The sequence below is a fragment of the Anopheles coustani genome, chromosome 2 (genome assembly GCF_943734705.1).
Source record: "Anopheles coustani chromosome 2, idAnoCousDA_361_x.2, whole genome shotgun sequence".
Lineage (NCBI taxonomy): Eukaryota > Metazoa > Arthropoda > Insecta > Diptera > Culicidae > Anopheles > Anopheles coustani.
Window position 1 is genome coordinate 13,690,708 of NC_071289.1, and position 247,508 is coordinate 13,938,215.

At 43.7% G+C, this 247,508-nt stretch overlaps 6 protein-coding genes across 8 annotated transcripts; 3 read left to right on the forward strand and 3 right to left on the reverse strand.

Annotated features, from left to right (window-relative positions):
* Window positions 1-3,911: 3,911 nt before the first annotated feature.
* Window positions 3,912-5,547, reverse strand: LOC131262406 (testis-specific zinc finger protein topi-like). The gene has a single exon (XM_058264398.1). The coding sequence runs from the start codon at window positions 5,545-5,547 to the stop codon at window positions 4,132-4,134; it is 1,416 nt and encodes a 471-aa protein (XP_058120381.1). The 3' UTR covers window positions 3,912-4,131.
* An 805-nt stretch (window positions 5,548-6,352) lies between these two features.
* Window positions 6,353-214,685, reverse strand: LOC131267697 (leptin receptor gene-related protein). Of its 3 annotated transcripts, none has more exons than XM_058270629.1 (4): window positions 214,682-214,685; window positions 7,137-7,211; window positions 6,884-7,061; window positions 6,353-6,816 (listed from the first exon to the last, which is right to left on the reverse strand). In XM_058270629.1, the coding sequence occupies exons 2-4, from the start codon at window positions 7,202-7,204 to the stop codon at window positions 6,709-6,711; spliced, it is 354 nt and encodes a 117-aa protein (XP_058126612.1). In that variant the 5' UTR covers window positions 7,205-7,211; window positions 214,682-214,685; the 3' UTR covers window positions 6,353-6,708. The 3 variants fall into 3 exon arrangements, with proteins under 3 accessions (XP_058126612.1, XP_058126613.1, XP_058126614.1); XM_058270630.1 differs by lacking the exon at window positions 214,682-214,685 and adding an exon at window positions 7,488-7,506; XM_058270631.1 differs by lacking the exon at window positions 214,682-214,685 and adding an exon at window positions 7,275-7,293.
* LOC131267693 (augmin complex subunit dgt3) lies at window positions 8,036-10,681 on the forward strand. The gene is made up of 7 exons (XM_058270626.1): window positions 8,036-8,110; window positions 8,189-8,328; window positions 8,393-8,759; window positions 8,837-9,141; window positions 9,231-9,788; window positions 9,858-10,035; window positions 10,157-10,681. The coding sequence occupies exons 1-7, from the start codon at window positions 8,093-8,095 to the stop codon at window positions 10,328-10,330; spliced, it is 1,740 nt and encodes a 579-aa protein (XP_058126609.1). The 5' UTR covers window positions 8,036-8,092; the 3' UTR covers window positions 10,331-10,681.
* On the forward strand, window positions 90,604-91,146 carry LOC131267694 (uncharacterized). The gene has a single exon (XM_058270627.1). It carries the CDS (start codon window positions 90,604-90,606, stop codon window positions 91,144-91,146), a length of 543 nt encoding a protein of 180 aa, XP_058126610.1.
* Window positions 97,293-97,709, forward strand: LOC131267696 (vitelline membrane protein 15a-2-like). The gene has a single exon (XM_058270628.1). The coding sequence runs from the start codon at window positions 97,293-97,295 to the stop codon at window positions 97,707-97,709; it is 417 nt and encodes a 138-aa protein (XP_058126611.1).
* Window positions 214,686-216,151: 1,466 nt separating the features above from the next.
* Window positions 216,152-220,266, reverse strand: LOC131265889 (uncharacterized). The gene is made up of 8 exons (XM_058268228.1): window positions 220,189-220,266; window positions 218,558-220,106; window positions 218,158-218,495; window positions 217,789-217,986; window positions 217,075-217,158; window positions 216,590-216,990; window positions 216,384-216,516; window positions 216,152-216,319 (listed from the first exon to the last, which is right to left on the reverse strand). The coding sequence occupies exons 1-8, from the start codon at window positions 220,264-220,266 to the stop codon at window positions 216,152-216,154; spliced, it is 2,949 nt and encodes a 982-aa protein (XP_058124211.1).
* Window positions 220,267-247,508: the final 27,242 nt, after the last annotated feature.

Here is a 247,508-nt window from a genome sequence, read left to right on the forward strand (position 1 = left end):
TTAGCGAATAAATTCTTCATCAACCGCTCCTCGCGCCTCGGCACCCAATTCCGAGCGGTGTATTCGGAAGGACATAAGCAGTCACACGCACAAACACGCACCACGTTGGAGACAGTTTTACGACCGGTTGTTGAACGATTTTCCACGCGGTTGATTTTTACACTGTTGCAAGGTTAACAAAAGGAATCACCCGGTTCATTTGCATATCGCTTCATTATACCGCCATTTTTAAGGAGTGTTCGTTGATGTATTTAAAGAGATGGATGACGGTCGCTATTGCAGTGGAAAGATTTTACGAATATACTGTGATACGCCCTTTCGGGTGAGTAATTCGAGGATAAGTCCAACATTTGCTTACGAAGTGATTGTTTTAAAATATACGAAAACGGTTAATCCTTATTGCAGTATGTAAGTTTCGTTTCTTCTCACGTTATACTATGGCTAAAGAAAAAGTATTTAATAAAAGTGGTTTAAAAATATTGAAATCGTCACAATACTTTCATAAAATATTTAATTCATTTTTAAAATCTTTTCTACATAGTAGTTTAACTGAATTTAGAAGGAGAGCAAAGTGTTAATTTCATATGTCCACATGTTCTCTCGGTGTTGTTGAATCAACACCAGTGGACACCTCGAAACGCCAGTTGCAGTAATTCAATTACAAAAGTGCATTTATACCCATCAGCTGAAATGACACAAAATGCAATCCGTTAGACTCGGTCGTCGGATCGGTACACATTTGTTTTACATTCGTCCCGCATGGGTTGCGACAATCGCCATCTGGGGACGGTAACGAATTGTTCTGCGCTCTTGCGGTGCGGATTGTATTTTTCTGTTGTTTTCAGTAACATTCCACACCAGATGGGCACGTATCCAATCTACCGTCGCATTGTGGGCGCTCCGAGATGGGCGGCCATGGTGCGAAAGATAAACACACCCCTAGTGAGAGGTTCACGCCACGCTGGACCACACTTTGGTTTGTCCTCGCGATCGTGCAAGGACGTGCCGTCGGGCAGGGCACATCATCCCGTGCGTTCCGAGTGTCACAATTGATAACAATACTTTCCGCACCAGACCACCAAGTTCCAACGCCCCATAAAGTAGGGGACGTGACCACGACACCGACGAAAAGGGCGTTCGAGCGCTAGGAGCTTCTTTGTGCCTTGCGGCGGAACCGGTTGCGCGCCAAACGGAACACGACAAATTATGGCCACCATCAAATGACCATCATCATCATTCGGTGTCACTCGTATTTGGCCCCCCAACCAGCATGCCCACCGTTGCCGACCATCGTAATTGTGTTCTTATTTCTTGGCCATTCTTATTAAAGAAGGGGTTACCGCAAGCGAGCCACTTGTTGCGTTCACCGGAGGAATGTATGCCATCACTTTTTGGGATGCAAGGGCACCGGATGCCAAGCTGACCGGCGGGGCTAGTTTTATGATTTCTATTATGCCACCAAGTTTAACGAGCGGTCCGTTACGTGAAACACCCCTTCGGGCAAGGGTTTTATTACGTTAATTTTCACCATTTTCTTTGGACGTTGTACAGTGACACATGTAGCTTCAATTCTTTGTTCATGATTCTTGTTCGTTTGATGTAGCCGCGGCCATTTTGTACTTGACATCAATTTGCATTATCACCGTTTAAGTAAATACAACGCTCCTTGTAAAAAATTTCACAATCGACAAGAAACCATCTTCATTTGAACAGTGCAAGGCACATCACAGTCACCTATGGATTTGCAAATGGAAACTCCTCCACCACTCCGACCACCAACCAGGACGTTGCACGTCGACGGCACAGAAAGAGCAGTAGAGCCCTCCAGGGCCATTTGCCGTCCGGTGTATGTATGATATTGGATTTTTCAAACACTACATGCGGAAGACGTTCCCTTGGAATCGATCACTCGTCACCCGCGGGCATTAGCAAACAAAATCAACGAAATGCACTGACGGAGTGCTTCGATGGGGTGCTAGATTATTAGATTGTCGTTAGCCACTGGGCACAGGAATTTGCCTTGAAGAAGCTAACACACACAGATGCACACTACCGTTGGTATTATTGGCTCAAGGGAAAGTTTCAGTTTTACTGCGAAAGTCCTGAAACTGATACTTTAACTTGTAAGGATAATCACTGCTCGTAAACTGTTCACGGTTTTTTTTTTCCACTGAAATGGTTTACTCGATGAGGGACCTATTTGTCGAACGGAACTTTTTTAAATTGTAAATTGCAGTTTTTTTCACATTTAGTATTCCTATTTTACAAAGTAAATATCTGATGCTCCAAATATTATTGAAAGCATCACACTTCATATTTTGTATCATCCAATAGAAAAATCCTCACTTAAACTGGAAAACACAACTCTGGTCAAACCTACTTCAATTTAAGTGTTTTTGCAATATAAAAATACACTTCTTAGAACTCCGTCCTGAATGGCAGCTCCAACGTTGCCGCCAGTAACCGTCGCCCGATTGAGCACGCATGGCGATACTGCTGCTCCTTTTATACCGTTCACGAGCCCGATCCGAATCGGCACCGAACGGCAATCCGGATCCGAAAGGCGACAGGACCAAACGGGGACCCATGGATGGGCGATGTTGGTGTTTGCCGCCATTTGTTGCACGCTCGATTCCGTCATCTGCGCTAGCTTTTTGATTTCGTGCTGGCCCTACTGGACACATTCGCCTGGCGTGTATCAACTTGGGGTGGATACGACTGATTGAATGACCAGAAGGGCCCCTCCAAATATCCGTTTCCTAGCATCCGCTCCGCAACTCCCAGTTGCCCTCAGGGAGGCATGAACGACAGGGCGGCGTGTTGGAAACGAGGGTTTTCCCATTAACGGCGCTACTGAGCGACAGAGAAGGCACTGATCTGGCGGCACTTTCTGGAGGATGGGATTGAAATTGGGTGCAAAGGAGTAAAGCGGAAGCGTGGCACTGTTTTGGAGCTGGCTATTATTTTTGCACCACCGTATCATTATCACTTCAATCGAAGCACCATCATCTCGACCGCACTGTTGCTGTTCCATCATCGATTTCCAACGAACATTTTCATCGTGAGATCCATGCCTTCTCGGTACACGTCGGTTTCAACTTTTGGATATTACAACTCGATCCAGAAATCCTCTTCGTAAAGCACTACAGGTGAAGCGTAGCGACCCGTTCGCCATCACTCGCGAGAAACTTGTACGGTGCTTCAATTTTATGCTCGATTACTTCGAGACAGCTGGTATTCGTTTCCTTAAAAGAGGCGGAAGCAACTTGGATTCACGGTTTTTTAAGTTATCTTCAACGTCGGCCTGCACGCCAGTGTGGACGTTTTGCTGTTATCCGTCCCGAAGCCGACCGTAGCCGAAATTAATCCCGTGTTGGTACTACGGCAAACCCGATCCTATTCTTTCGAGTGGAAGCTAGAGAAAATCACGGCATGCTAGGGGGAAACAGATGATGGAAATGATTTGATGCGTTCTGATAGGCTTCCAAATGGGCATTATCATGGGCAAACGTCCATACTACAACCCATCACGGGTACAAGGGAATCAATACAGTAAGGGTTTGTGTACCGATCAAATGTAGTAAAAATCCTGATAGATTAAATTTTAAAAATCACCCTCATAAACATACCATACGAAGCCTTGATATCATAACATAGCCTTAATCTAATGAAATCGGTCTTCCAAAAATGTTGAATTACGGTGATTCGAGTGCAGGTTTAATAGGTTAAGAACGCTCAGCGATTCTTTGCAAGGGATAAAAACAACTTACCTTGGTTACTGTGGTGGTTAGTTTAGCAACAAGAAAGAGTACGAAGCAATTTAACTAATTTTCTCAATTTTACCAGTTCTTGAAAAGAAGTTTTCGCAGCATAATAATGAGTGTTGTAATAAAACAAAAAAGGACTTGCACATTTTATTTATGCTTTATTAAATTATCCTATAGAACGGATGCTTTTTACATCGCAATAAATTTGAAATTAATGATTAATAACCATACAATAAGTTGAATAATTTAACCTCCTGCTCAAGTAAATCTAGTATTTAACAACTTTGATAGGTAACAGGGTACTGCGCACACCATCGTCGTTGATTCAAAATTGATAATTAATTGTAGGATTATGAACGCAAATCTAACGGAACTTCATGTGCTTAACGCGCACGTGTTTCTCGCGATCTCCACGCTGTCGGAATTTTCTATCACACATGTCGCACGCGTACGGTTTCTCGCCGGTGTGTATACGTTGGTGATTCTTGAGCGCATCTGCCCGGTAGAACCGTTTATCACAGTCCGGACAGGCGTACCGCCGATCACCACGATGTATCAGCCGGTGCTGATAGTAGACCGAGCCTGTCAGAAAGCGTCTGCCGCATGTTTCACATTCGTACGGTCGTTCACCGGTGTGGCACTTGCGGATATGGTCGTTCAAATCCGGCCGGATGGTGAAGCTACGAGTACACGGTTCTCGCGGGCAGACGAATGGGCGTACGCCATTGTGGAAGCGCAAATGCTGCCACAAGTGGCTGGACTGCGTATACGTTTTACCACATACGTCGCATAAATACGGGCGCTGTGTTTTCTCTTCATCCGACCCCAGCTGGGTGGGAGAGTTTGAATTTTCTCCGGCCAAAATTATTGGCTTCAGTGGTTCGCAAGGGTCCTTAGCGTGATTTGTGTTATAGTGCATCCGTAACTTATTTGCACGATTGGCAATGTAACCACAGTAGGCGCAATTATCTATCAGCTCACTATCGATATCCGCATTCCCGGTTACAAATGATTTTGATTTTCGTGGAAAATGATGATCCATCGAGTACCGATGTTCGTACAGCAATTGCAGTGAAGCGAAGGAGGTCTTGCAAATTTTACAGCAGTAAACATTTGCCACGTTTGGAATCTCACCGACGTATTGCTGTTTCAATTCTTCTGGCTCGCTCAACCGATGGGCCAAGATATCATCCAAGGTGTTCACGTTGGTCTGACAAAGTACACATTGGAAACCATCGGTCGGATCATGCAATGCTTCATGATTAAAAAGTGACTGCTGGTCTGCGAACCTTATGTCACAAAATTCGCAGATGTATGCGATACCCATCACTATGATGCGCAGTTGGCTCCGGAAAGCGACACCCCACCGGTCCTCACAGTCCAATGGTACCGAAGACCACAAATCATCCCAATGGAGCATCCTGCTATGGCGTTCAAACTGGTCTACGTTGGCGAAGACCGCTCCACAGTTGACGCACTTAATGGCATTGGCAAAGTGCAGCTCCTTTGCGAGCTGTTCGGATGTTTCAGGCGTCGAATTTTCATCAGTGTGAAACTTTTTCTTATGGAGCTCCAAACCGGAAAGATGTACGAACCGACTTTTGCAATGATTGCAATCGTATTTCTTTTTTGTATCGCGTCGATTAACTGATTTGTTTCGGTGTTTCACCTGCGCCAAAATTTGTTGCCAGCGATTTAGATTATATGCTGTCCAACGGAAGGCACTGTGTGGAACAACGTCTAGTTGATTTTTCTGCTTTGTTCCGTTCTTGGAAGCCATCTCCATAAGCTGTTTTTGGAATTTATATCACATGGCAAAAACGTTAGATAACATTTTAAAACATTTCCATTTACATTTTATACTTTACTTACATTAGGCTCGTTAAATGTTCGACAACTGGGGGATATTGGATGAACGTTCTACTTGAACAAGCCCTAAACACTGAGAATGACATGACTATTCGTCTATTGCATCAAACTCCCCTCTGATCCAAATCCGGTTACTATGGATACCTCCAAAAATAACTATAATAACCATATATGGCAATAGCCCGTGATCCAAGACGGTTAATATGGATACCGTTACAGTTACGTTTTTATCCGTAAGATGGTGCTATGAATCAAATTAATCCGATTTGGTTACGCTGTTATTATGAACAAGAAAACATATAAAAAATGTAACTGATGCCGTATTTAAATTGTTGGCTCTCTGAGTCAACCGTTCTACAGACGGGAGTAATCATGAAGAATCTCAAATCTGCCTCCAAGCAAGCATTTTATAGCCAGATTAACTGCGGTCTATTGCTTTTCTGTACACACATGTGTTCTTCCCAGATTGCAATGCTATGAATACTTCCTCGATTCAAATGTCTAGCAATAAGACGAAGCATTCGAATATAATTTTAATGTGGACTTAAGCACTGGATGTCTCCCACTCAGAGGAACGTAATGGAGGCGATAAAATGAGCTCGTTTCGAGGAGTGATAGTGTCTTCATTAAAAGTAACCCTCTGATACGTTTACGCAATATAATCCCGGCCTCTCGCAAGGTATCGGATACAAATTAAAAAAAAAAAAAACTAGAGGGAAGAATTTGTGAAATAATAATTCTAGTTTTCGTATTTTATTGAATGATCCTTCGGTAAGAATGGTTAAATAATTTATACATTAAGTCCTGACAAAATGACCCTCGTTTCACTCAAATCAGATTCATAACAGCAAATCCACAGAGCACGGTAATGGTGAGGATTATCTCTTATTTCAAAGCACTCTCTTGCAAGGAATACGACATTTGCACGGCCGTGTGAGCGCACAGCGGTAAAAAATAATCCGAAACCAGAGTAATCAAATTTCTAGCATTACTTGCTGCGACTTACGTTGTTTTCGGAGGCATATTTGGATTATGGAATATGATTGATACCGGTGGCTCCAGTTTCATCGCTTCACCACATACTTGAGTCACCCGATTCGAAGCCGAAGTAATACGCCAAAAAGGACGTGTACGCGACGGCATTTCCAGCCAGCGTTAGCAAACAAGCGCCCCATTGTATCTAGAATGTGTTTCGGAAGGTACATGAGATCACTGCGAGAAAAAATAGTTTTACAGTTTAAACTTACCACGCTGGCTCGAGCCAGAACTATTGGCAAAGCAAAGCTGCTGAGAACGATTCCGATTGTAGCAAACATTGCATTAGGCGCACGCACGCCGTCGTCGGCATTTTGGCTTCTCTTCGCAATCATTGTCGGTATAGGGCATAATATGTAGAAGAGTACTACAAAAATCGGCCACCAAAGGCTGTAATATTAATGGATATCATATCAGACGGATGCTGTATACATCACTAACCACTAATCTAATTAGATCATTTACTTGTAAGTCGGAAGTGCACAGGCCAGGATGATCATGGTCATCCCGATTGAGCCAAGCATGGCTAGCATAACGATTCTGAAATAAGAAAAATCTCTCATAAGTTATCAAAACCACGCAAAGATGCCTCAGACCACTTACACTGTTCGATTTGATAGTGATTATTCATCATTACGCGATCCAGTAATGTGAAGGAAGCCAAAAAGAAACAAGAAATTTAGTTAAATAACACGCGATTCCACAGCCTATTGCACATCACAGGGAATGGAAAACATATTCTTTTGCAAGATACGGTGTGATTACATGGATTTGCTAAGAAAATACTATAGTTTTAAAAGAAAATATAAACATTACCTTTCAGCGATTCTGCCATTTTCCAAACTTCTTTTGTTTTTATATTTTCACAATTGTTTCTGACCGTCATCTGCAGTTGACAGCAAAAGTTTGCCCTGTTGACTGGACATACATCGTTTATGGCGGAGAAAGGTTATTAGAGGTGTGTTTTTGTTAAAGTATTTTTAAAGTAGGCTTTGGTAATAAAAATATACAAGAACTGATAAACTTAATAATTAAGTACTCAATGGTTAACATATTTCATTTGAATATACAATGCTGAACCTTGAAAGTTGCTATAAAATAAAATGTTTTCTAAATAGATGAAAGCAGGTTGGCTCATATGAACATTTTATGTAATCATCGAACTACCCTACCAAAAAAGGTAAAGAATAACTCTACTGTTGTGTTTATTTATTTTAAACCATTTGTTCCACATAATTGTTGTTTATGCTCCTTATTCCCAGGTGTTTAAATAAACTTTACAGTAAAACTTCTCGAGATCAAAACATGAAATGTTGTATGAACCTTGTTTTCAGTTTGGCTGTCATATTCAATTGTGAGAAAAGTGCAACGGAAGAAAAAGGCTTGTTTGTATCAGAAAACCAGTCGAAACGTTTACCGGCATGGAGGATTCTAGTAAGGTATATTGTCGCCACGAAATTAAGCTTACATTCGTTGTTAACAAGGTTTGATGTCCTAACTTTTATTTTCCCCGGCAGGTGGTGGAAACGTTGAAAAAGGTTGGCGAATTCGACGTGCGTCGCCTGTGGTTCATCCACGACGAAGCGTACCGTGAGTTTTTCGAGTGGTTTATCAAAATCGACGACGTAAATATAGTCACGGATTCGCTGCTAAAAGAGTATGCCACTGCCCGTGAAGGGAATAAACTACAGGGTGAGCTTATGTTGCTATTCTTTTCGCAGTTACGATGAGCTACAGCGAAATGGGACCGTGCAGAATGAAGCAGATCTTGATGCACAGCTGTTAGAGTTGAACGAGGAGTATGAAAACATTCTCGAGTACACCGATGGCGATTTGGCGACACTGGAGCAGCAGTTGGAGCAACTGGTGGAAATTGAAGAACAGTATGAAAAGCTTCTCAATGGTGCCAAGAAAACGGATATAGTTCTAACGAAAGAGTTATCCGAGCTGGAACGGAAGACGATGGATGGCGAGTACGTGCTGGAGAAGCTTGTTTCCAGTTCTGCTGCAATGGCCAAGCAGCTGGAAGATAAACAGTCTGCAACGCAGCAACAGATTGTCGATTTACACCATTGCTATCTCCAGCGGGTAACCTTCAACCAACTAATCCGTTCGTTCGTTTGATCGAATTTATAGTACCACTTTTATTGTCCCAATATTTGTAGCAAAATCCTCCCCTGTTTATCTATCAAATGCCCATAGAGCAGTTCAACGACAAATGCGACCAATTTCTTAAGTATCTAGAGATGTACGTCAACAAGCATTTCACTGTAAAGCGTTTGGATAGCTCGAAATCGACCGACGATATGGACAATCAGCAGGTTATTGAGGAGTTGGAAGTCATCAAATTACGGCTCGATACCGAAGAGATGAAGCTGCTCGACGTAAAGCGGGAGTTTGCCGGAGTGAAAAGACTTGTCGAGCGATTACAACACCACAGCTGGTTGCCAATGAAGCTGTCTGGATTGAAGTAGGCATTGTAACGGATTTGCCCATGGCCCGCTATGTCCAGTTTGATTCATGAGTGTTTCCTTTGTCCGGCGGCTGTTGTTTTTGTAGGAAGCAGTACGCTGAGCTAAAAAGCAGCAACGACCGGGATCTGCTGCGGATGGACCTGCTTAAACACGAGCTCGATACGCTGATCAAGGGGGTGAATGAATTGAAAATCGAATCGGTGCTGTATGAAAACAACCGTACAAAGCTGGACCGCGCTGTTAGCCGGCTCGAGTACATCCAGCGGATGGCCGAAAACATCTCCAAGGAGCTAATGAATGCGGAATTGTTGTGGATTCTGATGCAGCTGGACCTCGAGAAGATACGCGATCGGTTCGACAATGCGGACGAAGTAAACGGTGAATCGATGAGGTGCTTCAAGCGTATCGATACCATGAAGCAGGTGGAGAAAAATTCCACCCGAGCGGAAGCGTTTGCTGAGTTTTTGGCGCAACTTACCGCACTGATTGCTGAAAAGCAGAGTAGAACTGAAAATAACACGAATGGAGCATTAAAATGGTGCCTGCAGCACTTTGCCGGGTTACAAAAACGACTGTCGAAGCAATGCGAATCAGTGGCGAATGGGAAATATCATAAAAAAGCTGCTAAATTGCTGGACCATTTGTGAGTAGCTGCGTAGTGGTCTTTTCTCTGGTCAGGGTTGATTATTCGATATACGTTTTTACATTTCAGAAATAATCAAGAGAAATTGCTCATCCGCTTTGTGTTTGATGGTCCACTGAATTACCCTCAGTTCTTCGATCAAGTGTACTTGCAGCGTGTTCAGAAGCTTAACTACATTTTAAACGAGCTGGATCGAGATGCTCGGAATTTACGCAAAGACTATGCACAAAATATCGAACAACGGAAGGTAGGTGACAGCTCAACGGGAAAAAACTACCCACTCAATTTTCTGTTACATTTACCTTTCGGACCGTTCACTTATCAAGCGAAGATAAAGACTTTATGGACATGTTTTTCTCTTGTTATAGCAAAATCAAAAGTTTTGGTTCTTTAATCAGCGGCTGTGGATATGGTTCATGACGGAGCCGAAAAAGGTTGTGGCTGCGATCAACGATATTAAATCCGAGGCATCGAAAACCTCCACCTACAAGGGTGTATCGGGCATCAAGTGCAAGATGATGGGAGACGAAATGAAGTATTAGCGATGGTAAGGCACACTTCATCCTTTTCCTGCATGCTCTTCCGATGCTGGCCTGAATGAGCTGAAGTGTTAACTGTAAGCAAAGTATTATGTGGCCTTACGAACTGGGTGGACAATCACGTGCTGGAAATAGTAATGAAAATCATTTGAAAGTACGATAACTTCATTCAGCTTTCTGAATTAATCTATATGCCAGTTGCAGTAGGATAGGTCAATGTGATGAAAACATGTCAATTTAATCATCATCGTACACTCAATAAAATATGTTGTAGTTAATTCGTAGAAAATATACTAAATTGTTCAGTGTTTTATAGACAATGTTTTTAATCAAAAATATCAATTCAATCTCAACGCTAAGTCAAGATGAATTATTTGCTTCTCTTTTTGTTCTTTGGCATTAGAAACTGAAGTTCCATTGATTCGTCCGTCATGATCATACTTTAAAATACGTGGTTGCACTTGTCGAATTTTCAGATTCACTACTATTACGATATTAAACTAACATTACATCAAGAACATCTATATGTTTGCATTGAGGACCTAAATAGGTTTCTTACCAGTATTTTTTTTTGCTTTTTAAGTTAATTAAACTCTTCAACGCTTTACAGAAATGATCCTTGAAATGTTCACAGACTGAACTGAAATAGTTTTTTTTTTTTTTTGCAAACAAGAGGCATAATGTCGTTTTTCCAAACATCGTTGCCCGTGCAGCGCGTACCATTTGTAATGCTTGACAAAATGCCTGCTGTAAATCCAATCGTAATCCAATTTACCGGTCGGTGTCGGTATCCTATTTGTCAACCTCGGATCGATCCGCAAGGACACGCCGTGTTGTGGTTTCGGTTAACCCGCCGCGACCTCGTAAGAAGAACCATGGTGCTTTTCTCTCGCAAATCCAGTCAATAATTCCACCGGATTGGCTTAAAAGCAAATCGAAAGACTTAGACCCGGCCTAGGGAGCAATAGAATTATCGAAATGTGCATCTTATTCCATTCAGTCTGAAACAGAATACCCGTTGTATACCAGAGCACCGAGCAACAAATGTGCCACAGCGTCATGAAAATAAAGGATTCCGGAAGCTACCCTTCACCCGCCCCACCCCCAGACAGTGTGTGGGAGGGTGGAGAAATGAAAGACGGAATAAAACTAAAATTGACATCGCATCACAAAACCACCAATAAATGCAAATGGCGATGCGAGTGTAGCGTTGGTGGTAGAAAATGTGTATCATCTCCCTTCGCGTAGTCGGGGTTGGTGGATGCTCACGGGGAAGTCGTACCGGAAGGAGCAACAGAGCAAGAATGATAGAAAAAAAACAACAGAAAACCGGTTACCAAAGTGCGCGGTTTGAAGCAACAAGAACCCCGCTCTTCCGTGACGGTTAGTGGCGCAAAAGGAAGGCTACATCGTGGCGTAGCGAACGCGGTCGAATCGTTAGGAGAGTTTCTTTTTTTATCCAATTTGAATAAATTCGTATTTGTATGAAGAACGATATGACCGTACATACGTAGCGCAGACGGGGCTGTATCTCGGTTCCCGGTTCGGCTTGAATTAAAGTTGGGTAGGGGTGTTCGCGTAATACATCGGGGTGTGTTCTTTATTTCACTCGCTACTCCCGCGGGAAGGTTTTCCGGAACGTCCGGGAAGTGGCAGGCTATAACGAAATAACCCTTTTTATCTCCTCCGGAAAAAGGCTCACACGAAGCACTGAGAAAGTCGGCGGGCACGGACGCAAGAGTAAGCGTTATGGGCATTGGAATATGGACAGAAATACGGTATCGCGTACTTAGCCGTACCAAACTTATGGTTTTTGGAGGTTTTGTTCCATTTTTGTGAGAATTTTTAAAATTATCTCATGTGGCGCGAAACGGATTTGGTTTTAAAACGAATATTAAGACAGTAGTTTATAGTCCAAGAGGAATCGATTCGATAACCTGTCTATGCAATGCAACACCGAACCATGGAAGGACACATGGTGAAAGTGTTGTAATGTCGAAAAAGAACATTGCTACACAAAATTGTAAAATGGTCGCTGTAAAAGAATGATAATTATTTTTATGCGATGCTGTGCACATGTTGTCGCCAAAGTGAAATAAAAGTTTGCAGATTTTAAACGATTTCATTGATTTCTGGCCGAATTTTTGTCGACTTTTGTTATAACTTTTGTTTTGTTACCTGTTTTTAAAATTGTTTAAACCCTATCAGATTACTTCAACGATGTGAATCAAATTATCATTTGCCTGTGTTACATAAATTCTATTAACTCCTCCTATCAACTTCTATCCTTTTGTCTGAAGGATATATTTAAAAATGTTTGTTTTAATGTTTTAGTTACATTATTTTGCTGTTAGTTATGACTAATGCTTTATTTCCTTTTTTTTATTTATATCCGTAAATGTCATAAACCAGCAATCGAACGAAACAGCCAATATCTGAAATCGATCGTATTCGCCAATTTAATATTATATCCGCTCGGTGGACGTTTTTTCCCTCGATTACTCCACACCCCGTTCATTGAATATTCATTATGGTCAATTTTTATTAATAATAGTGTTTGCGGTCCGAAGAATGACAATCCACATTCACCCATGGACGAATGATGCGAACCCGTAATCTTTCCATTATTTTCATTTCCTATATGTTATATACAGCTTTTGGTCGGTGACGTTATTTGCGGTCGCATTCGCAATTTTGCCACTTTAATGCTGCCGTCCATCGGCAAGGGGCGGGCGTAGGATTTGGTTAATGCGTAGGGCAGGGATCGGAGGGCGCATATTTCCAGCCGACTAGTATTATTTCCTGCCCTTCGCTGGCAAGTCGAAGCAACACACCGGGCGATCGGTAGGGCGGATTGGGCGGCTTTATTTTTACCCTCCATCGAAGGAAGAAGAAGCGTCAGCCTTTGGCAGCAGCACACGTCGATTGTAAATCAGGTCACGCATTTTCTCAGCTCTCCGTGGGCCTCATGTCCACACTTTCTCCTGTTTTTTTTGCCACCCCCGGCGATCAGTTTTTCTTCCGCCCGGTATTGTTCTATTTTTTCCCTCCTTCTCGGGGCGAAACACGAACTTCCGGTGACGAAGAATGAAAAAGAATGGTAGAAGAAGCGAGAACCACACGACCACATGCGCACCGAAATGGACAACTCACGCTTCCGCGGCCCGGCTGAACCGGAAGCCATTGTGGGATGGATAGGGATAAGAACGTGCCTGTTGGCCTTTTTTTCTTCCTCCCTTCCCGACTTTCCACTCGTTAGGAAGGATGTGGTCGGGCCGAGCCTTTCTTCCCTTCGCCACTCCCTCCCCCGAAGGAAGAAACGTGATGAGATGATGTATTAGATTACTGCCAAAGCCCGGCGAAAATGATGATACTGAGCCGTGAGCCGCCCCGTCGATGGGATACCGGTGGGATTTTTCCCCACCGTGGTTTCTTTTCCCTCCCCGGTTTTCCCTTCCTCGTGGGTGTTGGGGTGATGATGATGCTGATGATGCTTGGGTGGCGCTTGGGAATGATGATTGCCATTTTCGGTTTCGGTGTCCGAACTAGAGATGGGAAAGATGATTCTTTAAAAAGATCAGGTGCGGTGCAGTTCGCTCAGTGAGATGAACTGAACGCGTGCGGTGATTCTTCCGCACGTCCCAAGAGCGATTTTTCGTCGAATGGGTTATAGATTAAACGACAAATATTGGCCTGGTCATTATAACACCGTGAAAAATGGGATATATTGTAAGATATCACATACATTCAGAATATTTTTTACATAAATATTCGATATTAGAATATTTATTCATGATATTTCTGGATGTGATTTTAACAACCATAATTAATATCGTTGCCCACCTAAAACAGTAATTCATTCAAAATTATAGCGGTTGATACAATAACCGCTTTTTTTTTGCTATCGTTTATGTACGAACGAAAGAAAGAATGGTGTAAAGATTTGCCCCACACTTACATAGTAGGAAAGTTGATCAACCATACGAAGAATCATAACCGCACCTCTGGCGTGCGATTGAGCAGGGCTAGCCAGCTCGTTGATCAATGAATAAACCAATACCACACCGCCGGTTGGTGGAGTGTTGTCGTACACATTCATGATCAACCGTAGAACGAATCAATATCGCACCGCTGGCGTGCGGCTATAGCCTGCACGGTAGGTGACCGCACGAGGAATCAATACCGCACGTCTGACGTGCGATTGAGCAGGGCTAGGGAGCACGAAGAACGATCGTCGTGCGTAGAACCAATACCACATCGCCAGCGGGTAGCGTATTGTCTTATCCATTCTTGATCAACCGTAGAACGAATCAATATCGCACCGCTGGCGTGCGGCTATAGCCTGCACGGTAGGTGACCGCACGAGGAATCAATACCGCACGTCTGGCGTGCGGTTGAGCAGGGCTAGGGAGCACAGTGAACGATCGTACGTAGAACCTATACCACACCGCCAGCGGGTGACGTATTGTCTTACACATTCATGATCAACCGTAGAACGAATCAATATCGCACCGCTGGCGTACGGCTATAGACGGTAAGGAACCACCCCGGTGGCAAAATGATCATGCTTTCTCGTTCTGTCGGTATCAATTGTCAATTGGGCAGAACGAGAAAGCATGCTGATTTTGCCACTAGGGCATCGTCACACAGCTGGCGAGTCGTGATTTTTCCTATGTATGCATAGTCGGGACCATCGGCGTGCGGAAGAATCATTTTGGTTGATTTGAATGTGCGGTAATCGTTCGCTCAGTAGAAAGATCAGAGTGAATCATACAGTTCTGATTCAATTTGCCCATGCCTAGTCCGAACGCATGTTCCTGGTGGTGGTCGACCTGTCCTGCACCACCCTGGGGGAGGGAGGGATCAGCCACTGAGTGGCTGGCATGCGAGAGACTTCCTTGGTTGTTTCAAGCTTCGGCAGACGAACTGGCAATTCGAACGGACTGCCAGGGATCAACTCAAAATTTGGTTGGGCCGGATTGACGTTTCTGTTCCACCTGTGGTTTGAACAATTCCGTGCGACGAAGAATTGGATAGGCCAACCCTTCGATGGGAGACGAAGGATCTTTTCCACGAAGGACGAGATATTGAGACGATGTACAAACTCGACCAACAACCAACTTGATTGTTCAAATTTACTAAGTAGATTATTTGCCGCTGAATGTAATGTTTGATTTCGATAACAAGAGCTATCATGTAAAGTTTTATTAAAATTTGGCAATTAATGAAAGAGAACTTATCCTCGCCTTTCCAATATAATATGCGTAACAATCGTTTCATTCATTCTTCTAGGAACTACTTAGAAGTTGGGCTCGTTTTTCTGACTGAGTTGATTGATAAGAAATGTACCACAGTCAGTCATATTTTCCGACAACAAACAAATAAGATCAATTTATCGAAGGTTTCGGGATTAGTCTACTGATGCGATGTTCATAATCCTACCCTAATTTGCGTATTTTATTGTTTTATCGAGTCGCTCGAGCCATATCGTTGGTAAACTTTTATCTCTGTTGTAAAGTAATTAAGTACAAGATACTAGGATATTTCCTTTTAAATCTATTGAGATCTTTTTTTGCTAGAAGCTGAAACTCAGGACAGATCCTTCGATAGAAATTATATGTAAAGGTCACGTTTAAATATTCACCTCAAAGTACATAAAATACTTGAAGCCTCCAAAATATAATCCAAGGTAACTGTATCGCCCTCATACATTATAATTTACTTCAATCATCGGATTTAAAAGCCTTCGCATGCAAGGGTTTCGCAGCAGAAGCTACCGAAAAAAGAAGCACGTGCCGAAAGTGGAAAAATGTTGCTTCCCGGAAGTGAGCTCTGGACAATACACGTGGCGTGCGACGAATGCTGAAAGTTGAAGAAAACAAAAACCCCACATAGACACACCGCGACGGAGCTGGGGGGAAAAGATGCAGATCTCATCCATCTATCCATCCGTGCGTTGGCGCTGGCTCGTCCGGCTAGCTGACGGAAGCTGATGCTTTCCCCCTGTTGGTGCGGATCCCAGGAATGTTGCTACAAAACAACGGAACACGGCAACAAAGTGAAGTTCATTTAATCAAATTTATGCAAGCTGATGAAAATGTTCACCAATTTTATCGCCAGAACGTGTCCTAAATTGCGAATGGTGTGCGCACTCTGATGTACTCGAAAAAGACAAGCCGGGCCCGGTTGGAGAGGCCGAGGAACCTGGCGATGCTTAAGACACACCGACGATGCCAGCCTGCCATTTATCCATCCATCCGTCCGTCCGTTCGTCCGTCCGCCGGTGAGGGTTGTTGGAGAACGTGTTTAGAAAGCAATTACTGGAACTTTCACACCGTTCAAAAGCGTACGCTGTATTTCGTAAGGCAGTGCCTTCTCCAGTTGAAGTGCCACCATCGAGATGGCCGGTGCAGTTGTGCACACATACACAAACACACAGACACGCACAACAACCGAAAGGGACCATGGGAGTAGCATCATGCAGCGAGGATAGTGACAGCGTTCAACATCTCCGCATGACTTATGTATTCTTATGCCCAGCACGGTTCCACTACGGGGCTGAGTTCGTGAGGAGTGTCGAGAGTCGTGGAAAACTTACTTCCTGCTACGGCGGAAAAGCTTCGGTCCACCCCGAACGGGGTAGAGGGAACTCTAGGGTTTATCATAAACTATTTTTGAAGCGTTTAGCGGGGAATGCAGCATGCATGCGCCAGCTTGATTTCGAAGAAGTTAAGCATCGCGCGGAATTGATCGACGTCGGGATGGGTTTACTTCCGAAGAGAAAATGTACTACGTACCCTAGCTGACACGTCGTTGGGTCCCTATGCCGGGGGAATGATAGGTTCGTATGATAGGTGGTTTAATTGTTTTGCGAAGAAGTTATGCTGTCAGCTTCATTAGGGTTTCTTTAGAGGGAATTTAGCACGCGATGCAATTGCATTGGAAATGGTGGATTTCTAAGATAATGCTTCGGAAGCAATCGAAAACTTCTACGTCAACGGAGCCTCTATCCCTTATCCGGAAAGACTCTCCCGGTAATCGAAATAAGGATCTAACAAGATAATTCCCGTCATACCATGGCATACAAAGCATATCTGCAATTTCGATCTACATGCTAGCTTGAATTATAGAAAACGTCTAAAAGCTCTCTACATCTCACCTGCCTTGGGAGGTTACTGAAAATAATACTTGTAAGGATTTAATTAATTTAACTAAATTAAAGTGAAATATTTGCATTTCCCTCTGAGACAAATAAGACAGAATTGGACATTGATATCAAGGGAAAATGCACTGGGTCAGGTAACATGTGTCATTTCAAGCAGATTTTCCAATTTGTCCTGCCGGTCATCGTTTGTATCTACTTTTACTGTCAATTTTATTTGTAATTCTACCTTGGGATTATATTTGCAATTAATATAATGTACCCCTCTGTGATTCAATAAACATGCTCCACCGCAACAGATGGTAATGATTGATCAAAGTGTAGCGGTTGGAATTTTGTGCTAATATTTGCGAAAAAAGGCTGGCTTGTAAATAAAACTGCAACTGTAATTGAAAAAGCAAAAACCGAAAATCAGTCATGTTTATGTTAGAAAGTCCAGTTAATCCTCCAGCCTGACCCCCTGACGAGCGATCCATTTATGTTTCCCATCTAAACTGCAACCCTATCCAAACCCCCAAACCGGATATGCCGAAGGCCGGTTGCGATGTTTGGCAGCGATAACTTTCACGAACGCAAATATTTACCGTGGCAATAAGGGGATTCTATTAGAGCAAAATGGTGTCCGGTCAGCGACCATTGCCCATTAGCTACGCTTTCCACCCCGAAAAGCAAATACTTTAATGTACCGGCGATGCATCGATCAGTCACCAACCAAGCGATCCACACTTTCAGAGAGAGATAGGGAGAGAGTGAACTGAATTTGTTGATAATCTCGTTGGTAATATATTTTGAATAAATTATGATTCCACCAGAGCCGACCGGGCTTTGGCTCGTTTATTATCGCGTCGGTGCATCGGTGCATAAGCGCGCGCTCGTTTGCTGGTGTCGGTGATTGGAATAAAAGCAGAGAAAAAAAGTCCACTGGGTTACTCACCCAAATGTGTTGGCATTAAAGATCGATTCAATTATGGTGAAGTTCGAGTGCTGCATGGGTGGCGCTGCACTTCGGGTCAGTAGTTGAATCGAATGCACTTGAGGTGCATAATTGAGAAGCGGTCGGCGCTCAAGCACCCCACCGCTAATGTGCGTGTGTGTGGAGGGGATGGAGGAGGAATAGCGAGTGGTAATAGAGAGAAGTGTATGTGTGCTTATGGGATTACAGCCTCGCATCGCTCGAGAACGTAAAGTTCAGCCAGCGATTGGGAGTGCATGCTCGAACCGTTTCGGACCGAAAATCTGACAGTTTATGAACGTTAATTATGGCGCTGAGGTGCGATTTGCTGTGCAGTGGGGTTTGCTACAGGGCTGGGTAAGCCTCGGCCCGGGAATGCACTTGCACGTGCAACGGCGATTTGATACATAATCATGTTCGTTAGGATGGCGCTCCGGTTCTGGGAAGGAGGGAAGCCAGACCGTACATCAAATAAGGCACTGCTAATGACAGATATAATCATACGTGTTCAGCCGTTCCAGCCTGCCGCTGGATGCATAAATCTTCCAACACGCACGCCACCGAAAATCTCTTTAAGGACGGCGTAATGAGCATAATTGGATGCACTTGCTTAGTCAAGGGTCCATTGGATGCACAGTCACGTGTAAGTTGTATCCTGTCAAGAACATTATAGATTATAGTTGAAATATTTATACGGAGAGGCATTTTTATTTCTTTTTAAGATATTTTGAGGGTTTGATATGTTGTTGGTAATTGTTCTCTAAGTCTTATAAAGTACCAAAATAAACCAGATATATATTTTCTCAATGATATTTAATGTAGAAATATTAAATTAAATTTAGAAGCTAGCATTTTACGGTAATAAATAAGGATAGTTCGCCGATTACCTACAATTGTACGAAGTATTACAGTTTCTTTGCGATGTAATAGTTTACCCGTAGGGCTTCAAAGTCATTTCTCCTAGCTGACCTTAAGCTTTGGGCTTTGGGAGCAAAGGAAAAATGGTCAAATAAGCCCCATGCCTTTTTGTCGGCAATGTACTAATCCAAACATGTTCTTGGCCACCGAAATCTATAGGGCTTTAAATTTAATCCTTTATTATCGCATTATCCAGGGCTGGTGCATAACCTTAAAAAAACCCTACCCCCACCGCCCCCGCAGACCCGAACAGTTGCAGTTGCGGGGAATTGTTCGCAGGTGACTGTTTTATTTCTACCCACCATTGTTAACCACCGTGCCCACCTCCGTCCAGTTTAATCCCGGGGAAAAATGCTTCACATTCCCCGGGGGAATTGAAGTGTGGAGGAAAAACACCGAAAACCTACCCCCCACGCAAAGGGCATTCAGTGCTTGTTACGGGGCATTTTCATCACAAACAATCTGAATGAAAATTCGCTTTTCCCCCGGTCTCCATCGTGTTTTTTTTTTCTCTAGGTCGGGGATAGAACTGGACCGGGTTTTCCCACCGGGGTCGGACGGGGTTGTCCTTTCGCAGGCTTGTGTTCACTTGTTTCCTCCTCCACCCGTTTGCTCCGGTGGTGGTATTTTAAATTTAAATCTCATTGAAAGCGTGTTCCTTTCGGGTATGTGTGGGTATCGGGGGTGGGGGGGGGGAAAACCCCCGAACCAACCCAAACGAAACCCCTCGAGGAAGGGGACAAAGGCACTGGCGGAAAACGCTGGTGGACGCGTTGTACTTTATTCCCGTTTCTCCACAAGCAGGCCAGGATGGTTTTAGGGATAAAGTTGCACCACCCGATACCCGCCAGGGGAACGCCATCTTTAGCCATTCCGGAAAGTGAACGCCCGATCGCAGAGCATGGGGAACCTGAAGAAAAAACATACCGTAGCATGTTTCAACCCGTGAACAAAACATGTTTTATAATTTCGCATAAACGACCGATGCACACACGTGGGTGTTCCACTTTGTAAAGCATGGCGATGCACAGTGAAACTGGGAGGTATAAGGTGATAAGTAAAATTTTCCATAATGTGTTATAATATTAACGTTACTAAAGGATTATACATATTTTTACTATAATTTTCTATTACCAATATTTTAAAGTTATTTTTGACATGATCGTATCTGGTTTGTATTTGTTTTTATTAAAGTAACGGATGCTGGCAGGATTCTCGCAAACTTAATTTTAGTTTAGCTGGATTAGCTGCTCTTAAATAAATTTCACTGTGATTTTCATCTCCCTTTTTCACTGTGCCCGTCGGTTCTGTGCACTTTTCTCTCCTGTTGTAATTCTCACTACGCTTAAACAATAGAAAAAGCATTGGCTGAGTCGGAAAACAGGTGCCACCCTCCTTTGGAGCCTATTCATGGTGCATGTTTTTCCTGTGCTCCATTAAAACACCTACCGATGGAAATGGCACCCCAGAAGAAAACAAGGGTTTGGGTGTGGAACAAAAGGAGAATGTTTCCGCCCCGGAATGATAGTTCGCCACGCACACCGGCAAATGCACGGCCAACATGTTTGGGCTGCGGTCGGTGCGGTGTGGGCGTTGCTCATATCGTATTTTTTGGCTTCTAGACATGGTCCAGCGGACACTGTGGAGTAACGATTATTTATTTTCTAACAGTGAAAAACGTTTAAAAATAGGTTTGATAGTAAATAGTTACGTTTGCAACCCTTTGTGCTGTATTTGGTTAAGTTTTATACTCAATTTAAAAAACTAATTTAATTTGAAAGCGAGTCTAATGGAATACCACCAATTAAACAAACCTTGGGCTGACCGAAAGAACAATTCTTTTTACCGTGATTTTAATGTCCCAGTGGCAAATCTTTCAAACCACACTGTATGGGATGAAGTTTTCCTTTCCTGTTAGCAGCAGCCACCATATTAACCCACTCATGCAACGTGGTACGATGCATCCCCTGGTCCAGATTAAGGATAACGGGGACGCAAAGATTGGGATTTGGCTTTTATTTTTTAATTTTGCATGCTCTCCATCCCGGCACATCGTCCGCAAATCCACGCAAACTTTTCCCACACCGGGTACAGTGGCGGAAAATGGGAAAGCTTTTGTTAAGTTTTATTTAATTAATCCCCCAAGGCTGTCCTGTTTCCTGGTAGGTGCACTGTGTTTTTTTTTTATTCATAAATATATCGTGGCTGGTTGATTTCGGAATGGTTGCGGAAAATGAACGGACGGCACAAGGCGAAAGGAACAAGTGCACAAAGGCGTCAAGGGGGAGGTGGAAAAAAAACCAACCGCAACCAACTCTTAATCTTGCTTTTACTCACCGTGGGCGCGAATCTCTCCGGAGCATATTTGGACCGTTTAATGACACTCTTACTTTAATCCTGTTAAACGGTCGCTGGATTGTTCTGCGGTCAACCTGATGCACATTGTCCGGGCTGGCTGGACTGGTCAGTGTCGGTTGCATTTCGATTGTTTCATCACACGAGTGCTTGTTGAGCGGATTTATTTTCCTTCCCTTGTGGAGGAAACTGTAAAAGAATGGTGTTTTCATGAATTGGAAAAGGGATGTAAAGGAGTTATTTATTTTTAAATTTATTATTCAAATAAAAAACATGCAAAGGATAAAACATCCTTTCAATAGATTTCATATGGTCGTAAGATTGGTAATCATTTATTTTTCTAGTGTTTTGACACCGAATTCCTGCTGCCATTCGGGGGGGAGGGGGGGGGGGGGGGGAAGCTTTTTATATGTTCTCCTTAACTGCACCACGATAAAACACTTGATACATCTGGGAGGTGGAAAACGTTCCATCGGGTGTAAAGTAAGAAAACAAAAAAAAAGTCGCAAATAAAACCAGGAACGGGAAACGCAATTACGGCTGCACCTGGCCGAACCGAACCACCACCTGGTGGGGCAACTTTTCAGGCATAAATAACACGGTGAGTCCCGCGGCGATTCGGATGCCTTTCGTTTTTCCGCCCACTTTCCACCGGGCGCCCACGATGCCCGCGTTCCGTTCCGAAACCGCCCTCCGGGATGCATCCATAAATCGAAATTTATTGGTATCATTAGCGCCACCAGTCAACACTGACAGTTTTGATAAATTGTTTCCATATATATGCAAAAAGCAAGCCACTCGAGCCATGGCAAAGGCAGGTGAAAAGTATCACAAAGCTCCGGCGGGGATGGGAGTGTGGCGGGAGTCATCTTCAACAATTTCCCAGACCCGATACGGGGTGGTGTGCCCGCAGTCTCGTTTCACGTTTGATGCATTCACTTGCCTCCGGAACTGGGTAGAACGAGCCACTTTTGCTCACATCGACGCCGAGGAGAGATCAACGTTTTATGACTTAGAATATGAGTACGTCTTGTACGTTCTGTCTTCGTTTTTTTTTGTATCGGTACCACCTTCTGGTTTGTGGTGTTTCCTATCTGATCGAACGTGAAATATGCCGAGGAAAAGGGAAAGACACCCAGCAACCGATCGCACCTTCGATGTTGGCAGCTTACCATCGTAAGCCGGTGAAGTATTGATTTCCTTAAGTAGCTGTTCATTTTATTTTCTTGAAATTTATGATTGGGTACAAGTGTGGGTTTATTTTCTTTCTTTTATTTTCATAATTTTTTTTATTGTTACTCATTATTTGAAAGGCACATTATTTTAAACGCACACATTTTTACAAAAACTACACAGTCTTCCGTTGAAAAAGTTATCAATTCTCATAATTGTTTTCTTATGTTGTTGTGTAGAAATTATAATTTTCCTTCTGTATCTTGTTCTACGAATAGAAAAGGAATCCATCAGAGTTTTAAAGATAACTATTAGTAAAACATCTGCGCAAATATTTGAAAAATCAATTTCACCGGCAATACGATATAAGTAACTTATTTTTCATAGTAAGTTTTCATACAAATTCAATATACTCTTTACGAAGAAACAACAAGAAGCTGTCGATTTCACTTTAATTAAAAATGGATGACACCTTCGGTCGCTCTCGGTCGAACTTTTCCGGTCTTCGGACCAAAACGGGCATTGAAAGTAATTTTAAAGTTTGGCGAAATTGCAAAAATCATCACGAAACAATTGAATTTTCATCCACTGGAGCCACCGGCGCGGCGCATCGGTGAAATGTTTGCTCAAAGTTGTGTTTTTGTCAACTTTTCTCTTTCGCTCGCTCGCTTCCGGAAGGTCGGTGCTCCCGCCGTCTCCTCCGAGCGATTGGCTGGCGAATGGACCGCAAAACGGCGCCGAGGGAACGCACCGCACGGCACGATTTAGGTGCCTTTCGGGCGTATGTCACAAGGCTAAAAGCATATTACTTACAAAATTAGTCTCCCGACTCGCTTTACATTACTTTTCATTTAAACTTTCCCAATCGTTGCCACCGTTGAGGGAGGACAGATGCCACCCCCCCCGGTACGCTTGAAGGCCCGGGATCGTTCGTTAGGCTTCGTGGTTGTTTTTCCTTCTAGTTTCTTCCTGTTCGTCCAGCGACACCTACAAAGTGCCAATAAGACTCATCAAATCCATTTGGCAACACTCTTCCCTGGTACCGGGAGAAGTTGTTTGGTGGCCGGCGGGGTAGGGGGGATGGTATGTTTTCGCAGCGCACAAGAATCAGCAGCCAAGTTTCGGGTGACCTGTACTTGGGTGCGATTTTCGCGAAGTACTCTTTTTGTTTGTTTCGGAATCACTTAGCGAAGAAACGTAAGAACACACAAGACAAGAAAACTCGTGAAAATATCAAACGTGAGGACGGGAAGGAAACTTTTCCATTTAATTTTTCACTTTTCGATCGACGAGTGCGAGGTTTTCCCATGGCCACGAGGCAGCGTTCACTTTTCGGAAGCTTTCTTTTTTGTGTTGGCCCGTTGGTAATGGTAATGAACACCTTTATAAAATTGAAAGCTTACTAAGGCTAACATAAAACCCCTTCGACCACGCCAGGTAAAGGATAAAGCTAGTATCTCCCACCTGCCATGGTGAGCTCGATGGCGTTTTAAGCTCCGTTTTCCGTTACGGCTGCCCAAGCTTTGCTTGGTGTGCATCGAATGTGTCCAAGCTGAAAATTGTTATCTTACTTGACAAGGTTTCAGTAAAGGAAGAGGTTGGAAAAAATAGTGTAGTCCAATAATAATCCCCAGGAACTCTCGTTCGCACTGGAAAGGCAACAGATTACAAGGTGCATCCTTTATCGGACACTCAGTAACCACCCAAAGGGGGGTTTCCATTTGAACGGGTCAGTTGGTATGCCTGTTTCCATGGTGTATTTTGTCGATTTCTCGGATTTAGCCGTACAACCGAGTGCACTAAATTGTTGACCATGAACTCCCGAGGAATGAATCCACGAAGGATTTGGCTTAGGTTACCGCTGGGATAAAATCTGCTAGACAACAAAACTAGGGATGTTTTTATATGATTTCAATTAATCTGGTATAGTTCGGGAATATAACATTGACCACAGGTGGAATGCGCCTCTTGTAAATTTTATCGTTTTATATGGTGCATCATCATGGTGAGCCAATATTTGGATACGAGGTTGTTTACATTTGTTTTCATTGTTATCCAGTATCTGGATGGCTCCATCATTGATGGAAACTGACTCAGGAGTGTGTTGGATCTTCATAACCGTATTATCTGAAGGATTCTTTTACTTGACCATTTAACTTCATTAGTATAAAGTAAAATTAATTGATTGAGTTAAAGAAAAACTCACATTTATCCACCTTATTGAAATATTTAATCATGAAAAACCACAATTTGGAAAAAAAGGTTCCCTTTGATTACTTCTTTCTAGTTATTGCACAGTTACAAAATGCTTCGAATAAACATCTCGATGGTCCACGAAAAACAATTTATCTCCCGAACACAACATTAACCAAGCTCTATTTATCAACGAACAGTTTTCTCCCTCCGCGGGCCATAAATTTCCAACGATGTCTTATCAATCACTTGCGATAACTTTGATTAGGCTCTTCGCGGGATGGGTTGTGTCAAATTTAGAAAGAATTGGGAGCGAAATAATAGTAATAATAAAAAAAAACAAACCCATCGGCTCGGCACGCCTTAAAACTTCCGGGCTATTAATTTTAGAACTCAGCGCAACATTCCGACATCGCCGCAGCCGCATACGGGGCCGATTGGCGATAACAAAATAAAAACAAAATTTTCCGCGAATAACACAAACAGGGGGGTATGGAAGTGAAAAACTCAAAAAATGGTAGAGCGCTTCCAAAAAATATGGCGTCTGCAAATGGTGTCTGCCGACGAACGACCCCGGCAATGTTACGTATGCAAGGGACAATTGCGTATTGAACCAAAACAGAAAACGGCATTTCCGGATGGTTTCCGGATACTCAAGAGAAAGAGGGATAGAGAGCAACGGCCAACAGAGGAGCGAAAGAGAGAGCATTTATTTATCGACAGATATTGGGCAAAGTTTTGTGATTTACGGTGGAAAGTTTCGTCGGAAAAGTGCGCTCGGCTGGGGTGAGGGAGCCGGATATTTGTGGCGAACTCCCCTTCGGTTCCCGGGGCATCGACGATTCATCGGGTGTCATCGCCAGCAGCCGTGGTCAATGCGCCAATGTGGCCATGTTAAATCGAGCAGGAAACTTTTGCGGACACCGGCCGGCTCTCCCCAACCCGCCTCCCGGGGGCTCGAGCGTACAAAACCGCAAGGAGGCAGGAAAAGTCCTACCCTCTCCGGGGCTCGAATCGGATTCGATCCGAGCGAGTCAGATCGAACGGCGAACCTGGTGTGTTGGGCTGGTGGGGGAGCGCTGGTTCTGTGCGATAATTGAAATTCAGATCAGCGTGATTGTTTCTAATCGCAACTGCCAAAGTGTTGTTTGCGCCCGTGACGCACCCGGTTCCGGTGAGGATCGACGAGTTCGGATCGTTCGACGATGCGGTTCGCTCGGTGGAAAACACGAACCAGGGCCGGCCCCGAAATGTTTGTCCTCGAGTGAAAATAGAAAAATCGCAGTTTACATTTTCAAAGCGTACGCGAAAGGACGGGAGGGCCGGAGGGGGAACATACCAGCAGCAACATTCTGGTTTAATTGGATTTGAACTTTTGGCGACTCTCTGCTCGGTAATGTCACTCGTTACAGTAAATAACGATTTTTTTTCGTTTACTTTTACACGCGCCACAAGCGTTTCGGGCAGAGCCGCATTCGGCTGATGTTTGGCAGAATACCATTAGCGTGTGCGGGGTTGGGAGTTTGGGCACACGCGTGTGTGTTCTGTGCGGTTTGTCTGTCGATCGTGTCGGTTGACTCTTGATTACGATTTGCGGAACCGAGCAATTAATGTTGCAAACTGTTTATAATTAAAAAATCATCGATTTATAAAAGGCTCAAAATCAACCTTGTAAATTTTGTAATCATGTTTAAATTTTCGTATGATCATATAATATGTTATTGACGGGTTCTTTCAGTTTTTCATATCATGAGAAGCTTATTTTTAGTAAGCAAAAAATTTCGTGTACAAAATCAATTGAATCATTAAAAATGAAAGGCTATTTTCCATTCCAATTGCACCATACCAATCTTTATTGTTAGAAATTTAAGCAAGATTTGCGTTTTTCACATGTACAAGCCTGCGTGTATACTGATAATTGTCAGTGAAAATAACAGTACCGTACGTGACATGGTGTGTTAAGCTTTTCACCCTTGTTTGCCCTTTTTACTTTCTATTTCAACATGGCAATAATACGTCTGACAAAACTCTCCGATTCGCACGTCACGATGCGTAACTTGTTCGAGGTGTTTTTCTATGATGAACAACATCCGACTCGGTGATGGATCACTAGAGGTAGTTGTGTGTAATGTATGGAAGTCGTTGGGAAATGGAAAATGATGACGAACCTTTCGATTTGGCCGTCCTCACAAGTAATGTGACAGCTAAACAGAAGTAAAACGGCACGCCAACGCAATCGTTTTCCATTTGACGAGGACAATTAAGGGCCATCGTAATGCGTTGCTTGGCCAGACATTTAGCCCATGGACTATTTTCCATTATTTTTCAACTCATTAGACCTTATGGGAGAACAGTTTCCACGTAGTCATCAACATCATCGCCGTTGTTCAAAGTCGGCACCCCCTCATAATTATCTCTACGATCTAAGCGTACCGATGATGCATATGGAACGCTTATGTTTCCCCTATATATAGAACAGGCCCGATCATTAAAAGGAAAGTGTGGGAAAGCTTTTCAACCAGCGCGTTATGCGTTAGCTTTTCGTTTTGTGCATGCAAGCATATCGCTTTTGGAAATATGTTCCATCGGAGCGAATGATCGAGTGCGAGATACGTATACAAGGTGTGTATTTAGAAAGCATTCCAGACCGTTAACTCTTGAAGTGGCTGCACAAGGCATAATGGTTTACAAATTGTACGAATAAAAATAATGATAATATAGTCACATATATTTATGTTACCCGTGAGTGATGCAAAGTCCTGTTTATAATGATTTACTAAAAGTAACAGTGTATTTTGTGTAACCACATTCAGTGTAACCTTGTTCTAGATTGATCGTTATTCAGAGCGCCTCATGCTCGTACACGAACAGACCTCGCTTGTAATCCCTAATCCCGTACCAGCACCAGGGCCGTACGGGCGTACACGATGTAGTACGTATGCGTATGCTACGCATCCATCATAATCTTCATAATGGATTGTCTGATTTGAAAATTGCTTCCCAATGAGGAACGGTTCCGCTTGTAACCGGCTCAAAGCAATTGCGTGTGAAACCTATTTGCATTCTGCGTTTGATCCGTTCCCGAGCGCCGTAGACACGTGTCCAGCCATATGGTGCTTCCTAGTAAGCGCCCGTGAAGCTTAAGGCAAATGAACGGATGGAAAACAATTAAACTTAGTAATTAATGCGTGGCGGAAAGTTTTCCATAATCTTTATCGAAAGTGAAACGAGGCGAGCAAATGAAAAACAAAGCGAACGGGTTAACGGCATTAAGTTTGATAAATGCCACGATAGTTTCTTTGTTAAATTTTTCTCGGAAATATTGTATAATAATGACGTTTATTTAAGTATACTAAGAAGATAATATTACTAATATTATAATTATAAAAGTATTACTTCAAATTTGTCGTGAAATGTTTATCACAAGAGTTTACATTTTCTTTGAATTGAATAAAATAGACCAATATTTGTTATCTTTAAGGATAACCGAAGTTCGTTGTTGCGAAGCAGAGTACTTATTAAAATTTCATATCAAAACTTCCTTGAGATAAAATATCGTCTATAAAAAGTAAAATAATTCTCTAGTTACCAATTAAAATGCAAGTTTAAATAATACTTTTTATCATTGTTGTGTACATCATGTAAGGAAAATGGTACAACAGTTTTATTAAAGTTTCCATTTATTAAAGTCCTTTGCCGATCTTAACATGCAATATTTCGAGCTGCATCGAGGAGTATTCCTAGACAGGAAAAATCTGCAACATCGATGGTGAAAAATCAACAAACACCATTATCTGCTTCATCATTTTAAGCGCTGCGAACGCTGCTCACCTCAATCACGGTTTGCCCACTTTTAAACTGATCGTTTAGTTTAGTACCTTCAACAGCTTGTCACGCCCACTTTCACGGAAGCCACCCCACCCCCATGCTGAAGGCGGGCAGTGCTTGCTTAGCTTCGTAACAGCATCAAGTTAGCCATCAGTCGGCACAATGTCTACTTGTCCGGTTTTTTGAAAGACTTCCTCTCGTACTCTCCGGGTATCCTGCGACCTCTTCAGTCGCCCACCTTCGGGCGATTCCAAATTTGAAGGGCTGAGTGTGCCCGCAGAAACGTCTTTTCTTCCGTGCGGTGGGCGATGTTTCTTTTTCGAAAAATATTACCATCGCCGTCTCGTCGCCGTCTTCTAACAAGCGCCTTGGTGGGACGTGTAAAGAACGGCACTTTCTAGATACCATGCTAGAGCAAGCAGCATTGTGCACCGCCGGCCGGGGGAGGGGGTGGAAATCTAGAAAGCTCTTAGCGCTAGCGTACGCTGAGATTAAGAACCTCGATGTCAAGCAGCTGTCTGAGCTTGGGCGGTCGTACTCTATCAGGCGCTGCACCGTTTCGGCTTCCCTGACCTGTCGTGGCAATCGTTTCTGATTTTTTTGTATGTTCCGTTTCCTTCTCAATCCATAACTACACACACATACACACATACCCATCTACTACCACCAACCCATCATGGTTCATCATCATCGGATTCGGGCTGATCGTTGTGAACCATCGCGATTGCATTTGGAGCAAGCGACTATTTCGCTGACCCGCCCTTTTCGAGTTCCCTCAGCCCAAGACATCACCCTCCTCCCTCTCCCCTCCCACCGGCGAGAAGCTATACCGTGCAGCACGTAATAAATGTTGCACGTCATTATGTCAAAACCGTCAGTGCTAAAAATGTAAACTGTTGCAATCGTTTTCCGGCAAGTCGGCGCAAGTCAGCAGTTTGGTTCTGACAAACGAGCGCCCTCGGAAGCATGCAGCATGGGATGGTGGTTGACTGTAGCAGCAGAACGGACACCCTTGACTCTTTGTGGTGATTTTTAATCTGCTTCTCCGCCGACTTGCCAGCTTCCCACCGGACGCAGCGCTAACGATGACAAACTTGTTCTATTTTTTGTCATCAGGTGTTGCTCGCTACAAAACTGAATAGTGGCGAGTGTAATGCGGTGCATGAAGATGTCCCAGTTGATGTCGTGTTTCGCGCATGGTTTATTTATGTTGTTTGATTTGTGCTTTTCCTTTGGAGAAATTTTCCCGCATTGAAACTGTGTGGAAACGCGAACAGAAACAGTTACGGTATCACATTTGATGAAATGGTGTTGAAGCAAGCTGCGGATTTTATTTTCAAAAACAATCCAATAAAGGTTCATATCTGTGGTGATTCATAATTCTCAGACAGGTTTTGAAAATGTTCTATGTTCTATGATAATGTTCTTTTCTTTTCTTATTTGTGCTTTTGTATCTGAGGAAAATAAAATATGGTAAGTGAAAATATTGAAAAACTTCGCTTTCTCCTACGTGAAATATGTTCGATACATAAACTAATTAATGTTTGCTTGATTCCCTCAGAAAGTCGGACGATATGGCTGAAAAAAAGTTGGATGTAATAAAAATCGGTCACAAAAAAAACATTTTTAGAAGAAAAAGTAATTTCACAGAAGCAAACTAATGTGTGCATAAGTATTAAATTCGGTGAAACCAACGTTAAAAGGTAATCGTTGAAAGGAACGTTAAACGGTAGCAACGTTATAAGGTACGTATATAAATTTGGTGAAATCAAATGACTCGCATATCATGAAATTAATTATTAGAACAAAATGGAGTGAACAGAATCGTAAGATAATAATGGTAATTAACTTTTACAATTATTGGAAACTAAGACTCTATGCTTTATCGCGAACGATAGAAGTATCATGAGTTTTAATTTCAATAAATGTCTCTACATGTTCCACTTCTTTGTTCACATGCATGGGAGCGGGACAGTCGTAAATAGTTCCGTTGGAAATAAATTGACATATCGTCCCTAATGGTCGCGCTTTGCAAATCTCCTTACTGCATGGTCATTGTCGTAAAGACAGAAGCGGTGTCTTTTGCAACATTTAACGAATGACGTCGGGACACGCTCCGAAAAAAGGAATCGCTTAATGCAGCGAGACAGTGCCGTCCTCTGCCCGTTCTCCTCCCGTCCTCCCTCCCGCGACCATCGCGATAGAGGAGGAATCGCAAATAGTGGGAAAATTGTATTTTCAAGTGTAATCTCACATAATCTCGGTACAGTTTCTAATTAAAGAGATAGCGCCACGGTTACGGTGAACCCTGCACGAGCGGGTTTTCCCGGCGCAGCAACGAGGATGAAATCGTTCGCGCGAGCAAATCGAATAGCCCTGCCCGGTCCGGCTTCGGTCCCCAGGATGGGATGCCGGAAGAGGTTGCACAAGTGGTCACTGGAGTGTAAGTGTGCGTCATTCTGGGTGTTTGTGTGTGTGCGCCAGTGTGTGAGCTGGTGAACATTTCCTTCCAGCGAGCAGATTGCGAGAATCCTCCCCAGGGTTGGAAGGATTTCTTGTAAAGCTTTTAACTCTATGGAAAATCGTCGACCCCCGCCAGCCGGAACCTCCTCGGAAGCTTTCCCCGTTCCGCCCGAAGGCGGGTCAACTTCGGCCCCATCGGTGCGACGAGGAGATCTATGGTTTCGGTTCAGTTCTGGTATGTTGTTTTTTTCAGTTTCATTTCCTTATGCTTCCTTCCTTCCCCTCACCACGGCTCCCACCCCCGGGGGCCGTCCGTCCCTCTTTAGGGCCACATTTAGCGAGAGTGTGCATGTTGCTACATTTATGTTCCATTAGATGGGATTCCGTTTGTCTGCCAGTTTTAAACGTTGATGGCAAAGCTGAAACACGTCGAATAAATTGCTGTTGCAAAAGCTTTTTAAGTAAATTCATGGCCTGGGCCACCCAGCAGTAATTTTGAGCTGCTTCAGGGATGCCGACCGTGGGGTTTTTTTTTTTTTTTTGGATCAGCATGGATCCGCACCACAGCCACTTTTAAGAGTCGGTTCTGTGAGATATAGCTGATTGTTGATAAATCTTTCGGTCCCTCTCGCGCAGCATCACTCTAGTGAAACGATCGGGAAACTTCATCGAGTATTTCAGAAGAGACGATCTTCAAATGGCTTCAAAATGGTTGGAAACAGGTTGTTATCGAATAAGCGATATCTACAATGTTTTCTGAGCATAAATCAAGCTGTAATGGAGTGTTTCTTACTAAGTAAAAAAAACAATTTTATAAAGAGCAAATATTTTACTTGCCATCATAGCTGGAATAAGGATTTCGGGTTTGAATTTTGTTATCAAAATAACTTATGTTCAGTGAAGTTTAAAATATTTTTTACTATTTATTTTTATGGAAACACTTTTACTAGTGGAGTTAAGGATATCGTTTCAATCTATCGTTATGTAGATGGATTCTTGCAGATGGAAAGTTTATTAAATTCGTTTTATTTTATGAGTAAAACCGGCTCGGTATTTTATTTTAAACCAACTAAATAACTTGTTTGAAGAGTCACTAAGGAAGCCAAAAACCAATAGATTTTCAGTTTATCGTTATCTTTAATTCCTTATCGAGTCTCGAGTCAATTATCGTATGGTGTTCTAATCTAGGACAATTTGCTACTGTAGCTTACACTAGAAATAAGTAGAGCAATTTTTTATCTTTCGCCGCATTGATCAATGTGCGTCCAGCTTGCTCGTCTCCCTGAAGGACTTGGTTAAATTAGGCTACTTTATCTTGCATTTCTCCTGCACCGGTTTGTCTGCAACTTCCGCCCGGAATCCAACCGTCGATTGGCGAGGGCTACATCAAACGAATACTTACAAAGGAGCACAGCAAAACAACAAGTTTCCAGTGGAAGAAGTGGTGTAGAAAACTGGGGCAGGGAAAAAATAGTCCGAGATCATCGGTGTCTCCGACGAGCGTCTCAATCATTGCCGGCATCAACGCATCCTCACCCCCCAACCTCCGACCCCGGGCAGGTTTACCAAGTTGGATTTAGTCAAGTACGAGTCAAGCTGAAGGCCAGCTCCCACACAAAAAGCAAACTAAACGCCAGCCATCCATTAAATTCCGACGATCTCCGACTATCAGCAGCAGCACAGGATCCGAATCCGGTGGCAGGGCGGTTTCCACGAGGGACGTGCTCCCGGGTTGGAGCTCTCCCGAGCTTGTTTACAATCATTATTATTGTTTTCAGCATTGTAGCCATAAATCCTCCTAATGTTCTCGTTATTCCTGCTTTGCATCGGGCGTCGTTTTCCGGGGCACTGCACCATTACGCACCGTTTCCGGTTCGGCCGGCCGTCGGTCGACGTCCAGGAGTCGAGGCCCTTCTGGGACTCAAGTGGACACTGGATCTGCCTGGCTTGTGCTGGGGCTCCGGATGCCGCTGAGTCGACCCTTGTTCTCCCCCTGTACGTGTGTTTGTGTCCGGGCCGGTGGTCCACGCAGTGTCCGTTGTCTACTGCTATCTGGTGCGCAAAAGAGTCGTTACAACTTGATGACTGTCGATAGAACAATATCATGGCCGGCCCTTCGGGGACAACCGTTGAGGGCTGGGCATTCCAACGGCAAAGATGAATATCAAAGAATTTCCCTCCCTCTCCCTGCCAGCAGGATGGATCCTTTTGGGAAAACCGAAGTGCGAACGAAAGAGAGCGAGGGAGCAAGTACTACCCTGAAGGAAAAGGATGGCTTCGCCGAAAGAAAGCAATGTTTTGCTGAGTGATACGAATGAGTATCACCGGGTCGACGGGTTTCGCACACCACTTTGGGGTCGTCGTTTGGGGAAAACGACGTTTGCAGCAAACCAACAAGCGCATCCCGGCTGGAACTTGGTGGCGTAAACACGAACTTCCTGTATTTGCTCTGCGTTCGTCAGCGGACAGAAATCGCATCGTCGTTGCTTTTGTCCTGTGTACCGAAATCGGTTGCAACTTTCCGGAAGTGGTTGTTTACGTGTGTGTCATGCGTGTACACTTGTCTGGGAAAACGTGTGAAAAACTCCCGGGAAGGATGAGGTTGTTTTTAGCTAGTTTCATCTCTCCCGTTCGGTACGGCCATCCATTTGGCTCGGATTTCCCAACGGGAGGCGCCTCTGACGGACGGCTGTCAATATCACTTTGTGCCCGCGTTTACAGGCTCTTCTTCCGCGCTTCGAAAGACATCGCGCGCTCAGCACTCCAAAGGCTCCTGCGATGGTGAACGATATTTGCATTTATTACCGAGCAGCGAGTTCGAGCGATAAGAAGCAGCCGAGGGCACACCATCATAATTCTGTCTTTCAGCTCGACGGGCGGAAGTACGCGAGAGGCCATTCATATCGCGATGTGTACTCAGGGGAACCCGGAGGAGGGGAGCGATACATACACACAAACACACCGCAAAGCTCTAGTGTGCCTTCGGTGGTGTCCTACAACTGTTTCTGGTTATGTTTGCACGAAAATGAATCGAACGGAGGAGGAGCGACGTGGGCCGTATTTTCCTGAGCTGGCAGGAATTGATGAAACCGGATCCGACAGTTTATGTCCGATTGCGCGAGGAATCGCACAACAAGGTGACCCCCCCCCACCTTTCCTCCTTCTCCTCCATGATGGACAATCTAACCTGATCCCGGGGGGTGGGACGCACAATCGCACATAAACATTCGGCCGCAACCGAATCCAACAAATCGTATCAACATCGTAAAGATTGATCTATGATAATGCTTTTGTTTTCCACGGACGTCGGATCTACGGCGCGTTCGCGCTCCCGGGACACACCGGTTTCCCATCCGCCGAATGGCTTTTCCGAGAATAGATCAGGAGTTAAGGAAGCGAAACGAGACATGGAGTGGGAGTTACACGGGGTAAGAGACAGTGAGAGAGAGAGAGATGGAATTGGCGGGTTTGATGGCACAGAATGTGTTTGCCGTGTTAGGACTAAGCTCAGTTCGGGACAAAAACACTTCGACAACACAAGAGATGATTTAATTATTGTGTTTTCTGGTCGCTTGCCACCATGTCGCCACCGTTCGTCGGGCGTATCGGATTGCCGGTGCCACCCAGAAAGAACACAAAAGAAAAGGTTGTTGTGGTGGAAAAACACATCTCGAGAATGGTTCCAGAACGACACGGATTACGTTGTTTGGGTTTGCTAGATAGAAATTACGAGACCAAGTCAGGGTTGATTTTTGAGTTCTTGAGTGTAGCGGAGGCTCGATGCCCCGCTGGAGCGGTGTTCAGGACGAGCCACCCTTCGAGAGATGATTTGTTTATTAGGCACATCCGTTTCATGGTCGGTGATTTATCGCTCGATTTGCTTTTCCCTGGCACTCCACGGAGCAAGGGTCTGGGAAGGCTCGGCTATTCGAGCGTTAAATTAAGATCCATAGCGTCGCGAAGGAAGTACAGTCGGTATCGCCGATTCCAACCGTGAATATTTCAACCCGACCAGCACCCACCCTCTCCCTCCTACCTACATACATAAACATGTAGTAGGCAACCGCCGATTAACTCTATTTATCATTATTAATCCACGACACGTCTAAACGACCCGCCGAGTCGGCCAGCCTCGCGAGTCCATCAATTCGAATGCACTCAATCCGCGGAATGACCACCACGCGGCTTCTGCGTCGTACGTCATCGATCGATCGAGACAGTGGAAGCTAAAGCGGAAACACTCCGAAATGCTTCGGAAGATTTATGGCACCCCGACGGAGCGGGAAACTCCGGGCCGCTGCGTAATGTGTGGGAAAGCCGGTGAGATATGGAAAATTAATTAGCCCCTCGGTTAGCATCGGCGACAAGGTAATGGCTGTTTGAGCGTTCCGTCAACATTCAATTGGGTAGGAAGATGTATTTCCACTTGAGATGTCGAATTGTCAGTGGTATTTTCTGGACGCGTAATTCTAGTGTGAAAAGATTTTAAAAGGAAAATTATAAATGATGGTGGCTTGACGGTTTGTGTCAGACATTTACATTAAACTAGATCGAAATATTCTTCAAAAATTACCGAAACGAAGCTTCTCATCAACAGGATATCTTCGGAGAACTCTTAATGTTGTAAAACTAATAGACAATGTTGATACTTAAATCTCTCAAGGAATATGGTTATCAGGATTGGAAAAATGTATGTTCTTTATTCAAAAACAAACAACATTTCACAAAAAAGAAATAAAAGTTATCTTTGCAAAACCTCAATCCACACAAAAACAAGGTGTATACAATGCAAGACAAAAGTTTTCCTCACACACTTGTTTCCGTTTATAAATTTATAACTTCCGCCAGCAACACATTCAATTTCACGTGCGGCGGAAGGGTGCATCAGCATAACAATACGCCATTAACACCGCTGTTCGTTTGCTGCGAAGCACAAAACGCCACGCAAAAAACAAATCCAACTCAATTTCGTATTTTACACCAATTGGCAACCGGGATGCAAAATGCAGCCAATTAATAACATTTCACTATCCAACCGTATAAGGAAATGGTTTGCTGCCTACGCGAGATAAAAAGTACACGTTGAAAATAAAAACAAAACATATTCACATCCTTTTCTCCCGTCCCTATCGCGTGTTGTTGTTTCAGTCGATTTGCTGCCCCGGTTGATCGATCTACGAAAAACAGCCAATAATCGCGCTGCGTTGCGATCGTGTGGCCCTCGGTCAGCCTTCTGCCGTTGTTTGTCGGCGGCATCTGCAGTTGGCGGAAAATTTCCCATTATAGCCAAATTCGCCGAAAGTCGCCACCTGATCGAATTGCTTTTTGCATCTGTTTGACCAGCGCTTGCCCTGTTTGTGTTTTTTATTTTATTTGTTATTTTGTTACAGGGTTTTCGTGGGCGAATTTCCGGGAAGGATATATTTTTTTCGCTCTCGTATTGTCGAGTCATTGCAGCAGCTGTAAATCATTAATTTAAATTTTTCCCGTAATGGTATTTATTGAAACGCCGGTAATAAATGTTTCCACCGAGCCGGTTGTTCATCTCGTGTCCGTAAAACTTAATTCGATGGTGTGTGTGTGTGTGTATGTGCGTGTGAGGGAAGTTTTTTTTTACGATTTTCCGATGCATGTCCTTAACGGATGCGCACGTGTTTAAAATGCATCCAACGGATGAGATGGAAAAACGAGCATTTCAAGACCCTCGTCCCAAAAACGCTTTGTGTAATGTACGTAGTCCGGAGTTCTTACCATTCGTGGGTATGTGTGTGTGTGTGTGTGAGAGAGCCTTTGGCCACAATGGAACGGGTGGGTCTCGGTGTGCACAGTAATAAATTCGTGAACGGCAAACATTCCGCGTGCAGGTGGTCAGGATGTGCACCAAATCCTCGCGGAGAATCCTTCGCCGACCTCCACGTTCGGTGACTTTATTTTTCCACACACTTTCCTCCAGCCTCCCCATCGCTTTCGCGTTTACGACCAGTTCCGGTTCAATTCGGATCGTGACTATCGAACGAAATGGCCGCAGAATGAATTTGGCCGTTCCACGTTCCACGGGGCTGAATGATTCTTGGCGGCGGCCATTGCCGGGCTAAGATTTTCCTGCTTTCTAAGACTGCCTGGACGGTTCTACGTTCTCTCTCGGCCTCCCTTGCACCCTCCGCCCTTCGCTTCGGCCAAGTGGAAGAAAAATGAAAGTCACTTTAAATGTAAATTTTCCTCCACTTGAAAATCAATCCCCGAACCACGGCTGCCGGATCGGTGGGTGTGGTACTTCTGGCGAGTGCTTTTCACATTCGAACAGTGCGCTTCGCAAAGGGGCGGGCAAGTGGACCAGCGAGTCAGCCTCACCAAATCGAAGTCCACTCCTCGGTCGAAATCGGGGAAGAAGGGGGGAGAGAAAAAAATCTTCACTTCAAATATTCACTTCCATTTTCCCGGCCGGTTGTCGGTTCCCTCCCAGCGCCGGAACGGCTCGGGCCGTTTGCCAGCAGCCGGACATTCCGCAGGCCGATTCCGGCAGAGCTGTGGTCCCTTTTTGTCCGGGCGCAGCACAATGAAAATATGGTGCGCTTGATGCTTGCTTTGCCGAAGCCGAACCACTGGGACGGTTGGCCCCGGGTGGGACGGGGCGGTAAGTAAACTTTTGAAAATAACATTCAAATATTCAAAATCACTCACGGAAAATTCAAATCACGTTAAGTGGAAATCGATTTTGGAATTTCCCGTTTTCGCAGGCGCCCACTGCCGATGATGCTGATGAGGTACCAAAGAGGAAAAAAAAGGAACTCTACTGAGAGAGATTTTAGATGCCGAGATCGTATGTTTTCGATCGTTTTTCCTCCGATCTACGTTTGCTATTATTGGTATATTCCTTCTATTATTATTATTTCTCCCACCGACGTAAGTACACCCTCTTCAACCGGTACTCTGCTGCATCGGAGAGCAAATTTCATTTTAGAAAAAAAATGAAACGCACTGAAAATAATGGCTCAAGTTAGTTCATGCGATGACAGTGAATATTTTATCGTTATAGCGATCACTATACTGATTGATAACGGTGCTTGAAAACACCAAGTGCGACCGCTTGATCGGACTCTTATCAATCAGCGATATTTTATGGAAATTATTTTAATTAATCATTAGTGTTTCACGGTCCACCCTTTTGAAAATTATTTACTCAATATTGTGAGCACATCCGAATGGTGAATTAATGTATGGTACGGGCAGCACTTACTTAAATTAATCAGTTGGATGAAAAAACACCTCTAGGGATGGATGTAGTAACATTAAAACAGAATTTTTAATGATGATTTTTCTGAAATATTGTTTACCGCCCATGCATAGAAGAATTACAAAACCGAAAACAACCATGAACATTCGTTCAATGGTCCTACTAAGTGATTTATTAGGACAGGATCTACTTGCACACCATTTAGGCAACCTGTAATAACGAAGAAAGTGTGCCATCATTGTTATTACCGTGTCAAATATCTTCGCGTCGTCTCTTCACTAGGAGGGTTTGGTACAAATTCCATTTCCCAGGTTATTGTTATCATTGCCCTAGGCACTTACGACTGGTATGCAAGTGCAACACAAACTGGTAATGCATCTTTCACCTGTTTGTTCTCAGCTTTCTTCTCTTCAATCGCGCACTAAGCCACCTCTTGTTTGGTGAAGCAGCCCCAGTGTGACGTTCCAAGTGAACTATGATCTAACCATGGAAACGAAAGACTAGCTCATAGACACATAACCCCACCCCACACACAAATACTCACACTTACATTATTTGGAGTCGATTTTACGAGAAGCCTCTCCAGCAGTGCTGTGCATTAATGAGCAAGCAATTTTATGATCAAAGACGCCCGGAACCTTTAAGAGAAAGTGCTCGACAGGGAGTGATGTATGTTTTATATCCTTCCCAACCGAACCAAGCAGCCCGCTCCACCCAGGTTCTGTGAGATTTAGAGGTACACCCGGTGTGTGTAACATGTGTGTATAATCAACTGCACTTTCCTTCGTCGGTACTTCAATCTTGCTGAAAGGTTGGAAGTAAATTGGCGGCGCATCGGTACGTTCGGCGGTTAAAATGATGACTTCCGATTTGGCGTGGGAAAGCGGCACGGTGGCTGCGGGGACACAGACACATTTATTACAATTATCCGTGTATCAAAAATTACAATGGCGAAACGGAGCCGTGGCGCTGAACTCGAAATGGTACCCAAAAGTGTTGCCTTTCTCGGGTTCGGATATTACTAACCTGCATATTTCATCCACACGGGGTGGAAAGAGGTTGAAATGGAAGGCGACGGAGTAGTTGATTACGTGTAAACAAGTTTGCTTGGTAAATGAGCTATAAAAAGGTAGGGAACGGTTGAGGGATAAAGTTACGTCCCTTTTTTCCCATTGATCAAGAAGCGACTATTGCGGCGATCGGTGGAGATGACTGGCAGGAGAAGAAGGACACGGTTGGGCACGGACGGGCGAGTTCATGTTCTGCCACTTTCTTGCTACACTTTCACATCGACCGTTGGCGCACCTGGGCACGTTTCGGTGGGTATTGGAGAGTTTTCCAACCACCCGACACCTGCGGGAACTGCGTTGGAATTTCAGAGCGGGTAGTTTGTGGAAAATATGATACCCTTCTTTCTTTCTCCAAGCACCGCATGACCAGAGGGGAGGGGAAGGCAGGTGGGCAATATTTTGACAGGCTATATATTTTCCCCCTTGTTTCGCTCATTTAACACCACCAGAATCCACTGCCGGGGCCGGGGCTTTGATGAGCCATTTCGATGCCCCATGGGCTGAAGAATTTCAGATACGCAGCTCGACTTTTTTTTGTTTGGTTTTTGCGTTTACTCCATTAATGTTTTTTCTTTTTCCAGCTCCATCGTCCACCGGAAAAAGTAGCTTTATTATGCAGCAGCTCCTAACGATAAGCGACCAAAAACCCGAGGGTGTAACCGCGGTGTTGCTCGAAGGCAGCAAAGCGGGCACTCGTCCACACCTGAAGGTCCGGAAAGCGAGCAAGAAACACGATACACACGAAACGCTTCTGCCATAAAGTGTGGAGTTAATTTGTGCCAGTTTTGTTAGCTTTAATTAATTTCTCATTCATGAAACCTGATTGCTAACGGACACGGGATCACGGTCGAGGCGGAAAAATGGCGAGGGGAGGGAGGGAAAACAGGCACGAAAGGGCAGTTATGGGCGTTCTCGTGGGCAACCACAGTGAAGCGTTGTGCTGTTAGATGCTTTCGCTTTTAGTAGTATCGGTCACACTAGGGCCTCCTCCGGATGGAAAGGGAGGGCAATCCATTTCCAGCGGGTGCCGTGTTTGGTGTCAAACGCCGGAAATTGAATCTATTTGGTGGCATTTGACTGGTGTTCCCGTAAGGATGGTTGCGTTGGTAGGCTTTTGATTGAAAGTGTCGAAGGTGGCGTGAACCTTCGTGGGGTGTATGTTTAATGGAAGGAAATTGCATTTTTAGTCAGCTACGAACGATCGGCATCGGTTAGGGGTTTGTTGGAATGGACTCATCCTCGTATGGAGGGAAAATAATCAACGAAACAAGAAAGGTAGGACTGGGACAACTATTTTATCACCATTATCAATTATTTCACGGTGAGAATGTACATTGATTATTGTTCATTCGAACGCGATGCTACATTTGATATCTAATTCTTTACTTTTACAAACCAAATTAATTAAAAACTATGTATGTGAATTAATAAATTGAACAGCGTTATATAAAAAGATAAACAAATGAGTGAAAGTAGAAAGTTTGTTTGAAGCTATTTTTTTCTGCTAGGAATGGCGTTCCGAAAAGCATTAGCTCAATCGAAACAGGTTTATCGAAAATTGAGAAACAAAGAAATAAGAGATCTTTCTATAAGAGAAAACTTTCTAAACAACGAATAGCATAAACCAGAAACTTATCATCTACCTACTTCTTTGTAAAGAATTAACTGCTTACGTTCATGCATTGTTTTCTTTCGCATATTGATGACTTCAGAAAAAGAAAACAGATTGCAGAGCACTTTCATCTTCCTTTCAGGATATAAATACCGAAGTAAATAAATAGATAAACAAATAAAAAAAAACACCAAAAATCATAAGTCGCTGCCCACAACCTCAAGAGACCATTTGTTTGTGGTTTGTATGATTGTATGGGCTGTAAATTAATAGAGTTCCCGCCCAAGTGCCTCGTCCTGTTTGTTGTCTTCTCTATCGTTCCGTTTCCGACCGGTTGTTTTCTTTTCGGTCCGGTCAAGGCAATGTATTCGCAACAACATCTGTATGCTTTCTCATTGATTAATCAGCATATTTTCCGCACCATGGTCAGCCGGAGTCAACAGAGAACAAAAGTTTCCGCTAATTCTATCACGTTCCCCACCCAACGCGGCGGCTCCTTCCCTTCGCTGGCTTTGATTAGCCCGTTACTCATCTTTGTCGATGGTGGCTAACGTCGTTCCAGCGTCTAAGGGTAGCGCATTATCTACGGGAACGGGCCCGATGGCCATTCCGGCGAACGGTCGTGGTTGTTGGAGAAATATGATGGTTATGCTGGGAGCAGTATGGACGAACTATGCTACGGCAGCACTATAATATTAGTGCTGGGAACGTGTCCGACAGGGGACGCTCACCCGAACGGGGAAGGAGGCAAGCCAATTCAGTTACTCCCGTTAAAGTCAGCATCTAATTATCGTCGGTTGGGAGAGCATCTTATCCGTATTAATAAGAATAATTGCTTATTGGATTATATCGCAGCTGGCCACGTCGTCCTGTCGTCGCCTGCCGCGTACAGCGTTGAAAGGCTGCTGGGTTGAGATTACGAGTCGCCTCGCACTACCTATCGTTGCGGAGGTTCGTGGGGGGATTAAAGCATGCCGTGTTTGCTGAAAACCGACAAATGTAGGACATACCATTAATAATTGTACAGCCTAATTTACGAACCTCTTAAAGATAGTGCTGAAGTAACCATAATATGACCATCTTTTCGACTACAATAGTGGTATGTAGTGGCACAAAGCACTCAATGGTATGTCCCTATAACAAAAAGGTTGCTCGATAATTTCTCTTATGCTACACTGCACCTCTTAATATTCGTATGAAACAATAATTCCTCATTGATTTTGAGTGCAAATGGTTGATTAATCTTTCTTAATTCTTTCCGACTCAAAGCGAGTGTGGAGGGTTCCTCAAATGTTTTCACGTGTTTCGAGACGATAAAAAAAATTGTAATTAATTTAAAAATTTGCCCGTTTGTTGTAAAGTAAAGCAATTGATAAATTATGTTTTTGATCTTCCATAAGCAAACAGGCGAGTGCAACGGAGAAAAAGTAATTCCACACCGGTGCCAGTGTCGCGCAAATCTTCCTGCGATTTTATAATTGCCTTAGAAAACTAATTAAAATACTTTAAATTATCCGCAAAGTTGCTCGCCGCCCCAGAAGCTGCTCATTTTCTCCGAGTCACGGATGATGCGGCCCGTTCTCGCCGTGGTGATGCTTCAAGCGAACGTCACCGAGGGGTTGGTGGGGGTGGAAAGGCAAGTAATGCCGGCCATTCCCGGGGCCCGTGTACCGTGCTTCGGTTGAGCTTTGTCCATTCTATTTTTATTCGTTACACCGTGCAAAAGTTCTTCGGCCGTGGCAACTTTCCCGCGGAACGACGGATCTGCTTGTGCCACGGGGCCGGCCTAATGGACTGACAAGCGCCATTTGGACCAATTTGATCTCATTACGTGCAGATGAAAGGCACGGTGATGGTGGTGGTGTTGGTGTTGGTGGTGGATATATTTTATTAATGATATCTCGTGCCATTCTGCCTAATCACTGTTATCTATTTACGTCCCGTGAGATCGATGCGCGGTTTCTTCGGCTGTGTTTGTCCCCGGTGTTTCCCTCGTCACCCTACGACGGGCGAAGCGACAACGTGGCTAACCGAAAGTGGCTTAGTTATCGATACGTCATACCTGAAGGGGCATCCTACCTTCCGCCAGGGAGACACAATTTCCCCTCCCGGCCCTTGAAACACCACCAAGGGTGCCGGAATGGTTTTGCCTTTGCGGTACGATATAAATTTATCTCCGGCACCTGATACGACAGGCCGAGACTGGCCGTGCAAGTGAACAACGTGTAGTGCTTGTCGTTTGCCGGAAACCCGGGAAGCACCCTGAGGCTTCCTTCGTGCCTTCGAGAGCGATAGAGAGAGAGAGCGAGAGTAAGTGATGTTCAAGAGGGTACTGTTTGTAGGCTTTAATTTTAAAGTCCAATTCAACACTCACCGATCGAGCCCAGGGAAAAAGGCCTTCAAAACCGTTACTGTCGAAACATCCGGGCCCCGGGTGGGCGCTCCTAGACGAAGACGAGGAGGTCGGCAGCGCCGAAAAAGATGTCAGTATCAAAAGTTTGATCACGTTTCCGCTGGCAGCAGCTGGTACCAAGCTTACGGTTCTTTATTGCATTAATCTTCCACCTCTCTCGGGGGGAGGGGCCGGGACGGGTACACGTTAAAGAAGTTATCCCTGATGTTCAATCGCCTCCTGCCACCACTGGCCTCCCCTCACCCTTTCCCGTTACTGCCATTGCTAATCGTTCTATCTCGGAAGGGACCCGTCGGCGGTGACCTACGGACGATCGTCCCTGTTGTGCCATCTTGCTCCGGCGCTTATGATATATTTATCAGTAATCGTTTTCGTTCCCTCTCGGAAGCGGGCGCAAGTTTCGGCACTAGCTTTGCTGGCACTGTGTTCCATCATCTTTCTCACCGTGATGCGGAATGTGGCCGTTGCGGCGTCGGTGGCGATGAAAATCCCACCCCCACTCGGAACGGACACAAAATTAGTATTGTCGCGGAAGATTGCTAACCGGGAACCTCGAAACAACATGGCCTGGCTTGGCTCGGTGGATGATTCACGGTGTACACGGACGCCCGGGTAGTCATTAAGAAAACATGGATGCTGTTTAATTTTATAACACAAACACTAATAACAAGTCATTAAGCTAGGTACAGTTTTCCGGCGCTGTTCGCGGGCAGAACTCGACAAACGCGAGCCGGGGGACGCGCGGGGCCGAGGGGGAGGGGAGACGCATTAGACTATCAGTCGCTTTTCCGACCAATAACACTCGGAGGAGTTTTTACGCAAGAAATTTATCTTGCACCCTTGGTTCTTAGCCACCACCATCGCCGTTGTCTTTAGACATTCCGGAGCTCGATTCGTTTGCTGTTGTTGTGTGTTTGTTTGTTTGCAACACCGGCAGAAGACACTTACAGCTAACGATTGTGCGCGGCCCCCGGAGGGCGCTGGGGTTCCCGTGGAACCGGAAATTGCCCTTTTAATGAGCTGATACAGTAGTCGCAGTCCATTTTCCGCGTCGGCCGAAGTCGTTCGGGAGAATGATTCTGCTGACAGGGCGGAAAAGTTTGTCATCTACCGAAATTGGCTCCTGTGCGTTGCTGGGGGTGGGGCTTTTTGTTTTGAAAAGTACAATTAACAGGATGGTGAGTGTTGGAAACCATCAATTTATCATTTTCGTTTAGTAAGTTGTGATAGAATATCAAGGGGCATATGAAGGTGTAATTTTTAGCGGTGATATCCATCAAATTTCGGCGAATATGATACATTTCTGATGAACATTAATTGTGCGTACCATTCAAACAAATAGAAATAAAAAATAATACGGTTAATGCATTTTAATAAATTTCTCTCTATAATGAAGATGAGAGACTTGTTTCTATGGTTGAATTAATATAAACTACAATTATCATGTAGTAGTATGTAGAGTATAATGCTCTTTAAAACTTCAAAAACATCTTAGCGGTACACACCGTTAGTTTTTGACAGAAACTTCTAATAATAAAAAACACAGATGTAAAACATACTGAAGAAAACTCGAGCCCATCATAATCCGAGTTTGAAAGAATTGAAACCCGGTTCCAGAAGAAGAGAAAGAACAAAAATTCTAAACAAAAATCATTGATTGGCTTTTGTACCATATTGATTAACATTACTAAGAGGACGATGAATGTATAAAGTTTGAAGCAAATAAGAGCTCTACTACATAAGTGCAATGATTATAAAAACAGATATTTATTCGATTATATACATCTTAAATAATTTCAACGCTTTTGAGCAAAGATACCAACGTTATTAACAAGCTACAATCATTATTGAAGTTTTTTTCAGCTGTTTTTTAAGCGAAAGTGTTATTGACGTTTTAATCAAAGTCAATGTATGGAGATCACTACATCTAAAAGCTACAAAATTTCATTCTGAACTTTTATAGCGCCATGAAGTATTTCTTACAAAGATTTCATCTAAATTCTTCTAAAACGAAAGCTTCTTGTTTACGATCACAGGAACCTGCTCCTTAAAGCAGCCGTTTTCTAAACATTTGCAAACTATGTCAAGCATGGTGTCATAAACACCAAAGTGTTTCTTATTTTACGCTTCACAAAATCGCAAACTGCAACCAAACTGCAAACTCGAGCATACCCCGGCAGCTTTCGCGAGGCAACGAGTTCGTAAAGGAGCTGGAAGCAAAATCACACCGAAACAGACGATGCACCACGGCGAAACTATATCCCTAAGTGCAATGAATTCCCATAATCTTGGGTAGAGTAGTATATCCTTTCCTTCTCATTAAGCATATTTAGTCGGGTTCCTGCCCGCGTTAGTCTCGCCTACGGTGCCAGTGGTTTCGCCGGCTTCTAGTAGCGTCGGTTTGTGGTGCCGGTTTCTCCACGATCGACTATTCTTAACCTAAAGCATTGTTGAGGAAGCTGGCTTCGTGTGGCGGAGGAACGAACACGTAACTCGGTAACATTTGTTTGCGCCCTTTTTCTGTTGACTGTCGCGCATAAGGTGCCTTTATTTTCCTTCTAAAATGCGGTTGTTTTTCCCCTGAAACCATTGCGCCACGTTGTCGATGGTTTTGCTAGGCGGAGATGATGAAAAATTCGCTTTCGTAGAATGGGGAGCTTGATGCTGGTAGAGCGTGCGGTTCCGTTTCCCTGTGGAGGGCTCGGTTTGGGCTTCCTGGGTGGAGTGAGACGTTTCAAGCGACAAAAACAACACGCAAAACGCGAACTTTGAGAAGGGAAAATAATGCCCTTGATGGCCACATAACGATTCATTTCAGAACAATAAATTTAACCATATTCCTTGCATTGAGGTTTCCCCGAACCAGATCGCAAAGTAAAGGTCTTGTTTCCAGTGAGACTTTGTATCATCTGACGCAAATGAAGTATTGTGGGATGATTTAGGATTGTTTTCGATTAATTTGAGATGTGTATAGAACGTTTACCTTTGTTTGAAACATATTAATTGAATTACGGTTTCATATATTTTTACGCAGACAATGAAGTAAAATAATTCAATTTCTGATTATACAAAGCGATGCATACACTGAAATTGGGATAAGGATTGAATAGTACTTCTTCAACATCACACGACAAGCAAATTTCGTTATCAAGTTGATCACCATCAGTGGTTCAAAGTCACAGGATTCCTTTGTAAATTGAGAAATAGCTTTCTGCCAAGACAAAGCATCCCAAACGAAGGACAAAAGTCCCATTACGAAGTTCAATGGAGCTGTCCTGTGTTGTTGCCTACCTTTCGAGTACTTGAAACACGGTTCACGGTAAACCGCAAACAGAGAAACCGCTAAACAATTCCATAGAAACACACACATACACACGTACCGCACACCAACTCCAACCACCAAGTGTCCTTTTTGGTGTGCTCGCGTGCGTCCCCGGTGTGCGAGGGAACCTTCTTATCGCACCATTTACTTGCAGTCGGTTCCGGGTTATTTTCGGTGCGGGTTATTACTTACCGCTGCCGTTGATTGCTTCATTTCAGCGGCACTTTGATTTAGGGGCATTGTGTCCCTGAGTGCGCCCATCCGGTTCCGGGAGCGTGCGCGACGACTCTCGGTGTCTTCTCGGGCGCGATCTTGCCTCCAACCGGGTGGCAGAAAGCAAGATGCATTGTTTTTGTGCTTCCACCCAGCGCACTTTGGCCCGGTTGCTTCTCGGAGTGTCTTTAAATCGAAGCCATTCGCAAACCGGAACGGGGCGGGGCGGAAATGAGCGAGGGGCGAAAATGCCAGCGCAGGGCGGAATGGTTCTCGCAAAAGTGGTCGTAATTCAAAACCGAATCACGGGATGGAGCCCGAGTCCGGGTGGCCGATGTGGAAAACCCCTTTGTTTCTAGGTTTCCTATGTATCATGCATGAATTATTTGCATCGTTTTCAACACCGGATGGGAATGGTAAAATTATGCCGCGCTTTATCTGCTTTCACCGGTGTGGGAAAGGGGAGGGTTTTTCTTCGGCATGCAGATTTTGGGCAGCGGAAAAACGCGCCACCCGAAAGTGCACCGAAAGGAAGACATTACGACAAACGTAACGCAATTCGTAACGAAGGGCGACACAACCGTCGTTAGCAAGAGATAAAAGAGTAGCAAGCAGAGAAAAAGCAGAACTCAATGGGAGGAGAAAGGATGAGAAATGGGAAGAATTGTGTGCAAACGGTCAGTTGCAGAAATAAATGGGGCGTTCTAGTGTTTTCTAAATAGTTTTTGCTTCATGTTCCGCACATTTGCCAGAGGTAGGAAAAAACATGATAAAACTCGACCGGTTCGTTTTGTTTGCTTGGTGAAATGGTTTGTGATTACGTTCCATGATTATGAATAAAAGAGATTTCTTAAAAATTTTACGTTGAATTGAGATTAATTTCCGTGAACTTCGTCATTTACGACGTACATGAAATTTGAATTTTTATCATTTTTTTTGTCGATAAAATTGGAAAACTATAGCATACTAAAGGAATTGAGCTAGTGTTACAAAAGCTGCGTAGTGTTTTGGAATACAATGCTGGTTGATGTACGTGCTTTCGTAAAGGTTGTCATAAAATTGATTTTTCCCACGCCGAGTGAATAACTGGGCGCCTCCATTGCCATTTTAAAAACATCTTTTTTTTTTATTTGTTTGGTTTCACAAAAAACAAACTCGATTATGAGTCTCTGAATTTTTGCTAGAAATAAAATGTGTTGTCTTGTAAATAAAGTGTTAATTCTAAACAGGAGAAGCCATGTTCAGCCGAAAATTGGAAAATATATAAAACATAAAACAAATATCATGAAGCAAAATATGACTTAGATATGTATTTGGCAGGCTTTTCCAAATGATTTTACTTTGGCAATGTTTGAACAGTTCAGATTCTCCTTGACGGACAAAAAAGGACATGACGGTTGTTCGACCTATCATTCATTTGAGCCAAGTTTATTAACGATTTATTAAGAAGTGCACATTTGTGCCAGCTTCATTTTTCAAGCTTTGACAACAACGTGCTGATTAATTCATTTTCCTAAGCTCCCTGAAGTTTGTGTAAGCATTCCACCTTCCGCTATCATTTTGCAAACGTTTGACTGTTTTTATTTTCGCTATATAAAACTCCTTTACCGGTCTGGTCGGTGAAATGCTTTCCGCCTGTCGTTTGGATAGATTTATGATCGACCAAGGCATTTCACCCGTACGCCCTCGATTTTTATTCGCCCGATGCATATCACGTTTCGAAGTCGCTCGCGTTCTAAGAAAAAAAAAAAACAAGCAGTGTTCGGAAAAGGGCAAGGAACCAGAAACTCCGAACGCATTACATTATCGTAAGTGCAAGTGAAACTTTCGGCAAGATTAAATAACGCTAACTTTGACGTGAATCATCGAGAATGATTCCTTCGCGTCGCGATCCAGGCACGGAAAGCACCCGAAGCAGTTCGCTAAACGGGGGGCCTGGACCGGTGCTAGCGTGGAAAGGTGGACGCGCCGGAGTGCCGAGTTGGGGAAAAGTTTTCGTGCTACGCGGAAAGATTTCGGCTGTGCATTTGTTCTGCACGGAAAAGCATTTTATTAGCCGGCGAACGTGAGCGATATATCTTCTGGGAGATGGACTTTGCTTAAAAACTTTGGCCCCGGCCACGCCTTCCACCGGCGCGCGGGTTTTGGGTGGGTTTTTTCCCGATGCCCGGAAAATGGTTGCCACTGCGGGAAGCTGGAAGATGCCCGTCTCGTTTATTTTTGCCGGCCTCCCCCAATCCCGAAGGTGTTCAGGGGTTCCCGTGGACAACACTCAGCGTCGGGTTTGGCTTGGTGTGGTTTGCGTGCGGAACGTTTGTAGGCGCACGGAATCCCGTGCTGCCCGTGTGTGTGTGCTCCGCGTGCTATGGGATCAAATTACGTGTCTAAAAGTTAATATCTTTGTTGATATACTGCAACATTCGGGACAGTCCCTATACACCTAAACTCACACCTAGGCTACCCAGGGGTTTTCGGGAAAGTTTTCGGCCGTGGAAAAGCCAGCGCCATTTACGGCAAGGCAAGTGGAAAAAGCACGTGTGGTACGCTCGGTGCACATCGGCGAATGAGGCGTGTGCAACTTAGTCGATAGATGGATGGAAATATGGTGAGCAGTCATGCGACCCTTGGTGTACATCCCGCGAAAGTGTTTTTTCTGTGACACTGTTTGTGGTGCTTACGTGTAAAAATGTTACAGATTTAAAGCAAAATAAGTTAGAAGGCGTTTATTGATTGTTAGAAGAAAAAAAATGAATTGAAGCATGGTTTAAATGGTAAAATTGAAATTAAACTGTTTTAGTAATTTTATACCAGGAACATTTATTCATAGAATCCTACAACATCTTGTTCAGGAGATTTGTTGTAGAATACCTATTTAACTCTTTGCATGATGTTTATTATTTTTTTAATTCTCTAAATGTGACGCGACTAGGTACAACTGCTGTTCACCAAGCACGTAAGAATTATGAACAAAAGTATTAAATTTTGAGAAATTAAAAATAAAAACGAACAGCGTAACAGAAAAAAAAATATACAGAAAAAGCTAAAAATAATATTTGCCAAACATAAACATAGAGTTACAATGTTCGTAGGTTTTCAAATAATAAACCAATCATTATAAAAAAGTTAGGAAAAGTTATTCTTGAAAGTTTACCTGAAGAACCATGTTTTACGTATTGAATTAACGTTAAATTTAACTTCACAAATTTAAATGAATGGACAAATTTCTGCTCTGAATGGCTTCTACATTGTGTAATGCACCTTTCTCAACGCAGGCACTAGACACTGGTTGAACATTTTTTTGCACAGAAACGAAGCCTGTGTGCGCCAAAAGTGTTCGGTATGTCCTGGTGGAATACAACACCGTCGGTTGGTCAACGACAAAACTACATACATTGGCGAAGCGAAGTGTCGAAATCGGCAATCGAAACAATGGTGAAAACACAATTATGCAATTTTATGAGCTTAAATCCCCCGCCGAATGTCGAACCGAGTCCGACCGGGCCACCGGCGGGCACACAGCCATACAGACACACAAACGCTGACTGCAGCGTTGTGCATGTGCGGTGCGTTTTTAATCGCTTTTACGCGAGTGGAATTTCATTCGCCGAATCGCCTCGGTGGCAACCCCTCCAGCTTTTCGAAACACGTCCAACGTTCTTTCGCTCCGGGTTCGAATGCTGCTTTTCCATGTTTGTGGTTTGGCTTTAGCTTTTGGTTCGGCGCGCGAACGGCCAGCTGGGAGGAAAGCAGCGGGTCGGTGTAATTTTGCGCCTGTTTAGTCTAGTATTGCCAGTATTTGCTTTCAATTGTATGCGCCTGCAGTGCGAGCGCGGGGGCAGGACGGGTGCGGCAGGCTTTCGGTTTCCCAAAGCCTTTCTATTTGAATGGCCGGATTCAAAGGGCTCTCACGCGGTGGGATATACTAACATTCCACCGGTGAAAGGATTTCCCCGAGTTTGCTCTTACTCGTTTAGTTTCCAGTTTTCGAACGGTTCCTGTTTTGCTTGTTTTTGGGTCACGGCGTTTCGGGTGTCGTTGTTTGCTCTGGCGTCATAGGGTTAGTTTATGGGTAGTACTTGCGCATGTGTGTGTATGTATGTGTGTTTTGTACAAAATGAAGCTGCAGCGGCATGGTGCATGATTGGCGATTGGCGAAATCGTACCGTGCGAGGGAGCTTCCCCACGAAAATTGGATAGCTTTATTTGTTTTTTATAATTATTGCCACCGGCATCGGCCCACAACCGGGCCGAAGTGCGTTGCGTTGTGACCCAGGAGCACCTCGACAGGGACAGGTACGCCGGTACACATTTTGGTGCATCATCCGCGTTACGCAGCAATGTTGTTTCGGAACGCTTCGACCCGGACAACGCTGGGCTCGCAAGTGGGAAATTTATAAACTGTGTTAACTACGCAGCTCAAAAGTTACGATCAAGGACGACCTGAGGACGGCCCGGTTTGACTGCAGCATTAGACAGGTACAGTTCGGGCAGGACGATGCGCCCTTTTCTGCGAAAGGCGACGAACCGCGAAGAAACCGCGTCGACGATGACGTGAAGCGAAGGGTCAACATGCCGAAAATTCCACTGGCGAACGATGGGTTTGAAGTGCATCCACGTACGTTGGTGCCACAATGTGTGCGTGCGCTTGGCTTTTGAAAGGGGTATCCGGTTGCCCCCTCCTCCCACGACACCCTCAAGAGATTTGTGATGACCGGATTCGGTGGTTTCGGGGGATTGGATCGGTTTGGTAAAGTGTAGCGCACAACGGTGGCGGGATGGTGTGCCGTTTGGGTAAATAAATTTCATTTCAGCTGTCTAATTTTGCATCGAGCCTCGGAAACCCCCGGTATGGAGGTCGTGGTGTGTCGGGTTGGCCGCGCAGTTCTTTCCCGATCCCGAACAATAGCCGCAAATAATTGGTATTAATTTCGAGCATGCTTTCGATCGAAAGCGCATTCCACGCAACCGTGGCGCGGGAGTTGAACAATTACAATGTGGTGTATTTAATTTAATCGTCCTAGTGCGCATCGGTGGAATCATCCGTTGGTCGGTTGGTTTTAGTAATTTTGTAGCGAAATTGTTTGTTGCAACAGATGCTCCTGGAAAAAAGCAACAGTTACCGGGTTTTTTGTTTTTATAGCATGCTCATAAATTGGCAAGTTTATTGGCCCACTTTCCATGCGCACGCTAACCACAGTGCGCCCCGATTTGATTTGCTGCTATCTCGTTCCGGCGACATGTCGTTCACCTCCCCCGAGGTTCGGAAAACTAGGCCCGTAGGGTTCGTTTCCGTTTCCCTTGCGCGAGCCCCCGTCATCGCCGGAAGCCAGAGTTCATTACTATCTATTATGCTCGATCGTACCTGAGACACGCTCTGTGCGATATAACGCTCAGCGTTGGAGGGCCCATGCAGCAAAAGTCTATTCCATGCAGCAAAGCAACACGGCCTACTGGAGGGCGGGCAGAAGGGTGAAAAGAAAAACGAAAAACATCCAACAAACCAAAGCTTCGACCAAGCCAGGCACCCAACAACGTCCGTGGCAAGCGTCCGGGACACACGATGGTGGCGCAAGGATAGGCTTATGGCTTGAGGTTAGGTTTGGAAATCGACCAGAATCGATCGGGTGCGGGAAAACTCCGGCACGTTCGCGTATATGAAGCAATTACATGATGGGGTGTTTGCAGAAAATGCATTCATACAAACTTTACGGAGGATAAATGTGTGGATGTGTGAGTGTTTGCGAGTGTGTGTGTGTGTAGGATTGCTTGTCCAAGGGCCTACAGGTCGTTATCGGAAGTAAAATATCGCACACCGTTCCGCGAGTTTGAGGTTAGGTTCCGGCCAGAACGGACTTCGGGACTGCGGAAGGTATTCTCTCCATTCTTTGGGATGTTTTTTTTTCACCCCCATTTCCCATGCAGCGATGGCCTGAATCGAACACTGTTACCTGCAGTCTTTTCTCCCTTTCCCCATTACCTTCCCGTCCCGCTTCGTCCTGCTACCAACGGTTGCTGTCGGCCGATAAATTTATCGGCATGTTCATGTCAGACTTTGCCAAACATTTAATTTTATCTCGTGATGTATACCATCGCCATGTTGGGGAGAGTACCTGTATGTGTGTGCCTTTGTGTGTGTAGGCTCTATTTCCAGGAACGAACCGCAAAGCTGACGCTTGGAGGGAAAGGATTTGTTTTGTTTCCTGCGCTTTCTGCTTTCCATGCAAGCCAAACCTGGATTGGACATACCGACCGAGCCCGCAAAACCTGGCCCTACCCAGCGCTACCGGTTGGTCGGGAAATATGAAAAAAAACGAAAAGAAAGAAAACCAATTCCACGCCAGGTGGTAACCGTGGTGCTCCGGCCGACGATGGCTAATGGAGGCGTTACGCGCGAGGTTTGATACAAGATAAGCGGAAGACATAATGTTTCAATCGCGTACGTGGTATCTTAAGGGGTAAGATTATCGATTTTTGGTCCGAACGGTACTATGAGCGCTCTAGGCCAGTGGGAAAATGGAATTCAAGGGAGCCTGCTCTATAAAAAGAAAGTTTCCCCACCACAGATATTCCCTCGGAATATACACTGTTGGTTATGTAGAAAATGTTATCACCTTATAAGGAAAAGCTTTTGATATTGTTTCAGTTTACCCGATTTCTCTGAAGCTAAACTTATCATCAATGTGATATTTGTTTTATTTTTGTCAAAAAAAAAAAAACTGGTAACGATTTATTTAATGGTCGATTTTCATTGATTTTTACTGGAATTAGGACCAGGTTAGATAGTCAAGTGAACTCATTTTTAAATCTTGATTAAATTTAAATGATGATTATAGTTGTATTCAGATTTTATTTCGTTATTTTTGATTGGCGCTGCAATTATTCCGACGGTGATGGAACGTTTTCAGAAACGGTGCATAATCAAGGCGATAATAGGATAACTCCCCAGACGCGTTGTTTGGGTTCTTCCGCTGAATTTTGATTGCTGCTCCTTAAACTGCGTCTAGTTGTAGTGCAATCAAAATAAAACCCATTACAATCCCGACAATCATCTCTACGCTTTCCCAGACGCCAACCGATGGCTAGTTTGTTGTTATAGCCTACCCCGTGAGTAAATTATCGTCGGCATCTAGGCAAAACCTCAAACAAACAGCAGCCTCGCTCCCGGTTCAATCTGCCTAATGAAGCCCGAGTTTAACGATGTTTGCGCTTCCGGCGTCTGCCGGTGGCTTCCGGTCGGTCGGAGGTCCAAGATGAGGCCTCCCGGAAACGGCTAAACCCTTCCCGAAGACGCTGCTGTCGCAAGCACGCGCTCAGCGACAGGGGAACAGGTCGTACGGATTCGATCCGTACCGCACGGTTTGGCTTCACCTGCCCCCTTTCGCCAATGTATCATCGATACCATGGCCGTAACATGGCAAACAACAAGAAGTTCATTACATCCGAAATTAATTTCCTGATTTGAAAAGCCTTCACGACGCTTCCGTCTTTCATTCAACCGTAAGCCAAGGAGTGTTTGTCGGTGTGTGCGTGTATGAAGGAGAGTGGTTTGGGAGAAACAGTCTTTTCAGTCAGCGTGTCGCAATACGGCGCGTCTTGGAAGAATCCCGCTCCAGCCGCATCCGCTCCGTTCCGCTGGAAAAACCTTGTATCACTGAAGGGGAGGCGTTGGCGGGTGGACTTGTACTTTCTTCCGTTAAACCTTGCCGATGCTTTGTGTGGAAAATTACTGCATGGCAATCCGGTGGAGGTGTAGAGTAAACGGCATGTAGGTATGTCGGAAAAACACAAAGTACCATGAAGTGTGAAATGATCCCGGATGCGATGAGCAAAAACCGTGTGACTCCCTACTCAGGACACACACGTCGTTAGTCTGCGTCGTTTGCTTGTCCCCTCCTTCCTGCGCAACCGGGAAAACTGAGGGGTGGCCACGAATTGAATTGATTTTCTAAATTAAATTTAACGAATAAATCACATGTATAGTTAATCAAAGGCACTCCCCACTATGGCCGGAGGGAGGGAGGTGCAAGGGATGAAAGGGGTGGGTCCCGAGGGGGGAGGCACGCGTGATGCTCGTTGTCACTCAGTGGGTGTTTGCCAGTGTTTAGCTATCGGTGTCGCACGGAACGGAACGACAGCCTTCTTGGCATGCCCAACCCGAAGGATGTTTAACGGTGCCCACTTCCCGGGCGGAAACAGGATATTGCCATCGGGCCGCGGGCGTTTGATGGTGTGGTTGTCGCGTTTGCCTCACCGACGATCGGCACTTGCGCCGGGAAGCCAAACGCCCGGGATCGGGCGGATCTTAGCGTACGGTCCAATTAATCCGCTTTCCGCCCACCGACACGTGCTCACTAAGTGTTCCTGGTGGTGGGGTGAGGTGGATAAATCCCTACGAAAAGGGTGCAGATCTTTTCCGGAAGCGGTGCGTTGAGGTTTGTGCAGGTGCGAACATGATCTGTTTTTCATTAATCTTGCAATGTAAATAACCACAAATCACACATGGTGTCTTCTTGCACGCGTGGGATGAGCGTTAGTAGTCAAGCAAACTTTCACGGTGTTTTATTTCGTTCGTTGTTTAATGTCGTGTTCATCTGAATATCTGAGTGATGAGAAGTAATGATATATTATTTCAAATTGCTTTACTTCCAAAGCGAACCTCGGATCCCTGATTAAATTTAACTCTGTATAAGGTATTCATTTCTATTCAAAATATTTGTTTATTGTACTCTATTTAACAATAAGAGTGTTTTTCAATGTATTTCGTTTTCATTATAAAATATCAACGCCTAACATCAAAGGTAAAAAATCATGGATGTAAGATTTATAAACTAAATTGATTGAAATGAAATATTCTGAAAACATAATAAATCCATTATGTTTATAAGAAAGATGCATTTTGCAGCGTAAATTAAAAATTTGGTTAAGAAATGCCTTCGGGATTCGAGAACAACGAGAAACCATTTAGAAAATGTATTCAATCTGGAAGATGAATAGTTTTGTATTTAAATATATGCTGTTTTTTAAATGCTTAAGCTCGAAATGAAATGATTAATTCTATTGCACGCATCTTTGTTTAGGATGTTAGTTTAAGCTGAAAAAAAATATGCCCATGATTACGTTCATTTTAAATATTCGTCATCAAGTTGAAGATTTTATTTGCTTTGATTTTCGTTTCAGTTTCCATTTACTTTATTTACTAACTCTAACTCTAATTTCGTAGAGATTAAGCGATACTTTTATTTTGTTATGTCACGGGCGTGATTTATCAAGTGCTAACGGGAGAGCTTTTTCCTTTCGTTTGTTTTAGGAATACCTCAAAAAGTGAAATGATTTGTGTACCCTAATCGATATCCTAAATGAAGTAATTCGATTTGCGTTTTGCGCGTCGACTTTTTCTTCCTTCCAAAACTCGTTCCCTTTTTGGCAACTCTACATGGCGCGTGTGTGCGAGGTATGGTGTCACCGTGATCGTGCCCTTTTCCCAGCACCCGGTGAGCGGAGTGAATGCCTACGGAACAACATCAAACGATGATTGGTGGCTGGTAAATCAATTTGCATTTCAATTTCGTGTATGATAATTTTCTTCCACCCCGAAAAGCGCGGTGGAATTATTATTTTTAGGCCACACACGGAACGCTCCGGGGAAAACCCTCCGGGGGGGCGAGGTGGTGGAAAGCGTGGCGTAGTCAAAGTGTGCCGGAAAATAATTTCGCAAAGCTCGTTGGGAAAGTTTTAGCAGGTTCATTCATGCACGACACCCGCAACCACGTCGGCCTCTGGGACGCAGTATGTGTGAGTTCAGGCGCAACTTTTCCGTTATGATGAACGCGGAAAGTACATTATTCAGAGAGGCGTTTTGAGCGATGCTGCTGCTGGTGGTGGAAAAAAAATGGTTCCCCCATTTCGTGTCAGCCGTTGCGTGACGGATGGAACCAAGTCTGGAACCAGCTTCCCCGCGCAAAAATGCGTTCGCCTTTCCGATGAGTATACGCGGTTGGTTGGTTAAGTCATTCGCGAGCCAGAGTCGACGCCTTAACCCAGGAGCAAGGAGTGGCGGAGGGCACTAACAGGAGCGAAAATATTGCTCGCGGCTGTCAACTGGGCGAGGGAGGTAAGAGACGAGGGGAGTGAAACGCGACCCGCCACGCGGCAGGCCTGTTTATTAGCATAGGCGCTTTGGCTTTTGGATGGTTTCATCATCACATCACTTTTAATTAATGACGGCAGTCGACGGGGCAAACTTTCTGCGCCGCTGAAGTTTGACTCCAAATTCACCAGATGCTACCGCCCGGGTCGTGCGCACGGATTCCGGGAACTGCGTTTCCCCTTCCGGCGGGTGGAACACGGCAAACCAACGGCCCTACCAACCGAAGACGACCGGATGGGCGCAATAAGTGCTTGTGTTAATTGGATTGTCTTAACTATTATTGCTAACGAAAATTTAACTCAAATCAATGAAAATATACGACCGAAACGAAATGGATAGTTTAAAGCTGAGGTCGATAATGGCAGCACGGTAATGTTTGTACGAAATGAAGCTGATTAAATTGTATTTTAAGCCTGGACGGTATACCTTTAACATAATATTGTGAGTCGAGATAATTTGGTTTGCAAGCTTTGGGATACTATTTTAACAAAACAAAGCTTATAGCCTAAAGCCGATTAACTTCATTATTTTCGGTTAACGACTTTGGCACACTTACCTGTTTTTTAGATGTAACTTTTAGTTTTTAATTCTTAAGAATATGTTCACTTCTTTTTTCTCATATCTTAAATATTTTTTGTATTGAATTAAATAGTTTATAATAAATATTACCAAAATTCTTAGATTTAAGGCATGTATTAATTGAAATTTTATTTTTTTAAACATTGTACTCAAATTTAATATTCAGATGAAACATTTAACGAGCGACATTCAAAAGATGAATTTGTTCTGATGTTGATCTGCCTGTTAGTATTATGTTATCTAACTTGATATACGTAATTATCTTGTTGTATTATTATTTATATGAAATGATTCAATTTAAAAACAAGACTTGATCATATGTACGCAGATGTACGCAGAGTTGCTACATGTTTTGTTATAAATGTTTTCTATACCAGCATAGCACAAACGTATGACGTTGAGATTGTATGAAATGCCAACAAAAATCTGTTTAAGAAACGTTTTAAATATTGAATAAATCAGAATAATTAGCTTGTCTCAATTGGCAGGCCATACGTCCTTTTCCTCCTGCTTCACTCTTGCCAGAATCGATGCAACCATAAGGCTCTGTTCAAACGAATGGCCCACTCTGTATGCTTAGTTAATCTGGATTGATTAACTTTCTATGCTTCATTGTGCACACACGGGGCAACAACTCGCACCAGACACAAAAGCAGCTCTCGATGAAAACACCGGTCGGTATCATGTTGCACTACAGTGAAGGCACCGATGCTCTTCCACCCTGTTGGCTTGTTTTTCCACTAAAAACCCATCCACAAACGGTTGCCCCCATCTTGTTGCTTTGCAAGTGCGAGAAATTTACATATTCTCTAGCACATCCGCTCCTTCCACCAGGAATTCTTCGAACCAAGGGGAGAAAGCAACTACCGTACGGTGCATTCAGGTGCGTCCTCAAGGCCCTGTCGTTTTCTGTCGGCCAAACGCCACCAGGTAAACATAGTGATACTGGCCATTTACATTGCACACTCTAATGATTTCCTTTAACTTGCCAATAAATATGCTAATGAGAAAAGGCTTCAAGGATCGGTGTTATGGGTCGGTTTTCTCTGTAGCAACTCGTAAACTTTAACACATGCTTTGGGGCGCACTGGAATGGAGGAATGTTTAAATTATGAAAAATATGCTTTAAAATAGGTGTTTACGTGTTTTCTTCCTAAACGAACTTAAACATACATACATCAAGATCTCCATTAAAAGTTGTTAGAGGATAAACAGTGGAGCCACCAATCATCCTTTATTAACAAAAGTTCATTTGATAAAATACTTCTTTGTTGGCTTTTTCTTCGTACTATAAAACATCGCCCGGGCGGTACTTTTCCACGCCCGAGGAGCCATTATTGTTTTCCTACTCGTCACATTTCCCCTGCACTCTACTGCTTGCACGGCAATCCATCCATCTCCCGATCCAACGGCTTCATCATCTCATCGGCCAGCTGACAGTTGACGGATGTTTTACTGTAAATCATCAGCCATCATTGCTGCCTGCGTCCAGTTGCCACACCGCGCCCACCTCCCCTCGAACGCTCGAAAACGCGCCGAAAGCAGAGTGTTTGTTGCAGAAGAAGTTTTACACCCGCCTTTCATCCCGGGGCCGCATTATGCAAATGAACTGTGGAAGAATTTTCATTTCCTCCCTTACACAGCCGAGCGGCTGCAAAAACCCATGCGCCCGCAACCTGCGGATTCGGTGCGTGGGCATTTTCCACCCGTGCCGCCCACCCAACGGCCACCCATTTCCGCGCGCGGATTCCGACGGGCTTTTTGTAATTTAAATTTTCACTTCATTTTCGGCAAGATAAATCTTTCCCACCTTTGCTGACGCGTCGCGTTTTCGCTGTTGTTTAACTTCCATTCCGCCGGATCAGTTCGCTTCCACACGTTGGCCAGCTTCCCTCACCGCAGACCACCGTGCGTTTTTCTTCGCCCTGCTACTTTTACCCTCGTCGATCGCCGTTCAATCATGCCGGAAGCTTACCGTATTTCCGGTCGCCCGAAAGGTCGTTTGGGTGTTGGGTGATGATTTGTTTTCTCTGGAATTAAAGACGCAAATGGGAGCGGATGGGAGTGGCCGGCCCTCCCAATCCCGGCAGCAGGTGAAAATTGGACCGTCGGGCTAGCCTAACGGCGAATAATTTAGGTACCGGCGAGCGGGAAAGGTTGAACATTTCTTCTCCGTTGTGTGCCTGCTTTGTTTGAAGAACCGTTGTTTGTTTGTTTCTTTCCTTCCTTCCATCGTTCATATTCACCTTGAGCAAGCTTCCTGCCCTTTCCAGCATTCCAGCAGCCGGCAGGGACATTTGGCAGGTCGTTTAGTTATTCGGATGCTCTCGAAACGGAGGGGCTTTTCATTTTTTATTCCGTTGGTCGAGATTTGCGCTAGCCGGCGTATCTTCGGCAGATTTATTCCACAGATTGGCCCCGTGCCAGTGGTTTGGTTGGGCTTTCCATTCGCGTTTCATTTTATCTTCTTCCCGAGGGTTGGTTTAGCCCCGGCGTGGAAATATTACATGCCAAAGATGCTGGAATTAGAAATATGGGAAGATGGGGATATTTGGCTAAGCCACCCTTCTTTATCGCGCGTACGAAGGACGAAGGATGAATCAAAACACGTAAACCCCACCCGTCCGGGCCACGGGTCAGGGTTTGTAAACAAAACCGATGATGACGAAGGTTATCTTTCTGGCGAGGCGATGTTACACGAGCTTCTGGGAAATATTAAAATAGAGAAAAGAAAGTCGTGGAAACGAAACCGACCGAATGAAGCGTTTCTCGAAAGGATCATCACCAAATCGAAAGCGAGCGAGGCTTGGGAGTGTCTGGGAACGGCGGGAAAACGCCCTTCGAAGGGTGGTTTTTATTGAAGCGCCGGGTGAGTATTTACATTGCATGTAATTATGGGCACCTTGTTCATTGCCGCAGTGACGCGCATAATCGAGGGTGTACGGTGGAAAATGTAATGATTTTCCTACACCGGATGCGGCCGGTGAGTTGAAAGATTTAAGAATTTTCCCCCAACCCCTCGGGGATGTCTATTTAACCTCGCGCAGGGAACAAACCTCCCTGGAGCGGATGTGTGTTTATGTTTCTTTGTGTAACGAGTCTGTTGGCGGGAATGTTACGAAAGGTTATGATCAATTCTCTGATCTTTTATGTCAATATGTGCAGTCATACATACTTTTACAGTGGATAGATGAGCTGAAAGGGGCAACTGTACGGACACGAATTTGGAAAGAATCTTAAAGTTGGTATGATGTTTTAACTTACTTCCGTTGTTTATCAACGGAGAATTTGAACGGCGTGCTCTTTGTTTGACAAAGATATTTTAATTGCAAAAGTTTATTCATGTTGAGCTTATCTTTTGTTTTGAGAGGTTAGCATACAAGACAGGGTGTATTTTTTATGGAAAAATTTTAACTTTTGTTAGGATCACATGACTTTAAGCGATTATGGAAAAGATAATAATGGAATGTATCCTGCTGCAAAATACTTTTTTAGTGTTCAAATCATCATTAATTAGATGAAATTTTTCTAGTACCTCCCAACCTCTTTAGAGCTTTTTTCAAAGCTCTTCAACTTTTTGGTAAAATTTATTACAAGAAGATCAAATAATCTTTTACAATAGTCCCGATTTATTCTTCAAATACGACCCCACACAAAATAATGCTGTTTTAGAGTTTTCATTTGGAAAAATAATAATCTGTTAAGCAGTTAAAGCACCTAAACACACTTTTGATGAAAAGTGGCAAAAAATAATAATCAGATTAAGTGTTTTTGTAGACTTCTTTGCAATTGATCATTATCGAATCGTCATACGCCAAATCGAATGAATCGGTCTTTATTGCGAAATAAACGTATTGCGTCGAACATAATCCGCGTTTGACAATACCGTTAAGCACATTTGCATATAGCGTATTGATTGCCTCATGGTGCTTCCGTTCGGGACAAGAAAGTGAGTACCAGTGTCTCCCACAAAATCACCCAGCTGCAACGACGACCTGCAAAGACAGTTCCGAAAAGCAATCTTTGCCCCTTGCTTATGCATATTGCCATCGAACAAGCAAAACGAGAGATTTCACATGAACGTACGTTGTTTGTTGGTTTGCATTAATACATTCTAATGCTGAACGTGATACAATGGGCGAGAAGCGACCACTGTGTGGTTGATTTAGAAAATTCCACCATTTAAAATATTAAAATAAACATTTAGAGAGAATATTTAACCTTATAAAAGGGAAAAATACCCAAAGAGGCAAATATTATTGTATGAGGTACTATAAAAGAATTATTTCTTGAAGAATAATTTGTGTAATTATCATAATTGGTTTCAAGGAGTATTTACATGCCATCCTTGTTCGATATATTTTTGTATTTATTGGAAAATTTATATATTTTTAGACGAACTTAGTCCTTAATTTTCCACTATGTACATTGGAACTGCAACGTTGACTATAGTACTGAATGCATCCTCCCTTGTGCACATATGCATGTGATTGGCATAAATCTTTCCTGACTGTGGCATTTTGCGCTCATAAATGTAAAATTGTGATAAGAATCCTTCAGAATATTCTTCTTTCGACTGCGTGTGCGTATGTGTACTTCTCTGTGTCCTGTGTCTGTGTGCTGGCACTGAAACATGCACGCTTGGAATGGGTTTGTCTGTTGCAATTTTATGCATTCGTTGCAATCTCTTCGCTTCGCTTCCGTGCGGGTTTGTTTTGCACGATATGAGTGCACGATCAGGTTGCGCTCCTATTACAACCGATGCACTCACTTTCCGCACCAGAAAGACGCTCGGGACAGAGCTTTTGGCTGTGGAACATGCTTTTCCTTCGGTTTCGGTCGATATGTTTGGCGGTTGCAGCAGACATCGTCTGTTAGAGATTCAGCTGGCAAAATAAAAAACAACCGACAAGGTTTCCACTAGTGTTAGGAAGAGACCAGCACGATGAAAGTGGCCTTTTCTTTTGCCAACAAAGATTCTTCAAGATGAGACGACTGTAACAGCTGGTGAAATCCTTTGATGCTGGATGTTTTATTTGAATATTTTATGCTAGCTTTCGTGGAGTGGAAGATTTTGTCAGACGAAAACATTTTCAACCCGGTGGGGGGAAATATATTTCGAGTGAACATTTCACAGCATTCAATGAAAACAATTTTAGAATAAATATAGGAAATAATGTCTCTTACTTGCGAACATTTTATGTAATAAACCAGGACTGGGTTGTAGTAAAACGATTAATTTGCAATAAGTCAGCTGCATTCTCGTAGTGGAAACTATATTTACTCTCGCCGAGTAGAGAACCTGAGAATTTAATGTAAACAGGAAGCGCATTATGCGGATGTACTTGTGGCAAACGGTAATGTATGTGTGCCTGTTTGGTTGTGTGCTACTTCAAAGTTGATAGACCTCACCGTCTGCAAGAACGTACAGAGCAAAAGTAGCGAGGCAGCGGAAACCAGTGGAATGGAGTGAAGGAGTATCCTTTTTCCTCGGTGGTGGAATCGCACTAGAAGCAAAGTTTGATGCGCTGCCGCATACGGATTTCAAGATAAGTGGCAAAATTTCGCCACGGGCGTAATGAACAAGGGCACATTTCCTCGTCCATTCAGATTGGAGTGTTGAGATTATTTACATAATGGAAGAAAGCGTCCCATCCACGAGAGCCGCTTCGAGGCGCTTGAGGCCCGGACGTTGGAAAATGCAGCCGGCTCCGGTCCGCGTTCCATGGGCAAACGCTGCACAAGCACGGTCGGTGGTGCTCATAGTTTTCCACACATGCTGCCTGCTGGTGTGGTGCCGCACGTTGTCAGAGAGCAGGACTTTCGTGTTCGGATTAAAGCGCAGCTTTATCGGACGAGCGTACCGTTTAATTGGATTTTGCTTAACAACGTAACAATTTTCATTTTTCAACGATCGTTTCTTTAAATCAATGTAGGTTTTTAACCAAAATTTATACCAAGCTGGTTTGTTGTATATTGAAAGTGCGGTATGAACGATATTTTTGTAACAACTATACCCAAGGGTAAGTAAACTAATTTGTTCTGCTTTAGTGAAAATATGTCTTCTCCTACGACAATTGATATTTTTTTGTATATAAGGTCTAATCACACAACATTTTTGTTCATTTAGACAAGCAAATTGCAATTCTGTCGATCAAACAATACACTCATCTCGTTTCAATATTGTTATCTTTATCTGCTAACGAATAGGATTACAATAAAATCATCTGAGTGATAAAAGCAGTAAGCTTCGTTGTAAGCAAATTTTGCCGTCGACAAAAACAATTCTAATGGCATTTGAATTAGTGACATTTGTTTCGCTCTGATTGATGAATATGGTTATAAGCAAATCCACTCGGCAGTATGGCGATTTACTTTTTTCGTAAAAAAGAAAACGCTGCGTGTTGCAAAAGCAACACTATGGCCAGGAACATTTCGCAAATGCATCTAGTGCAATTTGCAATCCCACCCCTACCCCCATGCTCTCGCCCAATCACCCGATCCAATGAAAGCTTGTTCCAATGCTCCGGCAACAACAAAGCAGGCGGCTTAAATCGCGCAGCTTCGCGGAAACAATCAGTTCCAGCTTGTTGCATTCAATTTGCAAATAAATATTCCGCCCTTTTGTGATAAATCGCTGATGATTTTTATTCCTCTTCGGCGTATTTCTTTCATCACGCGGCTGTGTCGTTGCTGCATTCTCGGTGGCACTCTAGTGCGCTTCCATTTCACCGTTTTCGCACTAGAATCCGCAACCGATAGCTGCGATTTGCTGCCACGAAATTGCAACAATCCTTGCCGTTTTCCCGTGCAGCAATACTCGATAAATTGAACTCGGGAAACGGTGACAAAGTTGCACTGGGATGCATTGTAGGGCATTGCCTATGCAGCTAACTGTTGGGGAATATTCATAGGTATTGGATTGCTTTCGAGCAATTTTTCAATGCTTGCACCGGAGCGTTGACGTGGAAACGGTAAAGAAATGGTAAGAGTTGGATTGCAATAAGAAGTTGAATGAAGCATTTTCAATGGAGGCATTGACGTAAAATTTTCCGCGTAGTGCTATAAGTTGATTATATGCTTTCAGGCAATAAATTTATTGATTACAAGTAAGCGAAAATGTGCTTAATGGCAAATATGTAAGAACTATGAGGAAGAGTAATCTCTGAGTCTAATACAGAAGCAATCCAAAAAGTTGACATAATTTGTTAACAAATAAACATTAATTTTCTGCTAACGCTCGTCTAATGTTGATTTCACGTTCTTCTAAGACTAAATAATCTATGTGTAGTCAGAAAACAAATCGTTACAAATATTGCATTGCTTACACTTATTGATTTCCTTAGCTTCGGAAGCGATGTTTCAATTTTCTTCATTAGCTATTTCATGCAAACATACATACTAACTGCAGCTTGGTAAAGTAAAAGAATATCAAACGGAAAAGTTGTACATCCGACATCAAACGAACAAGAAAACAGAACAAAAAGAAAAGACAACCATTGCTGTCTAGCTTATATCCTGCACGAGGGTATCGAAAGCTAACATTGGTCGAAGTTTAACCTTTTCCTCCTGCGATTGGGAAAGTACGAGCGACTTAAAAAGGAATCTTCATCGTGCTATCGGGCTATGGCAGCTTTGAGTAATTGAAACGCTAGCGGTGGATCGTATAAAACAAAGAAACAAAATAGAAAAAAAACTCCTTCAAACTATCCGTAATCCACATAAAAACAACCCCCGAAGAAAAAAATCCAATCGAAAGAAGATTACTAGAAATGGCTCGAAAAGCGTACCGGGAAAGTTGGGTTTTTGTTTTTGAGAATTTCTCCCACCTTCTCCTCCCGGGAAAATCCATCGCCCGTTCGTGCGGTGAACCTTGGCTTTCCCTTTTTTTTGATAGCACAGCGAGCAATGTGTGAAATTTGAAACCGAAGCAACCGACGAAAAGTTCAATCGAGGTTCCGGCACCGAAAATTCGGTGTTCGATTTCGACAACAACAAAATGAACCGAACTGCGGAAGTCGAACGTATGGCTCGATGAAGTGGAGCCCATCCCGGAGCTTGAGCAAACGTGGCGCGTTTGTTATTATTCTGTACGCCTTTCCGCCTTTTTTGCTTTCACTCCCAGAAAGTACCGGCAGCGAGGCGCTTGCAAAACACTAAACTTTTCCAAAGTTAACTGCGATTGGAAAGGAAATACTCTTCAATTGTCCGCACCCTTCTCTGTGTGTGTATGTGTGTCTGTGTTGTGTGATTGTTTTCGTTTCCGCGGGTTGGATTTAGGTTTCGATCTTGCAACGGCCAGCGTCGACCGAAGTTCTTACTAGTTGTAGGGGTCTCCAAGAAAGCCAGGAACCATATTGTTTTTGTTTTGCTCTAGGAAGACTGCAGATGGTTTTCGACGAGTAGCAGAGGGAGGGGAAAACGGGATGATCAAATAAAGAGGCTCTGAGAGAGGAAAAAAAACAATCCAGATGTAAACGGACTCTGGATAGAACAGCGAAAGAAAGTCTGCTGAAGGATAACGACGGTGTGTAATGCATTGTCGATTGCTCGATTGTCGGACCAGGGCAGATGATGAGAAATATTTTTAACTGCATTGCAGTACCGGTTTTTGTGTTCTGCTTTGGATGGACTGAAGTGGCTTTACTTGGTAGAAAGGGAAAGACGTGGAGTTGAAAGAAAAACGCCATCTTGAAGAGCATGTCCAGTGCAAGGGATGCTTGGAATTGATGGTATTATTCATTACAGTTGCATAGTGTAGTTTTTCGCTGCTACTCTTGAAAATCTTCCCTTAGGAGAATTGTGTCACAAAGCATGGAAAGATGGAATGGGAGGAGGTTCACGTTAAATAGTGAGTGTTCGTCAGGCGAATTGGATCTTTTAAATTATTGTTATGCTAAAAGAAGACAATAAATAATTAAAAAGGAAGTTTAATGCTATCGTCTTTTAGTAAACGAATTTTTATATTTTTGTCTATTTGATATTTGTCTATCAAATACATATTGTAATGGTGAAGTTGGAAGGTTAAAGTGAGAAACATGGCAAGAAAAATATTATTTTTTAAAGAATTCAATACTGAACGTTCATTAAATTTCAACCTAGACATAACACTCGCAAAAATATGTTTTTTGCTTCTACTGTTCATTGCTTATTGGCAGCCAAAAAAATCAATAAAATAAAATTGTATTTCCATCGCATTAATTTACGGTGCATGAGGGTGCCCAAAATGTGATGAGCCGCGCATTTTCTGCTCCATTAATACGATGGCAATTTTTATTCTTCCTTTCTTTTTTAATTCTTTTAAAAATGGTCAGATTCGGGCCCCGCGCAGCAGGTGGTGGAACTTATACGGGCAAATGAAGCAAATTTAATTGTGGAACATAGGTTGGGTTGTAAAAAAAACAATTTCGTTTCCACAATTATTGTCAAAATAAGAGCAAATTTATTCATACCGAGAAGGTTCGGTTTTGGGCAAAGCTTTTAAAAACAAAAAATAAAATTATATGCATCGTCGTAGTGACTTGTTGGTCTTACAATGAAATTCGTTATTCGTTATCTTTTATACGTTGGTTTTTGGACAATTTTTGGCTAAAATCTAACAAAAGAGACGAATGGTTTATGCGAATTTTACGAACGGCGTTACGCTGTTTGAATACGGGAAGACCGAGGCAAAAAAAACACAACGAATGGGAAAATCCAAATGAACATATCGTAAAAAGTGAACAGTTGGCAAAAAATGGACCCCCATTTTTTCACGGCCCGGCTCAAATGTTTAAGGCACCGGTATTTCGGCTTGGAAATTCGGTAATCAAAAGTTCAACAGAATGTATAAAGTTCACCGAAGCATCAACACGCGCAGCGCACGTGGATGGTTCCGGAAAAAAAAGCTGATGCAACATTGACTCAAAACGAAAATGTAAGGAAAAAGATTGGAAAAGCGTGTAATAAAAACGTTACCTCAACCAATGGCAATACCACGGGCAGGCAACAACTGCGCACAGGCACACAGCTATGCAGAGGTCAGTTCGACACAGTCTCACACAAAGACAGGATTATATCGGAATCGGTAATGAAACAACAGGAAAACAGATCGTTTAGGCTTTAACGATGGCTCTGCCCTCCCTTATCCAAAGGGTAGGGGTACAGCAGGGAGTTGTGGATGGGGTTGGTGGGCAACATCAAAAACAACACCTCACCCTTGCCCGCGGCAATGTTCGTGGGTTGAGGATGAAGCTGTTTTTTTCTTCCCTAGATAGTGATTTGGTTCTCTGTATTTTTATTGTTTCAAAACATCGACATGTTTTCACCGTGTTGATCGGTATGTTATTGCTCCCATACTGGCCGCAAAGCCCGGAGGTTTGGGAGGAAAACATTTTTCCCGGCCGACGATTAGCTGGCATCAGAGTCCACGCTAATGCTGACCCCATCGCTGACGTCGACGTCTGTTTGACCCCCGGAGCGGACCATTAAACGAACAGCGAGCATTTATGGAAAGGCATGCCGGTGTATATGTGTGTTTGTGTATGGGTGTTGTTTGGGAACGAAAAGGATTTTATTTTCGCGCCCTTTTATGTCACCATCGTTTGTTGTAGGATGATTTTCCCACCTCCTATCCGAGTACGATACATTGTAGTCGGTGTGCCCTATGTGCTAATGTTTACGGTAGTTAACGTAAATGAGTCACGCCATAGGAGGCAATCATAGCCCATGCGTGGTTTCACCTTAACTGGGGGCGAAATAGTACTAAATGCTCATTTATAAGGACCCTCGATATATGATACTAATTGTTTATTTGTGCTTTGATTTTACGTCTTTTACTTAGAGTTGTTGTCGCTTTGTCCATCACTTCGTTCAGTAGCTGATATGTTGTTGAAACAGTATGTTCTTTAGAAAATGTTCCTCTCAGCGTTTATGAGATTTATTACCTGTTTTGATATATGTGACTAATTAATTAATTTTGTAGTGTTTAACATTTTGATACGATAGTTTGAGTGCATTCTAAGAAGAAGCTAATCATTATTAAAAGTTATTATTCTTTTTACACTATTTAGCATCTAGTCCAGTGGAAAATTATTAATTTTCAAAAATAGTCTAATGTTAATATTTAAAACCTTATTTTCACTACTCACTGTACTTTTACTTTTATATTTTTCGGAATTAGTTTGTTATTTGATACGAGTTTCTGTAAGGTTAAAATATTTTAATCATCTATGCTTCTGTGAAATTTAAAGAAATTTATATTTTCAGTAGTTTTACAATCAAACGATGCTATATCGCCTCGGTTCACATTCTTATCTTGCGCACATTACATGCTTGAATTCAATTCACGTAACAGTCAGTAGTATGCAAATGCTTGTCACACTGCGATTAGCGACATTAATATATTCTCCTGCATGAACCCGTGAGCCATCCACGGACCGTTCCTTTACAGTTCACACTTCGAAGGCTTTACAAATCATAATCTACACGTTGGTCTACTCACACATGGCGTAGGCTCAACGGGAAGTAGAACCCGGCTTCGTCTCGGTCATCCTTTGCTGTTCCACGTTTGAATCGAAAGAACCCAACTCTAAATTAGCGTCGATTCGGTTCCTCGCAAGGATGCAACCGCAGAGCTTCTGGTTTGGAAGGAGTGCGGAGTGGTCTGGTACCGAAACCGAGACCGAGTTCCCAACTTCGACCGGTCCATTGCTTGCAACTTCCGAGGTGGCCGACGGGTGAGTTGCGCCCTTTCGGTCCACTTTTCGTTTCCGGATTCGAATCGGGCGGGCCGGAATGGAGACCTTCACAGGCCATTAAGCTTCCTGTACCCTGGTGGTAGTGTCTGCGGCCGAAATAGATCTTGCGGAATGCATACATAAATGCGTCTCGCTATAAATTCAAATTTACCCACAAGAACACCCGGCTAGTGTGCCTTCGGTGGCCGATGGGGAACGTACGGATCCCGCACACAAGTGTGGAGGGCTGAGGGAACAACTGGCCACAACCCATTTCCGGTGACAAGGAACAACGACATTGGCTAACCCGTAGCGCACAGAGGGGCCGTCGTCGTCGTCGTCGTCGGATAGGGCTCGTCGGTTGTGGGTTCTGTACGAAAGTGACTCCTCCTTGTGGCATCGTTTACACGAACGTTCTCTCCGACCGAGTACGGTTCCGGCGATCATTCTCGGGCATACTCCCGGATGGTCGGTTCCACTCGGTCGGAGGCATTGCCACGGGCAGTTACCCTTGGATGACCTTATTACCCGGGGACGCAAGGACGAGCCCGAGCAGCAAGCTGCAACTCATCCGCAGACGGATGATTTACGATTCCGGAATCTTTGGTTGGATTAATTTTGATTACACATACACCCACCCTCGCGCTTCCTCCCACCCTTTGGGGGGAGATTAGTTAAACACGCCATGGATGGCGGTTGGAAGGTGGTCGCAAGTCGCACCCACACGATCCACCGTTACTGGGTACACTGGTTACATACACAAAAACACAATCCGGTGGCTTTGCGACTGCCGCTGCTCGTGTGACAGTTATTGGAGAACACACAGAAGAAATGGGATTAGTTCTGGCTTATTTCATTACATCCCTTCCTGCCGGAGGATCCCGGCGATGGTACAAGAATGTTTATGAGATTGCGTTACGAAGCTGGTCTTCGATCGACGCATCCGGCCAGTATCGGTGAGTGACCAGGCGTGGCATTATTTATCTTCCACTCACATCAACCGTGCGCATACTTGCCTCGTGTTTTGGGGCATTCAATAAAGGATAATAAACAGCGTGTAAGGGATTAAATTTGAAATACGGCCGATTGTGACCGGAAGTCAAAAGCGTGCGTCGTTTCGTGGCGAGACTGTGCACCATAACGATTCTGATTAGGTTTAATTGATGTACAAGTTAATGTATTGATCTCTAGATGAGTAATAAGTTTAACATATCAGTTGAAGTCGTAAACGGGAAAAAGTTTCATCAGCTAGTGAAAGGGAAAAAAATCTTACGAGCAATCGAGAATGACATTGATCAATTCCAATCCAAATAGAATTAACGTTTCAAGTTTATCAACAACTCACTTCTTCTAAGGACTGCTCTAGCTGTACATTTGCGAATGTTGTTAATGATATGGAACATTGTTTCTATCATGAATTATACTAGTATGCTTCAAGTTCCCGATTATTTGCAGCAAAACTTAAATTAATTCAATCAAGTGTTTAAAAGCTGACGCTTCCAGATGATTCTGTTAACGACGATAGAGCTTTTTTCCTATCATTCCAGAAATTAGCAATGCAGCACGGTTTGAGCATTGAAATTTAATTCATGCACGACTGCACCCGGTTATTATTTCACAAGTTTACGTCATCGCGCGATTTCAATACGCGCCTCGTTTCGATTTTCCACCGAGGTGTTGAATGGAAACCGTCTTGCGACTTCCGCCGTTAGCTACGCGAGAAATGACGTTTAAAAAATGCATGAAGACATCATTGTTGAGCGACGGGTATTGTTCCGATGTTTCGCTTTCCCGATCACCCGCGGACTGCTGGTGACACATTCGCCCGGCACCCTTTCGTCCTGCGCCCTTGGAGCCACCTTGGATTGCGTTCTTGCGCATGGAACGTGCGTGCCGATGGAAGGACGAAAGCATTCAACAATAAAAATTCATCGAACGGAGCAAAGAGTGCGAAGCGATTCGACGGCAAGAAATCGGGGCATTGTGTTGAAATGTTTTCCCCGGCACACAACAGCCGGCACCCGGGTCGCTGCTGGGGCTGCAATAATGAATCATGCATTGGGCTCGGGGAAATTTATCCTTCTCAACCGAGAAGAAACGCAGATGCCTCGGTCTTTCTGTTAAAGGGTGCACCCGCCAAGGCAAAGGCATGCGTTTATGTGTGTGTGCTTATTTTCCAAAGTCCAAAGCAGACAAAAGCATCCGACAAGGCGACACGAGTGCTTACCGTTTGGTTTGGATGGGAAAAATTGGCAGCACGAAACGTTGGGAGATCGTTCCCGAGGAAACCCCGGACAACGGTTGCCCGGCTGTGAAACATATGCAACCGAAATTCCTGTTGAAGCATAAATTGAAACATAAATTTGTACATTTCCGATGGGAACACAAAACGCACCCACCCACTCGAACGGCATGGGCGCTCGCCTGCTTCCTGAAGGCCTCTATGTATGCGTACGTTTCTTTTGCTGGAGAGATTGCCGAACATTGTAGTCTTGCGTCTTGAATGTTCAGGAGTGCTACAGTCGTGCTCGAGTGAATAGGCTTTTTGATATTTTGAAATCAATAATTTATAAATTTATTCAATTCATTACTTCACTTCCAGTGAAATATGTCTTTTGGCTTTGAAACACTTATTGATATAAAACATTATGATAAGATTTATTTCGTGATTAAAATTAAAGCTGAACCATATGCAGTGATGCATGCTTTAAATCGAAATAAATTGATGAATATTCAAGAAATTTTTAATAATACCAAGGTATTTGTGTATATGAGTTTCTCAATTAAAAACACAATAGAGAACAATGTCTTTAGAAATTGTACGAATATAATGAAACTATGCCTTCTATTATGCTATAGTTTTGACATCGCGCTCAACAAATGTGCCTCCATTGAAAGGCACGGAAAGAAGCAGGGACCTGGTTCTCCACCCTCCAAAAGCTCGGTCTTCGCTTTCAACGACAATTTGCACATGATGCACGCCGTTAGACTTCAATAACTGCGTGTGTGCGGAAGGAAACGAAGGTATATTGTTTTCAGCAGAATCACGGGCACAAACACTATTTGTGCCTGAGACATAATGCCATCATCATCATCATCGTCACCACCACACCCCGCGGGTCTCCACCACACAAAATGCTGACGAAGCTGGCTTTTTCGACGGCTTTTCCGACGCACTGGCCCGGCTGCCCCAACCTCGGGTTCGCCCGGTGAAAGCTGCTGAGCTTGCCAGTTGGGAATTGAAATTTCGGTAATGTGTCAAACGCATGGCAACTGGTGACTGGTCTGGTTTGCACAGGCATGTGATCTTGTGCTCTTTTTGCTACATGTGCTCCCGTGTGTGTGTGTGTGTGTGCTTGCGTAAATGGCAATGCATGAGCTGAGCATGCGAATAAATCACAAACAGATATGTGCGATGGGTTTCGATGGGAAAGTGCTGTGGGAGACATCAAAAATGACAAACCAAGCATGTGCGACTGCTTTTCCTTGCTTTGACTTTAATGTACGATTGATTGTTATTGTTTGGAATGTGGGTTTGTTTCTGTTATGAACCAAAGACGAAACATTGTTCAATAAAATAAATCTTATCGTAAATTAATTCCCTATTTTAAGTACACGCTATTACCAAAACAATGTGCTCTTGGGCATAAAACTATGCAAACCAGGTAAGCTACGCGCTGTCTTCTTTTAGTTGTAGGTTTATCTAAAATCGACTGCCTTAAACTGATTTATTCGCTCATTGAGGCATGAGCAATAGAATGAGAAAACACTGGCAACAAAAAGCTTCCTGCCGGCACGGTTTGATAATAACCTATCCTTCAGTCCTAAGTCCTAAGCTTGTAAAAGTTACCCTCAATTATAAGCCGTTCCGCCGCCACTCCGTAAGCCACCGAAGTGCTATTACATACGAGATGGGTCGTACTTACGCCCATAAACAATCCAGAAAACTAAATCTTGCTGCGACTGCGAAGGGAAAAGGCTCCCACCCTGGCACATGCCGGCGCACACACGGCGGAAGTACGTCTCGGGGCTGGTCCGCTTTCGCAATCCGGTAATTGCGACCAGTCACGTACGAGCATACTTGGTAATCCGTTTTAAATCGGATTATTAAAATAATTTTACAAAAGTAAATTAGATACACAACCAACCAGTGGGGGAGGGGATTGGGTGTGGATGGAACGGAAAGTGGTTGACTGTAGATGACGATCCCGCCGGGGAATGGTGATGGCCGGTGGCTCGCGGTGAACGGAAGGAAATGGTCGTGGTTGGAAAATAAGTGGCCTTTGGGTGTGGAAAAATGGGTTGACGTTGGAGGGTTCCGTGCATGAAGCTAACTTGCAGCAGAGCGTAGCGCACGGCTGAGAATTCATTATCGCAATTAAAATTATCAAACTATCCCTAGTGGACTAGCGTCAGTTTCCGGGCTCGGGCGGGGTTGCGTAATATCATCAACCTGCTCGGAAAAGGGTGCATTGAAAAGTTATAATTGTAGCTAATGAGAAAAATAGGCAGTGAGGCGCATTAGAAAAATGTCAAACATTATGCGTACTTCAATTTTAAAACTGTGTTAATGTTGAATAAAGCTTTTAGTTTAAAGCTTATTTAAACATAGTATCTTTCGAAATTGTAAGAAAATGTTATTTTATGCAAAGAAAAGATTCTTAGTTAAATATGTTAAATGCAATGTTTATATGACAATCTCATCACACAAATGTATGGAATGAAATGCAAGGAAATTGAATGAGTTAGTGAAACGTTTAATATTTCAAAAGTCTATGTCATTTAATGGTCAATTTGTAAAATAGGATCAGAAATTTTTTTTTTAACATTTTCGTAGCAATCAGAACAGATGGAATTAGGTATTCTATAGACCTTTGATTTTAATTCTTGTTAATGTCAATTCAGGAAAGCCTGTTATGATAAGTGATGAGGAAACTAATCACGTTTTGATGAATGAAATTGCATTATTCCCTTCATTATTAATTTTGTTGAATAATGGATAAATTATTCAATTATTGAAATATTTGTTTAAAATTCTTCTTAATTTCGTTGTCCCTCGAATGGAATAAAATCCTAGTTATTAAGATCATACAGCAACAGGGAAACGTCAAATAGTTACATCTACAGTATAAGGCAGTGATAATTTTATTTTCAATTTGGAGTAGCAAAAATGTTTTAAACCCCTTTTTATATCATTAATACAACTAGTTAGCTTTTTCACCAGGGTATATTCGAAAGGTACTTTTTTGGTATTTAACAAATTGGCCAATAACGTTTGGGCTGTGATTGAACCATTACCGTGAGAGTTCTGGAATCTGCCATGAGCAACCAAATCGCTTCCCAAATGAATGAAGAACTTTGAAAAGGCTCCCTGGTGGTTCAGGGTTGGGATTGGTGCGTGTGAGTGCATGAATAAATTATTTCGAATAATTTTTGGTGTGGTGCGGAACAAACCAGTGAGAATAAAAAGCGCAAGTCCCGGGGCTAAGCCCTTATCCCTTAGGTGGACGGTTTCTATGCCTCTACACAATGAATTTTCAATACCTTTCCGGAGGCCTCTGCCAGGCATGGGAAAACGGCGGGCTGAAAAGAGAGTTTCGCCATAACCTATACCACTATTTCCCTTTATTCTTCTCGTTTCCACAAACTGTTTTGTTTCGGGACAATTTGCATGGTTGGTTTGGAGTGGTGCCGCTGCGACGACCCGATAGTTTTTCAACGCCATTTTCTCCAAACGTGACCACGAGAAGTGCTTCCCATTTGAGCACAGACAACAGTGAAACGAAAAATAATGAAAAACCAGCTACACAAATGCCCCCCAACACCGTTAGGTGGATCCATTTTTGTACGGTTCCAGGCAATTAATGCAACTACAACTGCATGTGGCGCAGAACAAGTGTTGCCCATAGCAGCCGTAAATGGCTTCCGAGGGGAAACAAAAGGGCCAGAGTGCTTTTAGATATTCTAGTCACTTACGGAAACTACCGGAAATGACTGGGAATATTTTGTATGGTTTCCTAGTAAAAAAGCTCTAAAAGCAAAATTTCTAATCTATCCTGCTAATTGGTGAAGCTTTCGAGAGGTTCTACGTATAAAGGGGGATGGATAGAGTTCCAAACATATTGTATAGCCAGCATCTATTGAGTGGCTTATAGATGGAAGTTTAAACTTGAAAATTGTTATGTTTTATGTAACCGTTTCACCATATCATCTCCTACAAATGTTTTATTTTTTTTAAAGTGCGTTTCTATTCAACGGAGAAAAATTTGGATACATTTTTTCACCTGAAGTTAAGTGTTCTTGCAGAAATCATTTTTGTTTTTCTAAAAACGTTCAAGTTGTTCAGTATAGAAAACACTGAACAATAATCTTCTTCATTACAAATTGTTGTTGAATGTTTAATTCCTCCTGTTCCCCTTGAAATGAATGCGATTTTTCAATCCTGTTAAAGTATTCGATCCGTTTGCCAATTTCCGTCGAATGTTTCCGCGTCCATTTCCCGTCCGCTTTTCATCCCGCACCCTTCATAGAGCGCTGCGATCGTCGTACTTTGTTTTCGCAAATCGAATCAATACACCGGATGGCACGTGCGTCGTGATTGTGCGATGTGACCGACTGGCGTTGGGAAAACCGGTAAGTGCACTTTAGTGCAATCAATGCAACGGTTGTTTCGCCATCCAGCTTCTACCCCCATTGGGGAGAAAAAGAAAAATTTAAAACAAAAATATCGGAATCGAATGCAAAATAACTTTGCGATACAAGGAAATAAAAACACGCGAAGGCAACACTCAAAACTCACACCGTGCGCATTGCGTTCGCACGTTTTCGGAGTGAGTTTTCCGATAAATCACGCCTCTCATCTGGAAAATCGAATCGTTGACTGGTGCCGCCGTGGAAGGAAAAATTCGTAAGTGGCTCGGGCACACGTATTTAAATGACGCGTCTCCAGTGACACATAAATTGTGCGATGTCAGGCCACGGTCCAGCTGTTTGTGTGCGTTTGTGTTTCGCGAACATTTCGGGTCCGTGTCGCGGCAGGAAAACTCTCGTTCGCTTTCACCTAGGTTGGAGCTGGGATTTTGCAAGGTTTTTTGGTAGCAAAACTAGGAACAAATCTTTTCCCATCCAGCTAGCGTTCGTTGCAGGATGTTGTAAATAAAAGTGAAGTAGGAATAAAAACGAGCAAAAGAGACACTTCATAAAACAGAAAAAACCAAAACTCCGAACACATTCGCTAACAGCATGTGCCGTTTGGAATGTGTCTCTGGGTGGCTTTAAATCCGGCATCATTGGCCTGATAAGTGTCGTTTGGTCGAAATTGACTGAAAGCCACGCGCCGGTGCCCCTGGCATTTACTGCAACTAGCCTCTTTGCCGGGGTAATGGTTTCATTACTTTGAAAGAATGCCATAAATTGTTCGACACTAGAGGCCTTTTGCAATGCGATGTGGTTCCCAAATAGGATATTTAGGATTTATATTATAGCTTCCTCGGAGGCGTATCGGCATCTGTATGTTTTTAGTTTACGATGTTGTAAATGTATGTGAAGTGCTGTTAGGAATTTACAGGCAAATATGTAATGGAAAATGAAAATACCCATACATTTTTCTCACAGTTTTGATTTTTTTAAACAACCAGAAACATTAGAATGCTACATTTGATCGTATTTGATTGTTCTAGGATTAATACATTTTACTCATTTTGTCGAATTATTGTTTCCTATGTTTTCATTTTACGCTTTAAAATGGATAGATATAAATATTTAAATAAATTTTACTACAGCTACAAAAATGCAAATCTCGTGTTTTGTATGAGTATGGGTAGTTAATATAATTACAATTACACTGCAATACCATCAATTTCTGTCCAAAAAATCAGCCAACAATTACTAGAACGTGCAGTTAGGTTGAAATCTTTGGCATCAATTTGTATTCCCTCCAGGAACATGCCATACCGAAACACGACAACAATTAGACAACGCAAGGAAAGTGTTGCAGATGGCCAACAAATCGTTTTATTGTCCGCCAAACGGCGCTATAATGGAGCGCCGTTCTGTAAACCTTCATGTTGCAACCGTCTCGACTCTTTATCTCCGGTTTGAAGCCCGCGCGCGTTGAACGACTTCCCGGGGCCGGGGTGATAATATTTCATTTCGCTCGTTCTGATAATTTCTTTCAACTCGTTGCGTGCCTAAGACAGTCGGTGGCGTAAAGTGAGCTCCCGAAAATTACCATAACGGCGATAATAACAGTTACGCGAACGATAGCATGATGTGCTGACGGTGACGGTGGCGCGTGGGCGGAGATGGTAACTGTTATTATGACGATTATCGTCAATTTGATCAACGATTTCGCTGACCACCGTGCGACCTACCCTCGCGTACCTTGCCGCCCTTGGGGAAAGATAAGGGAAGTGAAATTAATAAATTTGAATTAATTCCTGCTCTCCTCTCCCATTCGCGAACCGTTTTTCCAGCCGGAAATTGCCTATGTTTAGACTGCCAGTGCACCTTTGAGGGTGCGGCGCGGGGTGAATTAACCTGTCAGGATTTTCCAATGACCCCTCTCGCGGATGTCTCGCCACAAACATTGGAATGCAATTGAACGCGGATGACCGGAGCGGAGTGTCCGATATCGTCGATCGGTTCACGTTTCAGTACCGCACATAAATTAATTTATTTCTCCGCGAATACGCGAATATTAAACACCGGAAAATGTTCTTTTCGGCAAACGATCTCGCTCGTGCCTCCGGGATTCAAATAGGAAATCTCACTCCCTCTCCGGTTCTCGTTCTCTCCCAGGCTCGAGCCTGGGCAGCCACTTTTCCGGCGGAATCGAAAGAATCGACCCGAACGCTGTAATCATTTCACAGATGGTCGATCTCTTCATTGCACAATCAACCATCGGAATTTCGTTCGATAAACGCAGAGCGTTGAAGGGATTTCATGGATTTCCCATGGTTCACCTGGGGTGGGGGAGAAGGAAGGGGAGAGAAATAACGACAGCGTGTAGCGTTCGAGCGACTCGCGATGGCCGTAAATTAAATTTCGATAAAATTTGATAACGATTTTCATCGCATCCATATTCGATTTTCTGGTTCCGATTCGATTGAACTGTATATGATATGTACGACCGCGTTTATGGCAGATTGGGAGTCTTGATATTTTTTTTTTCGCAAGATTATCGATTTACCATATTACTTGAAGATATTTTTATCATTGTGAGTGGAATTGATGTTAAACATCATGCTGTTGATGAAATATAATGAAAGGTGTCATAAATAATTTCACAAAACATATGATATTATTAGTGTGTCGTAAATGTAGAGGTTTTTTGGACTAATTTTGAATATTAAATTTCAATTAAATTGCATCTACTGCTCAACTAATTAGAAACAATATTTTGTTTGATAGGCTCACCTAACAAAGAACGTAAGAAGGATTTGTTTTTAAATTCATATTTCACAAAATAAACACTCCCATCTCTACCAACAAAGGATTAACCTCATCGATTTCTTTTGTAATCCCATCCTGTGACTAGCATCGTTGCCTTTTATTCAAATAGCAAAATGGAATACCTTTCAATCTTTATCTTACTGTACAAAGTCTTTGCCAACAGATATCTTTGTGTGACTCTTGGTATTTCCTTTCTTTCTACTGGCATGTGGGACAGCATTTCGCATACATTTCGCCCGCTGCTACGAGGCAATGTTTGCCCTCGCACCCCAGCACAGCCGGCGATGATGCGCAAATTCCCTGGAAAGTCTTTCGGGATGTAGCCCGGTTCACCTTCGGCCTCGTTTCCTGCGAGTCAAACATTGCTACCCCGAGCTGTCTCGTTATTTTGTCGGCTGGTTACGCATACTGCTACCATCTCCCGGGCATACTCCCGTTGTGCGGCATTTTCACTTCCGATCCATTTCTTCATCCGCGTTGCTTTCTTATGTCTTTTTTATGAATAACACAGAAAAACTGTTTCCACCTCAAGCGCCTCTGGAGCTGTCAAACGGGTGGAGTTCGAACGAAGAAGGCGCTGGAGGCAACACACGGAGGAATGCCTTCATCTCGCAGGACCTGCACCACGTGTGGTTTTCCCGAAGGAGAAGGTGTTTCCCCGGGACAACAGTGGAGAAAAACACAATCACACAGGATACGTTTTTCACCTGTTTTCCGAGCATGTTTTTGTTACAAGGTGCGGAATGGTTTTTCGAAAACAATTGGGACAGTTGCGATGCGGGAAAAAATGAAGCTGAGGTGAAAAATGGATCCAATACGCCGGAGCAAAGGTTTGTTGAAAAGTTTCTAGAGTACGCTTCGATGAAGAGAATAGTACAATTTCCTTCTTTGTTCGTTCACCTGGATGTATGTATTTATTCTTAAGCAACTCTTCGACCGACCGCCGAGCAGCACTAAGAACTGGATTGTTTTTTTTCCTATGCAGTGTCTAAATTTCCCGGAATGGCATTGGAAGTGAGCCGAAATTGAATGACAGACCCATCGCTTATTGGGTGGCAAGGACTTAACATATTCACCTCGAGCGGGGGAGGACCAAGCAAGTGGAAGGTCAAAGAGCTGCCAGGGGGCAACGAGTCGTTTTTTTTCCCGTTCCCAAAGATAAACACCACCGCAGGGAAAATGCTTCACCGGGTGTACACCGGGCCATCGCGAAGCGGTTCACGCATGGAAAGAAAATAATCTTCCATTTTGCTGCCGATGAGAAATGATCAGTTCGGTCGCAGTTGTTGCGGAGTGAAATACAAGCAGCTCGGTACGATAGGGCCCGCATTGTTCGGGTGAAAATATTGAATCGGACAAGAGTGGGTAGAAAACCATTTGGGAGCGCAAACATGTATATATTTTGCGCGAAAACCGATGAACACCGCGTTCCATTTCCATCCCGACGACGTATTGCGCATGGTATTGTAAAATTCTGCTCGTCGCTCTGTTTGAGCAGCAAAATAGGGGGGTATTTGAGTTGACTTTGAATGGGGATTCGTTCAATCGGCTTTTTTAGACTTATGCATTCTAAAAGAAGCGTCATTTTTGTATGAAGAATGAAGTGTAAATAAAAAAGGCTTATTGTACTTGAAAGCTTCGGTTTGATAATAGTTTGATTTTGGATTGAATCAAAATACATTACAAGCTGTATTTATTTCGGTCGGATTAAAATGATTTTCTATCAACAGTTTACAATGTTAAATGTTTTCTAAAACATGGATTCCATGAAAACTGTCCTACAGGAAAGTCATCTACCTATCCTTCTTTAGCCGCTCTAAGGGGAAGTAAAAACAAGAGATCATCGTTTTAAAGCATGAAGCCAACCGTAAGCCTACTGTTAAACAATCCTACGGTCGCTTCGGTACAACCATCCGGCAGGTTAACTCTCAAATCCTTGTTCAATTTATTGTTATCTGCTGGTAGACCAGTTACGCCTGCAATGACCTAGCCCGAAGTCCCAGTTTGGCCCCGGCAAGGAACACCATCCAGCTCCGGGGATGGTTCACTCGACCGGACTAAGCGACAACGGCTTGAACTAGACCGGTACCGGACACGGTCGATGAAGGTTTGACGCCGGCCGAGTGGAAACCGTCCAACCCACTCCCTGTACGACGATGGGATGGCGAAAGGTCGCCTTTTGGCTCTTGCCGCCGTGTTAATCGTCCGTTCGATTCGTGTCGGTTTTAGTTTGTGCCTGTGTGCCGTTACTGCACGAACACAAGCGTGCGGACAGGAGAAAGTCCAAGAAAGCGATACGGTTTTAACAGGATAGTTTGTTACGGAGTGGACATCCTTCTGTAATGCTGTTCAGCCGTTTGCCAATGTTGGAGCTCTTGTAAATAAAAAGTTTATTTTTAAAAGCAAGTTTGCAATCTTTTATTTGATTATATGCGTTATTAAAACCAAATTATGTTAATTTAAAAGCATAGTTATTAAGAATCTGAGATGAGGTTTTCTTGCCTCATAGAAAATTAATCAAACTGTCATTCTTCGTTTCGAATTTTCAAACAAAAAAGTCAAAATCCAGGTAGACTTAGGCACACAACTCAGCCCTTTGTGGGATCCCTTTGGGGGGTTTCGTTGGTGAGACAGGAAGACATATTTACCCACGTGTTTACTTGTGTCGTTGGGGTGCCGTTGGAATGCGAATTTTTGTTAATAAAAGCCGCGAATCGAAAGGAGTGGGTGTTTCCACCTGCTACACCCTGCTATTTGCGTTCCATTCCCTCCTGTCACTTCCTGTCGATTGTCGGTGAAATTGATTGAGTGGCCCTGGGTTGGAATGCCGGGCAAGTGACGGAATGCTTAAAAAGCTACCCCAACAAAGGATGTGGCTGAATATTCCTTACGCGGCCAATCATTGTCATGCGAGAGGGGCGAAAGAAAACTGTCGCTTGTGTGTTGTGTGCGTGTGTCGTGGATGGCATGAAAACGTTTCGTTTCCGGTTTGATCGGAAGTGAAAGCATGCCGGCATGGGGTGATGGGGAGGGTAAAAGCGAAGCTCCAATTATGCGCGCTGGGAAAACTGAATTCCATTCACGTTCCACTGTCAAAGATGGATGATTTTTGGATTACGAGTAAATAATCACATTTACGACCACGGTGGCACTCGAGGCGCGGTCGGTTTCGAGAATTGCGTGGAAAAGGCGTCGACGGAGCGGTCGGGTGGTAAAAAATGAGTCTCACAGCATGGAGGGAGGTGCCGCTGGAGGTGCAGGTGATCTATCAACGATGGCTTCGGCATGATGTATTGGACAGGATTTTTGATCGCATGGCGCGTACGACGTGCCGACGACAATACCATGCCCTAATGCTACGTTTAGATGCTTCGGAGTGGCGTTATTGGGATCAGCAACGTCCTAAACTCCTTGCGTACGGTGGGGTCAAATCTGTCAAACCGAGCGCAATACTTGTTATTTGCGAAGGAAAGTTATTCATTGGTATGGATGAATGGATTAGTGGTCGATCTTATTTCGGCGAAAGCATGCTTTGCAGCGCTAATACTTCGTTATCGCCCTTTGGTTGCCATGGTATTCGCTCGTTTTTCATCGCAAATCGATAGAAAAGATGTTTTGAGAATTTTAGTATTGCATGGATTAGCAAGTTTGTTTCAAATGTTTTCGAAGAATATTCATTTTATTTGCGTGGACCACAAAAAAAATGTGAGTATAACTATTACACCATAGTTATAACAAGACTTGAAAATAATTCTTTCCATATTGATCCTAGATTACATAAGAATTCAACATAAAGTTTATTAAATGAAAGATCATCTTGGTTGGTTGATAAAATATTAAAAACATAATCAGAACGTATGATCAAAAGCAAAACTAAAGCATGCGAATATTTTTACTTTGTCTACCTTAATAGTTCTTCATAAATAAAACTTTCTAAGCATTTGTTGGCAGTGTATCATGATTGATGAAATGAATATACGCTTCAAATACCATCTTGTCGAAAATTTTTATTCACGAGTGAACGAATGATCAATGTTGCGAACATATAAGGACTGTGATTGTAATTAAAAGCTGAGAATAAAAATACTCGAGCCGTTGAACCACTAAGCGGGTGGTAACAGATCCTGCTTTGGTGTTTGGTGTAAATGTTCAAGTATTCCCGCCCACATTCATTGATGTGTTCGCGTGGACTGTGCCGTCGGAAAGTGCTTTCATCATCCCTTAGCAGACGAACACCATAAAACACTGGGTATGGGGAAAAAGTAAAAAATAAAATAAGAAAACATAAACGCTTCCACCTCGTCGACAACAAGTGACGATGGCTTCATCGTGGGAGATTTCTCGTGTTTTTTTTTGTATTTATTTTATTTCCATATTCCCTTCACCATGACCACTCTCCCAGCTGTGGGTGTCGGTATTTTTATGCTGGCCCTGTTTCCACGAGCCACCAGGTCATTAAAATGGTGCATGTGACGTTCCACGCGCGTCCCGAGTCCCGGATGTGTCCGTAACGCAATAATACTCCCCCTCGCTCCTCGGCAAATTGCTTCGCAATGTCGTAAAACATAAGCATTTCACCGGTGGGGTGCCCCGGTATGGAAATCTGTGCCAGGTTTGTCCCATTTTTATGGACTACTTAACCGGAAATGTAGATATTATTACGAACGACAAAGTGCGGCTTTACGAGTTGCAGCTCGCAGTCGGTGTTCATTTGTATTCCGAGCGCGTCGGTGAGGCGAGATTAATGCTACAGGAAAGTTGACAGCTTCGGTGCAAACGAGAATGTCATTCGAGGGCAGGTATAAAGACGATATTGCCTTGAGGCGTGTTGATGTTGGAGGAAGCAGAGCCTATTGCGTTAAGGACTACTGTGATTCAAAGAGAACACCTTGGCAACCATCTATGGTTAAGTGTAGTTTTATGTCGTTTGCTTGATATCATGTATTATTTGTACTGTACAGTATTTACTTTTTCATTTCTCTTTCAATTCACCAATGCGTAGAAAAGTTCCATGTATGACCGTTTCTTCCTAAAGGAACGCCCCAAGAATTGTCTTACACTTCTATTTTAGTTATTGTTAATGTGTTAAGATTTTAAAGCAATGTATAACAGGTTTCAGCTGCATTTGAATTTTTATATGGAAAGAGTAGATGTTATATTTTTATCATGGCTTTGATTTGATTATTTCAACGCTTTGAAGCGAACCAAATTCAAGTTTCCCGCTTGCTACACACAATTGACGTGCTCAAAGCCGTTTGATAAAACCAACACACCGAAAATATTGGGATGTGCATTTGGAGGGCCTCCACGTTGGCTGTTTGAAACTTTTGGAACATAAAGCGTGAGCCGTTGAAAAGCGAGCAAAATCAACCTAAAGCAATACGACAAATCAAATTTGAAAGAATTGTTCTTGAGCGTTTAAATTGTGCTGCGTGAAGAGTGTGGGAAAAAACAAAGCTTCACTAAACGACTGTGAGTTTACCAACCATTTACCTTCCCTTTGGATTCGCTTTCAAAAACCCCGAGCGTCGGGCCCGTTCACCGTTCGTTACGTTTTTGGTATGATTCTCGAAGTTGGTTGGATTTGAAAAATAGCACCTAGCAACGGCGCCCAAATCCGACGAGCCCAGATGGACGTACTGTTCCGGTACTGGGGGAGGGTTGTGAGGGATGGATATGGTTCATGTGTATCTTTTAATTTGAAGGGATTCGTTGCGATGTACGGCTACACTGAATTCAATTTTCATTTTATACCCTCCGCCATGGTTGCGTGCGCTTTATTGGACCAACGGGCGGGGTGGACCAGGGGAGGCCTAGGGGCGAGGGGCGAGTGAGATTTAGGACCGGATGTGATTTTCCAGCCTGGCCGCTCTGGCGCTCGGGTTTGCTCGCTCGCGTAATTGTGTTTTCAGTGCGCGGAAACTGTGGGGAAATCCTGTTCGCAGCCGGATCGTAAAATCCGGCGCTTCGTTCTCGGGCAAACGTGCTTACGAGCCGCGAGGCGCGAATATTGCGGGTAAATTCGATGATTTGAATACGAATTGCGTGCTACGGCGAGCGAAAAGGGACGTTTTTCATTTTCTCAACTGTGAACCTCAAGCGAGCGGTGAAGTTAAACAAAATCTTCTTGGGAAGTTAAACGCAATGGTGAATAGGTTCAATGCTTTTATTTTAAACTCATATCAAAAATACAGAAATTTGCTAGGGTTTCAGGAGTTGTTGAAAAGATTATAGTAACTTTGTAGGTACGGTCTAAAAGAATGGACGAAATGTAAATGGAACAAATATTTAGGTAGACGTATTTCGAAGTGATTATTTCATTTTGTTTGAGCCTTCTTCATAATCTGGAGAATAAAAATAGTATTGCGAGAAAAAAATAACGTTATCAATTAACAGCTTAAATTTGTAACTGAATATCTTGGAACTGAAAATAATTGAAAATTAATAAAACTCGACAATATGATTACCTTCTTCCGAGAAAATGTTTGCACATGTGTAAGCAACAAGCGTTCCATTTTAGGAAATCAAATAAGCTAGGTGATTTTTTATCTGGAAGGGATAACATTACTTTAAACGCTGGATGGCCCCAAAAACCTACCTTTGTTTAGTGTAATGATCCGGAAAATTGCAAGTGTTATAAAAAGCGACCTATTTCACGCAACAGTTGACGCGTGTGTACTTCTGCTTTTCAAAAGAGTGGATGTATTGTTATGCTTGGTAATGTAATTGATTTTACATGGGAACAACTTTGTGAATTTGGCTCTACAACTGTCTTTGGCAACAGGTTAACATACCAGGCTCAACTTTATTCTTTTCACTTGTTTTTTTTATTTCAAAGAGATTTGTCATGCTTTTTAGGTTTAAATTTTAGATTTACAAATCTTTTTCCTGTCATAAGAACATGGTTAAGGATTTATTTGTTTCCTTAGAATATAATTGCCTCCTGGAGAAATATATTGCATGTCCATGAAGTTTGCAGGAGACAGAAACGTATCTTAACGAAGCTATCTCCACAAATCACAATTCACAAAGAACGTTTTCCACGTCAAATCCTGAAACAATCCGAATTTTCTATCCCATAGGGTTTATGTTCACTTTCTTGTTCACTTTCCTTTTGTTCACTTTAACTGCTCCGTGCACGATAACAATCGTCGGGGTCGGACTGGTGATGAGTTCAATCACTGCTACAGCTGGTTGAAGGGGACCAAATGCATTCGCAAAGGGAAAATATTGCTTGTACAATATTACGATTTGACCCGATGTCAACCAGCTATATCGGGTGATTCAGATTTGGAGGTGGTCGACGGTTGACTGGATCGCCCCTATTGACCTCGATTCCCGGGCGGGTTGGGTGGGGGGCGGAGGTGAGGTAGCACGATCCGATAGCACTTTTTCACTTTTCTGATCCGTGGGCTGGCGCCATTGCCCTGGCAAAAACCGAAGACGATTTGTTTCCGGAGCACTCGAGACATAATTCTGTTTATGTTTATCACCGTAATCACGATGCTGCACCCGAAGCGCCGGAAGCGCTAGCCATAACAATAACCGTAACATTATCGGAGATAAGAAGCAGCCTAGACGAGCGGCCAGAAGGTTGCGTAGCCTGACCGCAGTACGAATCCGCTACGGTCACGCTCGGCGATTCGGGACATCGTTAGAGGCATCGATGCTCGGCGTAGTCGTCCTGCGGAGTCGTAGCAGCTAATTCCGGTCAATCTATCTACGAAAAAGGAGAGCATTGGTTCTGTTCATGTCGGAGGGAAGACAATGATCAGAGGGCTGGGTTCAGGGTGAATGTAGTAAAACAAATAATAAAATATTTTCCCCCGATAATCCAGCATTCTCGGTAACAAGGCATCTTGGCAAAAAAAGCAAAAGAAAAACCAAAAGTTAGCCCATCGAGCCCATGGCCAGCCCTCGAGATTTGCTTCTGGACATAATTTTATTACTGAGGTAGTATTGTTTTACGGTGCGCTCTCCGCCGGAACTCGGATCTTTTCCAATCGACGATAGCGCACGAGGGAAAGCTCGAACCCCCGAAGGATCGGGCTCTCCGGCGATACTAATTGAACTAAACTGCCCGTCACCCCGGAAGCCGACCCCTTGGTGGGACGCGAGACGAAAAGCAAATTATGGATTTTACACCATGTCCTTATATCCTTGTTAGCCCCAGTGGTACGAGCATACGCTCGTTATTTCATTACACTCTATAATCCTCGCCAAGTGCGCCATCCGGTGCTGGCGTGTTATTTCGATTTTTTCGGATGGAAGTTTTGACGTCACACTTTCTCTTTATTTTGGGTGAGCTCTGGCATTTTCCTGGATTTTTTCTCTGCCACCTCCTACCGATGGTTGCATTATTTACACCGTCCGATGAGTGTGATGGGAAATTTAATTTTTAATTAATTTTCCCGTCCGGTCCCCGAACCCCGAGGATAGTTGTGGTAAGCGTCCCCACCTCCTCATCAGATGTGACTGCGACGGTAATGCAGCCAATTTTCCAAAATTGCCCTACCGAAACCAATCAACGCACCGTGTAATTAGCCGAGCGACCGTGCACCGGACATGCGGTCGCTTTTTTTTTTGGCACTCTTGTCGCAGCGTGATGGTTGATCCTTCGACACGTTGCGGGTTCGGGTGGCGTTATTTTGTTTTAGATTTAAGCTTTTAGTTTGTAAAACCACTTCCTGCCGGTGACGTTTTGCACGCCACGGGTTAGTGTTTGTATACGGGATTGTTTTTCATTGTGCTTTGAAATATTTAATCCGCTTATCAACGGCTTTAAGTTCGTGTACGGAAAATATTTAATTTTGAAAAGGTATTAGGAGTATTAGCTAAAACCACCAAGTGACATTTAGTTTACGGATTCATTTCGTTTCAAAATTTACCACTTTCGATTTATTTATAATTGTACCGAAACCATACTTCGTTTGTCTTATTACTGATAAACAATGGATTAAAATTTCAGATTAGAATTTATAAATTTTAGTAAGCTTTTACAATTATTTTGCTAAATAATTAAATTAAATGCTATAAAATAGAAAGAATTTCTACTGCACTTGATATTATGATATTTGTACAGCAAACTATCTAGATATAGAAAACGCTTAAGGATATTGTTGCAGCGTATTAGTGGATGGAAAATATGATAATGATGATGATTTAGTAAATGAAATATTTTTTCTGGAATGTTTCCTAGCACAAGACTTAATAATTTGTTAATAGAATATCACCATAAAACAAAGGGATTGTATGTTACTGAAGAGCAACTAATAAAGTAATCATTGAAAAACAGGTATATTTCGTCACTAGAACCTCGCTGTGTTGTGAAAAGAAATCTTTATTTGAACGCATTTCAATTAAAAACTCAAGTGCGGCATTTCATGCCAACCATAGTACGAATTCGTTTCCCTCCAGATAATCTACTTTCTTCGAGCTGATGAAAACTCTCGAGAAAGTTGCTGAAAGTTGGCAAACAGTTGGCTGAGGGTGCATTTGCAATCCCCACCACACATCCTCCTGTTCAACCCTTCCCCTGTAGTGCGCATTCACTCCAATGCGAAACCCATATAATTATAGCAATTGCACTCCAATCCCGGGAACGTTCGACCCGGTGAAGCAATCAGCCCGGCGAACGATTACGATTAGATTCCAATTGGACACTTGACTCCCGACAGTCAGCTAGGCGGTCGTCCCCTTCCCTTCCCGGCGGGCACGTACACCCGAGAGCGTCTCATTTGAGATGTTTTATCGATGCTCGGAACGATTCCGGGGCCAAAGTGCCTCCATAAAACCGACAAACAACCTCCACACCGCTCGGGGAACCTTCCGAGGGTTGAAAAAGGATGTGGATGGAGAAAAAACCGTTTCAATTACAGCTTCGAACGAGAGCTTTGAGGAAAAGCGAGGATGGGGACTCGAGGGACCGAGCTCGAGATAGTTCAATCCCATCCTGGCGGGTTCAATCGGGGACGATTTTAAATGCTTCCTAATGGTGTTTGTTTATAGAGCGAGGTTTACTTTTATGCAACTCTCCCACCGAGTAATGGGAAATCAATTTGAACAATCAACCAACAAAGTGATCTATATTTGGATCGAACATGAAGCTGATTTTGAGAAGAGTCAAATACTCATTTTATGCTGAATTTTCATAAAATATGTTTCCATGTGTTGCGTAAAATGTTTACTGAATATAGTTGTTGAGTTTGATATCATTTTCGTGCTGTGATGCTTATATGTACTGTTCGAACTCGAACATACCTTAGGCTCAAAATGGTTTCATCGAGTAAATCACCGTTTGTATTAACTATCAAAGGATTTGTTGGATTTGGAATTCGTTTCAATGAACTATCAATAAGTTCTTTGTAGAAGCAGACAGTAGACAAAATACTGCAACTAGCGGATCAACTTTCTGCTACACAAAATGTTCAACCAACGTCAGCATCCCGGGGATTAAGCTGGTCGAAGCCAAACATCCCCGCGAACACGAAGGGTTTTTCCTGATTCATGCGCTAATTATGCCGTTGCACCATCTCCCAGCGGCGTAATCCATATCATTGCCACTGGCAGGTTCTACTTTCCATGTCCTTTTCCCATTACCTAGAGATCGGAAGCGTTCTCTTGCGTGTTGCGAACCACGGCAGAAAGCATCACTGCTAGCAATTTAAGCACAATTATCCATTCGGGTTTTTTTAACGCTAATGGTTGAACGGCTAGAGGAACGGGGGCGGCCAGCGTTCGGGTCAGTAAAATTCGCTGTCGGTCAGCGCTTTTCCGAGCGGCGCGGGCAGCCAGACACGTAGCTATCAGCTCCCTCTCCAGTTTCGGCTGATTAATTCCACCGGCAAAAAAAGGGGAGACGTCTTGATTTTCGCCGGAACGCGGAACGGAACGCGGCGATACTGTAACATGACACGGCGGGAAGGTTAATGAGATAGTCGGAAGATGAGCTCATTAGTGGTGGAACTGTTTCACCGATGGCGCCAGAAGGGGACTGAATGGGGTCTTTTCCTTTTTCGTGCTTTGTCGACACTTTTGGGGAAACCGACGCGAGTGGTCATTACCTCGGTGGTGCCTTGTTTCGCGAGCTTCCGGATAATGAAAATGGCGGGGCAAAAATAGCGCACAATTTCTTTCGCAAACTAGTTCCTAGTTCCGTCGTTGCCGCCGCCTTCAACCCCAGCTGCCATGTTTTCCCTATTTTCCGTTACCACTTGCGTACGTCAACAGTACGTTGTGCCAACGAATAACTGCTGGCCGGTGCAGCCCGACCCGAAACAGGGTCACCGAAGCAGCGCGTCGCGTTTTCGCGTTGCATCATCAACAAAGCGTGTGTAAACAATTCCACCGATGTGTGGAAGAAAAAGCCTGACCCGGTTCTTACCGGCCGGCCGGATTGGATCGACACTTTCGGTATAAATGTTGCCGGCCGTCGGTTGGGAGGATCAGTACAGTTTATCCAAAGCCTACACGATGAAGTTCCTAGTCGCGATCGCAGTCTGCAGCCTGGCCGGAGTCTGTCTGGCCGACAGCTACGGCAAGCCAGCGTACCCGGCCGCCCCGGTGGCGCACGCCTATGCCGCACACGCCCCGCACGTCAAGTGTGGCTCCCAGCTGCTGGTCGGTTGCGCCCCGAGCGTTGCCCACGTACCGTGCCATCCGGCGCACGGTGGTGGCCACCACGAGTACCACCACGCTCCGGCCCCGGCGTACCACCACGCTCCGGCCCCCGCCTACCATCATGCGCCGCCCAAGAAGGAGTACGGACACGCGCCGGCCCCGGCCTACCATCATGCCCCGGCCGCCCACGGATACGAGGCCCCGAAGAAGGAGTACGGACACGCTGCTCCGGCCGCCCACGGATACGAGGCCCCGAAGAAGGAATACGGACACGCCGCGCACGGTGGATACGAGGCCCCGAAGAAGGAGCATGGCCATGCCGCCCCGGCTGCCCACGGATACGGTGGCGGATACGGCAAGCGCTCGAGCGACTTCGAGGCGGAGATGGAGGATTAGACGGTCGCGGGGAGTGTTGATCCCGATTTGAGAGATTTCATACAAATAAACCCGTGGTGCCGGATAGGACCACCATAAACCAAATAATTGCCAAATTGTTTTCAATTAGATGATGCGGATTTAAGAAAGAAAAAAAAAAGATGGCACCCATTTTCAGAAAAGATATTGAAATTGTATGTTTTAAATAAATCAAAAACAAGTTTAAAAAATGAATATGTTTTGAGATTTTTCAACTTTTCTTAATAGACAGTAATTGAATGAAATTGAAAACTAAAATTGGTTATTTTAATTTTTGAATGTTGCCAACCAACCTATTTCTTAACAAAGATTTCCTACAGCATTGTTTTCCCTAAGATACTTGCATTGGTTCCGATACATCGTTGTTGAACAATTTAGATGAAATTATCGAAACAAGTCACAAAAAGACAATGGTATTTTTTGGCAACTCGACAACGATAAACAACTTTTGTATTGATTCACCGATCCGTTTGAAAATAAACACTAAAGATCGAAGGATTAAACAACTGGAACGGAATTTATTTTTACTTCGCGATTGAACATTGAAAACAAACAACTTCTTGGGCTGGCAAATTAAGCACACAACAGCATTCAAAAGTAACTAAAACAATCTTCTGTTGGCTCGTGGCATTTTGTTGTTTGTTTTTGCCCAACGCAAACGGCTCGACGCGCCAATCATGACCGTGGGGTGAAAGTTTCCCCCAGTAGGGTGGGAAAAATCGGCGCGCTGAAAAAGTGGAAAACCACCAGACTCTGGCCTTCGCCTAAGTGGCAGGAGATTGTTGAAATTATCAAATTATCTTTAGTGCCGTTTGCTGCTTTTGAAAAACAATAAACAGCGCGCGTTGCTCATAACTGGTAATAAAATTCAATTGTCTTGCAGCATTTCGCCCGAAGGGGGTGGAATTTGTGGGTGGAAAATCAACCTCCACGAGAGGATCGGGTGGGAATCTTACGCGAGTGTCGTGGTTGAAGGCGCCATGCTAATGTACGAATTTTGTTAAACGCATAATCTCTGGTTATTATCATTCCTGTTTTTTTCCTTTTCCGTAGGGCCCACCCCACCCCAAGCAATACTCATCCCTTGTATCGTTAGGTGGCTTGTTTTCGATTGAAAATCCTTCCCGGAACCAACGCCGAACCATTCGCAGGGTTTTTAAAGGAGCGCTTAAGATAGGCGAAGGTAATGTTATAGCTTGTTGGTAGGATTCTTGAATGTCTTGAATCGAAAGTACTCCTCGGTAAGTTTGGTCGGTAAGGTGGAGGAACTGCGTTAAAGAACTCTGTACCCAAGGAAAACGTTCCTTGGGGACACATTCGTGCCGAAAGTGGGCCGAACACTTGCCGACACCGGAGATCGTATTTTAAGGGAGTAACTGCTCCATTTGGAAATTTTTCCATCCCACTCCAGCGACGAGCGTTGAATATTAGGTGGAAAAACATAATTGAAAAATCGCTGGAATCCGTTGGTAATTCCACGACTCTGCTTTACGCCCAGGAAACGAAGGGAAAAAACGTTTACAAGACGCGTTGCTTAACAGGAAACAACCCTTGCAGGCCTAACCCAAAGAAGGGATTTAAAAATTACCTTTAATGAAGTAACTGGTAAGGGGGGTTGAGTTTATCAGTTTTAATTTATGCTCATTGCATTATTAACAAGGAGTTTAAAGCAGTTGTAGGCTTTAATGAAGTTGAAAGTATTTCTTCGAGTCGAGGTGAGTTTATTAGAAAATTTACTAAAGCGTATAATAAATGTTGTGACGCAACAATTAAGTAATGCATTACAGTTATTAGTTCAAAATCTTTCTGTTAGTCAAAGTTGTTGTTCTCTTTGTTATCCTTGGACAATCTTTACCGTATCATCCATCTGGTGCCGCTTCATTCAACCATTTTCAACATACCATCTGCGAACCGGGGCCTGTTTGTGAAGCCTCTTGAACATTGCATCATTTATCGGCACTCTCACTCGAGATTAATTTTCATTCCCATCCAACGTGAGAGTGCTTCAGCCACCATCGGTTGACGGAGCGATGGCCATCGACTGCCCCAAACCGACGCAAAAGTGCATCCTCACGAGAGTGAAGGCAAACCGGTGGAGTGTCCGGTGGGGAAGGGATTATAAATGCATTTTAACTAAATTGTAAATGATCCCGGGCCAGGTTTTCAGCCTTCGTTGCGGTGCGGATATCATGAACGAGCCCGGGGAAAAAACATCCCGCTGGGATGACGGAATGCATCGGGGAAGAGAGTGGAGATACAAAATAAACACAGTTTAACTGTGTGAACAACTGACGGCAACCGATGACATGCGAGTTCCACTTCCGGAGCCAAGCAGGGGCATACACACATACACACAATGGCAGGGGCAGCTACCGTTGATTGTGCAAATAACGGCCACTCGCGTTCGGAAATGGTGTATTGTCCGTACTGCATTTCATTACATTATGCACCTCGCAGGTTGCCGTGATGTCCCCGCTTGCTGTGATGTTCCGTTTCACCCGCCAAATCATTCGTTTGACGTTTTGATGTCATTGTGCGGATGGGTGGAAACTCGAGCCGGAACATTATTTGGTTACGTTCGTAAAATAGTTTCACTGTTAGCAATACCCATTGGAACAGGTCCTCTTCGTTCCAGTTACCATCGGGTTTCCACTGCGACGTGTTTGCTTTTTTTTTTGTTTGCTACCCATCTATCGCAGGCTCAGCACCGTCGGTCAGCTGATATGGCATTCCGTTTCGAGTTTGGACCTCAAGCAAACACGATTTAAATTTGCAACGCACCAACCAGCGGTAAATGGACATTGTATTTGTGCAAGCTTACAGGTCTGGTCCGAGCGGCAGTCGGCATTTCAACCCCGGATGTAGACCGATGGCCGACGAATTGCATAGCAGGGGAAAATGGACCTTCTGGTGGTGGTTTTCTAGCTCGAACGAGTTTTGCCCTTTGATCGGCGAAACCATCCGGTCAAAGGCATACGGGATTTGCGGTACATTGAGTGGTGTTTCATTCAACCAATTCTTTGATTAACTTTGTTTCTAGAGCACGCTTTGAAGTTATCTGATTTTGAAATAAGAAGTAAAAGTCAATAAATGAATGAATCATTGTCAATTTAATGACAACTGAATTGAAATGATGATTTTAAGGCTATGCTTACATAAAGTATAAAAATACGATATGTTTGGGTTTTTTAAATGGAATAAAGATACATCAAAAATTAAAATTGAACAATAATTTGCTTTGCTCAAAGATAACATTGCAATCTGCGTGAACAGTATTTTACTTAAGTAAAAGTGACGATTTTTTATAACAATAAAATTAAAATTTTTAAATAAAGCAACTCATGCTTCTCCTGAAAACGATTTGATCTTCTTGCTGATCTCATAGGAAGATGCTCAACAACTTTAGATAGAAAACCATTCTATATCTCCAATTTCTATTAATTTATTAATGATGTTTGTTTGAAGCATGTTATACAATGAAAAAATATGGTATTGCTAAAAACTGTATTTCGGAGCATATCGCCTTTTGCGACTCTTTCTAGTTTTAACTAGCAGGTTTTTGATGCCCGTTAAGTGTTTCCCTTTTTTCCCCCAATAATTTCAGTATGTTTTTCTTTCTTCTCATCCCCTCCCCACCAAATCATAAAGGAAACAGAAAATTTGTTTAAAATTGGATTGTTTAATAATTTTAACTACTTAAAAGCTAAGCTTCGAATTGAACACATCTTCCGCTGGTATCACTCTAATACTTGGCCGGAGCCGGTGCGTGGTAAGCCGGGGCCGGGGCGTGGTGGGCCGGTGCGTGGTATGCCGGTGCCGGAGCGTGGTGGGCCGGAGCGTGGTAAGCCGGGGCCGGTGCGTGGTGAGCCGGTGCGTGGTAAGCTGGGGCCGGGGCGTGGTGGGCCGGAGCGGCATGATGGTAACCGCCGCCCTCATGTCCGTGGGCAGGGACGCAGGGCACGTGCGCAACGTTCGGGTGGCAGCTGAAGAGCAGGTTGGCGCCGCAAGGGACGTGTCCACCGTGGTGACCGCCGTGGTGGGCCGCTGGCTTGCCGTAGCCCTTCATGGGGTAGTCGGCCTGGGAGGAACCGAACGCCAACAGGACGGTAGCTGCTACGAGGACGAACTTCATCGTGAGAGTTGGATGCGGACGGTGAACGTAGTGCGTAGATGAACTGATTAGCGCTGCTGGCGATGTACTGATGAGTATCCGCTGAGTTGATCGACAATTTATAAGAGCCAACAATCGGTTCTCGTTTTGGGCGTAAAGTCGAAGTTATCAGCAAATTTTCAATTCAACCGATGTTGACCGATTTTCGTTTACCAAAATCGAACAGGTTATCAATCGTAACTTGCAGGGTTGAAAAAAGCAACGCTTTGCAGCTTTTTTACATAACCCGAATGGAATTTTATTTGCTTCAAATCGGTGGCATTTTTTTTTGTCAAGTGGTAAGTTAACAAAACTATGTCCAACAGAGTTTGGTAACATTTGTACATACAAAATTATCTGATGCAACATTAGTTATATTTTTTAATATTACACCCATTATCAAGGATGAACACCAAGTAATATTTTTTTGATATTATTGATTTTTTAATTTCTTTACTGAAAAATTATGGTAATGAATGAAGATAACAATAGGTATGGGGTTATACGAAATAAAACTCATCATCTGTCTATTGATAAAAGTAAAAACAAACTTAACAACAAATATTTAGTCAAATTAATGTTTGTAAATGATAGGATTATTACCATTTTTGTTGATCTTGTTGGTTATTATTTACAACCCACAATTATTTACATCCGCCAAAATACCCAGTTTCATAAATAAACCACAATGAATATATGTATTTTTCGCTACGTTAATGTTTGATTTTTGATAAAAATAATGGCAGCGAAATTCTCAGAATAAATAGTTATTTAAGGATTGTTAGACTATTTGTCGTATGGATAGTTTGTTCTGAACGTCGATTTTACCTGAACCATGCTATCATTACGAAAGGTCACTACTCGAAAATTTTCGAAGATGTATGTTTTGTAAATATGTAATTTGTAAATAAATTTGTCAATTTATTGGTGTTTGAAGAACCCTTTTTTTATTTACTCTAGATAACAATAGATGATATCATTGCTAATAAACTTTCATATGTCTGTGGCTGTGGCCCCGACTTTACTGCATTAGTTATAAAGTTTAACATACGAAAACATTTTTTTAAATAAATTAGAACCTTTTTCCTTCTCTGAGTTTTATAAATCGTATACCTTATCGACACTCGCGATGCTAGCATGAATGAGGGTTAGTCAATGAAAATGAAATGATCCCCATTCAATGACTCCATGAATGAAAATCGTTGTGGTTTTTTGACAAACTATGGAGCAAAATAAACTACACACATCTTTATAGTTTTCTTTAGGGATTTTTGCAATATTCAAAGTTATGTCAAAATTTTTAGATAAACAATTATTTTTCGATAAAGGCACTTCCGTTCATTTCTTAAATGCAAGAAAGTCGTGAAACTTTTCTAAATGTTGTGCATTGAAACGACTGCATCGAACTTTGCCGAAAATTTGTCCCTACGTTTCCATCTCCCTTCTATCTTCCACCAGCATACCTCCTTCCAGCCGAATACCTCTTTCCAGCCAACCTGCGAGTCAACCTGCGAGCCAACTTTTCCGCAACTCAGCTGTCCACGGCCTTTGGCTGGCCGAAAAGTAAGTCAACCTGTTTTTCTTATGGTGTCGATTGGTGTCGTCACAGAAGTAGCAAAAAATCAAGAATGTCATCACAAACAAACGGCCAACCATTTCCTGCTTACGAGTTCACATTTTCCTCGGCCGATAAACAAAGTGCCGCTGTTCAATAAACTGCCCAACCGCGGAAAGTGTTCCCCAAAAAAAAAAAACTGCTGACCCGGACACACATAAACATGCACACACCTATGTGGAGGAAAACCCGCGAATCGCGGGTAACGGAGTTGAGCCGGAGGACTATAAATACTGACCGCCGGCAACCGATCAGTATCAGTCACCGTTTGTTCTCACCCTTCAAACACAGCGCATTAGCCAGTGTAGCTTTTCCAAGTTCCTCTTCAAGTTCGGAAGAAAACCCACCAACACCTTCAGCAAAATGAACTCCATCGTTGCCGCAGTCATCCTTGCCGTCGCCGTCGTCGGAGCCCTGGCCGACTACCCAGCACCCAAGTACGAGGCCCCGAAGGCGTACGGACACGCCGCCCCGGCCCACCACGGCTACGCCGCCCCCGCTCCCCACCACGGTGGATACGCTCACCACTCCGCCCCGGTCGTCCACGCCTACGCCGCCAAGGCTCCCCATGTGAAGTGCGGCGCTAACCTGCTGGTCGGCTGCGCTCCCAACGTTGCCCACGTGCCCTGCGTGCCCGCCCACGGTGGCCACGGAGGATACGGTCACGCCGCCCCTGCTGCCCACCACGGTGGATACGGACACCACGCCCCGGCCGCCCACCACGGATACCGCTCGTTCTCCGAGGGAGAGCAGGCGTCCGCCTTCGACCTGGAGGAATAAGCGCAGCCCGCCGCACCCCCCCACACACACACACACTCACTGGACGGGACCCGAGGGCGCACCATGGGAGCCACACCTTCCGAGGGAGCCGGCGCGGGTCTCGGGCTAGCATCTCTGACCTCAGATGTCCACCGCAACGCCCAGCGTCGGAGGACATCACCGCGATGGATCAACGCATTCTGCTGATGTTTCAACCGCACACTGTTTAGTACGCTACACGATTTGAAGGGAAATAAAATTCATTACAATTACAAAACAAAACTCCTCTGCTCTCTTTTCACTTGGTGGGGGATTCAAGGGTGGGAAAACATGGAAAGAACATGGAAAGAAACATGAACTGTGGCGAATTGGAACAGACGATCTTCAAACAGATTTACTATGGTAAAGCTGAAAATGAATCTAATTCTTTTCACATTTACTCAACTTTAATTGAAAAATGCAATTTTCTAATTTTGTTTCACTTCTAAAAAAAGGTAAAGATGTGAACAAACAGTAAAAATAAATTTCCACCATTCAACCGTTGGTCATATTTGAACAGCGTGATGTATTTTCGCATCACTCTTTGCCCATCTCATTGGAATGTCGTTTCAATAAACCATTTAATTTGTCTGTAATTTTCTTTTTTTTGATCTAGTTTTCAAAGTTTTTCTTCAAACAGAAAAAACAAGTTTCAAGTAGAATGCACCCATGCCTTTGCAGAAAAAAAGGTGCTGACAAAACGGAAGCCCACCGATCGACAGCTGGTGGGTAGCAATTTAATTAAAATTAAATGTTTGCTTTTGATCGTGATCATCACCATCGTATCGATCGACACATAGAGCTGCTTTTTGCTTACTTATTTGATTCGGTGTTCCGTGCCACGAGCCGACATGCTCGTGCAGCGTACAGCGATGCCCATCGCCGCTTGGTACAGGTTTAATGGAAAAAGTTTTCAAAATTGTACGTAAAAGATGGATGGTGAACGAACGGGAGGGCACATGGAGCGCAAACTTTAGCGAATGTGCCATGTGGGAGTTTCGAACCGTACGGAGGTGGTTCTAATCCGTGCAGACGGATGGACAAAGTTTCGGTCGTTTGCTTACAAATTCTGCTGCATAAAATATGACATGGCGTACACGGTGCAGTTGCCGCACTTGAGGAAACCCCGGGAATCCAAGATACGAGCGGAATCGATTGAACCCCGTCGGATGGATGTGTCGTGCGGTGGAAAACTGTCCAAAACTAAACCCATCCATTTTCGATGATTGGTTGTGCGATTTAAAAGGGATGGGAGGAAAATGAGGAAAAGTGGCTCAAATCAGTGCATACCCACATAAAGTTTTCCGGCTTGAAAACTCGACGTTATGCGATGAAGTAGACACGTTTGATATTTTCTCATGAAACACATATTTCACATTGGAAGGTTTAACCATCGTGAATAATTTTCTAAGGTTCGTTGAAGTTCATCGAAACAATTATGATAAGTATATTTTTTGCGTAATGGTTCATTAAATGTCATGCCATGGTTTTACTTCATTACAACGCATTCCACAACAGCATTTCCTTTTGAAACAATAAAACCCAGCAAATCCACTTCCAATCATTACTTATTCAATTTTCCGTGATGCGCTCCGCTCGTCCGAACAATGGGCGGGCTTACACCGGAAAAATAAATCAGCGTCCATCATGGCTATGACATCGCCGGGCTGACAACCCGATCCTCGCTCTGTGGACCTCGGGAAATAATTCATTTTGAAAAACAAATTTATTTAAGCGCTACGCGAGAAAAAAGGATTTAAACGGACAGGAATGAAAGAGCCCTGCCGGAAGCCGTGGAAAACCAACAAACGACCCCCTCCCCCCACCCTCTCCCGGGGGGTTGGGTACACTTTAGAATAAAACGGGCAGAACCACAATCAACCGAGCAGCATCCTTGAGGCACAATAAGCAGTGTGTTTATTTTATGCTGAGAGCTTTCTTTTCTTCATTCATGGTATTTATTTTCCTCCTTCTTCTTTCGCTTTGGCGTCGCATCGTTGCCGGGGAAATTCCCCAACGCACAGGAGTCCGAATGAGTGAGGATTTTCCCTTCGGATACGGAATTCATAGTTCGAGCGTGCCGGAGCCTTACCATTCTTACTTGTTTCCGGCGGAGCGTTTACTTTTCTCAAGGACTGCAGATTAAACAGTCTGCTCCAGTTTCTTGAGGCGTTTGTTTTTCTTCACTTCAATCGTAACCGTTCCTTTGCCGGGGCCGAAGCCCGGCGCTCATTGCAGATGAAATGAAGAAAGATCCACCCATCCAAGGGCCAGTTATTTATCCAGTAAAAGCCCCCCGCACCGGGATGATTTGTGGTAGGGAAATAATTTAAATTTATTAAACTCACTCGCTTGCGTAATGCACTCGTCCCATCGATGTGATCTTCCAGGTCTGGCAGGTGATCTGGCCCCGGTGCCCGCATCAGTCCGCCGGCAGCATCAACCGGGAAATGTCCTGTGAACGAAAGCAAACAATCGCAATGCATGAGCGGGCGTATCATGGAAGAATAATAACGACGGGCGCACGCCACAGGATGGCGGTTTACGGGAAGCTCGCCCGTGAAACGTGCCAGCTGGGTCAATTTACGATTCAATTTATGTTACGGTAGAAAATATATTTCATTAATTAGCAAACGGTGGGCAGCCGGCAGCATGTTTGCCGAATGAATAAAAAATGGCGAATTATAAAAAGCACACATAAATTGGCTCAAACGAGGTGTATTTATGGGTGGGAAAGGCGGCGTTTCCCGCCCGCTTCCGGAACCGACACGGAGCGGTCTTGAAAGATGCATAAGAAATATCCAATTATCATACGGACGTGTACGGACGGGAGTGCCGGGGTGTTCTTTTCGTCCTTAATATGTGCGTTTGTTTTTCTACGGAAGCCCCAAACCATTCTACAGGTGGAAGCGCACTTTCTTAGAATCTTGATCCGAACGGTCGCCGCGTTTGAGTTGGGTCGGTTCGCTTTCGCACTGGTTTCCCTTCGCTTCGTCTTTCTGTGGCAATTTTCTTCCCCACTGGGAGACTGGAAAATTATTTAGTCATGTTTCGTTCTGGACGTTAACGTTGCTTAAAGTTGCTCGCTTTTTCTCGTCTGCCTTCTTGTCGTTTCATTTGTCGCTCGGTGCGTTTCATTCCGTTCTAGAGAGATTCCGCTCACGTAATGATATGAAAATTATGATAAACTCTGCGTGAATATTATAAGCAGCAGCGATCATTAAATTCGCATTCGAGGGTTCGTTTTATGTTTTTCTTCGCTTGCTCCACCGAACGGGAAGCTTAAGCCCGATGGGAGGAAAAAGCAAGTCAAAGTTGTGTCCTGTTAATATTGTGGAATACTAATGAAGAGCTTCTTCATTTCGTGTAGAAAGAAAAAGCTTACATGACATCCAAATCCATGCACAAGTTTTTGACTATAAGATAATGGTAAAAAGTCAATAAAGGGATAGTTTTTATGTTATATAATTTTTGTGTTGTAAGACTTAAAAAAACTGTGTCTTTATTCTACATGATTTAGGAAACTGAAGTGACTTCCTTTTCGAAACATCTTTAGTACACATTTTGGAATGGATTTAAAAAATCCCTATAAGTGATGACTAAGCTTGTTCAACTTAATATATGTTCGATTTGATTTTGGTGTTACCATCTATGAATTATTCACGTTCTTGTTTCGCTGCTAACGCGTGTACAGACGTACAGTCACGTAGAAGCATATGTTTTCGAAGCAAACGCCGAATGTCACCAACATTCGATGCATGATGTGGTGCTGCCTTCGAACTGATAAGATGACGCATCACTAACGGATCGATAAGATTATACCATTGCACAAGAAATCACTCCGGCTTAAAAGACTCGACGATTCGTCGTGAACCGTCTCGTTATATGTGTTTGCATTTTTTCCTTCTCCAGTTGTTCGTCGTTCCCCAATTCTAAGGCACTGTCGTGCTTAGTACTTCCAGCTTTTCTTCGAAAGAACGTATGATCCCTTTCACCTGCCGAGCAGTGCCCGTGCCCGTGGGCGATGTAACACCATCCACTCTTTTAAGGGTAAGGAAAATCTGAACGTTCGCCTGAAGTCAAATTATCTCACCACCGAGGGTTTTTTTTCTGGCCCCAACCCACGGTCCGGGAAAAAGGAAAAAAGGGGGCCTTCATGATCCTCGCAAATCATGTTTATTCAGCATCTTTCCAACCCCGGTGCCTGTTTATGATGGCGGTTTATGATGGCGGTGCTGGCAGCAGATTACCGAAATCGAAACTTCTTCGCACACGACGGAATTTTTTGATCCACCCTTGTGGAAAAGATGGCAGGAAGGACGCAGAGAAAAAACTGTAAAGAAAAAGGATAGGCGCAAAAGAACACGTGAAAAGAAACGGACCCACCGTCCGGGGGGAGGGTTTCCAATTTCTTCCCCGATACCATCGATATTGTGCACGAAAGGAAACAAAATTATCTTCCGATTCGGTGACTTTCGGTTTCGACATTTTTCTCGCCAGCCCCCGTTTTCAATCGCCTGCATACATCATCCCTAATGCCGTCCGCATCAGCAAGACACGCACACACACACACACACACACACACACACACACACACCAGGCCGGGGGTTTATCCGTTTGCCGGAGATTATACGGACCCGAGCCCGGGAAGGGATGAGACTGCGTCACAGTGAGAATGGATGGGCAAGGAGGAAAGGAACTAAACCCGGATATATCCTCCCCGAAAACGCGCCAGATTTGAACACACGCGCCAAATGAGCTGATATTTATGCATGCGCACACGCATGTACCAGAACATACACACACACACACACCCGGCGGCGATGGGCTGATACTCGGGCGTAACCATATTTTTATGAATTGTATTTACATATTTTACTCCCGCATGAACCCGGCAGCAACAGCGGTACCCGGGCGTTAGTGGCAGTTCCTTCCAAGAAAAAACCCACCCCCAGCCCCACCCACGCGCGTTGGGCGCAAAAGCGCGTCGAAATTTGATACAACACTTGCCAAACCGTGCGGTTCAGATTCGGGGAAAACCGTGAGATGCTGCGAGCGTTTGGCCATAAAGTTTACGAGTTTTTGGGTCAGAAATGGTGCGTTTTTTTCACTTTCTTGCACAACAGCAACAAAACTGGAGCCCTGTTTCTTACGCGGGCTTTCGCATCGGTGCTTCGGTTGTGTTCAGCAAATGTTGTTGATGTCTTCGAGCCATCTTACGAATTGTCGGTGGCTGGTGTCCTCTTTGTCCTCGAAAGGAACCTCTTTGGGTTGGAGTGGGGCATTCAAGGAGGGAAAAAAAGAAAAAAAGTATCTCACAGCCACTTCGCTGGCGCTATGGATGGTGCGGAAAAACTATGCAGTGGCACTATTTTCGCACCACACCAGCACACGACGATGGACAGTTTTATGCCCACATTTTTTTTCCTCCCGCAGTGGAGCGAAAGAGAGTGTTAGCGAGTGCGCGCCGGCTGCAACTTATGTTCCTTTATGTGAGGCTTTTTGTTGTTGTAGCGCGAGAAAGAACAGGGAAATCTACGCGAAAGGATTTTCACATTCAGGAAAAAAAGTGTTGGTGAGGATGGAAAAATAGTTTGAATATCTGACGCCATTCCGTTTGGTCGTCACGGTGGTGGGTTTTGGTAGAAGAGTTAGCGGAAGGCGATTCAGAAGTTCTGATACTTTAGTCTTCCACTTTTCCGGGACATAGCCCGTAGAATAGTGTAGGAAACACATAAATATAAAAAAGAAAAAAAAATAGCTAAGGCGAAACAAGTGGAAATTTTAGTATCCTTTGCGTCCCCCTCCCATTGTGGTTCCAGGGGTTTTTTTTTGAGTGAAAGTGTCAGGAGAAACGGTACCGTAATAAGGCGACCATTTGACTACTTTCCACGGCTATTAAATTGCTCTTTACCGATCGCTTACAACGCTCGTTTCGCTGTCAGATTCAATTTTCAACGGGCTTTCAGAGGGGGTTTCCGTCGTGAGCCCTTTTGCGGGGGAGACGGCAGGCATAAACCAGCCGAACGACACATTACACGAATAAAACACCAGCCCCTTGTATGTGTGTCCATGTGGGAAAACGAGGGTGGAAGGATGAGGGCACGTGAGGGGTAAGCAAACAGACCGACTGACTGACGGATGCGTGCATGGAAAAGCAGGATATGAAAACTCCCGGCACACAGTGCCCTTTGCCTTTCGCATCCCGTCGCGATGGTGATGTATGTGCATCGAGCATGACGACGACGACGACGACGACGCCGTCGACGCCAGCTACGATGTCGTAAAACTAACACCAATAAAAATTCAATCAAATTTCGATGGGTTTTCGATCGTCTCGAATGATTTCATTCGAACCGGTGCGATACATGTGGAAACGGCACGGTTGTGAAGCTATTCGCCTCCGCAGTTTTCCCGCTGTCTCGTTAGTCTGCCACAAAACAACACACACACACGTGGGGAACATCTTGCTTGCTTTCACTCGGTTGAAAATACAGCGAGAATCTGCTACGAAAATGTTGGAAGGAAAAGTGGGAAAAATAGACACACCAAACGATGGATCACTTTTACCATCCAACCCTAAAGATGCCCATTATGTGCTGGGTTGAGTGGACGCTCTAGCCAAATAGCATTTTCACGTTTCGCCATGAAATTTACATCTGCATCTAGTGGAAATAAGATGGGACGTAAAGCAGTGCGAAAATCCGAACTGGTATTAAAAAAGGCGGTTAAAGCATACCAATAAACCAAAAATTGTTGTTTAAAAACCACATTTTAAAAAGAATAACCTGCTAAACTTTGCTAATATCCATTAATCGTTTCACATTGTCTGCGCAATGCATACGTTAGAAGAATATAAAATAAATGGTATTTCATAATTTTGTTTTGTTTTAACAAATATTTTTCCAATAGAATGAATGTTTTCATCATTGACAAATAATGGAAGAAAAAGACTTGATTCGATTTCAATTTTAAATTGTAAAAACAAATTCTGCCTAACATGGGGTGAGTGGTTTGTCTGCGTTTTCGCTTATTTCCTGCATCATTTATATTCCAAATCGATCAATTTGCCTTTTTTGATGCGCAGAATTAATGAGATTTTGGATTGGAAATAATTTAAACGGAAAAATGTGTGTTTACAGCATCCTCTTCTGTGCGATTGATCGAAATATATTTCAATCGAGCTTGGTTGGAAAAGGTACACAGCATAGATTTGACTTTCCCTCAACATGTCTAGCATTGAAAGAAGGAGCAGAGGAGTGGGTAAAAAGTACTGTAAAGCACATCGGGATAAATTAGTCTCATTTTCAGACCGGCCGGCGTTAAACCGGAGGCCTTTGGCGCTTCTTCCCGGCGTTGGCGTATTGGGGACCATATCAGTGAGCATCTTTTCCTACCACTCAATCTCTTATCGTTCCCACCCCCACGCCGATGGGCTAAACTTCTTAAGCGACGGGAACATGTTGGCAGAAATTAATTTCAACCCACTTCACATTTTACTGCTCCCAATATGTTGCGGCGCTCGGTTGATCCGCCCGAAGGTTGGCAAAAGTTGGCCGTCAAATAATTTCGAGTATCGGGAAATTTGATGCGATCGCTCGTCGAATGGCTAGACGAAAGACCCGAGCCCCTGGGGGGAGAAGGAACAGCAGAAGGGCCCAAGGAAACACATATTTCTCAAACGGTGGTAATATTGCTGAGCCCGGGGAAAAACTTTCTCCGACGAATCTGCTCCCGAAGCAAACCGGCTGTGTTGGTGAACCGAATGGCACGGTTCGTGGTCGGTTCGAAAAAGCCTTCGGGGTGCCTTAGGAAAGGCTGGAACACTTAGGGTGAAAACCCGGCGAGAAGGAACGGTTGTTGGGTGCGGCTGACAAATGAGATCCATTGCGAAGTTCGAACGATGCCGCTTGAGTCAAATTGGTTATCATCCGAGTTGTGCCCTGGCAGCCGATCAGCGGCTACACTTCACAGTGGCCCGGCGGAAAACAGTGCCAGCAAACTACCCTCATTAGCTGCTCGGGGCTTCGGACAGCGCTTTCCCGGGGCAAGCAACGAACCCTCGCTGAAGAATTGCCGCCGATTGTTGAGCGATACTATCAAACTAATGGCAACAGCCGTTAACCTCTTGCGTGGGTTGTCTGGAAAAGAGTTTTTCGTCGAAGTTTTCCCCCTCGTCGGATGCCATATGATAGATCTTGTACGAGCGGGCAAACGAGGCAGAAAATTAATAGGCCAACCTGACAATCGAAGACGCAACTGAAAGCCTGTTCCTACAATCGGGCCGCTTCAGCACTTCCGGTTATGGGAAACAATAAAACACGGGCCAATTCGCATCCTGCACAGTTCCGATTACGATCCAATGTTTTTCCGGGACTGAGAAAATGACGAGCGAGAGGAAAAAAAACCTCGACAGTGCTGATGCTTCGGAAAACTCGGCTGCCCGAGATGGTGCCGAGATTTCCCGGGCAAACTTCCGTCAACCCGCTTCACTGATTTTCCGCTTCCGCTTCATGTTTGGCCGGGCCTGTCGGCAGGGTCCCAATGGGTGACCCAAATTTTGTGATAAATAATAAGCGAAAAGTTTTCCCCGCCCTCGCACGGATTTTCCTCCGCCGCCCATCATTTAATTTCGGACGGTCTGATGCCAATCGCATTTCGCTCCTGGATGGAGGCAAAACTTACATCTATTTTGTTTTGTATTTTGGACGAGCTTTTCCATCGGAAAAAGGCCTTGTCAGGAACAGACATCCGGGAAGCCTGAAAAAAAACCCACACACACACGCAGCAGAAAACTTTTCACTCCCGAATAGAACTTCGCGGGTGTTTTTGTTTGCTTCCTTATTTTCCCGTGTTTTCGTTTCTTTCGTCGACTTTTTCCCTCAATGCTTCATTCATTCGTACCAGAATCGCGCGACAAAAAACCCCAAGACGGTTGTTTGTTTTCTTATCACGAAAATCGATGTCACATTTTTTTTATCCCACCTTCAAGTCGTACGTCGTCTTACAGTGTCTCGAATGTCGTGTGTTTTTTTTTCGAAAGCAGCCTTGAGTGAGACGATGGATAGCGAAATTCTATCTAGACGCCTCGTTTGGCCGCACTCGACGGGAAACGTTGTTTTCGGCTCATGTTTTTCATCACCTCTGGTTTCTGATCATATCGCGAGCTATTTTGTTGTTGCTTCCTCTTGTTTTGCAACGCACCAAACCTATCCTCCATTGTGACACCGATTTCACTTGCGGTATAAGCGATGTTTTGAAAAACAGTTTTTACCCATGTGCGTGGTGTATCGTATTTCCGAGGGGCGATAACAACCGTGGTAAAGGAAAATCTAGCAACGAACTACTGCTCACGAACGGTTCCAATTTCATCTGCTTCGTGGATAGAGGCGATGTGCGAAAACAACTTAGCGATGTTAGGATAAGAGAAGAAACAAACACAACACACCGACCAAAGATACGACCAGAAGCGTGTCGCTGGAAATCGGAGTGGGATATAGTTTCAATTGGAAGGCATTAATTTAAAGAAGATAGCGCCTGGGTGGGAGGATTACACAAACCGAGCAGAAGACGACGTTGTGAACGAGGAATTGGATACGTTTTGTTTTTCGCGTGCGGATGTTGAAAATATGAGAAGCTTGTTTGCGCCAGGAGAAAGTTGTTTAACTGATCAAATGAATTTGTTGGTTTTCTTCTTTCGGTTAAGATTTTGGTTGTGGTTAGGTGGGGCGGAAAGTTGAAACCAAGCAATTGATTTCATGGAAGACAGACGATCCATCAGTCGCTCAAGAAAAGTTTCGGCGAAGGCTTGGGACAGAAGCTACAGGATTGATAAATTTGCTGTCAATATTTCATGTATTCTCATTGTGTATTTCAGGTTGTTAGCTGTCAGCAATTATTCGCTTTAAAATAGGAAATAAAAAAACCATATTCATGTCTATCTAACCATTCCTATAAACTCTTTGTGTAAATGAAGCAAAGACTTCAAGTATGAATTTCTTCTAAAGAGTATATAATTCTTTCTCTACGACAAATCTCATTCCAAACCCAAACTTGAGGATCAACATGATTGATAATTGAACTGTTTCAGTCAGTCCAAAGTCGTCAGACAATGCGTCTGATTCGTCCCGAAAAACTTAGGCTTACATTCCAACCCCGGTCAATGGCTTGGAACGTGAAAACTCGAACAAAAACCGTCAATCCGTGCCAATTTGTGTTGCCATTCCATCATCGACAAAAAATCCTCCTACGGCAGCAAAATTTGCGATCGAGCGTTAAACACATTCACCACTTATCGGACAACGCTGGTGTGAGACGGTGTCGAAAGTCATAAATATCGTCGGCGAACCCTTATTTTCGTGCCGCAAATCCGTCCTCCTCAGCGCAAAGTCGATGGTCGGAAAAACATATTGAACATCAGCAGAAGGCGCAAAAAACGAGGGGGGAGGAATATAAAGGATGAGTCCGAAGACAACAGCACGTGCACGAATGTGCACAATGTGTGCCGTGCAGGGAGGAGGGAAAAAAGCGTGAAAAACCAAACCAATCGAACGCTGTCACCAAGTTTTTGTCCCCCGACGATTCGTTGATCCCGCGGTCGAATCGTACGGTCGGTCGTTCGGCCAGAACCGAACTGCTGGGCCTAGGATTCAATTTCCCTTTTTGACGAACCATGTCTTCGCGTGCTAGGCAAGCAGATTTTGGGGCTGCGTTCGGTGCGTAATGCCGGGCAGGTCCGGAACTGGGTGCGTGTGCCTAGCAACAGATTTTTCATCGACAGTTTGGCACAGCGTACCGTTGTCGGTGCGACCGATCGACAGTACATTTCGGTTTGGAGCCACACTTGATAGGCTATAAATACTCCATCCGAGCGTCGGAAGAACTGCAATCGCAACGGAATTCGTACGCCGCAGGTGAATCGCATCAAAACCACCGGAAGTACCACGAACAAGATGCAGTCGGTCGTCGTAGCAGCTTTCGTGCTTCTGTGCGTGGCCGTTCTCGGCAGCATGGGCCAGTACGGAGGGTACGCACCGAAGCCGGTCTCCTATCAGCATCATGTCCAACGGACATCAGCGTATGCGTACGGAAAGCAAGAAGGTGGCCACGCGCCGTGTGGTGCACTTATGCTGTACGACTGTTCGTCCGACGTGGTACAGGTTCCGTGCGGTTTGGGACACCACCACCAAGGAGGAGGAGGAGGCCATCAGTATGGGGCGTATGACCATGGATGGAAATGAACGCGCAGACTGCGAGCCGTTGCTGGGGAGTTAGTGATTTGTGATAATAAATGGAGCCTCTCTTTAGAGCAATCTGCCCAAAAACCCAAAATAGCGAAGTGGAGTTTTCTCTGGCAAATAGTCCGAAAAGGAAAGTCCCAATATGGGTCGATCGTATTATCCAACGCGTGGCAGAGCGATAGCATAGCACTCGATGTCGATGCCGATGCTGCACGTTTTACCGCTTTTCCACGGCGTTTTCAGGCAGCTCTCGCCAACTAAAAATCAGAAAGCATCCGTTGGCATTCAAGTACGCAACGATTTTCTCCCGGATGAGTCTCGTCCTCGCGTACGATGCCAGTCCATTATCGGGGAAAAAAAGAGCTACCGATCGAATTATGAGCCATGTTCGTCCGGCCGACGGCGGTTTCGAGCAATCAATATGCGGCAGTAATTAATTCGGCGTCAATGTTTGGCGACAGTTTGCGAGCATACGGTGGATCCTGCGAAAGGATGCGCACTCGGAGGGTCGAGTCAAAAAACTGTCGGGAAAATAAGGAGGAACGGAAGGAAAAACACTACCCACGTTCCCGGAGATAGTCACACACACAACACACACTCCGAAACCCCGATGAATAATGCATAAAAAGGAGATGACAACCGGTCGGTAATGGGATATTGTCACTGATTTCATAATTAGTTCCCCGGATGCGTATCGGTGCATTTCCACCCCTCTTTTCCAGTCGTGTCGTCTTTTTCCAGCAACTTTTCTTTTTTACTCTTTGCAATCGATGAAATTGCGGGAAAACGAAAAATATTACCGAATGGAGGTTTGGGGTAAATAAATTTCGGATATAAATAAATATCATTATTGTTGGTCGGATGGTTTCTTTTTATCTTTAAATTTGATTCTTGGTGGAGGAGGTAATGTAGAAGGGAAACGAAATTTAATGGTGAATTGAACGATAATAATTATTGTGCAATCAGTTCGACGAACTCATTTCCAGTCATTTAACATATTACACTGAGACATTTACAAGTTGCCCGCAATAGATTATGCAATTAAAAGCAATTCTTTCAAACAGATAGTCTTATGCGAAAGTAATAAAATTAGATCAAAGAGAAATAACATTTGAATAATACAATTCAACCTATAAAACATTCAAGAAATCAATCAAGTAAACATAAAATGCAATCAGTTTCCCCTTAACAACACCCCGTTAAATGGCCGTCATACGGGGCGCTTGCTCGCGCCGAATTAAATGGCCAATAAACGTGACGTGGGTCAAGTTTTTCCTTCCCGTCAGCAATATCAACGACCGGATTGTGATGCTAACGACCCGTAGCGGCCAGACAAAAAAACAAAACAAGGGAAATTTAAAGCAGCCAGTCCAATCAAAGGTACAAAACAAAAACAAATGGGCAACACAAACAACGGTGCGCATGAGGCCGATGTTGGAAAGAGTGGCAACAAATTTGCAAGTGCCAATCTGTGCGCTAGCGTCAGCATTTCCGGCGTTAGTCGACGCAAACCTTCTTCCCTGTGCCGGTCATCGATGGTGTCAACATTGGCCCGCATTGGCAGTAAACAAGTTTATGCTGACATTTATTTTTTAACGAGTTCATATTGCACAGAGCCCTGGACGGTGCTGTTTCTTCCTGCCTTTGAGTTGTGTTCCCTTCTTTTCCACCTGCTCCCTGGTGTCTATTTTGTTTCCTGGGTTAGGTTTACGCAAAGACCAGCTGTTCGGCGGTCGAAGTCCAAGCGGCGTTTCTGGCAAATGACAGCTTTAAACATTGTTGAGAGTGCCGGTTTAATGGACCTACTTTACGAGTGAATTGTTTGGGCAGTGTTTGCTTCATTGCAATCGAAAAATTATTCAAGATGTCTCCTACAGTTTGTGTGATACAGGATTAACTAAAAATAAAATTAAAAAAATTAGAGTATGTTATTTCCTAAATACTTCGTTTATTGTTCTTTTCTTTTAGAGATGTTTGGAACAAAAACTCCCAACTCCCGAAAGACATGCCAGGATAAAGCTGTACCAATGAAGCGCCATAAAAAAAAAGTCCCTGCAATAAATTCCTCCATGTAAGAAGATGCAAAACGAAGGAAGCATAAACCGCGGAAACGTTCACGGGATCGGCGCACTCGGGTAAGATTAAAATATCGCCTTCGTAATGGATTTGTCTTGTTTCATGCTGTCGGGGGGATAAACGTTGGTGTTGAATTATGCACACACATCCAGTGAACGTTTTCACCCTCGAAAAAAATGGTCAAATATTACCATCTCGCAGGGACTAGCCACATTCAGGCTTGGTTAAAAATTTCCTCGACACGATGGACCAACACTTGTTCCATAAACCAACAGATAATTTTATTTTTTCGTTGCAATGTGTGTCAGAGAAAATGGTGTGGTGCAAATCTGCGCTGGTCAACGACACCACAACAAGCAAAAGCAACATGTTTGCTTGCCGAGACATCCACCCAGGGCCAAGGGAGAGAGCTTTGCACTGTCCGGATGTAGACCGTGCAGTCATTGTTAACTGTCCTCCGACCAGCTGCTAACAGGCGCTAAGAAAGCAAAAGTCGAGCCAGCGACAACGAAACCAGCGCCATTTGATGGAACATCCCACAGCATAAACCATAACCGCCCCGGGCCAACCTCTTTTTCCCACGAAACCCACCCACCGAGCATTTGTTTGTCGTCAACATTAGCCCGCTGCCTGGTGTTTGCTGAAGAGGGCTGCCGTTCGGTGCGGCAAGGGCAAAAGCAAAAAAAAAAGAAAGTCCATTCGCACTCACCGAACCGTGCGAGATTAGTTTCAATTAGTTTAATGAGTAGGTAAATATGCATGAGCGTTTCATCAAAACCCGCCCGCTGCAGCTGCAGAACGAACGGAAGAAAACACAAGAACCGGGTCTGGTATGTGTGTTTGTGTCCCTCCGTGGCTGTTTGTTCAATATGTTTGCCCGGAAAAAGGGATGCGTGGCTTTCGGCGTTTCGCAACCACCCACCCACCGCGCTCCACTTTTCGCAATTCGCATTCCTCTGTTTATTGCCAATGGTAATTTATGCCAGTGATAATTGAAGTGCATAAATTAAGTGTATTATTCTTCGCAGGAAGCCGGGGTCTGTCCTCGGTTTGTGTGGCAGTTCATCTCCCGGATGTCATCATCAACATCCGGGTGCCGCGAATTGTGAGACAGTCGGAGCGGGGCTGGAGTGACATGCCAGATTCGTTCCCAGCGGGAAATAAGACTCGATGTCGTGTTTCTGTGACGGGGAGGTTAGCGTTGATTCATGTGACACAAGCATGTATGAATAAGGAACGTGACTGGTGCGTTCAAGAGAAAATGTTCCCTTTGGTGGGTGGAGTGTGTCATGCTGACTTTAATTTCTACATCATGACGTGCACTGCTATTCATTGCCCCTTCAGCATGTTATTTGGATTAAATATTATCTCTTTTGGAGTCTGCCAATTAGAGTTCCATCAAATTGCAACAGAACCACATTGCTGATTGAAAATTTCTACAATGTTACATTTCATAAATATTAGCAAAAAGATCGTTATACTAAATACTGGGCATGGGATACATATTTAAAACATAACTTAATAAATGCTAGAAGGTTGAGAGTTCTTTTTCATTATTTAACTGAACCTCGCAAAATTAAAGTTGAATCTTACAAAACCTTCTTTATTAAGAATATCAGCCATCGGTAAAGACATGATCAAAATAATGCGTTACAAATACATGAAGTAATTAATCATAACAAGCAAAAATGTGAGTAAGTGGAAGTACAGTTTTGAATCTATCTTTTTTCGCTTTTCTATAACTTATTCTGATTGAGCTGTATTTTCAAATATCATTATCAGTGTATCTACTTCTCTGCTCTAAGTTTCACTAAAAAAGTGCCATCAAAAACTAGTCGTCCATCAAACTAATCAATTATTAAAAATTAAATTAACATCAGCATCGACATTCATCCTACCTTGGTTGCTATAAACCTTCCCTCTCTATCGGTGAGCTATGGACCAGTTTTTTCCCATTTTAATGAAATCTCGTCCCATCCCTTTTTTGCCGACAGGATAAAGACAGCTTGACTGGATCGTTCGATGCATAATTTGTGCAATTTGTACAAAATTGGTTGCTCGAGGTGTGGGGCCAACCAATCCCGAACTACCGTAAGATTGATCCAAACTGGTCCTTCTCCCCCTTTTCCACCGATCGATAGTAGACGGTCTTTAGCGTAAGATTGCTTCGCTAGCCGTTCCGGATACGGATGGGACGAACTAGAAACGTGCCGGAAGTGCCAAGAATGGTGTAAAATGTGGGAAAGTTTTTAAGTACCACCTCTAACGGCTCGCTCGCAAGGCCAATCCCGGACGATTTTGCACTTTCGTGATTTCGTTGTAACGACCCTGTATCAAGGATCATCCAAAATGTATGGCTGACCACATTCTCTACCCATCCATCTATCCATTGTCTAATGCCCCTTAAAAGTACCGCTTCGGTTGGATCACTTCGCCGTAACCTTTTGCGTCCCTTCCCGCCCTTTGAATCCAACCGCCCATTCGGGTGCAAAGAAAGAAATTGGGATTTGAAACACCAACACCACGGTCGGCTGAGACGATGCAATGATACACTGCTACCGAAGCGGAAGTTCCAAGGGCTGATCCGTTGCCTTCGTCTTCCGTCTTGGGCAAAGGAAAAGTTTGCCTCGGAAGAAGCAGTATTAAAATTTAACAACACACGGCCAGACACTCCGCCCGTCCAGGGGGGGGGGCTTCGTCGCTGTACCGTCCAAAGAAAAGTCATCCTTGCGGTAGAGGCACGCTCTCGGCTTCCTTACGGTAGTCTTTCGGTGCCGAAAGGTGATGGGGCGTGCGGCTGATAAGAAGGAATTATGCGCTCTTCATTACCATGAATAATTAATACGGGGAAATGTCTTCCTTCGGCCGCAACCTCTGTGCGACCGAGGTCAGGCGGGGGTAATGTGTGTGGCCCCGTACGAACAAACGACCCCCTTGGGGGGTTGAAGGGAGGGGCAAAGGACCGACCGCTCGACCTAGCACTAATAAGGTTTACCAGTTGCTTTTACGCCCCGATGAGCATATGTCGGAAGAGGTTTTCTTGGCGTGAGAAAAGATCGTGTTTGAAATGTGATAGTTAACGAAGGGTTTGTAGGGGTTTATGGGGTTTCTTTCAAAGGAAAATCAGTAGTTCCTTTTTTTTATAAAGAAACTACTTGTATCCTTTCAACAACATATTTAAATAGGTTGATTTAAATCGACTTAGTATCGAAGTACAATATATCTTAGGAGTTTTTTTTTCTTGAATTCCACGCTACAAATTCCACTCTTTTCAGTTATTTTAACGAGTTTCTTTCGGTCGCACAAAACAGCAACCAAAGGGATTTGCAAAATATTTGACAAAACATAAGAAAACACAGACGGTGCTTTCTTCAACAACCGTCTCGAACAAGAAACGGCAAAACTCACCAGTCAGTAGTGGAATTCTTCTAAAAAAAAAAAACAACAACAAAAGCAAGTCCCAAATAAAATCCCAACAATTTTAATTTCCATCGACAAGCGGAACCACTGCAGAGCAGCCGCTGGGCAGCGAAGTGAAAAGCTGTGCAGCACTTTTCGGCCAAAGACATTCCAACGTTATTTTTGTCGAAAGCCGAAGCTTATTTCGCCATCGTTTTATGGCATTCGAGTATTGTGCTCGAGCGCCCAGTCCAAGTGCTGCAGTGTGTGGCGGAAAGTTTGTGGAGCAGCTGGAGCAAGTCACAGTCGTGGAACTGCGACTCCTGACGACGTCGGTTCTGGTGCAAAACGAGCACGACATGAACGGAAACCAAAAGCGAAAAGGAAAAGCGCGCTAAAGTGGCTGAAGCATTGGCTCTCGGTGAAGTGAAATATCTTGTGCTGAAACATAATACTCAACCCCGGCAGTATTTATTTATTTATGTATTTTGGTATTTTCTTTCAAGCTGTTGGCAGAGAAAAAAGCCCACCGCCTCCACCCCCTCCTCGAACGGGTTGTGTGTGGGTTGGGATTTTATTTTTCGTCTAGCGTGAGTTTTTCGCAAACCGGTACACTTTCGCTCTCGAATTTGTCACCGACGTCGATGGCGTCAATTCGGCCGGCTCTCCTCGATGGCGTAAAACGATTGTTTATTTCACACCCAAAAACGCCCCTCCATCCAACTTCTCACTTCCACTTCACATTATGCTTCCCTTTGCGGCATCGAACATTTTGTTTGAATGTAGCGTATAACTCCGCAGGAAAAGGGATTAGGAATTCGGTGGCAATGTTGTTTTTGGGTGTTGTTTTCGTTGTGAGCAGCGTGTTTCGCAACACAAATTTGATTAAAATTCTTGGGTTCGAAAATCGAACGCGTTAGGTTGCGTTTTTCCCGGCGCACGGTGAAGCATTTGCTCGTGTTATTGAATTCCTTGCGCGAATATTCGACACAATGAATCGTTGCGCCGCCAATGGGTAGATGACCTCGATTTTCCCTTGACAGATGGTTTTAGGAATGTTAAAATAATGTGAATTTATAGAAGTTCATACGAAAGAAGTAATTCAAATATTGTCAACATAAAATGTTATGAAAAATGAAGAAAGTTTTTTAATCAAAGCTTCATAATTTTGGACACGCTAAGCTCAAAAAATACCCAGAACCACCTGAAGTAATTCTGTTTGACTTGAACATAGAGTGAGGTTGCAAATGACTAGCAATTACTCGCTTCCCAGCCTCGGTTCACTCCACTTAACTGGTGCAAAAAGGTTCTAAATTAACGCTTTCACCACAAGTAACGTGTTTCAGCCAGTCAAACTTTAATTATATTTCATGTTTCTCACTGCTTCCAGCTGCCCAACATTACTTTTCACTTTCACACCAGCAAAGTGTGGTGCATGTTACTTTTTCACTCACACACACACATAGTTGACCGTCGGTAAAAAGTTTTCCCATCCACGCCGGGGCTTGTGTCAGGGTGAAAAATACAATTTTCTTCGATTGGTTGAGTAAACTTTTCCTCACTACTCCCTAATCGTCTCCTCTCGTTCAACGACTTCTTTCGCGCGACGATGTTAATGAACCAGAATGAGTTGCTGGCCGTGGTAGGAAAAGTGCATATTGCACCATGCAGCTGGACCTTTCGCTGGCTGATTTGGAGGGTGTTGCATCTGCAGAGGCGGGGCTCAAGTTGACCAGTCTGTTGTTCGCTACTTTCTCTCATAACTTTTTCCGCTTTCCTCCCCATCGGTTGTCGTTGGCACGATCTTTGTTTTCACTTCCGTGGGAACCACCGTCTCGTGGAGTGTTCTTGGTGCAGCGAAAGGGTTTCGCTTGCAGGCAAATGGTTGCAACCGATGGGACGGCTGGTAGGGTGGAAAATCACTTTTCAATTAAAAAAGTTTTTTATTAGTTTTTATTTGCACAAGTTGTTTTCGCTTTCCGCTCGGGGCCTTTCTGGGCACGTTGCCATGGTTCGCGCTTCCGGTGCCACTAAGAACCGGCCCGAAGGAGAATCGGCGTGGAACTGAAGTCAACAAAAAGCTACCATTAAAGCTGTAGCCCTTTGCTTGTCGGTATGCACTTGTGTAAGTTATTGGAAACACATGGCCCCACCCTGTGGCAACCCGATGGAGGCGCCTGGTACGCGGTTCCGGAGGGCGCTAGAAATGGGAAAACTTTCTTCACTTTATCCATTCTGACACGCACGCCGGCCACTCCCTTCCTCATTGCACATTCTCGTTCGTTTATTGCGTTCCTCTTTCCGAGGGAGCATTTTTTTCCATCCTTTTTTTAAATATTTGCGAACGAGGGCGATTACATTGTGAGTGATGGCAGATTGCAGTTTGCATGGCCGGGATCGGCCTCGTGGGATGGTTGCAAATTTTTCCCGAACGCATCCAATCATCGAGCGAACTCCGAGTGGAACATGCTGCGGTCGATGGTTGCCTCCTTGTTGCAACAATGCGCCGCTAGGTTGATGATTATAGGAAACTCATTTTGCAACGAATCCCCACGGTGGAACAACAATGTTTTTCCGGCATATGAACCTTTTTCTATATTCGCAGTGACGCTACAAGGCTGGGAAAAATAATTGCCTCTTGCTTCCGTCTGAATGGTATGATGGATTTTTATTTGCCTCTTATTTGCCTATGATGGTGAACTCCTAGTGGATTGTGGGATTTATTCGACTTTAATGGCGGGATGATATTGTGGATATTTAAAGCCATGAAATGGATTATTTTGATACACTGTCATGAAAGAAAATCAGTGTAATTAAACCATGGACAAACATTGGCGATATAATTTAACGTCATCAACTGATCAATTGGCAATTCGATAATTTTGTACATGGATTAGTCCAATGAATTGTTATATTCAATTATTTAAAACTGGTTACAATAACTTCGCTGGTTCCATATTATTATTTCCTACCAAATGCAATAAATGCTGCGTAGGTAAAGGTAGACATGCAGAAAATGGCTACCATGACAATTATTTATCCCCCAAGAGTTTTTTACTTATTGCAACGCTTTCCTTTACTGGATGAATATGATGACGATTCCACCCCAGATCATCTGAGTGATGATAAACGATATCATCAGCGACGAATTTTCAACAGCTCTACTAATCGGTTGGGTTTGATCGTTTCTGGTATTAAGAAGGAAAACACTTCAGGATGAAAAGATGGATGACTTTTGAGCTGTCAACGCGCGTCTGGCAATGACATATGAAGAAACCCCGGGGGTGACAAGTAAATATGATAACAGTACGGGATGGAAAGAGGCTGAACAAAATAATTGTCAATTACTTGCAGGCCTTAGAAGAAGGTAAAATGACTTGAGAAGGTAAAATGTGGACGTCGAGGGATAGAGAAAAAAAATCTGCTAATAATGCATAAAAGATAATTTTAAAAATTCGTAGAAATATTGTCCAAAACATTTTTCAGTAAATTTTGTACAGATCAATTCGTTATTTATTTTTTGTCTGAAGGAAGAAAATGTGGAAAAATATAAAATCAGAAACATAAGCAAAATAAAGAGCCAGCAGAAAGTTGTCTTCATAAGGTACAGAAAATGCGAAGCAAAATTGCCATGTAATATTATCACCCTCATTATTAGCACATTCCGCTTCACAAACTTGCCGCTCGAGGGAAAACTATCCTCCTTAGCGGTATTTTTCTTTTCCGCTTTCTGTTGTTTGCAGAACAGTGAGCTGTGTTGTCTGGTGTCCCATAAAGTCGGGTAGTAAATGTGTCTCTTTATTCACGAGCACTCTCTGGGACACACGCCACCGAATGCAACCCAGTTGCGGATGGGCATTTTTGTATGCAGTGGGACGCTCGTTGGCAGTGGCACTAAGATAAGCTCATTTCCACCGAAGCGACCCAGACTGGACAGTGCTCCCGAGTGGAAACTGTGGTGGCGGTTTGATGATGCCACACTAACCCAACTAGCTGCGGTTAACAAGTACCGAACGGCAGAAATACTACAAACGAGTACGAACCCGATGCTGATGGACCCACACAACGGATGAACCACTTGCAGGGAGACGACGTTCCTCGGCGTGGGGTGTAAAAAATACACCTTGGGGATACACTTCTGGTTGGGGAGAAGCAACAAAAAAATGAAAAGACCGTGCAAAAGTGGTCGAGATAAATTATTTACAGCACTGCGGTTACCGAGCGAAACAGTCGGATGCTTCGTTGTGTCGTTTTGGGGAGAAAAACCCCACGCGAGGTGTGGGACTTGAGTAGGCGGGAGGGACGAGACTCGCATCCCGCATTCTGGTATCTTCCAGGTAAAACTAGGGAAGTGCCAAAGAAACCTTTTTTTCCTCTGCAACAGCAACTCCACTTCACTCCAAGACTCGGCCGGAAATGGCGCTTGGGAAATAAAACCGGTAGTGATAGCAACACGGAAGCAGAGAGAGAATAAAATTTGTTGTAAATTACCTTTAATGCGTTCAATGTATGGCGGCTTAATGGCGGGAAGCGCAATGGAGTGGACCATCCGCCCATCCGTGGGGAGCGCACGGGAAGCGTGGGTAATGTATGGCCAACGAGGCTTGCAAAACCTTCGCCAACCAGGCCTGGGAACTCCAGGGCACTAATTTATGGGCCTTCCCCCCGGGGGGAAGAAGTTCGCGCTGGGAAAGAAGACAAGGAGGTTTTAGCACCGACTAACGATCGGGCAAAAGAAACGGTTCTCGGTGTTTCTCTCGCAGGGATTCGTTTGGCCACGGAAGTCTTTTATATTCTCCTCCGGCGTAGCTTTTGACTGAACCCGGTGATTCACGTTTTTGTTCAGCCTCAGTATCTGCGAACGCTGGCTGGAGATTGTGAAGTTGTAAATTTGATTTAAAAAGCGGAATTAAAGGTTTTTATTATGATCTACGATTTGAGTTAAGCGGGAGTTTCTTTGGCGAGGGCAAGCCAAATTTATTGCGTCTCAAGCATATGGGAAGGAACATTGCTCTTAAGAAAAAAGGATTTTTGATGATAAAGTTTGTCAAGTGTCCTAAGAACTGGTAGTAATAAATAATTTAAGGTTCCTTTCTTTGTTGTCCCCTTCCTCCAAATTCTAGCTAATTCGAGGATAACTTAATGTAAAACATAAAATATCTGCTGTTTGATTCATTTGCTGTAGTTTTCAAATTCAATAAGTTATAGTTAAAATCACGAGTTTGTTTGGTTTATTTATCGCTTTAAAATATATATAGATATACCCACTTAAGTCTTTTGTTATTCTGGTTTTATTTTATGTGGGCACATATCATTTCCGCTCCTTTGCGGACGCAAACAGAAGAGAAACGTGAACCGTCGCCTAAGGGTGTCGGAAATTAGTTTAAACATGAAACAATTACCCTCCGATTGCGCAGCCAAGTGGAAGGCGTCAGCATGCTCGTCTCATCGGCACACTGGTGGCTTTCTTCCTGCTGAACGTTGCATACTAATGCACTTTTCGTCTCAAGACGCTCCGGGTCTTTCGTTCGCCATCTCTTTCCACAAGTCTCCTTCAACTTTCTCTCTCTTTCTCCGTTCCGGCAGACAGATTGCCGTGGAGTGGCTCTAATCGGAATCAGTGTCATAGATCTGATCTAATCACTGCCGGCGTCAGCAGGAGCAAGTGGGTTTGCTGAAGGTCCACGTTCGCACAACTCCCACGAGCAGCCCGGGCTCGACGTCACGTCGTGTTGGACATTGCAAAATTAAACACCGGTGATGCAGATGTGAGTAAAGGGATGAACGAACGGACGAATGTTCGACTAAAACAAGCATCTGCTGCTCTGGTTGAAGCTATGAAACCAGCAAGCAGTGGGAACGGTGGTACGAATACCCATAACCCTAGGACGGATGCACTCGAACAGGTGCACCACATCGACAGCACCGGAACGCTCCATCGGAAAAGAACGGATCGCACAATGCTAATAGCGTCTAAAACAACACTATGCTTCGGCAGGTCGACGATGGGAAAGGCGGGTCGTGCTGGTGGAAGGTTCGAGAAGAAATTTAATTTGATTTGTTATCCTTTCAGGGTGCTCCAGGTGCTGCCGCAGGGTACCGTAACGTCGAACCGAATCACCGCCGCCCGGTGATTGAGTTCCCGTTCCCGACCGACGGATGGCTTCTAGTACGAAGGAACGCTCTTCTTCGGGCTACTAACCATTATCCGTGAGTGCGTTGGGAAAGTGAATTCGTGGTACGGAGGGGGGGAGGAAGGGGGCTGAACATCAGCATAGACAGGTGGTGCAATTTGTGGATTATAATGAGACAAGCGAATCTCGCTCCGAACGCAGAAGGCCCACGTCGTCGACGTCGCTCAAGTACTTTCCGTTGATGATCGTTGAAGTTGGTCTGTCGATAGGGATCGACATCCCTACACACTCGAGCTGTCAAGATAGGGCGTATCTATTTCCACACACACACATACACAGTCCTTCGTTGGTGCAGGATGGAAAGGATGGGAAAACACAAATCCCACACCTAACAATGAAAAGAGCAACCGAGCCCTCGAACGACGGTAAAATGTTGTTTGAAGAGCGTAGCAGCAAAATGAGCGATTCGAACGTGCGTTTCGCTCGTGTCTACAAAAGGGCTTCATTCCATACCCCCCCCCCCCCCCCTTGCTTCCTCCACCAACCGAGGCTGACAAGTATCGCTACACAATATCCTGCTACTCGGCACTCGAGCCGCCTCGGGTTGGAGCCTTCGGACTAAGCTCGAGGGCAAACCACTCGAAGGTTTTGGGATAACACAACTCGCACCCCACTCATTTCCCTCACTCGTCCCGCTATTCGCTCGAATGGGTGAACAATTGAATTTCATAATAAAACAATTGAATTAACGAAACAAAACACGCACCCACACACACACACATGAAGGTGCCATCTGGTGGATCTGGCCACAAACGGGGGGAACGGAGACGGGTGGGGTGACAACACTTGACACGGGGGGGATGTGTGTGTGTGTGTGTGTGTGTGACTGTGCTGTGGGTAAGTGCGGCCGTTGACTTTGATACCATCGCAAGAGAGCTGGGGGGAGAACACACTTGCTACAAACTTGAGGAGCTATGATAGAACAACAGCCCGTGGGTCCTGTGAAGACAACCCCCGGTGTGTGTGTGTGTGAGTGTGTTATCCTTCCATGTTGAAGAAGCACCGAGTAGTGTTACGTACGAGACGTGAAACTATACACCACAAATGTGCCCCGGGAAAGATTAAGACCTACACCCAGCACAGCTGACAGGTCCTGAGTCAAGAACGACAGCGAAGTAGAGGAAAGAAAAGCGATGAAAACATCCTCCGACACTGAAGCCTCGGTGGCGCAACATTTGTCTTGAAATTTGAATATTTTTTACCCCTTTCCCTCCAACGAAGGGTTGGGAGAAAGGGGGAGCTCACATCAACCCAGAAATACTAACGTTGGATATATGGCACACAGTGGGGCTTTTTCCCGGGCGTGGAAGTTTCGTGTTTATCTTTCACCGAAACACACCGATAAAGTCAGCTGGTGGGACACTGTCAGGCAACTTTACTCGTTTGTCTGCGCTATTCACCCAACCTGGCGAACACGGCACGAACCGATAGCCCCAAACTAGCTCGAGGCAGTTTTCCGTTTAAGCTACCGTTTGCAAATCCGATTGTGGCAGCTCGTGTCACGGATAAGTATGAAAGAAAAATAGAAGCAAACGCTCGGAAGATAGAGCACCCTCCTTTCCCGTGGCAGGAGTTCCCAGAATGGAGCTTGTAGCTCATTTTTCAGCACGTCTTCCGGCGGAGTCCTTCGGGAGTGAACGCTAGCTCATCCTCCTACCAAGGGAAGAGGAAGTCCCTGGAAAGGCATGCATATTTATTAGTTTTATTTTATTTCCTTCGCGCTACGTGTCCCGCCATCGTCCTGCGGATGAGTCTTGCAGGAGTCACTTGGTGTTTGCGCGTCGGGAAAGACGAATTTTCCTTCGGAAGGCACTGCCGCAAAAGATGCGAAAGAAAAGCGATTATCGCACCACAAGACAATCAATGGTCTTGTGAGAAGCGAAGAAAAGAAAAGAAAAAACGGATCGTTCCCTTAAACTTAGACTTCGGCCTGGGATTTCCCCAGGGATCGCCTCCTGGCTCGGTGTGGTGTATGGGAAAAACTTTTTTGGCCTTCGCATCCACGCTCCACTGACCCCGTCGGTACGATTCAACCGAATCTACGAACCGGGCCACCTTTATGCTCGCCCCGCGGAAAAGTGTCCCGGGTGAGAAATGAATAATCAAGACGACAGATTCGGCTGAAAGCTGAAGTGTAAATATTTGCACGTTGCGGCACAACGAAGCGAAGGCCGTCCGTGATAGACTCCAGCGGGCACCGAGAGGTGGAGTGTTACCGGTCGGTTCCAGCCAGGAATTTCACAGTGGAAACTAGGTGAAATAAATCACAACCATAAATTTTGTAGGAAAATTCCGTGGCCCAGTGGGGGCGGAATGAAATGGAAGCACGATATGGGGAGTGTTAAAGTGCAATCTATTACGCTTTCCCGACACACTATAACGTGACGAGAAAGGTCTTCAGATCTTTCCGCTGTGCCACGATAAAGTTTAAAGAGGCTTTGAATGATCATAAAAGATTTTATGGCGATTCGTGTTTGGATTTGTTTTATGTTTAAAAGACTCACATAAATCACTAGAAAAATATTTAAAATGCTATATTGGATATGATTAAGTTCCATCATTGGCTAAGATCAGGTGAAAAATCATGACACCAACGACCGGAAAACAAAGATCTCATGAATACTACTAAATTTAAATTGTATTACTTATTGTTTCTTACATTCAACCAAAAATCAAACGTATTTGAAAATACCAAAAGTATGAAAAGCATTTTTATTACATGAATGCCATTGAGGCCAAATGAAACATTCTGACTTCCATAATAGCACCGTCTGACTGAAGTGGAACTTGTTTTAAACATGGACGACTCCCAATGGTACATTTTTATACCAAAACAAATAAGAACATCAGTTGATGCATTAATCGGTTCAACTAGTGGATGCAATTTGTTTCCAATTAGTGATACGGTAGCTCTCAGATTGTTAATCTACAAGAGCAACATTTCGCAATCCATATTAAACGTGAAAATCAATATGTAAACCCTTTTCTGTCAAAGAATGCAATCATGTTCCAATTAGTGCTGGTGCAGGATCTAGATTGTGTAAGAACTTTATGGGAGTAAAATGAATTGCAAACATCCATTTTGAAACGTAGTTTCTAAGATTGTGTACCGTATAAACTTAGAAAAGTAGACCAGACCCATTCCAGGTTTTTTACGTTCGAATTTTGTCCTACCTTTCCGTGGCGTCATCTTTTCTGCATTAGGGACGCCAACACCGTCAGCCTGTGAAGAAAGTGAAAACGTAAACATGTTAGTGCTGCAGTACCATATTTGAACGTTGAAATTTAAGGCAAACTTTTTGAACATGCCCCCGAAACTCTTTCACGCCTCAAATTGAGCACATCGGGCGAAACTACCGTACGTTAGGAAAAAGTACGCTGACTCCCTCGACAACTTCTTCGTACGGACAATGCACTGTGAACTCTTGCATGACGATGGAATACACCCGGGACCCGTCGTGTTTCTCTACTCGCAGTGGAGTTCAATTTCCCCCTGCGGGAAGAAAATGTGCCTTGCAAAGTAAGTTAAGTGCCATTCGCTTCACTTTTTGCGCTTATGAACAACTTATGCACGGCTCAATTTGACAGCCATGTTGAGTTCTTGCTAGTTTTCGTTACGTAGTCAGCTTAAGTCGATTCCACAGTTCCATCGTCGAAACATGGGCTGCATGTGCTGCCACTGTTCACAAGCGGAAATGCAGGAAAATAGAGAGACATTTTGCCTAAATGTAAGAGGCCACCTGTGCCTTTGCAATAAAAAGAGGGGAAAAACAAAAACACTGCACATTGTTTGGAAAGTATTTGAAGTTAGGAAACAATATTCTTCATTAAAAAAAAACAGTCGAATTAGATGGTTTTGATGAAAAACTTTAAAACACCCTAAGTGCGGATTGCGGTTCCGTCGATTTTACAACCCAAATCGACACGCCATGTGGTGTGCAGGAGCAAAAGTTATAATGATGCAATTTAATGCACACCATGCCACTACTTTCAATGTATTTTCTAACTCGTGGAAACTCGAAACCGAAAATAGAGGGATGAGTTTTGAAGGTTTTTTCCTCCATTACTTGCACTTTTCTGATTAAGTTTCTAGTTTGAAAACTAAACATTAAAGTTGATACAAAATGGAATCGCTTGAAAGGGAATCGATTTGAAAAGGTTAAAGAAATTCATGCTGCTAAAACCTGAGCTTACACTTAGTTGTAAAACGGTATTAAGCAAGAGAAAGAAGTAGTAAAAAAATGAAAGTTTTTGTATCTTAAAAATACGTGTTTTTTGAGACGCAACTTAAAATCCGAATAATGCATGAAAAGAAAAACTAACAAAAACAAATAAACGTTAGTTTCAAACTACAACCCAGCAACGTCTGGTGGTTTTATGAATTCGTTTGTTCTTTTCTCAACATCAAAACTTCAAACAAACATTCGTTACGACCAGAAAACAGTGGAACGTAAGGGTCGAAGTTAAAGTATCCACTCATGAAAACCAACACTCGTTCCGTAAAATAAACTTGACGGTGAGCGTTGTTGTTCGGGTTTCTTGCTTCCAAACATTCTTTCTGCCAGCTGCTGCCCTGGTGTGCAAAATGTGAAAATGTTTTGCCCCTCTTGTTTTATTCATAGCCTCCTACTCGTCGCCAAGTATAGTTTGATGAAGTTAAACCGTGTTTAGTGCAACGTTAAAAAAAAAGCGCAAATATGCAACCTAATATCGGGAAGCTGTCTCGTTAAACTTTCACCCCCAAATCGTTTTCTCTCCCACTTCCAACGCGAAAGCGGAAGAGCGAAGGTGGAGTCATAAAATAGTTTTACACTACATTGGCATCCGTAATGCACCGGTGCTAACAACGTCAGGTGGCGTCGTTGTGCGATGAGTTGTGTGTTTTTCCGCTGCCACGTGGCAGGAAGTGAGGGAAGAAAAATGTCTGTCTGCACGACGACGATGACGACATGAAGAATGTTTACGGTGAAGTATTGCTCTTTGTGTGCTCGGGTGGGTTTTCTTGCAACAACAGAACAATGGCTCGTTTTAAATTGGAATGCAATATTACATCGCGTCCTCCAATGGTTTTGAGTGCTATAAAACAACGGTGAAAAGTGGTTGGAAGTTAGTTTTCCACCTGGAATGAGCAAACAAGCTACATCCTTCACATGCTACGAAAACATTTCCTTTGTTTCGTTCAGTTATACCTAGCTGGCTTTATGAAAACAACTTTTGAAACGTTTGCTACTGAAAACTGTTTTCAATTCGTAATGGTTTAAAGAGTGAAATAAAAATAATTTGAAATGTCCTCAACGGCATGTGTTCCGATTTTGTATACGAAATTTCCAATTCCATCCGTTGACGGAGTATGTCCGGGAGCCATATTGCGTTGGCAATAAACGCATTCAACGTGGAAAAAGCCTTCTCTGCAGCCGTTTAGCATTGCGACATATGGAATGGGTTATGCGATTTCGGATGGTGGTTTTTGCCACCCTCCATGGAAGCATAAAACGATCGGTATTGAATGAATTTTCTCGCATCGTGTTATGTTTTTTCAACACACTCACACGCACAACTGATTCGCGATAGCCCTTTCGTATGCGATGCTCATGCGAAGGATCATGCTCTTACAGATCCGCGTGGGAGAACAGATTTAAATCTGGGTTTGCTTGGTTTTTACAGGAGCTGGAAAACTCGACACTTCAACGCAAAAAAAGGGGGAAGGCTGGAAAATGGTTGAATCCTTAAAAAAAAACCCTCCCAAAACATGTTACGAAAAACGAGCTCGGCCTGCGTCAAACTAAGTTTGGGCAATGGCGTCCAAATATCCGGAGGCATGACGAACCCAAGTGGGTGGAGTACGGATGGGGGGGGAGGGGCATGAAATGAAAACAAAAAAAAAACCAACTAAACGAAAGTTAAAACAAAACACTAACACACCAGCGTCCGGATGGACGACCGTAAGAACATTTCACAAGCCGATCAAGTGACTCCATAATCCATTCGGAAAACGCGGATCCAAATGAAGCGGGAAGTGGGTGGATAGAGGGAAGCAAAAAAAAAAAAAGAAAATCAACACCAAACCGTGTTGAAATCAAGCTAACAGGCAACCGACCGAACGGTCCACTTCCGGCGCGGGCAATGGTGGAGGCGCCTGGTGGTGGGTGGCGGGCCTTAAGGGATAAATCCCAAACAAATCTAATTTCACCACCAATAACGTGCCCCGGCCGAGAGGTCGCTTAGGCGCTTTCCGAGAGGGTTTTTGTGGATCCCTTGCCCGAGAAAAAGGGATTGCCCTTTTTGCCTCGCCCGAAGCGACGCGCTACGGTACCCAAATTTGTACCCATTGTCCGCTTTGGTTGGTGTGTATCGTCCCCGGCCGATGTTGCTGTTGTTTTAGGACGAAGGCAACGGGGGGGGAGGAGACGAAACAAAAAGAAAACTCTAGCTCCCCGGCAAATTCACTCCGCTAACGAACTCTCCGGACACGTGTGCGCACGAGAAGGAGTTATGGTGGCAAAAAGGGAGAATGCACCGTTTTCACCGATCGGAAAGGGAGAAATAAAGTTCTTCCGGTCCCAAATTTGAAGGCGTGCGAGGTGAATAAAAATATGAATATTATCCTAATCTCCATAATCTTCCACAAATCGGACGGTCGGGTGCGGACCGTTCGGAGGAGGATGATTATGTTTCACAGCGCAGTGCGGGTGGGTGGCCTGAGAGATAAACCAATGTACCGAAACGGAACACCGGACCGGAGAGGGTTTGCATGGTAGGCGTGAACATTTTTGGGACTGCTTTTGTGACGCATCATAAAGCCCGCGGTAGGTTTTAGTTGGCAACACGCAAACGACTTTCCGATGAGGCGGAACTTTTTCCGCCAGAGTTGGAAACGACTGAAGGGATAATTTTGTACAAGACACAAAACTGACAGCTTGTTGACAGCAGTGACCTTAACGAAGCAAAATAAAAAATCTAACTCATCGAAACATGTTATATTCAAGTGGTCGTAATTTTTGACTTCCATTTTTCTTTTATTTTCAGGTGAGGATGATTCCAATGTTTAACAAAGTAAATGTCAAGATTTTTAATCAAGATCACTTTCCCAACCTTTAGAACAGTTTTTATGTCTGTCATTCCCTAAAACGAATACTACTAACGAAACTCCATAAGATCCAGTCAACGATTTCACTCTTAATCCTTGCATAAGGCTTCCCATTTGTTCATTCCTTTCCCTTAATCCGATTCACATTGATTGCGAGTGATCCTTAACGGAAAAGCTTAAGCGAAATGACTCTTTCGGATTGTGCGGAAAACGAAAACGAGTTGATGCTGGATCGCTCCAATAAACACATACACTAACCTAAATGAAGTCCTCCAGAATGTGCACGCAAACCTTCGTTCTTACTTTTCACCTTGTACTTTCGTAATTGCGTGTATTGCTGCAGCGGTATGACTTTTTATACCGAGGTGTGCACGAACAATCCCTGCATTGTTAGACGCAAAGAAAAGGGAACTTAAATGTACGAAAACAATTTAAAGAACAAACAACCGAGTAGTCTTTTGCTCGGGAGTAGGCTTTCGGTTCCCGTAAGCCGCTTTTGCCGAATAGCGTGCCGCAGTGAAAACCAGGCCCGTTCCACAAAAAAGGGGAACAAATCTTATTTACACACATTTTATTTACGCTTCCGACTACTACAGTTCAGTTGCTTACTTACGTAGATGGAAGTGAAAAGAGTGAGTGAGTGAGTTTCGGAGGAACTGTGGTCCTGTGAAGTATTTTTTTGGGCGTACAGAAAAGGAAAGAATTGGAAGGTGCTTTCAAAAACTGGGAAAATAAAAGAAATCCAAGCCGAAAAACGGTGAACAGGCAAAGGAAGCACATACAATAACGTTCCCCAGCAGTAAGGAGGCCTTCTAAAGAGCAGTCTAAAGAGCGAACAATAGGCCTGAATGGACTTGCAGGCAATGTAGGTAGGGTGGAAGGTTGGCGGCTCCCAAACCCAACCGTCCCGAGACAAACACCTCAACGTTTAGTACAATGCCGGAAATGTGCGCACAGGAGTCGGAGAAAAGCGTACCACATTCGAGTTACTAAATAAACGCCTCGGAAAAAAGAAAAGGCTTTGAGATGGAAGAAGACCCGGTAGGGCTCCGCCTGCCCTTTCTCTTCAGTTGGACAGGATTAAGGCTAAATGAAAATAAAGAATAATGTGACATCCATGCGGGACGGCTTGAGCTGCTCGTTTGCCTTTTGCTCGACGTGGTTTGCCTGTGTGTGAACGTACAACATTTTCCGGTTTCACCAGCCGGGTGTATCTGGGTGGTTTTTTGGGGGCAAACCAGCCTGGCATTTGATGGTGGTCGAGTTGAGCGTGCTCACACAAACACACACCATATAACCGCCAGCGATAAAGCCACCGTTAAGCCGCTTTTCTCGAAACGCGTTCGTTCTCATCTCAATTTCGATCACTCGAACGTTTATCCCTTATCAATTTCCTTGAAGGATTTAGTCAAACGCCTCGGCGCTCCCGTGGCTCCCTGGAATCCCGGAGGTTGTCGTAACCTTCCCAGTGCTTCGCCGCAGTCTCGGATTTTTTTCCCCCCCCCCCCATCCTTTTTTGCGCAAAGCAAAAACAGGAAATGTGTACGTAAGACGCTGATCCCAAGTTCTTCCATTTTGGCTCGAAGTCGGTCGTGAGCACTTATGTCACCTAGCGCTGCTGGTGGTCCTGATGCAGGGACGGTTCCCCGACCGACGGACAGGAAGTTGTTAAGCAGTGGCATACCAGCCTCCAACCCCTGCCTTCCACTCGGCTTCGGTTGACTTACCGGAAACATGTTGGATAATTGCGTGCCATTCTGGAGTTTACCGGATGTTCCGGGCAGACCGAGCTGGCATCAAAAAGAAATCGAATGGAGACGGGAAGGACGAAGCGTGGGGAGCGGTTGGTGGTCATGCGGTGCAAGGGAGAGCAAATCTATCGTAATAGGTTTTTCGACATTGCAGGTGTTTTCTGCACGCCGTGTGTTTGTTCACCGTTTCTTGTAAGTGACAAGCATTCACACAACTCACCTCCTAACGAACCTGACAAGAAAAATATTCACCAGACTCAGCAGGCGAAGGATCCGACCCCTTGCCGGGTTGGAAGGAAAATGTGCCGTAAAGGTCTTTGTGGTCTCTCGGCTTGACGAAGGATACACGTGTCTGCCGGCTTCGTATTCGTCGGCTGACTTTTGCTTGCTCCGTGCGCTGGCCGTGCGATACTCGACATTATGATGTAACGAGATGTCGGGTAGTCGATTTACAATAATTGTGTGCTCTCGGGTGTCCACCGCAGCCCTCTGAACCCTGAGTTCGACTGTCAAGGTTGTCAAGGCGATCCGATGCGATGGGTTTGTACAGGTATGACCGCAAGAGTTATAACTTCGACTGAACCGAAAGCTTCATAACAGGAAAAGTTCTACTTTGTAGAAGTTTATCGTTTATGTTTCGTTACATTTATAACCCAGAATAATTTTGAAGGCATTTGTAATCATAGGATGCCATGAATCACCCTAAAATAATTTGAAAAATGCTACTTCAATGAATATCGTGATTTTAAGAGCAACTCAAAAGACAAGAACACCTTAAAACTTAAATTGAAAAATTGGACTTGTGTGTGTTTTAGAAAACTTGTCGCCGTTTGATTTTTTTTCAGTGGTCGTGTAAGTCCTCTCAACACTTTTTCCACGTGATTACATTTTCACCGAATCGCTATCGAAATCACTGTCGACACTCGGCAAAAAAAGGTCTGCTGAGTAATATTCCGCTGAAGCAAAGAAAGATTGGATAGAAATACTGTGACAGAAGATAAAGGGAGCGAGTGAGAAAGCAAAATAAGGTAGCCGAAAAAAAAACGTAAATCATCAGCCCAACCCTTGGAAGCACCGAGACCGCTCGGAGGGTTTGGCGACCTAATATATTGCACACCATTCATCACTTGACAATTTAATCCCCCGGGATTAGGCGTGCCGTTGGATTTGGCTTGAAAAAATAAAGCCCTCAACCGAAGAAAAAACAAATAGCGAAACCTGCAGCAATGTTGAATTGAAGAACCCGAAGGATGAAAGGTAGGATTCGACTTAAATTCAGCAGAAAAAAGAAATGTGACTCGATAATATCGGCAGTTTGTCACCGGTGCTGATTTCGGACTTAGATTGCAATGTCTAAAAGGACGCTTTTTAGAGAAAATCGTATTTTGATATATTGGGTTTCTTGAGACGTTTTTATAAAATTCCTTTCGTGAAACTATTTACAGCACAAAACTCAATGAATCATAAACGAGAGGAACGACGTTGCTTCAAGGCTTTCCATATAAATTGTCTCATATTCAACCCACTTTGTTCCTGGATGACAGATTAGCTGCAGACTTCTCGTCTTACGCGCTGTGCCAGATTTTTCTTGGCCTTGGCTTTCCAGACTCATTGCTAGGGAAAAACTAGCGACAGTGACACTCGCTGGTGCGTCCCTCGGTCGACTATCCCATCGTTCCAGGACCAAGACCAAGATTGTGCGACGAGAAAACAATTTCTCGCTCACCATCACGCTTTCTACCGCCAGAAGCTGCACCGAAATCCATAAATCATCGCACTCGTTCACGTCCGAGTGTGTGGACGGGGCGTATCCTTTACCCGGGCGCAGCACAACGGACGTGCCGGGATGAAAAGTCATCCTAAAGGATGGAGAAATTATGGCTGAAAATAAAACCGACGTGGCGGATGTGGCTCATGACTTTTTCCCCTGTCATATCATGTCGCAGCGCAGGGGGAAACCTCCACGTCGGAAGAACGCATGAGGGAAGCATGGCAACCCGCAATTGGAGTTAACCCGCCACGACGAAAAATGGCTCTCACAACGGTTGCGGGTTCCGAGCGGGAACTTACATTCGAACCGACCGAGCTGTTCGTTGCGCTGCGAAACCAAACGGAACGACCACGTGGTTTCGTGGAAGGGAAAATGATAAAGACACTAGCGTTTCCAACTGTCACACGTACCGATAATACGTATGCACACGTTGGCTTGGCTTGGTTGAAACTGTATGGTTAAAAGAAAGCAAAAGACGCAAAAGAAGGGTGTAAGGATGTCCTCGATGGTGGGAGTAGAGAAAATAAATCTTTCGTTCGCTCTGCTTCTAGCCTTTTGACCAAGTGATGTATTTTCTGCTGCTGCTATTTTCCTATCTCTAACTTATGGTTTACTGTGGTTTGGTGAAAAATTACTTAGTGTTGGAAAATTAAACCAAATAGAAAATTCACAATAAAAAGAAGTAGATAAGACTTCATTGTACTCCACTGTGATTTCAAAATAAGTGTTAGCGGAACAAAAAAAACATAAAACTAGCAGGAAACAACAACAAAACATTAGAAAAACTCCTATAAGAAACAGACAAGAAGTTTCGAACAATTGTTTGGCATACCAAAATAACCAATTGAATGGGAAATATTAGGAAAAAAACAAAAACCAGCAAATATCCGCCCCGTGGGAATGATCGTGAAATAATCAGCGATAAAAAAACAACATACGGAAAAGCAGAAGGCAACCATCGGCTTTGTCCTTTTTTTCACCGCACATTGTCCTTCCTATGTATTGTGCAATTTCTTGCACATATTCTAGGTTCAGCATGAAACGAAACTTTCCGCTTTCCACAACCCAAGTTCTCCGTTCTCCCTGCAAGGGATTTCCATCCGATCCCCAGAGGAACGACCACCGCACCAATAATGTGTTGTGGTTTTTGTGGCAACCGTTACGAATGCTCGAATGCGAATGGTGAAGAAGTGAAACGGATGGACAGTTGGAGCAAAACCTCAACCGAAACAGCACAATACAACTCTAACACTGTCAGGAGGCCATGTTCGTAGGGGTGGAGGAAATATTGTATCAAAGATATAAATCAACACGGACCGGCGGCAAATCCTCCCTCTTTGCGGTTCGGAAGGATTCCGGCAGGGCACCGCTCTTCCGCCTTGCAAAAGTTTCACCCGGTTTCGGCTTCACCGGGATCAATCGATCGATCGATCGGGTCGGCTGACGTGAACGTGAAGCTAATGACCGCATCCCCGAAACCGAAAATCCGACGGAATGCGAGTAACGAGTTTGGTATTGTTTTTCTGCCTCCCCGTCTTGGTAGGTGATAACGTTAACCAGATTTATCTACTGTCGGCCTTTTGCTTGGGAGTTGGAGGATTTCTTTGTATTGGTTTTGTGTGTGTGTGTGATGCCCAGTGCTTTCCCGAAGCTACTTTGGCATTCCATCTTGGAATTCTCTTACTTCGATTGGTTACGCAAGAATGTTTTCTGCGCAAATTGACAGGAGAACTCGGGAAGTAGGAAGTTGGACACCATACGCTGCTGTTGTTGTTTTGCTGTTGTCGAATCTGATGGAAGAAGATTTGCTGTCGATTGCCGATTTGCGCAACAAAATAGGCTAAATTGGGCGTCGGGAGCTCGGTTTGCCCGCTTCCATTGGCGATCCAATCAACCGAGTCGATAGATCATGATAAACCACACATTTACGGCCTGTTTACGCATGTTTCTGCAATTCATTTGGATCAATCTTAGATTGGGCTCTTTTGTTTCTGCATGTTTTGTTCGCATCTTAATGACAAACTAAATTAATAACAATTGTGAGGGATGTTGTTTCGCCATTATTTTGTTCCATTATCTCGAGAAAATAATTAAAATAAAACATGAAGTGCGGTTTTGGATTAAATCAGGGTGGATCGTAGATATTTTCAAGCATATTTTCAAAAAACCATTAGGTACCAGGCGCCTCCACCAAAAGTTGGAAAAAAGAATAATAAAAAATATTTATTGGTTTGTTCTGCTCCACTAAGCCCACTAAAGTTTTTTGAAATCCTATTTACCATGTGAAAACCTGTCTAGAAAAATATCTTACAGATGGTATAACTCTATAAAATTTTATAAGTAAAGTTTTTAATGCAATCACAATTGATATCGCAACGTAATTTCTTATCAATCACCATAAACTGCGCCGAGAATGATGTTTCTTGCAATCAGTTCCAGTTTGCAACGATTTTTAGGCCCCAATTATTTTCAACATGGCCCAAATCGTGCTGCCCATCGATTTGGTTTTAAATAAGTCGTCAATCCTAGCTCTCCACAGAATAGGTTTATCCCGTATCAGGCGACCGTAAACTTCAAACTAAAATATACACATTTATATATCCCTCGTCGGCCAAACTCCGGCACTAACTTACGCTCGAGATTAGGATGGGATACAGCCCTATCTGCTGTAGTAGGTCTGCTAATGCTGCGGCCCCGAGATGCTCTAATCTGTCAATAAACCCTTCGTCCGAAAAGTTTTGATGGGATTTGGAAGCCCGTCGGATGATAGTGAAACTTTTCCTAGCGAACGTTTGTGATAGAGAGTTGTTCGGCCTGCTACATTGTGCTGCTCGGTTGGCACTTCGCCTTCCTTTCGCTAAGCATTTACCCACTTTCTAGCGGTATATGAAGGAGAGGGGACTGCAAATAGAAATCAAGGGAAGACGATTTCCTATAAGACAAATTTTAACGACGGCCCTGGGATAAGATAGTTTGTTTGCAGAAATTGTCGTCCCCAGCGTGGGCGGAATAGAGCCATTAAATTGGGACTCCCATCTCATCGGCACGGTTCGGCTCGAGTTGCACGCCCTTGGGCTGTTGTTCCGGCCGATCGGGGTTCAATTTTGCGAAGGACCGAGTCGAGTGAAAAAGTAAACTTCCTCCCAATGCTTTGCTCCGGTGAGTCAAGTCGTTTGTTTGTGCCTTTCTGCCGATTGACTTCGGCAAAGCGACCTAGATAAATGGAGCTGATTTATTTCGGAGAACCGCGTTGCGTTGCGTTGGAGGCCTTCCGTGAAACTGTTTGCTGAAGCAACACGAACGCGCTGCTTGTGTGCTTAAAACTTACGCTACCGAAAATTTCCCTACCAGAGGGATGGCCGGATTCCGAAGTGAACCTTCCCCGACCATGCAGCAAGGGCAACAAAACAGGCATGAATTATAAGCCAGGACGTGAGTACCACCGTCGTGGCTGGCGTCGTGGCGTTGAATCGCGAAATAATCCGGACCGGCAAAAACTTGACCAAACCGAACCCGGATCGTCTGCGGTCACGAGCTCAAACGTTTGGAAGAAGATGTTTTTCCTCGTTCGCAAAACAAGAAAGAAAAAAAAAACGCTTCCCTACCGGTTTCCCGCAACGAAACTGCGGCCAGGAAACAATCGTACTTTTGAATCGAGATCTTTATTATTATTGCAGTTCCCTGGAGGAAGGAAAACTTGCCACCAAGCGGGTGGGGAAGAAAAAAAGACAACCGACCGACAAAGCAATGAAAGCTACTAACAAACCAAATGGCTGCGCATAGCGCGGTCTTCCGCCGCGCCCCGTAACAGGGACCCCGGAAACCGTTCGCCACGAACGGGTGGAAGAGAAATGCCTTTGCCATAATTGTCAGTGGCTCCATTGCGTTGCGCTTCGGTCGTTCTCCGAGGACATCATTCGACGTCACCGGGCTAAAACCCGTCGATGGCTGCCAGCGGTCTCCACGGGACGGGAGGTTTTGGCAAGGCAAGAAAAGGCCACGCATTCCGACGGTCGCAACAAAATGGTGCTTGAAGTGAAGCTGGCCTGCCTTCCCCGCCCGGGCTTCGGTTCGGCCAGATCGGTTCGGTCGACTATGTTTACTCACACGCATCAACGGATTTCGGTTCGTTTAATTGCTTTGGGATTTTTCTTGCCGTACCCGTCCGCAGGGCAACCCTTTTCCGTTCCGTTTGGTGACCGTGTTGTGTGCGTGGAAATCCTACTGGGTGGAAAATTTTCGCCCAGTCACGATCGCCCCATCGCATCGAGGGGTTTTTCTGGTCTTTGTTTTGTTTGCCGTTTCAGTTCGAAATGGATTCGTGCAGCCGTGGAAAATCGGGGATTCTCGCAACGGGAAGTCACCGCCATCAGCATCATCATCAAAGTGGCGCTTGGAAGGGTTCGCTCTAGCGGGTGGTCGGGAAAATATGTTCGTATTTGCCAGCAATGCCATGATGGTGTGGTTGCAATCAGAAAATTGAAGCTGTATTTCTTTCCACACGAGTGCCTCGGCAAATGCCATCGACATCGGGCTGGGGAGATTTGTGAAGCCACATTCCGACCGGTAGGAATCGGTAGTGGACGAAACGGGCGACAGGAGTTTCGGGTTGGCGTTTTATAGTGAACCACAAAGCCTTTAAAAATAGTTATGTACTGCAGCCGTTTGTAGTTAAAGTTGTCAAAAGTTGATAGTATGTGAAACTTTAACAAATAAACACGTTATAAACAAATTAAGAAGCAGTTCATGTGAATCGATTTTGTATAAATTATGTAACTAGGCTTCATCAGGAAGCGTATAAACGCAAGTTTTAATCGATATAATTTTTTTACAATCAATTTCCTAATATTGAAAGGTGAAATGATTTTAAAGATACACGTGATGTTTGATTCGTGTAAGTTTACTGAGCCATATTGAAGCCAAGTACTTTTTCAACCAACCCGCGGTTACCCCGCAGTAATTTAGATTGTTCTGATTTGCCTCCTGTTGATGGCCTGTTAAAAGCAAACCCGCCTCGTAATAGATGCCCATTAATAGAGTCATCAAAATCGGTCCTTTAATTTTTCCTCTACTTTTGATTTTCCAATAAAAAAATCTAATTTAATGGATTTACTTTCCGTTCTATCCGTTCATCGTGCCCGACGCTTAATGCTACCCGGTGCAACAGTAATACCACCTTTCGATGTTTTTTTTAGTATGCGGCCATTTGTTTTTCACGACCTCTGAAACGCGGGAGCCTAACATATTCTTTTTTTTTTAACGACTGAGCTATTTGTATCCCGTACCAGTTTTACGACTTTCTAAACCCCGCGTGCAAGCGGAAACCCTCATTCAGGGGGCGTGAGAAGCATTAGTCTTTCATTGGAAATGGATTCCATGCTTTCCTTTCCGGGGCGCGAAGGTAGTAGCCCTGGACGGAAAGTAATCATCTCAATCGACGACACGCATTCTGGTCTGCTAATATTTCCCATTTCGCTAGAAACCGGTCGTACGGTTTGTGGGCCTGCGTTTTTCCTTGCCATTTTCCCATTTCATTTACAGCGAACGTTTTACAGCAGGCCCACTTTTCCGCCCGGGAAAGGGCGTAACGGATTGGTTTACGGTCGTGGTGCCTAATTTATCCCCCGGATCGGATCGGGGCGGGAGTGACCCAGGTTGGCCGGAAATTTACGGTCATTAATTATGCACGGGATAATTTATCAAACAACGATACAATAAAAGCCCGTCAGGCAATTTAGCGGCAAACTCTTGGCTCGGAAATAAAAGCACTCCACGATGGAGGTGGAGTCCGTCACTCTAGGTTCGTGGGAGGAAAAGCCGCTCGCTACGGTTTGCAATCGTGGACCTTCAAGAGGCCATCTTTTTTTTACCTCATCGTTGAGCTATCCATTTCAGCGCCACCATTCGTTAGCTTCCGGTTTGGAGAAAAAGCTGCCCTCGGTATGGTTTATTTCAAACCAGCTAGGTTGACTTATTGCCTTTCGGTTTCAAAAAGCATTGAAACATTAGCTCGTATCGATTGCTTTCACCGGGTCCATATCAATCCTCACCTAAACACCCACACACAAACACATACCACCACCACAAAACGGAAACTGAACTCACTCAAATCAAACGCTTCTTTCCAGCGATGTTTGGCATTTGCTCTTTGATGTGCGTTGACGTTCAATCAGGCGGAATGACAGAACCTTCGCCGGAAAAACCTCGTTCCATCGTCGTTCAGTCAGTCAGAAATCAACAGCAGCTCCCTTTTCTGAGATCTTCACCAGCGACTGGTATTTAATTTTGGCGAGGTACTTGTGCAGGCCGTTTTTGGAGAAAACGAGCAAAGCACTCGCAAGAAGATTAAACGACAAAGCTCGAGCGCTTGCGTTACAAAGGTGTTGTCCCTGGCAACGATGAGTTTCGGCGTATGCTGTGATGGGAAAGCTATTTTAAATTTACCTTAATTAAAATGTCTGCTACGAAATGAGGCGCTCCTGGAAAGACACGTGAAGAGAGGAAATTTATTTATTTTAGTTCGTTTTTACTAGGACTTGTTAATTATGCTTTACATTTCGGTATTACTTAGTGCTGTATGATTTGTGATTCGTGAAGTTTTCAAGTAAATTTGTAGTTTTTTCATAATTTCATAAGAACTTTCAGTACTCTGTAAAGGGTCTCTTTGAAGCAGGCAAAGTCGCGTGAACATTTTGTTAGGAAGTTACTTAAGTTACCCGCACTTCACTCAACTTCAAACTCCGCTTTCGAAGTGGATTTTGTTTGGGGTTTGTCTTTTCAGTCGTTCCCTAGTGCTCTTACTTGTGTTTTTTTTATGAATGTCTTTGCTCAATTTGCCTGCCATTCTGCCGCTTCCAGTTTTGCCTCTCGAACTTGCCGGGTGTTGGGTTTTGTGGGCCGGTTTTGACAAGTTTGTTCATTTAATTATAATAGTGGAAAGTCCGGCGTCGGTAAACCGAAAGCAAGACAGTCAAAAAGCAGAAGCTTCACTTGACGAGGGTCTGTCTGTTCGGAATTTGTATTCAGGAACTTTCCAGCGGGCAACCCTTTACGGTGGAGCTACTGCCTCCGCAAAGAAGCTGCTCCGGTCTAAAGAAGGGACAACTTTTCCTGGGGATGAACTCTAGTTTTCCTCCCCACTACTACTACCCTACCGGCCCCAAGGCCGTTCGCTTCCATTTGCAAAACCGACCACTTGTCGATCCCTCCGAAAGCGAAAAGATAGAGCAAGCGGACGCGCATCGTGCCAAAGTGTTAAGTCATCACAAAGTTTAGCGCCTTCTGGACTTTTGCGTTGCCCCAACAAAAAGGCTCCGAAGAGGGAGGGACTGTGACGAGGGACCGTGTCGAACTTTTCCGCACCGAAAATATACGCCCAAATAATCGACCACCAGCCTCACCCGAAGGTGGTCTGGTGGAAATCTTGTGCCATGGGGCAGGAAACAGGCTCACAACAGCACCACAACTCTAGCGGAGCGGCCTTATAACGAACTGATGATGAAATAAAATCACGAATTCTGGCGTGAAACGTGACTGTGATTCATAATCGCTGATGTGCCTGCTGGGTGGGACCTGCAGTCGTCGACGAGTTTTTCCGACCTAATTCCGCCCCTCCAGGGGCGGCGAGCCATTTTCCTCGGGCGGCACCAAAAAGCGGGACAAAGAAGTAGGTGCCAGGGGTTGACTGATTGACGATGAGCTATTCTCACTCGTCGTATTTCTTCCAGTTCCCGTGCGTGTTGTTCTTTCGTTTGCTTGCGGTCGACAAGATATGAATAATTCCGTCAACCCGGCCCGGGGGCAATCAGCGCCCGGGGACGGAGGCAGCGGGCGAGAATGTGTGAAAAAGGATGACAGGGTGATGATCGCGATAAGTTAGGCATTAGACGTGGACGTCACGGTGAGTGACATTTTATCCTGGGGACCGGAACAAATCCACCAAACGGCTCCCAAGTGGTGGGACAAATTTTGGTTTCGCTGAAAAGTGTATTATTTACACCGAAACTTAACCCTAGAAGTGTCTTGAAAAAAGGGGTGGAAAAGGATCTTTTATTCTGCATTTGTGTTCTTGTTGGGGAAGAGCTTCTATCGATCGTTTTTTGCTAAAGGTCGTTCTTATGTCGGGGGAGGATACACAAAGAAGATTCGGCCAATTTGTCTGTGATTCAGGTTGATTAACTGCCTTTGTGTTGCCCACAAGTTGCCAAAGAAAAGTAAGTAACGAAATAAATCTTAATAATAAAACAGAGAATGAGGACAATGATGAAATATCGAGGAAATCAATAAGTGCGTTTAACTCATTCTGTGAAACAACCATTCAAGTTGAAACTATTGATATTGATAAAGCTAATTAGAACCGAAGAAAAATTACAAAACCCGCTAAATCAATGTTCCATTTTATACAAAACCATACGTTGTAACAAGAATTTTATGTAAAATCAATTCCTTATAAAACTTTTCCTTTTTTTGATGTCCCCTCTTGGGGCAGAAAATGTCACGTTTAGAATGTGGTTTTAACTGAATTAATTAAACAAAAACCCTTCGTAAATAAGCAACGCTGCTGCGTTCCCACGCAGAGTGAAGTAAACTGAACTTTGTCAAAGCAGGGCTAAGCAAGTGGTTAAAGCATGCTTCAAGCGAGACGCTTGGAAAACTCCTTCCGCAGTGGCCTTTTTTAAGCGCATAACCCTAAGCTTTATGTTTCAACGAGGTTCCTTGTTCCCGACCGACCCAAACCCCCCCGGCTTTGGTCTGTCTCCGGCCCGCTTTCAGGCGCGCGCTTCGAGGCCTGCCCGTTTTATTGGACCATAAATCAAAAAGAAAGGAAATTATTTACGGCAGTTTAGCGTAAAAGGACCGCCTTTGCGCCCGGCTGCCTGGTGAGTTTTTCTTGCCCCGTACACTGCGCGATTTGCTTTGCCAATTTGCCATTCATAAAAGTTTACTTCCAAAAACATTCGCCTGAAGGAGATTGTTCACGCTTCCGGGGAGTTACAGCCTCGGAATTGAATCGGTCTGGTTCCCTCCTCTTCAGTCGCTACGCAACGGCGGCCGGGTCCGGGTGGGGTGGAAAACTGGAGCTGAAGGCCACTAATTTCATTGTTTGTGCCCAGCATCGTACTCCCCGGGCTCCCGAGCGGTCGAGGCAAGGTAAGCCCCACGAGGGATTGACCTTTTATGCCGTGTTATTACACGGGCTGAGATAGGATTACACACAAAAGGAACCCAAACCGTAAGCCCTTACCCGGTGGCGAATCTTTCCGGGGACGTTAAAACCAGAATCGGGCCTTCGGTTCGGCGTTCCTCGCCACTTTCTCCACTGGACTGCCCTTTTTCCGGAACCAGTGTGTGTTTGTGCTGCGCGTATGTGTATTTTATTTCTGCCGTTACTGGCCCGTTTGCGTCCATGGGTTTCAAGAATACCAGTTTCCGACGGCGTACCGAAACCGGGAGGCAAAATAATCACTATTTATCTTAATTTAATTAAATTAAAAGCCCTCCGTAGGCCGTAGCTTCTGCGGTGCCGGACTTTCGGGATTCGCCCGGATTGGCTCGAGCGGCCATGGAAGGATTAATCTTTGCCGTTCTTACCACACTTCTACCGGGTTAACTGTCGCTTTTACTTTCCTTTCTTTGCCATGGCCCATTCCCCGGTCCGAGGTGAGCTGGGTGATGGAACCCCGACCACAAGAAGGCGGAAATCGAGCAAGGTTTTTAATTATGGGAATGCTGCCCGGAAAAACATCAAACGGCCCGGTGTACGGAGCGTAGCCGTTGGACGTTGCTGCCTTTCCATCTCCAGGAAAAAAGCCGCTCATCCAGTAGATAAACCCTGAAATTAAAAATCAAACCACACAGTTGTTGGAAGGGGTTTTCCCCGGACGTAATGGAGTGAAGCTTTGATGGGTATTTTGTGCCAATCCGTCGTGATTGAAAGGAGAGTGGATTGGCCGCCCATCAGCGCTTTTGTGCGAGAGTGTTTCCCAGGGTGGAAAATGGTTCGATTGGACGTTTTATAAAGCCAACCATTTTACTGATTTGATGTGGTTTAGTGCTGTATTTCATAATTAATTTTAATGGGGGTGAAATTCTTTGGGTTACTTCATTAATCATTGAAAGGCAATTTTTATCAAATGATTCTAAACTGAAGCAGTTTACATCATTTATGTGATTTAATAAGAATTAAGGTCTGAACAATTTGATCCTGATATTATTGTTTGATTTAAGTTGGTTTGACGAAATACTGTTCATACTAGCAAATAAAATTTTAGATAAAAGTTGACAACGATAGTTTAGTTCAAAAAGTCTGTGGAATGATTCATAGAGAAAAAAAAACTAAAAATCTTGACATTTTTCATGAATCAAGTTACTATAATGAACTCCTTATTATAATGAAAATCTTGATTAAAACTTAAATGTGTTTACATTAATAAATGACACTGCGCGCACAATACAGAAACTGTCTAAGGTATTAACTAAATTTAAATGATACATCTTTGCCAAAAACTGGTGATAACATGAAGAAAATTTGCACTTAAAACAATTGGGTCATTAGAAAATTGTTTCTTCGTGAACCCTTACCACGGGAACGGCTCGTAAGTAACTTTACCTATTAATTGAATCGTAAAGAAACAGCTGTTGGGTGTTTTAAGACTCTTTCCAAAAACCACTAGCATCCACTCATCGTTCATGAGTAAGCGTCTAAAGTCCCATCCTACTTGTCCTTGTGTTTTCCCGAGAACAGTGTAAAACCATCGACTTCGAAGTACTTCATGAAGATGAGGAGTACCATTTTCGTGGGAGATGTGGAAGAAAGCCGAAAAGCGCTACGAGCGCGAAAGAGAAGCCCAAGGAAAACGCGGCAGAACATCTTAGCCCGAAACTTTGCGCTCCACCGCACGGCACTTCTCGATGGTTTTCAAAGTATCCCACCAGCAATGTTATTCAATGAAAAACTCGTTAATGTTATTAAAATATTAAACACAAGTGGTGCGCCTTGCTGGAAGGGGGCGCAGGATGATGGGAGAATTAGGAACGGAAGGCGGAAAACCACCATCACCATCAGGCAGGGAATTTTCCGCCCGCAAAAACCCCTCCCAGATATGGATGGGCGTGTGGTTACGGGAAAGTTTTTGATTCATTACGAATTCTGCAACCGGCCGCAGCCGATTCATAAAACAAATTTTCCAGAATCGGGGGAAAACCCCCCGAGCGGCTTCCGGAGGGGATGAATTTTTTCTTCTCTCAACATGTAACACCTCACCATCGGCCAAAACTTTGCACTCAGGTGACCAGTTTGTGGTCCCGACGGTGGCCGGGGGAGGCGCCTTGAATGGGATGCAAGATAAGGTGTGATCGACTTCCGGTCCAGCGTGGAGCTTGACGGGAAGGCCGTTTGCTGCATGTTGCCGTTATACGATCGTCTCTGGCCACAAATCATTCTTCCTCATCAGCTCAAACCACGACGAAACCCGGGACGTCCGATGGCGTGGGGGAAAATATGTAATTTTGATAATTGTATTTTACGAGGTAATTTATATTCATAACTCTTAAATGATGGAAGAAAACTTGCGCCGTACTTATGGGAGCACACAAACCACGATGGAAGCAAACCCAACCAAGCTCCGCAACGGTGACCGCCCCGAAGCACGTTGCGATAAACTCCGCCAAAAGCACACGTTAAAGATTTTGCCCGGTGGAAAAACTTTGCCGTTCACTTCGTGGAGCAGGAGTCCCCGAATGGTGCGCCGGCTCACGTTTACGAGGACACAAAAACTTGTCGCAACAGTCGTAAAGCACGCTAAGTTAATGCTGCCAATCTTTGTCTCGCTGGAAGATTCCTCTTCTGTTTTTCATTTTTATCCACTTTTACCTCTATCTATCACACTTTGGCCCGCGTTACGGGCAGCTTATTGAGCCATAGTTTCACCGTTTCGGGATGGTTTAAAAACGTGGCTAATCAGCCTGTAACAAGCCGTAGGAAGATAAAACTCGCAATGGTCTATTTCACGCCCATCCACTTGGGTGAGATGCTTTATGTTTCGTTCGAAGCGCGGAAGGCTTGTAAAATTTTATCACATCGCGTACACAACCACTTGAAGCATCATTTATGTTGTTGAGAAGAGTGAACACTTGTCTAAATTCGTTTGAAAATTATGACGCTCACCGTGGTATGACATTTAAAGCGATAAATAGAACTGCTCTTTGTGGAATTGTTTTGTTTAGAATTGGTTGATTTTCTCTGTAAAATTGTGTACCAACTCCATCCGAAAGAGTTGAATCATTTATGATTAAAATATAAATATAAGAGAAGCCATTTAAAAATAAAATCACTACTAAACAAGTAGATTTTTCCGTGAACGCTTGTAAAGAAGTCTATCATTAGAATTTACTTTCAATAGTTGTTACACATTTTTTTTAAATAAGGTTGTTTAGCTTTACTATGCATCTTTTGGAAAAATTTTAAATTTTAAATTTAATTTAAAACATGAACTAACGACCAAACCGACGCATCAAAATGACGAATTTCTAAGACTTCAAGCGACAGCTGTCCAATTCGATTTCTGATGCCGGAGAATTATTTATCTAATTTCAGAATAAATTGGAACATTTTTCCATCGTATGCGGGGTCACACGAAACGAACGAACGTTCTTATTATACTGCGACCACCGAAATTATGGAAAACAGCCCGAGCAGGTGGTTTCGGATACACAATTGCCCTCGTCCGATGGGTTTCGCATAAATCTGTCCGACGAATTTCCCGAACATTTTCCCGGTCGCATAAAGGACTGCTGGGTTGCTGGGCAAGTTCTTTGCTGATATGACTTTTTATGTGACCTTTGCCCGGTGACAGATGATGCTGTCGAGGATCGTCCGAAATCCTACCAGACCATACCGTCGGGTTGCAGAATCCTTTTCTCAGACATTCCTTTAACCTGTGCAACCTCCTCCTCATGGAGGGCAGCTTCAGGAAAAGAGTGCCGTTGAAGGGATATATCGTTCTGCAATGCGCAGCGTTCCGGCGCTTTTCGGAAGCATTGGAAGAAAAATAAAGTGCAAACAAAAATAAGAGATCGAAAGATGAGTCCGTCTGACCGGGAAGTCCGAGCAGTCGACCGAACTCTCGCTTTGGTGACTCCTGTCTCTATCGTCATCATCTGTCGAGAGCTTCGGTTAAATTATGCATAGAATCCCCGTCTCGGTCCCGTCTTAGGGCGAACGTTTGGACTTTCTTTCCCCAGTCTCCCAGCGTGCCGAAACCTTCATTCATCGCAAACTCTCCGAGTCCGGATGGTGCAAGCGACCGATCGGCTCGGATGCAATGGTACAAAAGTTCACATTACCATATGACAAACGCTGTTGAACTGTGTTGCACCGGCTTGGTAGAAAAGCTTTCCCAACTGCAGGGAAATTTGCTCCGTAGGACGGTTGATGGTTATTTATTTACCCGACGTTTCATCCGGGCCCGAACCGAGCACGGATCGTCGGAAAAGTGAAAGAAATTCGAATAACCTTTTTCGCCTGCGGGAATGGGTTTCATTCGAGGGATGACAACATTGCGCAAACCATCGGTGGTCCGGAGTGGGGGAATGAAATTGAGAAATCTAGCGGAACCGGATAGAAATAACATCAATTGCATGCCAGTACACATGTAGGCAAAGAACGAACCATGGTACGGTTTGCTATTGAAGCAAGAATTCAACTTGCATCGCAAAATTTAACAAATCTTAAAGTAGCGAAGCATTTCAACGTGTCAATAACACCATTTGTTGGAGTATTCGTGATGTTTTTTTTTAAATCATTCTCTTATAACTCTGGTGAAATGGGTAATAATTTTTACTATAAAAGAAAAAAAATCATTCGCAAATTAATAAAAACGCAATGCTTTACCAATTATAATGTTTATACCAAATATTTAAATCAGAAATTCGAAAATGTTAAAGATAGATATTTTCACTCTACATTCAACTTTAATATAAGTGACGTTATTTTTCCACCATAAACCATGTGAGGCAAGCAGCGATTGATATCCGACACTAGAAAACTGATGATTTTTCCATTCCCATTTCTCTCGCCTTCCGATGCAGAACCGAAAAAACAACGAGGGAAAAGCATCCCACCCAATCGATGAAAAATAATCTTTTCCTTCTTTCTGCGCTCGCCATAGGAACATAAGCCTGCTGTTGAGAGTTGATAGGATTAAGAGGAATGGTGGTGAAATCGTGTGTCTTAATTTGAATTCTCATGTTTTCCAACGAACTACCGCAACCGATTGCACTTCGCATAACTCGGCTGGCCAAATGCAGTCCGCCGGGAACGGCATCCAAACAACGCGCCGGCGAAAGGATGCTGAACCGCGAAAAGCATACCACCGAGATGCAGCCGATGGCAAACAAACATTCGGCATACGCCACATATGATGATGCATCGACTGCAATCGAATCACAAATGCAGGTGGAAACTCCGATAATCCGATCGGCATTGATTCGATGCCGTGCTTATCTACGCCGGTGACAGGCGTTGATGATGATGATGATGATGATGATGAGCTGCGGGTTTAGGCATCGATGTGCTAGATTTGCTGATGGATTATTGATCCAACGGAAAAGCCAGGCGGATGAGAAGTCGGGAAAATGCTTACCGCTAGTTGCACGAGGAATTATTTGTTCCGACGGGAGGCGTAGGAGCAGGACTGTTTCGTCTGAAAAAGGCAGATAATGGAAACACCATTAGACGAGTGCGTTAGAAACAGGGACGAGTAATTTATCGCATTGGAGTGTTTGATTTTTCGATGATACTCAAATCTTCATTTGCGCCGCAAAAGCGTTTCAATAACGATGAACCGATGAAGCCTTTAATTAAATCGTGTTCTGCGAAAGGAGCGTTTGATACTAATTAGTGAAGACGGATAAAGATGTCGTTTAATTAATTTCTGATCTTGACACAACACATCTGTACAGTTCAGTGTATTTTAGTGATTTCATATCGAAAAAGAACAGTACACAAATAATCAAAACGGTTTCACATGAATAACATAACCTTTGGTTTAATTTGATTCTCGACAAAATCAACAACTTCATTTTCCCACACAAATGAAAGCCGTTGCAGTGATTGCAAAAGAAAATTGAATTTCCCCCTCTGACTGATTGCACTTTCACAGCACGGCAAACCCGCTTCCCATCGTTTGCGGTAAGCCACAGAAACGGGTAATGTATTCATTCCTGGAATGTGCTACGATTCGAAATGTCTTGCAAAGACAACCCTCTCCCGCATGAAAACATCTCCCCACCCCCCCAGGTAAACGTCATCCCGGTGGCCTCATTTCCTGTTTCATTACATGTTGCATCAGCATCAGCATAAGTATCGAAACGGGACCGGTTTTGTTTCTTTTTCCCGCTTGCAATGAAAGGAAAACTGAGCTAGTTTTCATTCACCGAGCATGTTCCATTATGCAACGGTTTGTGGTGTATGGAAAGGCAAATGAAATGGGGGGAATGATGCGAAAATCTCAATCCCGTACCAAACCTAACTCGTTCTTTTTCCTTTTGCCATGACAATGTTTGTTCATTGGGAGGTGCTGTCCTCGGTCTGGGGTGGTGGAAAAAGTAGGTTTAGCAATTTCTTTCAACACCTGTTTGAAAATTACCGTACAAAACATTCCCGTCCCATACCTGTACGTATGTCCCCGATCCTTTCAACCAGCTTTTGGCGTGGGGAATGGAATGCTCAATGCAACATCTCCGCGATCATACTACCAACCCTTGGGTAGGTAATATTCTAGCACACTTTTCCTAGTATTTTTCTCTTCTTCCTGTGGAACATATCGCCCGTTGAATTAACTTGGAAAAGAAAATTTTCTTCCGATGCTAATGGTGGATAAACTGACACGAGGGGACTTTCGGTATAAGTTGGACGACACTTTCTCCCTCAATGAGAGCATCTGAACCATCAGGAGAACCTGCGACTTCTCTCCCGTCAGTTGGTACTACATGTAGTTGCTTCTTTTTGTTGGAGGAAGGCAAGAATGCTCCACATTTGAATGGGTTTTCCGAGCTGCGATGTGTTATTTTCCGTCGTTGAAGAAAGCCGGAGGTTGTTGCTGGTTAAATGTAGGTCTGGTTTCTCGTTACGTAACGAACCGCATGGGAAGATATTCTTGGGCTTCTATTCATTTTACTTACTCTCTCATCAACGACAAACTTCCCAACTTGCGGGACATAATGTTGGCAGATTGTTGGAGGCGTCTTGCTGATCGCAAACTCACCGAAAGGAAACCCTTACAATGGCGGCTGGAATGCAGCAGCTTGTTAGACGAAAAAAGACACGGAAAACTAGAGCACACAAAAAACCATCAACAGCAGCAGCAGCAGCATCAGGTTAAACTTTCATTCGCCACCGACCGGGGGCTTCTCCGCAATCTGCCCATTGAGGCTTTCGAGCAAACTTCGTCAAGCTGCAGATCAGGATGTGCTCTTTTCTTTTATTACTTTTCCCACCCTGGAAGTTATTTGTCCACCTTTTCTCGTTAAGTAAGTAGGCCAGGAAAGATCATAGCATATGTGAAAGTGAAAAGTAGTTACCGGCGTCGTAACCATTGGATACCAGCCGTACGAAACTCGGTGCAGGGTGTGGTAAAGGAAAAATCTCGTCGGAATATATGTATTGGGACTAGTGTTAAGTCGTAAGGCGCAGCAAGAAGGAAGCGAGCCGGGAATAGAAACTCAAATAGAAACTTTTTCCACCCTCATGCGCCCCGCATACGAGGGATTTGGTTGCTGTCACTTTTCCATAAGCTATTCATGCCACCCCATCCAAGCAGCTTTTCATCCCGAGCCGGTTGCTGAAGTGCAAGCTTTTTTCCAGCCGATTATCCTTTTCCCGGGCTTTTCCATATTGGCAGCGAAAGGGGTTTGGCCAGCTGTTGCCATGGAGGCCGTACATAGGGGGTCTTTTCAGCGCGACAGAATCTTTCAATTTTCATCACACTACCCCGCGCCGATGGACCCCACTTTTCCGGCCTTTTCTCCCTTCGGGCGGGCAGTGAGTATATGGTTTCTTTTGACTTTTGCTTGCACCACTCGGAGGTTTGGATTTTTTCCACCTTTTTCACCTCTTTTGCTCCCTTCAGGGGACATCCACCCGGTGGCAAAACACACTCACACACACACATGCTTTACTGGATGCTCAGTCGTTCGATGAGGCTCTATTCTGTGTCTCTGGTGGCTTGTCTGTTTTTTCGTTTGTCAGTTAGGTGATGTAAAAAATATCCTTTTCATGCTCCATTTCTATCCACTCTAGTAGCGCGCCGTGTTCAGCCTTGGCCTGATATTTGTAAGGGCTTTTACCAACCACTCTCCCTCCCCCCCCTCGTTGGAATCACTTTTCCTACCATTGTATAGGTTCTCCTTTACACACAACTTGCCCACCCAAGTTCGTTGATTGCACGCTAGTGTCCTTTATGCTGGCTTACGGTTCGCTCCGTCCTAACGGACTCCTCCGACGTTCAGTCGACTGATGATGTAGTTGAGTTGTAGTACATTCCACTGAATAATGTTCCCATTTATGGGCGTGCATGCATGCCCGTGTGCATCTGTGAAACGTGTTGTGGAAACGAGGCTAACCGTAGCCGTAGCTAGCCACCGTCGTGCCATTCAAAAAGCACCCGAGCACGTCATTAATATAAATCAGTGCTTATCCGGTCCGCTGGAAATGGGACATATCTTTTCACTCCCGGCAGCCGGACAATACCGTACACAATCGGGCGGTGCGATACCGTCAAGGATGGGATAATGTGCCAAATGATGCTCGACGTATTGTCGAAACGGGCCGGGGGGAAATGCGATGTTCGCAAGCACAATGGCCCGACGAATGGCCCGGGTAGCCCATCACTCTGATGTTTAATTGTGGATCAGGAGAACGAACGTCAATAGAGCAGCAATTGTGTACGGGTACGGCAAAAGGCGTTCCAAGGGTGCTTAGTTACAGCATATGTTGTTATACCATTGAATGTGCAATGTAACCATTACTCTTAGACGATTGCTTTAACTTTATTTTGCTTCCGTCTAGGGAAACCTTTCTTCTGAGAGTAAATATTTAACAAAACTAATATAAGAGTTCTCAATAAATCCTCGGTTATTTTGACAGAAAATACAATTTTAAACTAAAAGTCCCAAGGCTTCAAAAATATAAACACTTTGCGTGTACAACTGTTGAACTGCTTTGAACTGATTGATCTACGATGAAAAAGTCAAAAAGATATTTCAAACTATCATACAGCTCTGCAAATCACTTATAATATTTAGTAGATTTAAAGAAATTAAAGAAAAGTCGAAGAAGTGGAAGCATTTGATATGGCAGCACAATTTAATAAATTTATACCAAAACCCTTTCCCAATTCGATTACTTGAAGTTCTATATTTCTTATTCTCAAATCTAGGACATGATTTGAAATAATCATAGTGTAATAACTTAAAAGACGAGTAGTAAAATAGGTAAAGTAAAAACATTTAAAGTTTAATTTCCTGCCGAACCGAATTTAAATCTTCCTCGTTCTTTTTGTCACCTTTTGCTTATTACCTGTCTCGTAACAGTAAAAAAAGAAATTTATCGTTGTGAATTAAATTTTATCGCACCTTCCACGTCGTGCATTTAACTTTAAAGTTTAATTTCAAACCTTCAACCTTACCTCCCGGAGGGCAAGTACTCAGCGTGTAAGAGGTCTGGAAAAATGCTATTAGTTTACCTTTTTTCTCCTTATGGTTCTCCCTGTCCAATGTTGCACAAAAATTTCCTGCCCATAGATTGGCCTTTTCACATTTGTAAAAGTGGAATGTGGGCAATTGGGGAGGGAGGGTGGTATGAAAAACACACGGGCACCATGTGGGGCCCTCTTTAGCGTGCTGATACGACTGTGCTCAAGGTGAATCCTTGAAACCACTTCAAAATGAGAAATTCCCCCCTGTGGCACCAACCGGATGGTGGTGGTGAGGCCACAGTTGAATTTTTTCACATTTTTCCTCTCCATCCTTTAAACTTTCCAGCGCTTTTGCTACGCCTTCTAAATAACCAACCGCCCCGAGGAATCCCGAGGAGTTGGAAACGACGGAGATAGGAGGCCGATAGCAGGAAGAAGGTTTTTACCTTCCCTCTAACCATTGCCGACCACACCTTCATCATCGTCATCATCATCGCTAGCCGACGTGTATGTACGGATGTGTGTGTGTGTGTCTGTGAGAGATTCTGTATGTTCACCGAAGAATCATAAACATTTCTCTTTTTATCGCGTCGAGATTCCACCCGCAGGCGAAAACATTCCTACCGACTGCGGGCCGAAAACGTAACAAAGGGCCGCCCAGGGATGGGCTGGCAAGTGGCGTCGGCAGGGACGGTCGGCCGGAAAACCGTTTCCCTTAATTGTTAACTGCCCCGAGGAGGCGCAGGTCGTCCTCCACCGGAACCGAGAAATAGAAAATGAAGCAAATGGTTGAGACGGTTTCGCGCAGTAACGCGCATTTTGAGGGAATGACGGTGGAGGGAAAAGATTGGGTTGAGGTTTTCGGGGGAGGTTGACGGACGGGAAACGTGAACAAGGTGAGAGCAACCATTGGGAATGAAAAATACATTTCCGTCCGCCGGTAGGGAGGCAAATTGCTGCGGAAGAAGCGCGAAAGGAGTGGCACTTTCCAACACGAGCTGGCAAGGGAAAACGGTAGAAAATGACGATGAAAACCTCTGCCCGGAAAACCGTACCAGAGGCTGGACAGCTTTTTCATTTCGTTCTATTTTCGAGGCTGTGTAAGTTTAAAAAAGAGCTATTACTTTCGTTTCCATTACCTGGGGACTAAAATTACTACAAATGACGCAAAAATTAAAGGAACTATGTGATAGAAATAAGGCCAACAAAAAGAGTTATGAATTTAAGCAAAGTCGTCTGTAGCAGTTTAAGGTACGTTCCAAACGGACAAAAACATTATGATAGTCAAAGGTGTAATCTTAATCCATAAAAAAACTGTACTCGGCATGCGAACATAGTTCCAAATTGCCGAAAAAAAGCAAACGGTCTAACAAACAAAACCTTTTTGCACTCTAAACGGAAAAGAACCGACTTCATTAGGTAATCCCAGTTGGATTGAGGAACCAACCCACTGTTGAGAACGAACAAATGTGGAATGGAATGCAAGATCGTCAAAAAAGCTCCAGCATTGTTTTTTTGTTTTTCAGTGCATGAAGTTTCCTTTATTCCCGGTAAATTGTTGCAAAACTATCCTTCATCGCTAATGAACGACCAAAAAGAAACGATGAACAGCAGTAAAGTTTTGCTGGTGGAGTAAAATGACTCTGTACTTCTAGCGCACGGTGTTCAGAGGTTCAAGCAGGACCAAGCATATTTTACAAACAAAAACTACTGCATTCCTTTGTGTTTACAATGTTAACAAGAGGTAAATCGCTGACATGTTTAACTTAAAGAAAGAATATAAACAGAAACAGGACGAAGATCATATTTGGAATAAAAACAGGACATGGAATAAAAAGAAGACAGGACCTACAAAAACATATTTTATGTGTTACATGGAAATAAAACCGTTTTGTTACTGTTAAAACTATTTACTTCCAAATTACCTCATTACCTGGAACAAGAATATCAAGAGTCTAATTTGTACCTTTTGTGACAAAACTACTGTAAATAAAAGCCCGTGTCTTGTCCAACGACTAGTGTTTCCGTTGAATCGAGTTTAAAACACAAGTTAATTCGGACACGATTACGACTGATGTCCCCCATTAACAACACCTAAGTGCCATTGTGCCGCACGGAATAGCATTAACTGGATGGGGGAAAACTTACCCCATTCCCTCGGGGGGAGCCCATTACATTAACGTACCTTTCGCTTTCGCTTAACTAATTGCTGTCAAATTATAGCTTTCAGGAATCATTTTTTTAAGTGTCACAAAAACTACGCCTCCGAGTACGAGGCTAAACGCTCTCCGGGTTAAACATTACAACTTTTCACCGCAGGGAAAACCCAAACCGGGTGGCCCGGTAAAAAAAAGCAAAAAAAAGGATAGCTGAGATTTTCAGGCGGCAAAGAAGGCTGCATCAAGATCGCCGTTTCATTAAGCGAGAATTTCTAACATGGGTCACTTCGCCCCGGAGAAAAAGGTAACCCCGAGGCTGCTGGGCTACATCTTTAATTAACAGAACCACCGGTGCGTTTAAGAAGCGCGCGGTGATCCATTTCCCACCCCCAGTGAGACCGAAAGCCCAAGATATCCCTTGCGATGATGAAAGCGATAATGGATGCCAAAAGAAGAAGCGGGCGCGCGTTGGAGGAGGAAAAAAAACCCAACTACACAAAGAGGATTCCTTGGGAACAATTCGCTGTCCCCTCACCTCCTGCCGCCCCCCCCGGGGGAATTGTTGGATGGTTAAATGATAAGGCGAAAAAGTAACGCTCCGCCGTGAATTGGCAGAACAAGCTGGTCCATTTTTCGCGCATCCGGTGTCTTACAAAGGTGGACGTATTTTTTTATTATTTGGCTGAAGGGAGGGCACACAAAAAACTAACTCGCGTTTAATGTCGGCTAAAGGTCAGGCTTCGGTAAGTTCTTTTTTCCGAGGCGCTCCATAATGGATGCCTGTGACACGGAGTCTCACCATATCCGTGCCCAAAGAACGAACAGTGTCGCAGGAGGTTTTTTTCTTAAGCAGCTTCCATGCTTTTTCCCCCAGACTCACCAGAGCACAGTGCAATTTTTCATTACGCCTTTGGGGAAAAGGATGGTTTTCATCTATGTAAATGGAAATAAAGAAAAACTGGCAGCCCTTGGGGATTTTTTGTGCTAGCTCACTGGATGGTGGATATCTTCATTCGAGAGTCTACCATCATTGCCATTGCCATTGCTTGCGATGAGATCTGGTGCTTTTTCATCTACTTTTTCGCCAGCTTCGCTCTCCCTCCGGATGATTCTTAAATATTCATAACGATGAAAACGAAGTGACACCGCTAAGGGTTGTCTCGGTAGTAAACAACCCTACCGGTATCCGGAAAAGACGCAGTGGCGATGGAATTTTTTTTTTCACCATTTTTCCTTCATCGTATGTCTTGTTTTTTCTTTGTTGGCTCTACGGTTTTATCCACCTCACGTCGTACCGGCTCGCACGGGTTAATAGGTCCATCTCGGTCCCTCGAAAGCCACTCGACAATCGTCCGCATAATGAGCGGGTGTCGTTATCAGTCATTCGACCCGGCAGGAGACAAACACGCCGGACAGTCCGGAAAAAGGAAATGCTTTCTAAAAAGAGCAATTGGACGGTGAGATCTTTACCACTCTGATCCGCCCCGTTGCCACCCACGAATGGGTCGGACAAGAAACATGGTGCGCAATCATTAACCCTCCCCACGGGAAGGTGAATGTTTACTTTTTGCTCCCCTTGTAGTCGATAGCGTTTTTTTCCGGTGGACAATGGCAATGGCAGATAGTTGTAAAAAAATATATAATGGACTACGATGGAAAAGGGTTACAACAAACAAAGTGGCGCTGATTGCGCGGGGGAAAAGGTGAACAAATTCACAAACACTTGAGCGTTGAGTATCCTTTATGTTGATTTGCAGGTGAAAAGTGTTTGCGATGGCGTTTCCTCTCTTCTTGACAAAAGGGTTTCCTCTTGGGAAAAAGTGCTCTTTTTGAGATCCTAAAACTGTATCACTGTTGAATGCTGCTTTCAAGCAAATAGAAAAAAAGAATGATAGAAAATATAATATCTGTTGTTTGAAAATGTTTTCCTGGTTTGTTAACATTCCGTATTTTACCAAAAGAAATCATAGCACTTCTTTTAAAAATAGTTGTTTGAACAAAACTACCATATGCTTTTGGAAACTTCTGCTTTGCTGAAATGTGAATGGATGGATCATTTCTCCTCTCTGAGTGATAAATTATGTCTCGTTCAACCTTCATCAGAAAACGATCAAACCGAATGAAAATCGAATCCATTTCAATCTAGCAAAAGCAGACCTCTTGGACGTTTTTGTTATTGATCTCCGCGGGTTTGACAACCAATTGGAAAGAATAATACGCGGGGATCTTCGTTTGTCAAGTAAGTCAAAAATATTACGAAGCAATCGGAGCGAATTGATTATTCACTGCGGACAACTGGCCCGGATGACAGGTTTTTCCTCATCGTGTCTCAAAAGCCTTTGCCTGCCAAAGGGATCATCCTTGGATGGGACGGGAGCAAAAACAATCAGTACATTATGATGAAGCGTTCTCGTGCTCAATAAATCAATCTCGACGTTCAACCATTCAAAAAGGGACCACTCGGGTGTCCTTTTTTTCCCCGATGTCCATTTGTTTTCTTCTCCCGCTCTAGTCCTTGGAGGCTGCTTTCTCCGTCCGTGCGTTCCGTCCACCCGCTCACTATCGATATCATTTTTCATCCCGAGCTCAACAACACAATCATATTTGGCCCGAATCGGAGAACGGCAGCAACGGTGGGAGGAAATATTTGCCGAAGCATCCTGACCGGAACCTTCGCCTCCCAACCGGGGCAAATGGGGCGACACAAACAACTCACTGACCAGCGGCACCAGCAGCGCAGGCGACCGTTGCCTGTCCATTAAAATTATTGCCGAAGGAAATAAATGAATTCCGTTCCGGTTTTCAGATTGCTGATGTGCCACGTCTGCCCCATTCATATGTGCTTCCAACGGAACGGGAAGAGGAGGTGGTGAAGAACAACGCAGGAAAAAAACACACACACAAACGAACCTGATTCAAAATCACCGCCGAACCTTTTCTTTCGCTTTTCTATTATCGCTCCCTTTGAAGGCCCATTTCCCCGGTGCCTGGTGCGAGCCAAGGCGGAGAATGAAAAATCCAAAGGAGTACATAAATTTGTTAAGATACTGGCATCCTCCCCTTTTTGGTTCGGTGCTTCGAAAATTGATGATTGAAGATGGGACCCAAGCGGATGGAAAGGGAGAAAAGAAAAAAAAAACAAGGAAAACAATTGGAAAGAAAAACGATATCAAAAGAATGGATACGAGATAAAACAGCAACGATAAAAAAATATGAATAAAAAGAATAATCAAAGGTCTTCCGTACCTTTGCAAATCAAATTCTCTCTTAGCCGAGTGGAATTTTAATATTGTTTGTGCTATTTTGGTGATTTAAAAAACACATATATCTGTTTGAAAAATCGGGAAAAAATTACCATTGCTTAGCATTAAAGCATGTGAATCGCTTTAGATCTAGAGAGTCGCTTAATAAACAATTAAATATACGCTTCAAATGAATAACTATAGAAACTTAAATGAAATAAAACGGTACCACGTGGCGTTGATTGTCCAAAGTATTTCATTATTTTATTTATAAACTGAATAACGTGCTATACCAAGTATTATTCAGCTATTCATTGCTATTTTTTCTACACTTCTATTCACATTTGAAACGAATGAAGAACGACACAACATCAACTGCGGCACCCAATCAACATTTGCAATGAGCAAAAATCTCATTTGACGCTCTATTCGATTACTGGCCATCGGGTGCAACTGTCATCACCAACTGACTCAATCATTTACTTCCGCTCGGAGCACACGGGAAAACAATTCCGTGTGTATGATTGTGTATCATCCTGATGCCATCCCGCCCCGTTGGCGCTCGTCAATGGAACGTCGCGCACCCGAAGGTGACGATAATCCAATTGACAGGTGCTAGCACGGTGGAATGGAAACGATGAAGGCCCCCAAGACGAGCGTGTCGGGAAAATTGCATATTTACCTTCGCTGGCTCGTGCCACAATATAGCGGCGGCATCCTTTCCCAGAACCAATCAAACCGAAGCATGCCCGGTGACCCAATTTCGTCTGGTTGCCGTGACGACGGAAAAGGCAACGGAAGGTGATTCTGTTCGTCTCGGACACCCTTCGCCACGATCGTAACGATACAGCAAAACGCTGTTCGGGGAGGGAAAAAATCTCGTAAATTTGACGCCCGGGAAAGGGGAAGGGGGAGGAATTTAGGAAACCAGATAACCGGCGAAGGTTCGCAGGACCACACGATCTCTCGCCCGTAGTCCCTGCGTAGCCCTGGGAAGCATCATAAATAATCAATTGTTTATCCTCCGGGTGTAACAAATTACCCAGATCATATTCCATTACGCTCACATTTGTAGCGTGGCATGGCTGCCGGGCACCGTAAACAGCGACGTAGAAGGGACGCTCGTTTCTTTGACGTAGGCTCTCTGCGCGTAACAAGATGAAAAAAAGGGACCGGTCTTAAAGGGCCAAACGTTTACGGTCGAATAATGTACAGTGGTGAGTAAAAATAAAATAAACTTTATGTGGAGGGCAATCAAGAAGTTTACGATTTTTTGTTTGGTTCGCTGTTAAGGAAGATAACCATATTTGGTAGTTTTAATTTTAAAGAAGTTTAGTTTAATATATCTTAAAAAAAAAAATTAAAATGACTTAAGGAAAACGTTCCCAAAGTCATGGCAACAACTGTGTTAAAGTTAACCTCGTCTAAAATATCTTTAAACCATGAAGATGATTATCAGAAAAAAATCGTGATTCTGGCAGAAGTAAAATAAAGCATGTCGGGCATCCATCACTTTTTTTTTTTCTTAATGCAACTGCCACGAATCATAAAACATTCCAGGACCACGCCTGGCGGCATCAACGCTTCAGCGAGCGCTGCTTTGGAGGCAAAAAGCGCGCACGCTGCTAAACAAGATTTCCACCAACACGAGACTCCCCGGAGCCTATTTTGTTGAACGCACGAACCTTCGAACGGTCCTGTGACTAAAAGCCTATTTTTCTTCGTCAATAATAAATGGTCGGTTGCGGCGTTTCCGGTGTCGGTGTCGCTTTCGCCGGACGCTCACGCTGGTGCGTCACCGTTGCGTTGACAAGTGTTGCATGGGACGCACACACGCACAAATACACACACAAACACGACTAAAGGTTGGTACTAACCACAGCACACCCATCCGAGCACCACATCCGGTCCGGCGCACGTACGGGAGTGGGAAAGTTGTCCGGACGGTTTCGATGGAGGCGCCTGGTCGCTTAGCTCAACTCCAACCATCGAACCGCACCAGTTCCGCAGACCGATGAATGATCGTCAGCGGCGTCGGTCACGGTGCAAATGGGTCGCACTTTAACGGAACATTACGGAAACCGAGTCGAAAGTGATGCTCCTCGTGGAGTGATCCTTGTTCGAAAAGTTGGAGGGGGGTATAGGGTGTCGTCGGTCCTCGAACCATTGTGTCCCGGTCAATGGCTCTCTAACAATGTACGGTACACATACACACACACCTACACAGGAACCACGTACTCACCCTTCGCGTTTGTTCACTTTCTATTAGGTCTACGCTTTTGCTGACGAGCTTTTATGAGCGACGACTTTTGTGGCATTCAATTCGAAGATCCTTTGTTGGTAAGTGGCATTGCCCGGGCCCCCGGGAATGTCCTGCTGTGTAGCTCAAAAGGCGAAAAACAGCTGTACGGTACACGTAGTACAACCGTGTGCGAACTGGTCGAATTAGTTCCGTACGAAACGGAAAACCTCGTGTCCGAAAAGTGCTTTATAGGATTGTCGCGCACACACGAGGGGGCAAAGGCATGAATGTGAACTCAACACACACACGTTCATCCCCCATTTTCCCTCGTACCGTACGTTCCAAAATTCGTTCCTAATTGAGAACTGGCTTAGGAAGTGAACCGTAAAACAGGTTCAGCGCAACTTTCGCTCACCGGGCGCCATCCCGAAACTCCAGGGAGCGGTCGAGAAATAGGTCACCTCCATTCCACCGCTATGCACTTTGAAGCCGAAAGGCTGGCATGCTTTCGGTGCGGCACTTTCACAGGCGGGTGACACTTTGTCCTCCCGTTTTCCACTGTTTGCGCATGTAACCGAACACATCGGACCACGCATTGGTCCGCAAAATAAAACCGGGAAAAATACCGTGATGTGAACGAAAGCGTCACGCATCACTGGAACTGGACAGGATTAAAACGGCCACCGCCAGCTGGAAACGTGTTGCGTTGAAGGCGTTGGTCCATCGCGATTGACGAGTGAAGCGTGAATAGCGAAGCTTTTCCATTGTTTTACTGTATTTTTTTTCCCTTGACTGCAGTTCACTGATTCACATAATTGGCTGTGCGAGAGAATGTTATAAATAATTTGTTTGCTTTTCGTATAACGCATGGCATCGGATTATTTATTGTGAACATGTACCGTTTGATTAAATCTATAGTTTACCGTTCAAATAGCGTGACAATGGAATTAAATGAAGTGTTGCACATTTTCGTTGAACTTATCGATTATCATCTTATAAGCAATTAAACTTTTAATTTGAACTGCATGAATATTGGCTTATGTTTTAAATTAGCTTTAGTGCATCGTTAATGACTACGGTGGGATGTATACGGTTCCTAAATAAATGTTAAAATAAAAAACAATCACCCATTCAAGCTGGTTAAAGAGAATCAGTATGAATGATTATATGATAAAAAGCGCCAAAATATATCCATTCCGTTTTCGCTCAACAAATACATTTTTCAAGTTAGTCAAGTTTCAAGATAGTTTTAGCTTCACTAAGTTTCATTGGTCTAACATTGCGCAAAGAGTTTAAACAGATGAAAAATAAGAAAAGACTTACCTGGCCTTCATTTTTGTGACGATATTCACTTGCCACTGCTGCAGATGACGTCATGCCTATTTCCTCCTATTTCGCACACTAAAACTGTGTCGCTTCTGACAACGGATCTACGGAGAACCTGCTGTTGAAGGTTTCATTTTCCAATCGTCCTCGAACCGTTGTCGTTGGCATCTTCTGGAATGCAGTTAGTGTTCAGGAAGCTACACGTTGGCAGTGACGATTTTTGCCACGAACCCGAAAGCCACTCATGCAGGTGGTAAATTTTTCGGTGACGCCTTCTGATGTCGTTTGACGAGCTTTTTTGTCCCGCATTCCTCTACTGTTCGCTAACTTTTCTTCTACACGTCGTTGTACCATAATATCGTAGTGGGTTGTGTGGAGTTTTTGCTGCTCGGTTGGTCGTGGTGCAAAATGGCACAGACTTTTCATTTTCATGTTTGCAAAACCCCACTCAAATGCGTCACAAAAATGACCCTTCATTTTTTCAACGAAGAAAGCAAACGATAATCAAGTGGCAACCGGTTCGGAACGGGCCACTTTCTCAACCCAACTTCGTTTCCAGCGTTTGCATCCGATGTTCGAAAGTGGGCTATTATTAATTCTCAATGTCTCGCCGTTCGCTAGCCCTCCGCGCTGGGGCCGGTCTTCTTTGCGTCGGATGACTGATCATGGTCAGGTGAGAAGGCCATTTTGCCAACCGATGACGCAGACGCCCGCGAGCGTGAAAAACCGGAAGGAAGAGCACCCGCAGGAGCGATAGAGAGAGTGAGAGAGGGAGAGCGAGCGCAATGTAAAAAGTGGCCAACGGTCAATCCCGACGCGGCTTGTCGCGGATGAGTGGGGGGTGGGTGAGGGAGGGCGACTTTTAAAAATAGCGGCCATTTCGGCGGCTTTCGCTGAGTCGGCATTTTGGATTGGCGGTGAGTAGTGGCTAAAATTAGTTTATGTTTCATGTTTAGCGTGGCCGAAAATAACCGATGGTGCTTGTGGATGTTGGCAAACTGGTTTGGTTTTGGCTTTCCCCTTCTTGTGCCTGCTCACCTCAACGCGTTATTTACTGTTGTTTGCTTGCCCTGGTGCCGGACACTCTTCGCACTCCTAACCTTGACGCATGATTTTTGAGGGAGGGTTTTGATGGTTTATTATTTTCAAGGTGCCTGTTTCTAATTTTCATATCGGCGATCGGAAGGTTCTTTGAAATTTTCAAGCAAACGGAATATTATTTGACGCACAACAGAAAACTGCAAAAAAGATTTATGAGATTGTTCAATGCTAACTTCTATCACTCGAGTAAAAAGAGTTTCACTGACACGACCACTACGATCCGTAATGCGTTTCCACAACCGAGTTGCATGACGACACGACTACTTTGTGGTTAGTAAATGTCTTTCCTACCTTCATTGGAATGTTACATAGATTTACAAGACCATTCAGTACCTCGCGAACACTTCACAGCACACTTTCTAATCACCGGTTTAGGTTTGGGACTGAATTTGTCTTTTTAAACAGCACGTTTCTACGACTGCCTTGCCTTTTACCGAAAGGAATACTGCTGCCAGCTGCGAAACGGGACAACTGGCCCCAGGTAGGCCGCGGAAACTCGTCGTGGATACGGATTCACGGCATGGACGGCATGGCCGACGCTGAAATGCACGCACCGAACTCCCGCTCGTGACTGGTTACTGGAAAAATTTCACTTCACGACCACACCTCCCGAAACGCTTCGGCTTTGACTGAGCTTTGCGGAGACTGACTGGGTGGTGTGAGGGGTGGTTTCGGTTGTGCGGGGTTGTTTTTTTTTCTTTTTATCTTCCCGAGATAGTTCGCTTCACTCCTCGCTTACACGAGCCCAGATTCCGTTTTCCCGAACGAGGGATACCATTGGAAACTGATGGAAGGATGGGACGACCAGCGCGCCGAAGATGGTCCCCTTTTCCACGGGGGAGGTGAAAGCCTTGCCTAGCCTAGAAACGGGCTTGCTGCCTTGGGAACCCCGGCAAGCAGCTGCAGAAGCAACCGTCAGCAGCAGCAGCAGCAGCAGCAGCAACACCGCTCCCGTCGGTAAACGAACTGGGACTAAGCCCAGAAATTTAGAGCAAATCATGGCACCGAGCACATCTCGGCTGCTCGCTGGACGACGCCAAGGCGACGAGGACCGGATTCCATCGCGTGCGCACGTTACTGTACAGGGCTCGCCAGCGCGCTGCCAGTGTGTGCATGTAATTGTAGGTGTGAGTGTGACACGAACAGGGTGTTCCGACGGCGGACCGGGTACGACGTTGGGGCCGAAGCGTCTGCCTTGGGAGCGGCTGTCGGTTGCTCGTGCTCGTCCGGACCAGTTTGCCAAGGATTCGCGGCGACCCCATCCGCCTTGAGGGGGGTTCATTTTCATCCGAGCGTCACGTCATCGACCGACTCGGGATGAACGCGCGATTCGAGTTCGTGCCATCCTCGGGAGGGGAAATTCTGAACGAGCGAGAAAACTACTTTTCGGTGAAAATTGAAAAATAAATTCCTTCAACTGCACCCAAGAAAGATAGAGAAAGAACATCACGAAAAGTTCGATACGTTCTGTCTACTTGTGTGCGTGTGTATGTGCTCACGAGCCGTGCTAACGAATTCACGCCGAGCACGATGACGTGTGTTTGCGAACGATGAGCTAAATTACATCGAAAAAGGACACGTCACCGATACGATAGGGTGAGGGTGGAAATAAAAAGAGATAGACTGCCATCCCCGTGCGCACGCACACCATTGCACTCGCATTTTACTCCTACACCGGCGGCGGTACGAAAAATTACGAATTTCCCACGACCGGACCGGTGTGTGGGAGAAAAATTTGCACCCGGCTGACAAAGTAGGAAGAAGCGAGAGCAAAACCGTTCCGGGTGAGGGAAAAGGATGCACCCATACCAGCGTACCCAAGCAGCTATGTAACTGTCGTGTGTGTAAAGGAATGTCGGGATGTTGTCGGTGGCAGCGTCGCGTCGCTGTAACTTTGTTGCCATGGAGCGGCCCGTTCGGTTCGTTCGTTTCGTTTTTCCGATCCGTCGTTTTTCTCACCCTACTCCTTTTCCTCCTCTGGACGTTAGAGGTGATGATGGTACGTTGTTTTCCATGTTTTAAGCTTTTTTTTCAGTGCATTCCAAGGCGACAAGACGATGGCATCGGGGCAATCTGTGATGCTTCGGGTGAGAAGCCCATGATCGGTGATTTTCTCACGAGCGTGAGAAAATTTTCATGTAGTTTTTGCTGGCTTATGATTAACAGCAAATGGTAAATGTCTGCGCTAGCACTTGGTTTGGGTTACTTTGACGAACATAAAGCTGAATTTGAATGCCAGCAAATTAGATTCAAGTCATCATGATTTAAATGATAGAAAATAATGTATAAAATCTTGAAATTTATCTTAACATGTTTTGGAACTTAGAATTTAATTTCAAACGTTTATAGAGTTAAAATAAATGTGTAATATTGCAATTTTTTGTAAAATCATTGCATTTAAGAACGCGTTTTACGGAAATCGTTTTAAGGACAACTATAATTGAATGAACTCACGCTGTAGAGTTTATTTTGTAGTTGATATTTGTAAAGTATAAGCATAGATTTAATATTATACGACAATTATTGTTCAGTTTGTAATAAAACTAATAAACAAGCGGCCTATTTACTGCACTTCCAGCATCTTGGACAATATTACTGCCCCTTCTCAGCTTCGACAATTGTCAGCATAAAATCTGCCATACACCAGCACGCGCAGGGATTCCAGACTCTGTAATGAATGGACAGTGATATAACACCCTCCGGGGGATTGAACGTGCCCGCAATCACCCGAACGGAAGCCGATGGAGGCGAAGGCGGCTCCAGTCAAAGAAATTGTTTCGTAAGCGCAAAGACATCCGAAGAATCCCGAGCCGTTTGAAGATTTTTGATTAGTTGACATATTTTTTATTCACAACCTCTCGACGACATCTTGCTGTTGTCTCCCCCGTTTCGTAGGAGAACGCTGGACAGCGAGCCGTACTTTGCACATGATTCCCAGTTTACGACCAATAAACGCTTCTCACAGCGAGTAGTCGAACCCGGGGTCTTTCTGCATTGGCAACGAACCTTAGCAGGGCGTCAATTGCATCGTAACGTATCATGTATTGAATCTGAAACAGACCACAAAGTGCCCTTCTGCATTACAGCATAGATTCATCTAAGCAAGCTCGAGCCATCGAGTGGACTGTGGTGAGGAGTTTTTGATACGAAGACGATGACAAGATGCCACCCGAGCCGGTCAATTGTTGCACCGCCTTTTCGTTCCCATATTTTTATACGAGGCAAATATCGGTCGATTGTCGTTCGGTGCGGAGAAAAATTACCCAAGTATTGACTTCATAAAACGACCTTATTGGATGGTGGATTCCTTTAGATTGTTGATCTCTAGTTGATAGAGAAGCTTTTGCTTGAACGTAGCTTTCAAATTCAAGAACATGTAAAATATATTATTTTAAAGTTTACGTTGATTTCTTCTTTTTCATATCTCAATATTCGTTATATTAAAATCGAATACTTTATTGATTTACAACTAAAACTCACTACTAACGAATTTTAAAACATACGAATAAATAAACAAATTATTTGAACATTCTCCATCAGTTCAGTTCGTAGTGATTTCCATCAACTTCAACACATTGCGTTCCAAAAGGTCCAATCAATCATCTACATCAGCCACGACACATTCCAAGGAAATGCGTTTTTGCTTTTAAAAAAAATCATCCACTTTTTCCTCAACAAATCCGCACACCATCTGATCAAACGCACAACGCCGATACCATCAACTTCAATACAAGTGCAAACGCGTTTCGTGCCCTCCGACAGTTAAGCACGAGCGGAGAGAGCTAGAAAAGAAAGTGTCACCTCGACGGTGCCACCGGATTGTGCCCTACGCACCCAATGACCGATGAAATTGATGAGCCGTTCCGCACCCTCCCCCTTTTGCCTCCCGCAAGGTTTTATCGCAAAAAGCGGAACCACCTTATTATATTGGCTCGTAAAAAAGCGTGCGCGGCGCGACTGAAATTAATAAACTTTCGTCTCCGGCAGCGAAAGGTTGCGGTTTTTACTGCCAGTAATTACTTGCTGGAGGGGAGTGGGCTAAGAGGGAGGAGGAGTAGCGTTATGACGGGAAGGATAACGGTGCCATTCGCGTCGGGAGGTAATTTGTTCCAGGGCCGGGGATCCCTAGCAGCGTGCGTCTTTATTCTCTTTAATTTGACCGAAGCACATCAATCGTTAGTGATGAAAATTCAAATGAAACTCATCACTCGATTTCACGCGGCCATCTCCTGGATCAACGTTTGCAGGAATGATGAATAATCATTTGCAAAATGAAAGATAAAAGACAGAAGAGGATTAAATATTGCAAAAGTTCGTGGAACCTTAAAAGCAGAACTAAGTGATTATTTTAAGTATACTTTTTTAATTTTGCTCTTTCACTTTGAGATGATTGTTTGTCATTCAGATTTGTTTATCACAATCAGTAAATTTGGAGCCCATGGCTTCTTGATTTCGCTATAACGTCTTTCGCCTATACTCATTTAACACTTAATCTCAATCAATTTCCCTGGTTGTGTCATTCATAAACCCATTTTTAATTACGAAAAAATATACAAAAATCAAAATACTAATGGCAACATCAACTTTAAAGTTTTGTCATACAAGAAAAAGCAGTTATAAATTGTTGTACAAACAAATTTTATTATGAATAAGGAAATAATTTTATTAAATTTGAGAAATCAAGAAGAAAATTAAACGTGATTGCAAACATCCTTTCGTAACATTGTCGTTCACTACTTTTATATGTTCCAAATTGCATTGCGCACGAACAAGCAAACATTGTACGCAAGTAGAAAGAAAAAGTTACTGAAAATACTGAACCCGTCCCTTCCTTGAAGCGAAACGAAACGAGAAAACTAGTAACTCGATATGTGTGCACAAAAGGCGACGCATAATTCACCAAAGTTTCGCCTTTACCGGCCGGCACCAAGGTGTTTGCAGCTGTTGGGCCACCTTCGACAAGCCAAAAATCGGTTCAGCACTTGGGTATGCTAGCTGCAGCACCACTGGACTTTGCCTTCGGGGACACAAAAACCGCCTGCCGAACGTGCGAACCCGAAAATTCGTCCCAGGCACGACCCGGTGGCGGTTCGGTGTGGGATCGAACAATCGATTTTTCGCCGATCGATCCCTCTGGAAGCGAAAAGAGAATGAGGTACCTGGGCCATGTGGGCAAAAGTTTCCCAAGGTAAAGCAATATGGGCAGGGAAAGGAAAACACTCCCGAACGCAGCTGTGTCCTTGTGTAGAAGAAAGGGGCCTTTTTGCCAGATCCAGCAATCGAACGAAGAACAGGATTGATATCGCACCTGAAACCGGAACGGGAATGGAATGGGTACTGCGGGGTAGGGTTTCATGTGCGTGACCAGTGGCCATTACCACCTTTCGGTGTGTTTTTGGTCGATGTGAGTGCTACTGCTTTCCAACTTCCGGCAAAGCAAAGCCTTTTGCGAAAGGAACCGCTGTACACCGTTGCTTGGAATCAGAGACTGGCAAACTCCCAGGTGAATCTTGGGAAACCGAAATGCCCCGACAATGTAAGTTTGACCTCCAGTTTACATCATCCGTAACTCATTGCGCAACCAACCGGAAAAGCGCACGGAGAAAGGGGCAGAAAAAAGTTCGACGCGCAAAAGTTCACCCAAGTGCCAAATGTTCAATCGTTCTAATAACCCATTCGGAACGTGAGATGCATAGTTTTTCCGACTTCGGGCGGAAGTTTCAACCATCTGACGAACGCTTCATGACAAACCGTGCAAGCCCTCTTGCGGGCGCCTTCCGGTTCCACCGCACCAAAACATGACTCTCGCTCCTTCTCGCGAGGGATCAAGCGAACGTGTAAGTATCGGTGAAGCTTTTGCCGAAGGTTCGAATCACACTCCAACGATTTGTGAACGGGAAAGCAAGCTACCGTCCACAACGGCCAGGTCACTGGAGATTACAGCTTATTAATCAACCTCCCCGGGCCCCGGAGTCGGAGCTCGAGCCGAGCTGGGAAAATTAAATAAAGATCTCATCATCGACTTGCGCCGGAACCACACGTAGAAACTCACCTCCGTGTGTGTGTGTTTGGAAAGCGTAGGTGTGCAATCGGCTGCTCCTATTCGAACGAACTCATGACTGAACTTACCACAGGCCATGTGAACTTAGGCGTTTGAGTGGCGCACGTGTGACGCGAGTGGACGGGGGATGATGATGAACGAACGTTTAATTGTATGCCGGTGTCCAAGCGTCATCGACATCGTTGGGACGGTTTCGCCGAAGAAGAGACCCCAACGGAAGTCCACATTCAGAAGACGATATTCCCCTGGCGTGTTGGTGATGTGGGTTTTCCACGATAACGTGGAAATCATTGGACAATTAATGAGGCGTTCAATTACGCTCCGTTCGATCGAGGAGTTGGCGACGGGGGTGAACGGTGCCGGTGGGCTGAGGGGTGCCCGAGCAGGACAGGATGTTCGTGAGACACGTGTTCACATATAGCGAGAGACTCCCGTCCCCGGATGAGGGATATTTATCGAGGGTATCGAGGTGGAAAAGTGAACGAAAATGAAAGATTGAAGCGACGGAAAGAATCAATTAAATTATCCGCCCATCCCCACTTCCGGTTGCGGGAAAAGCACGCGATGGCGAGGATGAGGATGTGGATCAACTCTAGTCGTTGCGAAGTAATTTGTACGAATTGTTGATGCCTCTTTTTTCCTTTTCTAGGCCACCTTCCACGTCACTGCCACCTTCGATCGGTAAGGATCAGCGTGCAAGCATACTCGCTGAAGCTGCGAGTTTCTGGGATCGTTTTCACGGTCAATTTAACATTCGGGGCCATTTCGGAGCGATGGTGCTGTCGGTCGATTGCTGGTCTCGTCCGGTGGACGATGAGTTCTTTGGTGCCTTTTACGACGATTCCCCTTGGATTCCTAGTTTTCTGTTCCCACTTCTGACATCAGCTGAAACCGTAGCCTTTGAGTTATGTTGTTCGTATTTTTATGTCATAGACGGATCAATCATATCACCACCATTCAGAAGAAGCCCTATTTATGATAGCCAGCAGAAGCCGGTCATAGGCTGAGAACTTTGCTTACGGGAACGGACTACCGCATCGAGATCTCCGCAATACCTTCTTAGAGTGGTGGATGTTTTTTGAGTTAATTGCTTATTAGCGATTAGCCCAAAGCGGTGGTGAAAACTACCTAATGATAGACACAGAATAATATATCAACTATGTGCTTTATGATAAATTTCTCTTTGTTGTCTCTGTTCTCATTACTGAGTGATTATATCATGTTTTACTCCTATACTTTTATATACTTCCAAGAGATAATTTTTGTAAATGTAATGTATCAAATTAACTGCAAATTTCCAAATTGGAGATGGAACGCATACTTTTATGTGAGAAATTCGTTTTGAAAGGATATTTCTCTATATTTACTGTACTTTTTTCTTTTTTGTATACCCTTTTGATTATTTAATTTTCATACTGACAAATACTATACTTAATTTTCATACCGACAAATGAAATAAAAACCTAGGGCAGAAAAGAAAAAGGATTATTTCAAGGGCAAACTGAATGTTTCATTAAATGGGTGTTACTAATCTGATAAACATGTATTTGTACTGCGGTGTGAAACATACTTTCGTTTGTTTGTATGTTTCTTCCAATCATGTATTTTTTACCCGTTGTTTTTAATTTGCGGCAAAGAAAGGGCACTGCTTTCAACAAGTGTTAAACTGTGCGTGACATAAATTGCCTCTCGTAACCGATTGTTTGACCGCCTATGTACAGGACCGAGGTGCGTGTTGCGTTGTTACGAGTATAATATAATTTGAATAGAAATTATGCACGCAAAAAGCATTGCGTCACGCAACTGGAAACACTCTCGTGCTTGTTATCGCTGTGTCAATTATGGTGTTACTAGTTTTTTCGATTATCACTTCGACTGCGTGCAACAAATATTTATCGGAAATAACTGTTAATGAGTGAGCATAAACAAATCCTCACTGAATGCGATGGAATTTCAAGAGTTAAGTAGATACGATGATAGGCTTATGCTGTTTTATGCGGTAATAGAGTTGCTCTAATGTGGAATTTATATGTTTTTTACGGTTAAAACTGACTGCTCATTTAAACCGATCCTGTTCCGACCGGTAATGCTAAATCAGGAAAAAGATTCATGTTTTTTATAGACTTATTTTGAACTTTGGCATGTAGATTCGGGTTGTTCGGGTAAATTGGTATTTAAAAAAATTCAGAATAAAAATAAAAAGAAGTCATACTTTTCATTAAATACAGTGTACAAATCATTACTACAAAACATCGTAACATAATAACTATGAAACAAAAGAGAATGATGCAGAATTTTTGCATACATGGTTTATTTTTAAATAGGAATACAAAAATGCTCGTGAATAAACCTATGGTAAAGCTATTGTAGAATCCACAAAAGATGTAGCTAAGCCAATATGGTTCCATGGAGTTTTTTCGCAGTTGTTCAAAGTAATGTTCTCTACTTTTAATTAAAAAGTCATACTTTTAATTGAATACAGCATACAAAACATTACATATAACAACTAGGATACAAAATAGTCATCCAGGAATGATGCATAAATGGTTTATTTTTAATTAGGAATACAAAACCGCTCTTGAAGAAAACCTCTAGAAGAGCTACTCTAGATTACACAAAAGATATAGCTATACCACCAATGTTCCATGGACCTTTTGAAAAGTCGAAAACGTTCATTACATTCTCATTAGCTGTCGTACTGCAAAACCAACGCCATGCTGTTCGCGACATCCTTTGCGAGCAGATTCACAAACACACTCAAACGCTGGCAAGGCAAATTTAATAATCCTGCATCGTTAAACGAGAACACCCGAGATGAATTACAATCTCCAGCTGCTGATTAGAAAACGACCTACTTGCACCACTTAACGTAACAAGTAACGCGTTGGTTTACTTCTGCACATCCAGCATGTGTGGAGCAGAATTGGAAGAAAAAGAAAGGTAAATAATACTTTTGCATTTACCTACTCGTGCGCCGGAGCTACTTAGACAGATAATCTTTTGCGCGTGCACATGCACACAGGTTTGGAGCACCATTCATGTACGGTCGCCTTTTCATATGCCGAAGGACGTAAACAACGTCAAACAACAGACAGACGATGCACACACATCGCACGGATATGAAGGTGGAAAACGTATCACATTTTCACTTTGGCTAACCTTCCCCCCTGTATCACACCTGGCTTGTCCGACGAAACAGGTTGTGCACAGAAAAGCTACCGTGAACTTACCATGCGCAAGCTCAAGTGCGAGACGAGTTACGGATGAATGTTGCCGTTATTACAGAAAATTACAAAAGAGCATACAAAAAGTCATAAATTACGGCAAGTATGTTGTGTTTTGTTTAATTGCAGATATATGTGTGCCATTTCCCGTACCAACATTTCCTTCCACGAGCCCCCGTCGTGCGCATGGCCCCCTCTCCCGAAGCTCCAGCGGGAACGGAAATGTGGTTTTGGTTGAGCTCGCTAGCAGCATTTCCTTTTCATTTCGTTTTGTCTTACGGAAGGATAATGCATACATCCACTCGCTTATTCAAACGGTACGTGCAGTCCACAGCAGCACCATGTTCTTTGGACAGGCATTCGAATTTGTGTGTCCATGGAGACGCCTGGTACGTTTCACGATCATGGAGGCGCCTGGTCGTTCGTGATCGTGGAAACGCCTCGCCGGTCGGTGGTAGCCGGGGACTCCTAATGGAAATGCAATTGCACAGCACGGCATCGGAATCACTTTCCCTACACCCGGCTCCGCCTTCCCGCTGTGTTCGCCACGCCGGGCGCACACCAATGAATGCATGTTGCATTCGGCGAAACAAAAGCTCCACAACCGAGTGCTTAGCACAATGGCGCTGTAATTTTCATCTCGTCGCTGCTTGCGCGGGGACATGCCACCGGGAGTTGTTGGGTGTGGATTTAAATTTGCACCAGCACAGATAAGAAAGCCAAATCTGTGGGGAATGAAGATGATTTACCGATGATGTGTGCCTGTTGCAAGCGGAAAAACACCCCCACCGCACAAGGGAGGCGCATCCACAACACAGATGAGCACATCCGTGGGGAGGTACAGCGTGAGCTAGTGGAAGCTATTATCGAAACAATCAGACCGAAAGCACTCACAGGTTTCGTCGAAAACTCCGGTCAAACAAAAAAAAAGGTATATACGACCCATGCGGTGTTCGGGAAAATTTAATGTCTGCCAGGTTCAGCATCGCGGGCAGGGTGTCATTAACTGTGTGCATCATTACTACGTAATTATGGCACACCCGATTCACTGGAGCCTAATTTTGCCAACGGACAAACCTTCCCGCGGCGCTGCACATCACATTTCATGCCGACGTGTTTATCGATCGTCTTCCCACCGGGGGGCAATTATTGCTGCCCGGGGTCGAACAACCCCTGCCATTCCCTTTTTTCCACTCGTTTTCCCAGGGCAGCTCCCGGTGGTTGTTTCATTACCTCTCCCTTTCCTTGTTCCACCGTCAATGAAATCAAAACGCGCCCGTTCGCCGGCTTGTCAACGACGGTACCGAAGGTCGCGCCTGCGACGTCATGAATTTTGTACTTAACGAGCCATAAAATTTCACCACCGTCGTGGCCTTAAAAAAGTAACCGCTTGGCGGGCAAGAAATTGTTTTATTGACGGCATAAGCAGTCGTAAACGTGGTGCAGATTGTGCATGGGACGCGCGAAATTGTAACAGCGGTGAAAAGTGCAATGCAAATGGGCGGGAAATTGGTACTCACGGCCCATCCAGAGGGGAAGCGGTTTCTCTGGAGGCGAAAGAGAATGAAACGATCTTTTGTGTAGCGAAATCAAGACTGGAAGAAAGCGTCACATAGTTTTATTTGATATATATTCTATATCAAAATGAAAATGAAATTTGTTTTTCGAATAAGTAAATTTTTTGCCAACAAATATGAAATCGGCTCAATGAAATGAGTTTCAAATAAATAAAAACCAAAAACAGGTTTTCAAGACAAACGCTAAGCGAACATTATTTAAACAGAAAATTAAATTAAGTAAATTATTTGATAGTTCAAATCCGTAACCCTTACTAACAGCAACTGTTGTTGTTTACTTATAAATTCAAGATTGACTTTGTAAGAAATATTTGAACTATTTAGAAATATTAAAACACAAATTAGTAAACGTAGTAAGTTCCTATAAACTAACCCAGGATTTGCTTTTCTTCCAAACCTCAAAGCTGTTTACTTCAAACATCTATTTATCTATAAAGCTTTCATTTGATATAAAATATAAACTTTATTATACGCACGTAAAATAAAATCAAATGCTTCAAAAGCGAAAGAAATCCCTTATCATTATCATTGACATAATAAAATATCCATTAAAATAAGGATTATGGCATGCAAAACAGCAAGATAATTGGTTTTCATCATTTTTTAACCCTCGCCGTTAAAGCAACCCTTTCTCACCAAACCCAGATAAGGTACCGGAGGCCACAAATCAGAAAATTAACGAACCCGCCCGTCCTTCGCTGGTCTGCTTTACTTTAATCTCTGCGATAGTGCGCTTATCGATCCACCGACCCGAGCTCGTTCCGGGTCGCGTTTGTGTATTTGGGTGTATGTGTGTGTGTATGTGTGCATTATCCATTTTGCGTCCATCCCGGACTTCTAAATACCGGAGTGATCCTTTTTTCTTTCTTTCCTCTTCATCCCCATGGGACGGTGTCGACCTGCTTTAACCTGCCGCGCGCTTGAAGAAGCGTTTTCGTTCGTCGGCACCGAAACGACCACTTCCGTCAAGCGCTTCACTTGCAAGTATGGCAAGACGGAGGAAAACCTAGCTTGTACGGGGCCAAATGGTAATTTAAAGTTCGCCGCCTGCCTAATAAAACTTGACACATGCCCCGGAGGTTCCCTACCGAGCGCTCTGGTTCGGTATTGCAGGGCCTGCTTCCACTCACTTTGGCAGGGTTTCGTTAGGCTTCGTTTGGCTTGGTGTTTGCTGGGGTTGTATTTTGTCATTTTTCCTTTTCTTTTTTTCTTAAACCAACCATCACTACAACGATTCACTTTCCGTAGCCTTTGTACCGGGTCGGTTGTAATGTTACCAGCCTGCTGTACACAAATTTTCGCACACAGACACACCCCGCAACGCCAGCGGGCATACCCGGTTGTCTGCACCGGGTTAAAACTGTGTTGACCAACTTCCCGATTTTTCCAGCCGGTTGAATATTTTTTAATTTCCGGTACTTCACGAGGGCCGAACATTATCACCGAACACGTCGTTGGGCGGGCGGGAGGGCATGGCCTGCTCGGGGAGGTGTTTCTATCTGGTGTCAGTCGGAGAGAAAAATGGCCAAAACTTTCACTCGCACCGGCACGTTGCATCAGGGACGGTGATGGAGAAAGTTTCGCCGTTCCATTGTAATATGCACGAAAGTACAGAAAAACCCAAACATTCATATGTAGCGGAAACTATTGAGTATGTGAGTGTTTTACAATATAAATCAAATCAAAACCACATGTTTTTCAGATAAAATGGAAAAGATATGTAACGGATGGAAATACTGCGCGAAATTTATAAAGCAAACGTAGAATTTCACTAAAAATGTATGTACATGACTAATTTATTAATTTAGTAAAAAAAATATATGCTTATGTAGAGTGAAAAAACCATGAAATTTAAGTAGAAGTGTTTAAAATTTTGTTGATGAACTTAAATGCGTATACCATCAATTCTAATGCAAATATTTAAATGGAATTGTCAGTATCTCTTAGAGTGCATGTTAAAATAACCAAATCAAACGTTTTAAACATAGCAAAATACTCCAACATAGTTCTTCTGCTTTTATCCCGCAAAAATAGTGTATTCTCGCTGCAACACATTCATGGGAGAGTATGTACTCCCGTTTTACCTGGTGCTCTAATAAAAATTGCCCCACCTTACGCATCTACATACCTTCTAGTTCATGTTTCATGAAAAAAGTTTGCTCCCCATTCACTGCTAAATGGTATTCATTCTCCCGCAAAACCCCACCAAAAAAGCTTAGGGATAAAAAAGGCTACTTTTACCCAAACCAAGCGCTGCGCGGAAACTGCACAGGACACCAAACTTCACGAACATCGCGCGAAGGTAACGGGCAGCCGCGTGTAAGAGCGTTCTCCTTTCCAAAAAAGTGCTAGAAAGGGCGACGTGTGAAGGACGGTCTGAAAACAAGAGAAAGCCATATTTATGGTGAACCGTCCCACTTCGGCTACTCCCGGGATCGGTCGTGAAGATAAGCAAGATTTATGAGGTTATTTTGAATTTTTAATTTCATTCTAACTCCAACTCCCCATAGCTCGGCGTAACTCGGCTTCCTGGTTTGCGAAGACGCCGCCAGTGCTGCCGGTGGCCAGCTTTTAAGTCCGGGGGTGCTTTGCATGGATGCATTAGTCGCCGCTCGAGTGTTCCACTGGCCTCGGGTTTGGCTTTTTCGCATCGGTTTCTGCTCCATTTTCACCTTCGTTCGAGTGCGGAGAATTTTATAGCAGCTCGAGCTAACCGTTTTCGAACGTCCGTTTCAGGTCCGTGCTTGAAACTGTCCGGAAAAGTGAAAGGGCATCGGAAGACCTGCCAGCTGCATCGAAGGCGAGCCCGATAGTCCAACGCCTTGCCCCGTGGCCCGGTATCGGATGGCGTTTTTCGCGCTTGATTGGGACTTGATTCATGGAGTTTATGAATTTAATCGCTCGGACGGACTCCAACTGGTACAGGAGCACAATTTTCCGCTTCCCGCTGGATGCCATGCCACTCCCTCCATAGGATCGACCGGATTCAACCTTAATTCTTTCGATAAACCCACCGTTCCACCACTCATTTGCTTCCTGCGCTTCCAGCGTAAAACAAAATCCAGTAAAACTAGAACAAATCTCGGCCGGGTTCTTCGCATAGACGGAGGAGGCATCCTGGCGTGGATCGTGGTCCATTTCGATAAAGCGAACGGAATGGGTGAGACTTTTAATCGACTTTGAATGTGGTTCACCGTTCCACATCTGCGTGCCACGGCTAAAGGCATGGGTATTTCATTGGACTGAACTTAATTTCCGGGCGCCGGATAGCTTCGCGGTTTATATTTTTCTCTTGGCAAGTCTTTATTCTGTTTGAATCATTTATATGATTGTTTTGCTTTGGGGCCCCTCGTTGCAAACACACTATGATTTAAATGCTTTTCAATAAAATCATCTTCAAACAATCGTGTGTTAAAACACTCCATATTTATATGATAATGGTAATTACATAATGTAGAGAAAATATAATATATGAACAATACAATTTCTTCTTGATTCTCATTACTTCTCTACCTATAAATTTTTGTATTGGTACAGGACGCAACACCTTTTGAGGGTTGTTGTTTTTAATTTATGAGATCGTTACACGATGATTGTAATAATTTAATTTGAAAGATCTAATGATGTTCCTTTTAAATACTTCCAGAAAAAATGTTCTTTTTATAACTTGCCATGCATTTTATTACAACAAATAAATCTTTCTGCAATTTATCAACCTCAATATGGCTTCGATCGAAAGGCATTCGCCGATTTTAACAATTTTTCATCAACAGTCAAGTAACAACTGACGAAAAGCGATGCTGGCAACGTTAGCAATATTGTCGATTCGGTAACGTTCCTGTTAGCGAACACATTTTTCACTTCTCTACCCATCGCACTCGACGGAAAATGAAGAAGCAACATGCACAGGCAAACTTATCTGGCAGCGTTTGGCATCGTAACAATCCAAAAACAGCTGCACCTTAGGCATTGGAGGCCCGACGGGAGCTGGAGGAAGGCCCGGAGGAAAGAATTCCCAGCTAAGGTGAAACGATTTCCACCGTCAAATGGGTATCATCTTTTCTCATGTCGATTCAGCGAAACGCTGCACGTCACTTCAGCAAGCGAGAGCCCGCAGTCGCGGCAGCAGTTTTGAAGCGGCAAAATCACCAAACTTTCCGTAGCTGCTCCCACACCGGGGCGACACCATTACCGACGCGATGCTTCAAGACCGCCATTCTTGTCATCTGGCAAGGGCGATGCACAACGGGGTCGGGAGATGGGAACGTTCCCCGAAGAAAAATACCAGAATCAATTCTAAACGAAGCTCGCATTGGAATACGGAAAACTTTACGTTCCGGGGAACGGGAGACGTACGCGGTGTGCTGAGGTAAGCAGATCCAGAAATGAATGGTGGTGCGATTGAAGGCACGAAAACATGGTGGTTACGGCTTTGGCGTACAGAAAAGGTCATAAAGAATGTCACAAATCTTTCCCACACTATCCGGCAGCGCGGGGATGCTTCGAGATAATCTTTTTATTTTCCTCTGCCGCTACATTTTCCGGAAACTTTTGATTCTGGTTTTTCATCATCAAAGGGAAAAATGATTCCTTCCCTTCTTCTACGCCCTGTACGTACACACTCACATACACACACACAGACGCAGATCACAAAACTTTTGTGGCAACGTTTTTTTTTTTTGCCCACCAACAACTTTTCTCCCTTTTTCAAAATTTCCTCCACCGATCGATTTCGGTGCGGTGAGCGGTAGTTAGTGCGAAAACTGAAAACGATTGCAATAAAATAAAAATTAACCATACTTCGCCGCATGTCACCGCCCTCGGCGTCTCTTCCAAGCTGCGATTCTCGTACGTTTATCGGGGATGCAGGCGAAAGTTTTCCCACCCAAATCGAGGGTGGAGGTGATAAATTTTACCGCTGATAAGGCCCCCCGCCGCCCTGTTCCGCCATCGTTTCGTTGGTTTGAAGCGTTCAAAAATGGTCTATTTTTTCTCCTCTTTGTTTCACACGAGCCAACGCGCCGTTGTTGGTGGATTGCCCGCTGCTACTGTTGATTCGAAATTTGCTGCTGTTTGCGATGATGGGGGCACGGTTCACTGGGGGGGGGAAGGGAGCGGAAGATGTGCCAGTGAAACTTTTCCTTTCGATGCAGTTTTATATATATATATTTTTTTCTTTTTCTCTTGTCCTCGTGAGCTGAGAGATTTTCGCCCGTATGCGAAGGTATTTGATTTAGATTGAATAAATTTTTAAAATACCGACAAACGGCTGGGGAAAAGAATGCCACTGCAAGTAATCGTTTGAAAGGATCGTTTTTCTTTTCATGCACGGGATGCACATTTTTTCTATCTCTAACTGGATTCTTTTTATTAAAATCAAGTGAACTAATGTTTTTTCTTTAGTTAAGAGCTCCGCTTGTCACAGTTGCATCCGTTTATCATTGTAGGCTTTTTTAGTTTAAAAATAAAATGGCAAACTACAAATGAAAAAGAGAAAGGTGTTAGTGTTTTAATTAAAGGAAAGCTTGCTGCTCTTAGGGCAATTTACATTAGTTCATTCTGAACCGGTATGAATTTTTAAAAAGATCATAAACGGCCCATAAGAGAGTGTACCTCTACTTTATTTTGGAGCATGATTTTGGTTGAATGTTTCTGCAGATGAAAAATATACGCATCACCGTCGTCTTCGTCAGCACAAACGTCTGCACACTGGATTGTTTTTTTTTCTTCCTCATCACTTGGCAAACAACTCGATTTTCATGATGTTTCAATTGTACCCACGTTCGTGTGCTTTATTCGTTTGCGTTGCGCTGAAAGAATGGTTGAATACTGGACGTAATTTTTCTTCTCGATAGCGCGAAAGGGCGTGGAAAGAGGATGGGACAATGGCCGGTGGATAAAAGCGGAACAAATTCATCCTCCGCAATTCGTCAGCGTTTATCTGCTCATTACAAATTAATTTCTTCTCGTTCCGCTTTTGCCAACGCCTTGCTACGATTTGGCCCCGTCGTCCGTCCGGCGGGTGGAGTCCCTTCTTAGGCAAACACAATCGACTAAATCGAGTCTGCAGGTTCCCCCTGCTTCTGCTCCACTGCCAACAACTGGCCGAACTTCGTGGCGCTTACTATCTGCGCTAGGCAAAAGGCAGTGAAACGGAACGGGCACCAGCAGAACGAACCAGCAGCAATTACCAATCATTAATATCAATTGAAAATAAATTGTAACATTTGTTGATTTATTCGGCATTCCACGCGCCGACGGGAAAGTGGAACGCGGGACAAACGAAAGCGCTGGCCTAAGCTATCCGCCCGAACAAACGACGACCTCCACGGATCAAGGAATCACAAATCCGACCAACCCGGGATCGAACGTTAGCAGCATGCCTTCACAGAGCGAAGCGTGTACAACATTCCTTGTGCAGTCCGATTGGTGAACCCAAATGGGGAAAAGAGCACTAGAAAAGAGAAATCGTTCCTTTCGATTGCCGACTCTAAACCGACCCGTGGATGAAGATGATGAAAATGATGATGTTCGCCCCTCGGTTCGCCAATTTTCCTCGCCACCGCTGTGAGACGTTCCGTTCGCATTCTTTCCGATTGCACTCGAGGACCGGAATTCGATTGGATCAGATTGGTGATGGTGAAGAACATGACGTTATATCTGCTGGTGAGTTCCTGCCTTGTGTACTCGCTGGATGAGATGGAAACGCAATATGGTTCGATGCTGGTATGCTGCCGGTAAACTGTATGCTTGGTCGGTACACGATGAACAAATGTTGTCTCTATTCTGAGACCGGGATTTACTTAATCCTCTTTCAAACTCCTTACAAAGGATAATCGGAGGTTGAAAAAGTACTCAGCATCATGTTCGATTGTTATGTTTGCAAGCATGCTCATTGATATTTAAAAAAAAAGTACAACAGACAAAACTGTTATAATAATGTAGAGGTTTTGTTCTTGTATTAATAGTGATGAATCATAAATTTTACATTTGCCTGAAATACACCAAAAAGGTCAACTTTTGTTATCGGCTTTCAAATTAGGATTGTTTTACAATCATATTAAAAATATTATATAAAAATTGACACAACGTTTAGAAAGAAAAATCTGGTAATTTTTGAACAATTTTTTCCAATATTAACTGATCATTATGAAGAAGCTTAAAAAATTGAGGAACAATAAAAAAGCGCATTTGCATACTGCTAGTTATTTTTTAATGTTTTGCATAAAACTGAAGCTTTTTATTGAAATTGTACTTACTCCTGTCTTGGAAATCAAGCCAAGTGAGGAAAACAAATTGTTTCTGTTGAAAATAAGTTGGTTCTAATAACTTGATTAACATTCAACCCACAAAAAGCAGCAAACAAGTACTTAAACTCCTTGACACCATGTACAAACATCGAATCTCGATTACGAAATCGAAATAACTGTTGATTTTAGTGTGAATCGAATGTCACCAATTCATTCAAGCTGCACTTACTGCAGACCACTTTAGTCAACAATCGTTGCTGCTCCATATCGTCCAATTCCTCCTCGCTAACGCTCAGATGCAAGCTTTAAACCTGCATTGAAACAAAATGTTGTCCCCATCAGCCCGACCATTAAGAGAAGAAATTGTACCACTCTAGAGCACAGAGGACATCTGTGGTCCGTACGACCGTTTGCAGGGAAATAAAAATCAATATCCAACTATTATTGCGGTGCTTTAGGGCAACTTTCCACACCTGCAGAAGCGTCCGTAGCGCTTCATTTTGTTGCAGTTTTGTTTTCGTTTTGCTCCAACACCAGGTGTGTTATGTTTGATGTGTACCTGACGATGTTGGTGGGATTGTTTTATGCGCTCGTTTTTTCACATTAAACTTCAACCCCTCCCGCAAACGGTTGTCGACCGGGTCCATTCACCCCGTTCGCGAGCTTGTACTAGTATGACGATGCAAGCGATGTTCTTGTTTGCCCGAATTTATGCTGCGCCGCACGCGTTGTTGTACAACGGTGTGGATCCGTAGCGCTCGCCGGTGTTAGATGAATTTTGCGATTCCTTTTTATTAACGCCATTTAACCCACCCGAACCACCCAAGGAGGGTTGTTTTGGCCGCTCCGTGCTCAATCCGTTGCGATTGGTTTGAAAGGTGAGTGCAAACACGTCGGTGGTAGCATAACAATCTCCCCCGTTCGTCCGTTCTACCAGAACCCACTCGCCTTCGCGTTTCGGACAGAACGGTTGGAGAAAAGTGATGTTTGTTGATGTTTTCCCATGGTTTGTGACGAAAAATCGCACCTTTGCTTTGCTGTGGGGGATGGCAATGATTGGAAGCTTCTTCCCGACCTTCACCGTGGACGCCGACACGGCAGCGGTAATTGAACATAGTGAACACCAATTTAAAGCACGGGCCATGTGGGTGGGTTCGTTGCTTTTATTTTTCCACACACCACCACTTTGCGTTGCTTTTCCATTCCGTTTGCACCATTTTCACCTGCAGCGAAACACCAGTTGAACCAACGTGCGAACGGTTCGTGATGGTGAAAAATCATGCTCGAAGCGTTGGAGAGTCGAGAAGATATGTTTCGCTCGAGCAAGCAACACTCGCATCAATCCAAGGTTATTGGCACGGGAGAAACCAAACCAGTCGTAAAGCTGCACGGATGGAAATGGAAATACGGAGCTACCTGTATCGTGGCACGTCAGGTTCATCAAATACTCATCAATTCATGGGTTATGGCATTGGAAGAAAGTGATGTTGAGCGATTTCAATTTGATTGAGACAAGTGGTATTAAATTTGCAAGCGGCCGTCGTGGAACAAATATTCATTTACTAAATGGTTACAACTTACAATGATTGAAAAGTTCAATTAATTTGATGCTTAAGCAGCGTGATGTAATAATTGAATAATGTTTGGTATATTGTAAAATTATTGTAACATTTACAATAATTCTAATCTTATTGACTACTTCATGAAATTTTGAGTGCTAAATCGATCATCAATATGATTCTTGGGATTCCTTAGTTCAATATTCAGTTTCAATTAGAATTCTTATAAATTGAATTGAAGAAAAAACGACTAACGTTATCCCAAATGATGTGATAGAAACTTTAATATACTCTCTAGACAAGCAAGCTTTAACACAACATTTTTCTCGATTCCATCAACTTCACGCGTTGTGTTTATTCCTTCAACAACACACGCGAGTGGAGTGGCAAAGTGAAATTGCATTTGGCAGCAAATGATCGATTAGGTGCTGAATTTGGTGAAACTGGATAACGCCCGGGAGTTGAACACTTTAATCTTTCCGTTGATTGCCGTTCGATTATTATTAGTCCCTGCGGATCAGGCTCGCTGGGTTGGGTTGCGTTGCGTTCTGTTTCCATCTCGACTGAATCCCGTTATCAGGCTCGGGAAAACGTGCCCAACGTTGGGGAACCAAACAATTTTTTTTTTATTTCTACATGCCTCGAGCTGAAGCAAGAGAGTTTTGCAAACTCGATGGTAAGCGGCTTAATCAGTTAATTGAATTGCTCGTAAAATATCACTCCGGGGAACGGTTTTGCAAATAGAACCGGTTGTTGGGCCATAACCACTTATGTGTACCATTTCTCGACGGCTTTATGATCAGTGAAATTCTTACTATTGTGAAGCTGAGTACAAAATTTTCTAGGGTAATGTTATGAATGTATATTTTCATTGAACTTTAAAAGGATTTGTTTTTCTCAAATAAACACTTTTTTCAAATCTATGTTATCATATAACGTGATGTTCAATGGTCTCTTAGAAATGTCTAATTTCGGAATTCAAACGCATTGTTGGAATTTAAGAATTAAATAACCTGCCAAGAAGAGCTTACAACTAATGGTTGTGACAACCGACAGCGAGTTTCAAAATCGAAAACGAAAGCAGTCATGTATTGGAAGAAAGGATGAAAATAATCCAAATGGAAAAATCTTCCGCACACAAAAAAATTAGAAAATATACAGCAGTTAGAGCAAAAAAAGTGACAAAATGAAGAAAATATCGACGGAAAACTTTGAGGTATGGAGTTTTGGCAAACGTTGATTTAAGATTTGCAACATCGCGCAAAAAATCGTCCCACGGGATTCAGACAGAATAACAAGACTTTTGTGCAGAAGAGAAAAAAGGATAACATAAATTTCAATCATTGGGCGCCAGTTTTCCCAAAGCATGGCGCCCTCTAACCTATCCGCCTCGCACCTGGCAGGTTCGGAGTGTAACGTCTTACCATGGAAGCGTTTCGATTGTTCACAGGTACGCTAGCCGAGAAACGAGTGTCGTCGCCAGCTACACCTTTTGCTGGCACTGGTTTTACTTTTCATGTTCCTTCTGGTTCTTTTCTTTTTAGTTTTGGTTCACCCATCTCTTCCATTGAAAGGCAAGGAACTGATTTTTTGCAATGACTCACCGAATATGTTGCCACCTTCAAGTGCATACGGAAGGAAATCGGGAAAAATTACTACCTTCTCTTCCACATCCGCTTCGCACGCTCCGACAGGTACATGTGTGGGTGTGTGGGTGTGTGTGTACGTGTGTGCGTTTGTGAGTGTATAGATTCTATCGGGCGCCAAGAAAATGTCAATCGGTGCTAAGGACATTCCTCGCGCCGTTACATTGCGAACACAATGCGCGCAATCAAGAGCGGAACCGAACGGAAGTGAAATCAGTTGACGGGAAAAGTCTTTGGTTCATTTCCGGTTCCATTTCGTCCAACCCTCACTTCCAGAGCCGCCCTTTCTATCGGTCGCACCAACGATGGGTGATGGCAACAATGTCCGCGTTGTGATGCGACACCGGGAGGAAAACGTAAACATGACGTGATAAGAAAGAGAAATAGATATGATGTAAATGTTGCAGATCCTGGAAGATGCCAAACTGCAACGCGCCAAACGTCTGCCTGAGACCTGAGACTTCCACGCCAACCACGTGCTCTTACTGTAGATTCCATTACAGCGTTCGACGGGTGCTAGTTCTCGAAGCGTCGCAAGGCAACGATGTGTCTTGTCTGGACCGGCAATCAAAGATCTCCATTATTATTGCGTCAACTTCGATTGGTAAAGTGCAACTTTTGGCGATATGCGACAATATCTTGTTGAAAGTGATTCGTTCACTCGTACAGGAAGCGAAATTTGTTTATTGATTGTGATTGTTTGTTATGATGATTATTCTGTTTGTATTGTTACTCTAATGCAATTTTTTGAATATTGCCATTTGTTTTACAAAGCATTAGTTGCTCTCCATAATTACAGAAGTATTATTGAAATTACAAAAATTTAAACATAAACCATTCTATCAGCTGCAGTATTAATGCATTAATCACCCACTTTTGCAATGACAATGCTCGTAATTAGTTTACGTTTACACCTTCAAACATAATCCACTCCCGTACGATCGATCAATTACCCTCATTTGCGATGAAAGTAATCCACCCAATGGGCAGGGCAAATCCTGCTAATAAGCTTTCGATAACTCATCGATTGCTGGCTGTCCACTCAGGGTGCGATATTTTGCACCAATAAAAACCAATAAAAAGAAACATAAGCACCTCACGGTCGCGCGAGTGTCATGATGCAATAAATATGACTTAATCCTCGGGATTTAACAACGGAATCACTGATTTTACGAGCGATTCTTCAATGTAATGAATGTTTAAAATTAAAAAAATAAAAGTTTACACACTTCTTTTTTCAAAAAAAAAAGGCCACACGGAACTTGTAGGTCTGTTTCAAACATTATAAACATTACAGAGTATAGAAATTAATTTATAATCAAAACAGAAACAAATTAAATGCTCCATTGAGTGCAAGTCACCATGAACTTATAAACAACAAGCAAGAACGAAGGGCAAGCATTCCAGACGGCCAACAACGGCGAGAAAAAACAAAATGGTGCCGCTCTAATGACCCGTATGGAAAATTCCTTTTTCTTTCGAGTCAATTCTCCCTTACTTCCGCCCCGGAAATACACTCGCTCGAAACGTTTCGTGGGGCGAAAAGTATTTCCCACCCAAAGGTGTGACGGAAGTGAAGCTATTTTATCGTCGGCAGTTGGTTCGGGGTGATTAATCGTCAAGCTAGACCCAGAACTGCCAGCCCCCGGACTAAATATGGTCCGAAAGTAGGCTTTACTTTTGACTCCGGAGTGCTGATTTTCGTGCTTTTCCACCCACCTTTTACTTTGCGGTGACATTAATGCACTTTTGCTGAAGAGCGGCTAATCTCTCTGGCTGTGAATTGCTTTATTCGAGGAAATATCTAGAAACCAGAAAGTAGGGTGCAATATACGCAAAACAAAAGGATGCTAGAGTCGGCCCTGGTCAGCTTCTAATTAAACCCAGCCCCAGCTTCAATTCTCGCGTTTTGCTTGGTTTTGCTGTTTTTGGTCGAGTTGACTTGCCTTCTTTCTTCGCCGCCACTCCTTCGCCAGCCGTGCACCGGAAGTCTCAGCGCAGGGGTAATAATTTATTTTTAATGCTCCCATGACGCTCAACACTCTGCGCGGAGGCTGGGCCGGGTAGCAAGCCACCCACTTCGGCACCACTCTGCGTACCTTATCCAAGAAGTTAACGATGGAAACCGACCGAGGACGATCAACCTTAATGAGCTACAAGACAACCATTTCCTGGGATGACATTTGTCCGCGACTGTTGACACGGTTCCGCCCGGCTCCGCCGCAAACTTTACGACACTTTCTGTCCCACCAGTCCATTCTCTCCTTCTTACCAGGGCAGGAGGAAAGAAGAGAGACATAAAACAAAGGATAAAAAAAACCTGGTTGAGCCTGACGAAAGAGTCAAGCTGTGTATGTGTGTGAGTATCCTTGGCCACCCCGTGTATCCACCAACAAAGCCAACTTGCTAATTTTCATCAACTTGAATTTAATCTTTTTATGCAAATTAGCCCCACCACACCCCTCCCCTCTTACCAATCCGCCACGCGGCCAAAGATTCCCATTTTTCGATTCCGGTGTTCACGGGCGCGGCTGGTGCGCAAAACTTTCTTCAAAACTCCGGTTTGCTAAACTTTGTATTCCCGGAGCTCACAATTCTTTGTTGGTTTCCCTCCTGCACCATGGTTGGCCGGTCGCTTCCGGCGTGTCCTTGCACCCGTTCGCTTGCTGGCCCGGTTCGGTTAATCCAAGAAGTGGACCGACACCGACGGTTCAAGTTAAGAGGTCGCGGTTTAACCAAGAGAAACGGGAGGGAGAGAGAAATAAAGAGAGAAAAAGCATGAATGAGAAGAAATCTCTCCATCGTCGAGGTGGAAACTCAACCCTTACTTTCCCGTTTGAAAGGGGTGATAAGTTTCGAGTTTGGTATGCTAATTCTTGTCTATTCCCAACGCCCCTCGCACACACACAAACACACACCAACCTCTCGGTTTCGAGCCTTTCCCCCCCTCGAGGGCCAGCTTGGCCGCGGGCAAAACTTATCGCGCAAACTGACGCGAAAGTGCACGGAAGTGGAATGCTTTCGGAATGATTTCTTGTTGTCTGCCTTCGGCCAACATTCCCTTTTCCGGGTTCCCAACCCCGGCCCCGGTTCCGTTCGCGTTGCCCCACGCACACGCACGACTGTTCGACACAGCGCGGCCACTGGCGGTGGAAAGTTCCGGCATCCACTGGAGGAACGGAGCCGTGCCAGTTGTTGCCGGCTCGGTGGGAAGTTCGTGAAAATGCGCGATACTCGCAATCTAATCGTCGTCCCGCGATTTGAACGGGTTTTTGGCCCGCGCCTAATGAAGCAATACATCAATGCCAGCGGTACCGGTGCACCATCTCCACGCTTCCCGGCCAATTAGGCAACTTCCGCGGTCCCAGCAAATTGCCAACATTCCGGAGCGGAGCGTTGGGAAGTCTGTCTTCGATTGAAAAGTTGAAGAAATATTTCCACTCCAGCGCACATCGATTCCAACAGTGTTGTAATTAATTGGTTGACTGTAAGCCTCCAAGCTGTGTAGAAACGTACTTTGTGTTGTAGCACCTTGGAAAAAGCCCCCGAAAGGCTTGACAAACCAGCAAAAAAGTGCAAGGAAAATTTAAGGCATAAAAATTTTTAAATTTTCCGGAAGAAAATATGAAACGGACGAGTTGACTAAAGTTTAAAATTTATGTCTTTTGATGCAACTACAACCAACCTTTCTAAAAACCGAGCATTTAACTTTAAATCATTATGAATTTTTTCTACAGGCTATCATTTTATTTATCTTACAGTTCATAGTTCGTCTCAACCTTCACAAATTTAAGGTTAATAACCTTACGATTTTTGAACCATTATTATCTCGGAAAATAACTAAATAGTCGTTTTTAGTAGATGCTTTCATTGGCTTCGAAAATCCATCTATATTTTATCAAATTTCCTTTACATCGATTTCTGGTTTTCCATCAAATTCTCCATCAAACCTCCATCAACTAAAAAAAATACTATTTCTACAACTTCTTCTCTCAAAGTCTTGACTGCAACTGCCCTATTTCTTGTCTTGTGCTAACCTTTTCTAAGTCGATTTACCAAGCCTTCTTTGATTATATTTTCTATTCTTTCCTGGAAGCGCTAACAACCATTTTCAGTTAAATTTAGGTGTGCCATTAATGCTTTTTAGATAGAAATCCGACTTATAATAAACATTTCAAACAACCAATCAAACACTTTTACTTGTAAAAGTAAAGATAAAAACTTAGTAAATAATAACAAAATTAAACATTTCAGTGAAAAGCGTTGATTCGTAGCGGGCCAATGTATCACATTACATACCATATTGCCCTACACAACCAACACGAATTCTTAATTATGTTTCATGCTTCCAAAGTTATACTACCACTTTAAAAATTGGTCATTCAAAATTCATAACTCAGTCAAAAAAAGAAACCAAGCATATTATGTTTCTGCAGATGGATGTCGTAAAGTAATCACACATTAAACCCCCAAGCACAACTCATTCGAGCCGTCTACAGCATACTTACCTGTAGACCATCTATTCTACTTATTACCTGTAGGTGGAAAAGCGGCACATGACAAAGATAAAGATAAATATCTCCCACACAAGATAAAGTCGTTCAAATGCATTTTTACCCCAGTGCTGTAAAATCCCGTCGCCTCCGACGCAACAGAGCCTAGTCGAGTCGAGTATCAACGCTTTGGCACGTCAATGAAATCATCCCCAGTGAAACAAGTTTATTTTCCACCGGCCGTGCCCGCTCCTGCATGAGTGTACCGTGTGAGGAAAATTATCACTTATTGCTCGCTCGCAAAAACCGGCCACCCACCTTTCCCACCTCTTCCTGTTCAAGTGTGTCTGTGGGTGGCGGTGTCCATTTTCTCACCAAAGTATCGTCGTTGACACGCTCACCGCACACGCTCCACTCCGGTGCACAGTCAGTATTTAGCGCGTGTTCCCTGTTTTACGCCTCTCTACCTTCGCTTCTTTATTTCCATTTTTATAAGCTTCCCCCGGTTACTTCGGATAGAATCCCTTGCCCCGCTCCGTCACCGGAATGCCCATTCTTTTCGCCATCGACCGTGCATGACAGCTGTTGAAAGGATATTATATTTCATTATTATGTCAACAGACAGACCAGGCAGCACTCCAGAAACCGTCCAGGATGTGGAGGCGTGACGCTTGCACACGTCCCGTACCTATTCGCTTCTCGCTTACGAATGTGACTGCATACGGAAGGTGAGGCATACTCGCACGTGCCTGAAGTCGTTGCGCGGGAGTGAAGTAACTGGAACTTATTAAACAACCTCTCACACACTACCTTGATTTACCGTGTGTATTTGTCCTTCCAGGAAGCAGGCAAACGAGTTCGGTGAAGGTGAACGAATGGTATACGGCATACTAAACCCATTCCTCCCTCCCTCCAACCCCCGGCAGGGAAATCGCCTTCCAAGGCGATGTACCTTCTGATAGCATAATTTATGTGTCTTTATGTCCTGGCGACTATAAAGCCCGGTACGTCACACACCCTCGAAAAAAGGGGTGCGGCTGCAGACTAAAGAAGTGACTCGGAGGAGTGCGGATAGGCTGGTCGAAAAATTCCACCTGAATTGGGGAAAGGATGGAGGGTGTGTGTGTGTCAGCACAATGGCTGCGATGTGAAGATGAACTACTGACAGGCACGTAACAATAAAGTCTTTTCGTTGCTCAACTCCTGCCGAAGCGTGAGCCAATGTTTCCGAGGCTAGGCAGGTTGAGTGTGTGCTTTCGTCGAAGGTTTGATCTTCTCCCATTCATGCCCGCTCGGTATGAAGCTGCTGCTCACCGACTTGTCAGAAGTCTGATTCAATCAAGTCAACCAGAACCGAAGAAATTTGTTCGCCTTTGCTTGTCGCTGGCCGAGTCGTTTCGATAGGTTTTTCCTTCCTTCAGCCTCGACGAGATGGTACGCGGCGTGTAAGGAATGTTGTTACCCCGTGTAGAAGCGAACGGATAGAGTCGGGCCGGATGGAGATGGGAAGATCCATAGTAAGCTGTCAACCCGCTGTCGTGGGCAATGAAAGGACCGTACCAGCCTGCCGCAATGACTAAAACGAGGTCTAAGGGCTGCAAATGAATCAAATGGAAGCTGCACGACGCCGGGTAGGATGAGACGTACCCTGGCAGACAACCGCAGGATAGCACTCTTTTTCGCACCGACCACCGGCACAGGCAAAATGGGTACGCAAAAAAGGACCCCCCCTCGGGACTCGCCCAGTTGATAGCAAAGTGCAGGACATCAAGGTAAATTGATTTAATGTCAGAAATAAATCAAACTCATCGGAGCCGCAAAGGTTTAGCTCGCCCGGGGTGCGTCCATCAGTGGTGTGCTCCCCCCGGGCTGGTGAGATTATGGGATCTCTGTTTTCGGTGAACATTGCCCCACCACCCCCGCAAAAATCACCTTATCTCACCGGTTGCCTTTGGAATGGTTTCCTTGCTCGGGAAAAGGCGCCTGTGTCTGTTGGCGGCTAGATTTCGGCCCCGGCTCCGGTGATGGATGAATGGTCCAACAAATAATGGCAATCAATACGGGGATCTCAATTTGTTCTGTGCCAAGGGAGGGTAACAGGAAACCATTCGAGCCGTCCGGCAAGCGTCCTAAGCTTTGGGATATTTTTCTGCGCCAGTTTGGCAACGGGGAACGGAGGCTGTTGTGTGTACCGAAGGGCTTAGTGGTAGGGTTTTGGGGCGAATAAATTGTACAGTTTGTCAAACCGTTTGTCTTCAAATTGAGTAGAGTAGAATCACATCTTCTAGTACATCGAATTTAATTTCAGGAGTAAACAGTTTTCCACCAAATGACTCCCCATTGAGTTCTAAAACCTGTAAAAATAATCCAATGTTTGTGAAAAATGAAACGATTTCATACTTACAATGTTACATTTCAAATTATTCGTTCGAAATGTATTAAAACGATGGCAGGACGTTATGTCACATTTTGCCCAAAATTGGATCTCAAAGAATCATTGCCTAAGCTTCTAACATCAGAAAAAGGATTGTGGAACATTCACTCGAAGTATTTTGAAAGATTTGTGACAATTTTGAACAGAACATTTTTAAGACCCCAAAACATGCATTGTTTAGTTTAAGATCCCTAAACATGCAAATGTTATTTAAAGAAAAACAATTAAAGTTTCAATCATTCTTCCCAGAGGAAGCATTGCTGAGTTTTGATTGTTCAGCCTTCAGCTTTAAAAATGTAAAAGGCAAAATAGCGTAAAGATAAAACAAAACCTTATTATTTTAGGTTTTTGTTCATTTGAAGTGGATTCTGTTTAAAACCGGTGAAACATAATCTGTTCAAGATTTATTTTTAATCCCACTCTAGAGAAGATTTCATATTGATCCCTACGAAAAAGAAATTGTTGTAAAGCATATCCAAGCACAAATTCAAATAAAGAGGAACAAGTTATATAAATAACGGTTCTCAAAGTGATCATCAAAAGATGTATCAATTTGTTTCAAATGATTTAATCCATGATTGAGACATAAGGAGTGAAAATTTTTGGTTTCACATATGTTATCTTTCCAAAATTCCTAACCTCCAAAAGCTAGCAGATAGAAAATAAGGATAACATTATCGGTTTAATTGCTCCTTTCAAACTGCTGGTTTGCTGGTGATCGGAATCATCCGGAAATTCTCCACACTTTGTTCGTCGAAATGAGCGGCAAGCATGTCTCCCACATCCGGTTCACACCAGAAGGCAAGCGTCCAATGAAAACGTTCCACACAAGCAGAGGATGGTAGTAGCTGGAAACTAATTGTAGTCGCCCCGGGGAAAAACCGCAGACACTGGTTACCAGCTGACAGGTTGTGTCGATGTGTGACAATATCCCACATCCGGCAGAAGCTACGGAGCGGCACCCGTGGCGGTCGTGTTTAGTGGCAGTAACCGGCGTGTACGAGCTAGGTTCGGCCAATTCCAACCCATCACAGTTCCCATCTCCCGAGGGGGGGGTCCGGGTAAGTGGCGTACGCCCTAACCAGCACCTATCATGCCGGCTAATGTGTTTTGATTTAGGGACTTGATTATGTCCCGCCACGAACCGTTCCGGGGCCCGCTGGCCGGGACGAGCCGGGCCATATTTCACCGGTTCGACGTGTTTTGCGACCGTCGGCCATAAACTAGGGCAGCCACAATTCAAACTCATAATCGACCGTCGATCTGGCAACGGTTCAAGTTCTCGCCCGGTCCTCGGAACTCGCAAGCCTACCACGAACGCACCGTCTTCTTGGAAATTTGGAACCAAGGCACCTCGGCGAAACCATTTCACTGCCACCGTGAATCGATAACATCGTCATCATCATGATCATCGTTCCACCGAGGCCTAAACTTTGGGGCAGCGTCATTGGGTGAAACCAACGAAAGTCAGTGCCGTTGCGTGAACGTTGCTTTCCTTATCATGGGAAAAGGCCCAACACCAGACCTAACGACACCTTTCCCGGCGGGTGTGAAAACCACACGATACACATTTCCGATAGCGCCCGCCCCCCCCACCCCCCCCCCCCCCACCACCAATGGAGGAAGTCGACGCCGTGCCCGACGAGAACCCGTGTTTAATTAAGAAACCGGTGACGCTCGAAAAGGTGAGAACGAAGTTGATTACCATGCGTGATCCACGCTAGTCACAACGGTCCATTTCGTTGTACGGATCGTCCGGTTGGGTGGTGGGTCCTATAAGTCAGCAGCCACCGTGTCCGGCCAACCTCTTTCCTCCACCATACGGGAGTTCTTGAGGAAGTAATCGATTTAATGGCTGCATACGTTCGCAATCGTCCTGAAAGCTATCACTCGGCACGAGGACTTTTTAGTGTATGGTTGGGAGAGTAGAAAAGGAATCAAAGAAATGGGTGTTCCGTGACGTTGCCCACGACATTTGTTCCTTTCCACCACTCACTAGTGGCCCGGGGGAAAAAATACATCCAAACGGCTGCTCCTCGGTTTCCGGTTTCATAATCATTTTGGCAAACGCGACCGGCCGTTTGTTCCGTTGCAACTCAACGCCAACGGTTGCACTTTCGATCCGATCCAGCCAACCCCATCCCCCCTCCCCGCTCCACCGTAAAATAATGAAATCGAAAATAAAATTCATAAAATTATCATTTACCCAAAAATTAATGGGCTCCGATGTGGATTTTGGCCGGGGATCGCATTATCGCACCGGGGTTTTGCGTGTGGCGGGTTTTTGCTGCCTTTCGTTTTCCTTTTTTGCTGGATGTATTTGTGGGCCTTATTGCTTTTCCATTGCTAGGTGCAAGAAAATGGTTGAAAATTTTATTTTTATAAAATATTTACCGAGCTTTTAACACAATATATTTTTTGTCTGTGTTCTAATAATATAAAAACTACAGAACATTTCATGTTGAAAGATTGGTAAAAATTGTACAACAGGGCAAAAATTGGAAAGCATCTCATTGAGACCCGTTTTGGGTGGATATTGAATACACTTGCACCCAATCGTCGAACCTGGTGCTGGCGATGGCTGGTGCACTTTTCCTTCTGTTTGTTTTTTTTCTCATGGGTAGATTTTCTTCACCCTTCTTGGTTCCAGGTTTTTTGTCCCATTTTCGTTCCCGGTTACTAATGATCGCTGGCCGAGTCGTAAAGCCTGTCCGTCCAGCCAGCTTTTTTAAGAGCGCACCGTCTCCAAAAGGGGCGGGCATCATGCTAGACTCAGATACACTCACACACACACACACAAATCGGGCGATGAAAAATGTTCGAAAATACTTAATGGCATGAATAATTTTCTGTTTTAGTCAAACCGAATCGGACCGGACGGGCGTGGAGCAAAAAGCTTGAAAAACACGGCCGAATTTGAAAACGAACGTAGAAAGCGCACACACGCACACAGACACACAAGTAGTATCATCCTTTTTCTACCCCTTCTGGTATACTATCCTCTCCGTCTGGTGGATGGAAAGAAACGAACGGTTTCGGATGCGTTGAAAGGATCCTTCGGCGGCTCTAAGTGATCTTTCGCCGGTTCTTCGACAAGGTATGGTGGGCCGTACCGGAACCGATCTCGCATCCCTTTCCGCTCCTGGCCAACCGTGGACAACCGCTTGCCAGACAGTTCTTTCTCTGGCATAATAACATCTTTATTTATGAGCACTAGTTTTTTCCGTTCCATTCGGTGGCTGCAGTTCAACCGTTGTGGCCATTTGTAGATTGTTGGTTTTCGGTGCAATATCCTCGTGGATGCTATGTTGGGAGTCTGGTTTTACTCTTTTGGAAAACTTTTTCTTACCACTTCAGATATTCTTTCTCTGCTCGCTTTAGGATTGGTTCTGTGATTGGAAAATCGTCAGCTGTTGAATATCGAGTCTTTATTTGTAGTGGACAATCATCTTCAATCATCATTTTCCGATCGGAGAAGAGTTTTAATATTTGGAACAATAATAAACATAACTGGTGTTGATTTTAGATAACCAAAGAGAACACAAATAGTGCTAATTATAAGAAATATTATTCAGCAATCTTCAACATATAAAATACAGCACTGAAGAAAAATGGCATGTAAGAATGGCTTCCATTAATCATTAATCTTACCGGTAGTAATATTCTCTCCACTCAGACACCGTGCGAATTTCAAATTAAAACAACTTCCATGCCCTCGTCGTTCCGTGCTCTCTGGGAAAAAAACCCGGTCAACGTATTACGAATACGAAATGGCTACCTGTAAGGTAGACACATGTAATATCCTTCCTTTTTGGCCCCGGCTTTTCGTTCGTTCAAGACTAAAACATTGCTACCTTTTTGACCCAATCTTTCATGGCTCGCACTTGGACACATCTTGTCCGAGAAAAGTCAGCAAAAATAATGAGCTCGCGGTGTCCTCCCGGCCAACCTGCCTTGATGGTGGTTCATTTGTTATGCACCCTCCAGGCCACCGTTCGCAAACATCTCTGCGGAGTCGATTCGCCCCCCCCCCCATCCTTTTCCGTCACCCCCCGGGGGGGTGGTCCCGCGAGAGAATGGCCAGTCCCGTGCACTAAGCGTTTAGATCATCCAAGGCACGTATTAGCATAAATCATCTCCGTCCATTGGGCATTACGTAAGGGCACGTGGGGGGGCGTTGTGTAGGCGACCGGAATGGAATGCCTCAGGCGAAGGCAAAAGGAAAGGGGGGGACGAGCCCGAGCGACAGGAGACGTATGTTTTGCATCTTATTGTAGCCCGGTGGGTCGTCCCCGGACGGCTTGGCTTATCAATCAGCAGGCCAATATTTGCCCATCCAAATTGTGCTGATTCATCACATTCAAATTGTGGACTTAACTCCCGTTTTCCGGCATGGATGGAAAAATGGGAAGAAAAATCTTCGATGGCCGAAACAGCAGTCCGGGCCGATTTTTGTAAAACCAGGCATGTAGCGCCGGTTTTCAAGCGCTATTAGAAATGCTCGGCACACGCCCACCCCCGGAAAACTACTGCAAACATTCAAAAGTAAACTTAAAAGAAAACTTTTCCCAAACTCGCTCCTGTGCGATTCAATTGAGACTTACAAAGCACAACTACTTTGCAAGCGCGCAGCAAAAGCTAACCCCTATTTGTTGCAAAGCAAAACAAAGGAAACCATCGGGAAAACTCCAAAATAAACGGCCCGGCAAGTGCATTCCCAGGACCATGCACGTACGCCGTACGTTACAAAGGAAAGCCAGCCCGCCTTGGCCAGTGTAAGAAAGGTTCTGCTCCCTCAGGAAGGAACACGGAATACGTAAACCACAATCACGATCGTCACGAGATAAATGCACCGCTGGCTAGCTTGGAGTGCTGCTTCACAAAGCTCAAAATGTTTTCTCAGCAACTGGAGGAAAAAAAAGAAAGTTTCCTTGAGAAGGCACACATCTTGAAACTTCAAATAGTGGTGAGTGTGTGTGTGAGTTTTTGGAAAGACGTTAAATTTTCTAAAAAAATTGATTGGTAAGTGAGTTTCATGATATGAATTTTATTTTCCAAGATCAGACTTTAAATGATTTAAAACACTATTGTTTGTGTCGTAAAACATTTTTTCAACACCACATAATGATAAAATTGTAAATTTTCTGTTAAATTAAATAATTAAATATTAAGGTTTCCCGTCGCAATAACCAGACGCATACTGAAAATTCACGAATCAGCTAAAACACATGGCCCAGTGGGTGGCCGGGAAAACTCACGACCTAAACCCCCGCCAACATTGACCCCCAACGCTAGCGGTGCACCCCGCAAGCCGCACCGAGGGCGAATCAGTGTTGGATCAAAACTTTACGCCAAATCCCGTCTTTATGAAGCTTCAGCAAATTGCTTCAGTTGCCAAAATTGTTGTACGGAATCGCCAAAAATACAACGTCCCTGGAGGCTGACGCCGAGCGTCCCGAAAGCTGCTGCTACTGCTGCGGGAAGGCGGTAGGCGAAGGTGAAGTGAATCAATAGAAAGTTGAATTTCTGCAACAAACGGAGCAGCAAAGTTAACACACACACACACACAAAATACGTGGAAAAGAAGAACGGAAAGCACCATGAAGGCGCCGCTTAGCGCAACGGAATAACAAACACTACAATCCCGATACTACGACGGTGTACTACGGCGATGATTATGTGCAAACGGACAACCTGTGGGGAATTTTAAACAGTAGGAACAATTTGCTACCCAATCTCCCGGTAGCCAAGGGAATGGTGCTTCAGTGGCCACCGTACCCTGCGGACCTGCTCATCCACATCCTCCTGTGTCGCTATGCGCGCACCAGAAGGTGAAAGAAGACTCCCGAGAGCGACTTTCCAGACAGGTACGAATTTCGTGTACCGCGAACTTGTTCGATTACAGTCCACGTGCCGTAAGGGAACGTAACGGAGGCGGATGTGGTAGGTTTTTTTTCGGGAAGATAGGTGAATCGGGGAAGGGCGAAACAACAAAAAACTAAGCCCATGCAAAGGATTGCACGAAAATGGTAAAACGTGAATAATTTTCGAAATCGCTTCGAAATTACAGCTTGACGATAACCGACGTGCGCTAGAAACGACTCAATTTGCACTTTTTTCCCCCTTTACGGCGAATGGTAAGAAAAGCCATTGGTGGTCCATATTCCGTACAGCGAGATGTTTGTTTCGGGACGTAGGTTTAGAAGTTTTCCGCCAGTTTTTGTTCATCGTTCGTCCGACCATCCGCACCTGGTGTAACGCTTTGCAAGATTTCTTTCAATTTCAGCTGGTAATTGTCATATTTGAATCAATAACTGCTTTACCGATCATCTGCCACAGTTACGGGGAGAATGTTAATGTTGTGGTGCGGTATCTTTGTTTACTGCGAGAAAAGTATCGGTGATCTTTGGCATATTTGATCCTTAAAATAGTACACATTAGCTTTAATAAATTAAATGAAGCGACATAATTCAGTTAAGAATAAAGAAGAAAATTAACATTCAAAATTCTTCGATAACTCCAGTCAATGCTAGGTTTTCGCATAACCATTGTTAAAACTTCATAATATGTTTTTAATATACACAGTTGGATAATAAGTTTTTCTGCTCTCTCCTAAGCATATCAAAAAACTAAAACAGAATTATTGCTGTAAACTTTGTTTACAAATATGATCGCGAGGTAGATGACAAACGACAAGAGACAGATTGTGTTTAGTTGAAATAAAGTTACAAGAAATTGTAGTTAAAGTAAACTTTTCCAACAATTGCAATCCTAGCTGAAGTTTATTTAACTTTATTTGTACTATAAAAGGTTATTAAAGATTTACTAAAAAAAAAGGAATATCACTATTACAATGTTAAAAAAATAACAAATAACAAATAACAAAAAAACTAAACTCGGTAAAATTACAAAAGTAAAATACATGTATTTCATAATGAGAACTGAACAATTTGACATGAGAATGAATACATCTTCGATTGAACAGTATTACCATTCCAAAATCATAAACCCTTCATTATGCTTTTAACGTAATCTCAGGATTGGTAGCTTTCACCGCTGTTTCAGGCATGATTCTTGATCGCTCAAAAAAAGACGATATCGAAAAAAGCGGCATTTCAATCGCATCGTGAACATATCCTACCATCCCGCCAAATACGATTGCATTTCCCAGGTTTTATGCACCGAAAAGTGAGGCCCATGTTTTTCCACCCGTGTAATTTAATAAATCCATTGTTATTGCCCTTTCCTCTTAATGATGAAAACACCCGATGGTACGGTGCTGACCGTTCGACCGGACATGCCCAACGCATTGTGTGTAAACTCTGTGGCTTCTAGGTAAAAGGGAAAGGATGGAGGAGGTAAAAACGAACCGGAGTTTGGGTTTACATCCTGTAAAATTTATCGATCTATTTATGTGCCAGAAAACGCAATGAAATGCGTTCTCCCATTAACACTCCGGTTCCGGTGTTGGCATGATTGTGCGTTGTTCCTGTCCCGCAGCATGGAAGGGTAGGGAAACGCAGTCCTGGCTGGCCGAGGTGCAAGAACACCAGAGCCGACAACCATTGCCACATGAAATGAGCGACGAGCGAAGGAAAAAGATAAATAAACGCCCACACGGGCTCATTTTTCCCAGCATTGTGAAGCGGAATCGTTGATTTATGATTGGCTTTCAGTTAAACAATTGATTTGTACACATCCGTCGGTAGTGAGCCAATAAATCAGTCCGTAACTTATGTAGACAGGCGCTCTAGGGATTCTCGAGAACGGACATGGGTAGGCAAAAACAAAACACGCATAACGTGAGCGATATCATAATGCTGAAGTGAAAACATTTGCATTATCTCTGTTTCGCAGAAGATTTTTGTTTGAGTTTGACGATGATTTTGTTCCTAGATGTAGTGTAATGAAAAAGGGTTCCAAGAAAAATGTGTTACTATGATCATTTGGTTAATAATAGATACCAAATAAAATCTTCAAAAACATTCATCAAAAACACTGCCAACGCAATTGTTTTTATATCATATTTATTACAATCTTCTGAGAAACCATGTTTAATTTCACCATTCATTCTGTTTCTCACAATTCACGCATTTAACATGCAGCCATCCGAAAGAAAACAATCGAAGCTCAAAAGCCATAAATTAGTATCAGTCATCTGAGGTAATTAATCGCGTAGCCTTCCTTTACACGATCGACCAGCAGCCGATGCTCCGGTGCAATAAATGGCCGGGAATTATTTTATTCTACACGCCACCGCCCACCAGTCCCGGCCCCACCCTCACCCAGGGCGGTTTTTGGCAATTTGCGCTCCGCTTTTGGCAATCATTACCTTCCGCCCACGGGACGTGGCCCGGCCTGGACCATCGTTCATTTTCCAGGGACAGGACAGCTGTCATTAACACCCAGGCCGTGCCGGGACGGCACCGTACGGAACCCCGTTAGCCATTGATGCCACCGAGGGCGAAGATAAATATTTATCCGTTGGATTCACCAAGCGTCCAGAAGGTACAGGGATTGAAAATTTCTGTATTCCCACTTCCCCGCGCCAAAAGGCAAATGCGTGATCCACATTAGTGAACGCTTGGATCCGATTTCCACGTAGGCTCAAATACATGTGTAATTACATTTATTCGCAAAGGTGTAGATTCTAGCCCGTGGCGTAGTCGAAGGTTCGATATTAATTTTCATTGTTCGAAATCCACAACCATAGTGCACGGTATTTGTGTGGGTTTGAATGTGGTAATTAGTTAGAATTATTGGTTTGCGAAAATATTATACGTGGGAAAACAGAAGCTTTCGAATGCGATGTTTGTATTATTTACGCAGTACAATTTAGGTCTGCTCAAATAAACATTCACCAACGTTTGTCGTGCATGTGGAAAAGTTTACAATTGTTGTTCAAATATATTTTCAAATAGTTCCAATTGCAAGCGCGTCGACATGAGAAGACTATTTCTCATGGTTTTATGCAATATTTTGTACACTTTGTAACACTTTGTTGCTTATCTCGCGATTTTTGAACACTTGCAGAAACTATACAAACTTCATTCAAAACACGTTACTTTAATACATACTCTGGTTTCCTTAAAGCACTTTCCATGCCAAACACAAAACGAAACAATCGCAATCTAATCATTTACGAGCACAACGTCAAGCCACCCCGAGATTTGGGGATGTAAAAATTGGATTTCAAAAACCATCGTTCGGCTTGTTACGTAAGCCGCAATTTAATACACCATTAAAAGAAGCACGGTCAAACAAATCGACCGAAGCCATCTGAGTCACCCATCCACCTAGCAGAGCGGTCCGCGATGGGCGAAAAAAAAAAAGAAACACCTGGCAAAGATAATGAAAATCGATTTTACGTTTATCTAAAGATCTCGTGATGCTCAACAACCGATTTCCACGCGTTCGTCCTCGCTTCGGCCGGGTACTTTTTCTGTTTTCAAAACGACCGACACCGAGCGCTAAGGGCTGCGTCATGCATCGAGGACTTCTCGCTGGACTCTCAAAGCAATTTAAAAAAAACAACAACAACAACATCCAAACCAGGATCTTCACTGAACGTACCGTGTTCTTATGGCTTTGGCATCGACGGTGTTTTACGAGGTGGAATAAATTACGTTTCGGGAATGCCCCTGTCGTTGGCTGGCAAAGAAATATTCATTAAACTTTTGGCATTCCGGAAGTACAGTTACTCGAAGGCGAAACAAAGGCCGTCGACCGAGAGAGACTTTGGTGATTATTTTTTTAAAATCATAAAAAAAAATTTTTAACTGTAAGTTTAACAAATTCAATATATTTTTCATACAAGTTTTAATATCAAACTGCACATTGGAAACTTATTTAAAAAGAGCGATACTTTAAAATGGCGTTGGGAAAGACTTCAAGCATTGAAAATAAAGGAAAAACCATCCAACGGTATGTAGTTGAATGAATTTAAACAAGGTGCATTCAAGTAACCCGCTCAGGTGTTATTTCGCATTCAGCTACGCTCCATTTGCGATCCGAGCCGTTGGCCACGTGTTCTCTGTGTCTCATGTTCATTGCTACAGTTGCTTTTTTCGCTCCTCGACTTTGCAGCAAAGCCTTTTCCTTTTCTTCCTCAAGACTGAAATCGTTCACGTTCCGTGTGGCGCTCTACCGGACGTTGGGGTTTATTGTTTTATCTTCGTTTTAAAATTCAAAAGTTTATTGTCAACCCCTTGCTAGAAGAAAAAACAAACAAAATCCAAGGCAGCACAGTCCCTCGTGAAAGTAAATCCCCCGAGGGATAGGTATTGGCTCCTCAACCTGCAGCTGGGGAAGATTGCCAAAAGGACTTTGGGAAACCCAGCCGAAAACTCAGATCGGCCGACGGGGTCGGGTGATGGAGGCGATGTATCAACGTAGGAAAAACACGCCCTGCCTTCCCAGCTGCATTCATTAAAATACCTTTACTTGTACGATCTACACCGGTACCGATAATGGCCATCCGGCAATAGGCGACACTAGCGTAAAATTCGTAACGCCTTTTTACGACCACTGACCCCTTTTCGGCGTGTTTCTTCGCAGCAAAACGGCTTTATCTGGTGCTAAGGACAGTATTTGCTGCATCCATCGCCAAAACCCTTTCCGCACCCAGCGATATTCTATTGCTCAGAAATCCTTCCCAGGCGCATTGCGGTTGTAAAACCGATCCAAAACATTCGGCACGCAATATGCCTAATGTTAACCTTCGTTTGGCAGGTAGCACAATTATTTTCTGACCGATGTTTTTCATTACGTGGATGTCGGAACATTTATGCATGAACAATCCTTTTAATTAAGAAGATAATTCCTCAAACGGATTTAATCATGCTGCAGTATTTTGGAAAAAAAGAATAGTAAATGTGCAATAAATAGTATTCTCAAGATTTCTCGATTTCTTCGTCCTAGTATTCCCGGTTTGCTTATAATTTCATTATTTCCTTTAAGCCAAAAGATTGCTAACTTCATTGGTGTTTTTTATAGTATCCGTTCAATTTCCAATTATCAACAATCGTCTTATAGAAAGACATAGCTTCACCCCAAAAACTATTCTTCCCGTAGCTTCAATAAATCAAAACTCAGCCGTTTTCATTTTGTTATTTATTGCTGCACTAGCATCATTTTTTCTCATTTGCTGCGCGTTATGAAAGTGGAGACATTGGTTTGCTTCGAAAACAAACATCGCTTGTGAAGAAGTCTGCTGCATTTTCTTAGCGTTTCACTTTGTCGGTTACCACCGTTGCCTTCATGCTTCCGGTTCTGGACACGTTCGTCGAGTGCTAGTGCCCAGAACCGCGATGTCATCAAATTGCAAAATAATAATCTTCTTTTAGCACCGGAAAAAAGCTGTGTTTCTAATTTTTCAATGTCTTACTCTTTTAAAAATTACCTTTGCTTCTTTATGGTCGATCTTCTTCATGATCATAATTTTCTTTATCATAACTAACCTATAATTCTGGAAATATCAAAAATATCAGTTTTGTCTCATACTTCAATGTTGTTTCTCGGTAGTTTTCCACCTACCGATAATGTGATCCAGATTTTCTGTAATAATCTACTACCACATTTGAAGATTCAAATCAATACAGGACAGTCGCATTGACTGCAAAGAAAATCATTTCCAACTCTCCTTTCCTGGTCACTGGAATGACAGATCGAAATGGCGTACAATAGCAATGTCAAAACAACAAAATAGTATAGACAATAATATAATGACTAGATTTCTTCTTGAAATGCTCTTCATAAAATGTTAGTGCACTTTCTAACAACAAAAGATACCCACCTTAAAATTGTATAATATGTAGAAATTCTATTATTTACCTCCCTTAATTCGCCACTACTTCACACAAAACAAATTCCGAAAACCGACATCAATTGAACGTAACGGACCAAACCCGTGAAGGCAGTAACGATAATTAATGGTGCAATTATCAATAATATTATTTTACCATTTTAGCTCGCTTGCGATAACAGCTAGATTTACGATCACTGCACCTAAGCAGGTCATCCATCGTCGCTGGATGCTGGCTTAAACGACCGAAAAGCCAGCGCACTGACAGTCTCTTTGCTCAGCATTCCCACATCCCCGCAAAGCGGTTCCTTACTCGCGTCAACTAACATTTATTCCCATCCCGATCCGGTATTATTCCAGCGTTTTGCCGTTTGCGGAATAGCAACAGCAGCCCATTGGCGTCGGTATCGGTTTTGTCGCAGCCCGGTGGACAATGTCACAATCGCATTAGACATTAGGAACGGAGGGTGCTTGAGGAGTGAAAACTGCTGCCGCTCCCGCCGTAGGTTGGTAGGTCGATAGTAATCCACTTGTAAATTATCATCCGCTCGTGCAGCTTCCTTCGCTCGGCAGCGACACCTGACGGAACGGGCGAAGATGCGACTTGTGGCAAACGAACCGTGGCTAAGCGAATTGGGACGCAGTGAGTCGGTCGAAGCGATCGTCCATTAATTGACGACATCAACGCGATAGCCTGCATGAAAGGCCGAACGATGAATGCGCTTCGCGATGGGAATGGTATGGTGTGGCCGCATGAGTGGCAAGAAGAAATGGTACAATTTAGGATTCGTATCGTATGCTGACGGAAACCAACGCGAGGTAAATGATATTACCCGTCGACCGACACGACAGCGATGTTTTGTTAGATTGAAGGTAATTAAATATCGCTATGGTTAGGGTGGTAAAGTGTTTTGTTCTGCTCTTTTCTATTTGTTACACTTAAGTCACACTGCAGCTATTATTGAGAATGTGAATCTTTTTGATCTATTTTTACTTTTACCAACTAATAGTTGATAGAGTTAAAGCCGATAAATTAAACTATCATAAATAGGGGAATTAACTATACCGTCTAATAAAACAAAATATTTGAACGAAAATAGCAAGCATATTTAAATAATCAATCATATATGTTATAATGCTTAACTAATGTTACTCTAGATATGAACTGCGCTGATCACATTCAATCCTATGGAATTTAGACGCCATGTTATGAAAGCTATAAAGCTGAAATAGTTTTGCTCCTAATCCTCTCATGATACGGTAAAACTTGGTACTTGATAGATTTCAAGCTCAAAATGTGCTGACATAAACGCAGCATTTAAAATCAGTCGTCATGAACCTATGATGCGCTTCTATCACAGACTCAAACGGACGAGTATCCAATCGTAGGGACATTTTTCGCCAGCGACAGCATATTTCAGTAACGGCTGTCTTCGGGATGCTTTCCACCTAAACATCATTAAAACTTTCGCATTTCCACACAAATCTACCAAACTGCCTTGCTAGGCAACGCTTGGTTGGCGTTTTGGAGCCGTTTTACTTTAGTATCGGCGAGCCTCAAAAACATTTTCTCCAAAGTTGGTTAGATATGCGACAACTCTACGTCATCGTTATCGCATATGTCAGCACTTTTCAAGTAAATCAAATTTCATTAGGTAGTTTAACGAATATGATATTTGAGTGAAATCATGGTCACTAGTAAAATGATGTTCAAATTTATTCTAGTAAAAGTAGCTCACAGAATCATTTAACAATGTTGAATATTTTTAAATCACTGTTGAAGTACATCAGAAGAAAACATTTTCACTTCTTGAACCCATGGCCCCATGGAGGTCTGATAAAGTTAAGGTGAAGGTTTCTGTCGAATTTCGTTGAATACGTCAGGATTACACCGCAATGCTTGATATATTTTGTATCGCAAACTTTTCATCCCATGCCGCAGGTGAGAAATTGTGAAAACATACACTCTGCTGGGGCATGTTGTACGGACGATGAAGGACGAAAAACATGTGTTGACTTCACGAAGGGGAATTGTGTATGGGTACCACGGATGTGGTCGGTGTGTCCCTGAACGCTGTGAAAACTGTGCATAAATTACACACGGTAGAGTTGGTACCGAGGAAAATCCCAACCGAAACCCTGGAGGGATGATAATGAAACATAACAGGTTCCTTTGCAACACCAGTGCGACAAGTTTATCCCGCAGGGTACAACGATGTAGAAAATCAAAACTATTCTCTCAAGCAGACGGTACGTCAATGATCCCAAATGGGAGTTTGAGAGCTAGATCTTCTTCTCGTCATGTTGACAGAACTGTCGACTTCACGTCCTAGGTAATAAAACAGGTAAACATATAAATAATTCTTTCGTCCTACATGCCAAACTGTAGTCCTTTTCGTATTCCTTCGTGCTAGAATTATTTAAAATTCGAGATCTACTGTTATTATTTTTTTCTAATTAAATCTCCAAACGTTCTTTTTGTCGAGCCACCTTCCATTCTACATAGTGATGACAAAAGCACCCTCTACATTTTTTTTTGAAATGTTTCAGGCGTATATAAGCATACAAAATTACCAGAAGCATAAATATGCCGCAAGAGTGACGTGGATACAACAGTGCAAGCCAGGTTTGTGAAATCATACAAATTTCTCAGAGACAAACAAATCAGCAGTGATACATTTTATTCTGAAATGAAGGTTGGATGCATGGCTAGATTAACTTACAACTGTTTCTATGGAAAACAATCAATTTATTTTAAAAAAACTGTAAAAATAACAATAAAAACTTATTGTCATAAAAAAAAAGAATAATCCTCTCTCTCAAACTATTGAACTACAAAACATTTTATTGATGATGGTAATGGTTTTATAGATTTAAGGAACTTTTAGAGAGGTTTCCTTCAGTTGCAAGAAATGGTTTTGGTTTTGTGTCGATTTGAAGTCGATAGATTCCTTTGAAGGATACGGTACATTCGTTCTGAAACACAAGCCATCTTCTTCCCGCAGCGGTTTTGGCCGCGCGACTACATGCCGCACTAAAAGCATCATGAGAATTTGCACACAACGCACCAGTTGGTGAGCTATCTGATCTTCGGATCTCCTTTCCCCCAGTGCGCCCAACCGCATATTGCATAATGCTATTACGGGTGGTTTCTTTTGACCGCTGATTACCAATCATGCGCCTTCCCGAGCACCATTCAATATGGATGTACTACACGGATCTGGTTTTAAGGGACGACCGCAGGGAAGCTTGAAAGGGTAGTCCTTCCAATCTGCGTATTCAATGAATGCAAAGTTCGGACAAGAAAACTGCAGCGAACCACGGAAGTAAAAAAGTGAGAAACTTAAAACAGACGCATGAGAGAACCGATTCCCTAGAAGGTGGAATCAAATTTGCATATGTTGCAAGTTCCCTCAAATTGAACTCGTAAAGCATCATTTGTTATACTCTGCGAAATTCCTTCTGTTGAAAATAGTTAACTAAGAACTCGCTTCTTGGCCAATATGCACTACCTTTGTTAAAAGATTGCCATAGTATTTATTTCTAAAACATTTTCCAAGCACTGCTGTTTGCAAAGTAAATCAAAGCTGTCTATACAAGATGATGTAGACTGTTGCAAAATCTTTTCATCTGCTTTGAAATAGATTGAGTAAGAGAAAAACCATATTGATCACCATTTCGTTAACAATCAAGCGAATGTGAGCTTCATCACATGAATTTTAGATTTTTTTTATTGTTTAGCTCGCGAATAGGCACGTCCGTGCCATATGGTCGGCGTGCCAGAGTATTCGGCTGAAGCACCCGGTCAATGTAGAATAAAAGTACAGCAACGGCTGTACTTCCACCCGGCGTTCGATGAGTTGAAGTGCAGAAAACCAAATGAAGCGACTTCTATCGACGTGAAGCGTATGTACTAAACGCATGAGTTCCCACGCATTGGCTAATGGGACTGGCAATTTGAACAACGATCGCTACAGGCTTCCGGCACACAGATGCGAAGTGATCCTTGATGCAGAATGTGATAGCGAGCATGGTTGGATAGAGGGAGTCTGGTTTTTATTTGCCTCTAATGATGCAAGTGGCACTTTGATGGTTACATTGGTTCAGACTTCGTACAGAAGTTGAAGTACAGCCCTCTAGTTTTTCTCAAATAATAATGGTTCACTAACTATAAATAATCTTCATTTACCAAATGGATTTTTATGAAAATTGGATAAAAATAAATCTTTCATTCAAATTAGCAATGCAATTGGTTTGATTTAACAAATATAAAATCGCATACCACGAGAAGAAAATTGCCAAAATAAAATAACAAGTGTTCCCGTGACTCCCTTATTAACGATTCGTCGTTTGGAGCCATCCCATTATTTATGGTAGACTGTCTACAGGGACAAGATCAAACTAACCTGTCAAGCAATCAGCAGAGATCCTGAAACACTCTTCCCTTTCTTTTTGAACTGATTTGGTTCTGTTTCCAGCACCAACGACAACTTCGCTTGCAATTCCATTGCTCTTGACGAATAATCATTCATCCAGCTTGGTGGTCCATGGTGCCTTTGGTCTCATCGTAATGCCTCGGTGATTTGTAGGTTGTTTTTGAGTTTTCGCTTCCCACAACGAACCATTTCACTTGCAGTTTCCGGTGGGAGATTTTTCGCCACAGCAAGCCCTGCCTTCTCCTCGCCGCAATGTGCAATTTTTCCCGGTAAATGGGCACCCGGGAAATGCGCTTACCCGCGCAGGGCTGCATCCTGACAGCGACAAATGCGTGACGTCTGTCTGCGTTGTCTGCCGGCACCTCAAAGCTCACCGCAAAGTCTTGAGGGCCGCCATGTGGCGGGGGGAGGGAAAGACGGCACTAAATAGAACGTACATCTCCGGCCGTGTTTTCCGACCCGGGCAAAAAAGTGACGTCGAATCCTTCCACGTCCGTGCGTTTCACATGGTGCGCATGATGGAGTAGACCACATTCATTCATATTACAGTTTATTACAAACATTATGTCATCCCGGGTCGGAAACTGCACGGAACTTTCCCGCTTTTGGGCACGAGTAAAAATTGTCCGGTTAGCCCCAATAATCCATGTGTGTAAGTGTGTTTGTGTGTGTTAGACTTACTCACTCACGCCACGTGGATCCGGAACTGATTCCGTTGGCAGTTTTTCTTCCCCTGCTGGTGTGTCGGACTCCTTCCCTTCCCTCAGCGGCGCTTTCCATCAACGAGGTGAGATGCTGCACGGATGAAAGGGAATATTTCATTTCCCCAACGCAACGGAACGAGCTAGCCGGCCGGTCCCGGTTCGTCTCTGCACCGGAAGGTATCTTGCTGCTGGGCTGCAGCTGACAGTATTCCACCATTGTGCACACGGATGTCTTCGAGCGCTTGGTACCGGGGGTGTGGGGCGGGGCAAGGGACGTACTCAGCTGGTAGAGGACTTCCGGCTTCTCGAGAATGAACGCTTCTGCGGCGGACGTGTGCTAAGATGGTGATTAATCGCTCATTAGGCCGTATTGGAGCGGGATGTGCCAGCCCATCCTAGACATTTGTGTGTTGAGCCTTACGGAGGCGTGATGTTTTAAATCACATTTTTCGTGATTTTGGCAACCGTGTTCTGTGCAGGTTTTTTAGAGGTAAGGTTTATCAAGACGGTTTGTGCTTTGCTTCGCAGTTTACAAGTTATCAGAATGTTGAGATATTTAAAAATAGTATCGATAAGACATTCGTCTCTACAAAATATGCTTGATTTCCAAAAAATATGAACGAACTTTATATTGATGTATAAATTATGTCATTGAAATATTTCCCATTATTAATTCACAATATCGTATTGGGTTTTGCAACGCGTAGAAGTGTCCATATGTTCCCTCAAACTAATTAATTTTAAGTCTTAAATAGAAATAGCAAAAAAGCGAATGAGTGAGTAATAGAGTTGCTAGTCGCCTCAGCGATTCGATACAGCAAAAAGTTACTGGTAGCCACACAGATTTGAATCCATATTAAGGAAACGAATCAGATTTATGAATCTAATCCTGAATTACTCAACACTAATTACAATTATTTGAAAAGGGTTTATCGTGATAAAATATTAACCGTATTATGGTTTAAGCACCTTAATTAATTAATAAAATATCAATAATGTTTGATCGGATTCATCTAATTCTTGTAAGTCAATGAAAGGATGTTTTATTCTCAAGATCAAAAGCTTCAAACATCATGACGCACGAGGATGGTACATGAGTAGCAATACTTAGCAAAAATAATAAACATACGAGCATTATACTCGCTTGAAGTACAATCTCAAGCCAGTCGAGTGATAAAGCACCGATGTTTGCGTCAGTAAATTGTAAAAGCTTATCACAATTCAATTTTCCCAATCAATTACCTACCCGTTATTGCATCGGCTTGAACTATCCAGGGCCTATTGATCTCCGGGCCGAGGCCGGGCTGGTAAAAGCCTACCCGCAGGGCAATCTGTCAAGTAACATAAATTACTTTACCCTCAGCACCGGCCGTGCCGTCCTTGGCATCGACAACACAGTAGAAAGACCTCCTAAACAGCACACATTTGCTGCAGGGGCAGTGAAACTTTGTTCCCTCGATCGGACCTCATCCGGTCGGTGTTTCGTTCTGTGGCTGTTGCGGGAAAATCGGAACCGAGAAATTGATTCCCTAGACCTCAATGAAAAATTATGCTTCCAAGGAAAATGGGCAAACGGAGCGAGAGAAGTGGGTCACCCTGCAGCGATGAGCTTATCGAAGAAAAGTTCATTATTTGTTGTCTAACGTTGGCTGAATCGGGTGCCTCGCTGGAATATTCCTTGATCGTCCTTCGAAGAAAATCCGTCACAAAGTACATCTTCTACACTAAATATTTACTCGGTGCTTCGAAACTCAGTACTTCAAAACTGTTGCACTGGCCGCAGAACGCCATCGACCGCTTCGGACGACATGTTTAAGATGTGTGGTTTTGCCCGGGTCTGGATCCTACAGCTAGAAGTAAAATTTTTCATCACACAAACCCGAACAAGAAAGAAAGATGTGCCCACTTTATCTGGCCCATCGGAAAAGACGCCAGGTCGGGGAGGAGATATGGCCGGCAGATAGCACGATCGCCGTTCGACACAAAAATTATGACCAGGGCAGGGCGTCTTGTGGGCTTCGCTCTTGCCAAGCCAACCATCATCGTCCACGGCTTCGGATGCAGGACGCTATTCATCAGGCACGGAGCGGCGGACAGCGGAGCATTCCCGGAGTGGCATGTTTTTCAGATGTTATTGAATTCCAAAACACAATCACATCGTCCATTCTTTGTTCTTTCCTCCACCCCCACCAGCCCCCGCATCGCCATGTTCAACCATTTTGTGTCTCTTCGGTCAACAAGTTAAGAAGCATCTTTTATTTTATTTCGAGAACACACGACATTGTGCTGCTGGCTCCGAGAAGATAATGGATCAAAATCGTTTTTGTTGCTGTGAACGAGCGACTTCTTGGAACGCCATAAGAACCGCCGCCGAAACAGAGCATAAAACAACGGGGCGGCGTCCCAAGTGGGTGGGTGGGTCTTGGAGCGTGGTCTAAAACAAGGCCTCCAGCGGCAAAACCAACCAGCTGCTTACGTTTTGCGCCGGAATAGAAAATTATTTTGATTACGCTTTCAGGAGCATTCGCCACATGAGTGGTGCAAAGGGTGGGGTGGGTGGTCGCCCAGGGCGTAGGGATTTTTGGGGGTGTTTTATTTTATTTTTGATAATGTGATATCCTGCTAAGCGATGGGACAGAGTTACGTTTTACGTTTTACGATTTCACAATATCTTTAAAAAAACGTGTCGAAAATAAGAACGGTTTCTATAGATTGAAAAGCATATTCACCATTTTATCTTGAGTTGTTCTGAAAGAAACTACTTAAACAAATTATCCAAGGCATTGATTTCAATAATTTTTTAAATCATATATACGTAAATGTATTTTTGTAATTGAATTTTTTTCGGATAACCTAATGATATTTGTTATTTTCAATCTGCATCTTTTCGAAAATTGACCTAAAAGCATGTTTAACCTATGAAAAGTAGAAAATCCAGGACATATAATTCGAATCAAACAAAGGACGCACTGATTCATACGGATTAACCTTACATGTCCCATGGTTTTTAAACCAACCCCTGACCGGGCCAGTAATAGGCCATCAAAGTAATGGAGCGTATAAGAAACGATCATTATCCAATTTAAATAAACCATCCACAACTGTTTCCCTTTGTTTCGCGCAAGGCCATTTTCTGACCACTTTTTTTAAACGAACCACCTTGTAGCCATCCCACATCATCTCACGTCACCCGGGCGAATGTCCGAAAAATCGGATCAAATAACACTTTAGACTGTCAGCGTTTAAATTGTAATGAAACCGTACGACTTCCCTTCGACGTTGAACTCCCGTCCGGAATCTTTCCTTCGGCGCACTTTTAGCTGTTTTGTCCACACGCGTCTCGCCGAGGAAGAAGAAGACGAAAAAAGGTTGAAGGCGACCATTTTACGATGGAAATAAACCAAATAAAATCTTAAACGATCTACTGATACGACACGAATGTGTGCTTACAGGAGGGAGAAAAAAATGCGAAACCCATAACCCGTGCACTTCCGGTCAATCCTTGCACGAGCAGCGGGGATTGAAAAAGGAACTCCAGCGTCGGGTGGATATTTTACTTCTCCTTTTTTCCCACCCCAGACGCAATAACAAAAACGTACGATAATTGTAAAGTTGGTGCTCATAAAAAATAACCCGCCCCGAGCCACACGGTATTAGGCTTTGAATCACGCACCGTCTGGAATGATGTCATTTGACTCAGCGAAATCGCGATACAACGGGGGGAAGCGGGAATGCGAATGGCATGGAGATTCCTTACTCTTAAGCTCCTTCCTCCGGTAACTCCCTCCCTGCCACCCTTCTCCCACGACCAAACAAATAAACAAACTTGGCCGAAAGTTGTAAAGCCTTAGGCTGCCGTACATTTGTTGCCCGTTCTTTCGCCCGCTCTTAGCCTTCAAAGCCTTCCAACTTTTTGAGCCACTCCTGGATTTACCTCGACGCATGCAACGACGGGAAGCGAAATCGTGCGCAACGAAACGTAAACATCTTTAACTCTTCTGGCAGGGTTTTGTAGGTTTTTCTTCCGGTTTATTTTATACGTTTATTTTATATTTCGACGCTTCAACTCGGCAGCACGGTGAAGCGTCGATATTTGTGCTTGTTTTGAACTGCACAACATTTTATGATTACGAGATGAAATCGAAGAAAATCCTTACTCGCCCAGCTCGTGGGGAAATAGATGAGACCGGTTGTTTTTTCATCTTTAACTCGTCTAGTCCAAACGATAAAACGTGTCAATGTTTTACTTTTATGATACACCTAAACGGTTTACGCTGGATATGAAATATGTGGGTAGTACGGCAACAAAGAGAGAATCCTAATGTTGCTATTGGAAGTACATATTCGATAAATTGTTTAGATCAATTGAGATTTATAACATTTGTCAAAACATAGAAGAAAACAAATCTTATTATGTGTCATAGGGGTAATAAGAAACTTTCTAGCCATGGAAGAAGTACAGCAAGTGGATTCTGTCGTTATCTCCACGAATCATTTATCTGTACTATATTTTCATTTCTAAATTAAACTAATTCTCCCCAATGTTAATTTGCTTTGTTTTGCAGAAGACCATATTTCTATTCTAGTAGGCCATAGCTCTTCCAATTTTAATTTCCAATCAGCTGGCGATTGATTTCGCTTTCATTTAATCATTCATTATTTATTTCGATCAATTTGTTCAATTATTATTAACCTTACAAACTCAGATCAATCCCTACAATTTCAAATCTTCTTAGTAAAAAACCATGTTGAAGTTGAGAAGCTCCAGCTCAAAAATAAAGTAACACAGGTTCTTTTTAAAAACATTCAAACACCTAAATTGATTAAAAAATATATCTAAAGCGAAGTTCCACAATGTCAATTGCGGCTGGAAGACCGTTCTCTGTGACAGCTAAAGCGTTGCTCAAAAATTTAAACTATCGAAATGAAAAACTTTCCCCATAAATTGTACCATCCTGCTCGAGATTGGTTGGAGCCGTTTCGCCCGGAAAAAGATTGAAAAAAAAAAATCCCCCAGTCCAATGTGTTGCCAATGGCTGCATCATTTCCTAGTTCATCCCATTCTGAATACGGGAATCCATTTCGGAGGGCTTCCGCGAGCTGCCTTCGACAAGGCTGCGAGCTGCCGGGGAAAGGATGCATGCATGTCGGTATGTCGGCGGTGATTGCTGGCAATTTGGGCGAAAGATTATACGATTAGTTGTCGTAAATTTTGAATGGCATCCCGGCGTACCATCTGCTCGCTTCGACTGTTCGCCCATATTGACACTCCCGTATCCAATTCCCTTGGAGGATCCTTCACCCGAACAGGGGAAAGAAAAACTCCCCGTATAATGGATAGTATGCATGATGAGGTTTTTCCTATCTCTGTAATGGCAAATTTCTGTTCCTCGAGCGGTTACGTTCTACTCAGGCGAATATCGTACGATTTGGTATTCGCATAATTATCATAGCCGAAGGGAAACTTTTCCGGCTCGGGGTCAACGGGAGAACGTTGTCTCGGAACCCAAACGTTGCTACCGAATGATGCAAAATTTTGTACCACCATTCGGAAACCAAGCGAGGGCTACTGATTGGGATCATCCAGTTTTGGACGGATCAAAATGCACTGACAAATAGCCCGCTATCCTGCTCCCTCCATTTCTCTTCCCATCGAGAGGGTCCCATTTATTAACTAGCTTGTCACCAGCCATCGTCGGTTCGACCTTATGGTGTGGTGCTTAAGAAAAAGGTTTCATGTACAAGGCGAGTCAAGTTCCAGGGAGTTGATCTAATTGGTGAGCACATTATGTCACCACATGTGTTCAAAAGGTTGTGGATATGAAAAAAACAACTCTTTTGTGAGTAAATTAATATTAGATTTGGCAGAAATCCTCCCACAACGAAGAGTGTTATCTGTGAAAGTTTATTGTTCGGAAGATGTGTTAAAAAAGGTTTTCTAAATCTCAAAGAGCAACAAATCTGATGAAATATGTCTGTATTTCTATGCTGGTGTATTTATTCTAAGTTGGAATTTTAATAGCAAAATAAATTTATTATTTCATCAAGATGAAAAATCCTATTATGCCTAACATATCTTGTGAGTTTAAAATCTGACTGCATTTGCATCTAACTGCACTGTGTTGTACTAAACATTGTTTTATAAATTGACTGACATGACTTACTTTTTATTTGATTTAGTTAAAGTGTGGTAAAAATAAACCACCAAACGTTTTTTTACCAGTTATACTACCACTACCTTTAGTGGACGATCAGTTGCAGTTCTGCCGACGCTTGGTTTCAGGAAACGATGTCGTGGGGAATCTGGGAATCGAAATTTTACCTTGCGGGACCAATTCCACACCGACGCAAGCAGTGCACACTAGACCCAGGAGTCCCATTTGCCCGCCGGTGTGTGCATGTGTCAAAGTTACGTGCACGTTCGAAACGATAACATCGGTTCCGCCAGATGCTTGAAACATGCATCATCAGCTGAACGGCACTATGGGAAAGTTGTGTGAATTTATTGTAATAGTTTTAAATGTACTTTTTACTCCTTAACTCATCGAAGTATTTTGAGAGTAATCTATACAATAGTTTCAAATCTATCAGCAAATAGAGAATGTTTCTTTTCTGTACACTTTTCCATTGTGCGAAAGTGTCTTGTTGACTCAACCAATTTTGCTCTCCTCACAAGTAAATCCTTGTAAGTATTAACACCGCAATATCACCAGCCTTCAACAGTACAGTATCGTCCTGCAGCCGTCAACAGAAGGAGACCTCCCGCTACGCGTGGAGTCTAACATACTCCCCTTGTCGCATCAGATCAAGAGTCAGGGTATGCCATGCAGTACACCGTACTGGATCCTTTTTCCCGACACGAAAGAGACATTTAAAAAAAAAGGTAGCTCCAGCAGCGGTCCAGGTGAGATCGGCACTTTATTAGACAGATTCTTTGGCAGGCACACGCCCGAATTGGTGCAAAAGCACCGTGGGCAAACACATTCCAACGTCAATCCGGCGGGCGGACTGGACGAAAAGCGAGCGTGTGGGAGGTTTTCAGCGGCCTCCTGTCGGTACAATCGTTGGTGGGTGCCGAAATCTAACTCCCCGTTATGGTTGCAGGTGACGTTGCAGGTGAAGTCTGCACAATAAATTGTCATCCGTGGACCGGTGTCTTTTCCATGAACGCAGAGATAAGTGGTCGAATGTTAGGGAACGTTAAATATCCTGTAGAAGGGGATTCCATCTATCCGTGAGATTGGAAGCACGGTTGGAAAAGCCGCACCCCGTATAAACTCCTTTTAGGCGTATCCATGCGATTTCGGGACAAGTTTGCACTGTAAACACACAAGTTCAAGCTTGGCACTGCATCCGGTTAAGCCACTTGAGATGATTCGATGGACCTAAGGGCTGGGGACGGCAAATCAAATCGTTCAATTATTTTGCAAACACTAAGTCTGCTCGGTTCGTTATGAAGTTGATCGCAATGCAGCGACAGCCGGATATTGAGTAAGTGGTTATTTAGTAACAGTATACTGCTGTCTCCGTGGGCTAGGCACTTGCACATGTTTGCGCAGTCATTCCGATGGTTTTGAAGACGATCCATGGTGCAATTTAGCACCTCTAATCAAACGGTGCGGTATTGTTCATTGACGGAGTAGTGCACCAACGACGAGGTATGATTGTAAGCGCTGAAGAGGCATGGTTGTCTTCCTTTTCGAAGTAAAACACAGCAATATTGACGAAAAGTCGTTTGGCAAGGCATGACTGGAATTTGTATTGCTTGATTGCGTGTGGTTTGATACAATAAGTCTTTCGAACAAATGAAATTCCATCCATCCAGAATTCAGGATGCACAACAGGGCCATGTTTTCTCTTCCCGAATCAATGATGACACTTTTCTCCTCTCAAGACGTCAGATATCATTTTAGATATCACTGGCTATGACACTTGCATTGAACAAAAATTTTGAAAGAAGACAATAAAGTAATATAGAATATCCAAAACATGCCCTACTCAATTTTCACTTTTTAACGATGCTAATTTGCTTCCACATTTTAGATCGCTGCAGTGATATATTCGAAAAATAAACAAATTAAATCAAATGAAATAACGTTGGGAAAGAAATCTTAAACAAAATATAATTTTTCCATTTCACATCAATTTCTTCTTAGAGCTTAACATTTTTCCCCAGGACGTTTCTTTTAGTTTGGCATCAAATACTGGTAGCTTTCTTTCATCAACATTTTACTTCGTGAAAATTCTAACAGAAAGTCAAAGATAACAAAGCTCACCCCTTTCACGGTATTCGATACATCGCTCCCATTCCGGGACTCTTCTTTCCACACAACTAAGGAATCCCAGAGCAATCGTCTACAATTTGAGTGCAAAAAAGACCGAAAACATTCGCCATACGATGGAAATAGTGGAATTGCATTCTCAGCACCAAAACACCAGGAACACCCTCACCGTCGGCGGGGTTACAATGGCGATAAAGCACCGTAAATTGCGCACCGTCACTGTGTAAACTCAATCGAAATGAAATATATTGAGCAGCGCACGCGAGATAAATGAAATGCAATATAAGTGGGAAAATTGCAGCAGGATCGCGGTGCAGCGCTAACACTGGCACTGACTGCAAAAGCTGAAAGCGACCCCAGCGAAAGCACGAGAAGATAGCTGTGAGAATGGAAAAAAGCGAAAAACGATCGTTCTGGAAAGATAAATAAGATGGGAGGCGGACGAAAGAAACGCTGAACGAAAGACAACTACGAAACGTCCTTTCGCCCTCGAAGACGGAAACTGCATCTAAAAATATATCTCATGGCGATGATTAGACGACAAACGGAAATGGGGAAAAAGAAAAACACGACGAATCGGTAAAGATTGAAACCTGGCAGTTGCTGCGATGGGGTGCAGAAATTACAAAAGCTGCTGAAAATCTATTGAATCAGTTTCAAAGGAACAATGGGCGTTGTCTCGGAGAACCTCAATTACATTAGATGATTATTTTGAACTTGGTTTTGGTAATATTTTAAATTTGATCTGCACTTTACGATTTTTTGATTAATTTTAACATCAATTAAGTGTGTAAGAAATAAATATTATTTTTCAATATTTCCAACTGATCTATATTCATTTGCCAGATGTTGCAATAATTATTTTATGGATTTCAAATGCAAAACAATGAGATTATTTCTCATTTCAAGAAAGGCAAAAAATTATGGTGACTTGAATTATGGTGTTCTCTGAAGATGTAACCACTTATCCGGACCATTTCGTAAGAATTTATTGACGATTGTGCGGTCCTTGCCGAAATCTCTGCCCAAATATACTTTTACTCGATTTCTACAGCTTAAGCCACTCCACTGTGCACTCCACGCCCGGTGCTGGCTGGGATGCTTGATCTGTTTTATTATTTTGAGCCACCTCTCGAGTCAACGAAGAATGGAACGGGCAGCGGAAAACTCGCCTCCAAAACCGGGAAAACCAACAGTGCACCACTTTCAGCGGGCAAATGCCATTTTCAACCGACTCGAGAGCACTCCAGCGTCCTCCAGTCTCCAGTGTCTTCGGCGGCCCGGGGAAATACATCGATATGGCACAGCGATATCGTCTATCAAGTGCAGTACCGCGCACCGCTTGTCGCTTGTCGGAGTGTGTTATCATTTCCCCGGAAACGGCACGAACAAACGTCGCCACGCCGGCTTGGCGAAGACGGCACGGAAGAAAATTCCATAAATTGTCTTGTGTCCCCGATTGTCATTGTCTGGTGCCAACACAGCGCCCAAAATTATCCACCCGAAACGTGTTGTGTGGATCGGGTTCGGGCTCGGGAATGAAAACGGAAACCCACGCTCGCCCCAGTCCTTGTCTACCTTGGCAAACAAAAACACACACACACACACACTCATGTGAGGGTGGGAAAAATTCTCACCCAGGCATTATTGCAATTCGCAATCGCTGCGAAGGATCACTTACCGACCGGAAGCACCTAGCTTTGGAGCCCACGGGATCATCTGCGAATCGCCGAGATGGGGTTTTCGTGCAAGACAACACTCTGGCCACTTGCGAGTGGCCTTTGCCGGGCAACGATGGGCTTTCTATTGAATTATGTGACCGGAAAGGCAAGCAAGAACAATTGCCGGCAAACAATTCCCACCGTGCAAAATCCGTTTTCCCTCTTTCGATACAGCTTTGCTTCCTTCCATTACGACAGGTGAACCTTTTTCGATTGATGTAACCACCACCTCTACCAGGAAAACTCTTGTACCATACCAACACCTCATACCTCCTCAGTGTTTGTCCCTTCATCCACTTTCGACGACCTTCCTACAGATAAGGAAAATTCGGACCTAACTACGCCCGAAAACTTTCACCCCATACTTATCACGCATCAAATTTATGTTGGCACTGTACAAGAACATATCAAGACACACACACACACAAACACAACAAATCCGCCAATCGTTAAGCAGTCTTGAATGAATTGACACACGTGACTCTTTCCGTGCGACGCTTGTTATCGGGATTTTCCGTCCCTTACCGGGTTCCGGTTGGGATTAACCTAATGATAGTTTTACCACCGTGTATAACCGTCGCCAGACGTTGATGCTAGTTTATGATATAATGATAAGGGTAGTAGCTAATCAAAGCAGGAAACCCCAAAGCCTAACAATAGGGGAACGCCACGGAACAAAAGCGTACCGTCTCAAACCGAAAGGTTGATCGAACATTCGCTTGGTTATTATGAGGAGTTTCTAAATTGGAGCTTTATATTGATTTTGTCACAAAACCAGGTTGTTTTAGAATACAATATTTAGCCAATTTTAATTTAAACAAGTATCGTTGCATTTTTGTATTTTAAAAAGTTATAGAAACTTTTCAAAAATCTAAGAATCGTCTTGACTGACGATTGAAAAATGACTGTGTAAAATCTAAAACTTTTCGATTTGGTCTCTATTTCGAATGTTTACTTTTTAACATGGAAACGAAGTTGTTTCCGCAGCAGGTCGAGTACCATCTTACGCTTGTAAGCTCCGTGCGCTTCCCGGAACAGAGTTTTACGATTTTTTCGAGCCTCCTTTTCGGCCACTTTTAGAACATCCATTGGAAGTTGATCCAGCAACGAAAGTAAATCCTATATGAAAAAAGACGATGTAATGACCAAAACTTGGAAGACCCACATGAACAACAACACCCACCATAATGTGCTGATGTATTGCCGAAAGTTTGCTTTTGGCGCTGATCTCAACGATCTCCACCTGGCGATGCTGCAGCTTGCGTATGAACAAATACAGTTGACCAATCGCGGATGTGATGATGCGCATGATTTTGCTAAAAAGTTGGACATAAAATGGAACCTGAATAATACATTTATGCCACACAAATATCATCGAAAGGAACCCACTTGTAGACGCAATCTTTCAACGGTTCTCCCAGCAGATCGTAGTACTGCGCCTTCAGCTGTTCGTTTTTACTCTGGACCGATTCCATTTTGGCGTTGTACAGATTCAGCGTGTCGTAGTGGCTGGTGAAGTACTTGGGAAACTGCTCCAGCACGTCCTTGTAGTGGTAGTCTATCTTGCTGAACACCATCAGCTTCTGGTTGTACTTGCTGATCAGGTCGATCGTACGCAGGTTCAGCTGTATCAGGCCCCGTTTCAACAACTCCGCGTCCGGTTCACAACTCGGCAGCCGTTCCAGAGCGGGAAATGTTTTCGACACGTAGAAGTCCGCTATTTCCGTCGCGATATTGTTGCCCTCGGTGCGTATGAACAATGATTTACAGTTTTGAATGCTGTCAGAAACCTACAAATGAAAAAAAACAATGGTGTTACACAAAGTAAAAAGTCCCAACAAAAATTTCAACTCTTCCTCGTTCAATGCGTTTACCGAAAGAAGTGAACCGTCATCAGCACGATGGAAGAAATCATTCTTCAAACGCCATTGTGAATCCATCAAAAGGTAGTAGTAGTTCTAAGGAAGAAAAAGAACAACAATTCCTTAAAATCATCAAAATCAAATGTTTCTCTGAAAAATTATTTCTGGTAAGCTTAGATTTTGTTTTAATCGTTGAATATTTAGGATTATAGTGTACAGCTATGTACATATCTTATGACAGGATTATAATACAACAAGAAAATCTTTTGAGGTGTGTCGTTCGTAAATTTAACCGAATCTTTAAAATCGGTATTTTTTCAGTAGCTTTTTGTAAGTTTAATAAACATTGTAGGTTTTTGAAGTACGGTAAAGCTGTTTTAAAAATCCTCATTCTACGACTACAGATAACATCGAACTAAGTTTCCTCAAACAACCTTTTCTCCAATCAGGACAACAGTTCATTTCCGCTCCAGGGCACCTGCATACATCACCCGGCTTACCAAACTTAATGTTGAAGAAAAATCATCACCTTTCCACGAATTCACTTCATTTTCTCCGCCCCGCAGCAAATCAAAATTATCAAGCGCATTAACAAGAGCCCGGAAAAACCGGTGAAAAGTTTCGAACACAAAAAAACCCATGGCGCCCGAAAACATTCGCACTTCAAATCGCTTTACCCTCGGAACCCAACCAGGACACCACCCGCTGGCCGTTTGCGAAACTCACCCTAATTTGCATAACCCTAGCCCAGCGATCCTCCAGCAGCAGAATGCGCTCCGTAACCGAATCCATCTTGTTTTGACGAGCTTGCAGGACGCCCTTAAGCCGTGCCGTTTTCTGGGTCGCTTCCTTTTCCCGGTCAGTGGCCGATACCAGCTTCGAGTACGCCTCTTCCTTCCAAACTTTAAACTGTGGTCTGATACGCTGGAGTTTGTTTGTTGGCGTGTTTTGAGGGGTTTTTTTTTCAAGTTGGTCCGAAACGAAAGCGTAAAGTAAAGCAAACAGAGTTGAGCAAAGTAATAAACAAACCCGGACCAGGGCTCGGCCGAACGGACGGATTTCAACCCGCATCCTCCGGCATGTGCTTATTTTTACCTTGCAAAAGTTTTTAATCCAATTCGCATACCGACGTTCCAAACTTTGGCGTGCCCGGCGTTGCAGCAGGTTCTCCTCGATGAAGTACTGCAGGAACACCTTGCGCCGCCGCTCGCGCATACTGAGGATGTCCGTCTTCGGGCAGAACTTGCGCGTCCGGGGCCGGTAGCGAAGCTCGTGGACGTAGTAGTTGTCCCACTCGGTCGCCAGCCGGCTGAAGTACTTCTCGCCCGGCCCGAGCTGCTCCTCCTCGAAGTCCGGCCCGTTCACCTGCAGCCGCTGGCGAATGTCCGGGCGGGACCGCATCAGGCTGGTGTAGTACTTGGAGCGCTGTTTATCTGAAAGATGTCCACTCGAGTGTCACAGCCACCGGGGCAGAACCGGATAATGGGTTACTCACATTTCTTGAAGTCTCGCATCTTGTCGTAAAACTCCGGATCGATGTAGAACGCCCCTTTTCGGGTGTCGCTCTTCGAGAGGCTCTTGAAGCGGTTCGGTGGGAAGCGTAGCTCGAGCTTCTCCAGGGCCGGCTTCGGCTCCTCGAGCTGCAACGCTTGCAGTTTCGCCTTCCTCCGGCTCGTCTCCGACATGCACCCATCGTCCGAGGCCGTTTCGCTCGCTTTGAAGTCCTGAAACGTGGTCATCCGTTGCTGCAAGTTTTCGTCGTACTTCCGGCGGTATTGGTTTGACTTTTCCTCGATGAAGTTGTAGTAGCGACGCCGCTTCTCGGTCAAAGCAACCCTCGAGCGATCCTCCAGCGAGCTGGCACTTTTCCGATCGGCCGAACTTCGTCCCGTCGTCGGTGGAACGCTAGCACTCGAGCCCCGCGATGTTCCCGCGAGGTCCGCCTGGCGCTTGCCCTTCTTACGCCTGCTCGATCGCATGTTCTCCAGCGAACGATCGTACAGCAGCATCGTGATGCGCTTCAGCCGGTTCTTCTGCAGCCAGCGGCTCCGGAGCCGATCCTTGCGGCGCTTCTTCTGCCGCCTTATCGTCGGTATGGGGAAGTAAGGCGTCCGAAGGAAGGTGAGGATCTTGACCTCCTCCATCTGGTCCTCGTCCTCGGACGAGTCGCTGCTTTTCGGACACAGAGGAATGCGCATGTGAGACAGCCGGGTATCGATTAGGTTACGCTCACCTTCCTTCTTGGTGTCCATCTCGCGGTAGGAGCGCACCAGCAGGCTCAGCGGGATGCCGAACTTGGTCTCGTTCTCCAGCAGCGGATCCACGATCGGCAGCTGCGTGAACGGCCCGTACATGTGGCCCTCGACGTGCGGGATCTTCGTCGCCCGCCGGATCTTCGTCACCCGGCGGCCCTCGTTCGAGATGAACTCGTGCGAGCGCGTGTCCACCGAGGAGCACAGCTCCGACTCGAGTGTCTCCCGTTCCCGGCGCATCAGTTCGATGTTGCTGCGGTTCTTGAAGTTGTGCCGCTCCCGGGTGGCCCAGTCACGGAACGACACGTTCGCGCCGGCCGACGGGCGATCGTCCTCCAGCAGGATCCGATCGAGCCGTTTGATCATCTCCTTGTAGTCATCGTTGGTGAGCTTCTTCCGGACGGTGTTGCGCAGGACGTCCGACTGATCCGACGGAGTAGAATGCTCAATGTTCCCGGCCGTCTGCAGCTCGTCCGTCATCTTCTTAATGAACTCGGTCACATTCTTAGCCTTCCGTTGCTGCTCACCCCGATGCCGGCAAAGGTTCACGTTCCTCAGATCCTCCGTGAGCGTCTCCAAGATCCGATTTGACGTTCGCATACGCATCAGCTTCTGAACGGTGGAAAACCGTTGCGGGTGCAGCTTCGAGCGGAAGTTCGGCTTCTTGCTACCGAGCCCACCCATAAAGTTAACCTCGTTCGGGGGTCGATTGAACGGGATCTCATAGTTGTGATTGTAGTACGGCAGGTTAGACGACACCTCCTCGCGGTTCCACACAAAATTTTTCGTACCCTGCGATCAACGATAAGCAAACGAATAAGCAATTTTATTCTTAAACATACACAAATAACCAACTGCACATTAGACAACGCACCTGAAGCACCGAACGGTGGCTGGATTTGCTTTGGTTGCTTCCAGGAAGGAGCGAACTAGCGCTTTTTCTTGTCGACATGTTAACGAATTTGCTGAAACCAACGACTAGAGGGCTGGAGTAGATTTTGCGGAATGCTCTTATGCTGGTTTGCAGGAATTTGATTCCGTAGGAGTAGTAGGAAAATCAACACGTTGCTATGCTCCTTGCTATCGCTATGGTAAACTTCATGGAACACACTTTGGAAAGCATGCGCACCCCTGATCGTCGGTGGACCGTTGTTTATTACTTCCAACCGTTACCAAGAAACCTTCTGTTAACCAGGTAAATTTAAGTAAAATAAACTGCAAAGAATATTTTAAAGTCAAAGTGAGTTGGGGCATTTTTAAAGCAGAATAATTTGAAAAAAAATGTTGGTGAATTCGCATACGTTAAACCATGTGATAAGATAAATACAACACACGATAGAGAAAATTCATTCATTCGTTACTTCTTTATTTTTTCCTAACGAAACAGTTGATTCTTAGTGTTTGATTCTACTTTCGTACAATTTAGTCTCACCACCTTAATCATTATGCTTTGGCTTGCTTTTCAAATCTAGCCTTGCAGAAAAGGCCCCTACATTACCTTCTACATACGCCTTCCGTAATTGAAAGCGTAAACTTTGTTAATTAAGAAGAAGCATCGAACTATTTCACGAACCCGACGCACGTTTGCGGTTTCGCTTTTCTAGAAGAATAAACATTTTGTAGTAGAGTTTATCGTTTGTTTACCCTGCGTATTAAAGGCACAAACGCACACGTACACGATCGAATAGCACCAACGTTGATACGAAACCGGCAGCCTTTCGGCGTGGATGCGGACTTGAAATCCCTTTCGTAGTAAAGGCGGTGCTGCGAGGGGACGATAGTGAACCAAGGACATAGCTGGTCTTCAAAATGAGATGCCAGCCAAATTAAGCCATGCGCCGCCATGATGTTGGTCCGGGAAATGGAGACATTCATTACGAAGTCACCATCAACCGGCAGACACCAGGTAGGTTAGTGTTGGTGGTGTATCAACAAATAACTATCCGGTTGCGGGACGAAGCGCGGCGAGGGTGGTTGGTGGGGCAAAAACGGAAAAGTGGCAAATAAACCAACAAACAAACATCCCAGAAAACATATTCGAAAGGTAAACATTTGCACACGGCTACACTAGCGGCATAAATTGAGGTCCGGGGATCGCACGGGTGGAAAATTAACCAGTTTTGTCGATGTATTCTAGGTTGGAAATATAGATGGCTTATTTAACATAGGTTTAAGTTGTTAAATATCATGTTGGACACCTTGAACAAATCACAGCTATGCAACTGTTAGTCAAAACTAGTTATTGATTATAAATTCTTTGGATCTGTACCTGGAAACTATTTTTTGTGCTTTGATGTACTTACTCAAATAAGACGCTTTAAAATGATAAATAAACAACACAAACACAGCTCAACTATCAAAACAATGTAAAACATCGTTAAAGTTTTAAATCTGCACTACAAAGAATAGTTGAGCGTAGTTTCCTTTGCTCCTATTTATTTAAATCCTATATAAAAGCAGCTTGAACTAATCCTCCACTTCAAAACAACAATATTTTCCGAAACAAAATGTTTCTCCCTGGTGCTGAAGCTAAAGTTGAGGAAACTACACAAAAATTTCACTGCACAAATCCAACCCCTTTTGAGCGAACAAAATTGTGTGGTTAAGGGAATTAAAAGTTTTATTCATCGTTACATTCATGTTTTGTATTACGTTTCTAAATCCAGCTCGGTTATTTCAAAGGTTTTCCGTGACCAAACTTTCGATTTCTGTAGCTTTTTGTTTCGAAGTCCTTTTATATGTTTATCCGTATGTATATGTTTGCAACTTGTCCAACAATGGCCTAAAGAAACATAATTGATATCAACTCTTATTTTTAATACAAAATTTTATTTAATCGATATAAAAAAACAATTTCATGAATAAGAACAAACAAATCATCTCAAAAGTATTATAATTACAGTGTCATATATTTTATTGCGTTAAAAATGCTCAAGCTTTAATAAATACGTTTTTTTTATTTACGTAATATTCAGCCATAAAAGTTGCTTTCAGAACGATTGAACAATATTCGCATTGATTGTTAAAGTCAAACCTATAGCCCATCTTTCAGCAAGATTCGGTTCTATTCCATTCCTTTCCGCATCTTGATGACCCCTCGGTTCTATTCCATTCCTTTCCGCATCTTGAGGCCACAAAAGGGTGCTCCTGAACGACAATGACGACAACGGAGGGCCTTAAGCTCGATTGCTTTTTAAACTGCATACACTGCATGAAGCACCACAAGGAATGGACACCACTCTACGCCACGGCCGGACGTCTCGGACTTGCCGGAATCTGTAAGAAATCTTCTTGCACTCTACAAAAAAAAAAATGGTTCAAAGTATACAAACAATGCCTCCCTTCCTTCGGGGCTGTCCCGTGTGTCACGCAAACAATCTCCGACCGGCTCGGAAGGAATGTTGCCCATCATTCCCCTGGTACCCGGAGCTCAGTGAGTGTAAGGAACCCTTGCCCGTTCATCCTCAACACGGAGGGACACAAGAATCAACTTAGCCCTAGAAGCACCACCCGGTTTGCGAGTAAATGAACTAGAAACGAAACTTTTGCCGAAAAGATAAATTTAAAATTTTCTTCATGATTGTCTTTCAGCCAACCCCTTTTTACCAACACCGCCCTCCCCATGACAGGGGCCTCAAAGAGGGTACCTCCGTTCTCCGCTCGAAACAAGGAACGATAGATATGGAGACAGAGAGGAAACGAACCCTTGCAAGACTGTAGTGTATGTGCAAACTCTTACATTTCACTTTATATATTTTCTTAGCTCTCCATGCTGGAATTTACCCCTTTTTTGTGTGCGCACATCCATTTTCTCAACCGCTCCTTTGGTTTTGTTGCATGGCCCTCGCCCGTTTTCGCCAAGTACTTGTGCATGCCAGTCCGGCTTCTATCTTCCAACTGTCAGCCCGTCGTTGTTCGTAGCTCGGCGGGTTTCACTATCTCGCAGGAGTGAACTGCCGGGAAGCCAGGAAGCCGGGAAGCTTTCACAAAGATCCCATAACTCTGCTGTGCGAAGTACTGCGAGTGACGTACGCCAAAGTTAAGCAGCGCAACTTTCGGGTGTAAACTCTGGTGTTATCTTTACCATTTGCCGGCAATGCACGGCAAGCATTAGGCACCAAAAGCTATCGATTTACGGCACCAGATGGCAAAGGCGCTTGGTTTAATGTATGTCTGCACAAGATGTTATGCAAAATGGTTGGTTTGGCCAGTAAATGAGAAAAATTCAACCATCCTAAATGGAAAAGTGTAGAAAACTGAAAGGTTTGATTTTGCTCAATAGAATCACAAGCAAATACCGCTTTTCAAAAGTAAATATTGTGTAACACTTTAACCTCAAGTTTTGTTTATTTATCATCAAATCAATTAACTTAATAGCTCTTCGATTTTCAAATGGAGGTCATTTAAACGTTCCATCCTCTGCGTTTTCAGTTGGAGGTAAAAGTACACGTGCTCCAATGTTTTGCGGTGAATTCATCACATTAATGTATTTAACCTATACCAGCAATGAACATTTCACCTTTTCCAAAACCCTTCATTTCACTCATGCAACGAAATTAGGGAACCTAACATAAAACCGATACTTCACAAAAAAAAACGTAAATATTGCCAAGGAAGATGGAAACTCAATACTTTCTTTTGCTTGAAAACGGAACGTTACCAACCTAGCTCGAACAGAGATCAAACCGTTGGATAGCGGTTCTCTCACAACCAATTGGCCTTCCCACGGAAAATGGGCTAACACGGAAAGAGGAACTTTACTTAAACCAAGCCCGTTCGCAGCAGAACTTCCGCACCAAAGGGGGGAAACTGCCAGCATGCCTGCCCTCGTTCAGAATTTTTGGCTTTTCTTTTCGCTTACTTTCCACCACACCAGCAACCTTTCTTCTGCGAACCATGAATCGACCGCCTTTCCATCAAATAAAAAGTCAATCAACTAATTTGAAATCTATACAACCGAATCGTTCCATCTAATCTGACCGCAAGCGTGACGACAACGGGCGATAAAGACCCAAAGTGCCCGTCGGCCACCGCCCGTCGGGATCGAACCCTTCCCGTCCAGATTGGGTAAGTAAGGGTTTTTCGTGGTCTGCGTGAATGGAAGGGAAATAATGGCAAGTGAATAAGAAAAACTAACAACCCAATAATCAAACCTCTCGAACACCATGAGCCACCAGGCGTCTCCTTGGTTCATGTTGAAGCATAAAATTTTGTAAACTTTTTAAACATGTTAAAACACAGTATAATTAAAAATCATGTGAAAATTAATTCACCTTTTCAAAACATACAGTATAATACGAAAGACATATATAAAAAGAAAAACATAATACAAAAGACATATATGACAATAATTTTTACACGACAATAATGTTTGCATCCCAAAACTAAAATTATTGTTTTAGTAAAATTTAACTTTGAGACCATTAAAAATGAAACTAAACACTGTAAATTAATTTATTTAACTAATTTGTAAAGTAAAACAAAGCGTAAACTATTATAACATACTCCCGTTGTGCGTTGGATGGTTTATTCCTGTAACATTCTTCATCGCATTCGGTAGGCCGTTGCTTCTTACGCATAACCCTCCCAAACCATGTTCCGCATTCGTTCGATCCTTCCCGGGGTCGGTTTTAATCTTTTTCCAACTGCCCATTTCCATTTCCATTCCCGTTCAATTGCGAAACACGTCACTTCTGTGCTTCGATTGGCTTCGCTCGTCAAACCGGAACATGGGAGAAAATCAAAAAATCAATCCAAATGACCGCAAAAGCCACCACACCATCCACCGGTCGATCGACGGGGCCTGATAATGGCTTTACCATGTTTATTGGCCATCGGGGCGGCGAGAGAACCCGGGGTACCCCACGCAGGATGGGCAACAGTCCTTGATTCCTATATCAAGGCCTGGTGCCTTTCCCAGCGATTGACTTTCGCTGCCATCTTTTCCGTTTGTGTGTGTTTTTTTCTATGCTTTGTGTCCTTCCGACCGACTTGTGTCGTTTGCGGTAACGGCGGTCGGTGCTGGCGGTCTGTTTTAAGCACGATTAGCATACTTATTGGTTTCTGGTGCCTCGTCCGCCCGTGATCCCTTTAATGTCGTGAAATTACCGATCCGATTGGCAGTTTCCGGCGGATCGAAGGGCTGACGCGCAGTGCTTTCGTGAGAAGGACAAAAGGAAACAAAACAAAATAGAAAGGAAAAAACCACCGAACGAACGCACAAATGTTTATGTATGGCTATGTGATCGGAATTTCGCTATCGGCATTAGACGTCGGTAAGCCGTACGGATGGGCTAGCCAGGCACCATCTGCTTCCACGCGTCGAAGGACAAAGATGGCGAACAGATCCGGCTCCCAGCTCTGACAGAATTGACTGACACGTCCTTTGCATTGGGAATGGCCAGCGAAGGGAGGGTCGCACCGCAACTCTATTTCAGATTAGGTGGACGTTAATTTTTCCCTGCCCTATCTCGCTATCGTGACGCTTGCAGTCGTCGGGCGAGGACATCGGTCGAATCGGCACCTTTGGAAGACTCTGGAAAGCTTTTACCATCGTGATTGGACGTTAATTGAACAAAAGTTTCAATATTAAAGACACGAAACCGGCTCGATGGAATATTAGCTTTTGTGTTGGTTTGTTAATATTTTCTGATTCCAACAAAATCGACAAGAAAAGGATACCAAAGGATTTAGATCAATAGTACAATATCTTCAACAACACTCCTTTTCCTATCATCGTCCTGGCTAAAAGAAAGACTTAAATGTCAATAATTTTACTCTAACCATCTTTGTTTCTTTATTTTGACTCTTGTGATCCTTACACAAGAATTCGAAAATGTAGGAGAGCAGTATGTCAGCATTAAGACGTTAAAAAGCTTTGAATTAATTATCCATAGAATAAAACACCTGAGGGAATTATCTTCAATAAGGTGAACATTTTCTATCAAGTCGAAACCACTTATTATGGATATATGACCAAAATTTCACCAGCCTGATTCAACAATATACTCACAAGGAAGACTTTGAAGGTAGGGCAGCTTCACCACCTTAAGGCGCCAGAGGGTTAACTAAGTGTTTATGAGCCTCAACATATGGCAAAAGCCCATAGCGGCTTGTTTGAATGTTAAACGGTACCGTCTTCTGATGTTAACAAGCGCACAGAGCTAGATTTATTGCGTTTTTCTTCTCAGCGATTTTATGAGGGAAAAATATAGGTGTGAGAGGAATGAAGTTGGATCGCTTTCTAATTGTTCGCTTCCCACGTGGATTTTATTGCTCGGAAAAGAATTGTATAGCTGCGGAAAAGCCCCGGTTTTTCACGCATAAATATTTAATTGACATTTAATCGAATAACTGGTGCACAGCGCCAATTGATCGTTTGGTGGTCAAACGGGTCGTGATAAAAATGTTGCGTCACCCACAGAACATACAGACAATATTGCATATTTGACAAAAGACCAGACCGGGTGGGGGGCCGGATGCGTTTCGTGGTCAGCAGAATTATGGAAATTATGAAGCCAATGGCATTTTTACGATACACACTCTTCACGCCCACGCCCCGAGCGTGTCTATGCAAGTCCTCCCTCCCGTAAGGGCTGTTCATCGCTGGAAGAGGAAGGCTTCGGGGAGAAATTACAATATCAGATTGCTCCGGACCCGATAGGCGTCGAACTCATCGACGGTATCGGGGAAAATGCTGCCTGATAAACGGCTGACCACGAAAACCGCGGATTACATAAATTGATAAACTGATTCATTAGCCCCGCCTGGTTAATGCGTCAAAAGTGCATTCCGTGTTGCTGCTGCTGCTGCTGCCGCTTCTGGGATGCGGTTAGCGTCGCTTGGGGCCGGGTCCCATGTGGTTCGTTCGATGGGTGCGTTGCAATCGCTGTCGAACCATAATAGCAAGTCAGCAAGATAGTATGGTAGGCATGTTGCAAATGCAACGTGAAGTTTTCGAAACATAAAATGCTTTATTCATCGATAGATCCTAATGCGGTTTATTTCAAATATAATGGTAATAGTTTAGACATATAAAAATGGTAGAAAAATATATGTTTTAATGTGAAATGTTTTACCAAGTTGTTACAACAATATAATAATATCTTTTCTTCGTTTACTGCATGATCTTTCATAGTATAACTATCAAATGTATTTAAAACATCATGAAGTACCAAAATGTTTTCATTCTTTATCTCAAAACAGAATGTTAAGAAACCAGAGATCAAAGTAAGATCTTATTCCATCCATTCGGAGCCATTCGTAAACCTTTTCTGGAGGAATTATGTACATTATCCGAAACTTAAATGAAATGAAAATCCTGGCAAAAGAAACGAAATGACAATTCGCACGAGCTGCTGAGAGCGGATATGACTAACGGACAAAAACTTTACCCTGTTGTAAAATCTCCTGAACGCTCAAACCAGCCCCAGAAGTGCTTGTATTCCTTGTTTTCTCCCTTATTTGACTTTACCCTCGCCCGGCTCGAACGCTAACCGCAAGTTGGGGCTAAATTTATCGTTAAATAGCGGCGAAAGCGGCAGCGAACGAAAAAAGAAAACGGTTCGTCTCGCGACAGCTTATTTCCGGTACATTCGGCAGCGTTTCTACGACGGATTTTAATGTAATTTTCCCAAAGTCAAACGAATGCAGCTCGTTGGTAAGCCCTCGCTGCTCATTGTGTTGGACATTCCGTTCAGCTCGGTTTCAGTTTCTTTGCTAGCGATGTTTTTTTTTTAAATTTCTTTTTCGGAGTCTCCCTCAAATACGATGTCTCCGAAAGAATGTCCCTACGCTGGCAAGCATTACGCCTAACTGACGCTGACAGAAAGGAAAACGCCCGCTCGCCCTGCGGGAATCTCAAAAGTGCCACGGGTGGAGGGAAAAGATTTCCCGGAGCAACTATCAAACAAAAAAAAAACTCCTCCTCCAACTAAAAGATTTCAAACGCGATTACTAACGACGCAGCAAACAAAAAACTTACGGGAGATTTATTTCTGATAAAATTCATTTTGCACAATTTATGACTAGTGATAGTCCCGGTTTTACGATTCCGGGATGGATCTTTCCGTTTTTATATCCACAGCGTAACCCCCTTTACAATCGCTTACATCCGCCTACAGTACGAGCTTAATGTGACAATGCCGTACCTAACGCTGTTGGGAGATGATTTCTCTTTATTGCCATCGAGCTTTGTTCCACTTTTGAAACTTTAACCCCTAGTTTCCGTTCACAAAACGATTTTTTCAAACATATCTGACAGGGGAACATGAGGAAGATAATATTCCTGGAAAGTCAACAGAATATTTTTACACCACATAAAGTAACAACTTATGACAGTTGGTTGACATGTAACTATTAAAATTAGTATAAGGCACATACTTCTACAACCGACACATCTAATGCCATATTTTTTAAAATCATACATTCTATCGCAAAGGTACGCACTTAAGTTATATTATAATCATATTTCTTGTGAATGTTGATAAACATCTTTTATTTTCAAGTTCATTACAACTCTTCAAACCATACTTTCATAGCTGTTTAATAATGGTTCAACTACAAAAACCTTGGATGCTGGCAAATGCTGAACAAACTATCCGTATCCGTTAATTTTTCTTGTAGAAGCTCTTTTGAGAATCTAAATAATTCCTTCCGCTTACAAAACGAAGAAAAACAAAAAAATACACTCCAGCAACTCCTGGGAGCAATGCTGACCGCTCTCGACGTTTGATACTGCAGCTTTGGTTGGGTTTTGAATTTTTCCTTTTATTCCGGCCCACAATTTCACTCGTGATTCTTGCGCTGCATTCGCTGCCGGACCATGGGACGACAATTGCACGGGCTTCACCGAGGCCAAGGTTCCAGTTTCCCTCGCACAATGCAGGCATTGGACCCGATGGTGGTTCGCGTTTCACTCCCCGGGTGCAGTTCCGGGGGATGCTGGGGATGCAAATGACAAAGTTTTTGGTTTCAAGTAAACACATTTTACTGTGTTTTTGACATTTATAAATGGGTTTTTGTGGAATGTTTCCCAGACCCGCCCGAACCCGAATGGCACCAACCGGGGTTTAGGGGGGGTTTTTTGTGCTTTCCCTTGTAATGGGGAGCGTTTGCTACGGATACAAAAAAGCAGTAAAGTACAGGTTTCACACTGGTGTTTTTCGTGTCGTATTAAAATAGAAGGTGTTTAGCTTAAAGGATCGACGAGTTAAATCGTACAAAAATCATCAAATATTTTTATATTTTTAACCGTTTACCAATTGGTAAGTAACATCCTGCTACACTCAAAAGAACCTTCCAGTGCCCAAAAACTGTCTACCAGAGCCCAAAATACAGCAGTTTCATCCAACATTTCAACATTTTTTTGTAGACAGTTAGCAACCCAACTTTGCCAATAAACAAAGCACCTATCTCACGTTTCACGACAATATGTCATCCATTGGAAAGTTTTCATGCATTTAATGCAATATTGCCCTCCCTCAATATCAAGCGGAAATGCACGAACGATGGGGCGGAAGGGCATATCTGTAGGAGGATAGGAAAAAGAACCCCAACCCAACCCACCTCGATGTAAATGGAGATTTTTGGTGTCCTTTTTTCTACTTTTATTATTGCTACCCATGCTTCGAATGGCGCCCCGCTTCCGGTTCCACTCTGTTGGCACCATTTCAAATGGCGCTTCCGCGAAACATTGGAAATCTTTTCCCCGGAACACAGGTCCATGGTGCGCATCGCTGCCAACTAGGAATATCTCCCCCACACCTCCCTACGCCTATGTCGGGCGATTCGGGAAACCCAAGGTTTTTGGCATACCGATCCGCGCACGTTACGTACTCGCGAATTTCCGAAAGAATTCGAAGAATTTATGTTTCCAACGGCGAATCCTTTACCGGCTCCCTTTTCCTAGATGCACTGTTGTGGACAACGGTTGTGACATACGCTTCGCCGGAAGGCAACCGGCAAAAATATGAACAAACAAACGCAACCCACGGAAGCTGCAGCGAATAACAGGAAAACAGGTCCGAATTTTCCGAGTATTTTATTGTTGAAGAGAAAAAATAAATAAATTTAGATTCCAATGCCAGCATTAAATAATATCAAATAGTTTCCATTCCAGTTTCAAAGGAAAAACTACATATCTTTTAAATAAAAACTATTTGTAGAATTGCCGATTTTATTTTAAGTCGAATAATTTTCACTTTCCAATATTTTTCCCGGAATGCCCAGATGTCAATAAAAAAAAAAACAACCAAACGTAAGCCCAAACATAAACAAAACATTAGAAAATAAGCATGACAAAGTATAACCAGCAAAGTATTGTGTTACTCAAACCGAATTATATCTAGCCCTGCCATTTCAACATTATTGTACCTGACCTGACCACTTGAAGATGAGAATACATGTGGATCCTTCTTCTTGTCCCTTTTTAACACTAGATAATACTTTTGCACACCACAACCAACCCCGCACTTGGAAGCGAGCATGAAAAGTTGCTAGTTTAAAGTAATTTGTTGCTTCGCTGTTTATGCTTTTGAGTTATGACCACGTTGTTGGTGGTCTCCACTAGAGTTTGCAGAATTTAGTTTTTTCGCTTTTGTTTAGCATCGCAGCTCTTTTCCTACTTTCTCTATCGGTTTGTTGTTTTCCCTTCTTAAATCCTCCTAGAAGCACCGTATTTCCAACTGCTACGCCCTGTTGTCTTGTAGATATTTTTTATTCTCAGCTGATTCTTTTTTTATATTTCCCAGTTTACTAGCGTTCTAACATGCCCTCTCTCACACAGGGACACACCTCCCCCCTCTCATTCTGCTGGGAGCTTTTATGCAATGCCTGTGGTTTTGCCCTAGCTTCCGACCAAACTCTTAACCACCATTGTTCAGCAAGAATGGTTTTGATAAAGGTTTATGGCTTTTATTGCTTTTATTTATGCCATGGTTATAGATCAATACTACCACATCCGAGCCGTCAAGTCGTGTGTACGTACGTGCGTTTCTTTGCCATTGCTTTTCCCCATTGCTCAAGCGGTTTTTTATTTGCTGTCGTTTCTTGGCCGTCGTTTTTTTTTCCTACTCTTTCCCCATTCAATGATGTTGTTATCCATTCGCTGCCACTCAAAATATGGCAAATTTTTTCCGCCTGTTCCAGTTCGATCTGTTTCCTTCAAATTTTCCCTCATTCATGACCACCCCACTACACTCGCTCTATGATGTATGCTTCGCGTGAGTCTGACACTCTGGTTCTGGTTCTGGCGCCTGGAGTTTGTCGTCATTTCCGGCGTCGGCGGTATACCGAGCCTGCTCCCGAAAACAAATCTTCCCGATCGTCTGGGCGGAAGTGTGCGATGCTGAATTCACTTGCGCGATCGTGAATCGTGGGTTGCGGTTGAGTGCGAGCGTGTTTTATTGTTTTTCCATTTTATTTTCTACATCGATTGTTTCGTGGTGGGAAAAACGGGTGAATTACGGCCACTTAGCATTGATTGGATGAAGCATTCCATTTTTCACAATTTAACTTGAACGTCGGTTCATCGGTACGTGAGAGGGGGATTTAAATTGCAAAGCAGCTGTAGTTTTCTTCATTCCTTTAAAGCTGTTTCATACCGATCACGAAATTTTTCATTTTTCCAATCTAATGTAAAGTTTGTGTGTTGTTTTCAACATTCTTTTTTAAACAATCCTCCTAAGATTAACTAAGATTGGGTCACTAGCCTCACGCTTGATTTCAATAAAATTAAAATACCTTTTAGTGTTTTGAAAACATCCTTTCAAACCAAACTATCGTCAATAAGGTTGCAATGCACCATTTTGGCAAGTCCAACACTTTTTTCCTTAAAAAAAAATGTTCAAAAACATCTGGGCAAACGCCGACAACAAGTTTGTTGTCTCTGACGTAAGATTAGACAGAAAAGAGACAAAAAATCGCAGCAACTGCGCCATCTTCAGATTTGAGAAAGAAAAAAAGTGGTATAAAAAAATATAACCATGTAGCAGAAAGAGAAATGACACACGAGAACTTACCCAGACGAAATTTTATAAATTTTAATCCACCATCATAAGTTTTACGTTCGATGCAAAGCCCTTCAAACACAAACACAGATTCAACCAGATATGCTACAGTAAATGAATGGACAAACCCATACTAAGCTGTTAACTTGTCTACCCATAGCGTTAAAATGTATCAATGTGGAATTCAAATGATGAAACCATGGAAACATAATTGTACAAAAGTTAAAATTACGTACGAACACCACATGCACCGCGATCCATACGACGCCGGAGTTCATATGTCAGGTTCATGCCGAATTACGTCTGCGAAGTTACGCTTTATCACCCAATCCACTCGCGTTTCGCTGAAAGCACCCAGGACGCAGATAAGGTGAGCATGAATTCGCCGGGTTCACTCCGCACCGGTAAAGCGGCAAATCAAAGCGAAAGACGCCGAACTTTTCCAACAAATCACGGAGGATAAATCCTCGGGAAAATCCCCGTCTCTGAACCGAAGCTACCCGTCATCGCTCGCCCAAACTCGGGGTGGATGAGGTTCGCCACTTTTCACGGATATTCATGGGGATTTTTTTTTCTCGTCTTTTTTCCCTCCAACTAAATGCACGGAATATTCGTCACTCAACTCGACAGAACGTGTGGTAAAATTACTTTCCCGTGGTTCTATGGAACGCCATATAGTGCACGCTATCTGTCATGTAGAAGGTGAGCTGTGACTCAGGAGATGATATGGAATTATCGGGATCGCTGCAGACGAAGCAAATTTCCCGGGCTGCTGTACGTGAAGCAGCTGCTGAGTGAAAGTACATTGGATTCACCATTCATTGCAAGGTAGTCACCTTACTCGAGTTCTTTATGCAACATTCTTTCGCAGGTGACTGTCAATTAGTCTATGCCAGATTGCGAGTTCTTTGCATTGGAATTTACATTAGGTCGATCACCTTGACTATTGAAGAAAATGAAATTCTAGAAGAATGTAAGCTACTTTCAATGTTTACAACTCAACTTATTTGAACTTTTTCACTTAATACAATTGAGTTTGAATCCTTTCGCGACTGCAAATTAAAAACAAATCATAAAAGTTATAATTGCTCCCTTCAGCATAAACTTTGTCGTACGTATTATTTGACCATATCCATTTTTAATATCGTCTATAGATATGCTTTTTTCGAATGAAAATAAAAAAGCGTTGCTACAAAAGAAAGCAAATGAATTCAAATTTGTTTATTTGACCATTCAACCAAACCATCGCTCGCTAGGCCTAGGCAGAGATAAGAGCTTTGTAGAGAGAAAATAATACACTTTAACAACACTGCAGCCATCGGCATGAATTCAATTTCATCACCGCATGCGAAACATGGTACCATTTGGGAAATGAGAACGTATTCCGTTTCCCTCGCCACTTCAAACATTGATGGGGTCGTGTATCGGAAAGAACCAGGGCAGGCCTAGCTAACCGTAATAGGGTTTTGATGCAACTAAAGCTTTTTCCTGAAAAGAATCCTACAACGTTCGGAAACAGAGGGGGGCGGGAGAGCAGTCGATGTGCATACCGCTATCAGCTAAAAGATCTGCATCGAGAGACCCCTACATGAGAAGAGGTGCACCCGGAAAGAGGATGCATTGGTAAAAATTGAATTCACAAAGCCTATAAAACGGGAAATGTAATAAAGATGCATCAACATCATCATCATCATCATCAGCGTTGCCGTCAATTCAGAGCGATACAGCAGAACAAATCGCAAACGAATCTACATATCCGGCCACGATTCGGTTATCCCGCCAACGACATGAAAGGGCGCTTTTTAGGAGCGCACGCGATTCGTCCATACAAAAAATCTGCCATCAACTCCAAATTTCATTGCACCGTACCGGCGTAGGGCATGCTTGGCAGTGGTATCTTTTTTACAATTTGGTTAGTTACGCCACACACGAAAAAAAAACCCCAAATTCCTTTTTCCTTTCGCTGATGATGTTAAAATACCATATGCGAAGTGAAAAGTTCATCCGATTCCCTCAAGTACTTTTTATTTATTTTTATCTCAAACTCCACTTTCTTGAACTTCTCGACCACGTTCCCGACCACGACTTGAGTGTTGGGTCGGGTGTATGTGTGCACCCTGATGGTACCCGTTTGTCCTTTTTGCTGCAGTACAAATAGGTGAAACATTCACTTCAACCCTCCCCCCAACGGAGCAGGGAAAAGCTGCACACAAAGTTTGAGAAGCGGCACTGAAAATTGGACGGAAAGTAACAAAAAAGTGGTATCTCCACCTAATCCCGAGAAAAGGCTACCTTTGCTTTGAAGTTGTGCCACTCGAATCCCCGAATAAAAAGAATGCAATGCATTTCTTGTGCCGTATGGAAAGCGGATGCGGTAAGCGGATGCGCTGGTCACGAGCTAACGTTAATAAACCCAAACGTGATCAAGGATTCTAACTCCTCATTCACCGCACGAACTGTACGAGGGTGGACTCCCTGCAAGGGACTTTCAAAGCGCATCTCGAAAAATGAACGCTAGAAATGATGGATCATCACGTACGTTCGTTACATTCGCGTCCTATGCTCGTGAAAAGGCCGGGATTCAAACAAATTTTCAAGTTGATGCTGCGGTAGAATCATTGGCGACCGGATCTAATTATGATCATTACGGTCGGCTCTTATGCAAATTGATATTTCATCGTTTTCGTGTTCCTTGGCGCTTTAAGATAGCCACAGGTAAGCAGATATCAATCACCATTACGAAGAGTGCACTTGCTTTATCATGAAGATGGTAATGAAATTTACATCGAATTTGACATCGTTGATGGAAGTATAAACTCACATTAATTTTATTTTGTATTTATCTTTTGTTAGTTTCTAATCATTCGGATGTTGTTTTACTGCAACTAAATAAAGAAATAACATTTTAAATCAATTTCCAATTGGAAAACTGAACAAACATTGTCAGTTATAAAGAAATACGGTATGAAAAATCATTCTACTTTTCTAATAAGAGGACCCCTAATGCCAGGCACAGATTAACCAAGCAGGCAAGGAAAAATATTGATGAAAAATTAATAATGCCTGGCTGTTCAAACTTAACAAATTCTAATGTTTCGATTGCCCGTACTTGTGCTATTGCGGTGCTTTGTCGGTAATCACGGTAAAAAGAAATACGGTATGAAAAATCATTCTACTTTTCTAATAAAAGGACCCCTAATGCCAGGCACAGAGTAACCAAGCAGACAAGGAAAAATATTGATGAAAAATTAATAATGCCTGGCTGTTCAAACTAAACAAATTCTAATGTTTCGACTGCCCGTACTTGTGCTATTGCGGTGCTTTGTCGGTAATCACCGAAAACTCACATTCAAGTGGACTAATGCACATTACAACCATTACCAGCAATCCCATTTTCGAACTAAAACTGATCGTCCCCCTGGTAGTAATCACCCCCGCCGCCAGCAGCTCGGCGGTATCCTTTCGGGCAATCCTTTTTCGATTATGAAAATTTAACCCGCGGGAAAATGCTACCAACGCTTCATCAAACGATACTGTTTGACCCTTGGAATGATCGACACGAGTAAGCTGCTCACTGGCAATGTGTTAAACCATCCCAAAGCTCGTGTGCGTTTGTGTGTGTTTTCCGTAGTTCAACCATCTGCTCGCCATTACGTACGCCATCTCGTAAAACATAAAACTGTAAACAGCATCGACTCCATCGCCGATGGAATGGAGTTGGCCAAAGTACGCCTCAAGCTCGTTCGGTAGCATTTTCCCAATTGGCCTGCCATTATTATAATCATCATTAGTCGTCGTCGAGGAGCGTCTGGGAAACCGTTTTTCCGTGGGCGAGAGAGGCAACCATCCCGCAAAAAGTAATATCAAAAACAAACGAATTTGGGAAGATAATTCCCTCAAGGAATCGGTGCTTTGCTGCTGCCGAAGCATTTCCGGGACGATGGAATTTTCCAAACATACCAACAATAGCAGCGGACCGGAAACGGGCCCTCGGAAGAACAGAGCTTATTCCTTTCGAAACACTTTTCCCACGCAGCGATACACAATTACGATCGCATGCATTGGCAGAGCCGGAGCAAGTCGTTCCCGAGACCACCACTGGCTGTCAATTAGGAAGTGCAGTGAATGCATTTTATAGATACCACGCCACTTGGGTCATGTTGGGCGAGATTTTTATGTTGATAACCCTCAGCAAGCACACACACACACACTCTCTCGGCGAGGAAGGAGGGAAATCGTTTCGAATGGGAATGTTTGGCAGAAACAAAACCGGAAAGTAAAGTGCAATTGCAAAACTTACCCGGAATGACTTCTGAGAATCGGTGCAGGAACAAAGCGATGGAAGAAAATCAACTTCAGCTCCTGAAAAGGATTAAATGGAAAACAGTAAAAAGTAAACATGGATTTCAAAAAACACATTCAATTGCTAGGGAATTGAAACTCTATAGAGATTTCTAGTGCTATTTGTGCATATAACGCAAAATGCTATTTAAATTTCTCGGGAATAATAAACAGTGCAAGAAAAAGAACAGCTTCTTTAACGCAGAATAATCGCTTCTCACAAGAGGCTAAAGTAATGTTACATAAATTCAACCGCCGGTTTAGATCAGATCCAACCCTCAGGCTTCGAACCATCAAAGAAAACACATAACTTCTTCTGGTCCGTTCGACATGTTCGAGCCTTAAGCTACTTCATACGATAAATGTCTATCACTTTGTCATTCATAAGTTTCGATTTTGACCCGAAAAGGAAACTGGTTATAAAGTAAGTATAAAACACTCCTTAACCTTCCATTCGCATTTGAAGCTTGAAGCGTTCCCAGTTGTTCCAGCAACAAAAGAAGGGCGGAAGAAAAAAATCGTCAATCGAAGGATTTACTTTCGGCGCCAACCGTTGACAGATCCCAAGGATGGTCTCTGGCATCTTTTCCAATTTCCAATGGCGCTGAGGGTGAGTCCTTTTCCGGCCCAATCCCGTGGGCTGTACCATCGCAACGCTACACCGCCTCAGGAATTGGCAAGAAAATCGTTTCCACCGGCAGCTTAAAGTAGAGGAAACTGTCGCCCGAAAGAATGGAGTTTCACGACCGTTTCCATCCCTGCAGCAAATTGTTTACCGTCCCATGGATGAATCCGGTAGTTGGAAACGATTTTCCAAAATCCTTCAGCCCGAAAAATAAACCACTCATGAAGCGGCGTGCGATTGAGAATGTTTTTAAATGGTCCTTTTCCTACCTAAGGTTCCGGAAAGGAAAAAGAAGGTATGCCAGAAGCCGAAATTTCTTCCGAAAGCAATTCTCAGCGATAAGAACTGTCACTGGGCCCCGTCCCTGTGCCAGCAAATGGCCTTTTTCTTTGGCGCAGATAACGAAAGGATTTACCTTAACGTTATCAACCCAAGCGAAAGGAACCCAGAGGTTGGTGAAATACGGCCCTTGCAGCGCCCCCTCGCTCCCGGACGATGGACGATGAAATTGTTTTCCAATTGAGGGATCCCTTTTCCGTTTAGCGTGTGTCCAAAAAATGTACTGCCAGGAAGAGAAAACCGGCTTACCTGCGACCGACCGCACAATCTAATCATCTTCATCCTCCCAGAAGCGCACACACACTCAAACATGCTCGGGTGTTTCAATTCTTAGGTTGGGTAAAACTTTGCTAACCCGCAGTAGACCGAATCTCCCAAAGGAACGTAATCAGCTGTAAATAATGGAAGGAAAACTATTCGCACAACTTTTCAGAAACACAAGTCACAACAGTGCCCAGAATTCGCCCAACCTCGGCGTACGTTGACAGTGGAAGCACGCCCGAGAAAATGGTTAGGATGATCAGCAAATCCTTTCCCTTCAGCAGCATGGCCAGTTCTCTTCCCACACAGTTGGATGTTTCTTTTTATTTGATAAATTATTCAACCTTTCTGCCTAAACCTCAAAGGACACAAGCATTACGGAAAACCACAGAACAAATAGGATCAATCGAGGATAAAACCCCTTTGAATAAACCGGATTATTTGTGTTTCATTTGAAGATATCTTCCAAGCGCACCTCCCCAAGGCAATCATTCCGTTCGGTCTACTCGTAATCATCCATCTATGAGGCCAATAAGACTGACGAGGTACGAGACAATGTCCTTTGGAGCACGCAAGGGGTGTTTCGATCGTTGCGTATATCCTTTTACTAGATAAATATGTTCCACTTGTTCCGCTTGACCGTTTAACCTGGCCTATAGCATAGTTCTTCTCATTCGATCTGAATAAACATATTGAACGGTAAAATCCAATGCAAGTTTGAAGTAGGTGCAATGACTTATACAACATGATTCTTTGTTCTTAGAATTTCAATAAAATTTTTATAATTAAGTAAGTAACGTACTGGCAATTTCGCTGTTTACCTTTCATAATTTAAAATATTTTAATACTTTAAAATTACCTTGATCACTTTAAAATTATATTTGATTACTTTTAAACACATTAGCTTTTCAAGAAAGCCTACAGCAAAATAGTTTGAAAACTCTTTGCCATAAAAAAATCTGAAAAAATAATGTTTGTTCCATTTTCAAAGGCAAAAAGAATCTTTAAAATATGTTGGGCGGAAGAAAACCGAATCTTAAATCTCGACCGCACCATTTTATATTCTAATGGCCCACCTTGAGATTCGTAAACGCCCCGTCGTAAAGTGTACCTGTATTTAGATGGGATGTTTTATTCCACTGTTTCCCGTTTCTCAACCGTTTCAGCGATGTAAAAAAACAATTCCAATGCGTGCGTCCTAACGGACCTCAAACCTATCAACCATCCTTTCACGCTGCAAACGCATACATTACGACCGATTCCCGGGAATCCTTTTCCCCCTTCTCATGCGTTCTGCGTCTGTTCTTCGGGTTTTTTTTCTCACCCTCGCGAAAACCCCTAAGCAAATGCCCAGAACAAACATTTCTGATTTGGGCTTGTTTTTTCTTTCTCTTCTTTTCCTTTTTTGTTTTTCCGTGCCCTGTTTTCAGTCTCATCAGATCAACAATCACGGCCGAATACCGTAAAACCACGGGAAAACATTCACTGCCCGTGGTTTGATTAACAATAATTTTGATTTAAACATCATTGGCCCAGATAAATTGCGTGCCATAAAAATAAAACACCGCTCCCGTGGGGGTCGTGAGTTGGCGGCCGGAGGCTTTTATTGTGCCGGGCGAGAAAACCTTTTCCCGGCCGTTTGACCTTTTCGCTTTGCGGCTCTTGAGTTCTATTTCAGGATATTCAGCCAGTACTTATCTACTCGTTCATTGTTTAATATGTTTGAGCTCTCAGTTGTAAAATTGATACGAGTTTGTTTTGCCTAGTCGCCATGAACAAGGCAAGTTCATAATAACACAATATGCAGAGAACGTTACGAAATCAAGCATGAAAACTTGTTGGACCATATCGTTAAATGAAAATTTGAGATAATACTTTAGCTGAAAACAAATGGAATAAAAAATGTGCATTTACGAGATTGCATATTATTATTAAGCTGTTGATAATGCTAAATTATTCAAATCATTTCCATGAAGCATGTATGAATAGAAGCAGATTAATACCAAATTATTGACTTGAGCAAATTATATGCAAATATTTCAATTAAATTGATCAATAGAAAATTACCACAGATGAATTCAAACCACAAAACAAACTAGAAACACACCACGAACTAGACAAAATTTTAGTTTTTGATGCAAACTCACTCCACGCCGATTGACGTTAATTTATTATAAGCAAATATAGACATCTGTCCGGCTTTTTTTGTGTGAAATTATGATAAATCATACCAATTACGGTAACGCTTTGATACCGTTATGATCATGAGGCCACGCTAATTTCGTCGCCGATTTCCACGCACTCCAACCACCCGTCATTAGTGAGGAATAATCCTGCGGTCGGGCTAGCGTTGTACCACTCCGGGTGTCCTTTTTGTCCCACCCGGCGACACTGACCTGCGGATAGAACGATTGTTTTAAACCAAACCGCACACCAAACCTGAAACCCCTGGAACTCCCATTCACACTCGGTTGAAACCACAAACAAACCGAAGACGCTCGAAGCAATCTATCACCGATAATGTGCATCCTCCAGCTGGGAATGCTTTCAACATCATGCTGGCCTGCCGCAAGGACACGGTGTAGAACCGTTCACAGCTCGAAGGGTGGACCGTTCTTCCATCGCCATCGTCAGCACCATCATCATCGCCATTACCGATAGGTTTTGTTGCGTTCTTGAGCGCTTTCCACTGCTTTCTGGAATGCCCCGGACGCTTTTCCCGTCGTCCGCCGAAGACGTTTCGGAGGAGGACGCTGGGCGAGAAATTTCAAAGACGACCGGAACACGGCCGACTGACTGCAATTCATCATGTGATGGGAATGAATTACGAAGAGCATACATTTTAAATGGATAAAAACATAAATTTCTCTGTTGAAATATTTATGTTGTTTACTAATGCCCAATGCCCGAGCCCGTACGCATCGTTCGCAAAACCCGTCCTTTACCCAGTGCAAATCGGTTTTCAGCATTCCCTGGAATGGCCTATGTGTGGGTGTGTGTGTGTGTATGTTTGGTATGTTAGTGTCCCGGTCGTGAAGTGGAAAGTGAAGGATCGCATCGAAGAAGGAACTAAGGGATCCTCAGCACATTTCCATACAAAGAAGAGGTCTTCGCTACGCACACCACACACCGTCCGATGGGGAGATGTCCCTGGACCACAACACAACAACATTTCCCCGGAGCTTTTCCGTTTTTCATCAGCACTTTCCCTCTTTTTGAAACGGGTCCTCCCCGAACAAGTCACTCCGGTAACCGATGCACACGCGTCGACAGTGTGTTTAACTCGTTTCCATTTCCGTGCGTATGTGAGTTTGAACATGGATCATCCCAGTTCCTACGGGAGACTTGTTCACCGAGCGTGAATTTCACCGTGCAAACTTGAAGCCCCGGGATGGAGGCATAAATATTTTAAATTAAATGAAATATAGTCGCCAGTCGAGCAAGTGTGCGCACCACAGAACAGGACAACCGAACCACTGAGGACCACCGAACCTGATGACGGGCTGGTGATTGGCTCCGTGTTTTGGCTTTAGCCATTCCGAAAAGCTCGCTGTATGCTAAAAGAAGCAGAGACGTCCCTTTGCGAGCCGTTGCTGCGGACGATAAGTGCCATTGGGACGGAAGACATACCCATTTTCGGACGAACTAGGCTCGGCTGAATCAGAAAAAGCAAACACCTTTTCCCTCTATCCGCAACGCAGACTAAGCGAGCCCTTTTGCTCCATCGTCTCGAAACCGAGACTAGACCCGGAGTTTTACGAGCACACAACATGTGCTTTTCAATGTATGCCCATGGCGTTTTCCGTAACGGCCACAGAGAAAGGGCGTAAACACCTCCTCTTTATATGGTACGTCGTGACGATGCCGCCATCGGAACCGGTCCAATATTATAGTGCTCGTAGGGAATTGTGTCCGGGTGTTGGAATCAAACTGACACTAATTACTGGGACTTAGGGTTCGGCTGCGTTCGGTGCCGGATGGCAACCGAAAGGAAAACTGTTGTTTCGACGAATAAACCTGTATGACAGATGTACGAGTTGCACTTGTTGAGCTTACATTTGTTTCCTTCAACCGAGATTAAACGGAGCAAGAGAAAGGCTAAAATATAAAATCGGTTTGATTTTTCTTTTCATAACAATTCCTCTTTGTGAATTTAGAAGCACGAATTAAAAATGAAACTTACACTAACTTGTTACTTATGCAACAAAATATCTTTCCTTAGAAGCATTTTCCTTAAAATTTAAAACTCCTTCTTTATATGACAATACAAATGAATTGTCCAATATTCAAATGAATTGTTCAAACTGGATCTAAACCTCCACCCACAAGGAAAATACAACAGCTTGCCAAAGATATGGTTATTAAAACTGGTTTGAATTTATTTTGCAAACACTTTCAACATTCAAACTGCCACTCGCGCTGCCCAGCCTAACCGAGCTTGCATATTTTTAACCTCCCTCGGATGAGAGCAACATGCTCCAAGCTGCCAGCCAACTGCTACTGTCGTCTTGTGCGCTCGACGATGATTGATGTCGTTTGTGGACGACGCGTTGTTTTTCGGGCTACTCCGAGATAACATCCGGTCCCGCCGGTATGGTGGTATGGTAAGGTGAGGCGGTACAAACAGTACCGGGTCGTGCATGCCACCGGTAAGTCCCACGATAATAACGCCATCTTCCACCGAGAGGCACACTGTGTGTGTGTGTTTACTGCTACCGGGTTAGTTGAGATGCAAAAAGGCCACCATCATTACAAAGATCTATCCTTCACGGACAGCTGTAGCAGAAGCAGCTGAGCCTGTGGTTACTTTCATTTATGATATGGGATTTTTATTCAAATAAGACTGTCGTCCCCGTTGAGGAACGCCTAAGGCAAACGATGTCCTGGAGGATAATCAGGAAGGAAATGTCACTGCAAGTTCACATGAAACCGTACTTCATTTTCAGGATAGTTGTATGCAACTGACCATACAATTTGAACTCAGTTTGAAGAAAGAGATAGATTTATTTTAAGGTGCACTTCCTCAAAAAGGAAGGAGATACAATTTAACTATCACTTAGTTTATATGTGTAAAACCATTTATATATACTCTTAGATTTTAAATCTTATCGGAGTGAGTAAAAAAACACCTCGCATGAAATAGTCCTTGTAATAAGAGAGAAACAGATAAGTTTTGAAACGAATTTACGAGTATCGAGTTACAAGTGTATCTAATTTTGCGAAGAGTTTTCCTAAAGTTATTTTTTACTTAGCCCATTATGTGATTAGTCCCAAAATGACCAATACTGCAAAAAAAAACCCACTCCATTACGGCATAACCCTATTAGAGTCAGGTATACCTTGCGTCATCGGTTTTACAAAATCGATCGCCATGGATCCAATTCCGAGAATCCGGGTTTCGGAAAAATAGAACCCCATATTGATTTGTCAACAGTTTTCCTTTCACATGTCCATTACCGAGCACAGTGGGGCGTAAAAAACTAAAACAGACCTTTACACACACACATACATACTCACATATGCCAAAGCAACCGCCCCAAATGGACAGGAGCCGAAATCAATCATTATCCTTCTTAAATCCTTTGAAATGAAAAACGGGTCGCAAAATGAGACACGCTGGCAAAACCCTGACAACCATTTTGACCGCAAGATGAATGGACGGTGGATAATTTTTATCCCCCGTTTTGCTCCCACGGGCAGAAAAATGGGCGATCCCAAAGCCCTGCGAAAGCTCCCTCGGCACGTCATGAACTCCGGCCGGCAACGGGGGTGGGATGGCTGTCCAGGTTTTCCTACGTGCGCATCCAATAGCTCCTGGAACTATCCGGACCGTGGAGCGTTGCGGGAGGGGGACAAAACAAAAAAGGAAAAACAAAATCGAAACCGAGTGGCAACCGGAAACCGGAAGCACCCGGAAACGGCGTCACTAGATTCGGACCAGGCGAACCACCGACCAGGCAAGGCACGGATCGATGCGGTGCGGGTCAGACAGGGACGCGCCATCGGAAGCAATGGACGGAGATGTTGGAAACGCCTCCAAGACGGGAGCCGGAGAAAAACAACTCGGGACAGTCCGGCAAAGCTTGGGTGAACAGATTGCGCCCGGGGAGGACGGGGTCGGGTGGATCCGTGTCGCAGCAGAAAGGAAAAGAACTGAAAGGAAAAAACTTAAACTGCTTCAAGATGATGTATGGATTTAATATTCTACTCCTTGGGCAGTCCCGTCCCGTCGGTATTAGGAAAACAGCTAACTCATACTTTATGGTCGCCAGTTTTCCACCCAGCGCGCGCCCGTCCGGATGCGGGTGGGATAGTGCGAGCGGAAGGAACCGACGGTGGAATCCTTCTCGCTAGCTGGTAAAATAAATAAATAGGTTGAAACTGCTGACACTTGCGTGCTTGATGTGTACTTTGTATCAGATGTCCTCGTTTTATTTTCTATTTTTTCACCTCCTCTGTCGCCTTTCCCTTTCGTAATCGTTTTTCTTTCCTCTCCCATCGATAGATGTTTTCTTTTTTTCCATCCTCGACTAACAGGATGAAAATGCGTCTGGATGATATAGGAAGTTGGACGATGCTGCCAGCATGTCGACGATATATGAACATGTTGTTTTTTCTTTCTCGAAGTGTCTCGATACAGTATCAATAATTCCAAATGGCTACCGGGAGGAAAGTCCAGAATATAGATAAGATAAAAAACGTGTTATCTTAGAGTTAAGTCTGTATACGTGGTGTTATTTAATCAAAGAATAAAAATATGATACTGATTTCACTAAATATCTCACTACGTTATTTGATAGCGTTACCAAACAATCGGAGATGCTTTATGCTCAAGCTTTAATCAATCTCAATTTCCAATATTCAACCTCGCAATCGTAGCCTTTAACCTCTCTTTGATGACAATAATTGTCTTGATGATGGTTTAGCATGGATAATTAATGGCAAAGTGTTGGCTGGAGCCCTAAAGCTAGTGGCAGGTCAGGACCGGTCCAATTACTCGTTAATTAGCATGATCAGAGCAAATCAACTGCGTTTGTACGACACATGTTTTCCGCATGAGAAGATTGAATGGATTTTCAACGGTTTGGTTTAGTATTCTTGGTTTTCGCAGAATTTATGTAAAAATAAAATATTCGTTAAATCATTAAATGTTATAAAAGAGAGAGAAGACAGAAAGATATTTTTCAAACTCTGTTATATTAGTTGTTGTACAACATAAGTTAAACTCCATCCCTCGCGGGAATAGAAAAACTCATACAACTAATTGAAATCCATTATTAAAAACACATGCCATCAATAATTCACTAAATCCTCAATGCCTCGATAATATTTTTATCGCACCGAAGGAGTTTCGGGATAAAAATTAACTAAAGACAGGCATAATTCAGTGTCCACTCGCAATTTCAGCGGTCATAATGAAATCCTTAGTATCACCAGCACTCCAAGACACCTTGATGATAGATTTCACACCCATTAGTCGCAGAACTCCGACCGAGGCCGGCGCAATTCCTGTCATCCAGTGCCACCGGAGTGCCGAAAGCAATTTCGCGCAGGTACGCGTCATCGGTACGAACACCTGCAACCCTCGCTGCTCCTGGCAAGTATAATCAAATAACTCAAAAGCCAGTAGGTGGTAAGAATTTATACAAGTGCTTTTCCCCGACCGCATCCTTTACCCGCCCTCCCCTGGCGTCGACATTTCCTTCTTGGCTCCGTTGGCGTACAACTTTTCCCACTCGAGGCGACTTTTCTTTGCCAAAGAACGCCTCTCCACGTTCTCTGCCACAAGTACGACAGGGTGGAACAAAAATTTATTTCGATAACTTTTATCATCGCCCTCTTGCGCCTGCAAGTGATCTCCGTACGTACTTTTAATTGTATCCCATTACCGAGATAATATCGCTTCATTTATCAATATTATTACACTTTTGTCTATAATTTTATCCCGCAAACCCGACCCGGGTACTTTAATGCATCCTTCGGGAGCCGTATCTGTGGTTCTGGTTACGAGTGGAAGCTGTGCGGGAGAGAAAATGGTTTCTTGATTGGGAAAATGGAACAACTCTTGCATTGCGAGAGAGGGAGAGAGAGAGAGAGAGAGAGAGAGAGAGAGAGAGAGAGAGAGGGAGAGAGAGAAAGAGAGAGAGAGAAAGCGAGGAGTGCGTTAAACTGTCCCATCGCGATCTTCGTCCTATCGATATCTTCGATCGGGTTTTGGAAAATTGTCTAAGAGCAACCCATCCGAAGGGGTGAAGCGCGTTGGGATGTCCTCTTTTCCTCCAGTTTTTCACCACTTACGCCAACTATTTTTTAGCACCGTTCGTTTAATGAACGTTTTACCACTCGCTGTGATTCTCCTCGATGGCATCCGGAGCCAGTTCAATACTTACACTTTGCACATGCTCTCGAGAAACATTTCAAGCCAGGAAAAACCCCCCCGATTGGAGTAATGGAAAAGTAATCTTAATCTAAATCTAAATTGTGCTCCATTGCAACTACGTTCCCGGAAAACTGCAATTGCATACTACAAAGTTGCCACTCCCTTCTCTGTTTTTTTTTTCTCACAAGACCCAACCAAAGCACGAAGAAAACGTGAACGAAAAGAACATCCTGCGTCCTCCGAAAAGCTTCTTGCCAGCTCCGTCAATTCAGTTGCCCCTCTACCACCTCTTAACCCTCGTGCAGTGTCATACTACTTCGGCGTTGTTTCTCGTATGAGAGGGATAATTAAGAAAAATGACTTAAACCCTACCATGCAATTGAAAATGAACTCAACGAAACGTGTGTAATTCGTTCATTCCCGCGCGCACAAAGATAGTCCGCAAGGGACCGTACACGTCTCGTGCCATCTTTTGAGATTCTTGCAGCGAAGGGGGCACCCAGATACTGACTATGCTTTAGCACCAAGCACCGATGCCTCGCAGCTACACATTGTCGAGACGTGTGTGAGATATGCTAAAGACGGGTGCTTTTCTGTATGCACAGCCGCCGAATGGTGACGGGACAAAGTTTTAATCTAGCTGGGGATAAGATTGAGCGGAGGCGAGGTCGCATAAAATGAGCATTGCCGAATCGCGGAACGCCATCGTTGAATGATGAGATACGCTTTAACTACAAAATGGTTACATAAATGTACTCGGTTGGATATTTTCTATTTGGGTTAAAAATTTGCTTAATTTTGCCAGCCATTTGATTATGTTTTTCTACAATCACTGACATTATTTACATTCCTCACAACATTAATTCCGAAAATAATAGACATCTGGCTTGGCAATAATAAAAAGCATGTCAGTTTAGTTAACATGAAAAAACTTAAACTCTAGAAGCTACTTTCACCATAAAATAATTATTAAAAAATCATGTTTAAGACCAGAGAGTATCAGAATGTTTCCTTCAAACAATAATAAAAATCAAAAAGTAATGAAATAACCAAGTAAATTGTGAAACTCATTTACCCTTTGAATAAAACCGAGTTGTCTGCAACTGCTGCCATACCAAATAAAAGGTCCCAGCAAACGGAAATTACATACTCCGGTACTACGTGCTAATACATAGCATTTTCGACCCAGTGGAAAATCGATAATAAAGCGCATCCGTTCGTCCTCTTTAATCAGGTCGCTG

Bases quoted from the DNA above. Each gene is read 5' to 3' on its own strand.
- LOC131262406 (XM_058264398.1), bottom strand. From the start codon at position 5,547: ATGGCTTCCAAGAACGGAACAAAGCAGAAAAATCAACTAGACGTTGTT.
- LOC131267697 (XM_058270629.1), bottom strand. From the start codon at position 7,204: ATGCTAGCCATGCTTGGCTCAATCGGGATGACCATGATCATCCTGGCC. The intron at 7,062-7,136 runs GTAAATGATCTA...TTAATATTACAG, and splicing joins TGTGCACTTCCGACTTACAA to CCTTTGGTGGCCGATTTTTG. The intron at 6,817-6,883 runs GTAAGTTTAAAC...AACACATTCTAG, and splicing joins TTCTGGCTCGAGCCAGCGTG to ATACAATGGGGCGCTTGTTT.
- LOC131267693 (XM_058270626.1), top strand. The intron at 9,789-9,857 runs GTGAGTAGCTGC...TTTACATTTCAG, and splicing joins GCTAAATTGCTGGACCATTT to AAATAATCAAGAGAAATTGC. The intron at 10,036-10,156 runs GTAGGTGACAGC...CTCTTGTTATAG, and splicing joins AAAATATCGAACAACGGAAG to CAAAATCAAAAGTTTTGGTT.
- LOC131267694 (XM_058270627.1), top strand. From the start codon at position 90,604: ATGAAGTTCCTAGTCGCGATCGCAGTCTGCAGCCTGGCCGGAGTCTGT.
- LOC131267696 (XM_058270628.1), top strand. From the start codon at position 97,293: ATGAACTCCATCGTTGCCGCAGTCATCCTTGCCGTCGCCGTCGTCGGA.
- LOC131265889 (XM_058268228.1), bottom strand. From the start codon at position 220,266: ATGTCGACAAGAAAAAGCGCTAGTTCGCTCCTTCCTGGAAGCAACCAA. The intron at 216,517-216,589 runs GTGGGTTCCTTT...CCAACTTTTTAG, and splicing joins TTGAAAGATTGCGTCTACAA to CAAAATCATGCGCATCATCA. The intron at 216,320-216,383 runs GTGGGTGTTGTT...TTTTTCATATAG, and splicing joins CAATACATCAGCACATTATG to GATTTACTTTCGTTGCTGGA.